Raw genomic sequence first — 277,528 nt, forward strand, 5'->3', positions numbered from 1 at the left:
TGTGGTGCGTGGTGTGTGGTGTGTGTGGTGTGTGTGCAAAAGGTCAAGCGGTGAGGGTCGCTCTGGTCACCAACTTTTTGGAGTTTTATCCCGTCGCACACAGCGCACGTGTCATCCGAACAGATGTGATTCACAGAGTGGGAAAGTGTGAAGGAAAGCTTAATCATCGGGTGAACGCCCTGAGTTGTAACACACGCATCACTTTTGAAAACAAAAACAAAAAAACAAAAAAACATATGAACCCAGAATAAGAAACAAATGAAATACAGACGATGAGATGAAAAATAATATAACCAGACAGAGTTTGGGCGACACAGTGGTGCAGTGGAAGAAGGTTGCAGGTTTAATTCCAGGCCTGGGGCCTTTCTGTGTGGAGTTTGCATGTTCTTCTTGTGTCTGCCTGGGTTCTCTCTGGGTTCTTCAGCTTCCGCCCACAGGCCAAAGACATTCATGTGAGGTGAATTGGGGGAAAAAAATTGAAGTTTTGTGTGAGTGTGAATGGTTGTTAGTCTTTGTTTGTCTCTGTGAGGCCCTGCGGTGAACTGGCGACCTGTCCAGGGTGTCACTCTGCCCTCAGCCTGTATGACAGCTTGGAGAGACTCCAGCAGAGCCCTGCAACCCTGAGTGATGGGAGGAAGAGGGTATAGGTGGATGGATGGATGGATGGATGGTAGAAAGAGTGTGTGTGTGTGTGGAGCAGCCCTTGTTTCCCGCTCCACAGGAGGCTCAGCGGTTTCCAGATGAGGAAGTGAGTCACTGCTGCGCTCCAAGGTCACATTTCCGTGAACACGGACGGCCCTCCTGCTCTCCAGCTCTCAGCAATTTACCAACACCTCCTACCGTCACCTCTGACTGTACCATCCTGCTTCCCTTATCTGGGAATCACGCACACACACACTCACACACCAATGCCTCAACTTGCTGGCGAGATAGCGGCAAAGCAGATCTTTCTCTCACTCGTGCCTCGGCTACTCCTGCTGTGTGTGTGTGTCTGTGTGTGTGTGTGTGTGTGTGTATGTGTGTGTGTGTGTGTGTGTGTGCAAGGAGCAGCAAATAATGGCCAAACAGGTCGGAGCCCCTCCAGCGTGATGGATGGATTCTGCATCACGGTGAAAGATAACGCGGATTAGAAAGCAAACCTCTGCAGATTGTTTTTCCTGCTCCGCGAAAGAAAAGAAGAAACAAAACAAAAAAAAAAACAAGCCTTCTGTCAGGTGGATCTTCTCGTCTAATGGATCGCTTGTGTGAAAAGAGAGGTAGACACTCACCCCTATGGGCCAGCCCGCGGGGCTGAGGATGAATCCCTCGCTGCCACAGACACATCAATCACCACAATTCCAGCGTCTCCTCGAGGAAAAGCAAAACCCATTATTTGACCTACTGATGCTCCTTATTGATGAATCGATCCGTGCTTGAACATGCCCGCTGCCGAGAGGCGGCGTCTGGGGCATCGCTGCTCCCGCAGGGCCGGGGATAGACTCTCGTGCCCCCCCGTACCTCCCCGTCCCCCCCAACCGGAGGGAGAGAAAATAATAAAGGCTCTGGCGATCCGTAAGGGCTGTTTGCCAGCGAGCTGCGCTGCACTTGTAATTACCGCTTCACGAGTCCGAAAAAATGTAAACATAAAACTCCAGATAAAGAGCACAGGTGTGTGTGTGTGTGTGCGCACCAGTGATTATAAAAGGAGGACAATTTGAGGGGGCGTGGGGGGTGGAGGGGTCTTGCTTGACATGATAGGCGTGCGCACCATTCCAGTCGCGGCCTGCTTTCTGCCGACTTCCCCTGAAAAATTGAGGTGATTGCAGGGTTTTTTTTTTGCTGCAGGAAACGACGCACAGGAATTTCACAGGTGCCGTTTTCTTCCCCCTAAGGAGCGAGCAGCCGCCTGCAGTCCACCAACCAAGCGGGCCAAAGCCACCGTCCATCTGCCCTGTTGGCCCCGACACTCTGGCACGCTGCTGGGAGGATCAGCAGCTGCTGAAAATGGGGGCTCCTCCAAAAGAAAAGAGGGAAAAGCAGGGAGGAGAAAAAGGGGAGCTGCGATGTGAAGCAGGTGAGCGAGTGAAAGTCTGAAGGCATGAATCAATCCGCTCCGACAGAGTGAGGCCAAAGGCAGTGGGGGGCTCTGACTCAATACCAATCTAAATTACCTTCAAATGCAGGAGGTCTATTACAACCTGTCATGACAGGCTACATACGCAAGACAACACAATAATAACACAAGTACACACTATATATACAGGTATACTACCCAAAAAATTAGAATATCCTGAAAAGGTTGCTGTATTTCTGCAATTCAACTTAAAAGGTGAATGTGACATATTATATAAAGGAATAATATGCAAATTAATGTATTTCAAGTTTTTATTTCTTTGGATTTTGCTGATCAGGTCTTGTAGCTTAAAAAAAACCCTCAAATTCAAAAATTCAGAAAATTAGAATGTTACATAAAGTCAAATCTAAAATATCAATCAGCAAAGTTACACCAAGGAACTGCTTGAGATGTCAATTTGCGTGAAATGGCTCAATAAAATGTGTTGCTTTCATCTTTTATGTTAAATTGCCAAAATAAAACTTTTACTTGATATTCTAATTTTTTGGGTAGTACCTGTATATGTATATATATATATATATATATATATATATATATATATATATATATATATATATATATATATATATATACATATATATATATATATATATATACATACATGTATATATACTTAGGGTTCGCGCTGCCGCTTCACAGCAAGAAGGTTGTGGGTTCGATTTCGTGTCTGGGGCCTTTCTGTGTGGAGTTTGCATGCCCTCTCTGCCTCTGCTGGGTTCTCTCCAGGGTCTTTAGCTTCCTCCCACAGTCCAAAAACATGCATGTGAGGTGAACTGGAAACTCTAAATTAACCATGTGTGTGCGAATGGTTGTTTGTCTTTGTTTGTCTCTATGTGGCCTTGTGATGAAGAGGCGACTTGTCCAGACTGTCACCCTGCCTTCGGCCTGTGACAGCTGGCAGAAGCTCCAGCAGAGCCCTGCTACCCTGCGTGCAGGAGGAAGCAGGTATCGAAAATGGTTGGATGGATGGATATACATTTAGCTTTTTGAAAAAAATATGAGCCCCCTTTGAAATTTGCTTTGAGGCTTTCAGTCAGGGGTGTCATGGGTTAATTGGGTCCCCCTGGACCTCACTATATTTTACACACTGGCCCAAAGGTGCTCTTCTGTCTGAATACACGGCTCCAGACTCAACCAAGGCTTTTTATTTTGTGCTCAGAGATTCGTATTTTTTTTTTTTTTTTAAGAAAAAACAAACCTGCCGTGCTCGATGAGAAAGTGTGAATGGTTGTTGGTGTTGCTGGATTCATTTGTATGCCAGCGTTGCAGAGGAGGTAGAGGAACGTGCCATTGCAGCAGGAAAAGCGATGTGCGCACACACCTCTGCTCTCCTGTCTCCGCTAAATTGAAAATGATTTCTCTTATCTCCCTCTACACCCGACCCCCCCAAACCCCCTCACCCTCCCAACTCACCCCCACCCTTCCCTCACCCCTCCCCCACCACAGACTCCAGGTGAATTCTAATGTCAGACGCATGACGGCGAGGCAGGCGCCGCAATCTGCTCGCTCTGTCAAGTGGCTGTGTGTAGGTGTGTTTTTTTTTACGCGTTTCCGCTCGTGTGTAGCCGGCGTGCACGGTGTGACTGGTGGGGGGTGGGGTTGGAGGTGGGGGTGGTTGGGGTGGAGGGTGTGTGTGGGGGGGTATTCATCTGTCTGGTGTGATCGTGGCTCTCTGTAACCGGGGCCTAGGCGTGAGTGTGCACTCTGCGATCTCCCAGATAAGAGTCATCCATCTGCCGCGTGTATCTGTCAGGTCCCCGGCAGCTCTGCTTATCGCTGCACTCATCCATTTCCCTCAATCATAGTCACTCTATTCATTTTTCACCCCCTTCCCTCGTCTCTCGTTCCTCGCCGTGGTCCCTTGCGTGCACAATTCCAAAGCTGGCGGTTATCTTGATTAGCCGCCGCACTGTCATGCCTGTGTGTGTGTGTGTGTGCCATGTTGGGAGGGGGAGGTGTAAGGCAGGTCTGCAGGCCAATGCTCCTGTGAAAACCTGCAAAAATGCATGAGGCATGCAGCTGCTTTGAAGGTCCAGTGTCTAATATCTGGCCTGGTTTTGGGTTGGTAAAAGCTTATTGAACTGCCCACAAATACATGAATAACAATGTATACTCGCAGTACAATTAAAGTCATTTGGTTGTCCTAGCCTTACAATGATTCTTATTGATGTATGAGAATATACATAGATCAAGGGTCTTGCTCCTAAGGAAGCCTGGTGCGGACAATCCAGCTGCCTGTCGTCACATTTCATCTTTAGGCAGAACGTGTGCAAAATAAACCAACAAAGAAGAACAATAAACCAACAAAGAAGAAGAAGGTAGAGCAGGTATGCAGGTTTGTGTGCATAGGCCACTGTAGTTCACCGGCACGCTCAAGAGAGGGAGGGTGAGAGGGTGAGCACTGCAATCTAAACTATAACCACTGGATGTCGCTGTTTCTTCTCAAAATCCCCAAATACTACACAGTAAAACTTCAAGCATGCACGCCGTGGAAGGGAGCGAACACCAAAATGCCTCCAAGCACGCATTGATGTGTAGAGAAACATTGGTAGTTTTAATTTAGGGTATAAAACTATCAACAAAGGCACTGGTGAATCCTCTAGTATCAGTCAACCTATTGGTTTTGGTTTTTTAACCAATAAGAACATGATATCTGGCAGAGGCACTGGCTGCTGTTTGGGTGAGTTGCACAAGTTAATGTGCTACTGTAGTCTGAGACGATTCTTGTGAAGTTTCCCAACTAACAGCGTTTTCGGTTGTTCCACATAAGCGCATAAAATTAAAGACTCGATTTCTCGGTTCTTTGGAAGGAGAAAAAAAGTCCACTGAATGACCTTCACCTCTTCCTTGGCATATAAAAAAGGTACATAGAACACAACGGGAACCGCTCAACAACTGCAGATAGTGTGTTGGTATCGACTCACTGCTAAACTGTCAGCCCAGACGTACCAATTAATATTGGCTGAGAGTTTAATTGTTGGTGCATGATTATAGCCAACGTGTGCTTCTCTTAAAACGCCACTCCCTTCACTCAACCACATTATAAAGAGTAGGTGCACATCTTCTTCTTCTTCTTCTTCTTCTTCTTCTTCTTCCTCTTGTTTTCCTTTCCTTTTTAGTCCTGGGCGACACGGGCTGCCAGAGGGCTCCGTCAAACGCGGTTCTGCAAAGAGCATGAAGCAGCACGACGGAATGATTTGTGTACAGTAGCAACAGCGGATCAAGCCAGGGGAGTGTAGTTTACACTGGGGGAATCCTTTTAGGCCTGCACCACCCCGGGCATAACACAGGCTTCACACACACACACACACACACACACACACAACTGTCAGGCCCCACAGAGGAGGCCCCGGGACGGCTTTGTTGTCCCGCCATTCTGTACTTAGTTTGTCGCAATCAATATTGTAGGAACCAAGCCCTCCCTCTCCCCCTTCACCAACCCCATCATTTATTCATAGTCATAAAAACATGTGCTCAAGGGAGGCGGAGCCCAACAAAAGCAGCCAAGGAGGCAAACTGCGTTTCACGCGGCAGCGGAACGCCGGTTCCATCATCAGTATTAATAGTAAACGGGCGTCGTAGGCCGCATGCCCCGGCTGCTGCTGGGCCGCCACCCGACAGGTTCTCTCGCTGCTGGAATATTTATAGCTGTGCATTAAAAGCGGAATCAAGGGTTTAAGTGTACTGTTGTAGCACGGCCGCCGCTCCTTTGTCTGTGCTTGCCCAAAAATGCCTCGGCCCGGGGCTATTTGCGGCACAACAGTGAAAATGTCAGATATCACGCACGCACGCACACACACACACACACACTACAAACTGCCAAATCAGAAGTGAAGTCGTGGCAGCTGTAAAGAGGCGCTGGATTGCAGCAGGTTTTCTTAATAGTTAAAGCAGGTAGGGCAAACATTTTGACGATGTGGTGGGGCCACAATGGGTCCTAAAAATTTGACAGAGGGGCCGGAGCAGTATTTTGGTGAGCCACTTCATAGTAAGAAAAAATATATCATGGGATATGAATAAAACATATTGAAAATGAACAAAAGTGTTACAACAAAATCAGTGGCTTTGACGCCCCACAATGTTTAGCTCTTTATTGAAACACTGAAAAATGAATGAAATACATCTATTTTAATACTTACTATTAACATAATTTCTTCAAGTTCGGCGGGCCGGATTAAAACCTTAACGGGCCGCATATGGCCCCCAGGCCGTAGTTTGCCCACACCTGAGCTAAATGGAAAGGGACGTAAAGTTTTGAGTGTGTAACTTGACTTGAAACTGGCAACCTGCAGGACGTTACTAGTTTTAATTTATGCACGGCATGTGCAGTCAGTGTCAGATATGATAAGCGACTGTGTTCGCCCCTGCAGGCAAATTTAGGATTCGTTGCCAACAAGCAAATAATTTGAATCACACTGCCCCCTCCTGGTTTTCTCTTGCACAAAGTCATGAAGGTGGAACAACTCTTGTGTTAGTCAAAAGGTAACATTTATTCAATCCAAGAAAAAGATAAAGCATAGAAACAAACAGGCCATATCTTCACACTAAAGTGTCCTAGAAAACACAGCACACAAAATATAATTTTCTGATCATATTCATGAAAAACGGGCATAGGGGCGTTTTTTTTTGTTGTTGTTTGTTTTGTTTTTTAATATTCAGATTATTATTTACACGTGACGGCTGGAAAAGGTAGGCAAATACAGACTCACAGTTACAGTGGAAACTAAAATGTTGTGATGTTGACAACATCACTCACTGTGAACAAAATATTCTGTGGGAAGCTATCCTTAGAGTTACTTACAAGTGTGCTGTGACATGGGACATGAAGAGCACAAAGTATAAATAAATACTAGCTTTTAAAATGAGCATAGCACAAATATTAAAACAAATATAAAAAAGAACCCAAACCTGTATATTTTACAAAGAAAAAAACAAAACAAAACTTTAAATTAAAATGTATAAGCGAGAAAATTACAAGACTCAAGCTCATTTTTTTTTATTTTTTTTAGCCAGACGCTCAAACGGATAAGATCAAAAGGAATCAACACAAACATTTTTTTTTTTTAAACTAGAGTTTCAAACTTCAGACATGGTTTACAATTTGAAAACAGAGGTGGCTGGGGAATGAGACAAAACAAACAGATGAAAACAACATATTAAAAACTATTTGTACTACAGTAGAATACACACAATTTCCTTATTCACAGCCAATAAAAACTAAAGTGTACGTCTTAAAATCATTAATGGTCTTTCAATACATTTTCCAACATGATCCCTGAGAGAAAATTTGGTTGAGAATGATGGAGACATGGTTCATGTCTACCGTCGCAACATGAATTTAGCTTTACGTTCATCTTATTCTACAAACGGAAAAAAAAACGAATTCCACTAATGCCGCTGGAGTTTCACTTCATTCACCTCTAGAGGTTTCGTAAAGCGAAAATTTTGAAGTCAAAACCATTATAGCAATAAAACTCTACATCATGCTTGTGCATTTAAGTACAAGAAAGACTCCTTGGATGAAGCGTTGGTGCAATATGCCTAAAGACTATATTTTGAGGAATAGAAACAAAAGAATGTTTTGCAGGTGAATCTGAGAACATCACTATAGGTAGTGCAGAGTGTATAAAAGGGAGGGTTGCTGCCTTGGCTTATTCGTGAGAGTTCACCCTGATTTGAAGATGGTTCTAGTTTTTCTTCTACGTATAAAAACAAAAACTTGTTTTTTTTGTGCATAAACTGTTAACAATTTGCACTGGAGCTTTATTTAGTCTTTCATTTAAGCATCCAGGTGTCTGGTCCCGGGATAACTTAGCTTTTTTTCCATCCTTTATCCTTACTTTTAGGCCTCCTCCTCCTCCTCCTCCTCTTCTTCTTGCTCGCTGTCATCAGAGCCTGAAGGATAAAAGATTTCAATGTCAGCAGCACATCTAGTATTGCCAAAAATGTATATTATGAGAAAAGGTCTTGATGGGAAAAGCCTTGTGTCTGAATGTAGTGTATAACATTGGAATGCAGTGTTTATAACATTCAAACAAATCCTGTTCAATTTTCTCATTGGTATTTTTCTTTTTGTTATTATCTATTTATAGATATGAAGCTCTGGTCCATTCAAAAATATATATACCTCTTTGTGCACTTTATTTATCTTCTAAACACCTCTATGTGTTTGGCAGATGCAAAACATATCTGCGAATCTTACTTTGTCTGTCCATTTAGTACACCCCCCCCCCCCCCAAACTGCTAATTTATCGAGATGACTTTGCTGTTAGCGATGTTCAAATAGCAACCGCTTCTGCACTGTGAATCTGCTCCGAGAGTTCTGTTTTTGAATAAAAAGGTGGAAATTAATGAGGTTCTTTTCGTTTTGTTGTCGAGTTCATCGATTCATCAAAAAGAAGAAGAAAGAATCAACTGATTAATAGATGATCCAAATAATGGAGAGTTGGAGCCCTGAAGTCAAGTCAGATATGCAAGACGAAGGCAACATAACCCCTCCCCCAAAAGAAACACATTACCTGAACCAATCCTCATTCATTCGCTGACTGGTTTTGATGATGATAATGAATTTGCAACACTGCTGTTAAGAGTTGAGTCTTACCATCAATCACTATTTCTGGATCATCATCTTTCTCCTCTGTGCTGTCATCTGAGGAAGACATATTTCCCGGTCTTTTCAGTTTAGACTATTACCCACACGTTTACAGTTACTGTTACAGCCACAGCCAGTGGATGAGACGTGAACACACAACACCAGCTACGGCACCTGGCCAGCTGTGTGACGCTGCCATGATGATTTTATGTTCAGCGTCAACACTGACCTGCACTTGGACCCTTCTCCTCCTCCTCCTCCTCTTCTTCTCCTGCATCCTCCTCCTCCTCCTCTTCATCTTCTGCTCCTTCCTCCTCCTCCTCTTCATCTTCGTCTTCCTCCTGCTCCTGACTTTGACCTCGTTCAGACTCGGCAGCTTCCAAGCCGGGCTCGTCATCAGAGTCTGAGATCACCACACACTCATCCCCGTTGCTGTTGCCAGCTGGTCTGGTCCCACCGCCACCGCCACTGCCGCTGCCGCTGCCACTGCAGACAGACGCACACGCAACCGCACACAATGTGAACACGGTGCACACACTCACTCAGTGTTAGGGTAGGAAACACACCTTGTCTTGAAGAAACAGACGTTTGAAGATTGTCAAGGTTACAGACAAACTGAAGCAGTCCAGCCGTGAGGCTGAGAATATTTCTGCAATTCACAGCTTAATAAGAAATTTGTCTACTGAATCCAAACTGTGCTTTTATGTGCATGAGCTGATTTTTTTTTTTTTTTTACCTGCCATTTTCTCTTGGTTCCCACAGTGGAGTGATGTAGTATCTCAGTGGGTCTCTGTACAGGTCATCCTTAAGTATCTACACGACAACACATACACCATTTAGTTAGTGTTGGATACAATATGGGCCGTTTAGAAAACATTTACCACAACATACACAGTCCAAGAATAAAGCTGAGATAAATAGTTCATGGCTTAAACAACTGTAGAATCTTAAAAATTGTTATAAAAAAATAAATAAATCAGATAACAAAAAACTTTTACATCACAAACTGCCACAATCTTGAACCAACGTAGAGACCGCACAGCACAAATACAATTGTTTGTGATTTAAAAAAAATAAAAACAGGTTCAGGTTTGCTGTTCTGCTAATATCTTCACAGAGGGAACCTACAGTTTACCCAGGATTGGAAAGAGATTCCATGCACAACCTGATCTACTGCAGTGAGTTTAGAACAATGTTGCTTGCTAGACGGTTTTTACTACAGAGATACAGAATTCATTTGTGCATGAACAAACAGCCAGTTTTTAATCAGAATCAGGATGCTGATTCATGAATGCAAATACATTTAAATTTCAGGGTCAACAATATTACCCGCGCTACATCATCTTGCCCTGGGTTGCTGTGGTCACTGAACCAGCTGAAAAAGGTCTGGTACACCCCGCGCGATGACTTCCTGGGTTCGTTGCGGCCCGTCAGGTTCTGGCCACGATGCCACAGGATGGGGTTGGAGAAAGACATGGGGGATCCTAGAACACAAGATGCAAAGATTGTGAGGAACCTAAAAAAATATATATAATTATATATATATTTTTTAAAACCTTGACATGGACTCCATGTATTCACTTAGCTATAATGCAATATTATTTTTTGCATCAGACAAACTGCAGAACCTGTCACAGGTTATTGCAATACTACAAGCAGACTTCTACAATAAAAACAAAACAAAATGTACAGTGTGTTCTGCATAATTGTGATTGTGAAGTCGGCAAACCTGTAGAACTTCAATATCGGCTGTTCTGTACATTCTCTGCAGTTATTGAAAATGCAGAGGAACCTTCTATATTTGTTGCACACGCCTGACCTACATTTCAACATGCTATAATAGTATGAAGGTTATTCGTTTGCGATACATCACACGATGCAATAGTAATGAAAAAAATGTTCAGTTATCTACTCATTGAATTTTACCTCCCATCCCTAAATGCAGCTCTTTCATGATGATGTTGTTCTGGAAATACGGGTTCCGCCTGAAGTGAAAACGAATCCTGTAGCTCAGTTTAGTATTCTTGATAGTTTCGATCTGAGGAATGCCAAGGAGATTTATTTTAGGCAGGACAATGAATGACGTACAGTAGGTACCAGGTCAAGAGTTGAAATTGTGCACACTAAACTCTTCCTACCTCAAGGTCAGTCATGTAACTGAGGGCATCTTCGTCAGTCTCGTCTATGTGAGCTGAGAGATGAGGGTGGTTTAGTAACTGACGCGTCGAGGGTTAAGAAAATCATGTCTTCAATTCAACCTTTTAAACACAACGTAGAACCAGAAAACACGTTTCTCTCTCTGCGTCTCTCTTTCAAAAGGATACAGCTGTCACCCAGAACCCCGGGATGGTTTTAGCGATGGAGCTGCGCTGATCCAGATGTGGCCGGCGCTGGCGACTGATCTTCAGCTCCAGCCGTTGGTGAAGCCGGGCACTCTTCTTCTCCAGGGCCTCCAGTTTCATCTGCACCTGTGCCAGGAGGGCCACCGACTGCCTCATCTCCGGGGCCATCTTCACCGACACGATGGCACACTCGCCATCGTCATTGTCTTCGTTGTCTGACGGAAAGGAGGAGCTCGGCGTGGAAGAAGTGGCAGATATGGATTCATCGCCCTCGTCGCCTTCTTGCATTTCACCCACATCCTCTCTGTCTGCACCCCGCTCAGAGGTGGAGCTGTCCGCGGCTGCTGCCTGCGTTTTAGAGCTTGCTCTGGAGGACTGCTGGCCTCCTTGCTGTTTGAACCTGTACGCCTGTTTCACCTGATGACCTTTTTCTGACGAGCAGGGGGTCTCCTCGCCCTCTTCCACATCTCTTCCAGTGAGGCTGGCGAGCGCCTCTGCAGCTGCGATGGCTGCAGAGTCCGACTGGTGCCGAGGAGTTGGTGGGTTCGCCTTAGTTTTCGCAGCACCTTCCTTCAGTTCAGTGGATTTCGCAGCGCCCGGGGGTTGAGCTTTATCACTTTTGTTTCCGATTCCGTTATCAGGCGAGCTGGTAGCAGACGGTGCAGTAGTTCCATCCGTGCTACCCGAACCCTCTCCCGCTTTCTCAGCCGTCTGACTCTCGCCCTTATTGCTGAGGTTCTCCACGGTGACAGCTCCTTCATTGAAGTTACTCTCAGACCGACTGTCCTGGCAACTTTCCGGAGTAACCAACGAGGCTCCCGACTTGTCACCAACTTTTGAGGACTTTTGGGGAATGCCGTTCGCTTCGTCGCGGCTGGGTGAAGAGCACCGTTTCCGCGATGCGGAGTCACCGGACTGCTGGATGTCCGTCATTTCACTCATGCTGCTCGCTACCGAAGCACACAGCTAGTAGCAAGTAGCAGGCTAGGTAGCTTCAAAGCTCAAGAGAAAACAAACCTAAATGCAATCGATTACACCAGAGTGGCGCTTGCTCACATAATCCATGCGGTTTCCTAAATCGAATCGCAATGTTACCTTACTACATTGTCAATAAAGTTTTAACAAGAGTCGATATGTGTCTTTCTCCGCGGCCTTGTGGTACGTCAAAAAATGAGCAGGCTAGTGCTAACGCTGGTTAGCTTTCGTTACCCAATTTTTGTGTCCTCTTCCGTGATGACGGAACTACCTTCCGGTAAGCTCTGGTCGAACAAGGAGGCTTTGGTCCACAAATATCAAACCCTTTCGTCGTGTGCAGACTTTAACAAAAATCATGCGTTCTTTATATTAGTTTGGTTTGCATGAAGCGTTAGCTTACTTAACCGTGTGCCGACGCGATAGAAAAACAAACACTTGATTGGCTGTATTACGTCGCGCTAAAACGCGTCGACCAATCAGACACAAGGGTGTGCTCGAACGTTAATCCGTTACACTTCCTTATTTTGCGATTGACTGACTTGAATGTGTAAAGTAAAGCGTAAGAAGGCCTTGGGATTGTATTATTAACCTGAATTGAAAAACAGAAATCACGAATGGTTATTTCTGCCCTTGCCATTACAAAAATAAACTATCTCTTTATAGGGCTTTAGCCTCCAAATATCAGCTCCAAAATGTTGCCTTGATATTTCAAAGTTAAGACAGAGTGAGAGAAACGACCCAAATAAGTATCCATTGATTTTAATGGACCCATTTGTTGTTTTTGCAATTTCCCCAACACAGTTCAATCATTTGTAGTTTGCTATCACAGTTGTACTGCTGTATTAAAATATCTCCACATTTATTTTCAGTCTACATGTCAGTAGGTCACCTTTTAAATGATAGGCTACTTCTCAGGCGTGCTTACAGCATGCAGAGAAATCTGAGCAAAATATTTTTATTTTTGACCTTCACACGGGGGTCTGAGTGGGATCATTTGACAAACATTACTTAACTGGCCTGGGTTATTCTCAAAAGTAATTGCGAATGAAACACAATACTTATGAAACCTTTGCAAAATTCGCATACTGAACAGTTAGGGATCGGCATCAACAATTGCATTATGTTCGTCATTTATTGGACATGCATTTCAACATCATATAGGCCTATAGAGACGACAGGGTAAAGAGTTGTGCTCCACCACTAGGGATGCACACAGAGACAAAAGCATTTGGCTGCACACTAATGATTTTTATGTAAGATGCCGTTCATGCTGATATTGTAATTATGGAAAATGCAAAATAGCCACACGATGGCTATGGAATTTTTTTTCATAAACATGACCAGATTTGTGCTCCTTAATGATAAAATTTTCTTCATCAGTAGTGTAAAAAGGTTAAATAGATAATATATTATACAGTGTATGGACCTGTACTATTGCATTTTAAGAACGATTTTGATTTTCATATTTCAGAACTTCTGAGGTGGATAAAGACAACCCCCCCCCCCCCCTTGATTATGCTGAATGGAAAAATAGAAAACAATTCACAGGATGCCTTTGTTGTAGGTAGATACTGTGACAAATACCAACGTTGAGACACAGAAGAAATAAAAAAAAGAAATAGACTGCTTGTGGTATTCAGCACCATAGCCGACAAACGACACCTTCTTTGATATTTACCAGTTCGCACCCTGACGTTCACAATGTGCTGGCGTTTGGCCAGACAGAACCCAACAGTTTGAGGCAAAGATTGCACCAATTAAAAAGACACATTTGGGACGTGGCCGGTAGGTCAGAACTATATTTAGAGGCTGTTGCTCCTTCAGCGACGACAGCCAAATGGCCATACATAAAGCCATGTAAACCGGTGGAGCGGGGGTGGGGGTGGGGGGGGGGTTGCGGACGCTATGATAAGGCTTGGCAGTAAACCCTCGTTTTTCCCATGAGTGACATTTAACGCCGCACGTTGACCGAAGAGGCTCCACGGTGCGCAGCGCACAGCCGAGACACGCAGCACAGCGCAGCGCAAGAGAGCTCCACTGGCCGCCGCTGCTGCGCAAACCATGAGTGTTTGTTAGAGTGCTTGATTTTATTTTTATTTTTTTTCTACATAAACGAGACGTCACGTGCAGCTTGTTGGGCGCACGGGCTCCATGAGCGCGCGACCATGTCGTTTCTAACCATCCCCAGTCAAGAGGGCCTTTTCACCGCCATCAAAACCCGCAAGTCCTCCCCGGAGGCGGAGGGAAGACAGCCGGCGGATGACGACGACGAGGAGGATGAGGACGAGGATGAGGACGACGACAGCACGAACGTCCGCCTTATCCCGAGATGCTCCCCGGTGCCCAGGAAGCGGGGCGCGTCCATCTACGACGAGACGGCCGAGTACATGCGCATCCAGCAGGCGCTGTCGGCCGGGAAGAGGGTGTCGTTCGCGGACACAACAGGTGGCGACCTGATCGACGTGAAGGAATTCGCCGCCTACGACTCGGAGGACGAAGAGGAGAGCGCGAGGTGGGAGGAAGAGGAGGCCAAGTACCGGAAGCCCGAGCGTGAGCCAACCTATACCGTGCGCCCGGAGTTCCAGGCGCCCACCGACGACGCGCTGCTGCGGGCGGTGCGCGCCGGCAAGCTGGAGGTCGAGCTGGTGTCTGCGGTGGAGAGCGAGCCGCTCGCCTTCGCCGGGATCGTGCGAGTCCTGAACGTCTCCTTTCACAAAGCCGTCTACATCAGGTCCACCATGGACAGCTGGGCGACCTACTTCGACCACCCGGCAGAGTACGTGGAGGGCTCCCACGGCGGCGACACCGACCAGTTCTCCTTCAAGCTGTCTTTTGCGCCGCCGTACATCACGCACGGCTCCCGCATCGAATTTGTCGTTCGCTACGAAACGTCCGACGGCGACTTCTGGGCCAATAATTCGTCGATGAATTACGCGGTGACCCTGCTGCTGTCTTACAACGATGATTCGGATCGGACGGCCGTCAACACGAGGCAAATGAAGAGTATCCTGAAAACCCCCAAAGCTTACAGGTAAACCTCTCCAACACACGTTTACTTGCATGACAAGGGACATCATTTGTCCAGAATATGACGTCTTGGCTTCCAGTGTCTCCACCATCCAACTCATACCCCAGAGGCCGGCAAACTTTTTGACTGGTAGGCCACAATGGGTTGTAAAATTTGACAGAGGCCGGAGCAGGAGCAGGAGCAGATGGATGGAGTGTTTTGGTGAGCCATCTCATAGGAGGAGAAAATGTATCATGGGATATGTAGAAAACATTATTTGAAAATGAACAAAAGCAAAGTTACAACAAAATCAGTGTCTATGAAGCCCCACAGTGTGCAGCTCTTTATTGAAATGACCCCGGTAACACTGAAAACACAGCTATTTTATGATCCACTGCCTGATATCATTTCTCAAACATTGGCGGGCCACATTAAAAAGCTTAGAGGGCTGCATAGGGCCCCCGGGCCATAGTTCGCCCATGCCTGTAATAAACCACCACTTAGCATTTAATAGGTCTTTGTCACAAGATGAACATTGGTCATCACATCATAAAGACAACATGTCAAAAGTACAGTCTTGGCTCCTGTGGGACACCTTTGTTTTCAACCATTTGTAAACACTCAGCCCACAGAGAGTGGATGGAGTAAGTGCTTCTTCAGGGGAAGCAGTTACTACATAGTCACAGTTGGTTGCACAATGAAGCCACAGTAGTGATGATAATCGCTGCATTAAAGTGTTGATAACATTTGTTTTTGCACCCCCCCCGAGCCCCCGAGCCCCCAGCCCCACCTACACACCTACACACCTACACACACACACACACACACACACACACACACACACACACTTGATCTGCAACTAGATGTGGGCGGTATTTTGAGTATTTTGCAGTTAGGGAAGTAATTATGAAATTTGAGTGATGCCCAAGGGTTTAAATAGACTTTTTGTACTGGTTTTTAGTGCTGCAACAGTGTAGTTTCCCAATTTGGGATCAATAAAGTACATCTATCTATCTATCTATCTATCTATCTATCTATCTATCTATCTATCCTTCTATCTATCTATCCATCTATCTATCTATCTATCTATCTATCTGTCTATCTATCTATGTATCTATCCTTCTATCTATCTAATGCATTTGATATATTCTTCATGTATCGCCCACCGTATGCATCCAAGACATGCTAACTATTGTGTGCAATGCCCCCCCCCCCCCCCCCCCATCCCAAAGCACTATTCTGAGTCAGACTCCAATGCGCACCACAATCAGAACGCCAGTCCTCCACTGGTGAGGCGGTGGTTAAAATAGGGAAAGGGCAGGTGTCATTTTCAGGCTTGACGCTGCACAGCGCCTTATTTACCCCTGACCTTTTCTATCAGAGTCATGCGGGAACACAGCCATCCTGGCCTCGTTGTGTGCTTGCCGGCCGACGCACGCTCCTCCTCTGCTACCCACTAGACTGAAGTCGGCTAATCCCTGAAAGAAACACTTCAAATGTCTGGTTTATTATTACATGAAACTGATGAGCAACGGGCACTGAGACTGACAACAGGGATGATCCCCGAGCTCATGAGAATCCATACAGGGAGCAAACCGATGTCATGCAGGACTGCTGCAGCTGTACAGAGAAGGAACAGGTCAGCACAGCTGTGAGCTGCCACTGATTGACTGCTTATGACGTGTGCTAACCTCAGTCTTCATTAGCACCCCATTGAAATAAGCTGCAGTTCAGTCCGTCTTGATGGCAGCGGTTGTTGCATTGTAACCTTGAATAAATAGATCCACATGATCCTTGAAGACACACGCATACACACGCAAATAGAATGTTAATGGCCAGAATTCAAGTCTAGATTGCTTCACGCTTATGGCATCATATGTCCAAAATACTGTTGCACCCAAATGTGCAACATCTTTTGAAATCTCAAGTACGTCAAGTAGAGCTTTTATCGTTGTGCGTAAAAAAATGATTCCGCTCATGCAACTTGAGAAATTTTGTTGTGGGACAAATGACACGAGAGCAGAAAGTGACGTCAAACTCCCACTGTGTGCATCCTGACCCTTATATTAAACAGGAGTCTGCCTGTGTGATCCTGGTAATGCAGGCAAATGTCCTCATTTCTCCCTTTCTCCCAGACCCCCTGCTGCGCTCATCGCTGTGTTAACAAATAACAAATTGGGGTGAACAGGCGTCCCTCAGTGCTAACAAGATGAAAAAAAAACCCAAAAAAACGTGGTAGACAGAAATACAGCGGAAATACTGAGAGCTCTTATTCAGCTTACTTGAAATATCTAATTGTTTCTTGCCATTTGACATTATCCACAAAACAGTGGTCACATCCCCTATGTTATATCCATCTTTAACACTGTTGGAGATTCACTGCTTGCTGCACCAGAGGCTACTACAGTAGTACATTGACTCACACACATGCAGTGCAAAACTACCTCATCTAGTATCTAACTGATATTGCAGATAGCCACTTTAAAGTCACGATGCTCAAAACATCATGCCTGCCCCTCAGGAAAGGAGGACACAGGTCGTAGACATAGAGAGTGGAAATCCCTGAGTTTCGCATGTTCAAGAGAGTTTATGATTTATTAATAACTTCACATGACACAAAAGCCGATGTAATCGAGAGATCTGTAGAAATGGACCAGTTTATTTTAAAGTGCAGGGGAACCTAGCAAGTCATCCACACTCCTGTCACATGTTGATCACACTTCTGACCTTTACCTCAGTTGGCATCCTCAAAGTCTTGACAATGTTGCGCAGTACTGCTGAAATGCAGTGACACTTCTGCCTTATCGTTGCCTGGTTCTCTTCTTTTCTGTGAACGCGCCCTGAAACATCCATCAAGTGAAAATATTTGGCACTCCATATGGAACCAGCATGTATTGATCTTGGAATGGCATTGATGGTAATAGATGGAAAGAGTCCAAATCAAGATGCTGATTTGTGGGGTCACGACTGAGTTTAAAATGCTGACTGTGGTGGTCGCTCAGACCAAGTAAATTTTTACTATAGTCAGAGCATCAAAGGTTCAGCAGCATCAATCAATGTTATGGGTCGTTTTCTAGAATAGTTGCCACTATGGTCGTGCCATGACTGTGCATTATGTAAAATCATTGTGTAATAATGTGTCTATGAGAACAACAATAATCTACATTTTGCGGTGTCAATAATCATCAGAAAATATAAATCACTTTGTACACAAGTCATTGCGCACAGTCAGCAGGATAGGCAGTAAATGTTCACACATTTTTGTGTGTTTTTGTTGTACTCTACCAATCTCACCACTTTTGAACCACAGTGAATGTTTGCATATTTTCAACAGATTAACGAAGGGCGTTTTTTTGCCATTTTTGTATATTTACATTTACAGTAGTTCAACATCAATTTGTTGTGTATCTTCTAACAAAAATCCCTCTGTTTTTATTTCAGTATGAACAATGACTTTGATTCAGATGAAGAGCAGGAGAAAGAACAAGGTACAGTACGATTGTTGACATTATTTATAAAAGGATGTGTTCTTCACTGGAGATTCAAAAATATTCTGAAAATTGCTACTATGTTGCAGAAAGCACAGCTAAGTTTACACTCCAACTAATTAATGGCTACAAACTGGCTCACTCTCTCTCGAAAACCTTGTGAATTATGTTTTTTCTTTGCCAATTAGGTCTTCCACTTCTCCACTGTTCGAGCCCTTGAAGGCTGCATACTAGCCTTCAAGGGCTGCAAAGCTTTAATAAATAATCACAAGAACAAAATGATCTTTATTAATTTTAATTACATTTTAGATATTTGTTTTTATCATTTTAAAGTACATAAATCCCAAGAACACCAAAGGATTCTCCAGAAAACTCGTTGGATGTGAAGCATCTCAACATCTGTGTATAGACATGAGACGCATACAGCCAGACAGACTGACAGATGCATACATACAGCTCTAGAACTTTCTAGGGCCACGTGTTCCAGTTAGCCATATGATTGTATTTGTTCTACCATATTTGGCTTTTTCACTGTGTGTTTATGTATTTTTCCATCAGCACAAGAAGCAAAGTCAAGACTTGTCAGACCTATAGCTGTTTGCCCAGCCATCGTGCAGCCAGTGATTGATGTTGAGGTGAGGATCAAATCAGACACTGGCTTCAGAAACAAATGGCTCTTTAGTTCAATGAATTGCAAGCCAACAGGATAGCAACCTGGCAAGCCAAATGGTTCCCATTCAATTCCATTGATTTCACCTTCAATATGTAGGTGTTAAAAAACAAAACAAAACTCAGAAATGTCTAGAAAGGAGAAGTGGAATCACACTCTACTGGACAAATCTATTCTTTGTTGTGTTTCTTTGCTGGCCAGGGTGCTAGAACCTGAGGCTCCTATCAGTGCAAGGGCTGATATTAGCCATGTGTGTCTGCGTTGTGATTCGTTTCTGTGCACTGTGCTGTTTAAATTTAAAAATTAAATTTTGTTTATTGCCAAAGACAACTTGGAATAAAGTGTACAAAACAATAGTGCCTTCTCCTGTCCTGGGACCTGGGGGCAGTGTCCTTAGCCCTGACTACCCTGTCCCCTGTCCCTGGGAGGGCCAACACCACCCACCTCCATCAGCACTGGGGAAACCTCTGCGTTCCCCAACTCGTAAAGACCAAATGTCCAAGCCACCCAAACTCAAACCTCTCAAAGATTGTTAGTGATTGTCACATCCCGAAGGATGTGAAATTTGTCCCCCGCATTTGACCCATTGTCCCCTGAGGGAGCGGTGGGCAGCAGCGGTGCAGCGCAAGGGAATCATTGGGTGATCTAATCCCCTAATTCCAACCCCAAATACTGAGTGCCATGCAGGGAGGCAATGGGCACCATTTTTAAAGTCTTTGGTGTGACGCAGCCAGGGATTGAACGCACAACCTCCCAGTCTCAGGCTGGCTACCATGAGACCACTGAGCTGGTGGAAGAGCAGTCAGAGCTCCTCCAGGATGTCCATGTTTCTCTAAAGCTGAGCTCGACACTCCTGAACTCTTTTGGGCTGCTTGTGTCCGTGTGACCATAGGTGAAGCGTCAGAGCAGTGATCAGCCAGCAGAGCTTTGCTCCGACTGGGCATCAGCATCACTGTGGCTGCCTCCCAAAGGACGAAGTGCTGATAGTTATGGAGTCAGACATGGGGTAGGGACCCGTCCATAGGTGCCTGGTACCTGGGCTATTGCCCTGAGGCCTGGCCAGGCCCAGCCTGAAGCAGACACATGGGTCCCACTCCAGTCCACCACCCACAGGAGGGACTGCAGGGTTCTGGAGTTATGTGGATCGGGCAGTGTTCCAAAAAAACTGTAGTCATTTTGTGTAATCTATCGTTTGTGGAATGTCAACTGGTTTGCAGGGATTTTTTTTTATTTATTACCTTTTTTCTATCTTCCAAAAATGTATTCAAAATGTTCCAACATATTGACTTGCCCATAAGGACAAGCATTTAGAAAGTGACTTACTGGGTAACATTCAAAGTGTTTTCATTTGCATGCTGTTGTTGACACATTTCCATTTAACAAGGCAGGTAGGCAGGCTAAGTGCGTTATCCCTTCAGCCAGTCATGGTTCTAATTAAACATAACAAACACTTTTAAAGCTCATCATCAATAGCTTGGTTGTCTGTCTTGCCCACAGCTCATTGAAGCTTCGGCAGCAACTTAGGTAAAGTGTTGCTTCTCGCCGCTTCAGCATGTCACAGAGCATACGTCGTGCTCTCTATGTAACGTTCCATGTTCTGTTCTACATCGCTGTCTTGCTGTGTCTGAATAAAAAAAAAAACGCATGTTCCAATTTATTTTGACACCTTGTACTTAAGTTTTTACTCAGTTCAAATTAATACATTTGATGAATTTCTAAGACTTATTAACGCACAAAATCTCTGTGCACTAACCCTCCTCAATAACCTCCCCACTTTAGTCTTAGCTAAGATAAGCTAACCATCCAGTTCAATAAACAGCAAAAGCATCATAGTATCTATTTATTTTTATTTTTTTTAATAACTTTCTGCATTGTACATTGGTACAGAATTGACTTGCTGTACCTGCTACCTCGGACAATCTCTGGTTTATGGTAATAATTTGGAAAACACAGGTTCATCTTGGAGGGTTTCATACGAATATAACCTACAGTATAATTCCAAACCCCAAAAAATAAGGTTGTGCAGTATAGTGCTAAATACCATGAGCGATTTACAAAAAATATGACAACATATATATATATTTTTTTACAGTCTATCCCTTTTTTATTGCTTTTTTATTTCTTCTGTGTCAAAGCATTGGTGTTCATCTCCCTGTGTGGCATCCGTCATGATCCGTGAATTGTTTTCTGTTTTTCCCTTCAGTTCAATCAGAGGATTTCTTTATCGACTTCATAAGTTTCAAAAGACTTAAAGTTCTGCAATATGTCCTTACACTTGAAAATCAAAATAGTTCTTAAAATACATATGTGCAGGTACATACACTATGTAATATATTATTTACTGACACTTTTCACACAACTGATGAAGAAAATCTCATCTTTAAAGAGCACAAAACTGGTCATGTTTATGAAAGAATTCCGTTGCCATCGTGTTGCTCTGTTGCATTTTCCATAATTACGATGTCAGCATGAACAGCATGGTACATAAAAAGCATAATGCAGCCAAATGCTTTTATCTCTGTGTGAATCCTTAATGGTGGAGCGCATCTCTTTGCCCTGTCGTCTCTACACTCTCCTTGCTTGTCACTGTGGTCTGACTGTCTTATTCTACCAGCTTGCAGTTCCACCATCTGGTCCCACTGCCCCACCCAACCAGGAGCTTCCATCTGTTGACGGCCCTCTGTTTGCTCAAAGTGTAACCCCAATCCAAGAGTCCCCCTACGTGTCAACCGGAACCGCACCCCAGTCCAATTCATATATTGCACCCTGTGCCGCCGATGAATCTGCCGAGCCGGAGGAGTGGGGGTGTTCGGCCAGACTCCACTGTGAATTAAACAACCAGACATCAGAGCAGCCCACAGACAGCACTCCCTCTGCACCACCGTCTGCTCCAACTCTTTCCCCGCAGCACAAGTCCAGACTCAGATCAGACGGAGAGGAAATCCCTCCCTCAGAGACGGCGCGCACGCACATCCCGACCTTGGAGTCCGATCGGCGGCGAGCGATAGAAGGAGACGGACCGACCGGCAGCCCGGCCAGTCGTCCTCTTTTTGAACCGTCCGCCGCTGAATGCGCCTCTGCTGCGAGTGTGACTCATGGCGTCGAGGTTGCAGCAGAACCCGGCGAATGTGTTGCAGAGTTCTCGGCGGACTCCCCCGGGTCTGCATTGCATCATGAAGGCGCTGCAGCTGCGCTCTCTTCCGATGTGGCAGAAAGTCGAGCGTCGCCGGGTGCAGATGGCCGAGCTCCAGCGTCACCTGAGCCCACTGAGCACCCTGCTCAGAGGCCAGGTGTTGCCGAGGCCAGCCAGCACACAGCACTCCATTCGGGCCCGGCCCGGGAAGCAACGCCGGTTCCTACGCAGGTTCCCCCTGAGATGTTATCAGAAGATTTACCAAACTGGTCGTCGTTGGATCGCGAGCTCCAGCCCGAGCGCCACACCGGTGCAAATCTGATGCTGTGCGCCGTCTTTCTGAGCGGAATCGTCTCACTCTCTGTGGTGTTCCAAGAACCCAGCGCCCTCTTCTTCATTGGAGTGCTTTTGGTCATGCGCCGGCTGTGATTACGCCTTTGTGATGTGTCAAGTGCCTATTAACGATTCCAAAATAAGCCAAAAACAAAAACAGCAGCACCTCCACGCAAACTCTACTGTTTGACCAGACGGCCCCTGTGAGATTTTAAGATTGATATAAATTGATGAGAGATGGAATGGTTGAAACTGTTGTCAGAATTGCTCTGCCAGTCCAATGTAAAGTAGAAATACTTTTAAGATCGGTACTTAAAAGATTAGTGTTCATCTGACATCTACAAATGCACTGTGAGCACAATCCCAGAAGCACAGTCTCGAGAAAAAGTAATTTTCATTTGAAGTCGTGCTGAATTCTGTTGTTATGTGGAGATAATGTGTGGATGTATGTGGTCGGCTGTTCTGAATTATTAGATTGGTATTCAAATGTCCTTGTTTTAGTTGTTGATGATGCAGTAGGATGTGTTGTCGTCCGTCCACATTTCCACTCTTTATATATTTACTAAAGGACAAAGCTTAAGAGTCTTGTACAGTCAGTATTTTGTTTACAAAATGCAAAAGCAAGATGTAGTTGTGAGAACAACTTTGCCTTAACGCTGAAAGAAAAAAAAAATCAGATTATCTTTGATAAGGATGCTAAATTGAGGGACAAGTAAGTGTTTTTTTTGTTGCAATTAGAAAACACGAGCCTTTTTATTTGTCTCCTCACAGTTGCACATAGTTAGTCTTCCTGTTGATCCTCTCCAATCCAATCCCATATTGCTGTTGTTGCACAACACAAGATTTTATAGTGGTGCCCTGACGAGCTCACGGGCGGACTGGAGCACTGAGCCATGTGCTTAGATTGATCAAAGTATTTGCAGTGAAATTCCATTAAAATAAGGTGTTATACCAAAAGCTGCAATGTGTCTGCATTTCTTCCTTCTGTTCCTCACAAAATAAAAGTACTTATTTCCCCCCTGCTTTTCATGCAAAGTGCAGTGCAGCGAACAAGCAGAAAACAAAGCTGAGCCCAAACAATATTCGGGTCTTCCAAATGAAAAACATAATCACACAAACACACACACACACACACACACACACACACACACACACACACACACACACACACACACATCTGCATTTCAGTTGTATTGAATCAATGTGTTAATGTCAACATTTCTAACTGACAAACTGCAACTCAGACATTTATGAAAAGCAAGAGAGAGTGTATTTCAGTTTGGAACAGTGTTATCGTCATTATGTTTCAGTAGTTAGGACTGAGGAGTTCCTCTAACCTGGGGAGGGAATCATGGGATGTGTCAAGGTGTGGGCCTTGTGAAGAAATGGACGGAGAGGGCAGAGAGTTGCGTCTCATCATTTTTCCAATCATTTTGTGTCAATGCTTGTCGTACACGCAGGGTCAAAGGCAGGACAGAGGATCCAGTGCAACACAAAGACACAAACCAACTGTTCTCACACCCAGACTCAGTGGTGTAGTCTGGTGTATTCTTGAGAGTATACTCTGATTTTTTTTCCTCCTCCCAGCCTCATACACATCCGCCCGTCTGCAGCTGCTTCCAAACAACGCTAAACAAGAACCACCACGCTCAATAATGCATTAAGTACAATGTACCCACATGCAAGTGAGCTCATGAAAGACTAATGATGTATTGTCTAAATGGAAATGTATTGTAAGCAACACAAGATATATAACAGTCATTTACGGCTGGACTTTAATTAACTGATGGCCAGCAGTCACAAGACAAATCTGTGAAAGAAAAAATGAATAAATAACAAACTTATATAAAAAATAAAGTTTCAGTAATCAAGCGCAAAAAGTGGTGCAAAAGCGGTACTAAAGCAACAGCTGACTCTCAGCTGGCCGAGGTGACGGTGATGACCACTGACAACCAGGTAACAACCGCACTGCACTGTTGCCTGATCCCCTCGTGTGATCAGAGTTACGACTCTGTGGCCTAAAAGCAACTAACGCTGTACGCCACACTGACAGTCTAGTTGTAGCTGTGGAAAAACATGAACTTTTTAAGGACAGAAATAGCACCTTACAAGTATGCTGGCAAACCAGCGTTAAAGGCTGTGTTCCCAATAGGAGAGTAGCTCAGCGTCTCTCCCTGTCGCAAACACGGACCTTTGCTTCGGGAGGAAACACACAAAGAGCAACTCGAGCCGCAGACGGAAGCCAGAGGTCACGCATTGCACTGAAGTCATGGCGACACGCGACACTTCACTGCACATTGGACGTCGTAAGATGAGACTTACATTCAAATGGCTTTTCCACTGGAAAGCTCCTCGCATGCTTCACCATGAGATGTCACAGTCGGTTAGCTGTGATGGAACATTAATATCTCGGGGAAACCTTTAACACGGCGTTTGACCCCAGCGAGCTTCACTGCAGAACCAGAACCTCACTGGTTGTCCGCCAAAATCTTTTGCACTTTGTTTTAACTTTGACAACTTTCAACGAGAAAATGTCCTTGACGTCACGTATCCTTTGGATTATGTGGATTATGTTTTAGGCCCCTTAAACTAAAAAATTATTAATCAGAGTGTGGCTCTGCCGAATTAAAATGCGTGAGAGAGATTTGACAACCATGTGGCTTGAGTGTGAAATGTTTCAAATCAACTCAGGTGCAAAATAAGTATGGACTACCCCAGAAACTCACCTAAATATTCATGACTTTATTTCTAGCAATACCCCTACACTATGTGTGAAGTAATCCTGTGATTAAAAAAAAGTTTGTATGTGGGCGTTGTGACTTTATTACCAAACGGTTGTGAAGAGTAGTGTGATTTTCACAGTATCTTAGCAAGTGGGGTAACCTTGAATTATGTGTTGAGTAATATTGCATTGTGAGAAACTGTTCAAAAATAATAAATGCCACTTTTTATTCAATGGCGACACGGCGGTGCACCAGCTTGTGATTCCAGAGTGGTGAACATGTTATTCTCTATTGGACTGAATACCACTTTGTCGTAAAGCCACCAGTTCGAAGTGACATGTTTTCTGAAAAAATCTCGTAGCCATTTTCACACCTTGGCTGGGGTTGTTGTCACCAATCCAGGAGAGTGATTAGTGAGTTATCAGAGCCTCTGTGACATCACAAAGGGCTGAATTCAATCCAAACGATGAGTGAGCAAAGGACTCAGGATTGTCTTTTGTTTTGTTTTTGATCTGAGGAGCGACTGACGAGGTGAAGCAGAGGCGGAGCTACGTGGTGGCTCAGATCATATATTTTTGATTCATCTAGAGTATATTTTTGAGAAAACATGTATTAATATACGTATGTAGAATAGAATAGAACGCCTTTATTAATCCCACAATGGGGAAAGTTGCATAATTACCCCTTGGTAATTATGCAATGGAGTAATAGCAACGGTCGAGTACAAAAAAATGGAAAGTTACATTAAATAAAAAGAAATAAGGAGATAAAAAAAAATTAACAGTTAAATTATTTACAGCTATCTACTGACATATACATATGTTTTGTATAAAGTCTGTCTGACTTGATGATTGGCCTGGATTTTTGTTCTTGGTGGAAACAAGACACTCAAAAAAGACACTAGAGAAAACTACAAAACTAAAAAAAAAACAACTACAGCAGCAATAACAATGCAATAGCAATGCAATAGAATAGAATAGATGTATTCAAATTGGGAAACTACACTGTTGCAGAACTAAAAACAATGCAAAAATCGAACTATACAGTAATTACAATAATTACGAGGAAAAAGAGACATAAAAACAGTCATGTGGTGGTTGCAGGTATCAGCTGATGGTGAGTCACCATCTCACCCTGTCCCACCCCAAGGAAACACTTCTGGCTCCGCCTGCTGAGCTACACACACAGAAAACATTAGTCAAGTGAATTTTGCATCAGGGTTTAAGGCATAAGGTTTAAAAGAAATTCTGCAATAAAGTAGATTTTTATTTATTAACACACAACTGGCGGATTATTTTGAATTTGCGTCGTTTATTGTTTTTCCTTCATCTGTTGACCTTGACACTGAGTGAGAGCGTCAAGAAATCAACCAACTCTAAGTGGAGGCCCGTTAGTGGAGCCCCGTCTCACTTCCATTCAGTGTGTGTGTGTGTGTGTGTGTGTGTGTGTGTGTGTGTGTGTGTGTGTGGAGGAGGGGGGGGGGGGTTGTAACACGTCACAATCACAGGCCACTGTTGACAACGATGCTGGCTGGCGACGCTTCCCCGAAGAACCAACATCCCTTGCTGCTGTCGTGCCAGGCTGGGTCCCCATTCCCATGTGTGTGTGTGTGTGTGTGTGTGTGTGTGTGGTTCCGTCCGCTCTGTCGCCAAGGGCAGCAGGACAGCGATGACGGACGGACACGGTGCGTGTTGACACCCGGAGAGATAGAGAGAGAGAGAGCGGGGGCGTCATACGTGATGACACACACACACACACACACACACACACACACACACACACACACACACACACACACACACACACAGGGAGCGAGACAGAAAGACTGCTGGAATAAAACATCACTTTCAAGTAATGGCTCACAACACTGCACAGGTCCTCCTCCCCCTCCTCCAGCTAGTCTCCCCCCTCCACTCCCCTCTCCTCCCCCTCCCCCCATCCCCATCACCTCCTCTCTCCTCTCCCTCCTCCCCACCTCTCCTCCCTCCTCTCTCCGGATAAAACCGACGGTTTCCGCGAATGTGCGAGCTGCCTTCTTGCAAGCAGCCATAATTGGGATTATTCAGGAATAATTCGCCCCAATCCAGCCGCAAACCGTCTTTTTTGTTTTTGTTTTCCCCTCTCCCGGTTTTTGATAAATATATTTTTCGTTTACCCCCCCCCCCCCCCCCCCCCGATTTTTTATTTATTTATTTTCCTTTTTCCTCCATCATGGTTAAATCGTGATCTCGGCAGTGTCGGTGATGTGAAAGCCACCGCCGCCGCCGCCACCCCCACCCACCCACACACACACACACACACACACACACACACACACACACACACACACACACACACACACACACACACACACGCCGTGACATCGTCGGACTAGTCAAAAAAAATGTGTTTGTTCTGTCATGGAGGCTTTTTCCTCCCGCTGCTCCTCCTCCGCGGCGGGCTGATGATGAGATGCGCTGGTCCACCTTCACCGGACGGCAACACAAAGACTGCTGCACACTGAGACTGGAGGGCTACAGGACATCGCCTTTTTCCTCCTCTCCTCCTCCTCCTTCTTCTTTTCCCCCTCTCGCTCGAGTGAAGGATGGAACCGGGAGTCGGTCCGAGGCTGCTGTCTGTGTGGACTAATTGTTCTGGTGCCGCTGGCCGAGACCATTCATTGAAGGGATGCGCGATCTTTTCCCCCCTTCCTTCTTCCCCGTCGTCTGTGGGTGGGTTATTATGATCATTGAAAATCTGACATCATTTGGATATTTAAAAAAAAAAAATCCAAAACAAAGCAAGGTATATCTCTCTCTCTCTCTCTCTCCCAATCTATTTATATTTATTTATATAATTTTTTTTTGTCTCATCGCGGTCTGTTTCCAAGGCTCCTGGAAATCCACCCTCGACGTGATGCAACATGAAATCTGTTTTGTCGGATGATATTCAGAGCCGATGAACACATCCCTCACCGTGCAACTGTAAAAGGGTGGCAGAGGATTTTTTTTTTTTTCTTTCTTTCCTCCTCCTCCTCCACCTCCTCCTCCGTCTTGCCTCCTATATGTGACAGCAGTGTCCTCATCCTGGACCGTCTGATCAGCTGTTGATTATTAGGACGCCTCGATACCCTGTTTTTTTTTGTGGGGGTATTTTTTTTGTATTTTCTTTTTTTTTTTGTTGTTGTTGTTGCTCCATTCGATTTTGTTGGATTTTACGCATAACAGGTGTTGTTCGAGCCCGAAAGCACAGCAAGAGCATGAGGCGTTATTATGTGTGTTCCTCTCGGTTTCGTCCACAGTGAGACGGAGGGACTGGCGTCGCTTTGTTTTATGCTTTTGGCCTTTTGTCGTGAGAAAAATAACAGATCCACGGAAAGACGGGAGGATGAACGGTAGGTTATCGTCTATATATATATATATATTTATATATATCTCTGTCTCTCTCTGTCTCTCGGTCTCGCTCGTCAGCGCATATGTACATATATAAATAAATAAATAAATAAATAAATATATTGCACACGCAGCCACACAAGCGCAAAACAGAGGTTGATTTTGACACCTGTTCATTTGTTTTTTTCTATACCCTAGCCTGCTGCGTTTGAGGCCCAGCCTCCATAGCAGCCATCTAATCATATGGAATGATATTTATCAAGGTGGCAGAGGGCTGCTCAGTGAATCATAAAAAACACAAGGGTTACAGCTAAATCATATTTTACATCGTGGCCTACATAGACAAGGCCCACCCAGACAAGCACAGCTAGGCTCTATTATCACCCCGTGCATATGGTGGTGGTGATGGTGGGGTGTGTGTGTGTGTGTCGGGGGGGGAGCTGAATCTCAATATTGGTCGTTTTTAATGAATTAACATGTTTTCCTTCGCAACGTCTGCACCCGCGTGCATCCTTAGACACATCGCTGGGCAAAGCTCTGAGATGTGGCCGTTAAAATGGTCACACACAAAACGACGAGGGGTGGGGGGGTGGGGGGTGGGTGGATGGACGGCTTCACACAAAGGCCTACAATTGGAAAAACAAACAAACAAACAAAAAAAACCCACAACAATTGGCCGCCTACTTTGCTCTATTATATTCTCAGGTTGGCTGTGTGCGGTGGATGCTGCAGCTTCCACCCTCTCCGCCTCGGCTGTGACACACATACACACGACATTATACTGTAGCAGCGGGGAGAAAGCAATAAATGTTCCCCCGCTCATTTACAACATCTCTGTTTGTTGGACATGCCCAGTGTCAGTTGTACTGTGTCTGCTCCATCCCTCTGTACACCCGCATGCATTCACTCAAACACCCACACATGCACAAAGTATGTGAGCTGTTGTATCTTAGCAACGGGCAAGGTAATTACTGAGAGAGCCAAGGAGCTGGCATGCTGTAGAGCCGCCGATCTGATCCCAGCCGTACAGAAACGGGAAGGCCGACATTTCCACTGTTGTTGCCCGACACAGCACTTTTTTTTCTCTCCTTTTGGTCAATACCCATTAATGCCATTTTTATTTCCGCTAAGCGGACTTAGGTAAAAATGGAAGAAAAAAAAAAAAAAGGCGCGACCGTCGTCTTGCTTTTTCCACTCCCTAAAAATGTGCGTCTCTGTTTGCAGGTGGTGAAGTTATGGCCAAAGGGGAAAGATGAGTGTGTTGTGTAGGAAAGATCCTTGAGGGTTCTCAGTGTAAAAAGACGAGAGGGGCTGACGGGGTGACGACGGCCGTAGGAGGATCTCTAGCGTTTTTTCTTGAGGGCCGAGTGGCAGGGCGGGCGGGCTCCTGTGGAAAAGGAACTAGAATGGCGAACCAGAGCTTTGCCATCGATGGCCCCGGCAGTTTGCTGGCCGTGCTGGCCTCGCAGAGCGGACTGGCAAGAGGCGGCGGCGGCAGCAGCAGCAGCAGCAGCGACAGCAGCGGCGGCGGCAGCAACAGCGGAGGGATCTCGGCCACAGACGTGTCCGCCTACTTTAAGCTGGTCTTCTTGGGCCTGATCATCTGCGTCAGCCTGGTGGGCAACCTCCTGGTCTCCACGCTGGTCCTTCGAGACAGGACGCTTCACAAGGCTCCCTACTTCTTTCTCCTGGACTTGTGTCTGGCGGACGCCGTCCGATCGGCCGCCTGCTTCCCCTTCGTGCTGGTGTCGGTCCACAACAGCTCGGCCTGGACTTACAGCGCCCTGAGCTGCAAGGTCGTGGCGTTCATGGCCGTGCTGTTTTGCTTCCACGCTGCCTTCATGCTCTTCTGCGTGGCCGTCACCCGCTACCTTGCCATCGCCCACCACCGCTTCTACGCCAAGCGCATGACCATCTGGACGTGCGCCGCCATCATCTGCATGGTGTGGACGCTGGCCGTCGCCATGGCCTTCCCGCCCGTCTTCGACGTGGGGACGTACAAGTTCATCCGAGACGAGGACCAGTGCATTTTCGAACACCGCTACCTGAAGACCAACGACACCCTGGGGTTCATGCTCATGCTGGCCGTGGTAGTCCTGGCCACCCACGGCTTCTACGCCAAGCTGCTGCTCTTTGAGTACCGGCACCGCAAGATGAAGCCCGTCCAGCTGGTGCCGGCCATCAGCCAGAACTGGACCTTCCACGGTCCGGGCGCCACCGGTCAAGCCGCGGCTAACTGGATTGCGGGGTTCGGTCGTGGTCCCATGCCACCCACCCTTCTGGGCATCAGGCAAAATTTACACAATCAACACCGGCGGCTGCTGGGAATGGAAGAGGTGAGGTCAGAGAGGAGGCTGGGCAGGATGTTCTACACCATCACCCTGCTCTTCCTCGTCCTCTGGGCACCCTACATTATCGCCTGCTTCTGGAGGGTCTTTGTCAAGTCCTGCACCATCCCTCACAGGTACCTGTCCATCACAGTGTGGATGAGTTTTGCCCAGGCTGGAGTAAACCCCATCTTCTGTCTCCTGCTCAATGAGGACCTGAGGAAAGTGCTAAGAGCTCACCTGCCGACCTACTGGAGGACTAAACAACACCTGCCCCAGGACGAGGCCTACTGCATCATGTAATACGACATGACCTTAACGATGAGAATGTTTCAGTGCTTTGCAGAGAATTCGCTGAGAACCACGTGATGTTACGCACCTTGGTGATAAGTGTCTGTTTTGTTGTTTTGCACAACAAAAATCCAATTCTTTGCCAACCGAAGCAGGCACAGTGCCATTTCGATTGAGAATGTTGATATTTGAGTCAATGTGTCAGGTGAAAAGGTTTGACCAGGGCGTTTGAGGAAGCCCGATATGTTTTGCATTACTGATGATGTACTGTATTATTTATATGTAGGAAAGATCACAACAATCACCACTCCAACTAAGTGTGACAGATGCCATTTTAAAAATAATGTTGCCTTATTTCAGTGGGACATGCCCGAGAGCTTTTGACTGAGAATTGAGTATCTAGTGTCAGATGAGGCACAAAATGATGTGTTGAGGACTGTGAATAAAAAAAAGAAAAGAAAAAGACAGAGGATGCTGATTAGCATTGCTAACTTTAAAAAAAAAAAAACCACACACATCAAGGAACTCTGAACGGACTGACAGGCCACCCCGTACGCCTTCTCATGTAATTCAAAGGAGACTGCAAAACATCAAATGGACTCAGTAACCTTGGATACATTTAAATAGCTGTTGTGAATCCAAGAAACCCCTAACATGCTTGATTTTATGGACTTGATTTAGGGCGTGTCAGGTTCCTTTGTATCATAAAAAAAATGCCTGTTTTCCTTTGTTTGTAAACTATACATGTTAAGCAGATGACACTATTTTGAAATATGACTTGATTTCATATTGTACAGACTGAACAGGAATGGACATTCCTGCTTGTGTGTTTTATATAGCAACTGTGTGTATGTGTGTGAAAAAGAGAGGTAAGAACAAAAAAAAAAAAAAAAAGACGACAGGAAGGATGGAGAAAACAAGGGGGATAAGGATGACAGGAAAGGTTCCAGTATTATTAAGTCAGTATGAAAGCAGCCTCATTTTGGTGTCTCGAAATCATGCAAAATTAAACAATCATCATACGGAAGTCTGTCCCTGTAATAGATTTCCGTGAATTGTAGTCTGGTTTTTTATGGTAATTTACACGCAAATGTGAGCAGCAGATGGATTATGAAGAATGGGATGAAATAATTAGACAACAACACATGCACATTGCAAACAGGCCATAGGACTTAATGACTTGAACTATGATGTAAATTGTGTCCTTTTTAAATGAGAAAAGTCGGTTAGCAAATGGACGGTTATTTGCTTATGATGATCTTGGGAATGTTTTTAAAGTATTGTTATGCTCTAAATAGAATTCAGAATAATGAAGAGTTGAATTTGCACTTAATGGGAAAGAAACTTGAATGTTACAAGGCTCTCTTATATTCCCCTCAGCATAATATCACTATTTAATCGTCCTGAGTTAAACTATGTTCAGGATGGATTCAACCACCGGAGATGCTTGGTGATACGGAAACCAGCTCAGACTCCATTCAGCTGTCTTTCCAATTCAATATTCAAATGTCAAAACTACAGTATGTAAGACATAAATATACTTGTGCAGTCAATTTTTTTTTTTTTCTGAATGTGGACACTTGCACAGCATACTGTATTAGCATGCATTCCACTGCATTTCATGGTTACCAGACTGTGGATTACAACTTGTACAGATGTTGATATGGGAAGACGAAGTGACAAGTGAGTCAAGGTCCATTATTTTTACGTCTGGCATTTCTTCGCAAGATGATATTCTGTAACTGTACAGTTAAACTGAAGTGGTTCTTTTGCCCACTCATCAATAAAGACTCTACTTTTGATGCATTCTGAGTCATGATCTGCCTAGATGTTGACTTGGCCTGATGCCCTGCTGAGAACGCGCCACAATAAATGAATAATTTAAAAAGTAATTTAATTTTAATTTCTTTTTAATCCAAGTAAAAATAACTCACTGCATTTGGTTCAAAACATGTTAATTGAGTGAGCAACATTTTCACAAGGCTTGAATTGAATAACTTTGCAATACTAATAGTTTTTCAACCAAAATGGGGTTTTCTTAAGATAATAAAGTCCTTGTTTCTGGTGACATAGTGATTAAACATTACAAAAATGACAAAAGCTTGTATAAAGTGATGTGACATTTGTCGCAACAGATGATATAGCCATGCCTTTGCAGTTTTTTGAGAGGATGCTCTAATATTAACATCAGTAAACTGCTGGTCATAGACCAAACTGAAGCGTTGTGGCTGGCTGCGTTATGGATTATTAACACCACCACATCTGCTACCGTTCCCTCCCACCAGTGGTACATTGGCTAACACTAAAATCTCACCATGTAGTAAAAACAAAATTACCCCGAAGACGGTTTTGTCATTTGAGGTAATTAAGGCAGGCTGACGTGTGCTTTATTGTTTGGCTCTGCTGAGCAGTGGGGTTTTCATTTGCTGTTCAATGCTGTACAACAGGGTAAAGTGATATGATATACGACTAAGTTATGTGGTGTTGGGGAAGATCGCCTGTCACTGATACGATACACAGGAGAAAGAAGAGATACATCACACATCTGGCTTTCTCATGAAATCCGCATCTGCGGTTTTGGAACAAATTCCTTCATTTAAGGTTTAATCTGAGAATTTGAATTTGGCATAAACACTGAGAACAAGTAGCACATAATCCGAGTGACTCCATCAAATATCCTAAATGACTATACGCATGCAGGATAGTTACATGGGCTGTTGGGTGTGTGTTTTCTTGCATTTTATTTATGAATTCACTCCCCCACATGGTGGAATCGGCTCCTCTGCCTCCAGCCTGCTGACCCCATCACCAGCACCAGGCAGCGAATCACATTGCGTTACATGTAACCACATTCATTATATTGTGTCTTGAACAAGCACCCTTTTTTGAATTTAAAGAAAAAAAAAAATGATTGTTCTTATTTTTGCATTCAGACAGCAGTAATTGGGGCTTATTTTATAGTCTTTCTTTGTCCAATAATCCAATAAAACCAATCTATAAATGAATTAATACATGCATTAATAATTAACATCATCATCTATGATCTATGTAATGCTATTCAGTGCAACGTTTTCTCCCATTCGACATAGGGGTGCGCAGTCCTTGTAATCAACAGGACAAGAAAAAAGCAACACTTCAAATAATAAATCAGCGGGTGTCACATGAAAGGGTCATACTCTGATTTTATGATTCCAATAAGAAATTTATACCTTGAGCCTCATTCCATTCCATTGTTTACAGCTCAATAGCTTTTATATGGTGGCAAAAAGCAAGATGTATACACCCTGCGCAAACAAACCAAATTAAAAAAAAAAAAAAAAATGCCCAGCAATGACAACAGCGGCCAATGTCATGAGAGTATTTGCAAATGACAGGACTGCAACAGCACTGCCAATCAGATGGCTGAAGATGCCGGTCTTAGATTGCTACACTTGGTACATCTGCAATACATGCAAGTGAGCCCGCACTCATCATAGTTCTGTCTATTTGCATGCTTATAATGACCATTAACACAGCACATCATAAAACAAAATAGGTTGATCGTCATAATAAAACCAAACCATTTGAATGCAAGTTATTTTTCACATTTGGCGACGAGGCACGGCGCTGTGTTTTCAGAGCATGAGCAAGATTTCCTCCATGTTAAGTTCCAGATGTGTGGCATTTGGCAAAAACTGATTTATTTATTTATTTATTTTTGTAGATCTCAGAAATCCAACGTAGCTTGTACAACGAGGTCCAACTAACAGTCTTCATAAATATCATTTGTGCCGGTGGCCATCTCCCGTTTTTACCGCGGTAACAATCTTGAGCCTGCATAGAACCCCTTGTAGGGGACCAAGAAGTAAAACTATCAATTTAAACAGCGGCGTCTCTTTCAAAATAAAGTCATTACACGTGTCAATCTACAGTTTAACACGGAAACAATTTTCTTTCAGCACACCCACTTTTCAACTGAAAGCTGGTGAAGAGCTATGCAGAGAAATGTGTCAGTTTGTGCTCCACCTTTACACAAGCACTTAGTTCTGCTTTGAAGGACACTTTACCGATATTCAACTAAGAAAAGGTTGCATTTAGGAAAAGTGTGTTGCCGACAGCTCGAACCAAAGCGGCCCAAACTGACTGGAACCAGAGACAGGAGAGGCCGCAAATCACAAGATTGCAGCTCTTTCATAAATATGAAGGAGACCTCATCTGCAAACATAACACCTTGCCCCAAATGTAACAGCGCATTTACACATCATTTAGTCACTGGTGCAGTGGGAATCCTGTGTAGATATCCAAGTCCCACACAATGACTAACGCACTCCCACACTGCATGTTTGACCCCCCCCCCCCCCCCCCACACTACATAAGAGCTGCTCTGTCATGACCACTTCCGCTCTCTACTCGGGCTTTAAAATAATTGTCATAAAGCAAAGAGGAAACCAGGCTGCCGACAGTCACAGTAGTTTATTCTTTACGCGTGTTAAATAAATTACAGCATGAGCGCACGCACACACACACACACACCCGCATACACAGTACAAACAGATTCTTAAAAAACACTTGTCATTGGTTGAGGGATGTGACGCGACTACAGACATGCGCGTGTTCTCAAATGCAAACAGGTAAAAGCAGAGTCTTCAGCAAATAAGGCGGCTTTACTACACTCGATTAGGCTGCTTGGATAACAGTTACATAAATAGTGAACTAGATCTATGCCAGAGGGACTGTCAAGAGTGATACAGAGTAGTGAGTGTGATTTCTCTGAAAAGAGGACATTGTATCCTCCTTACATGAATTAAGTCGTAACTGTATGAGTAAACCATGACACATGCATGGGAGTAGTGTTCCGTCTTTCTCAGCCTTGGCTGTGGGAGTGCTGGCACACCACTTACAAACACACACAACCCACCCTGACCCACCCTTGCATTTGGAGGCATTCTTCCCACCTGCACAAACTGCTCTTCTTGCCTGATGGCGTTGCGATTATCATAAAACAAAGGCGTAACAGCGCAGCCTCTTACACACCGGAGAAAATCTAGACACCTGCGATGGGACGGCTACTGGAGGGATGGAAGCGTTGCAATGGTCGGTCGGTGGTCGGGTCACTTCTGCTCTCGCCTCCAAACGATGACCATGCCGGTGGAATCGGCAGATGCCAGTAAGCTCTCGTCACAGTTGAAGCTGACGTCCAGCACTGGTCCCCCGTGACCCTGCAGCTTGTTTACAATGGCCTTGGTGTTCCGCTCCACGTCGAAGAAGTAGACGCAGGCGTCCTCGCTGCCAGTCACTGTGAGGAGGGGAGCGATCGGGAGTGCGCGGTGTTAGATTAGAGGTGAAGAGACACGGTGGGGGAGACACTGTCTCTGCACTGCCCGACGGCCCCAACAGTCGAAAAACAGCTTCGCAAAGACGGCCGTACTGAAGAAATCAGGGAGGATAAAGCTCAGAAATGAGCAGCTTGCAGAAATATTAATTTTAAAGGAAACATCGGTTTTTAAATTGCTTCTGTTTTCCTTTGTGAAAATGAAGCCAATCAGCATTGCCAGGCTTTTGTTTCCAACAAAATGACACATCGGTGGTGAGACGCGAGATACTCGTGTTAATCAGAGACACAAATATCCTCCTTTCAACAGTGACGAGGCTGCAACACAAGAAGAGTTGTGCGGGGAATCAACCGAGGTGAGAAAAGTCAAGTGAGGTGAAGCTGCAAGGGAGCGTCAAACAGCTGCAGCTCTGAAAAATGCCACTGATTGACAATTCTACTGCATCCTTTCAGCCCCCCCCCCCACGCCCACCAACAAAGAGCACAAGGCACAATGCGAGATTTTCTGAAAGGAACCTGATGCACAGATGTTGCACAGTTATTATTTTACTGGCAGAGCTCTTACCCACACACGCCCCCTGTCTGAAAGACATGAGGGGGCAGAAGATGCTGTGAACCAGCTGCGAGCCGTGCTGGATGGGGAAGCTTCTCTTCAGCTGCAGTGTCCCCTCGTTGTCCACCACCCTGCAGACGCAACAGAGAGAGGGGGAGGGGGAGAGAGAGAGAGGGGGAGAGAGAGAGAGAGAGAGAAAGAAAGAGGGAGAGAAAGAGAGAGAGAGAGAAAGAAAGAGGGAGAGAAAGAGAGAGAGAGAGAGAGAGAGAGAGAGAAAGAGAGAAATAAAGAAAAAACATCGTTTTTGACGTCACTGTGTATCCTTGCGCAAGGAAATTGGCTTAAAAAAAAGACACTTTGTTGTAATGAAAGGCTGACTGGGCCTTGCGGACCTGTACAGCAGCAGCTTATTGACGCAAGCGTTGACCAGCAGGGAGGGGTCTCTGGCCTCTCTGCTGATCCAGGAGCGTGCTGATATGCTACAGATGGAGCTGCCTTCACTCACCACCAGGCGCTTGGCTTTGGTCAGCTTCCCTGAGGGGGTGGGGGGGGGGCAGGTTAGGGTGAGTGGGTGGGAGGCAGAGTAACAAACCAACAGAGGCAGAAAAAGCAGAAGCCCTCAAAAATACATCATAAAAATAATTATGATAACAATAACGCTAATACGTTTTATTTATCAAGCACATCTCAAAGGTTAAAACATATCAGAATAAAATCCGCTGTTTAAAAATGCTTAAAAATACACAAACAATAAAATCAAAAGCAGATCAGAGTAAAATAAGCAAAAACAGGGAGGACAGTATCAGTTGTAGTTCAAAACTAATCAGCAAGTAAAAAAAAAAGTGAGTAACATTAAAACAGTAACTCAACATTAAAACCATTATGGCATAGAAGTCTTAATTTGAATGACGGCAGGTCAGAGGAAGAAGATGTTATGGATGAAAAGGTGGAGGTTGCACCTGTGGCCATGTCAAAGAGGAAGGAGAAGATGCTTCCTCGGTCGTCACCAGCCCAGAGGATGCGTCCAGGAGCGTCGAAGGAGAGCGAGAGCACGCGGCCAGTCAGCTTGCTGGAGCCGCCCTTCACCTTCTTGCCAGTGGAGATGTTCACCACCTGCAAGTGGTGCTTGGCGTTTCCTACCTGCAGCGCACCGACAAAGACCTTCACCATGTGCCCAGAGCAGCAGCTAAACAACAAGTGACATGGAGGCATTAGCGGACCTAGCGGTTAGCGGTTAGCATTATGTGCAATTATTAAGAGCAAATTACCCACTCTAATTCTTTGGAGTAAACTCTGACTTATGTTTACACAATATATATATATATATATATATACATATACATATATATATATATATATATATATATATATATATATATATATATATATGTATATATGTACACACACACACACACACACACACACACACACACACACACACACACACACTATATTTATATATACATATTATGCAGCATTTCTCTTAGGCATTAATGGATACTTTTTGCCTTTCTACAAAGTCATTTTTATCTTTTTTGTATTATTAAAAGGGCCAGAGAATCAAATCATTGCCTACGCAGAGTAAATGGGCATCAAATAAGTGGTTCATAATTTGTTCTTTTTTTGAATAATACAAAGAGAGAATGACTTGTGTGAGTCATGTGAAGAGTCATGCTTCAATTGTTAAATGTTAACCGAAGGAATAAGGACAGCTTTTTGAGCCGTTCGCAATCTAGTATTTACTTTACAATCAACTACAAAATGCACCGGTAGTTTATTTCAGGTTTAATGAACACTTTGCCTATAAAGGAACCGACATGATGCGCCTCCACGTTGGAAGAAAGAACCAAATGTTTGCAAACAAACCTGATGTCAATATTTGGCATAAACGAACCTCAACATCAAAACGTGAAATTGTAATTTGATAAAAATTACAAAGACAAATTTCCGCCAGCAAACATTGCATCAGCATGATATATGATATGAACAGCTGATTGAGATAATTAACGTTAACGCCAGCTGCAGTGCCGTGTGGAAAAGTGCAAATGAAAAAAAACAAAAAAAACAAAATAATTTTCATTATTTTTTCATTATGAATAACCAAAGACAAATCTTATTATAAGCTTAATGTTGACCAACTGTAACTTTCCAAAGAATTCTGTGGATAGGATGCAAATTTAAGAAAAGACATTTGGAACACACAGAGACAGAGAGAGACAGAGAGAGAGGGGGTTGTGGGGGAGGGGGGGGGGCAGGACTCACCACAGTCAGATTGTTATTCATGGGCTGGAAGGTGCAGCACAGCAGCTCGCTGGACTCTGGATCCCTGACCTCTCGGATGCATCGGCCGTCCTCCGTGTTCCAGATGCGCAGAGTCCCGTCCAGCGACGTTGACACAATGATGTCATTGCTCAGAGACCACGCAAAGTCCGTGACGGGACCTCCGTGACCTTTCAGGGTCACCTTCACAGTGGGAGGCGACGGGGACAGTGTCATGATGGACAGAGTGCCATCCAGCGAGCAGCAGGCCAGCAGGTGCTTGTCATCGTTGGCAAACTGCAGCCGCGGAACTGATGAGGGAAAGCAGGAGAGAATGCAAACTGAGGGGAAAGACCTGCTCACAGTTTGTCAACAGCGGTGATGCAGGTGTGGATGCTACATGAGGGGGATAAGTGGGCTACTTTTGACGACGTAGCCTGTACAGTACGAGGGTTCATACACATAAATGGTCACATGTGACGTTTACCTACCTGCTGAATCTACATGTTGGTCAAATATGTGGTGCATGCCAGCAAAGGCATAATTTTCACTCAGTGTGGTGTCTCCGGCCATGGCGCGGCTGGCCTCTGCCACTGAGGTGGGCACCAGACTGCCCGGAGGCCTGCATCCACAAAGAAAGACAACACAGCGTGAAACTTGAGGCAGTGGTGCACTGGTTGCTGAATGTGATTGGATGATTTCTTTTTGATTTTTTTTCTTCTCCGCACCTCTCTTCATAGACAGCTCTGTTCATCTGAGCCTGAAGTTGGTAGGAGCCTCGACTGACGGACCGACGGTGACCGCGGGCCCCTTGAGCACGGGGGTCCTCCTCAAAGTCCTGCAATGGAGAGAGAGAGAGGGGGGGGAGCAACATAATCTCCAAGGAGTTGAGTAAACTTGTAGTTGCAATGATTGAGAAGAACACATAAAAATAAATAAAAATAAAATAAAATCACATGCTTAAAAGGTAAATGATGCTGCCTCTGCATGGGCAAAGCCAGCCATTTCAACCAAGCTGCTCAGCTTATCTTGCATGGGCAACCACATTACTGTCTGGTCTTGCCGTCGATAAATGTCAGCAAAACTGGAGTCACGTCATTCACCGGACTCTCACATGTTCAACTACACAGGAATCAACCAATATTAACTTCAATCTTTAAGAACTCCATTTCAGAATTTCCACCACCCCCCCGCCCGCCCTGTCTGTCACTCTGGGTCTGACCTCCATGCGGTCCAGTGTGGTGCGGGAGCTGCGCACACTGCTGGCCCTGAAGCTGCTCTGCTCAGACAGGGGCCCGTAGCGCAGGGCCAGCAGCTGACTGCGCAGCCTCAGGTACTGCCTGCGCAGCCCCGGCTCAAAGCCACACTTGGCGTTCTCTCTGAGCAGCTGGCTGCGTCGGCGGATGTACTGAGTTCGGAACTGTGGGAAGGTAGGCGTGCGGTAAGCATTGTACCTGCGGAGACACAACAAGACAAGACGTATATGTTTATCTACGCATGTACGGTGAGAGACAGAGGCAAAAATAAAAATGCTTACAATATATCACAAGATATATGAACGCGTTAGGCCAGAGGTGGGCAAAGTTTCAGACTGATGGGAGAGCCTCCAGCAGAGCCCGAGACCCTGAGCTCAGGAAGAAGTGGGTTTTGGAAGTGGATGGATGGATGTAGTAAACATGTGCTTTAATATCATTTGAAAATGAAGCGTGACAACAAAATGTGTGTCTTTGAAGCCCCTCGGATTCCAGCTCTTTATTGAAACGACTCTTAAAACACTGGGGGGGAAAAATAGATGAAAGCAATTTTATTCCTTACATAATATTAATATAATTTCTTCCAAATTCAGCAGGGCTGGATTAAAGATTTTAAGAGGCCTCATATGGGCCCTCGGACCGTAGTTTGCCCATGCCTGATGTTGACTTTTGACCTTAGTTAGTTGGTTGGTTGGTTAGAACAGTGGTGAATCTCACCTTGCGTCCACTGCCAACACCTGCTGCCAGACTGCTGCCATTCCACAATCACTCCGAGTCAAGGAGGGGGTCCACTGCCAGGGCAGTCCTGCCAAAGATAACACTGAAGCATGTCAACAGTCGTAATCAACTGGTGGAAGCACTGCGTTGAATGGATTGCATTTGCAATGCGGATGTAAATAGCACGTTGGCAACGCCAGTGTGAAACCGTCGACGTCACGTGATAAAGCAGATTTTAATGGTTCCTCGATAAGACACGATTCAATTCAAACTGATAATGAGTTCGAATAACGACACAACATTAATGAACCTATCCCAACACAGTCACATTAAGAATGGTTGCGTTCGCAGCATCAGCAGCATCAGCAGCAGGTGAACCTTCTACACGTCAAAACGTCGCAAAGCGAGTTAGCAACTAGCACGCTAGTCAACATCGAGCGATGCCGTGGCGCACACATGACTTTTCTGCTCGTTTTCCCACAGAGCAGCTACACCTCTACACACTGCGCCTGCTATGCAGAGCGTCGTTCTCGATAGTGTGATAAACCAGCCAGGGAACACCGAAAAATGTTGCTGAAAGCGTCTCACCTTCCTTAGCTTCTTCCCATCGCTGCTCGCTATGACAAGTCACATGACCGGCGGTGGGCGTGGCCAGCCCACTGTCTGTCTGTCTCTCTGGCGCCGGGGACGGATTACTCACTTTTTGTTCTTGGTTATGGCTTTCCCCCCTTTTTGGGTTAATTACTGTTGCATAAATAGTACCAATAAAGCTAACCGCTTCAATCTCTAGCTCTTGGAGTTTAGGGTGTATAAGTGCACGTATGTGCAATTTCTTTTTTTTCAACCACACACGTTTAGTAATAAAAGAATTGTGTTGAGCTATTTAATTTGTGGGCTTTTTTTTTTTTTTTTTTTTTTTTTTTCTTAATTGTAAATTTTTAAATTATAACGTCATCCTCTTGCCAGATGCTGCTAACAAACAATGGGAATGTTAATAAATACAAATTTAGCTCCAATCGTCATTCATTTACAAAGCTAAATGCAAACTGTGATTGCCACTGGTTGGCAAAACTCACCCAGAGTCCACACCCACTGATCTTACCCTCGTTTTGTCTATTTTTGCAATTAAAAATCTGCTTGTTTTATCAGATTTATCCAGTGTCTGATACGGTGGATAAAACATGAAAGGAAATTGTCACAGACCTAATACACCCCCCTCACACCCCAAACAGAAGCAACACATCATCAGTGCGCCATCGGTAACATGATGTAAATGCTGTCTTGTCATGAACAATAGGTGAGCACACACAGTTCCAGTGATTTCACAATAGCAGTATTACAAGGTCAGCTCGGAGGTTTCGCCTGGCTCAGCAAAGACCTGCAGAGCTGTGCGCTGTGCTGCTCAGCTGACGGGGCTCTTTGCTTGTTCATGGGGCTCTTTCTCGAAGGGGCCCCAGTAACGCAGCCATTCACAAGCATGGGCCATAAATGACCGAGTTGAACACCACACTGCATTCTCAGAAATCAGCACAGACACTGGAGCACAGCCAAAATGCCAGGAACGAAAGGTAAGCAACGCAAATCCGAGAAAGAAATGTTTAATTTACCAGGTTGCTAAGTATGCTGAGTGTTTGCCATAGAAACATTGGGGGGAAAGGACTTTTTTTTTTTTTTTAACAACGTTAAACAAGTGTGACTGTTTCAATGATTTTCAGGTAATAAGTCGGACAAGAAGTCAGCTACCAAGGTAGGAAACTGATGTCAAACAGAGTCAGAAAACCATTCTGAGCCGTAGTTTCCAGCTTTATTTTTATTTATTTATTCCTCTTGACTTCACAGCAACCTCAGAGTCCTAAAGAGCAGCCGAAGAAAGGTGATCAGAAAGGAGATGATAACAAGAAGCAAGGAGGTAAACATTTACATAAACCTATCTTTCATCAACACTGTTAGCCAAACGGCAGGACTGAGCATGTTTGTTCTAGCTCGGAAAATGGAACAGACATGGGATTATTATACGGGAGTGTGAAATGAAGATGCAGTGACTGCTGTGTCTCCAGTGAAGTTATCTGTCTGTGTTTCATCCCCTTCGCAGGACAGCCGAAGGGAGAGAAGCAATAACTTCCAGGCCTTTGTGAAGATGGCTCTGGAGACACTGCTGGGGTCCTGTCGTCGCAAACACGGCGGCCCGCGGGGCAAACAGGGCTGAGAGCCTCACACTTTCCCTCTGAGCCTGCAGACTGAACTGTGGCATCACCGGATCCAACGCAGCATCTGCTCACCTCACTGCAGAGAAAGTGGGCCCAATCTCCATCCATCACCATCTGTTGGTCAACCCCTGTTTCTTCTCCTCCCCTCCCCCACCCCCTCTCTCTCCACACTTATTTCCTCCTACCGTCTGCTCTGGTGTATTCCATGCTGAGAAATACACTCCTGGTAAAACATTGCTTTGAGCTAAAAAAAAAAAAAAAAAAAAGTTTGTCTTCCCTCTTTTCCTTCCTGAATCCACCTCTTCCCAGACAGACTGTCTAACAGTCCGCAAATTCTTCTTGTAAATAATCATTCAAATAAACAACCATTTCTTATGGCAGCGTATGGTCGTTCTGAGTTGTATTTATTACTCACATCTTGGTTCCACAGGACAAAATAAAGAATGCAGACAGCGTTTCATGTAAAATATTTATAAAAATATCACAGGAATATCAGTGTGTTCACATTTACAGGGAGAGAAATTGGTTCAGAGTAAAACAATATTGAAAATACTTTAATTCTTGGAGAGGGACGTCTGCAGAGACCGAGCACTTGTTCTCAGGCATACACAAACATTGTAAGGCTCTAATCTAAAACACTACATCTTCAAGTAATGAAGTCATTCCTCTGAAGGTCTAGATTCAATAAAGACATTGACAACTGTGAGCAAAAACAAATCTGATTCAGATGCTTGTTTGTTTCTACTCCCAAGAATCATCAGTCACACGAATGCGTCGTTCAAAGCAGCAGTGTGATGTGTGAGTCTGCAATCGAGGCTAAATATTTCATACAATGTGCTGCGTTATCAAGACTATTTATAAGATATCACAAATCATATTTATTAAAAAAAACAAAGAAAATCAACACTACCACTATTAGTAAATGTTATCACAAAACATGATAAATAGATTTAGTGGTTAGGAGAAACAATTACAATGAATACCTGTGCTCTCTTCATTTGAAAGGTAAACCTTTGGTTACCGTATACATGCGAAAAGGGATAAAATAATGGATCTCTGGTGATACTCAACATTTTAGTTATTGCCAAAATCCACTGTTGCAAAAGTGAATTCTCTGTGAGCAAACCCTGATGCACTTCTAATTAAAGGGGTCGTTTAATTTTTATAATAAAAAATACATAATGTGCTGTGACAGTCTGCAGAGAATTAATAGGTAGGGAGGTCTGACTTGTATCAGATTCACAAAGGATCTTGTGAGCGGTGTCATGTGAGAATTTGCCTTTTTCTCTTCGACCTCGTCATGTGAGAGGAGAGGAAAGTGTGCAACTCCTCACTAATCTGAAAAACGACTGAAGATTATGTAGCTGCGTCTGGTAGCCTTCCTCAACCTTCTACACCTGTGAAATAATACAGGCATGCATGGAACTGGCGGCATGCATGGAACTGGTGGCAACCCACTTTGACGCTAAAAGATTTTTGATGACTGAAGAATAAATAAAAGGGAAAAATATGTATCTAGTGATTTTGAGCTAAGCTGTCCCTTTAATTTCAAGACATTTATCAGGAGTGGTCGCTTCGCCGCAAACAGTGTGTACTGTTGGTAAATAGTTGAAAATCAAAAGAATGAATCACCAGCCTGGTGTGTGAAATCTAGAGAACATGATGAGAAAAGAGTTGAGGCAGGTGGAGACCACACCCGCAGCCTCTTTCCATGCTGAAACCTAGATAACGGGGTCTATCGCGTGTCCACAGAGAGGAGCGGCAGCAATCTCTGCTGATTGCTATTGATTGTGACTCGCGGTGAGACGTCGGCATCTGCTGTCACAACGTGAGGGTGAAAAGAATGTGATAAGGAGTGGAGGGAGGATGGAGATTATCAAAAACTAGTCCCCAGCAGGTTGCAATCATAGATAACTCGGCCAACGTGCGGAGCAACCTGAATGCAGGGCTGTTGGTTGGCTGCTGTGCACGAGGTGATTCGCTTCTCCGCGCTCCGGCGCAGACCAAGGTCACAGTGCAGGAGTGGAACGCCTGTCCTTGAAATCTCATTATTGCTTTGTTTACCTTCCCCGTCCCTTTGTTTTTTAAAGGATGAGGCGGTAGAGTATCCAGCACCCGAATGTGACCCAGTGGCTCGTCCAGCTCAGATCCGACCACTTCTGAATGGTATGATGGGTGATATCATCCTGCAGGGGGCAGTGAATAGCGAATGTGAACATAGACTTTTTGCTTTTCACTAATCAGATCAAGAGAAGTCATTGTGCGTCTTGGAATATGCTCGCACGCAGTCACCCAGTTGACGTGTGCCGTGTACACATTGAACACTTATGAAATCGGCCCTACAATAAACTCATGATGCTCAACGCCTAAACTGTTTGATTTCACTCAGTTAGACTTAGTAGTTTTCAAGATAATTGCTTTCAAAATGATGGCAAGTTTTTTGGACACCCTGGCCTGTATATATATTATGCATACACATACATACATATATATGTGTGTGTGTGTGTGTGCATGTGTATTACAGCTGAGGTTGCATTCCTGTATTGCTTTACACATTCACATATGTCACATACTGCGTGCAGTTTATGAGTACCAGGTGTCGTTTCAAGCTGATCTATTTTGTGCATCTATCACATGACTATCCCCCCCACTCCCTCCATCGCTGCTCTTCCTGTACAGTCTGTACACTCCCCTCGCGCTAATGCATGTCAACACATTATAAAACAGACAACAGAGGCGTAATGCAGTTCCCCCTCTGTGAGCACGTTGACCTCACCTCATCCTCCTCAATGTAGTCCACACTTGAGTTGAAGACGGAGCCCAGGTAGGTCAGGTGGAGAATTGCCAAAGCGCTGAATGTAATATTAATCATGTACACCCAGAGTGCCTGCAGAGGGAGAGTGAGGGGGGACGAGGGGGAGAGAGAGGGAGAGAGAGAGAGAGAGAGAGAGAGAGAGAGAGAGAGAGAGAGAGAGACTTGGCTCAAGGGGTCGATATATCAATATTTCTTTTTGATTGTTGCACACAAGGTTATTCTCCCAAAGGTTCTAGAAACCTGCACTGTTTCCCTGCATGTTTTCACTCCTTGACAAAAAAGAGCACATTAGAAATCCTGCTATCTGCTGCTATTTATGTTTAAAAAAAAAAATTCTGCCATGTGTATTAAGTGCAGAATATCTTTTTCTCTTTCACTTCTGGAAATGCCATAAATGCTCACGATTCACTTGGAGAGCCTCACCCCTCGCAACATTTTCTTGATGTGTGCAACCAACAACAGCATGAAAGGGTATTTTTGGGTGACTTGCCAGTTGAATGCATCAATTTTAATAGTGGACGGCAGGGATTACTGATATTGAAGTGCCGGATATGAGATTTAAAGTGACCTAAAAATGGTTACCTGACATTTTTTTATGCCTTTATTAAAGTACTATTGGTTGTGTTTGAACTTTAACATAATAATAGCATTTACAATAATAAAAAAATAAAGATTGTTTTTTGTATTTGATGTAAACTATAACAATATAAGCGTTAGAAAATGAAATACAGTCATGTTTAATCCTGAATCTCCTGAACCAACGAGAGCTCAGCACCACCTTCCTTTTGCTCTGAGAGAAAGTGAAGCAAGTGCAGCAAGCTGCTGCAGCACTAATTAATTAGATGGAAAGAACTCCATTTCTGCCTGGTTACATTCAAGCATTAAAAGACCAGCAAAATAAGCTGCGTGCGGAAAAATAAAACCAATATACTCTTGATGCTGACCAGACTGTTTGGCGGCATTAGTGGTAAAATATACAATCCCAACAATAAAACCGTGCAGCATTACATCTGCTATTCAACTATTGCTTGAACTTTCGTTTCACCCAATCAAATGACCACGTTGCAGCAGTGAGAGGCTCAACATTACCTTCTTGTTCCTGTGTGTGCAGTTTGGCGGACATTTCCTTGACAGCACGCAGGCGTTAAAAATGGCTGCGAGCCTCTTCCGCAACACTGAAACACAGAAGCGAGACTGAGGCAATAAAATGAAGCTTGTGCAGGAGCTCTTTTTCCAAACACAAGTTAAATCACAGGCACTGCGGTGAGCAGAGCCACTGTGCCATAGCGGCTGCAATTAACCGTTACTGCAATGCTAAGCACCTTCCCTAAATGGAATGCTTCCAAAGTAGAGGGGAGAACATGAGGGTGACTCTCACCGTGCTCAATGTACGTGATGAAGCCAAGAGATATTAGCACTGCACCGAGGTGGAAGCTCAAACCCTGCCAGACAAAAAAGAGTTCAAATCTTAAACCGTGACACAAAGGCAGTTCAGAGTTTGCGGTACTGTATACAGCAGTTTCATATAGACACTCACATGCAGGAGGGAACTGGCTGTGTACGTCGCCATGACGGCCGTGAAAGTGCCAAACCTGAGAGCGCTCTTGAAAACATCTGTGGGATGAGAGCATCCAGGTGTTTGAGGGGAGGCGTCCGACGGAACGAGATGCAATTCTTCAGAACTGAGAGCAAACAAGCACGGAGCAGCTGCGGCCATAAAGCAAAAGCACTTTGTGAAATAACTCACAGGTGTGCAGGAAGCTGGACATGGGCAGATTCCACGACGTCACCACCTCCACCATCGACCGAGGAAACTCAATATTGAGCGGTTTAGACACAGTCATATCCCTGCAGGACAAAAGATGAAAAGGAGGCTTTTAAAAAAAGATCTGAGAGGAAAGAAACACATTTGATGTGCACAGGTGTCTTTTTTCTGACCATTTGAGGTTCTCTTTCTCCTCTGTGAAGCGTGCGCCGGCCAGAGTCGTAGTGGTCTCGCTCAAATAGGCCACAAAATAATTGCTAAAGTGGAAAGACATGGTGCTCTCGTACGCCAACAGCCACCTAATGCAGCAGCGTCGCGAGAGGGGGAAAAAAAATCAGACAACTGTTGACTCAGGCCCACGCGTGGGAAAAAGTACAGAATGAGATTGAAATACGTACTTTGCTGAAGCGCCTCTGAGCAGCAAGAGAGGGGGGGGGAGCATTTGCAGGGGAGAAACATTTAATATTAGTGAGGCATGAAATTCGAGTCGTGCTTAACTGACATGCGGCCTGATGAGGCTGTTTGTCAAGGTTAAGGTTTGCCACGTTTGTCATGAAGTTCTGGGGATGGAGAACGGGCGTGAGGGAGTCGAGGCTGCACATGGATTGGAAATGACGGTGGACACATGCATGAAGGTAAAGGTGCTGCATGGCTGCTAAACAGAAAACAAATGCAAGTATAAATACAACGATAAAAGGGGGCGTGACAACAACGTCAAACACGCTCAGAGAGAAATGAAGCGTGCAGAGCCGTTACCTGATCTTCCTCCTCTTTTTGCTGCAAACAAAACGTAGCAAGGTGATGAGTGTAATGAGAATAGAGTCCAGCTGCTCTGCTAAGCAGAGGGCAAATAAGGATCGACGTGTCCCCCTCACCTCCGCAACAGCTTGTCTCCAAAGACTGGTATGAAGTAAGGGAAGAGGTACGGCGCCACGCAGTTGGAGAGAACAAGGCAGAGCTGGCTCTTCACCCAGCTACTGGACACTTTGAACAGCCAGGAGAAGGACTGAGGGGGGGAAATAAGCTCATCTCAGAAAATTGCTTGCCCACGCTTGTCTTTTTAAGTTTAAAGATATTCCATTGTGCTCACCAGCTTACGCCCCTCCAAAGCTTCTTTGTAGCTGTTAAAGCTAATCCAGGGACCAAAGATGACTGTGCCCACAAAATAAATATAACCCATAAACTCGACGGGTGATGGTACGCCGGCCACAACCCCCCGGTCTAAATCAAAGGCCAGAGAGATGGCTTTCATCGCCACCACCATCTGTGAACCTGGACAGGAGAAGCAGCGCAGTCGTCACAATCAAACACGGGCCCACGGAAGAGTCGCTGCAGAAACGTGTTAAATGATGCCGCAAACACAGACACGGAAGCCCACCTCTCATCTTGTGCCAGTTGGTGGTGTCCATCATGTGCAGCTCTCTGATTAAATTAAAACAAGAGCCGTTTCAGTTCGGACGAAGCTCTAATCACGACGGTCTCTCTAATTGTTTAAAGCAGCCAGAACAGAAGGTGACACTCTTACCCCAGTAGCAGGTAGATGAGCACGGTAATGGAAAGGAAGGTGCCTCTCATGGTGGAGTGGCGGCACAGGAAGAGGAAGAGGTAGCAGAGGAGGCTGAGAAGGACCACCCAGATCATGTGGAGCTCGAAGAACAGGTAGAGGGTGTAAAAACCTCCGGCCACTGTGCCCAGGTGCTTCACAAAAGACGGAAGGCCTGGAAGAGCACAGGACACAGTGAGGCAAACATAACATAGGCTTATTACAAGGGAAAGAAAACAGTGTGTGAACACTCACTCAACATCCAGAGGAGGCGACACAACAGGCAGATGACCAGGAGCTGCCACACCTGCTCCAGGCCCTGTTGAGCTGTGGGCAGCAGGCAGCCATGAGGAAGTTCCTGGAAGAACTTCTGGCGGCTTAACGCTCCCATGACGAGACTTGGAGGAGAAAGGTTTGAGCCAAAGCAGAAGGTTTGAGGAAAAAAGTCTCAAGCTGAGTGCAAGAGATGAAGATCAGTGAGTACTTTGATTTGCATGGGCCGCACAGATTTGTTCCCTTCCAGCTGAGCAAGTTGGTAACAGCGTTGGTAACTGTAGTGATTTGCTTGGAAATCAGTCAGGAAATTAATCATGCATGGCAGCTCGATGGTTCTAATTTTATCTCTGAAACCGAAACCCCGATTAACTCAATGTCAACGAATTCCAGCAGAAGTCGCTTTGAAAATTTCAGTAAATTCCATCACTAATCAGCTTCCTTCGTATAAGAGAGAGATGCGACTACTTCAAGCTGCTCTCAAAAGTCACAGCAGAGGATCAGGAAGAAGTTACTTCGAGATGTGAAGACTGGATGCTGCTAAAGAGGTGTTGAAGCTGCTGGAAGCTGTCATTTAGCCAGAGCTGGACAGCATTAATGCATGTAAATAAAATATACTCTCTAATACAATTCACAACCACCAATACATTACGTCCCTTACATTAAACACAGCCTTTCATCATGGGTGACGATGCAGGGCTACTGTCAAGATGTCACAAATCTGATGCACCCACAAACAGTTGGCGATTAGTTCGTTTTCAAACGATTTCTATGGGCTTTTTCCAATGTGTAGGTGAGAAAAATCCAAACAATACAAGAGTTACTGACCCCTGGCTTCAGCTAACAAAGCTTCCCCCTGAAACAATACTTATTGATCAGACCAAACTTAGACCAGATGAAAACACATGTGCTTTGAGCTGTGGGGGATTGACCCCAATGCTAATTTCCCATTTCAGCTCTCCAGCTGCTTTGCAAGTCTGTGCCAGCTGAGGCTATTATTGATGGTTCTGAGTAAGATGGATGTCCGGGTGATCATTTTAATTACATATGTAAAATGTTTCACATAAAAAAAAAATAATAATACTGCAGATTGCGGTAAAGCGTGTAGATCCTGACACAATAAGGCAGTTTTTAATGGCAGAGCAGCATTCCGGAGCATCCTAGTGCAAACAAACATAGACGTTGACGCTATTTTGCACAAGATCACGCTGTCTCCGCAATGCAGTCGACCAGAGGGGGTTGAGTTGACTCACAGCTGCACGCCTTCAGCGCGCTGCATCAACACTACGTCTTGCTCGGCCGATGTGCAACGACCATCAGTCGTCAGATTTATGCGTGGACGACGCAAAAAGGTCGCTAACCTTGCTTCACCTAGCACCTAGCTTCACCCAGGATTTACAGCTCCAAGAGCATCGTTCTGAAAGCATCGTTCTCCTGCCCAGCCCCCCTCGCTCTGGAGGCAGCTGGCTGGAAGAACCGGAGCCGAACTTACCCTTTCCGAGCGGCAGCTGGTGCCTCCCTCCCTCCCGCCCTTGTCGTGTCTCTGGCCGGCTACGTCCCCCGGGCCCCCTCACGGTTCCCTCCCGGTGCTTACCGCTGTGTTTTGGACACGCTCGGTCCAGATGCCGCTTATCTGGAGCCCATTGTCACAGCATCAGCACCACTCGGCTGTCATTTACCAGCCAGGCGGAAACGTTGGCTATCAGCCAATCAGATGTCGCGATTCACAAAAATCAGCCAATCACCGCCACGCTTTAACTCCAAGTGACAGACAACGTGGCTAATCGTAGTAGCTAAATACCGAAAACCCGTGCCTTCTGACCAATAGCGTGTGTACAGCGTGCAGACGATTTCAGAGAAGTCTTATATTCGTTTCATTAGATGTGGTGTCGGAAAATATCGCGATCGCTTTCGGTGGAAGGTTTTAAAATAATGATTTCAGTCTGAGTTTGGTTAAAGAATGTACAAATCACAGACCTACAAGGTAGTTTATTAAACGAACTGCAAATGTCCTCATCTGATTGTTTTCAGCAATACAAGTTAAATACAGTGGAATCAATTGAATTTACATTCTAATTGTATGAACCCAATGACCCATTTTTACATATTTAAAAGTCTATATTTGTAGCAGAAACTTGATTTATAAAGAAGATAAATCTTTATGGCCTTCATTCATAAATGACCATGCAATAAGAGTTGAGACAATTTAATGGTTGGGTAACTAAAACGATTATAACTCACGTAACCACATAAATCTCACTGTGAAGTAAAACAAGAGTTATACTAGTGAGCACAGGTTGGACGTAATGAAGTACGAATATTTTATTACTGTACTTTGGTATATTTTTCTTGCATCTAAACATGACTTTAGTATTTCTTTTTCTGACAACTTTCTGCTTTGTCTCCCCACATTTGTAATAAGTTATTCACTTATTATTACAGTTGTTGCTTGAAGTGGAGCTATTTGAACCATGCTGTTGTGTAGTTACATATAAAAGCGGATCACATTCTAGACAGAAATCCTCTCAGAGTACCTCGGCTTTGGGGTCACTGTTCAGTACAGAGAAATGTAAAAAAGAAAATTGGTTACTGTGGTGAAAAGTATAAACATCTAATGGTGGTTCCCTGGTCATAACTATCAGCTGTTTGGTTGTTCTACAGTTGAAAAGGAAAGGAGTTCAATCCGTACTTTTACTTTCACCAGAGTTTTTTTTTTTTTTTTTTAATTCTTTATTATTATTATTTTTTTTTTTTACACATGTATCCTTACAAAAAATCGTAAATTTCAAATTGGCCTTGAAGTGTTCAAACCAAATCCTGGATACTAATAACAGAAGCTGTTTTTGTTATTTAAGAGAACTTGTAAACATTCACGGTATAAAACTGCTTTTGGAAATGACATTGTTCAGTGTGGTTTAATATGTGTATATGTACAGTATATGTGTGTAGGCATATGTTAGCCTCAGTCACTTAGATATATCTACCAAAATACACTGAATGCAGGAGACTATATTCACGTGTGTTAGAAAGGCCCCTTGGTGTACAAGATACATAAAAAACATTTTTTTCAGGAAACAAAGGTAGAAAATACATTCCATCAACTCGCCATTGACTGTGTGAGGTACTGTTGATAAAAATAGCAGCAGCATAAGGAGTAGTAGTCACGTTCATTAAAATACACTTTCAAGATTAAAAAAAAAACAATTCAATGAATCTGAAATTGAAACTACCAAAGACGCTAATCTCGTGAGAACTTTAAAGAGAACATAAAGATCTTGCAAAAGACACATTAAGAGAATTCCATCACTCATTTCCAAACTGAGGTATTCAGCAAAATACCTCTTGTGCTGGACAAATGAGCAGTGGACAAAGACCTCACAAGAGTAGCACCTAAATAATACCCATTACTTAGCTGTTTCAAAGTGGTAAAAGTTAGTTCAGAGCACAATCTCCATATCATAAGCAATTCTTTCTCTTTCAATGTGAACGTCGCTCTGTGCAGATTGAGGAACTGCCGGTTGTGGGCATTGAGGAATGACGGTTTCCTCACATGGCTGCTTCTTCTTGATAATAACCAACTCATCCTTGTGATCTTTCGCTTTTTCCAAAATATAATCATAATTTCTCTGAACCTGGAAAAATACTGACGTAAGGCGCTGGGGTGAAAAGACCTGTAAGTAAGTTGGTAGCTTGAGATGTTTGGGTGGAGGGGAATGAACACGTTTTAAAGGCAGGTCATTTTGAGGCTTCAGTGAATGCAGTGAAAGCTTTCTTAGCCCAGGAATAGGAGTTTTTATAAAAAATCTTCCTTGCGAGGGTGGAGGGAGGGGATTAATGATCACTGGCAAATGTACAGGAGCTGTTGATGTGGGTGTGGCAACTTGCATGGGGAAACTTTCTATTTGTGTTTTAGTCAAAACACTTTGAGCTTCATCATTGGTCTCAGGCTCTTCAGACTCCTCGGGCTCTTGGGGCTCTTCAGGCTCTTGGGGTTCTTCAGGCTTTTGGGGTTCTTCAGGCTCTTGGGGTTCTTCAGGCTCTTGGGGCTCTTCAGGCTCTTGGGGCTCTTCAGGCTCAGACTCGTCAACATTACATTCCTGTTCAGACTGAGACTGTGGCAGGAACAACACATGGTTATGACGTATACAGAAGAGAACGCCGCACCAAGGGCACTTCCTGCCATCTCTGACATGCAGTAGTTTATGACGCTTGAGCATATGAGTGGTAGTGAAAGACTGATCACACATATTGCAGGAAAAAGAGGGATCTTGAATCTGCTTGGGTTCTTTTAATTCTGTCTCATTTGTGGGGAGGGCTTCTGAATTTCCTTCATGCAACTGCTTGTGTTTCAAAAGTTGTGATGAGCTGGTGAAACTCTGGCTGCACAGATCACATATATACCCAACTGCTGGTTTAAAGACAGATCTTAGTCGCAGAGTGGGATTCATTTTTTCTATTCCTGGGATGCCTTCAGGTACTTGAAATGACATGAGTGCCTTTTTTGGGCGAGGTGTTGTCTGTGACTCAGTGGGTTCTGATTCAGATTCAATAGTGGCTTCTTCTTCTTTTGTTAAAGCGCCTTTCTGGAAAACAGATGCAGACAAACACAGAACCCTCACATTAATATTTCACTATTTGTACAGTAGAATTAATAATACTGTTTCTGTCTTTTAGAGGACAAGCTTTATATATATATATATAAAAAAAAAAGTGACTCAAACCTGGGATGGGGATGTTGAAAACGTCTGATTGTCTTCCATCAGAAATGACGACTGAACTTCCATGGTGGTACCATCCTCAGGAGTTCCTTCTTCTTTTGGTTTAATGCTAGCATTACGACGCCTTTTCCTTCGACTGTAATAGCGTTTTAAAAGTTAAAAAAAAAAAAAGGCAATCAAGATAATAGAAACTCGCTTAATTATGACATATAGTGTTAAACACAATTACTTTGTAAGCTGGCAATTACGAACAATTATGAAGACGTGCACATTCTCCAAACAGAAACATGTGTGTGACAAGATGTCGTACCACAAGTTCGTACGAGATTGAAACAAGGCACAAATCCATTTAACGTGGATGTTTTTTTTGTTACTCAACTGTTATTTACATTGATATTGGATTGACACACAAATACCGCACCATTAGCTTTTACACCTCAAGATTATTGTCACTGTAACAATTTGTCAAGTGTCACTGCACGTGGGAAAATTGGCGGCATTTTAAAGTAAAGACAGCAATTAGCTTCTGCATTAGCATTACAGATGTAAATCTCTCCCACGCCCCCTAGCGGAGAGTGGATAAGTGGGTCGTTTTCAAAAGCACAAAAACATGCTGCACTCCAGCGAAAGAACGCAACACTTTCCAAGGTGCAAGTCGAAACAATACTTTTAATAATTTAAGATAAGTAAACAAATCAGAATCAAATCTTGAATAAATCAGGGTTTTTAAGTATTGACAGTAGTGCATGCATGTAATGTGGTAACCTGAATGTTGACTCCAAAGTTATCCATGATAAAAGTTACTCAGAACGTTGCCGTTTAACAATTGTTGTTAGCTGGCTAGTTTTCCACGCTGCTGCATGGCTTCAAACCCAGGGGCCTCGGTGATAGTGCAACAGTTACTGGATATCGACAAAACATGGATTAAAAATTATAAATCTGCTCAACTGCATGGATTCCTCACCGTTTCATGTTTGACTTGATATGCTGCTGTTTTCGCTCGGAATCACCGACGGCGCAAAATCAGGATGGTCGGGGTCCTTGAATGCCTCTCCTGTAAGCACGTTAAAGACACGTTCGTTGTTGTTGTTGTTGTTGTTGTTGTTGTTGTTTTGTCCCCCCCCCCCCCCACGCAAATTCAGAACTCGCCTTAAACACGTCCGTGATCTATTTTTCAGCTAATCTTTTTTTCTCCAACACTTACAGACAAAACGTGATTGTATGAAGTCATTTGTATCTTGCCTTGATGTGAAATGAGCTGCTGCTGCTGCTACCGCTGCTGCTCGTCGGATCGCTTCACGCCATTCACCGCCTCTTGTTTGCATTAAACCGGGACCGATTGAAAACCTAAGCTCTTTTGCAGGGTACCGTCGATTTGGGCAGCCCACGGACACAACATGCCCGGCGATTCCATGAAAATATGCGGTTAGTCTGTTGAGGAAGTTAACAAACCACCACTTCCGTTGCCAAGACGCGTGCGCACCCCCGCGAAACTTACGGTAAACCAAGTCCAGCCACAGACGACGCTTCGTCTTTTAGTGGGATTTTATTCTAAATCCTAATGTTTTGTGTACTGGGTCCACCTCCCACCTTAATAATATTGTTTTTATTTATTCATTGCGTGAATAGAGATCAATTACAGTGCCTGGGATCGTCTGTATTCTATTTTTCATAGTCAGGGGGGCGTATCCACATGATTTGATTTATGGGCCACACGTTACCACACTTCATCAAATATGTTTTCTTTTCCTTCAGATTTTTTTTGTTTGTTTGTTTACTCTGTTTTTGCGCTCAATGTTAGCGTTAGATAAGAGAATATTACGTATGAACGCCTAAATGATTGTTCTAAGTCTGTTATAAAATTGTTACAAACTGCAACGAGCAATAAAGTTCTCCCCCCCACAATGTTCTTTTCATCTGTAAAATGTTTGACTTGAAACTATTTGTCAGACTACAACGTGCTGCACAAAGCTGTCTTTGTTACAGCATTTTCAATAGCTGGACATGAGTGTATTTTAAATTGGAGCAACTAAGAATTTAAATCTTAAATCGATTATGTCCATTTTTATTTATTTGTTTTTAGAAGATTTTATTTTTATTTTTACGCTTTTACCACAATGATGAGCATTATCTCTTATACTTTGCAAGGATTTTTCTTGCTGAAAGTAGAGCCAAGTGTGATATGATATCTATAGGTTGTCATATTCATTAATTATATATTTTAATTTTTCGTACAGAAGTGTTCGTTTGTGCGGGTTTTAATCAAACATTTAAGGAAAACAAATATTACTATTATCATATTTTTTGTTTGTTTGTTTTTTAAACCAAATGACTCATAGTAGGGATTTGCGTCTTTCTTATACATTCTTATTTCTTATTTATGTCAAGAAATGAAAGATAGGTATTATTTGAGTTTATGTCGCTATGCCACCAACAGATGTCACTGTTGTGTAATGAGGCACAAACGTTTTCCTTTTTTTTTTTTCTTTCTAAACATTCTAGAATAAAGCAATAAAACAACGTCACGGGTGGAATTAAATGAATAATTGCTTTAATAAATATTTAACAGTTGGCATTTCTTATAATATTTGTTAAGCGTGTGTGACAATGAATAAACATACCGGACTTATTATACCTGAATAAAGCCCCACATTAAATACAATCCGAAAAAATACACCCTTTTGTGGTATACAATCCATATATTGAATTAAGAAATTTTGAGTACATGATTTAAAAAAAACCCCAAAAAAACACATTTACACTCTGTACTGAAAAACCATAACGCCATAATATAGACTATCATATCCACCTGCAGCTACAGAGATAGACAGACTAGAATCAAAGCATCCTCTATTCTTCACCCGTGTGTCTGTGAGTTTGTACCACATGACTGCAAACTGGCTGACTGAAGCTTTCCTTGGCGTTCCCCCACAGCAACACAATATCTGTGAACTTATGACTGTGAAAAGAAATAAACTGCGATGGTGTCCACGTGTCATTCTCAGGTCTCCCTCAAGGTGACTCCTCCATCTGCCCCCTCACTGGTGGAGCCCCCCCCCCCGCAGCAACCACCACACACTCATCTGAATCCCTTCTTCTTTATGTGAACTGTCACTAGAGTATCTCACCTGTATCTATGTATCTATGTCTGTATCGATGCCGACTCAGATCTTAACAGCTGCTGAGATGGATGTGCTTGAGTTATTCAAGATGACCTTGTAAAATAATAATACAACAAAATAATTTCTTATCTATTTTGCAACCTCACACACATGATTATTCTTTTATTTTGCTTTGCACAGGGTTCATCGCGCTCCACAGGCGCACTAGTTCTAATTAGCTTCTTTTCCACCCCTCCTTGACTCTTTCTATCCAGGGAACGAGAAATGGGGGATGGAAATGAAAGATTCATGGGGAACAACAGGCGGACGGACTGTGTGAGCCTTGGAATATTTCTATTTGATTATTTATTTATTTTACATTGATGTGCATTTGTACCAAAATACTATAACATTTACGGTTAATTAGTCTCTAAACAGTCGACCAGCATAAAGCCTCACGTGCCATGCTTGCCACTCTGCAGGACTCTACATGGGCGTGTCCGGACCTCGCTGTGTCCACCACCTACAACTGATGCTGCTGACACCATTCTCTGTTTCCCCCAACAGTGCAGCAGCTCGTGGACTCAGTCACTTTCACTGCTGAGCGTGTTTCCTGTCAACCTCCCTGTCATCACTCCAGTTGTCTGGTGAAGGGTTGAGCCACTACATTGCAATTACACATTCATCTCACCCTCAGAGAGGCTGCAAGCATGGCTCTCCCCTCCCCCCACGCTCTGCACCCTCTCCCTGCCTTTGCCCCACCACTCCGTCTCCCCTCCTTTCATACGTCGGCATTCACTGCCCTCTCTCTCCACTATCTCCATTTCTGTCTGCTGAGGGCAAATACCTGCTTCACGACGCTCCAACGCAGCCTCCCCCCCACAGTTTCACTTTGGAGAAATAAACAAAAGATTGAGACGAGAGCTGGGATGAGACTGTGTGGGCCTCGGGTGCCTGAGATAAAATATAAAAGAGAGAGAAACATGGTGAAATGCGGGAAATGTGAGGGGAGGCTGGAGACGGAGTGGGCTGGGAGGGACGAGAGGCTCCTCTGGTTTGGAGAACGGGGAGTGAACGGATAGACTGGCTAATGATATATTGATTTGACACACCCAGGGGCAAAAACGTGGGAGTGCGTGGGAGGAAGAGAACCACAGCCTGCAGATGTTGTGGAACACCTGGGTGGAATAAGTTTGGTTTATTGTATACGCTTATCCTGCGAAACACCCGTATCTGATCAAAGCTCATGAATATTTTCCCCGGCAAATTTCATTATAAAGTGTTGCATAGCTGCGCTTGCCTCGGAAGAACTATTTAATTAAAAACAATTTTTCCTTCACTTTCTTTTATGTTATAAAACTGGCTGTCAACCAGAGCTGTGAGCTGGAACAGAAGAAAATCAAAGCTTCTGGCAATAAAAGCAGGCATTTAGGCGGCCACTGGGGACCGCATTAGGTGAGATCACTGAGGGGGGAGAGTGAAGGATGGAGTGGAATTAATGGGATTTTCCGCATTCTCTTCTCATAATGCATTAAGGTGTGTCCGCAGACTGCTGTGCCTCTGGGTTGGATGTAGGAAGGATGCTGATATTGATCATTAAATACATTTCTTGGCGAATGATAAAGTCTCTATTGATTTTCAAGAGTCTTTGGGAATGGATTAGGAGGTGATGCACCGCCAGCGGCTCTAAATCTGAAGTGTCCATCGCAAAATTCATGTATCACTCATTGCCCTTTTATTCATCCGATAACCTTTAATGCTAATGAGTTGCCCAGTTCCTGCCGATGGCCTTGTAAAGGAACTCTTTGTGCATTAAAAGGAATGACTGAGTAAATCATAATGAGGGAGGTGGCACGCTGAGATGTAAGAACGAACCAGATGTCATAAGAGGGGACAGGCCATCAGCTATTCCATAACAGGCTCATCAATTCAAATATTATCTTAATTGTTTGAATTTTTAGGTTGGTATTTGGATCAGTCTTGATACACTCAGCATAGTACCAGAGGGCTATGACTGCTCAGTTGTTGACTTTCTAATGACACAGAATTAATCTAATCCAAAAAGAGATCACGTATCGTCAGTAATTCTTGGGCTACATTGGAAGCCCCAATTCAAACCACACTGATGAGGCCTGAATCTTTTCCCGTTTCCTCTTTGTGTTCCTCACCCTCCCACTCCCTCTCTGTCCCCTGACAATTTCCTCTTCTCCCCCTGCTCCACTCCCCGCTGCTGCTGCTGCATTCCTGCCTTGTGTTAAGTCTGCTTGGACACACTAAGTGGGAGATGAGAGCTGGGAATAGAGGGCAAAGGGATGCAGCGGCTGAAGATTTGAGAACAGTGATGGGCTGACATTTGGGAATAAACTGCCGCGCTCAGCCCCTCCTTCCAGGCGACCATGAAAAGCCATTAATTTGAGTAAGAGGACTTACACATCCCACTCCCCAGTCGGCGCTTTTATGATAGACAGATAGTGTGATCGCTCTCTGTTTGTCTCTGACTCACTCCTGTCCCCTTGCATTGCCATTTACAATGTATTCCAGCCTTCTTTCTCTTTGTCTCTGTATTCTCTTAAAGCACAGGGTTCCAGGCTGTGTGTTTTTTTCCCCCCGCACTTGTGCAAGAAAGCGTTAAGGACAGCAGCCCAGACGTGTCGTGCAATGGCATTATCGGAACAACACTGGGGACTTGAATTGAAAAAAGAAAAGAAAAAGGTGTTCTGACCTCTATTGTTTTGTCTGCAATGTCCCACCAGGTCTTTTCCTGCAGGAGGTGTCAGTCAGGGAGTGTTGCTGAGCTGATGCGGCGCCACCTGTGTAGGCCAACACTGCGGCTGCAAGCACCAGGTCCGGGCTTGTTTGTTCTTTCCCGAAGGATACAAGAACACACATGCATTTCTCTCGCAGTCACTCTTCACACTTCCTGCTGCTTTTTGTTATCAGTGGTGTTTGCTCACTTACAGTAAATTGGGACTGTTCAAATGACTCCTCTCACTACATGGCCACAAGTGTTTAGCTGCGTTTTGGCAAGAGAGAGAGAGAGAGAGAGAGAGAGAGAGAGAGAGAGAGAGAGAGGGGGCGTGGAGGAGAGAAAGAGAGAAGTAAGTTAGTAAGTAGGAAATTAGCTGCAGTGTCCTGGTGGCTCAGTATTTTTGGCAAATTGCTGAAATTTGAATGTGGAATTTCATAAATATTCCAAGTTCCTGGAAAGCATGGAAATAAGCAGGAACATTGAGGGATGAAATTGAAAAACATGACATTTCCAGAATCCCGCTGTTGCGTGCAGGAAGTAGTGCACAGTGCAGGCAGAGCTTTGTCTAAATCTGCATTACTACATATCTAGTTGAAATAAGCATCGCTGTGCCGCAAGCTGTTCCCAGCATACTAACAAGCAATTTCGCTAATTCCAGTTTACTCCTGTTAATTCCCATCATTGACCTCATGACTCAGTTAAACTCGGGCAATTTGCTTAAATGACACACAAATGCTCGTCGGGGCCTGGCAGGTGGCAGGAATACTCAAGCAAAAATAACTATTGAAATATGAACTAATGTGTATCAATGATGGCGCATCATGAGAAAAAAAGGGAAGTAGAAATACTTAGGATTTATTTTCACCCATCCTATGTTGTCAACACTCTCATGGCCGGAATGATGGAGACTCATTGTGATTTACTCAGCATTCATGGGAAAATCAGGAGACCCAGTATTGATGCTTGTGGGACACCTTTGTCAATCAATTGCAATCTTCCATGAAAACCACGATGGACAAAAGTTGAACCATTGCCACAAAGAAACCACCATAACCAGTCAGACATTATCAAACAAACATAAAAACAAACAAGGCTTTATTTAAACAAATTAATGACACTCTTGATTAAAAAGATTGTAGTTAAACTTTATACAATGCGATCTGTTAGTACCAAGCTGTGTGCCGCCATGCAGTTATGATTTATCCTCGAATCACTTTTTTTGTCTCAATGAATGAATGAATGTTCTTGAACGAGTCTGAAATTTGCTGACAATTTCCCCCTCACTCCGCCAAAATTGAACCCGACCTCTTCTTTTAGTCTTTACACGACTCTTGGCTTTCTTTCATTTTTTTTCATTTGTATGCCTCTCCACAGTCTATCAGAGTCCCCCATCTCACGCCACAGTGCTGCTGTGAGGCAGCTCATTGTTGCCTCGGCGAAATAGCTTTCACACACGGTGACTTCCCCGGAATGTGAATGAAGCTGCTGCGAGCGGCCGTTTCCCACCACCTGTCAGTCACAGCGCAGACTGTGATACGGCAATCAAGTCATGTGCACACTTGACATACACACACCTGGGCATATAGCGGACACTTTTGCAGTTCATTACAGTGGGAACAGTCAGAAAGGGCAATCGTTTGCTCAAAGCAGTAAATAAGTAATGAGAACACTGTTTAAATTCTACCAGTATTCTATCGCTGTGGTGCTTCCAGACCTCTGCCTCCTTGTTCTGCCACGAGGAGACCTACTGGGAGGAAGGGCGTTCTTTTTCTCTTTTCTTTTCCTCATACATATATATTTTTTATTATTTCTTTAGCTGTATTTCATACACGCTCACCCCTCGCTGCAGCTCCCCGACTGCCCTTTTCTCCTGTTGTAAAACTTCTCCGTTGACTCTTTCACAAATGCTGTTCTTGCTACTGTCTTGTCCCTCTACTCATGTATGCATAATATTTCCCATTAACATGTCTGCGAGACAGAGCGTGCTCTCCTGCACTTCTCGCAAGAACGCAACACTGTGGAATATAACAGGAACGTTGCAAATGCCTTTCATCTCCGGCTCCGCCTTTTGAGTTTTGGATGCGTGGATGCTTGCAGCAGAAGAGGAGTTGAGTGATGAAAGTGTGGAATGTGAGCTCTTTGTTGAGATGGGTGGAAAAGACTTTAGAGCAAGTGGAGGGAAAAGTGTTTCTACCCGTCACTGTAAAGACCAGAAACAAATGTGGCATGAGAGGGGCAGGTCTTATATATATATATATATATATATATACACACTTCTCTCTGGATCGGGCTGTTTGTTGATTTTACGTATTCATGCCTAAACCCTTAGTATTACCACAAAGAGCCGGGGCTGAGTGAGGCTGAAAAGCAGGGAGGTGTCGGTGGAGACGCCGGTCTTGGCGTCTCTGCAAGTGTTTGTGCAGTTAAGCCGAGGTTCAGCATTACGAGACAGGCTACGGACGTGTAAGCCTGTTAAAGCAGGTGTAGCCACCATGAAATCAGCTTTCTTTACGGGCTTACACCAAACAGGTGGCAGAAACCGTGCACGTGTGCACGTGTGCACGTGCACGCGTGCGTGCGTGTGTGTTTTTACAGCATTAATTACAAGAAGCAATCTGCATGGTATAGCGAGGACATTGTTGCTTCTCCTCACAGCCTCGGACCCCCTCGAAGGGCTTTTTGCAGAGAATGTTCTCTTCCCTCGGGAAGAAAAAACCAGTCAGCAGCACAACTGCAGCAAATGTGCCCCAAAAAAAAATATTGAGAAAAGTGAAATAAGTGAGTGATGCTGTGATTGTGTGCAGAGTTTGGGGTCATGGCAGAAGAACTGCACCAGCAGCAGCAGCAGGACTGGGGGGCTGCTGTGGAGTAAGGTGTGTCCACTGCAGGTCATTTTAATCACTGCAGGAAAGAAAAGCAGCAAAACGTACTTCCACCCTTCCTGCACTCCTCCACCACCCTCCCACACACACTCATTTGCATTTTTCTCTGGCTCCCATCCATATCGGTTCATCCTGTCCCACCTGTTATTCACTTGTTCTCCCCCCCCACGTCATCCTGTGTTTCCTCTTCTTCTTCCATCTTTGTGTCAGTGCGCCACCTCATCGAAATGCAAGGCCAGACACCAGCTCGCTACCTGCTCGGGGCATTTCTTTTTTTTTTACTGGCATGAAAAAGTGCAATCATCCTTCCCCTTTAATAATACGGCCTCATAGCAACTCAAGGTGACATAAAACTGCTTACATGCCAGAATGTGCGCCATGCCGTCCCCTGCTCATCTATATGCCTTGATACTGCATTAAGTCCCTGTGATATGTCATTCACTTTTATGCTTTTCCCATTTATCTCATCCCGCTCCTGCTCGACGGTATGCAAAGGCTCTCCAGTTGCTCCCACCCTCGCCTGCAGACAGGCGGAGGAAGAGGCGAAAGGGTGGAGAGTGAGGAGGAGGAAGAGGAGGAGAGAGAGGAGGGAGGAGGAGGACGAGGGAAAGGGAAGCAAATGAGGGGCAGGTGCCTGAACAGGGAGCCCAGCCCTGGTTAGAGAGGGGAGGCTGACTGGTGGCGGGGAGGGGACACGGCAGAGAGGGAGGGAGAGAGAGAGAGAGAGGGAGAGAGAGTGTGAATACAGTGTGAAATCCGGTTGAGATTCTGCTGTAGTAGTAGAGCAGCGTGCGGATCAGCGGGCTTCTTCTTCTCCGCTGGGGCAAAATCGCTTTTGTGTTTCCCCCCTGACTGCAGTGGAGGGGGAGAAGGCGGGGGGAGGAGGGGGAGGGGTCTGTGGGGGGGGGTGCCGTTGCGCCTGAGGGGAGAAGTGCGCTCCAATCAGCCGTTAACGATTCCTCGCCTCTCGCGAGGCTGCTGACGGTGATTTATCACTGACCTGAGAGGAGAAGCTGCTCCTACTACACCTGGAACACCAACATGCTGCTTCTTCTTCTTCTTCTTCTTTTCCCCCCAAATGGCTCTGCTTCAACACCTTTCAGCGGATGACTCCCATTGACCAGAGGACCCCAGGTGGACTGAGAAGGACTGCATTGTATTTTTTCTTCTTCCTCCTTGCTGCAGATTGAAGATGGACAAACTTTGAGAAGTGCACTCTTGCCTCTTTACTCCTGGATTCGTTTCCCAACTCATTTTCTGCTCCCCGCTGATGTTGCCAGGTTTGTTGGCGGACGTGCAGGAGTTGCTGGAGGTGACGAGCACCTGCTGAGGGAGTCTGACACCTGCTGTAGTCTGATTACTTCCTGTGTCCCTGCAGGGTTGTTCGACTATTGGACGGTCGGGTTGTTGTGCGTCTCACGGAGTGGACACAGTCGTGCTGCGCACCTGTTTAATGGGCCTGTGAGTGTGCACAGGAGTGTGCATGGCTTGTGGCTGCTGTGTGACTGTTACACTTCCACTGGACAGAACACAGGTGTAGCGGAGGCTTGTCTGAGGATCTCGGTTGATGGATCTTTTTACGACAAGACCTGAAGGGTTGAGGTTGGAAGCTCCGTAGGTGTTGAAACCGCATCATAGGATAGGAAGTTTGTGTGTCGTCAGGAAAGCCATTATGATTCTTTTTAAATATCTTTTCATTGATTCATGGAGATTGACTGAGAAGAAACTGGGACTGGGTCATTGAGCTGATGGACAAAGATATTCCCTCGCCTGGTAAACGCTGACTAGACAAATAAAATCTCTTATGCCCGCAAACACTGAGGGTTCTCGCGGTGAAAAACTTCCCCATTAAGCCTGCAAGCATGAAATCTCATTGAGCGGTGAGCGGCCCTGATATCGATCTCTCCACACTGTCTCGCCCGCTCTCTGCTCAAGAGGTCACTTGTTTAATAATCATAATCCATCACTCGCTCTCGCCGTAGAGCTGCCGAGCGCCGTTGTTGCCTGGAGAAATTTCCCCCGCTGTCCGTTTGTCACAATACCTGACAGCGGATCAGATAAACATGATGGATTCTCGGTGCGACCTGCTGCGGCGACAGGCACGCGTGTTATTTACACGCCCCGTGTTACCGGGAGCGGCGTGACTGACGGCGCCACTCGGCTGCGTGAGCGGTGCGCTCGGATCTGAGAGACGCACCTGGTCCACAGGTGATTATTGTTGTTCTTTGGCAGCTGCTGCTGCAATTCAAAAAATATTTCAAGATTTAGAAAAAAACAAAAAACAAACTTGAGCTGTGCTTGAGGAGTCCTTACAGGAAAAGTTAGCACAGCAGCCCCTCTGTGATGCGCAGTTGGCTCGGATAGGTGGGGGAGCTCGCTGCAGGTGCTGTGGAAAGCAGGAAGCGAAGACGACGACGACGACGACGACGACGAAGAAAATATTGGGGCAAGTTGTCTGATAGCTGCATGTTGAATGTGTGTTGAAAGGGACTGGAAGCCTCGGTGTTTGAAGTTTCACGCTGCGCGAGCGCGGAGGAGTTGAGCTGTTTCATCGCCGCGGAGCAGACGAGACGGTGTGAACTGTCTGACACCGCCACTGCTGCGTTGTATGTTGTATTTAACAACACGTCAAAAAAACAAAACTAACAAAAAAAGACTGCCATTGAAACCGTTTTCTTCAGGGGGAAAAAAAAAACACCGCAAGCACAACAGAAAACAACAAACAAACAAACAAACAAACAAACAAAAACAAGCAGATGGAGATGGAGAAGGACAAACTTTTTCTGTGTTTCAATTCAAAATGGACTACAGCAACAACAACAGCAACAGCGTGAGCAAACGGAGGAGAACCGTGTCACACCCACATGCAACTGTCGGTCCGTCCCTGGCCGTGCCGTGCTGTGCCGTGCTGTGGCGTTACTAGCGTTCCAACACCCTGGAACTTTGAGTGAGGGCGCGGCTGCGCTGCCACAAACAAAGAAGTCCATCAAGAGTTTCTGTTGCCGACACAGGAGGTCATCTGTCTCCGCCGAGGCGCGTCGCGGGGCATCATGGGGTGCAACATGTGTGTGGTTCAAAAGCCCGAGGAGCAGTACAGGGTCATGTTCCAGGTGAGTGGCGCCGCACCCCTCTCACCCCTCTCACCCCTCTCACTCTTCTGCTCTTTTCTGGTGGTCGAGCACAAGCATGCGCGTGTCCGGCCATGCCAAGTTTTCATTGAGGTACTGCAAGATGACACAGAAAGCAACTATATTATTATTATTATTATGATTATGATTATGATTATTATTGTTATTGTTATTGTTATTATTGTTGTTATTATTATGATTATTATTATTAGTTTCATGCTTCTGTATGAAAAAAGTGACATCACATCACACTGCAAGATTATGTTGAAAGACTAATAATCGGTTTTAGGTCAAGATGGCTTTCATCATCCTGCGTATTATCCTGTCAAAATAAAATATGTGCAGGCTATCTGGCAGAAGTCAGTCATGACAACTAGATCACTTACTTCAGACGGTGAACACACAATTAAGATCAATACTGACATGCTGTGACACTTGCTGCTCTTGATCAAAATTTCCACAACTGAACCTGTTTTAAATCAGACTTTCTTGTATATCATTCAATTAAGATGTTCGGTAATCAAGTCTGAATGACTCACGTTAAGAAAATTGTTATTGTGGAAGAACAAGAGTGGCTCACAGACAGCATGATGAGCGAATTCTTCAAAAGCGGGCTGGAGTGCAGCAGAGGAGGGAGGGTTGCCACGGTTACAGCCTGGGCACCGCACTGCCAGCTGGGATGGCAGGCCGGCGGCCCGGTGCGAGCGAGCTCTTCTGGCTGAGCAGCGTCTGAAGAGAAATCTTACAACCTATCGCTCCATCATACATGCTAAGCTTCGACGAGACTCACTGTTGCCGAGTGTGAGAGGTGTTGGTTGGTCAGCTAGCAGCATTTCCACTCTCTGGCGGCTGAATCCCTGCGCTGGGTCTCCATGGTGGGAGTTTGCAGTTCGGGTCTCAGCCAGTTCACTGGGCTGCACCTCGTGGTGCTGAAGGTAGTGCCAGGAATGAGGAACATGGAGGCATGTTAATGAATCCAGCAGGGAGGAGGCTGTGAGGTAAATCACTGGGAGTTGGGCGGTTGCTCTTCTTTTTGATCTTTTTGTACAGAAGGAAATGGATTTAAATGCCCAGATAATAAAGGGACATAAATCACCTATGGACCACTGGAAGGTGGAGAAGGTGTGTGCAGTGTGGAAGGAGATCAGTAGACCAGAGCGACTTGAAAAGGGGCGTCAGGGGAGTCACTTTAGGTGGCTGAAATGAGGGGAGGTCAGGTTCATCTCCTGACGTGTGTATTTCAGTCAGACAAGATGTTTTGTGGATGTGTGCAGAGGAGCCACCTTGAAGGCAGAGCTGCTGGGAGACCTCTGCTAGCCAGCAGGTGGAGCAGATAGGCTTGGACATGAGTCAGTGTGCACACCAAGCCTAAGTCTCAAGCCATATTGCCAGCAGGGAGCAGGATGAGGAGCCCCACCAGACCCCCAACCTTTGCTTCCGGAGGCTCGAACCGAAGAGAAATCTGCTCGTGGAACCTGCGATCGGAATCAATGAGGTGTTTTGGGTTTTTTTTTTTGGGGGGGGAGGGACATGCAACTAGACACAGAGCACAGGTAGTTGTCATTGATGAAAAGCAACTGTGGTTATCGCTTGCGGTGATTTCCAACATGGTGGTTCATGCTGTGCAGACGGCTGATTAAGTAAAAGGATCCCGCTGAGTGAGATGGGAGATGGAGATATTCTGTGTTCTTATCCGAAGCCAATATATGTATGTATATATATATATATATATATATATATATATATATATATATATATATATATATATATATACATAATGAGATAACATAATTAAATCCTCCACACATTGCATGGCTCCCCCAGTCAGAGGTTTGCTACCTTGGGCCATTTTGTCTTTAATCAACATGTATAATTACATCTTCAAATTAGATGCAGTCCACTGATTTGGGGTTTAGACAATAAACTGCATGAAGGAAATTGTGTTTTTTTTTTGTTGTAAAATTAAAAAAAAAATATATTTTAATAGTGGCTCCTTCAAATTGAATACAACTTCTCCTGCCCAAAGATGAAACCTAATGTATTAAAACACTGGTCCACACCCATTGGCAAGTCTCTGATGGAGTTTTACCTCCTTTTAGCCACAAGAAATCAAAACGTATTGTTATTCAACTGATAAATTATAGACACGACTTGCACGAGCACATGGACAGTTTGGATCCAGATGATGCATTTTGTACGTTTTGCAGAAACCCCCCTTCTCCTCCCACCCATCTACACACACACACACACACACACACACACACACACACACACACACACACACACAGTAACTCTATGCCCTCCGGAGCCCCTCAGCCACTCCCTTCTTTTTCTCCATCCCTGTACGGCTGGAGTCTGTTGCCAAGGCAACTGGTGTCATTAAATACTCACAGTGAGCTTTCATTGACAATAACAGAGAAAAGTCGGCGCTGACAGACGAAGAAATGACAAGATAGTGACCGGCTGATCTCAGCATTTCTGTATGTTGTGAAAGTACGACAGTATTATATTAATAGCTCAAGCGGTGGTGAGGAAATATATTTCCTAAATTATTCATAACAGTCAGTCACTGTTTGTATCACTTTTTCCTCACGCTAGATAATTAGAGCAAGAGGAATTCAGAACAAAACATTGCAATTTAGACCCCCCCACCCCCATCCTGACAAAATTCTGTTCATTGTTGTTTCTTCATAAATGTTGCACAAGAGGAATTCTGGAATGATAAATTTGTCGGGGGGAAAAAAACGACAAAGAATTTCACAAAGAAAAGGTCCAAACAAGATTAAATAGAGGGCACGCAAAAACAACTGAAAGTATCAATACATAGTGATTTCAATTGTTAGCCTCCTTCGTGAGCGCCTATATCACAGAGATCAATGGTTTTAATTACATTATATCACAATGCCCATTCATTATTGACATCATCAGGTGAATCTCACCAGGGTTCAGTTGGTTTTCTCCTGTTTCCTGTCCTGGTTGTGACTGTGTTGTTCTAATAAAAGGTGATTGATTGATTGAAGTGAGTCGTCACAGGTTAAAAATATTTTCAATTCACAACAGTGACACTATGGTCAGTCGTTCATACAATAGTTGCAGAGCTTCCCATCTCTCCTCACTTTGCTTGAACCCTCGCTCGCGCGTTTAACTTTTAAGCGTTCTTCGTGCTGGAGAAGACGCTTAATGTTCTGCCTTTACCTTCGCAGGGAGGGGAAATGGGCTCTTAATGGGTCTACTTTTTGCCCGCTCAGCTTCTTTTTTATGTCAAGTGTATTTCAATTTTAATGAGTCATGGGATCTCCCTCCTGAATGGGAGAGTAAGAGGAGAGAGGTGCACTCATGTGATCTCTGTCACGTTCCTTCACGAGCCAAGATGGAAAAAACAATTCCGTCTTTGTTCCTGGATGGAGCCTCCGCGTGCGTTGGCAGAATCTATACACTCCCTCCGAGGCTCGTTAACTCGGCGGCCGTCATTTCAAAGACTGTTTTAAATCGATATCTTCTCACTCTTATCAGTTTATAATAGACCTGCCGCTCCCCCGCTCGTTCATTGAAATGAGCTGATATCAGACAATAGGTGTGGGAACTGAGCGGGTCAGCTCAGGCTCTGGATTAATTGATTTCTCTTTTTTCCAGCGAAGGTGACATCTCTTGCTTTCCAAGCAGACGAGAGGAGAAAAATCAATTACTGAACAAGTGGAATTCAATATATAGGGGTCTCAGTCATGCAGGGGCGCGGCGGGGATGCATATGAATGCGTGTCGGGGGGTTGGTGGGAGGATAGACGTTGACGGCAGATTCATTATGAGAACGTGTTCCAGGTTAGAGACGCGTTTGTTTTTTAAGCCCGGCCTGTTGTTCACATAAGATAAAAGCTAATTATGCAGCAGCTACTTAGCAATTCCCTATGAGCTTCCTTTGCGGCTCTGTGTTTACACACAAGAAGTGAACCCAGAGCCACGTTCGCTCACTATTTACATTCACCCGGCTGCTGCTTTTTAAAGCTTGTTTTTTTTCCCCGACAGCCCTCCTGCATCATTAGCCCTCTTCCCTCCTCCCTCCTCCCACCACCCCCCACCCTCCTCCTCCTTCTTTTCCTCACTCTTTCTCCTCTTTCGGCCCTTCTGCGTCTCTTTCATCTCATCCCACGGCGTCCCATCCCCACCCTCAGCCACCGCCCAACCCCCTGCTGCCGCTGCCAGTTTCAGGATCGGCTATATATTCGGAATTTCAATTCCATTTTGAGAGCAGCAGTGAGGATGTATGAACACCTCCTCGCAGGCTTCATTATTTGCATGACTACCGTCACTGATGAACAGCAGGCGTGTGTGACCTGCTAACCTGGAGATAATAGAAAAACTGCTAAGGGGGGGAAAAAAAGGTAGAGAGAACGACATATATTTCCCATCAAGGCTCGGCAAACATACAACAAGCATTACCCTGCATTAGGCCACATTCAACACAATCTCAGCACCTCTCATTGATAATGAATGAGAGTGCAGCCCCTCCAATGTTTTCTGTATTCATACCTGTCACTCACGCTGTTTTCCTAGAGCCTCCCTACGTGCGCAGAGCTGAAAGAATATAATGGAAAGGGATGAGGGAAAAAATACACTTTTGAGAAAGGTGTCAAAGTGCATTTTTCTGCGGCTGCTCATTCACGGACGCCGTCGCACACAAACACGACAGTGATGAAAGCTCTCATTTGTTTCTGAGGAGAAAGCCTCATTAAAGAAAAAGTCAGAAAGATTTATGGGGGAGCGCTAGCGTAAGGAAGGACACGTGCACGCGCGCGTGAAGATGGACGGGAGGAAATAGAGGAGCACCATCATCTCCGGGGAGGGGACCGAGCAGGCGCAACTGCTGAGACGGCAAAATGGTGCTCGAGGTTTCGCCGGAGTGGAAACGGAGACGCCAGAATGGACCACGATGCGTGAAAAAAAGACATGCTCGCAAAGGAGGAGAAGGAAGACTGGAGGGGAGGCGGACCGGTGGTGGTGCTGCGTTAAGAAGAACCAGACCAAGAGCAGGGGCGCGAGCGTGGCGGAGGAAAGTTTCCGTGCTTGGCTGCACAGGGGAACATTGATTTGACATGCAATTACTGGCAGGGTACAATAAAAGGCAGCAGACAGCCAAGGTCAGCGGCTGCAACAGGAGTGAGACGCCACACAAAGGCTGTCTGCTGCAGCGGCTGCTCTCACAAACAGGCCGTCGCCGGCTGCTGCTGGAGGTGAATTCTGTGAAAAAGCAGCTATTTAAGAGCGTCTACAGCCACTCTCCCATCTGCATCCTTCTGTCCAATCCAGTTAAGCAGGGTTACTCTAGTATTCAAGGCTACTTCACTTACATCCCTAAACAAATAAAAGCACGGAAAACATTTCATAGTTCAGCAGCAGCTGCATTTTCAGCGACTCAACGGTATTCAAGCAGTCATATTAATGGGAAACAAATTAATTTTGAGCCAAAACCTCGATATCAAGAAACCAGCGTCAGGAAGGTTCGAGGTTCGAGGCACAGCTTCGATTAACCCCAAGGAGATTTGGCATCAGAACAGAGGAAAGAACAAACACAATCCACTCAAGACAAGAATGGAAACTGTACAATTTGCATCTCTGAGCTCAACTTTGCTTTCGGTTGATCAGCGATTGTCCACTAGAGAAGCTCTTGATCCATCTGCAGCCTCTGGGAACGGTGACGCCAACGTGTTGGTTTGTTCCATGAAAAGTCTGTGGAAGCTCCCGCTCAAGCAAAAATAAACAACCAGAGTTCAAACAAACATGACTAGACCTTTGACCTGATGATGGCGCTGGAGGAACAGGGTGAACATCGTGAATGCAAAACTGGCTGCTCCACCATGTGGATGTTGAGACATCTGACTGGAGGGTTTTTGTTTTGGAGCCCATGTCCACATTGCAAAGGCAGAGTGCTCTGAACATGAGAAAAATATATAAATATTATAACTTTCATATTCATATTTTTTGCACTCTATAAACACAGAGAAAGAAATGACATGATAAAACATTAATGTGCTCAAAATGGAAGCGGAAGCTAAAGAGATTGCGACAGAATAGGAAGACTTTACTATTTCTAATGCATGCAAAAGAAAAGTGGTTGTGTTTTGCATGATTGTCTTCTATCAGTAATCTGTCTCCACCACTTGTTCTCCTCTCTCCTCCACAGAAGGGTCACATTAATAGCACTTTGTTCTCTGTTGAAGCCGGCGGTCCATTCAAGGTCTTGGGTTCCAACTTTCTGCCCTGTTTGCTCGGCGTAGTCGTTGTAGTCGTGTGGATTATTGTCCTTAGATGTAAACCTGTGTAGTGTAGATGTGTAGCTGTAGTTCCTCTCCTGTTGCTTCCTGCCTTACTTTGTGTTTGTCAGTGTTCTCCAGATTAAGCTGCTGCTATTGGTCCGCTTACCCTCCTGTCTCACTGTTCATGTTGTGACTGTTTACACTCAAAGCCGTCCTCCTCTGTGTTTGTTTGTGAATGGCACTAGATCCAACACACGGAATCCCCTTCTGTTTATTTCTCAAACCCTTCCAGATTTCTGAAATCTCACTCATCCATCTTGCCAACCTCCAATTTGATCGCAATTTGATTTTTTGAATTGAACAGTTTACAGTTTAAACTGCAGCTTTCCTCCGTGGACGTCGTGTTTACACTTTGCTTTTGGCTGTCTTTCGTCTACTTAAAGGTCCACTTTGTATTTTTATAATGGTACAATAAAATCGGCTTCCAGTTTGTACGCCTCCTGTCCAAAAGTGCATTTTCCCAGATGGATCAGTGAGACCAAAGCTTTGGGTTCCACCTGCCGGGCCTGGTCTTCCTCTTCAGAGTGTCCTCTGTGCTCTCTGCGCTGCTGCAGGTGAAGGGGAAGGAGCTGTCCCGCCTGTCAGGGGAGCCCACCTTCGCAGACGTGCGGGACCCCGTCCTGTCCAGCATACTGCGGCACGGGGCCCGCAGGCGTGCCGGCTTGCTCGGGGCTCCGGGGGCCTCGGCGCCGGTGACCGTGGGCCTGGCCGACTGCGTGGACAGCTGCACTCAAACGGACATCAGCTTCCAGCATATGCTGTCTTTGGGCAAGATAAACCAGCACCCCTGCGGAGCTCCACCCCCACCCGAGCCGCCGCCGTCGCCTCCGCTGCCCCCCCTGCTGGAGCCCTATCTGTTCAATAAACTGTGAGTAGACGTGCCCGCGCGGCTCCAGTCATCTGCCGCGCCTGCTCCACACGTTTCCCACTGACCCAATTACCGAAATATCTCGTCTGTGGCAGGTTTGCGACGGAGCCCGTCTACTACGACCCCACCGACTACTTTGATATCGCTCAGCATGAGGTCGACAGACAGGATGAGCTGGAATATGAGGTGAGAGCCCAGTACTGACTAACTGCCCCCCTGCCCCACGCCCCCTGCTGTCGGACGCCTGTAATTTAAAGAAATGTTCTTCTTGCTCCAGGAGGTGGAGTTGTATAAGTCCCGTCAGCAGGACAAACTGGGACTGACGGTTTGTTACAGAACCGATGACGAGGAGGACTTGGGGATATATGTAGGAGAGGTGACCCACTAACCTTCAAATCTAAATTGGACAAAAGCGTCTCACCAAATTCTTTTGAAATGTCAACACGGTTGTTTCTCTCCAAGGTGAATCCAAACAGTATCGCCGCAGTCGATGGCCGCATCCGCAAAGGAGACAGAATCCTGCAGGTAGAGTGACTTCCTTTATGTAGCCGTTAGGCTGCGAATGAAGACTCGCCCTGCTACGTCTTTTATGAGCTCCATTCCACCGTGGAGCTGAAGCAGAGTTACCTCCACCCCACAACACTGCTGCGTTCCTCTTAGTTTTTTTGTTTTACCAGCCTCAGCGATTGAATATCATCATCCGTGTAATTCAGCTAAAGAGAGGTTTTCTTCCAGGGCTGTGATCTCAGAGAGAAACTATTCCCCGAATCGGCTCATTTAATTGAGTCCAGCCTTGATGCGAAAGGCCTTTTTTTTTGGTTATCTGACAATTTTGTTCTCGCCTCTCTTTTGTCTCCAGATAAATGGAGTGGACATCCAGGACAGAGAGGAGGCGGTAGCTATTCTCACCAGGGAGGACAGCACTAATGTCTCCCTGCTCCTCGCGCGACCCGAAATAGAGGTGAGGAAATTGGATATGGACTCCTTGGCACTTTGGACTCGCAACACCCACTCTGAACACTGACCCGAAAATGTGCCTCCTAGTCTTTTTCACCCCCCTTTAATGTGGGCAAGAAATGAGCGTGCAGGCTTATTCCTGTCTGAACACTGCAAGTCGTGCGTTTGCAGTTTGGGGGAAAAGGGGGATATTTGTTTTGTCATTTTCAGTGGGCAGGGAAGCAGAGAGGGCCCAGAAAATAAAGAGAGTGCAGATAACACAGAGAGGCAGGCAGAGACAAATAGCCCTTGGAGTCCCGCTGATGTCGTATCACATTGTTTCCTTCAAGGTCACTCCTTCAGCAGCTATCGGGCCATTTTAATGCACACTGGAAGCCCTCCATGGCGCCCAGCCACCACATTTACAGCTTGCAGCACAGCAAAAAAGAACTCTCCTGCATGCAATGTGCAGGATAAATAACAATAATACAACAGAAAAGAGATGGTGCAGATGGTGACGGCATATGCGCCAATTCAAAAAATTGGTATGCAGGCTGTACTTGTTCCAAAGTTGCCAAAGGGCAGATTTAAAAAGGCACTCATTAAAATTTTCTTAGTCGAACACACACACACTGTCAAACCATTTCTCCTGTGTGTAAACATTGTCCTTGAAATTAGCAGAGAGCAGCGCGGCCGCTACCTGTGAGAGTCCGGCTAGATTTCTATTGCCGAGGCATCGCGTCACATTAAGATTCAAGCGAGGGCGCCGAGGACGGCGAATCATCCGAGGGGAAACTCACGAGCAGAGATTAAAGCTCGATCTGTTGTCACTGGGGAGATGAGAGAGGCAGGGGGCAGTGGTGGTGGTGGTGGTGGTGGGGGGAAAGGGGGTCGTCCGAGAATAAGAATGAAGACGAAGACAATCAATACGCCGTCCTGTGGCCTGCGCGCCCGTTCACGTTCAAATCAAAACCAATTTGCCGAGATCAACTGTGCACCGAGTGAGGCGAGTGCTGATTGAAGCGCTTGCCTCATAATTTCGTCAGCGGCTGAAGGGGTGCCAATCAAAAGAGGAGCAAAAAGTGGCTTGGTTATAGTCAAGGATGATGAATGATGTCATCTGTCACATCGGCTCAACTGATTAGAAATGTTGATTTTTAAACAGGATGCATCCCAATGAAAAGACACATTTCTGCAATAAATAAATAAATGAATACAAATAAAGTAGTATTGAAATGGGAAAAAAGAAAATCTCATGGAGCTTTATCTCCATCTACTGGCAGGAAGACACCACAAGACGTCTTCTGTTGATGCAATGGGGTTGGGGTGAGGTTGCAATGAGGAAGCAGCGTTTAGAAAAGTAAAAATAAGGGGAGAAAATGCGAAAAGTGGCCACATACGATGATGATGAAAGGGTGTTTTTTTTATTATCATTATTTAAAATGATATCTTCTATACTTTCTAAACTGCAGAGGCACTTATTTGATCCGAGCCAACCGTGAGACCACTAACTAGAGCTACATTTTGAGCCTCAGAGATTTTATGATTTAATATTCTGGCAATTATAAAACAATGAAAATCACAAGTTTAGTACAATGAAATTAAATATAAACATAAACATATATATACATTTTAGTTTGATACTTTAAAATATAAATAAATTTAATTGAATTCAGTCTGGTGAAGAGCTCTAGTTATAACTTGATGGTTTGATACTTAATTAAACTTGAAATTTGACCACAGTGTAAAATTCTCTATAATTTTTCTTTACAAGAACCCCGTTTTACTGTGGTGAAAACTACAATCTTTGAGAAGGATCGAGACATTTGGTAGTAGAACAAAATATGAGAATTTTTAAATGTGAGGTACTGTGTAGCATTAGAGGCTTGTAGCAAAATTATGTTTTATTTGCTAGAAATACATCGACAAGGGCACCGCAGACATGGTGATTTTTTTTCGACGATGTATGCTGATGATATCCAAACCTACAGTGGGTAACATCGAAAAAAAATGGCTTTCAATGAGAGCGAAAATGAAATTCTCTCTTTTTTTTGTCCCTTTCACAAAAAATATTTCTTCATGAAACGTTAATGCCGTGTCATCCATCAACCAACGTGAAACCACTCTGTGCTGCCTTTCAGAATGACAATCAGCTAGACCAAGACGAACTGGATCTGGAGCTTCTGGACAACGCTGCACATTTGCCCAGCGACCAGCAAGTGAGGTACACCACCTCTGTCCTGGGCGCTGGAGCGGCCAGCACGGCCGACAGGAGTGCGGCAGGAAGTCACTGCCGGTCGCTGAACAGGGATTCTCCGGACTTGCTCCAGACTGTGCTCAGCAACAGCCAGGAGCTGGACAGTGGCGTTGGCCGCACAGATGAGAGCACGCGTTACGAGGAGTCCTCGGAACACGACCTCCTGGGAGACGACCACACCAGCGCCTCCACCACCAACGCCACAAACACACCCGGCAGCATGCGCAAGTTTTTCTCTGGCAGAGGCGACACGCCTCCTCTGCTGCACTCCCAGGACCTTCAGTTCAGCACTGACTCTCTTCTGGGACTGGACTGTGTTCACGCAGGCGGCTCCGATCAGACTGAGCGACTGTACGGGGTGGAACATGTCAGGGTGACGATGCCGGGCTTGACCGACGAGGAGTGCGAGCGGTACAAAGAACTCCTGGAGTTCAAGTGCTACTACGAGAAAAACAGCGCCCTGATCGGGTGCGAGGAGCCGGTGCACGAGGGGGGAGGCGTCCCGCTGGATGTGAACAGAAACGAGAGCCTGTCGCAGCACGAGCTCGCTCTGCTGGAGGAGGAATTGCGGCATTTGGAGTTCAAATGTCGCAACATCCTCAGGGCCCAGAAGATGCAGCAGTTGAGGGAGCGTTGCATGAAGGCCTGGCCCCTTGAGGAGAAGAGCGGAGCGGGTTCCGGTGCGGGCCGTTTGGATGCTAGCGGCTCCTTGGTTAGCGAGGAGTCCTGCCATCATGCTCTGTCAGATATCAATGAAGTGCCAGAGAGGGAGCGCTCGGACAAGGACAGCACGAGCGCCTACAACACTGGCGGGGAGAGTTGCAGAAGCACCCCGGTCGTTGGCGAGCGACACCCTTCGCACTCCACGTGTAGCCTGGGCCGAGGAGAGCCTCACGTCCCGGTGGGGAGGCAACTTCCGACCTCCGTGAAGCAAAGGGAGCGAGCAGCGAGAGCCGACAGAGGGCACACGCTGAAAGCCAATCTTAACCAGCAGCATTCTCCCAACGCAACCAGGAGAGCAGCAGAAACCAGGAGCTCCAGCCCAGGACAGAGGGTGCGATCGCTGTCACGGGATGCGGGGACCAGGCGGGGGTCGGATGAAGGGGTGAGGCGCAGCCCCAAGGAGAGGCCTCCAGGTGCATGCAGTGTGGAGAACAGCCCCTACCTGTACCACAGCCAGGGCAAAACAGGACCACCTCAGCGCTACCTGAGCTGCACCCAACTGAGGTCCACCTCCCCCTCAGAGCAGCTGGCCCACCTCCGGGACAGCAGCATGGAGACGGAGGGAGACGCCAGCCCCATGAGCTTGGGCAGCACGTGCAAAGACGCCGGACATCCGCCCCTGTCCCACCCGCTCCTGCCTGAGTCCCCCCGCATGGAGTGGAAGGTGAAGATCCGCAGCGACGGCTCGCGCTATGTGGCCAAGCGGCCGGTGAGGGACCGTCTCCTGAAGGCTCGGGCCATGAAGATCCGGGAGGAGCGCAGCGGCACGACGACAGACGACGACGCCGTGAGCGAAATGAAGATGGGTCGGTACTGGAGCAAGGAGGAGCGCAAGCAGCAGCTGCTGAAGGCCCGGGAGCAGCGTCGGCGGAGGGAGTTCATGATGCAGAGCCGCCTGGGCTGCATGAGGGACAGAGAGAAGAGCGGCGGCGGGCAGCCGCAGGAGAGCGCGAGCCAGCAGGAAGCCCCGTCCATCCTGGAGCTGTGTCACCGCAGGAGCACCAAGAAGCGCAGTCGCAGGATCCTCGACAACTGGATCACCATCCAGGAGCTGCTGGCCCACGGGAGCAGGTCTGCTGACGGAAAGAAAGTCTACAACCCCCTGCTGTCCGTCACCACGGTCTAAGAGGCAGAGAGCAGTGGTGTAGTGCAGGGTATACGCGGGTATATGGAGTATACCCACTTATCTTTCAATCAGCATTGCGTATACCTGCTTCACAATCCCATCTGATGCACATCAGGGCACTCAATGAGTTTCTTTAAGTACGGGCAAGGATTTAGAGTACACCCACTTCTCCAGGGACCACGGCACCACTGACAATGAGTGCAAGTCGCGAGATACAAAGTTGATTAAAAAAAAAACAAGTTGCAATAACAAGCTTCTCCAGTTGGCTCAGTACATCCTGATAATCGTTTAGCTACTCAAAAATCATCCATGCGAATGACACTTGTGTCCTCAAATAAACCAACAAAGGAGGAGGTAGACGAGGTAACCAAGTTTGTGTAGCTCACTGGCAAGCTCAGGAAAGGGAGGCTGAGCAAAGGAGCACTGCAATCTAAAATAAAAGCACTTGATGTTGCTGCCCTCTCAAACTCTTCAAACATTTAAAAATGAGAGCAGCATTTTAAAAAGCTTCATCATCACTGGTTTAAAGGACAGTCTGCAAACTCATAGAATCATCGGTCAAAAAGCTCCTTTCACCGCAAAGGCTGTGCCGATTCTTCCGAGTGACTTCCTTTGTGCCTTGTACGCTGCACAAAAGCCCTCTGTTGCTGATTGGCTGTGGAGGTTAAAAGTCCATGACTTAAAAACATACAATAGAAAGAGAATATAATGACTTTGGTTAGAGGTGTTGCTGCTGGTGTTCGTTAAAAAGCATTTCAGCCAAACTCTTCAAGCCTAACTGGTGTCTTGACTTCTGACACTCATAGAACCGGGTGCCTGCTCCTCAACTGTTAAAAATGTGAATGCAACAGGCGAGTGTTGCACGAATGTGACAGATGGCTCGGCTCGACAAGACCAACTCCCGCAGAGAGGAAGAACTTGGAACAGATTCCAAGAACTATTCTCAACTATTCCACCCAGAAACACACGATTGTACTTCAATTCATTTTTATAACACAAAGAAACGGCTCTTCCTGCTGCTCGAGCATTTGTCCAGCGAGGGGAAAAAGAATCCCAACCTTTTCATTTTTTATAAAACAACAAAACCTAGTTGTGGCCAAGAAAGCAGCACACAGAAGCCGCGTCTGAGCCATTAAACAATTTGGCCACAGCGTTTTGTACCAGATAATGTGGTCTTGAATGCACCTCACCTCCCTTGAACTGAGCAATGCCTTCCCTTCGCACACAGTTGACTGTACAGCACAATTTTCTAGGAGATACAAAAAAAAAAAAAAAAAAAAAAAAGTTCACAAAAAGCACAAAAAGGATTGTGGGCTGCTTCTATGTAAAAGGCACATTCTCTCCAGTAAACATGAGGTTTTCCTTGACTGCAATCTGTCCTTTAAGATGAGTTTTTTTCTGGCTAGTTTCCAATGGAATTTATTTTATACCGGCTGCCTGTTTTCATCGCAAAAAAATATGCTTTGCTAAAGTAATTGTCACTTGTGTCTTCAGCTCTGTTGACTGTGGGTCCTTCTTTTGTTCTGGTAGATTTTCTTTTGATAGTGACTTCCATACTTTTCCACTTTAGGGCCACAACTATTCTCTGGATCATTTATCAGAGAAACAATGACAATACGCAACCAAAAAACTCTTAACAAATGTGACTTTCAATTGTCTCTCACAAGCATGTTTAATATTGAGACAAACTTTTAACATACTGTGATTGTAGATGTGACTTTCTATTGAACATGTTTAAAAAAAAAGAAAAAAGAAAAAAGAAAAAAAAGAGTAGGGTAGAAAAAAAATGTATTTGCTGAATATTGTGATGTTCTGTGTCTATCATTTCACAGTGGAACTTTTCTAAATAAATACTATGATGAAAAACTGTTTTGGTATCAGGTCTTTGAGAAGGTCCGCGAGATGAGACATGAGAAGTCAATATTCCTAAACAATTCTAAACCTTTATTTTCTAACAAGAGTGAAAAGAAACAAAGGCAACAATAAAATGAAAAGTTTATACACAAGCTCACGACACTGAGTGTCTGCAATATCAACAATAATATTAATAATTATAATAACATAAGTTGAAACCAGGAAACAAAACAAGTTGTGACAGACTCAGTTACAGTGAGGTTACGTTAATCTGAAAAGAAGGGAAGGAGGGGGAAAAAAAGAGTCAAAAGGAGGGCATATTTATAAAAAGAAATCCATGGCATATATAGAGGGGTGGGGGGGTGGGGGGGGTGGGAACAAAGCCGAGAGGTACAGATAATATATTCTGGGAAGGTAGCACCAAAAACATTAATGCCTGTTTTCAAATACTTCCCAAAATGTAATCAGTGTAGTCAAAATGTTTTTACCCTCAAAAACACACTGAAAACACAAATTTCATACAACTAAAAAAAAAAAGAAAAAAGAAAAAAGGAAAATACAGGAGTAACTGCAGTCCTTTAGTTAAGACCTGGCTTCCCACCCCCCCACCCCCTGCTGTGTAACTCAGGAATCGTGGCGGAATCGCCAAAAAAGAAACATTTCAAAGCTTATCCTATAACCAACCAACCAATGAGTAAATCCACGGGAACCGAACATCGCTGCCCCCTGGTGGCCACACCCTTCGACTGCACTAGCATTTAATACAGTTGGAATAACATGACATACTGACTGACCTCTGACACAACTCAGACCGCGGGACGAGTCTGGCTGCAGGGTCCCACAACAGTCCGACGACGTCTTAATATTTTCACAGGTAAGGAGGGGGGAGTGGGGGGTGAGGATGGGGTGGGGGGTGAGGGGGGGTGGGGGTGGAGGTTGATAAAGTCTGGGTGAGACGGCGGCGGCCTGAAAGCAACCGGTGACGGAGTGTAGAAGAACTGTCAACACTGCGTTAGTGTCAGAATGCATTGGGGGGGAGGGAGGGGGGATGGGGGGGGGCGCTTCGAGGTGGATGTCCTGCATCTTTCTGTCACGTGACAATTTTCTTCTGGCACCTGGATTCTTCAGAGCGATCCACTTCAGCAGCGTTCCACGTTTGTCTGTTACATCACAAAACCTGACGAGACAAAAATAAAAAGAGGAATTAAAAAGAAAAAAGAAAAACGGAAGTGTCACGGTGTCGGCACATTTCATACGAGTAGAGCACCAAGTATCAAGCCCCGGTATCGGTACCGCCGACACTGGTATCAGGTACCAGTGCATCCCTAAGCACAAGCCTGGCTACCTCTGGGTGTTTGTGTGCGGGCGGGGGAGGGGAGTGGCTGGCGGTGCAGGTCTTCTTGGACTCGGAGGCGTCCAGGGACGGTTCCCCCCCGTCCCCAGGGCCCCCCCGGTGGCTCTTCCTCTTCCTCTTGGAGTCTTTGGCTCGGCCGCCGCGGCCGTTTCGCCTCTGCTCGTCCAGCTCAATCTGGCAAAGGGCGGCACAGGCACAGTTATTTACTGAGAGACGATGGTTTGAATCAATCTCATAAAAACACAACTGATTCACGCCTGCACTCGAGGCGTGTAGTTGATACGCAGTTCTTAGTAGTTTTTACCACTTCATCTCTTTCACACACACATGCGGGGCAAAATAGCAAATACTCGTGATGGAAGAACCTTTTTTTAATGGAACATAGACAGAAATAATTTTTTGTTTCTGTGCGAAAACCAAGGAAAATGTTTTTGCCAGTTGGGGTTTGAATGAATCAAAATAGTCATCAAATATATGAGCAAGACGCATGGGATTTCATAGCAAAGAAATCATTGTTAAATAAGTGTAAATATGTTTTATATGAAGGGCGGCCATTTGAAAGAATCTACCATATAAAACGTGTTTGAGCTACTTTACACTCTGTTTACTACAGAATTCCATCACAGTCGTGAAAATGAAAGAAAACCCATTCAATCAGAAGGTGCGTCCATCGTTTGACTGGTAGTGAGCGTCATTGACAACTATTATAACAGCACATAAAAAATCACTCCTATTTAAATGTAGTAAATGCATTAATACCACTTCCACAGCTACAAAGACAACAACCAAAGCAAAAAGCAAAGAGGTGTTTCCCCTCACCTGGATGAGTGTGTGCAAGGTTTCTCGAGGCGGCAGGGAGGCGGCCTGCAGGACCCTGTGGATGGTGAGCGTCTGATCCAGCGACACCTCCAGCAGATCTCCTTCCAGCTGCAGCTCCTCCAGCAGGGCCCTGGTCTCCGCCGACAGTTCCACCACCTGGCCCGCTAGCGACGGCAGCAGGGGCAGCAGCGAGTCCACACCTGGGCGGCAGGAGCAGAGCAGCAGGGGGTCACGCCTGGAGTCTGCGGGACAAACAGCCTGGAGGCGTGCAGACCAAACCTCCGCCTCACCTGTGACGCTCGGCTTCTTGCTGAGGCCATTTTCACAAGCGGCCTGCGAGCGAGGAAACGCAGTGTTAACAGGTGAAACATCCACACTTGACGTGAAGAACTTACTGACCAGGTGGACCTCGAAACTGCACAGATCAGCAACAAAGCTAGAAATAATTCACTCCACAGTTCAAATCTTCAAAGAGTCTTTTAGGGCAGCGATGGGTGGGACACACACACACACACACACACACACACACACACACACACACACACACACACACACACACACACACACACACACACACACACACACACACACACACACAGAGAAAAGCATGTGTATCTCTGTTGCTGGGGTGAAGTTATGGTATCATACAATTTAAAAATCCATTAAAGCAGATTCTTCATTTTATACAAACAGGACTGTACTGACTGGTGGAACGCTAACAAAGCTCGCAATATTGTATTTATTTTCTCTTCTTTCTTTGGTTTGCTGTATCTATATCAGGACTTGGCAACATGGTTCTGTCATACTTTTTTTTCGGTTGTTTTTTTGTTTTGTTTTTTGTCTTGTTTTTTTGGGGGGGGGATAAATGACAAAGCAATGTTGTTTCTGCAGCTTCTGAAAGGGAAGGCAAGTACAAGCTTCACAGCTTCAGCCGTCTCTTACTCAATCACATATTGTGTGACTCTGTATCTGTTCATGTGCACATTATTGAACAAACAAACTAAGCCAATCCAAAGACAAACTTGGCTGTCCCACCTGAGTGCCGTTGCTCTGCTTGCTCTTCTTCTTGGGCGAGTCGTCCGTCAGGTCGATCACTCCGTCCTCTCCCTCTCCTCCCTCAGAGTCCGACAGAACAATAACGGAGCTCCCTCCTCCTCCCGGCGCCGGCGCCGACGCCGCTGGCCGCTCAACACTGCCCCCCTCCTCCTCTTCCTCCTCCTCCTCCTCCTTCACTTTCTGGGCCGGGAGTGTTTCCTTGAGTTCCTGCAGCCTGCGGAGGGCGCTCTGCAGCTCGGCCGTCTCCAGCGTCTCCTTGGCGCGGCCCTGCCAGTTGATGGCTCTCTCCGTCAGGCACTGCAGCGCCTCGCCCTCGGGCAGGCGCACCGGCAGCCGCTGCAGCGCCACCAGCAGTGCCAGGATGGTCTCCAGGCGCGGCCGCCTCGACCGCTGGCACTGCGGGCACAAGAAGCGAGTGTCCCAGTCCCACCAGCAGAGGGCGTTGGTCGGCGGCGATGACGACGAGGAGGAGGAGGGGAGGGGGGAAGGGAAAGGGACGCAGCCGCCGTGGAACCAGTCCTTGCACAGGTGGCAGCGGAGCTGGGGGGCGCGGGGCGGGCCGGCGCACACACACACCGGCGCCCCCGAGTGGCCGTTGCTGGTGCCGTTCTCCGGCGCCGGGGTGTCCGAGCGAGCGCACGAGTCCGTCTCCATGGCGTCGTCCAACCTGCCGTTCTGCCGGCCCTCCTTGGTTCCAGCGGAGGAGGAGGAGGAGGAGGAGGAGGAGGATCCCGGCTTGCACATGTTCAACCTCTGGAGCCTCAGCAGCGCCACCTTCTCCTGGTGCTCCCCTTGTTTAAATGCCATCACCTGCCAAGACAGCAAACAGTTTGTTTGGTTTTTTTTTGCAGAGGAATTATCGGCACGGAAACAACGAGAAACAAAAAAAACAATCAATCAATAAAAGAGCAGGAAAACTAGATGGGTTCTTCCAAAAGATGCTAATACTGGCCTGTATCATGATGCTGCAGAAAAATACACACGCAAAGACGGCGTTGGAGCAGCAGGAGGTTACTGACTGCACTTACAATAGCAGCAGGGTCCCTCAGGTCTTGAGCGGAGAGGCCCAGCGTGTTGGTGTCCGAGTCGTCCAGAGGCTCGTCCAGCGGCTCCGTCTCGTTCCGCCTCTGACGCCTCTTTGCACACGGACATAATACCTGCGGGCGGGGGGACGTCACGGTTTAGCAGTTGCACGAACGTCCGCCTTCATCCAACCCCGCTGCCAAGTGTGACTGGACCCACCTCCAGGAGACTGTGCGGACTGCTCTTCTTCAGGAAGGTCTTGCTGGCCTTGTCCCTCCACGAGTGAGCGCTGGCCACCTGCAGCTCCAGCTGCCTCAGCTCCTCCATGAAGACCGGCAGGTCTCTGCCAATCGCCACCAGGCCTTCCAGGTCATCCAGGCAGGGGTAGTGTTCTCCATTCTACCAGCAAGACACATGGAGTCATGTACAAAATTATAGCAGGTGATAGGTCCATATATTAGAAAATACATATAAACATATACTACCATTGAAAAGTTTGAGCTCTCTGCATTGAAATGCATTACAAGCAGTTTAATATAATAATCTAGTGGAAACCCAGTCGTGATGTGCTGAACAAATTATGGGATGGCTTCAAAAGTTGTTGACACGAATGTCTCACTGAATGTGATTTTAGAAGCGAAATATCAAGTGTGCAATATGAGGCCATCATTACCAAAGTTTAATGATTGAAAATTGCTTTAAAAAAAGAAAAAAAAAAGAAAGGCAAACAATATATAGAACAGAAATGTGTATTATAATCACACTTAGGTCTGTATGATAAACCATAATAGAGCAAACATAGCGTCACGGTTTATATTTCAGACTTTAAGTGTGCTCACAGGATTTGCAGAAAACAGATGGAAGTGCAGATGGTGTTTTTACCTGGATCTCCTCGAGGTCTGTCACCCAGGCCCGAGCTCGCGTGAGGCAGCCTTGCAGAGACAAGATGTTGGGAAGCTTGACTGGAATGAGCTGAGCCTCGTTGACTATCGCCTCCAAGGTAGAGAGAGGATGCTTTTGTCTAGGACACGACCAGGACGACAAACAAAAAGTTGACAGGTGGACGCCTCTGGAGAGCCGGGCTGCGATGTGAGAGCGGCCGCTCGTCTGACCTTTGCTCCAGGCAGATCTGCGCCTTCTCCTCCCAGCGCTCCGCGATGGTGAGCAGCTCCTGGAGCTCCGCCATGGCCGTCTCCACGGAGACGCTCTGCGGCACGTTGCAGCCGGCCTGCATCAGGTTCCTCAGCACCTCCAGGGAAACCTCCTGCCTCTCGTCTCCTTCTGTGCCCAGGGTGCGCCTCACCTCAGTCAGCCAGTGGCCCTGCTCCTTCAGGCCCTGCAGGACTCCGCACTCTGGCACCAGCACGGGCAGAGCCACGCCCTCGTCCAGCAGGGTCTGCAGCTGCTCCGAGGGCTGAGAGTCCCTCCTCCAGTCCCTGTCACTGACCAGCTGCTGCGCCCGGCTCTGGAACTCCTCCATCCTCTGCAGGACCGCCTGGAAAACAACATGGCACACAGGTTATCGGTCAAGAATGTAATGAAAACTAAATACAATCATGTCAGCAAATTCTAAAGGAACAGTTTTTTCAAATACCATTTTAAAAAGGTCCAGTGTGTACAAATTGTCTTGATTTCTGACTTTAATATTGGTAAAACCTCAACATAAGGCCCATTATATATACACAGGTACCACCCGAAAAATTTGAATATCAAGTAAAAGTTATTTTGGCAATTTAACATAAAAAAAACCAACTAATTGTATTGAGCCATTACACACAAATTGACATCTCAAGCGGTTCCTTGTTGTAACTTTGCTGATTAAGATTTTCAGCGTATTAAAACCACAAACCCACAAACTCAGAAAATTATTATAAAATTTGAGGGTTTTTTTAAGCTGCAAGACCTGATCAGCAAAATCCAAAGAAATGAAAACTTGAAATATATTGACTTGCATATTATTCCTTTATATGATATGGCAAATTCACCTGTTAAGTTGAATTGCAGAAATACAACAACCTTTTCAGGATATTCAAATTTTCTGGGTAGTACCTGTATATTTACATAGGAATCGTGTTAAATCCCGATTCTCGATTAATTGCGATTAATTGAATCGTAGCCCTCTAAATCGGAGTCGAATTGAATCGTCGGGTACCGAGCGATTCAATTCGATGGTGATGAAGCTGTCACACATTTGACCTGAGTCATCTGTGAATTATTGACACCGTGAGGATTCGATGGTGGGCTGTCAAGGCTGTAATTTTGCCACCGTAATTCGTCTTTTGTCCATGACGGAAAAAGAATTGTACGTTTCGTAGCGGCCTTTAGACAAATAAAAGCTTCTTACTTGGACTTCCTCCAGCTGGCTCATCACACAGGGCAGGTTCTGCATCGTCTCAACCAAAGTTTTCAGCTCGGCAAAAGTCATCTTCCCTTCGCTAGAGACACAGTGACAGTAATAGGTATAATGTAAGTGCACGTCAAACAACAAGTTGCACTGATAGAGTCAAACGTGCGTTTCACACTACCTGGTCTTTGTGACAGCGAGGAGCTCAGCACTACTCTGCTGGCAGCGATCAATGTCTTTCAGAACCGTGTCGAGTTTCCGCAAGAGTTCATTGTCTGGGAACTTTTTCTCCACGGCCTCCGTCTTCAGTGCCTCCAACTCGTCAATTGCTGCGGCGAAAAAAACAATTTTTCCTCTCATCATTCCACCTTTAAAAGCCCAGAATAATGTTCAGCGGGTGCCTGATAAAATATTCACACTGATTTCCCACCTATTTTATTTCCCTCTTCCTGTTCAAGCGTCTCTTTCACTCTGTTGGCCCAGTAATCAAAGGACTCTGAGCGAACCTTCAATCTGTGAAGCATCCCTAACAACTCGTCCAGGGTGTATCTGTACCTGTGATGTAATACAAAACACAGGATGTCACAGGATGAAAAATGACTTTTCCTTTGCAAAGCATTGATGCGTAGCCAAAGCAAGACAACTGACGTACCTGAGGTAGAGTTTATCAGTAGAGCAGTTGCACAGATCCTGGGTGTGGTAGAGACACACCAGCCGCTCTGGACAGTTGGAGCAGGCCAGAGCCGAGAGGAAGCACGTGGTCTTGCATTTATCACACTGTCTCTCATCATCGGGCAGCAGCTCAAACGCCTCGCGCTCCGCTTCAGTTATACCCTGCAGGGAAGAGAGATCAACATTTTTCACAATTTATTAGTTTGAGCACAGGTGGCAAAAGCATCGACATCCTGCACTGAAAGTAAAAGTAGCGAGAGTTGTCTCTGGTCAAAGTGAATATACTGCTTCAAGGACCAACGAAGAATTTGCACGTCATTACTTCCCAACACTGTAGTTTAGTAACCTCTATTACTTACCATTTGCTTTTGCTTTTTTTTTTTCAAAGTTGTGGAGAATGCGTGACCTTACCCTCTCCATCAGTGCCTTCCGCAGCTTCCTCTCCTCTTGAACGATGATGAACATTTCCCGATGAGTAGCGGCCGCCAGGTTGAGGTCCAGTTTCTCAGGGCTGGCAGCCATCTTGCAGGTGAGCTCCTCGTGGGAGAACACACAGTATCTCCGCAGGCGCCGGTAGTGCTCGATGCAGGAGCGGCCAGCGGGCAGCTGGGAGGGGACCAGCAGAGTTGGTTACGTCCTGCTACGATGGGCGTCAGGCGATGACACGGGGTGTGGCTGATGCTTACCCAGTCTGCGGTACAGAAGTTGACGGCCTCTGCAAAGTTGTATCCCTGATTGAAGCCACTGTGGTAGGCTCGAGGAAAGGTGATCACAAACTCTCCCGCACACTGATTGGTTCGTACGACCTTCAAAAGAGGAATGGGACGCTCAGTGAAGAGGTGGTAGGCGGGGCTACAGGAAAGTTATCCAGCCGTGTATAATGGTTTGAAGTTTCTCTAGTGAAACCCACCGGCACTCCGTGTGACATGAGGATGTTGGGATTCATGATGGTCACCAGCTGATGCAGGAGGTCGGGCTGGTACTCAAACAGCTCCGGCGTCAGCTTCTTCATCACCCCTTCCAGCCGCTCGGCCGCCACAGACGGAACTCCGTACCACGTCTTGGGCTCGCCCCTGCAGAGGACACGCAGCTGGTCAGTGTGGTGCGAACACTGTGCTGGGTTCAGTTCAGCTAAACAGAAGCAAATACACTGCAGAGCTGCACGATTTGGGCTAGAAATAAAAATATTGATTTCGATTTTTGATTTCGATTTGTTTTTTGCTGCACAAGATAAGGGTTATTTCAAATATGCAATTTATGTATACATGTGAATACACACACTTTATTTTAAGATTAAGATTTCATGTGAAGCGATAAAAGACTGGAAGGGCTGCATACACCTGTAGGACCACAGTCCACTGCAGCAGGTGTGGTGATCGACAGACGGAGCAGCGGAAGCAAATTACAATCATTATTTGCAGGAACGCTTTTCAACATCAATGGGTGCCGTGTCTTTTTGCCTTGTGAAATGCCGTTGCAGCTCAAAGTCCAATGTGATAAGACTTTGGGACAACATTTGAATATATCGTTCGGCGTTCAGCTGCTTCCATGTGCAGCCTGCAATGGAACGCAGGGATTAGAATTAGAAATGGCCCTCTCGTGCAGCCCTGGTGCACGGCATCGACGAGCATCCTGTACCAGTGCAGGTAATTAATGGAGTAGCTCCAGTGGTCCTCGATGTGCCAGCAGAACGCTGAGAACACCATGCCCACGTAGAGCCAGGGGACCTTCATCCCCGAGATGTCTCCGTTGATGTGGCACAGGAGCGACTGCTCCAGCACAGGCATCACGTTCAGGTTCCAGCCGCTGCGAGCATATTCCTGCAAGACAGAAGCAGCGTGAGTCCCGCACAAGCTGTAAACATTAGAATTCTGTAATCTCAGCAGAATGTCAGCGATCCTTTGCTCGCAGCCACTTTTATACAAACTCCAAATCAAAACGCTGCACATACCTCCTCTTCCTTTGTGAGCTTCCGCTTGCCATTGTTCATCGGGAAGCCACTGCCAAACTCCTTTGAGTGGATGTCCGCTCCATACTCCACTGTCACGTCCTCCTCGATGCTGCTGACCAGCCGCCAGAATTCTCGCTCCACCAACTCAGTAGGAACCATCTACATCCAGAGCAAACACAATGAAACAAATATAGCGGCAGAGTTGGCAAATTGTGTGTGCGTGTGTGTGTGTGTCCTTACATGAACAGGCATGTTGAAGTAATCTGCCTTAAAGGCATCAGCCATTTCCCCGAAACTTTGCAGAGTGTATTCCCGTGTCGCCTGCTCGAAGCCAAACGCTTCTGACGGTTTCTTGCATTCCTACGAAAAATTAAAAGAAGTCAGGACCAGAGTTCAGACAGACAGGAGCAAGACTGGAGGAGGAAAGAGGTAAGAACAAAACAAAACAAAACAAAAAAAAAAAGAAGTTTCAGAGTCAGAGGCACCAAACACTTCTGGGAAAGAAAAAATCTTTACCTCTGCAACACACTTTGGGCAACGCCAGTTGCCTTTGGGAGGGTCGGTGAGCGGGGGCAGCAAACAGTAGGTGTGGTAGTTGTCGTCACAGCCGTCGCAGAGCAGCAGCTTCTCGTCGTCGTCTCCACGGCCGCACATTCGACACACAAACGAATCCACCTTCGGTGAGGGTCGGAAAAAGACGACGTTAAGGCTCCACCCAAAACGTAGAAGTCAGTTACTTTGATAGAACAAAAAAAGAAAAGTTCTTTTGGAATAATATCAAGCCCCACTTTGCATCAACTAAGCTGTCTGGCCACGAGTCAGATGACAGTCTGCCCAGTTTCTGGTGGCTACTTCCAGCAGGATGATTTTCCGTGCCACAACTTCTCATTGTCTCAAACTGGACGCTTGAACGTAACAGTGGGTTCGCTGGACTCTCACGGCCTCGGTTACCAGGTCGAAATCCACGGGGATGTGGTGAAAGTGGACATTGTTATCATGCAGGTGCTGCTGATGAATCTGCATCATGCCGTCACATCAATATGAACCAGAGTTGGAAGTGGAATTTGTCGAGCAGGATTTTATTCGGTTTCACAAGGGTAGAATATATTTCTTTTCCCAAACTGATCAAAAGTAAAAATTTTACCATGGAGAACGACAAAGAACTCGACTGCAGATATTTCGTTTTTTTTTAATACCGACTCTCAAACAGGAAAGAAAAAAAAAGTACAACAGAAACTTCAGGTTGTACTTTTGGTCTTTATACAACTACTTACACACTGGGGGTTGTTGATATTGCGTCTCAGCCTCATGGTCATTTTTGTGCACGGCCTATCAGAGTCGTCTTCGTCATCCTTTCCAAACTCTTCCTTTGGCTCCTCCTTCTTCACCTCCGGTGTGACGGTGACACTGGGGGGCGGCCGAGGGGAGCCGGCGTCGACTGGCTTCTCTGGAGTGTCCAGTGGTTCAGCTTTGACCGAAGTGTCACCAGGCACAGGAGACACGCTCTCCTTGATCGTGACCGTCTGAGGCAGCTCATCTAAGAAGGAGCATCACTGTGAGTCGATCATCTTAATCACTCTTTCACTCCATGCACTTTCTATGAACTGATTGCTGATGACTGATTGTGCAGCTGAGAAAGGACAAATAAGGTGTTTATCTATCTAGAATCGCAGATGGTTGCTGAAAGGATGTGTTGTTGTTGTTGTTGTCGTCGGTGCTGCAGTCAATCACAGCTTTGACAACCGCACTGACCTTTTTTCCTGATGCCTTTGTCTCGAGCAACCAGGCCAAGGCCCATCATCTTCGGCCCTGCACCGTAGATCTGCAGCTTCTTCAGCTCGGGGTTCTTCTCGATGTCTTCTTCCGTTGGTTCGGGCTGCAGATCAAGAGTACATCGCTCGTCACTCAAGGCAAACGAAATGACCACAAACGTGGTCAAACGTTAAACTAACGGGGCAAAAACATGGGGTTCAAAAGTGCAAACAAAAACAAAAAAAGTTATAAAGGTGAGAGCACGGCGATGCATCACAAGAAGAGATTTAGCTTAGTTGGAAAATGAGGAGAGGTTGACCACCATCACAGCCTAGTTCAGAGTTCAGAGTTAGGACCCACCACCAGAAAGACAAAAGCACACTCCTCACATAAATTGAGTTTTCTTTTCATGACTATTTATAATATTGCTGTTGCTCACATATCGTGTTTAAAATTAAAGGGTTGAAAAGAGGAAAAGAATTACACATCAACTGTTGGTCAGACATTCACTTTTTTTAGGCCCCACACCTGCCCAAACTTTTGAAAGACTGAAAATGGATCAACAGCTGACTTTAAGTGTTATTACGGGTCACTTTGAATTGCTGAAGAGTAATTTCTGGATTTGTCCTCATGTCCTCCTTTCTCAGAACTACACTTCTGTTTGAATTCCCACTCCTTTGAAAAGCTACTGTCATTGGTTGGAAACAGACCACAGAGGTTCTGCCCACTCAGCATGTGCAGAAACAAGTTAAGACCTTTAAAAAAAATAAAGAAAATCCAATTCACATTTGGCATTAACACAGTGTTAATTTCCGTAACAGCCACTCCTGGTGCTGTCAGTCATAGAGATATGCAGGGGATAAAAAGACAGTGACCTCAACGTGGTTAAAAAGCACTTTGTACAACTCTAATAAAGAACATGTTTTGTTACCAAAATGTCAAAAAAGCATTGTTGTCATATGAAGCGCAACCAATAGCCTTTCCTCCACCCCCTGCCTGCAGGACATGTGCTAGAAAAGGTGTGTGTTCAAATTTGACCGCACACTCTGCATGTAGTCACTCTTCAGTAGCAATGTTAGCATCTCTAGCTGCACTCATTCAGTAGTCAGTGACTTTTTTTTAATTCTGGTTTGCAGTTCACACTCAATTGCATGAACCACTAGCTCCTAATCTCAGACAGTAGTGCCTCCATCTGGAAAAAAGTTTCACATTTCACTCTATCCCAAGCATTGATATTAAAAATTGTCAGAGATTTTTTTCAATGTTTTAAAAATATTTGGCTGCTTCAGAGGTGCACAAAAAGTATTTCCTGTTAATAAGACAAAACAAACAAACAACTAAAGTCTTGTCATTCTTGTACTCTGGATGTGTTACAAGGGGACGTCATCTTGCTGTAACATCCAGTTGTGAGCTGGATGGAACAGCACACGTGCAGCATGTGGGTAAATGTTGGTAACTGAACTAAAATAAACTGCACTTGGAAACTTAAGACTGATTCCTAGCACAGTTCAATACATCACAAATGCAAGAGGTGTCTCATCACACAACGTAGACGGTAAACTGAATGTGACTTGCATTTCTTCAATGTTTCCATACAGCGTCTGAGAGAAACCTAGTGTAGAATTTGCACATTTGATTTGATTTAATTCAATTTTTAATTCCACTTTTTCCACCGTCTTGGCAACGCTTTTTGCACGTTATGACACATTGTCAATTATCACATGATGGTGCTTTTAACACAACAAAGTAAAAGATTCTTCTGTGAGTGCACTCGAACAGATCAAAATGCAGCCACCACTGTGACTTCACAGCTCAGCAGAGCACAGCCGAAGAACACATGTGTGTATAGAGGCAGCCAAGCGACAGATTTCAAGCCAACCACAGACAACAAGCAGGAGTGAAAGAAAAAGAAGGCTTCACACACACCAGGAATGGAAAGGACAGATTTGGAATAGCGCAGAGAGGGAAGCTTTTCGGACAGGTGGAAGCATGACACATGAGCACTGGGAGCTGAAATTAAAAACACTCTTCAACTGAAGAAGCGACAGCAGTTAGACAAGACACAGCAAAGGTGGGACGCCAGTATCCAAGATGAAACAACACACTGGGTCTCTTCCAAACAGCAGTATCCGTGAGTGTTCAACCAACAAGCAGCTTTATTAGTGCAGCCCTGAGGGAACACTGCCCTCAGACCAACACAGCGGTGAGCGATGGCACCCAAGAACTCATCAGTGTGTCTTTTCCCCTCTTGTCACTGACAGCAGAATATCGCAGTGTTACAAAAACAAAAAGCACACTCAATTCCAAATCGGTTTGTAGCCGTTTTCACCCCACTAGCGATACAGTCCTTTAAAAGGTTAAAAAGTTAATAGAAAAATGGCTTCAACCAAGAAACCCTCAAAACTGCCCCAAGTGAGAGACTGGAGCGATCAGAACTGAACACTGGAGGCAAACTGGGAGAGAGGTCAAGCTTCGACAGCCCATGTTGCACATGTGCTGCTTGTTTGTGTGCTGTAGGATTTAATGCGCACACAAGACTACGCATTTTAGTTTGTCTTAAAATACACTCTCATCTGAGTGTCCCTCAGTTAAAAACATCTATGTATGCACTGCCTGTTTTATCACTGCTCAACATGGCATGGATGCAATTCCAAAGTAAGACTTAAGGCTGCGTTCAGACAGCAGGCGAATCTGATTCAAATCAGATTCCTGCTTAAATCCAATTTTTAGGGCTGACTGTCCACGCTGTTTTTAGCAAGTATCCAATAGGGATGTGGCTCTGTTCAGACTGAGCCACATTATTGAGCCATCTGACAGGTTGCTGTAGCAACGTCGTCGGAGCGGAGGCGTCGTGCAGCGTAGCTTGCAGTGTGCAACGTCATATCATTGCCACAGCGGCACTTGTTGCGATACATGGCCTGGAGCTTGGCTTGAATGGCGCTACAGTATCTTCCCACACACTGATGAGCCAATGAGTTTCCTCCTCTGTCCAGGGACAGCTGTTTTCTACTGCTTCTGTCCGCTCCATTATGTTACAGCTCCACACCTGGAATGGCGCCCTCTAGTCTGGCGCGTTGGCTCTTGCGTCGCGTAGAGTGACGTCGCACACAGTCAAAACTGATTGGTGTGTTAGGAGCTGTTCACGCTGAGACGCATCTGTCCGAATACTATTTGAAACAACCTACCAAATGTGGTTTCAATCCGTTTTGCAAAAAATCGGATTTTAAGTGATTTGGGACTGGTTCACACTACAAAAGAGCCATCGGGTTTCAAAACGGCATTGGCTAAAAATCGGATTTTGGTTGGCAGTCTGAACGCGGCTTAAGCAGCTCGCGCACAGTGCAACCGGTATGGGGGGGAGGGGGGGGGGGAGTGTTAATTTATTGTGTTGTGACACGCACGGTCCCATGTGCACCCCCAAAACCTGCGAGCAAAGGATGGCATTGCAAATGAAAAACCCACATTGTGGCGTAAGGAGACACGTGACAGTGGCCACACCCCCACCCCCCAGTGCAATCTACAAAGGGTAATAAGCACCATGTTCTACTGGGTTGGCAACACAGTTCTTGGGAGCAACATGACTGGGACCATCATGTGGCCGACTGTGAGCCGGCAGTGAGAACGGCGAGGTGCATGAATTCAGGTTATTGTAGTGGTTAGTTAAAAATGAGACCGGCTACTTTCATTCTGAAAGAGTGAGCTAGTTTTTAGAGGAGGCAGGGGAGAGCTCATGTGCTCAAGAGGCAGTACCGCAGAGATGAGTTGAGAGCCAGTGGTGAGAGGATGGGGGGCCAGATCCTCTGGACCCTGCAAGGGGAGACAATAACAGCAACAACAATAAACTAAGACAAGAGAAAATTAGATGCGAAAGGAAGGAAGAGAGCCTGGAAAGGACAGAGCAAGTCGTCACGGCAGTCTGATCAGCATCACCAGGGACAGTTTGTTGGAAAAGCGCCACATCTGATGCAGGATGTTTTTCTTTCATTAGATCTGCATTATTCAAACTCTTAATAAACCAGTGTTTAACCAGGCCGGTGTGGATCAAGTTATCGCTAAGCTGTGTCACTTCAACATCGGGCTGACACGATACGAATAAATGATGAAGAGAAAATATCCGGTTTTGCGTACTTTGTTTGCAAAATTAGGTCCGATTAATAAAACATCTCTACTACACGGACGTACTGCCATTAGGTGCAGATGCTGATAAACGGTTATTAGGTAAATTACCTGATGTGTTGGACTATCAGGTGAGATTCATGGAAAACGCTTCATTAACGTTCATGCTTCTGTCACATTAAGCCATGAAATTAGAACATTTAGGTTGAAGCATGCAAAGGCAACTTGTTCCACTCAGACAACTTATTAAAACTAAATCCAACAGCAGCAGTAAAACTGTTGATGTCTCAATTCAAATTCGTCACTTTCTTCTTTTTGTGAGGCGTCGTCTTGGTATCATGACGTTAAAAAGTGATCAGCTAGATGGAGAGAACTGTTTAGATACCAATTCATGGATCATGTTGGTGCTGAACAGCAAATTATAAGGAATAAAACACTGAGCAGCATGGAGGTCAAATGAAGTTCACCTGCGAAGGTTATCGCACATTTGACATACATTCTAAAAATTTCACCTGGAAGCCAAACATCACAAACTTCTTGCGGGTAGTTTTTAATATGGTAAAAACCTTTTTTTATATGTTAAAAAAAAAAGCTTAAAAAATGCGATGTTTACATTGTAAATAATACTTGGGAATTTTGCAAAAAGCATGGTAAGCATAATAAAAGCTGATCCAAAACTATTCTGATAAAATCTCTGCCAAAAATAACCGTATGTGGCTTGTAAAACACACAGGTGTGTGATTACAGGAGCGGTGAAAGGAAGCGGAAAACCAAACAGAGAGAGCAGTGGAGCACAACAAGCGCAGCGGGATGGACGGTGAGTGAGCAGGGATGTGTTCTGAGCGCTTCCTCACATCTCCCAAATACTTTACAGTGACCCGTGCACAGGGCTTCACGGGTAAAGCACAGGAGAACAGTCTGAAACAGCGCACACAACTGGACACACTGCTGGCTTGGCAAGTTGTCAGACTGTAAAGGAGGAAGAAGCTGTGGCGCTGTTCGTTGGGCAGGCAGAGGATGAGAAACCTACGTGGTGATAAAAGCCAGACGGATGGCCAGCCACTGCAGATGTTTTGCCATCACAACATCAACAACAAGTGGGCCAGCACATTTAGGTTGGGGGGGGGGGGAGGAAAAAAACAAAAAAAACAAAAAAAAAACAAATAATAATAACTTTCAATATTTGGGGAAACAAAATACAGTGTAATTTTCAAAGTCCTGAAGATCTTCTCCAATTCACTGGTTGAAATCTACTCTTAATATGGAGAAACAGAATCTGGAAGTGCTTGTGAGTTCACAGTGGCACTGGGGAAACCCCCCAAAACCCTAAAGCAAGATTTCTGCTTATTTATTCTGAATCAAGCTCACATTGTGTTTGTTTGCCTTGGAATAATCACAGTGTGCAACAATGAAACTGATTTTGTTGTTTTTGGTGTTTTACTGAGCTTGGTGCAGGTCAAGTAACGTTAAAAGAACCTGAAGCAAATTGACTGGTTGTTCATTAGCAAGTCTGGTTAATTCAGAAAAAAAACTGTGGTTTATCTGATGACTGGATTCATTTGTAGAATACCTTACATTCAACAGCTGCAACCCGAAGCCAATGTTGGCCGTAATGCAGCTTCCTAACATGAATTCACTCCATAACATTGACGTATAAGCACTGTTAAATAGAAGTGAAAAAAGAATGGCGAGTGTTGGTGGTGGCAGCTCTCAACAACCTGTGGCAGTGACCTCCGTGACCTCCGAGACCTGCGTGACCTTCTTGAAACGGGCGTAAAATATTCACCCTTCACACGACAGTTTCTTTCACTCACGTCTGGCTGGCAGCGGTTCGCTCTGCGTCCGTAGCTGCTCATTTTGGACGGCTGCACAGACTGTCGCAGTGGGATGGAGTGCGGCTTGTACTCTTTATCCACGTCCTCGCCGTCATAATGCTTTGGCTTGCAGTGCTAGACCATGAGAGGGGAACTGGCGTTAAAACATGATCCATCATGCTGTCGTCAATCAAGAACATGTAACAAAGAGCACAAAAAAGAATATACATTTTGTGCCTAACTGTAACAAATCAACCCATACTGCTTGATGGAAGTGCACCTTTAGCGGTGCAAATTCAAACAAAAAAGAGCCGTTGGCGTTGTGTAGTTGTTCGGCACGGTGTTTGGACAGTTTGTTCCCAGAACTGTAGACTAGCTGTAGTACGGTCACAAAAGTAAAACTCATATCCAACTGTCCTGTACCTGTTTTGTCAGTGTCACTGAATGCAGCTCAACTAGTGCTGATATGAAGTTTAGCTGGTTTTAAATGACATGACAAGTCAAACGTGTGTGTGTGTGTGTGTGTGCGTGTGTGGCCGGTTCTATTCCGACTGCCATGTGTTCACACAATCACGCTGAAGAAAAAGACAAAGTGTGAAACGATACCGGCAGACTGGCACCAGACTGGAACATCTCGAAGGGGTAGACGATCCTCTCGTAGTGCGAGCGCAGCAGAGAACCGATGTTCTTGCCTGGAGGGTAGCCCAGCCTCTGGGCCACGCGAGCCCAGCGCCGCTCCTTGCACACCATCTCAAAGCCGCCTTCATCCGTCACCACCTGCAATGCAAACGCATTACTATTACTTTCTAATACAAAGCTGTTGCAAAATGACAACGTGTGTGTGTGTATGTGTCACAATGAGTTCACATGCATCACGCTAAACCAATGCCGTTTTATTTGCCCACCCTTGACAGGCCGAAGAGGTCGAGGATGCGCCGTTCGATGTGTGGGATTTTCAAGGAGGACGCTTGAATCTCCCAAAACCTGGCAATTCTGTCCAAGTAATTGAGCTTCACTCTCGTCTCCGCCTGAAACAGGATGCATGAAGAGGCAAGATTTTTTTTTTTTTGGTTTAGGTCAGTTAGCGGCAACAATTTCATTCACGTCAAACGGCGGCGAGGGAACGAGGACCATTACCTCCAATTCATTTAGCCTCTGGATGCGCGGTGTAAAGCGGAAGGTGTCCAGTTCCACTGAGAATGGTGGTTGCCAGTCCTGTTTGGGAACGGGTACGCTTAATTATTTGAACACCTTGCCTGGCCTTTAGCCGGAAATGGCTTGAAATATTCAGCCTTTTGGTTATTAAACAGAAAAAGCAAGATATTTAGGAGGAAATGACGGACACACTAATTAGAGGAAAAGGAAATTCCAGTCACAAATATAAAAAACTATTGACAGTCTGAGGTGTACCTTGCTCCTCTACCCTGCCTGAAACAGCACGTTTAAAAGCTTTCAGGAAGTAACTCAAAGATAATTAAAAAAAAAAAAAAAAAAAAACAGTGTGCATAACACATCACAATTAAATCTGTTCAAATCACTAGAAAATAACAATTACCGGTGGGGGTCGAATTTTGCAGATTCCAGACTTTTCTGCAATGGGGCGGATCTTGGCAATGTAGCCCAGAGGATCCTGAAATTCCTCCCATGACGGCTCAAACACTGGGCACTCCGGCGGAGGTACAAACTCTTCCCCTTCCATTTCCCTGAAACCAGAAAGATCGAAGTCAATGTAGAACAGCATTGTGGTTTTGAAGTGAAATATAACACTCTACATATTGTTGTAATCGACAGACTTTCGTATAAACTACAAAGTATAAGATAAAACAGTGATCAAGTAATAAGAATTGCCACAAAAGTAAGATGTAACAGGCTTAGATGGTCAAACTGTATGTAAGCTAACACATATACTTTGATTTAGGGAGCAATTTCTGGTATTTAAATAAAAACCTGCACATTATATCATAGAACTATGTGAAATTAAAGACGTTGTGCATTCAAACAAGCATCTTTGGAAATATGTGTAGCAATATTTTGCGAAGGTACTTCGTCATGAGTTGTTACTTCAGATAAGTTCATTGTTTATGGTATTTTTAAACCACGACACAAAGGCAAGAGCCAGTGACAAGAAGCCAAGACAGGCTTAAGCCCTCGCAGAGGACCTTTAAAAAAAAAAAAAAGAAAGAAAGAAAGAAAGCAACCCTCCCCCACCATCAGTCACAACAAAACAAACGTCTGGTCCCTGCGACCCATCCAGGTTCAGGATGAAATACAGGAGAAATCTTTTTGCCGACATCCACCTCCAAACAAAAAAACAAAAATAAAAGCTGCTTCACATGTTTTACAACAACGATTAGGTAACAATTCTGAGTGTACTTTGTCAACAAGAACAGCCTCGTATTAACAGTCAATGTGGGGATACAAAGGGTCGTTTTTAGCTATTCAGACAAGATGTACGACCTCTGAAATGATATTAACTTGAAAACAAACAAATTTATTAACAAGAGCAGACTTGATGTGAAATGAACCCACTTACTACATGATTTCCATGGGCCTAAAGACAAACAATGGCGTGAAGGCCATGAACCCAAAGGTGTTGAAGCCTCGCCAGACGACAGGGCGACGCTTACGTGACACAAACGACGGGAAACGCTCCGCTGTTGACGTGCTGCAGCAGCTTGCGGGCCGATAAAAGAACTTTGGGGGAAATAGACGCACGACACCATAGGTCTCGTTCACGCACTTATCCAAACATCAAAGCTTAGCTCGACAACTGTTAGCCTGGAAGCCAACTGAACTTGGCTGAACTGCTTTCAATATTGAATCAACCTTACCGCCAAACAACGGCCACAAAATAACGCAACTGTACTCACTTAACAAAGTGTCCGTGTTTCGTTCTCGAGAACAACTGACAAGTCTGTTGCGTTCATTGTTCAGCCGCTGAGCACAGCTAAGGCTAGCATGGAGGCCTCCCTGTTCTCAGCCCAGTTCCATCTCCTCCCACGGGCACAAGTAACTAGCATTAGTTAGCTCGCCTTTCCTGAGTGCATTGAGAAGTCAACACTGCGACCACACGCAGGCTAACGAACGTGTATGTCTAAGCGACACTAGTCAACGTCAGACTAGTCAACTCGAGGCCATGTACATGTAAATATAGGTACAAATCAATCCCAACAGAATATTTGTTGATCCCACTCGTAAATTGGACTCGTTGCATTGCAGTGACTGACCGAAGACACCACGATGTCCCGGGGGTTGATAGGGCTCAGGGCCGCTCTCTTCCCTCTGTTGTTGTGGTGACTGGTGGTGGTGGTGGTGAGCGAACGTTGGCCAGCTGTGATCGCTCCAGTGGGCTAGCTGTCCCTGCTAGCAAAGTTGACTGTTTTTCAGGCTCGATACTCCATCTAATTCGTTCTGTCAAACACAGCGACTCCAAACATGAATGGCCTTTGGTTCGTCTGATGTTGAATGACAATCTCAAACTTTATCAATTATGTCGTTATAAGTCATTTCCCGACCATCATCATCACTCTCTTCAGGCCATCCTATCTCTCATGACGAGACGCCATCTTAGTTTTTTCTCAGGACCGAAGCAGCAGCACATCCTCTTCATCTTCACACCACGTCGCTCACGTTTGCTCCCTCAAAGTAGGACGCAGTACGTACGTCCGTACGTCGGCACGTCCGCCAGGAACCGTGGTCACAGGGCCTGAAGTCACGATTTACGCTACGATAATAATAATAATGATAATAATAATAATAATAAAAATAATAATATATTAGTGGGTTAATAATAATAATAATAATAATAATAATAATAATAATAATAATAATAATAATGACTTATTATTATTATTATTATTATTAGTTGTAGTAGTAGTAGTAGTGGTCGAATAATTATGTTAAGCGCACACACACACACACACACACACACACACACACACACACACACACGTATCCCGAGAAGATCAGAAGTCACTTCAATCCCCTTTCTTTCTCCTTGTGATGCTAAGTTTAAACCTCATCATCTTCACCACATGCCTACTACATGCATTGAGTAGCTGCTATGTAATTGGATATATACTTATTTGTAGTCAACAAGTTATAGTTATATTATTAACAAATTATATTTTAACGTATAACCGAAATAAGTCTTTGAGTGGTTATCTAAACTATTTCAATCAGCTAAAACACTACAATGCAAAAACAACTTTTACTTAATGACTTTGATAGTGTTAGTAGAATTAATAGTTTTTTTTATGTATATATATATATATATATATATATATATATATATATATATATGTATGTATACATATATATATTTAGTATTTATTCCTATCAATATAGTAAAGACACCAGGGAATTAGCTAACAAAAAAAAATGTAAATAAATAAATAAACAAAATAACAATTGTATCCTTCATGTATTCTTCAGTTTTGTTAAAGAGAATATCTAATCTGACACCATGTTTTGTTTGTGTTATTAAAAAGGAAAACAAATGTAAAGAATAATTGATGCTGCATGAACTGAAGTTTAAAAAAAAGCAACTTCCAAACCAAATCACTGCAAGGACACTTTAATTCATCAGAAGCAATAAATATTCACATCTCAACTTCTATTCTTTCAGTACACAGAATACATACACAAAAATTGAAATCATTTGTCAAAATGATATCAATAAGTGCACTGACATATAAACATTTTTCTTTTGATGTTAAATTCAAATATGTTTAGCCATTCTCTCACCTTTAGTCTGAAATAATTAGATCAAAAATGGTCAACATTTTCTTTTGGCCAACATCCCAATCCCTGCCTCTCTTCATATTTACATACTTAGTGGCAATCACATGCACAGACCTGAATACAGAATGGGAGTGGCTCATCCCATGGTTATAATAAGAAGCCTATGTATAGTATTATATTTACAGTATGGTTTATACAGTACAATCTATTCATTAAGTGCAGATATATTCATGCAAGAAGACACTGTAAAAAGAAAAGGCTTGCCAAAACACACGTCTCAACACACATCCAGTCTTCAACTGACATTCTCGACTTTCTTAATACCTTATCATGTTTTTCCAGTTGATCCAGGTCCTCTTTTATTTGTCTTATCTTGAATTATCTGGTTTCATAAACTTTTAAACTCATTCATTCTCTAATAAATAAGAATTTATGTAAGTTTCTCTCAAAAATGAATTGCGCTGGAGGTTAGCCACAGCAGTGCCCAAACACAACCTCAACCAAAGCAGTAGCGTCGGGGACAACATTTACACACAGCCCAGAGGGGGAATAAAAGAAAAAAAAGAAAATACAGTGTGTACCTGTAGGCTATATTACATTCTTGACCCTTGTGTTTCTAAACAAGAGGCCCTCAGCAGGATGCCTCCGCATCAAATGTAGCAAGAGATTTCTAAAAGTGGCAGAGGAGGGAGGCTTTATAAGAAGGCAATTTCTGACTGTAAGACATCACGTGTGCAAAATCACAAAACCCTCCATTAAAAGCGTGCTCTTTCAAAACAAAGAAAAACACATATTCATTCAATCGGATGACCATGGCAAAGTAAACATCAATGCATTGTATAATCATAATGGCTTTCTTCCAAAACGAATTTCCTTTTCTTTAAAAATTACCATATTATAATTGAGAACTTTTTGTCAAAAGCCTGCAACGTACTAAAAATAAATCCATATTTGATCCATTCAATACGTTCACGCTTATCCTGTCGGCAAAATGATGCAGCTTTTCATACATCCAACCAAACGGAGCTGGAGAACATTTGTTGACACTCAAATCAAATTGTTTGAAAAACTGAGCCTTGTCAGGACTAATTATTACAGAGACAAAGTCAATGGAAGTCATTTTATGATAGAAAATAAATTACACGTTCACATATCAGAGAATCCTTGTGTGGCAAACTGAGGGAATCAATATGTGCATATACGCTCTATAACCATGTAAAAACATTTGCTGATATAATTAATCACTGATCAAAAAACAATTATCGTACAATATTCATCATACTCATAGCAGGTATAATAATATCAATAAAACAGCAAAAAGCTTCATAAAACATTCAAAATATATTATTGATTGTGTCATTATTTCTATACTCGGTGCCCAACAGAGTACGCGTCTAAAAGGGAAGGTGACTCCTCTTGACATGTTTAAGACCTTAAAGCAAAGGACTGCAGGGGGAATGTGCATTGTTTCTGAGAGGATTTCAGTAAAAGACAAAGCAACCTGTCTGAGGTTTTTTTTAAAAAAAAAAAAGAGCAAGAAAAAGGAAAAAATACACAAAGCAGAACCTGCACGAATGGAAAGAGGTATCATGAAGCCGAATAAATTATTGCAAAGTCACAGGGCATTTTTTTATTTTTTTATTTTTTTTTGCAATTCTTTGCTGATATTAATGCCAAACTCTGCTGGAATGCATTTGCTGCGTAGTCTTTATATTTACATCCTGCGTATCGCATCTCAACACTGTACAATGTAAAGAGTCTAAGCCAGACTTCAAACATTTAGAATCTGCCAAGACATAGCTATACGTTTATTTTCACCTTGTAGATATGGCTATAGATCTTTTCGGATATTTAGTGTCTTTGTGTATCTGCGTGTATGTCGGTGTGTGCTCTCCAGCCGTAGCTGCGCTTCTCTCCGCCTACATATGTGGGAAACGGAGGTGAAAGTAACAGAGGCGAAGCAAGCTGCGCTTCTTCTTTTCACTGGCGCTGCTGCTGTTACCTTCTGTCCTGGCAGATCTGGTCCTAGCCCTGCTTCTGCCAGCCTCCTCCACTCGGTACTCTGACCTCTGACCCCTGGGCCCCCACATCCTGCTCACACCACGGTACTTATCCGGTTGATAGGCTTGGACTTGGAGCTGCCCCCTGTACCTGTTGAGCCAGCCCCCGTCACCTGTGGCCCCTGCTGAGGCTGCCCGGGGTGCTGGGGGGGGAGAGGGGAGAGAGGTGTAAGAGGGGTAAGGGGGGACGAAGGGGGGGGTAAAGGGGAGTGTGGTGGGGGAGGGGGGATAGAAGAAAGAGGTGGGTACTGGGGCAGATACGGGCCGGCGGAGGCTGCGTGATGCGCATTGACGGTAGCGGACGGCAGGTTGTGGGGCAGCGTGCCGAAGATGAAGTGTGTTTGCTGGTTGGCGTGGCTGGCCGGGTGCGGGGTGTGCACGTGGCCGGGGTGGGTTTGGGAGTGTGTGTGGGGGTGCGGGTGCGAATGCGACAGGGTCAGCGGCAGCTTGGTGCCAGGGACGTTGCCCCCTCTGACAGAGTGTGTGGGCTGCACGTGGTAGAGGGCGAACTGGGGGTTCTGCGAAAGTTGGGAGAGAGGAGAAAGGGGCGGGGGGCAGCCCACCACCATATTGGTGTAGCGAGCCTGCAGCCCATGCTGGGAGAGCTGGGAGAGATGGGCCAGCTGCGGGTGCGGCACGTGCGGGGGCCCAAGCGGCGGCCGACAGGGTAGCGGGCCTCTCTGTATAGTATGCGGGGGCAAGCCTGGCAAAGGAGGGGCCACAGTTTGGACGTGGTAGCGATGGTGATGGTAGTAAGGTGGTGGAGGCTGCACGGTGCCCGCATGACAGTATTGGGCGTGCAGCGCCTGGATCTTGGAGGGACCCCCGTCCATCTGACAGAGCAATGAAGGGGAGTGAGGAGGGGGCCCTCCCGTAGTCGGTGGGGGGACAGGCGCGGGGAAGGGTGGCCCCGGTGGAATAAGGGGCCCCGGTGGTTTGGCGCGCTTGCTGCCGAAGAGGGAACCCAGGAAGGAGCCGCTGGTGTTGGTGTTGGTGCTGCTCCCCCCAGGGCTGTTCCCCGCTCCTGGTCTCTCGACACTGCTGGAGACTCCCCCAACTCCTGTCCCAGCAGTGGTGTGTTGCTGCCCCGGCCCACCCCCCACCCCCGTTCCGGGGCTCAGGATGGGGCGGTGAGGCCGGAAGTCTTCTGTTCCATAGCAGCCGGGCAGCACACCCGGCACTGGGTAGCGCTGGTGAGGCTGTGGGCTGCTAATGATGGATCCCTGTGGGGAGGGGGACAAAGCGTTGATATGTTTTAAAGGTCCACTATGTAAAATATGGCCTAATTTATGATTATCGCATGGGTGAAAGCTCAATATACTGCCCATTAATACATCAATGAAAGTGTATACTTGCAATATGATAAAAGTCATTTGGTTTTACCCATAGAAAAGTTTTTATTTATATATAAGAATATACATAGATCAAGGGTCTTGCTCCCAGTTTGCTGCTATCTTGCACTGCCATATTTCTACGGAAGCCTGGTGTGGGCAATCCAGGCCTCCTGACAGTGCGTTTCATACTTAGTGTGAAGAAGAAGAAGATCGACGAGCTGTCCTGGTTTGTGTTCGACTGGCAAGCTTGGAAAAGGTCTGCAATATAAAATGTAACCACTTGATGTCGCTGTTTTTTCTTAAAATCTCCAAATACGACCCACTTCACCTTTAATGACAAATTAAAGAGGACTCTTGGAAAGCTTGCCAACACGCAGCTCTTTTGCTAAATGTCTCAGTCTGTTGTGGTTAGTTGTGCAGAGGACTCACAATCTACTATTCAACCCTGCTGAAAAATCACTGTGATCGTTGACCCACACGCAAAATTTGTACGGTGCCTTTGGAGACACTTTTGACAATTTGCATACACACTGAGGGAAAATGAAGCACCACAAGTGTTAGATCCACACTGGCAGACTTACTTCCATGGTACTGTCCAGAGAACCAACACTGTTCCTGCGACCACGTTTCCCTGCACCCCACCAGGAAGAGTCAGGTAAGCAAAGAATGAAAGATTGTAAGAAAGGCCGAAGGCGGTGGCATCATTGTATCATTCCAAGAGAGTCATTCAATCGTCAAAATGTTAGTGAAATAGCAAAGGGAAATGATTATAGCAGAAGTTGAGCAAGTTGAGCTGCGAGAAACTGGCTTGGAATTGCCAGCCGTCTTACCTGTCTCTGACAGGTCCCTGAGAGATGAGCTGAGCGCTGTGCGTTTGAGACCCTCACCCACAGAGCAGTTGTCGTCAAAACTTGTCCTTCCAATGGTGCCATTCACGACATCGCTCTTCACACCTACACCGCCTCCTACGACACCTCCAGAGAGCAAGCTGGGTCGCATCACACCTTTCTGTTTCTCCAACTCCGCTGTAAACAAACACAAAAGGCACAAAGACACTTCAGATGCAGGAGGGGGGGGAAGAACAGGGCTGCATTTCCTGTGGCATAACGACGGCCAAGGACCCTCAAGTTACAGCTCAGACAAGAAGATTGGCCGCTCACATTCAACTCTATATTTCTCCATCTCTTGCACTTCAGCAATGCTTTCCCTGAGGTCGCTGACAAAGCGGGAGCGGTCTTGTTGACTGGGTGCCATAAAGACAATGAGGACCTTTCTTTCCCCGCCTAGGACAGCTGAGGTTAGGCGAATCCCATGAGCGTAGTCTGTGACAAAGAGCAAAATGCATCTCATCATCAAGTCCATAGAGAAGAATAAATAAAACAGTAAAAAAAAAAAAATTGGTGTCTTACATGAGTTTTGGAACATGTGCACTTGCATCTCAACCAAAGGGAAAGACTGTCTGAAACTGTAAGTCACTGAGGTTTTCTTCTTCTGGAAGATTTTGGTCACCTAATGCACGAGCATAATATTTGTCACATGTTACATGTGAATGGTTTGTAATTGTGAATATTTTAATCATTTGAATGTTTTCCGAACAAAGTCTTACCACAAGGAGGTCATTAAAGAGGAAGACCTCCCGTTGGTGAACTCCTGTCCGTTGAGGTCTGTTTGGGTCAGGGACTTCATAGAGCTGGCAGCAACATACCAGTCTACGATGTGGAAGGGACAGCACCTATTTTTTTTTTTATAACGCAATAAGAGATTGACTGTTTTTTTTTAAGTCATAGAATAGTACAAAGCAAATATTCAGCTTTAATCACTGAAAAACTAACAGGCTTCTTGCCCACAATGACTCTTTCCACAGCTTGCACTTGTGACACATGATCGTCATTGGTCCGCAGCTCCCATTTCTGAATGCGCTGGTAGATGCCAACCAACAGGTCCCTGGGTATATCCTGGCCGTTGTCTACACCTTTTGTGGGGACAAGAAGAAGTGGATGAGCTGGGAACACGTGTTTTCATCATAAATAATCCAATGTTTCTGTAGAAGAAACTAAGATTGATAACTCAATAAAACTGAAATCTCATTTTGTGAAAATGTATTTAGTGCCCCCCCCCCCTTTAAACTGCACTTTAAATTAAATCACTTTCTCTTTCGTGTCTTTTTTCATCCTTTTCAAATGAAAAGAAAAGTGACAGGCATATTTCCGTTATGTTTACCAGCCCTCAACTGATAATCTTCCTGCAAACTGACATTGCTTTATTTGACACATTGCGTTTGCTGTGATGGCAACAGTCCGGAATGTGTCTTATATTGGAGCTCCTTGACATGTTTTCAAGCCACTCCTGTTGTGGGTAAATTGTGCCTTCTGTAAACCTACGTGGGCTGGCCACCGGTGATATACTGTAGTTAAAACGCAACTTAACATGTGTCTGCAGATGTTACCTCTCAAATTCTTGATGAAGTCCTCAAGTTTCATTTTTCTCTCCGCTTTGACGTTTGGACTATACATGTCAGTGTTGAGGAGGATGATGGCAAAGGCCAGGATGAAAATGGTGTCTGGGTTCTGGAACTGTCGCACCAGTGTCGGATTACACACACAGTATCTTTGACTGTACATGAGACAAAAACGAGTGAGAAATTAAATCCTGAAACCCAAATCATGACAAGAAAATTGCATCAATTATTACTGATATTGTCTCCAATTTAATATTATCGACCACACACAAACCTAAATGCCTCGATGAGTCTCTCCACTTTTTGGGCCTCTCCTTGTACTTTAATTTGAGCCTGGAACTTCCTGAGAGCATCGTCCAGGTCCATGCCTGAGAAGTCCATCTCATCCACCACACAGCTGAAAACACACCCAGCGGAGGACACAGATTCTTAGTCACGCCACATGTAATTGAACACCATGTTCGTGTCTGTGGGGTGGGGTGCAGGTTCGCCTCAGGGCTGCGTTCATTCAGGCTCGCCATGGAACAGATGAGTTTAATATGCTGCACGAGTGTGAGAGGACCTGTGGCCTGCCTACATTCACAAACTCTGCACCTTTGATAAGGCAACAAGGCACATTGTCATAATTTGTTCTGCATGGTTTGTCTGTACTCTTGATATACTTTTTAATATACTGATATATACTGATTAACTTTTTTTGTAACCATCATTTAAAAAAAAAAAAGTCACCGTCCTAAAGTAATGCCAGAATAATAGCCAGAGTAATATTTTCAAGATTAAAAAAAGAAAGAAAAAAAAAAACATCATAAGATGAGAGATTTTAAGAGGGGAACCAGTATCAGGAAGCGCTGCCTTAAAATAATAATAATAACTTAAGCCACTGTTTTAAAAAGGTGACTATTTTCCTTTTAGGCTTGAGTGTGTAGCCACTTCACTTACTCTAAAACATCCTTGTTGAATTGTTTCTGCCGATTTCCCAGGAACTCTCCAATCATCTGCCTGCTGAGGCCCTTCCTCTCCAGGATGAAACGAGCAATCCCCACCGGCGTGTCGGACACGAAGCCTCTCTCTATCAGGTACTGGATCCCCTTCTCAGGTTTCCTACAATCAAACGGTTCAATTATACAGTCACTATTCAAACAGGGCTGTCTTCTTGAGAAGCATTGCTTTCCGCGGCGGTCTTACTTGTTAAAAAGATTAAGGCCAATGCGGTACTGGCGCCTCTGTACCACATCACTGTTAAAGGGTGGTGAGTCCCAGCTATGGCGTGTTTCTCTCTGATAGGTCTGCTTCCCCAGAGGCGGCAGAGGCTCCCGGAGGCTGTCCTGAGACGACGAGCCCGAGCTGCAGTTGACCGTCTCGTTTGAGTTGGTGGTGGAGTTGAGCGAGTCGTTGTCGCCGTCCGAGCAGCACGGCTGCTCCAGGCCACCAGGGGGCAGCGCCGTGGAGGAGGAGGAGGACAGAGGGGTGGTGGGGGGCTGCTGAGGCGACGAGGACGAGGAGGGCGTGTCGGGGTACTGGTGGTGGTGGATGGGGTGGTGGTGGTGATGATGGTGGTGGTGATGGTGCGGCGCCACCTGGTGGGGGATGTGCGCTGGTACGGGTCTACCGGGGGCCCGGGTTTGACCCTGAGCTGCGGCCGCGGTGGTGGAGGTGCGGCCGCCCGTGCCGGGGGAGTGTTTGAGGGTTCCCTGAGGAGATCCAGCCCCGACCCCGGACTCCTGCTCGTAGACCAGCTGCCTGCTGAGCGAGCCGCGGTCCGAGCGGTCGCTCATGTCCACCGAGCTGTCGCTGGGCGGCTCGATGGTCAAGAGGGGCAGGTGCGCGCCCCTCAGCCGGTAGTCCCGGCACTCGGTGCACGGGGTGCTGCGCCGGCTGTTGCTGCTGCCGCCCCCCTCCGTGTCCCTGCTGTCTTCGCGGCCGCCGACGCCGCCGCCGGGGCCCCAGTACTCGGTGTCGGTGCTGCTCGGGGCCCGGTCGAGGGAGAGCGGGGACGAGGGCATGCCGTCGTCCATGTAGAGGGTGACGTCGCTGTAGGAGGTGGCCGTGCTGTCGCCGTGCATGCTGTGCCCTCCTCCGGCCCCTCTGGCCCGCTCGCCCAGGCCCCTCTGGGAGGAGGGGTTGCTGCTGCTGCTCCACACACACTCACCAAAGTCCTCGCCGATCCCTCCGCCCTCCCTGCTGCCCTCCTGGGAGTCATTGCGACCCGTTCGGCACGTGAGGGCATCGTCTATGGAGTCCGCTAAGGACTTGACCTAAAAAGGGAACATATGAGTGTCCTTACTCCAGAATGTGAATACTTTTGACATCACTGAGCTGGCATTGAGAGAGATTGTGTTTATTTTCTCTTTCTGCTCCAGAATTCCAAAGCCTTTGCGAAAACAATTGTACAAAAGAAATGAGACGCTCGAAAGACAGCATCGCCCTGTTACCTGTTTGGAGAAGCTGTCTTCCAAATGGGTGTAGTCCCCCGGGCGGTCTGGGTCGGGGGAGTGAGGAGGCCCGATGGCCACACTGTGGGTGAAGTTGGTCTGCGTCTGTGCCTGCTGCTGAGGCTGCCGCTCATCAAAGGAATACTGCAGTCTCATGTTTGACAGAATGATGCGACGTGTCATGCGACTCTCCGACGCAGAGCTTCTGAGGCGCTCAAAGTTCTTGTTCATGCGATACTGCCTGAACGCCGTCTGAATGGTCCGGGCCGCCCTGCGACTTACGAAGGAGCCGCCATACTTTCTCTCCAGCATTTCCACCTGGCAAGGTGCACAAACGAAGGGGCCTGTTTGCGCTAATCAGCCACAACTGGAACAAAAGCCCTGCGATCGTCTACAGCAGTGGTTCTCAACTGGTGGAGTCTCAGGAACCACATATCTATATTTTGCCTTGTAATGAATTTTTTCCACAGGACTCAAATTGACTCCACAAAAATAAAAGCGCTAGCTCACTTCTATCATGTCTAGTAAATCAATTCTTGGAATTTTAGAACTGAATTGTTTGTCCTGCCAAATCAATGCCCAACATTTTCTCTATAAATTTTAACCCACTCCGCTTTTTAGGAAAAAAATGGAAACCTCAATACTGCTCCACAACCCACTTTGGGGCTGCGATCCACCAGTTGAGAAACACTGATCTACACAATTCCTGCTGACACTCAAAAAGCCCACTACATCAGATACCTTCTTGTCCTGCAGGTCCGTAGAGAGCTCATAGCTGTCTGAAAGGGCCTTGCATCTCTTGTTCTCCTCCTCCTCCTGCTTGCGTAGGGCCAAACTTGCAGGTTGGTGCCGTGTTCTCAGGGCCCAGGCCAAGCTGGCTGAGCTGGATGACGTCACGCACGACGTCTCTCTGGGTCGGGAGGGCGCGATGCCGCTGCTGCTGTCAGTGTAGCGCTCCGAGCTCCGCAGGTAGGGTGCCTGGCTGAACGAACTGTCCTTGCGGGCGCCCGTTTCTGGACACGGCGACTCTCCTTCCACACTGGCAGAGAATGACACATTTAGAATGAACCACTCCAGTGAACCAGACCCAGAGGCTGACTTCTATTTCTCAGGAGTCACTCGTAAAACAAGGACGTACATGTAAAGTTTGGAGCGGCGAGATGCCAACCACTTCTTCGTGGAATTCATTGCAGACACAGTTGTGAGATGTTTCACTTCAGAGAATAAACCTTGACTTCTGACAACATTCCTCGTCGATACTGCAGGTTAATAATCAAATGGACGCACTTCTCTGGCCTAGTTACCTTGTGTATTGTGGCACGCCAGTCAGTTAACCTACCACATTATAAAAATATACACACTGACTGTGGGTGATTATCACCTCTTGCTCTTTTTCTCACTGACTTTGCCCGACACACACTGGTGTGAAGAACACAACTCCCGAGTCATCAACACCCTGTAATGGCTACATAACTGTCACACTACACTGACAGGAAGGTCCCGGTCGCAACATGAGTTAGCACACAAAGGGCACTTAAATCGTAGATTTTCCGAGACAAAAAAGCAGATAGCATCGAGGCTACGGTTCTAACTGATTCTAAAAGATAACAAACAGGCAACACTTGTAACCAATCCATCAATAAAGTTTAGCACAGCAACAATCAGAAACTTATCAGGATGGGTCCATAAATCCTCCACTGTGTCCATGTGGATTTGTCCTGCACTCAGAAAATAAACCAGTCATTTAGGCAGCTTGTTCGGAAAGGCACTCTGGGCACTTGCTCCTGCCTTCATTTCCTCTTGGAGTTAGCCGCACCCCTTTCTGTCAGCTGTGCCCTGTCCCATGACGAGCTCCAACACAGAACGCCAGGATCAGAGGGGAATTACACCGCAGTGTGTTGCAGGTACATTAGGTGGCAAAGTGTTTTCATTTGTTCACATTGTTTAGGCTCTGGCTCAATTTGCCACAGAATTGGTGCGTGTTGACTTGAGCGTGCCAGAGTCTCTCCCCTTGGCAGTGGCTCACAGACAAATCTAGTTTGTGTTGAGCCAGTCAGACCAAGCAGAAAGAGGGTTCGAGGGGCTTAACACCTTGTTTCATTTGTCTTTGCTTGATCTTGTGAGTGAAACTCGGCAAACACAACATGCCGTTTCCCATACCAACTACAGCAGTCTCTGGAGTGCACACAGAAAAAAAAAAAAATTACAATGCCGGTTCTCGCATCAGGATATCCTGTGCCTGCGAGCAATGCGTGACCCAGCTAAATCACTGTTGAGTCTATGAGCAACACCCAGGACAAGGCTTCCCTTACGTAACAGAGCCCAGTGTTAGAAAGTCACAACTCTGACATCTGCAGGAGGGCCAACAGCAGCACAGTCAAGCTGTACAAGTCTCGTGCTGTCTTTTCATTTTAGACATTTGCAAGGAATGCTGGGAGATCGAGCGAGTCCAACTCCACTTGGAAATGTGGTATTTTTTTTGTATGTGTGGCATCATTTATCATTCCTCCTCCTCTGCTCCTTAAATAGAGAAACTGCGAAGAGGGAGGGGGTTGCTTGGTGACGGTTGCTGTGGGACCTTTGTGGGCGGTAAGGCAGTTGTTAAGAAGAGAAACGTAGTTGCCATGACAATGTATTGACTGTTATCACCACATAGGTGGGTGTCGGGAGAAGCTTCCCAGGTTGTGAATGACAGTTGCCGTCTTCTGATTACAGATGCAGATGTGCAGAGCGACCAGAGCAAAGATCTCTGGAGTCATTTCAGTTCAAACTGATCTGTACACTTTCCCTTCCAGAAACGATGTAACCTTTACAACCCCAAAAAACGGCCTTTTCCCAGCTTACCTGCTCCTTTTTTAAGTATTAGAGACCAGCAACACGAGTGGTGGCACAGTGGAAACGGGTCGACACAAGCAGTGGGATCGGCTTAGCTGCAACTTCCTGCCATGCACATCAGCAGGAGCAGATGGTATTTTTCATTCAACTGAGTCACAGACCTAAAATACATTTGACTCGGCATTCTGAAGCCATCATAGCAGTTTCAGAAATCTGTCTTTAAACAAGCAGTGTTTTTCATTCCACAGCTTCTCAGGCTTCTGAATTTACTTCCTTGGAAACTGAACGGTTTCCAAAATGTGGGAGAAATGGCAGTAAAATCACCCCAACGTTGCTGGCATTTTTGTTCTAAATTGAAAGTTGTTTTTTTTCTTTTTCCTTCACCGACTCTGCAGTCCACTTTCATGTATGAACGCATAAAAATAAAAACGACGACTACATCTGTGCCTGCAGCGAGAGCCAGGCAGTAAAATTTCAGGGTCGAGCATAATATCAGAGTAAAAGTTTGTTGTATAAAACATGAGTCTGGCCATATCACAGCTGGCATCTGCACCTCATTACTTATGTAAGAATCCCCATGTTGCTGTTCCAGTGCCAGCGAGAGGTTTTCTCTGGAGGCTCCCTCATAAAGACTGGCCCAGAATTTCCGTCAAACCATTTAATTAGCGCTTAAACAGATGGATGAAATCTCATAAACAGAGAAGTGATCGCTGACAGCGTTGAAGGAGTCAAAGACTGTCGCTCAAAATCACCGGACGAGAAATTTTAATCAGGGTTTGTGCGCAAATAAAGTGGGCACCCACCTCCACATTTCCCCATTGCTGCAGTATTGATGCGCTGACACGGTGTGTTTGTGTGCGACAATCTAAGCCATTGTGCTATCAAACCTGCAGGAGGGCGCAGAGGGCTTGAGAGATTAACCTCTCAGCAGTCTGCGGTCAATAAGTGAATTGATATGCTGACCTGTTTCACTTGTGCATCGACTTCCCTTCCACCGTTGCCACCGTTTGCATTTTGTTGGACAGTCGCAGTGAAACAAAATGCAGAAGACGGATGACTGAAAGAGTGTAAAGTGCCCTTTGTCCAATTGTTCCGGGACAATATTTCTCATCCAGGTCAGGACTCTCAAGCTCAGCAACGCACTTTGCTTAAGGAAATAAACAGCGTGTAATTTGCCTGAGACATGTGATCCCATTCTCTCAAACACAAAGGGGAAACAATCAGATCATTCACGGCTCCGGCCCCAGCGAGCATTCCTGTGCCGCCAACACTCTTCTGCCACTTCAAGCTGTGGCTTCTTGAAGTGACCTGGACCCTCACAGGCTGTGCGGCTCTGATGGCAGACCAAGTCCCAAATGTTGGATCCAGGTGGTGAATCAAATAATGACACCTTGTTCGACCAGGCCTTTTTACCCAGTCCCAGAGCCGCGTGGTCAAAACACTGGCAGTGTTTTGCAAGCACTCGCTTATCAGATCTGTTGCTGGCACTGGCCAGGCTAACTGGGCTGTTGTTTGAACTTGAATAAAAAGAAGGTGGAGTTCATGCCGCCTTTACAGTTCGCTGCATTTAAAAAGAAATGTTCAATTACGTTTCAGCGACGCGGAAATCGAGGAATCCAGAAGTGCATGTTTATATTGTTGTAAATATCATACATGTCACATAAGTGAGAAGAAAGTATTTAATTTTGTCGTACTGCGCTGATGCACGTTACCAATTGAGCGCAACTGATCTATTCTAACGCAGCTGGTGCAGACGGCAGACATCAACTGTGGTCATGAAAACAGTTATGAATAGCGTCATGACAAAAAAGCAACAAGACGGCGTTGACATTCCTTGTTGTCCACGCTCTAACAGCAAATTAGATTGTTCTCTCATGAAGCCTTTGTACCGACTGTCCTGACGCGGTTGCGATGGCACGCAGGTTGACAACACAAGAATGCGAGCTGTCACCTGAACAGCGTGTGCTAATAGGCACCTCTGAACAGCCCGGGGAGTTATTTCCTCTTGCAAACATATTATATTTTGGGGGAATATAAAGAAAACACTTGCTATCACTAGATAAAGTAGCCTCCCTTTGGAATAAAGCTGCTCACTTGTTGGTTCCTGGTCACCTGACGAGACCATGAAGAAACACAGTAACACAGACTGGAATCCAGCATGAGAAATCATGACAATGCTACTGTGAGAATCCCCATAACAGCACAAGTGGAGGTGAGTGAGTCTGAGCCAGTTATCAGTTATCTTGTCAAGTGTTGAAGTTAAGCCATTGAAAGGTCCTTACCATGATACTGTCAGTGAAAGATCCGACACCAGCGAGGACGGCACAATAACAAACCGACCCTGTGTCTCTCTGCCTCTCTCGCTCTCTCTCTCTCTCTAAGCACTCACTTTCACATTGACTCTTGCTCGCCCTGAAAATCTGAACAGGCAGCATTCTTGACAGCATTTTGACAGCAAAGAACTCCTCTCACCCTGCCCAGCTTCTCACCCTCTCCACCCTCCCGCCCCATGCCGGATCGCTGACACACGCTCAGTCACTTTTATTACACAACACTCGAGACGATGACCAAATATGGCAGTCAAAAAAAAGGAAAAAAAAGTGCTCGTCAGGAAAAGACAAGGACACATGTTGAGGAAGCTCATTCATTTATTTAAAAAAGAAAAACAGACAATGGGTTGGCAAATAAAAGCATGCAAGCTTCAGACGATAATGAATTTAGAGCGAAATCAGCGGTGGGTTTGCAGGTCCAGGAAGGGCACACGCAGATACGCGAACTTTGTCCCCGTGCATTTTAGGAAAATAAAGTTCCATTTTAAAATTACTGTGAAAAACAGCTGTTCAAGCTCGAATGATTAACCAAATTTTTAATTGTGAATATTGAAAGTGTAGAAATTTTCTGGCTGATAAAAGAATTGTTTTTTGTGTTTGTTTTTTTTAAAGCCGACACTAGTGAGCTGGAAACATGCTAATCTGATTAGCATTAACTGCAGGTGCACAAAGTGTGCGCCACACAAGTTAGAATTTAAAATACAACTCCCAAAAACGAACAACCTTTGTGTCAATGCATGTTGTGTGATCATGTGGTTGGCATGAGTACGGTGGTGGTGGTGGTGGTGGTGCTGTATGTGTGTGTGTGTGTGTGTGTGTGTGTGTGCAAGCATGGGAATCTGAGGGTGTGCATTGTGAGTTTGCAACATCTCAGCGCATCGACACAAACACAGAGCAAAATGACAGCATCACTTATTTCACCTCCAGTTTTTTTTTTTCTTTCGCTGCTGAGAATCAATCAAACGAGCTAAATCTCTAAGTCATGAATAAACACTGTAGGAGGTTAGACAACAACCAAATGCATGGAACAATAACATAACAGGGGATGTGCACGGCTAAGTATGTAGAGGAGGGACACTTTCTTATATATTGCATGAGGGTTGCTTGGCTTGAAAGGACTCTGTGATTTGCGTGGACAACAATTGGTGACTACTGGGCACATCCTCGCAGACATGACTCAGCTAGTGGATTTAAGACGGGCATGAGAGAGGCAGCAATGAAAGGACGATGAAACGTTCTGACAGATTCACATGGCTGCAGGGGAGGAAACAAACAGTGGGGACTGCAGCCAGCAGACAGCAAGAGAGGCTGAAATTCTAAAGTAGCATTTTATGAGACTAGACTTCAATTAATCACTACAAGTTGCATGCAGTCGTGTCTTTTTTCCTCCCCACAAAATCCTTTCCGCAAGACTTTTCTCGCTTGTTTTGTGTTGTTGCTGTTGTTGTTGTTGTTGTTGTTGCACACAGTGAGGTCTCCGTTATGGCAGCATAAACTGTGATCTCTTCACAGGTAAATGGGCGAGTGAGTTGTCACTTGTGCGGTCAGCTCAGCGAGAGGAGGGGCTGCTGCAGCCCGAGGCGGCACAACAAAACTGATGGGCACACTCATCGTCACCCTCCCCTCTTGGAGAGCAAGAAGGCGGGACAGCGGGATGAAAAAGAAAGAGAGACAGACACACAGAAAGGCAGAGAGACAAGAAAAAAGAAGACGTGAGACAAACCAGAAGCACAGTCAGCGGGAAGAGCAGACAGGTGGAAACAAGGCAGCCACATACAGAGCATTTTTTTAATTAATTTTTTTTCAAATTAAACTGGCGTTAACCTCACACAAGTCGGGCGGCTGTCACAGCTGTCGGCTGTCACAGCTGTGTGACGCCATTAGATGGCAGTGTTGTGCTGATGTATCTGTGAGCAACATCAGTCAGAGGATCAACTGGGTCTTTGTGTTTTGTGCTTAAAAGAGAATGTTGAACTTTAAGAATTAGTCACTCTTGGGAGAATTTGGAAAGCGCAGTCTCTCTCTCCCTCTCTCTCTCTCTCTCTGTGTGGGCGGTGAGAAGGGAAGGTGTTTCTGGGGAAGACTTCAAGGCTTTTCAGTGTTAAAGGGAATTTGGTGGCACCACTTGGTGCCTATATCTAGATGGAAAAGCATCTTGGAGCATCGTAATACTTATGAAGCTATACTGTCAAGTGCTTTCAGACCCTACAGCTGAATGAGAGTTATTTAGGAGTCAATTTTATGCCGTTTTCTTTATACTTCTTGCACAGATCACAAATGACGCAACATACTTAAAGCTGCAAGATAAAACTGACTGTTAGAAATAGAAAGTGGCACCGGTTACATAATTTTTAAGCTCAAAACTCCTGGAGTTTGGCCCTGAAGTCCATCTTATTAGCTGACTGAGGCCGCGTCCACACGGAGACGAAAAAAAATCTCCTAAACTTTTGTTTCAAAAGCCACAGACGTGGCATCATATGTGGAATTGCTTTTGTCCACACGTAAGCAGTGAAAAAGCTGAAGTGTAAATGCCAGACCAGCAAATTGGCCTGAAATGCTGCCACCATTGCAGCAAAAAATGAAAAAAAAAAAAACATTGAGCATAAAACCTTGCAAACAGACACAAGACGGGGAACATGAAGGCACCAGCAAGAAAGCATAGCAACGACGAGGTCGGATTTCTAGCAAATGCAACACTGTCTTCTGTTGCTGTTGTTGGCAGGAAGTGAAGGAAGGTATTGAGAGACTGAATTACTCTGGTACCTGGTTCCAAATTTTTTTTGTTTTGTTTTCTGCCCCCAAAATTCTGGTTGGCAGTGGATGAAACATCCATATAATGGAAATTCTAAGATTCTGTGGTCTACTTTTTTTGTGGCAGTTTACTAGGAGCACAGTGCAGGAGCGCAGCGCTAACCTGTCAGGTTCCCGCACCAAAAATGAAGTGTATAAAAGTTGCAGCTTATTACTGCATCATATATTTCTGTGGTTCACAAACACTCAAGGGCGTCTTTAAACATTTTAAAAAGGCTCTTCCAGTTATGTCTAAGCCATATGAGCGTAATTCGCCTGTTAATATTCAGAATAAATGCACCAGTAAAACTGCAATTCCGAGTAACATTGGCTGTGCCGGGTTGCCGTCTTTGCACACACTCAGGTCATGAGGTTGCCCTTACCTGTGCTCCTGCTGTAATCTTTGGTCAGTGGAGGGGCAGCAGTACTGATGGAGACTGACGAAGCTGTGAACGGTCAGACTGGTGGGGAGCAGAGAGGCAAAGGCAGCGCTGCCCGCTGCCGTGGGAGTGGTGGGAGCCGAGGTGGGCTGCCCTGAGAAAGATGACGGCCTGACACTGAGCGGGGACAGCCGGTGACGTACGGACAAGCAGAGATGGGTAAAGAAACAAACAAACAGTCAGTGCCAAAGCAAAAAAGAGACATACGAAAAGCAGACAGAGACGGCAGAGGCAATGATTTAAAGCAGCACACTGAATGAGAGTGGCGATGACACATTTAAAAGGAGCCAAAGCAAGATTGAGGTGTGATAGTTTGCACAGACAGCAAGGTGACAAGCATCTAGCGGAGGCAGCGCTGGCGGCCCATGGTGGGTTTAAAATGGTCTCAAATCTAAAAATGAATTTAAAATCCCTCCATACTAGAGCGGCTAAATTAGAGTTTTACCGGGGGGGGGGAAACTCCACTTGGAGGGATTATGTAAAGCCCTATACTGGTCAGAGTTCTTCAGTGGATCATCCGGTATGAAAATGTGAAACCACTCTCTGTAATGCATGCGGAACTACACACATCTAACACAAAAGCCTCTCTGCGGTCCGTCTACTCTGGCAGGAATTAGAGATGTTCCATCTGCAGATTGTGAGTGAGCAGCGGTTGAGATTAGCATGTAAATGGCTGGTTTTCTCACTGGGGCCAGCTGCTGTCAAGGACACGCAGTCCCTGTCATTTTTAGCCTGGAAACACTCGGAGTAGAAGACAGGAATGGATCCTGCATGCGGCAAAAAGAGTGAGACTGGGAGTGACGCGATTCAACTGTTCAGCGGCACGCTGCAGTTTATCCTGCTGGTTTTTACGGTCAGTTGTGTGAAGGCGAACCAGGAGAGCCGAGATGATCTTGTCAAACTGAGCCTTTTGTCAGTTTGACACATCGCACCACTTCAACTGCGGGTCTTTTACTTTTGGTTCTAACAGGGGATGCACTGACAGCAGTATCAGAAATTGGTACCGATGCAGATACTGAGACTCCACTCGGACTCTTAAAATATGTACAAATACCACAACACTGATGACCAGTTTCATATGTATTCATAATACCCTACAAGTTAATGTCTTTTCTTTCATTCTCACGACTATTGACAATGCAGTTTCTCACTGAAGGCATCAAAACTACGAATGAACACACATGGAATTATGAAGGAAACAATAAAAGTGTCAAATAACTCAAACACTTTTAAATTATTCAAAATAGCCACTTTCATAAAAAGCATATTTAAAGTTATTTAAGGTATTTTTCTCTGCGTCATAATTACATATATCTTCCTCATATATTTGATGTCTTCAGTATCTACCTGCAGTGTAGACAGTTGGAAAGATTTTTTTTTTTTTTTTTAAATGCATGAGAAAAACTTTTGACTGGCAATGTATGTGACCGCCACTGGGTTGCACTCCTTCCACTGTGTGATTTAATTTGCATCAGTATGCCAGACAGGCCAGTAAGCTGCTTCACTATAGTGGAATTTATTTATATTTGAGTCAAGCCCACATACACCCTCCTGCTGCAGTGAATACTCACACGGTGGATGCAGAAGCTGAGAAAGTCCCTCCTCCCAAACGCTTATTTACTTGTTACAACAGCGTTTTGAACAAATACAATCCCAAGCTTTTCCCTTCCGGGTGTTATTTACAGGACCGTTTGTGTTGGTGTGTAAATGATCTGCATAAGAGCTCATTTACATGAAGCCGTGTTTTTTTTCCCCCATCTTTACAATCAGTTACCTCATTGTTGTGATAGGGCAAGCAAAGTGTAGCATAACAACATATGAGGTTTAAACAGCATATGGAGCTGTTGTGTTGCTCTGTATGTTGGAAGGGACCAAACGCAGAGCCAGGAAATGACTGAGAGGGGAATCTTATTTGACGAGGAGACGTGGAAACTGGGATTATAAAAGATAAAGTTGCAACGTTGCTACTCAATGTATATGAAAGTATGTTTAACAGTAAGTATTAAGTAGTTAAGTGAGTTGTTTTTACACATTAGTGTTTACACATTATGTGAACCAAGTCATACGCTACAGACACACAAAAGCTGGTTTTGTCCTTCTAGAGAATGTGGAAACAAAAAGCTGAAACTTAAGACACTGCAAAAATTATGCTTTTAAAAAGAAAACCCCACATAATTTCAAATTGTAGAAGTAATTCACATGTTGCCAGTGACGTTGCAGCTGAGTCAAAGGAGGCACAAGTGCGAGGCATGAGCTAAAGGGCTGCTAATAAGAGAAGTGGCAACAAGGGTGTCTTGGGCTATAATCAGGTAGGTGGAGTTCTTCTTCACTTCATAGAAATGGCAGAACAAGATTCCAGTCGAGAGGGAACAAGCTGTCAGCTATCAGGAGATCATGGAACAGAAGCGTCTTGTTCATTTCTATTAATGAGGATTATACAAAAGGCGACCTGACTGAACACCTCACCTCATAAAGCCTAGGTTTAGCCGCGCAGGTGTCCTGATAGTCTGGAGACTGGACTTGCTTGGATTCAAGCTTCACAGGTCCTTGCAGCACCATAAAACAAAACAAGAAAAAACAAAAAAACCTTCCAAACAAATGAACCCGCTGACCTGCTCAATCTGAACGGAGATGCAGCGGTGCTGTTATATAAGTGTGAGCCATAGTGCACGTTGTGTAGCCAAGATTGGAGTGCTCAGACGGTGTTGCGGTGCTCACCATCCATCGGCAGTGTGGCAACAGCTGACAGGCACGTTTAGGATGCGAGCGGTCGCACCGACAACACAGAGCCTCGCACGGCAGCCGCCACACAGTACTACTAATGCAATTATACTACAATAACTATCAACAAGCACAGGCACATGCGTCTTTTTCATTTTATTCTCATGGGCATGTGCACTGGTGGTGAACGAAGACGCCTAAAAGGAATAAAAGATCAAGGCGGCTCAACAAGGTCACAAGTCATCACAGAGAAGACACGGAAAGACGAGAGGAGAAAGGGAGAGAGGTTGAACGTGCGAGGCGTATTTAAAGCGGCGAGCTGACGGAGGCTGGAGGCAGGAGGAAGAAGAGTGGGAGGAGAGTGAGCTGCATGAGAGTGGGAGAGCTGGAATACGGAGGAGGGCAAGGGTGAAAATAATCAAGAGTGGAGCGGCAGCGGAGGAAACGGCGAGGACGGCGAGGACGTGACTCGCTCGCTGGGAGCCGCGAGTCGCTTCGGTGTTTTCCTGCACACAGTCCAGTGTCCTGGGGAGGAGGGGGGGTAGTGGGTGGGCGGGGGGCGGAGTGGGGTGGCGGGGTGGTGGTGTCAGCGTGTGGGTGACTCTATGTATAGACGATGAACGAGCAGAGTGGGTGCACGACTCGCACGGCAGGGATCACAAGGATCAAGCATCGGCAGCAGGAACTTCAGGATATTATTATGATTATTATGATTATTATGATTATTATTATTTATTATGATTATCATTAATAATAATAATAATAATAATAATAATAATAATAATAATAATAATAATAATAATTATGATAATTATTATTATTATCTAATTGTAAAAAACACAACTTCATAAAAATGCGCCCATGGGTTCCAGCAGCTAATGAGGAGCTCCTTCTATTAACGTCCACGTGCCCCTTTTGTCCGGGGGTCTGATCTGTCCGTCCCAGTTGGACACGGATCGGCGCAACTCAGCACCGCTGCTGCTGCTGCTGCTGCACCTGCAGCCAACAACCTGGCCGACTCCTGATGACGAGCTCAGACTTTTGATCACCGTAGCCTAAAGTTGTTTTTTTTTTTGGTGTGTTTTTTTAGACACCCCCACCCCTCCCACCGCACCATCCATTCCACCCGTCCCCCCCCCACCCTCCGTCCCCCTCGCTCCCCCTCCTTGAGTCTCCTGCTGCTTGGCAACACTGCGGACTGCCTGTGTGGGCGTTTGGCGTCGAGTGCCGGGCACAAAAACGCACCGACGGAGGAGGGGCACGCTTACAGTTACGCTTCGGCTACGCGCGCGAGACTTCCTGACGTGCACGTGCGATGAGGGATTGTGTACAGGTGTGCGCACTTTTACAGACCACAGAATCTGCCTCTCGGCCGATCGAAGGGATACAAAAAAAAAAGCTCATTCCAACGCTACGTGGGCGACACAGAGGGAGTCATTCAAGACGGTGATGCTGCTGCAATTGCAAAAGCACCAAAGTGACGCCGATGCTCCTCCTTAAAGTCCGGAGCAGATCTGGGTCAACATGCGTTGGGCCTCCCAACTTTCAGCCACGGGCAACCTGCGACCGGCCCCAATCAGACGCGCCAATCTGACGGCTGTCATTCAATCCTGCTTCTGCCGCTCACCCTGTTCCTGCTCCCACTCCTCCCCTCTCCATTTCTCTCCGTTCGCCCACAGAGTTCTTCACAGAAGAGCTCGCAGCGTTCCCACGGTAACCAGGCTCCCTGCTCTGCTCCAGAGAGCGCGTTTGACAAACATCCCACCTCAGGAGTGCCACTTAACTGCTTTTGAAAGGCAAAGACAATGAATCAAATCGCAGGAGCTCTCAGGGTTTTATGAAGCAACATTTGAGGTTTGATTCAGAGTGACTGAACTGAAGGAACCTCTCAGTGTTTATTATACTGCGTCACAATTCCTCTGAAGACGTTGAATATCCTCCAACAGAAAAACTAAAAGTTAAAAAGGACAGAAGCGTTGCCAATAACTGTGACTGTCCTGTTCTCACCCGGCCAGACACACTGCGACAGTGCTGGTTGAAAGACTGAAGCGATTTTCTCTTTTTGTGTTTCAGTCTAATCGATGCAATTTGCACCGGGGGGGGGGGGGGTGTTGGATGACCTGACCATGCAGATGTGTGTTTTTCAGGATCCAATTTGCGTATACAAAGTGTGTGAGGGTAGACAACGCAATTCTCCTTTTACTTCACAACAATTTGCAGTCACGTTAAGACCTCTGCCAGCTCCTTTTGTTTTGCCAGGTTTTGATTGTCCTTCTGCTTTTTCCACTGTACAGCCACTTTTGTTTTTTGCCGACTAATTAATTCATTTCAAACCCCATCATAGCTGTATCATGGAGTTGCCTGGATTTTAGACTTTTATCATGGCCTCAGTTTGTAAGACTTGGAAAACTGCCAAAAACAGCCACAAGGCACAATTTAATCTTCAAGATTAGCTTTTCATTTATCTTCAAACATACAAAAGCTGTACGTAGGAAGGAGTTAAGAGCAAGTCATTATTTAGAAAGAAAGATGTGATGGTCCTTCCAGTGGCTATTAACAGTCAGCAGATTGAAATTGATGAATTTTATTAAACTAGCATCTAGCATCGAGACGTTCACGTGGATAAACTAGATTGGAAGGAGAAAACAAATGCTTTTATAAAGTGGACTAAATCCAAACTTTTCTCTCTGAGGAACTCATCAGCACAAAGCACTTTTTCTCAAGGTGTCTCGGCTAGTGTCCTTTTGCTATACTTTGCTGGGGAGGCAGCAAATCTGTTGAGAAGAAAAAACTAGGATCAATAAGAAGATCAAGAGGGCTGGTTGAGTTCTTGGTCTGACCCCCGACTCACGAGAGGTCACAGTAGGAAAAAGAATTCACTCCAAACTAAAAACGGTTCGACTTTTTGAAAGGCATCCACGACACAATGTTTTCATAGAACTCAGAAGCTCTTAGTGAGCAACTCGTGAAGTCTTGTCTGTTGAGCCACTGAGAAGCTGAGAAGCTCCTTCGTGCCTGCAGCTTGGACTGCCATTGCCGGTGTTATTTCTTTTTTTTTTCCTGTTTTTTCTTGCCATACCTCTAACTTACTTATTTGTTACGACATTTGGTTGACTTTTGATTGTGTCTTTTCATTGCATCTGCTTTTAATCCCGTTCCTGTGGACTTTTTAAAATATCAATTTGACCATTGAGTAATCGTTGTGTGATCTGGTGGAAATCCAGTTCCCCAAAGCTTTTATTCATTAATTATTACCGTTATTACTTTTATTTTGACCCATGGATTGCTTCAGCAGCTCCCTCAGTAGCGGATCAATAAATGGCACCATCCAGAGCACAGTGATTTGATTCCAGGGCAGGCAGCCTGGAGAGGAAATGCACCAGTAATAAAAAGATGCTGGCTCCAGTGTAAACACGGTCATCAGTGCACCTCCAGCAATGACAAACCCCCCAAAGACTCTACACGTGGCTCGTCGCTGCGGCCTCCTCCCTAATAACAAAGCAAGACCTCTAATCTAGCAGCAAGCTTAGCGGAGCTGTTGTTCTGACTGTCGTCTGTACACAGCTGTGCCTAAAAAGAAAAAAAGGGCAGAGGGAGTGAGAGAGAGAGAGAGAGCGAGCGAGCAAGGAGAAACTGTGGGATTTTTTTTTTGCCGGCGTTGGTTGGTTCTGTGGATACTGCAGATATTTAAATATTCTCCTTCCACCAACCCACTCCTGGACAGGTGAGAGGAAGAGAGAAATGGAATGGAGCGATGGAAACGCTATATTGACGCAGCCTTGAGGACAGCCTCACTCACAGTTTCCACAGCAACTGGATCTCTCACGGTGCTCTTGATCCAGGGACAATTTACTTTCTGTGAATAACTTTACATACCAGCTCCTGTCTCGTCTCATGTCCTGTATAGAAGAGCCCAACTGGATGACACATAGCTGTCATATGAGAGTTCAGTGTCTGTGTGTGTGTAAATGTGGGCTATAGGACCCTCAGGACAATGTACCCTGTTAAACCCTATTAAGCAGTGTTTCATAAAGCCTGTCTGTCTTGATGTGCTATGTTTCTTGTCTCCTTGGAGATGCTGCTGCTGCTGTCTCCGTTATGACTGTAAAGCCTTTCAACCATTTCCATGTGCTGCTGTAATGCAAACCTGTCCTTTCCCCTGATTGTGTTGAAGATGACTGAGCCACGGTTGCGCTGCCTCTCGGTCGCAGCACAGCTGAGGCCCCACTCTCCTTTGCATGGTGGCTCGTACTTGAATTCCAAGTGACACGTGGCCAAACGTCATTGGAAGACGGCGCAGATTCATCGTTTACACACCATGTATGAAGTCATGAGGACTCGGAGTGCTCAGAAACAGAGCGGAGAAGGCAGAGAAACACCACCCACATACACTTGCCACCCACACACATGCGTGTGCGCACACGCGTACGCACACACACACACACACACACACACACACACACACACACACACACACACACACACACACACACACACACGCGCGCGCACACACACACGCGCACACACACACACAATCACGCACATACATCATTTAAATTTACATCAAGCTGAACCGCAGTGGAATAATCACCAGCACGGCTGCAGTGTTTGAATTCGGGCAGAAAACTAAACATTGTTTAATCCGCTCAGGATCCTGAAATAGACGCGATGAGGAGAGTGAGAGTCTTCCGCTGCGCGAGCGGCAGCAGCACCTCCCAGCATTGTACTTCTTCCAGAAAACTCCGAGTGAGTCCGGAGAGGATTGATGGAGCCCCATCACATCAGGCGCACTGTTTGCAGAGGGTCAGGAAGGCGCAGCTGAACTTACCCACACGTTTGCCTGAGGCCAGTTATGTCTTTCTGTATATATATATATACCGCTTCGGTCTTAGCTGCTATAGCGCAATAGAAATTTGCGCACGGTGCCCAAACAGTCACACGGCGCACGCTCCGCTAGCCCGACGACGGAATGTTGAAGCATGGTTGTTATGCGCAACAACAAATGCTTTGTTTAAAAAAGCAGCGAGTGAGCAAATAAAAAGGAATTGAGGGGAAAAACAAAGAATAGCATAAAAGTAATTTCTGCAGCTTCTCTGAGTCATATCTGCAGCAGTGGGAAAGCGAACCAGCGAGGGGGAGAGAGTGAGTGTGTGTACGTGGGTATGCTAGAAAGAGAGAGAGACAGAAAGGGAGCGAGCGAGCGAGCGCCAGGGTTGTAAGAGGGGACGGGAGATTATGTGTAGCGGGCCTTCACTGAATTTGCAAATTACGCTGCTTCCGAAGCCATTAGCATCCTTCATGTTCCCCAAACAGAATTAACGTCAGCGCCTCGGAGGTGCCCACGCCGCCCTCCGCCATACGACCAGCAGAGAGAGACGAGGACCTTCAACATTGGAACTTCCGAGGGCTCCCGCAGTGAAGAGGGCAGAGCGAGAGCTCAGTTACATAATGACGTGACGGCTCCGAGTGCATGAGAGGGCGCCAGGGCTGCGACTCAGACCTCCGACTGCCCCGGCCGCTCGTACCCTCGCAGCCGGACGAGGAGGAGGAGGAGGAGGAGGACAGGAAATAGCACATCGTGACGAGCGAGCGCTGCCTCAGCCTCACACAGCAGCGTGACGGAGCCGCGGGCCGACCGCAGGGTCGCGTCAGCTGTCTGACGATGGTCGCATCCGCCTCCTCGCACCCCCCCGCTGTTCACACACACACAGTCACACACTGAGTGTACTCACAGCGGTGATTATCACCCCTGGGAGTCGTGGTGATTATACTCTAATCGCACTTTCGAGCACTTTTCCCTTGATCAACTTCTGCGTGACAGAAAGTGTTGTAGTGCTGCAGATTGGTCTTGGTCTCCATTTTTACAGGGTCTCGTCTCGGTCTCCGACCGGACGGACTGGGGATTTTTGATTAGGTCGAGACTCAGCCAACACTGTAATGACAGATAATAACGGAAAAGAATCCCACTGCTGCTGTTTTACGCTCTGTTTGTGACACCCAGAGTGACACCCTGCCCCCTTATTCCTTTAGACCCTTAATATTAACTCTCCTCCCTCAACAACAGTATTGGGTGAACCCAAAGACTTCTATTCTTTTTCTTTTTTAATTCGACCATCACCAGGACATCATTACTTGAGGATGTAGGCGACTCCATTGTTTCTCATTCGGCGCAAAAGAAAGAGCGCCAAACTTTATTCTCTTGGCGATTTTTATACGCATATTCGCCTGGCGCTAGGTGTGCACAGCAAAAATTTACCGGCAAGAAATTAGCATTTTTCGCGTCGTTTATTCGCGTCGCTTCGCCTGTTGCCTGGTGTGTAAGGACCTTTCAAGTGATGGGAAGGGGAAAGCGGACACGACAGCGCCCTCTAGAAGAAGAAGAGAAGGAACTCGGAGGGTCGTCCCACCCGGAAGGCCGCTCGCCCGCCATTCTTCGCACCTCCATTAGCGTGAGGACAGGAACAAAACAGGGACGGCTGTTTACAGTTTGCTGCCGGGCATTGAGAAGAAGAAAAACGAAAAGATCTTTTTTGGATGCTGGAGATGCACACACGGCCTAGAGCTTTTTATTTTCTTTCTTTAAAAAGAAAAGAAAAGAAAAAAAGAGCAAAGGCCTTATTTGACCTCTTTTTTTTTTCCTTAGTCAAAATGGTTACGTGAGGCACAGCGCACAGTTCTGGAGGCGGAGTCCTGCTAGAGGAGCAAAAATTAATTGGCCCACAACAATGTCGTGGCCCGCAGTCCCCTCTCACTCCCCCCACCCACCCACCCACCCACCCCTCGTTGACAGATGGTGGATCAGTGTGTGTGTGCCACCTTTTCTCTTTGAGAGCGGGGCGCGCTAGGTGAGCTCGCTCACTCACTTTCCTTCCTTCCTTCCCTCCTTCTATCCCTCCTTCCTTCCTATTCTTCCCACATGTCCCTCGTCTTTCTTTTCTGTCTCTGGCCTTTACTACCGTTAAGAGCAGGCCTGGGCAAACTTTTTCACTGGTGGGACACCATGGCTTCTAAAATTTGACAGAGGGGTCGGAGCAGGAGCAGATGGATGCAGTGTTCAAAGTCTCAGTGATTGTCACTTCCCGAAGGATGCGAAATTTGTCCTCCGCATTTGACCCATCATCCTCTGAGGGAGCGGTGGGCAGCAGTGGTGCCGCGCCCGGGAATCACTGGGTGATCTAACCCCCAATTCCAACCCTGAATACTGAGGGCCAAGCATGGAGGCAATGGGGAACATATTTATAGTCTTTGGTCCGACCCGGCCGGGGGAATGAACCCACAACAGACAACAAGACGGACCCTCTACCACCAGACCATTGAGCTCGTGTTTTAGTGAGCCACCTCATAGGAGGAAAACAATAGTTTATATAATATAATTCTCTATAATATATTTTAGAGAATGTGTTGCTTTAATGTCATCTTACAACAAAATGAGTGTCTTTGAAGCCCAACCGTATTTAGCTCTTTATTGAAATGATTCTTAAAACGCTGGGAAAATGGATGAAATACAGCTATTTTATGACTTATTGACTATTAGTATAATTTCTTCAAGCTCGGCTGGCCAGATTAAAAAGCCCAACGGGCTGCAAATAGCCCGCGGGCCGTAGTTTGCCCATGCCTGCTTTAGAGCATCAGAGAGAAGTTTGAATGGTGATTTCTTATCAGAGAGGACGATGGCGTGGCTCAGCTGACCCCAGCCAGGAGGCCGGACTGAGTCACGCAGCCAGACGGGCCCAATATGTCTCGTCTGTTCGTGTGACTCGTTATCAAATGCGACGCGGCGGCTGACACGCTCACTTGAGCCTGAATCCAAAGTTGGTCGCGACGAAGCAACAGGCAATTAACCAGCAAAGGGAGGATTAGCAAGAGCTACACCTGCGCTGCGCTGCTGCGTTTCACACCTACGTGGAAAAACTAATATGAGCCTCTGTGCAATGACTAAGACGCCTCTTCCCCTGGGATGGGAAGGAGGGCGCTAGAGAGGCAGGTGAACAGAGTTAAAACACAGCTGCGATCAATACGGGGGATTTGGTTTAATAAGACTGAGATAGGGTCGCTCAGACGCTGTATATGGAGATTTTTTTGTTTCTCCTTTCAACAATACACTTCACAGTGTGCTTTAGAAAAATGCATCGCTGCCTACACACAAGACTTTTAATGCTTCTGGAACAAAAGCCAGCTCGATCTGTGTGCACGCGTGGTTAAGTAAGTTAAAAAAGAGAAAAAGAAAAAAAAGAAAAGTATAAAGCCAAGGACAGACGCGCCTGGTGTTTGCCAAAGCTGTGTTTGCAGCACTCAAACTCCTGGTCAGCCTTGAGTTTGGGGTGGGGGTGGGAGATGGGAGCTGGGAGATGAAGGGGGAACTCTCTCTGCACAAACAGTGGGTGGATTTCTTTTCTTTTTTCCTAATAAATAAGAGTCTCATGGATCTTTCAGCCCTAATGCAGGATGCCTGGTTGAGGCTGTTCAAACGGCTTCACTTCAAGACTGCCTTCATTACACGAGTCAAAGCACGAGGCGACTTGACGAACCCCTTGACCTTGACTCTACTCATGGTCCTCCGATTGCTCTTCATATTTCCTAAATTATGCCCCTTAAGGTTTCATTCTATTACAGCTATGCTGATGACAAGAAGTCTTCAGCCACTGAATATTCCATCTCAGAGGACATTATGCACTTTAAAGTCTCTTATTACACTCATTTTCCCCGACTCCGGCAGAAGAGCTTCACTTAATTAACTACCCAAAGTGCTCCACGGGCCTCTCGGTCTACAGCCCCGTGCAAAACCAAACGTCATGGGACAGAAGGGAAGTGATTGCCAGACGCCCTCAGAGGGCTGCATCTGACTTGGCAAGGACCTCAGTGAGGTGTCAGTGACCTGTGTGATGTTGGAGCTATTTGTCATTTTTGTCATTTATAATGTATTTTTTGTTTGGCTTGATTAATATACTTTCAGTTTGATCATTGCATTCAGCATTGTTTGGGTTTATGTGAATGCTTATTGATTATTTTATATTGAAGGTATTTCATAGCTAGGGCACACTCGCTGACCCACAAATATGGGTCTGCCAAGCATAGGGGGCAGCACCGGGAAGGGTTGTGTTTTTTTTTTTACCATGGCAAGAGCGGCGGCGGCAGCAGCAGCAGCAGCAGCAGCAGCAGCAGCAGCAGCAGCAGCAGCAGCCATTGTTTTGTTGGTTTGCTTGCCAATGGAGGAATAAATCGACAAAAAACTCAATTCTTCGGCTGGACAATGGACTCTGCATAAATTCATTCCCGAGGTGCACTAGTGGTCGTTACATTTGATTTTCAACAATATGATTTTCATTGTTTAGTTTCTATATTAAGGTTTTGATCAATAAAGAGGACAAATGGCCATTACAGTATCAACGGAATCACAAGCACTTTCCAAAAAAGTGGAGCCGGCAGGAGAAGTAATGGACGGACTTTTCAGATTCCACGGGAGGTCGGTGACGTAAAAAAAACACATTTTAATTGTACGAAAACACAGATAAAGCAAAAATTGCTATAACACACCTGCTATCTATCATAACCTGAGAGAAACGCTGCTGTGACTGGAACCTGGGAAGTGGTCTTCATGTATGGAGTGTGGCAGCGGCCGTTTCTCTACAGTGGGTACAAGTTGAAAAAAGGGACTTACTTTCTGCGAATGGTGGCGCTGTTGTTGGTGTCGGTGCTGTCGGTGCGCTCCAGCCGCTCTCGCTCGGTGTTGGACGAGCTGCAGGAGAGGCCTCGGGTCAGCCTGGTGTGGCTCCTCCTCTCCCTGCCGCCTGCTGGCGCCGTGGCCGAGCCCGGCGTGGCCTGGACCGCAGGGACGCCGACGGTACCGCCGCCGCCGCCGCCACCACTGCCGCCGCCGCCGCCGCCCTGGCTGATGGGGAGGGACAGAGGCTGACCGTCGTGGTTCTCATCGGGGGTCTCCGAGCCGGGGGTCCGTGGGCTGCGTTCCTGTCGCAGGTCCTGGTTCTCCTGGCTGACCCGGTCCAACTGGCCCTCCAGCTCCTCGATGCGGCGGCGCTGCGTCTCCAGCAGCTTGGCCTGGCTCTCGATGATGTTGTTCAGCTCCAGGAGGTACTCCACCGCCCGGTTCGGGCTCTCTGGGCTGGTCTCCATGACTGCGGGGCCGAGGGAGGTTCTAGGACCACCACCAGCCTCACACAGCCACCAGTTCTGTTTTAGTTTTTTTGACCCTGTTGGGTCAAGATCCACCCCCCCCACCAGCCCTGATGAGTGGAGGGGAGGGCGGGAGCCACCGAGGCTCTGGCCGAAGATCGACTTGGAGCCTCGAGGTCTTCAGAAGCAGGAATTGACTGGGGTTCAAATGGCGGGAGGCGGAAAACGATTACATGGCCGCGAAGCTGAGGGTGAAAATAAGCATCATCACATCTTAGCTGCTGTTAAGGAATCTGGCACGGCCGAGAAAAAGTTTGTCGCTCGGGAAGAAGCCGAAGACGCTGCTGATGTTCCCTGAAATCACTGTCATTTCGAAGGACCTCGTCAAAGCAGCGGGGGTGGAGGGCCGATTCAGGATTTGGAGACATGGTGGTGGGAATTTATCTGGCTGGCAAACATGAGAAGAAGATGGAGGGAGAGAGGGAAAAGAAAGAGCCCAACACTGAGCCTGATAATATCTGCGACTCAACTTTTGCGGTCGAGCCTAGCAAACAGATGCGCGGATGGGTTGCGCCGAGCACCGCTGCGTGCCCCCACCTGTGACGGATCCTGCTCATTAGCTCCACTCTCATTATATAACCATCCAACTCTTTAGCCTGCATGGAAGGGAGGGAGGGGGCAAGGGGCGGGGAGGGGGCAAAAGGGGGGAAGGGGGGGGAGGCGCTGGTTGCGATCCACCGCTGATTATCAGGCGCTGTCAATCATTGCGTAACACGGTGGGGGAAGAAAAAAAAATATTCTGCTCCCACCCACGTAGAACATCCCCGCAGTGGAACGCGGTGCGTTTCAACCCATGGCTTCATGTGTCTTTAGTGCACAGAAAGTGAACAGCAGCAGCAGCAGCAGCAGGGGGTGGGTGGAGGGGGTCAACGTGTTCATTATCTCTGCCCTCCCCTCCGCTCCTACACCCACACTACTACATCACAGTGCTATACATTCAAAAAAATAAAACAGAGCTTATTTCACGCGGTCACAGAAAAATGGCAAATCCTGGTGATTAAGCGAGTCATCTCCTCAAAACTACGCGGAATTGTGTTGTTTTTTTTCTTTTCTTTTCCCCCCAGTCTTCTTTAGACAACGCGAAAGTCTCAACAGAACGCCTTGCAAATCTTTAAAAACTGCACTTTGGCGTTTGCCGCTGATCTGAGATCGATTGAGACGATCGAGAAGAGCTACTTCCTACTTATCTGAGCGGACTTTGGGCTGCGTCAGTGTCCAGTAATCCACTCGGCAAGAAAAGCGCGGAATCGTCTTCACGGCGGACCAGGGAAACACGCACAAGCAGCCGGTGGCGCGTCTGAGCTCAGCTGCGGCGATGCGTGCGGCGGCTGTGTGCATCTCTGACAAGCTGCGCAGGTGATGACGATGATGTTGATAAACTTCCGGCCTAGAATTTCAAAATAAAACACGGACTCGTTCGCAGGAAGTGGTTTCAGACCCGTATCGCAAACGATAGCGGCCTCATTTGATCGCTGCCTAATAGATTGATCCCAATCCCTACATTGTTTTATAAATAAATAAATAAATAAATAAATAAATAAATATTTCATAGAGCTAACATAAAAATGCAAAACAATATGCACACAATTCAACCAGAAGGATCTCTTTGTATTGTATCATCATCATCATCATCATCATCATCATCATCATCATCATCATCATTTGTCAGTATTGCATTTGTGCTGGCTTGAACAGCAACTCAGGACAACAAGAGAGACTGTCAGGCCTCAGAGCGATGTTATTTTTAGTGGCAGTGCTTAAGTGCTCATATGTGGACTGAGGCATTCACCTGTTTCTTCTTGGGTTTTTCTTTTTTTAATATCACAGAAGTGTTTCGGCCCTTCTGTAAAATACATGGCACTGGCATTACACGGAGTGAAGAACCTGCACGCAAGATGTGAAAGTCCTGTTCGTGGAGAAGAGTTTGGCTTAATAATTGACTTGGATTATATTTGAGGTCCTCAACGTCACCCAGCAGCACAGACAGCAACTCTCTTAATCTATTCTTTGTATGTACAGGCACTTGGTCTGCTCCTAAGCCCTTTACCGCATCTAATTTTAATTCATAGACATCTTCAATCCAAAAGCACTCGTCCAGTTACACTGCATTCTCTCTGACCATTTCCTAAGAACAGTCTACTCCCATGAATTTGCTGCCATCTGCTGTTCACTTCTGTAATGGTATATGAAGAAAAACAATAAATGGAAAGGACCACAAAGAAAGACTTTCAGCACTTTATTTGGAGTTTTATTGTAATGTATTTGCAGAACAGCCATTGAATCTCCCTTAGGAAATGAAAATCTAAAAAAGGAACAATAGCAAACATTAGAAAATTAGGCCTAAGTCACACATATAGTCGGCCAAGCTACTCCTGTTGTTTTGGTCAACTGTCATTTGTGGACTACACAGTAATGCAAAAGAAGAGGGAGGGCACACCGAGTAGTTCATTTCAGGTCCCCACGTCATTAAAGCATCATTTGTTAGATCATCACAGGCTTGTAAGGAAAGAGCTTTAACAGTCCGCGTCTCGATGCTGCTACAAAGAATCAACATAAAAGTGCTTTTAACATTTAAATATAATGAATGCACTGTGTACTTATGAAGTTTGCAGCTTGCAGCTTCTTCTTCCTAATGGCTTAAAAGTATCAAGGAAACCTGAGTTTTTCAAAAAAGAAAAAAGGTATTCTTTAATAGAAAAATAACTCGCAGTATTCATTTAGATTTTTTCTTTGTAACCAGAACAAAATAGCTTTTTAAAAAAGAGTGAAAAATTAAAGGATGCAATTCTTTTCATTTTAGCATGAAAACAATATTTGTGGCTTTCTAGATGGTTTCTTTATTATTAATATGACAATGATTATCTATTTTGGTGGATTTTCATTTGGCGTGACTGAAATCACTTAACAGTCCTCCCACCTTTTTTTTTTTTTTTTTTTTTTTACAACTGAGACCTCAGAGCAAAGGGTTTCCACCACAAATACAAAAGTCAGTCGTTGGGAAATAAGAGAAAAAAGAAACTGGTTTATGTTACCAAGGCAACTGAACGCGGCACAATGGGCACGGAACTCTCCAGAATCCAGATTGTGGTTTTGTTGAGACACCACACACACACACACAGTTTAAATAGTACAGAAAATATGCACATTAGATGCACGAGTTACAAGTTTGGCATCTTTTGCTGACTCCTGCAGTTGGGAGGATATAGCATATATGGTAGCACATTTCCAAACATTCAGTAATGACATGTAGAATATAGTTCTGTTCTTTTCATATATCAATTTCAACATAATCACACTATATAACAATTCATCACTTTGAGATACAGGTAGATAAACTGCATATTTACCTAATATATTCCTCTATGTAATTTCTTTCTATATAGATTTGTTCTAATGTATTACAGGATAGTAAAACTAGGACTTGGCTCATGTGTTGTGTAAGTGTCATTTATGTGGAAAACAAATATTTACAGACTATAGATTTCACGCCTGCAGCCACGGGGAGGTTTGCATCAACACACCCAAATACCAAGATTCACAGAAAGCATCGTATACTGAGGCAAAGTGTTACCACATCAGAGACGAGAAGGATATGATACAAACACATCACGCTGGAGTGACGCGGTGCGGCGGGTGAGGGGGGCGGCTTGGCTGATAATAGTTGCGGTAGTTACATGTTTGCATTATTATTGCTCAGGTTCGTCATGAGGTATAAGTCAACGTCTCTGTGGTTCTTGCACACGAGGAGTGTGTGTGTGTGTGTGTGTGTGGGGGGGGGTGGGGGTGGGGGGGGGGGAGATGCAGAGAGGAAGACGGATGAGTCAAGGTGTCTGAGACACCTCGTTGTCCTGGAAACGTCGACCACGTACTGCAGCAAGCGACTGAGGCGGCTGGAACACTGTGTGGGCAACAACAGCGCCTGTTCAGGGGGCAGCACAATGTTATTTCGCTTCCTGGTGCCGTTTCATTTTACAAGTGTTTATGCTTTGTGTGATGCTTGACGTTGACCGTGGATCAGCTGTAGAAAGGCACAAAGATGTCGGACTCCGACTCTGGAGAAACTCTTGCTAGTCTGGGTAGCTGCAGAAGAAGGGAACCTTAAAGTGGAATCGTTCAGCGCGCACCCTGTTTCCGGGGAAAAGTCAGGAGAAAGTGCTGCTTCCTCCTCCTCCTCCTCCTCCTCCTCCTCCTCCTCCACCTCCTGCATTGGCCTCAGCCAGCCTCTGCTGGCTGGGTCTGAGCCAGGGGCCTGGCAGCAAGTCGGCCCTGCGTCCAACCGCCTGCGGGATGGCCAGAGAGAAGCCTGAAAAGACGCTGGACACATCGGATTGGCTGCCTCCCGACTCTGACTCCTCCTGGTCCTGGAGCAGCTCCAGGGACAGGGCGGACGCGAGGAAGGAGAAGGGCTCCGTCGTGACGTCCACCCCTGGTAAAGGCCTCTTGACTCCCTCTGCATCAGCCGTGGAACCCTCCTCCCACTCCGCTAGCTCCTCTTCATCCCTGCTCTCACCCTGAGACCTCTCCACCTCCACCTCCACCTCCTCCGCTTCCTTCCTCATCTCCCTGTACTCCGCTGCCACGTCCCAGTTGTCCTGACTCTCCGCCTCCCAGTCTCGACTGGGTGCGGGGAGCTTGCGACTAGGACTTGGAACAGGCAGGAAAACATCCTCTCTGCTCTGTTCTCTCTCAGAATCCTTCCTCTCCTCCAGCTCCTCCACCGTCTCCTCAACTGCTGCTACTTCCTGTTGCTCCTCCTCCCCCTCCTTCTCCTCCTCCTTCTTCTCCTCAACTCCTCCACCCTCTGCACTCTCCACCCGCTCCTCACTTTTACTTTCTCTCCCTCTCTTTTTGCTCCTTCCTCTCCCCCTCTCACTTTTCCTTCCCGTCACGGCCCCCTTTTCGGCCTCACTGTCACTGTTACTCCTGAAGGCATTTCTTGGTAAGCTCTGAGTTTCCCGTTTCCGCTGCCTCCTCCTGCTGCGACTCCTCCTCCTGTCTCTGCGAGACTCCTCTCCCAGCTCCGACACCGGGCTTTGAAAACGAGAGCGTCCTCCTCCCTCTGAGCTCCGTCCTCTCCTTCTTCTCCCAGTGTCTTTCTGTCTCTCACGACCATCTACAGACCTGCTCCTCCTCGTCTGCTTGGAGTCACGCCCCTTGTGTCTGGAGTCGCCTACTGCAGCCAGACCCTGCTCCCTGGGGTGGCGCAGGAGGGAGGGGGAGGTGATTCTGTGTTCACGGCCTGAGAAAAAAATATGAGGGAGGAAAAAAAACAATAAGTTGAAGGATTCCTTCTTATATTATGTTTTGGACAAGCAGCATTTTTATTCAGTTAACTCGTCTGTTCCAGTCCTGCGTTCATCCAAAGAGGCAAAGGTGGATAAAAAAATATTTTAAAAAAAAATCTGATTTAAATTAATTTCAATTCACTCTTCAGCTTTAAAACTGAGCCATTTATTTTAATGATGAATAACATAATAATCTGGAGCGTTTGCAAGCAGTGCAATTAAATTTTGGGATTACTGTCAGTTATTAAACAACACCGTTTTCCAGTTGTATTAAGATTCTGCCAAGTGTGAATAATTTTAACACAAGCTTGATTTCTATTTCTGCAAAGCACTTGGACTACTTAAAAACATAACTCTAGCTTTGTTTAAGATTGCATCTCGCTGTTAACGTGCGAGGCATATGGAGGAAAACTACATCTGCTACTTCTAGAACTCACAAAAGACTGATTGGTTTTTTCATTGTGATGCTATGTTACGCTGTAAGAAGTGAAGACTAGAAGCAGAAAGACGGAAAATAGGAGAACTAACAGGAACCATTACCAACCGCGTATTCTCTGTCCGTCCAATGACATAGAAGCAGGGCTCGCCAAGTTTGGAGTTGGTCATACAAAGAGACAAACTGGAGAGCTCCACTGAGAGACAGGGGCGAAACGAGAGGAAACACCGAGAAAGGAAAGAGTGGAGGGAGAAGGCAGAAATGCTTGAAAACAAGACACACTCAGACACACAGAAAAGTGTGATGCCAGTTTCCCAAGGTTGAATACAGACAGAAGTTGGTTAAACAGGCAAATCACCGAAAGAAAGAGTTTCAAATCATGCGCTTTATGATCTTCAACAAAAGGAGAACTTTTCAAAAGTCCCGACTCATTCTAACCCTCACCGTAGTCGGGCACATAGCCGTTCCCTCTCTTTAGCACCAGGTGGATGCGGTGGCCTCCCCTGCGGATCTGCTCCACCGCCTGGCTGTGGGTCATCCCAGCTGTACTGTCTCCATTGATCTCCACCAGTTGATCGCTGACCTGCAGCCACAACAGTGACACCACACCACAACCTTTTGGCACACTGAACATGAACATTTGCACGTGTGACATTGAGAAAATGCAGTAATCTTTGCAGGTCTATCAGCACTAACTCGCTAGTTGCAACCAGATGAAGTTAGTTAGTTAGTTTTGCCCCCTAAAATGTGCACAGATTCCGTTGCTTTCTGTTGTATTTATGAATTTAGGTTGATCAAATGCATGATTGCATGGTGACGTAGTGTAAGATTAGACTGCTGCAACAACATAAAAGAACACTGCACGTGCTTTCATATACAATAAATGCAAAGGATCATCTCCATCCTGAGGTGCAATAGATATTTGTGCAGTGTTCTAAGCACATTTTAACAGACGTGCTTGGCAGCTTGTTTTTTTTTTTTTTAGATTTTCTACAGCTGAGGATGTCTGTCAGCAAGTTAAAAAACAGAGACTGTATGTCAAAAATGGGTTAAAAAATTAAAAAAAATAACTGCAACTGTTAAATAAAGTTAGCATTTGAAGTTGCTTTGTGATGAAAATCAGAGAAAAAAAACTCCTACTGAATTAAGTGTAGTTTTCAGAATGATCCTGACAACTTTTTTCTGTTCTAAATAACACGCTTCGAGTCAGGGGTTTGAGTTGTGAGTTTCTATAGCCAACAACTGTCATCATTTCTAAATTCCTGACAGTCAAAGAAGGCATGTAAAACAAGGATTACACATCATCACATCAGAAAAATATTGAGTAAGTCAGTAAACCTTTCTTGCTTTTGATCACACAACCCTAATTTATCTAAGTGTGTGGGAGGCGGTTAAAGCAGTGACCGAGAGGAAAGACACACCTGTATTTTGTGGCTTTTTGAGGCCGGCCCCCCCTCCATCAGACCCAACACATAGAGACCCATGTTGTATTCACTTCCTCCCCGCAGACTGAACCCGAAGCCTGAGGGACCTCGATCCAAATCCACACTGTAGTACCTGGAGTCCCGCTGTGGGACACAGAGGACTCAAAGTAACCACCGTGCCAAACTAGAGCACCCTTGACACACATTATCAATACATGTCAGTGTTGTTGCTCACCTTTGGACGCGACCTCTGACCCTTTCTGCTCCTGTGACCCGCGTCGAACTCAGTGGGTTCTGAAAGGCTGGACGAGTCTGCAGAGAGAAGGCGGTGACTGAAGCAGAAAGGCTCCACGGTTAACTTGAGTCGACGGCCACCGAACGGAGCCGCAACTCACAGGTGCTGGGACGGGGGACGATGGTGAGGCGCAGGGTGTTTCCGGCTCGCCGGAGGATCTGGGCCAGCTCCCTGTGAGGCAGCGTCACCACAGAGCGCCCCTCCACTGCCTCCAGTCGGTCTCCGGGCCGGATCTGACCGCTCTTGGCTGCTGGGCTTCCCCGTCGGACCGTCACGAAGCGGTGGGGGAGGAGGGAAACAGCTGCAGGAGCACACAAACAACCTGTGACTTAATGCACCGATGGAAACGTTTGTTCAAGGCAGGGAATAAATAAGACGATAAATCTGGATTCTGGAGGTTTCGGGTGAAAAACACAGTTTTTACTTTGCACTTTTCAGTGTTGTAGTACTCGAGATTGGTCTTGGTCTTGAGACCACTTTTAAAGGCTCTCAGAGCCAACACTGTAATGACACCATGATAATTTTGGTCTGGGTAGAAAAGCCTGTCTGTCTTCTTCTGGCTCGGACACATCCAGAGTGGAGTCGGGGTCGAGACCAGAAAGGTGAAGCCGTGGGGGAATTCATTTAATAGCCTAAGATTTTGCCTTCCGTCTGTCGAGAGGGATCACTCGCACTTGAGCTTAGCTCTTGTCAGCGGAGAAAGCTGAGAAAACAGATCGTGGAGCCTAAAAATAAATGTGCTCCCATTAATCTCCTGCACCAACTACAAAGCGCCTTACAGTTTTTAGCTGGACGCTCGCTCTTTGTCTGAAGCCTTTTCATCCCTCCGTGTCTTCATAAAGGCCCCTGTCACTCCACGCCGATGCCTTCACTTGCACAGGGTGCTGTGTTCGTGACAGCTGGCCCCTTTAAAGTTTTTTGCCCGTGGCCTTGCGCAACCCATCAGGCAGCAGAAACATTTTGGCCGTCAGTCTGTAACCTCTGCAGGACGACGTAAAGTGTTTCACTTCTTTATTAGCAAAGCCTTTGAGACGACAGCATCCCAACACTGTGTGTCAGTCACATTGGGATTATCATCCCTGTTAAAAGGTGCAGCTGCATGTAATTCACAGACTAGGCAAACACATCTCCAATCTGGGTCTAATCTGCGTGGCCCAGGCAGAAACGGCAATCAGGTCAAATCAAAGCCAAGGCAGCTTTGCAAATAGTCCTCTTACCATGCATAATACATCAGCCCCACATTAACAGTGTCCAAAAACATATGAAAACAAATGCAAAAGCCATGCTCACCCCCCAACACACAAACACGCACTCGCACAAAGTGACTCACACGCAGAGGGATTGGGACAGATGCACACAGACGCGTACACACACACACACACACACACATACACAGTGACTCACAACTCACACGCAGAGGGATTGGGACAGATGCACACAGGCGCACACACACACACGCACACAGACACATACAGACAAGCACGCACACGCGCACATGCACACACGCACTACACACAGATGCATCCGAATGGACTGCTTTATATTGGAGTCTTTCCTCCGGCTCTCTGTGTTCTCCTGTCCAGAGTAATCCCTTAGCGGTGTGCCTGGCAGCCCTCTCGCCAGCCTGCTCGCCAGCCAGCCAGCCAGCCAGCCAGCCTCTGCTCTGATCAGCGCTCAGGAGGGCTCGCAGCCCCATCCTCACCCTCATAAAATTCCCCTCTGCAGGATGCATTAGCTGGTGAAGGCATCCTGATCGAAGCCCAGCCATTCTGGGGGGAGCACTGTTGATATACAGCAATGGGAATGCACCATGTGTGTGTATGTGTGTGTGTGTGTGCACAGGCTGATTAGACTGATGCAAATGCAAACATCCTGACTGCGTTAATAATATGCGTATGCCGTGCATATGAGAATGGAACGCTGCTTTTTTCTGTCTTCTGTAAGACTGTGAAACAATCATCAGAAATATATCACAACACATTCCGGCACATACATTAGAGTAGCAGCACAACCTAATGCACGGTGCACACGAGACTGCAACTGAATCTGACCGAGACAACTTCAGTGTGGCGCGCAGCATCCTAAACCCCTGCAAGCTCATGCACACGCTCAGATGTGAGACGCTCTCACCAACAACAGCGACCTCGGCAGAAACATGACACGAGAAGTGGAGCGAATAATTACGTTTGGACTCCTTCACAGTTTTCAAAGCCGACTGTAGTCTCTCCAGCATGGCTCTTTGATTAGCATGCGCAGGAAAAGAAAAACAAAACGAAACAAAAAAATAATAAATGAGTGAGAATAATCCAAGTAATTAGAAACCGCCAAAATAATAAATCCGCCTCTGGCAGCGTGAAGATGTGGCGATTCGAACGGAACTGTCAACATGAGCTAGAAAACGCAGGTCGTCCGTCTCCTCTGTTGCTCCTCTGCAAGGGAAATGTTGAGTGTTGCATTTCTCTTAAGCATTCAGAAGGCAACGGAGAGAGCAGGAGGTAGGTGGGAGGGAGAGATAGAGGGATAGGGGTAGGGAGGGAGCTTTAATCTTTTGAAAAAAAAAAAAAAAAAAACCCGAACTGGACGCTATTACTGCAGAGTAAATGAGTGAAAGAGGGAGGAGAGAGGCGAGCGCCAGCAGAGTGGTGCGGGAGAAAAAAGTGACAGGAGGAAGAAACGGGGACGGATCAGTGCAGAGGTGCGCAGCACGCTGGAGAGGAGGGGAATGAAAGGATGAATGAGGACACGGAGGGTCTCTGCTGCAGAGACAGGTGCACCTACAACCTTAATCCCCCCATGAAAACACAGGGGGGCGGTGTGGGGGGGGTGGGGGGGGGGTCAGCTGGGGCTCTAAAGCAAATTGAACTGCATCAAGGGAACGGAGGGCAGCCAATGGAAGACAAAAGGAGAGAGACTGGGCCATACATCACAGGAGCGCTGCAGTTAGACTGACATTCAAGTGCAACAATCAGACGTCCGTGTCCAATTAGAGCCCAGACAGAGCCGGTTGCAGCCCGATACGCTGTACACACGCAGATCTGCTCGTCTGTGCCGCTCCGACTTCACCTTCAGTTAACCTTCTAGTACATATTTCCATAAGCTAATCCTATATGCACCAGTCCATCTGGTGAGTCGACGATATTGATCTCAATAAGAGCGGGAAATCCCCAGGGAGCGTACAGTATAAGTGAAGACTGCACGTGCAGCCTAAGCCGGCCGCTGGAGGGCTGAAAGCACCCACGCTTGAGCCCCAGTTGTAAAAGCATAAGCTTTGCAAGATCCTGTGCAAACACGAACAGATAATCCAGATGGAAAAGCCTTCTATTATTACAAAAGCTCCTGTATGAAACACAATGGTGATACGGTTTTACAACCGCCGTCGCCAATCCAGGTCATGGCTCTTTTGCTTATGGAGGCCACAATCGTAATAACCAACAAACAAGACAATCCATCAGCCGTCCTCCGAGTGGGACGTTACCCTTGAGGTACATCGATACTCTCAGAACTGTATGAGTGTCAAACACAACATCCCAACACAATAACAAAAAAACAAAAAAAACAACCTATTCATAATGTTGGCGTGAAAACAGATTTAGGCAGCTTGAGATAAAGTGCACTCCATGCACAGAAGTCATCGTCCATAACTAAAGCCAAGACTTCCATCAACAACCAACTTTGCCGGAGAAGGACGGATGATGCACAGTGATTCATCTGATGAAATGTTTCCACTCTGACGCTTGTAATTGGTAATTAACTGCTGCCGCGTCCGTCCACAAGGACGTCCAACTGCACCCTGCATTCCCTCTGGGCAGTTGACCAAGTTGCTGTTCCAGGCCAGAAGAGTCCCGCCTCTTACCGTCTACTTTAATATCAAGTGGAACAAATTTTCTATATGAGATTTATTGAGTCTGAACTGGAAAATTATTTTAAAAAAGTGCTCTATTTAAAAGTGTTGTGCTTGGTGGACTAGTGGTTTTCAAAGTGGAGGCCACCAGGGGGCAGTAGAGGGGCCGCAGAAAAGTGAAGATTTGATCTTTTAATTTTCATTGTCAAATATAATCTAATTATTGTTCAGTCATTTCTATTAAATGTAATCTATCTTAATACATCATAGGACTGTCTGTCAGTCAAAAACATAATTCATGGCGCCGTGTGTGTGATGATATCAAGGTGATTTGCTCCTCAAACTGGGCTTGTTAGTGCAAAATGAAGAGGTTGGTGACAAAGAGACTGAAGGGACAGACAGACAGTCCAGCTGTGGACGACACTGCTGCAAAAAAAAAGTCTGAATTGCCCAACAAAAGTGAGAAAATATGAGGCAGCACACGATAAGTTTGTCTTTACAGCCATACAGAAACATGGCCATGATGATCAACACGTTAGTTGGTAGTATTCTTATTCTAAACAAATGTTTAAACAATCATTGAAAAGCAAATAAAAGTAAGAATAAAAGTCACAGAATTAAAGAAAGAGTAGAAAGAAAAAACATTCGAAAACTTTGATGTTTCTTGAGATATTTTGTAGCATTGTCTGTTGGTTTGCAAAGGGGGTCCCAGACATGAGGCTGATGCTGTTTAGGGGGCCGTGGTGTGGAAAAGTTGACGAGCCCACTGTGCAGGACGACAGGGTTTCTCACCTTTGCTATTCTCCACGTCCTGAGAGGCGATGACGAATCCGAAACCCTCTCCTGGCTTTCTTCTCAGCTCCACGTCGAACCCTCGGAACCGCCGGGAGCTGACGCCGCCGTGTCTCTCCAGACCCATAGTGGGAGCTGTCACAGCGCCGGCGTCGTCCTCCAGCCCCGTGTTGAGCCACTCTTTGGGTTCCATGGTCAGGGTCACGGGAATAGACTCCAAGAAGCTGGTGCTCTGGATCAGGGAGGAGCGTGTGGCAGCGGGGGACGGCGGCGTGCTGAGGGAGGTGCGGGGCACGGGTAGAACCTCCGGGAGCAAAGAGCTGTCGGAACCAGCGGGTGGAGGAGGTGGGCGCAGCAGAGGTGGTGGGAGCCTCCGGACAGAGGCGGGGGACACGGCTGAATGGTAAATGGCTAAAGGTGGGCGTCAGGAAAAGACACAATTTGAAGAAAAGCACAGACAGAGTCGGCGAGAATACTGTACACACACATCAAGACAAGAAAAACTTGCAGAAATATTGAATTTATATCAGTACTCCTGTAGCCCAGCAACCCTGACTGCAGGAGGAAGCAGGTATCGAAAATGTAGAGGCCAAACGTCATTTGTAAATTTGTAAAGTTTTTCCTTTGACTAATAAATCATTTTGACCGGCTGGATACATGATCAGTTATTAGAATGACTTTCTCCCAAATGAACACTTACCTCCTCGGTAAACTAGCAAGATGACTTCTCCCTGTTTGGTGTGTTCCTGGAGTATAGTTTGTACCTGTCAATCAAAATCGAGATCTAAAGGCTTTCATCAAAAAAAAGATATAAGCACCATACATTTCAAAAATGTTTTGCATTTATATAATATGTTGTGTTGTTATGTTATGTTGTTGTGTTATGTTGTTGTGTTATGTTGTTACGTGGCAGGTTTCTCTGCGTGACACCATGCCAGTACCTGTGCAAAGCTCAGACTTTGGACGTCGGCGCCGTTGATTTTGACAATAGCGTCCCCTGGCTGCAGGGAGTAGCACTGCCTTCTGTCCCAGACTCTCTCCACCACGGTCACACTTCCCTCCACACCACCGGCCGTCACGCTGAAGCCCAGTCCGTGGTTGCCTTCGCTCTTGGACAAGGCCACCGGCACCAACTCCCCTCCGCCGTAACCTCCCAGACCACCGCCCAGACCACCGCCCAGACCATCACCCAGACCCATCACAGTGCGGGAGGGGCCGCTGCTGAGCCCCGTGTGGTGGGGGCTGTCGGGGGTGGGGGGCCTGAAGTGCGAGGTGTGCGGCCGGACGAGGCGGGAGTAGGCGCTGCGGGCTCCTCCGGGCGAGGTCATGGGCCTCCTGGGAGACTGGGGCAGCGGCAGCCGGGACCCTGACAGGGTGCAGGTGGACAGGTCGCTCTCAGACGACTTGGACGTGCCGTAGCGAAGGGGATGAGGCGGCGTTGAGAGGGAGTTGTTGTTGTGGTTACGGATCAACGATGCCCTGATGGGAAAGAAGAGGGGGAGTGAAAAACCCTCAGCGCTCATCAGTCTTTTATGTGGCAGATTTTAATACCAACTGGTGTAGTAAATTAGTTGTTGGGATAATTTGTCTTAAATTATAAAAAAATAAATCAAAAAAATAAAAAGGCACTTTTAAATATTTAAGAAAAAAATAATGATTTCAAAAAGAAAAAAAGAAAATAAACCATTTTACTTTTCCAGTTTAAAAAAATAAAAAATAAATCTAAATTCAGTTATCATACATATTGTAAAAGGTCCCCTTTACTTTTGCAAAAATGTGTTCTTATTAAGAAGGAAAATAAACCTTCAATATTGTGCACTTATCCTCTCACGTAGAAGTAGAATATCTGGATTATAAAGAAAAAATTCATTCATTCCAAACTACCCGATAATGTGTGTTTTAAACAGCTTCTACAACTTATTAAAATAGGACATTAATTATCTAACAGGTATTAATGAATGACATGCACATTTTTAAGGTAAATCTTTGACTACCTGTGGGAGCCGATGGCAGACACCACTTCACTGTCGCTCTGGCTGGCCAGCGTGGGGTCAAATGACTGCAGCCGGGCCAGACTTCTGATGGAGCGAGGAGGCCGTGCAGGAGAGGAGGAGGTGGCGTAGCTCAAACTCAGCCGTCGGTACGAGGCAGGTTGCCTGGTAGCGTAGGGCAACGCGTTTCCGTTGGGGTCGAGGTCCAACGCCGGCTCTATAAAGTCCCTGTCACTGTGGATCCCGTTGAAGGTGAAATGCTGGCTGAGGGGGGTGGGCGTGGGGAGGCGTGGCTGAGGCTGGGTGGTGGTGGGCGCCACAAGCGGGTCCCCACTGTCCACCAGCCTGGGGTGGAGCTGTTTGAGGCACCCGTCGTGGTTGTAGAGCATGGGGTATCCTCGCCGGACCTCCACCTCCACGCTGTGGCCCATTGGAACCGACTTGAGCATCTCCACCACCTCCTTGTGCGACACTCCCAACACGCACACGTCGTTGATGTAGACCAGGATGTCCGCTGACGGGGAGCAGAGGAGGCCGTGTCAACGGAGAAAACAATGCAAGAAAACACCTCTTTATAAAGGCTTGTTTTTTTAAACACTGCATTAGATTTGTAAATAATTTGTATATCTTATTCATTGCTTTATAATTCTTCTCTTTGCACTGCACATGCTGCTATAATTATACAAATTTCCCCAAAGTGGGATAGATAAAGGCATTCTTATCCTTATTCTTCTTCCGATTCTTAACATTAAAACACAGCAGATGTTTTTAGGTCCTGTTGTTGTATTTATCATTTTCCAATTATCTTTCTATTGGTTACAGGGGAGTTTTTCTTTTAATTTGACTTTGTTACATGAACTTTAAACCATATTTCAAAAGTTTTTGTTTTTTTCAAAGGCCCCATTTGCAAATGGAATGCTATCAGCATATTGTGAGTTTATCCCACCATCTAATCTCTCTCAATCAGCCTATTAACAGATGAACCACATCTGCCTGTGCAGTCACAGTGTGCACAAACAGCTCGATCTATTTCATTTGCGGAAGTGGCCGCATAACAGCGCATATGCATGTGTCATGATAGCTTCAGGGATTAAGGGCTGATAGTGAGATATATATTCCTGATAAATAACAATAATTGGAAAAGCAGAATTGTATAAACTCAGTGCACACACACAAAAAAATTGAAATTGCTTCCGATTAAATGTTGGAGCAAAGATGGTGAAAGTTTCCACCAAATGATGACACTTGTAAATATATCCTGGTCTCATTTTCAAATTTGGGATTTCAACTTTGCAAATTAAAAATATAATTGATCTATATTGGCAATGTATTCCAGAACTTGAGGAAACTTGATCTCCCATCTTCATTTGCCAGTAAATTGTGCCAATAAATTGCTTTTTTCTTTTAAATTCCTTTTTTTTTTTGCTATTTCCTGAGCAGCACATCCTAGCTAGCCTCAGGGAGCCACAATCGCCACTTTATTCATTTTACCAGTCTTCAGGTCTGCTGGTCCACTTGCAGTCACACTGTAGATCTGGAGCAACTCCCTGGGTTTGCTGCCGCCGACAATATTAAAACCAAACCCCCTGGAGCCCTTGATCAGTTGCGTAAGCACAGGGAAACCTCGAAGATCCTCGGGCTCGTCTGTGAACCCTGGAGGAAATGAAAGACACGTGGATGAATGAAAATATAGAGAACTAAAAATAAGGGAGGATGGAGTGGCACCATAATAATTGCAGCCCCTTTAAATCACCACAGTAATCCACTGGACCTGGGTTTTCATGATAATCTGGATTGTTTTACGCACTTTTTTTAAACTCAAATTTGAGTTTTATATCGCTGTTGTTTTTAAATTCAAATGTTCCTTTATCGCCCTGTAACAATATCAGTTTGTGAAACCGACAGCCGTTCGTATGCAGTCAACCCTAGTCCATAATGGGGACTGCATCACCTTCTGCTGGTGAGAGTTGTGTACTGCAGCTTATTCTGGGGCAGGCAGAAATCATAACGCTACAACAGATGGCGTTTCCACAGTTTGCAATCAGCCATTTCAGACTCGCATCCAAAACTAGATTGTGTCCTTGTTCTTTTTTGCAGCAAACCATGTGACCAGTTGGTGAAATGAAGCTACCAGCCACGTGCTCGGCACGTTCTGACCGCGCCAGTGACTTTGGCCGTGTGCCCGCGGCTCCGAGCTTTAGACCTTAATCACTTACATGGCTCTGTTCAGCTAAAAGCTCATTCTGTCTCATTTCACCCCAGCAAGCTGCCTGTGTGTCTGCTACTTCCGCTCTGTACACATGTGTGGCTTAATTAAAGCTGTTTCACTCGTCAATGTGTCATCAGTGTTTCGCTGCAACAGAGGAGAGACAGGGAGGGAGGGAGGGAGAGAGGGAGATGGAGAGACTGTGTGTGTGTGTGTGTGTGTGTGTGTGTGTGTGTGTGTGTGTGTGTGTGTGAGAGAGAGAGAGAGAGAGAGAGAGAGAGAGAGAGAGAGTGAGAGCTCACATTCATTTCTGTAGACTGTTTCCCTGCTGGGGGCTCGAGGACTCTGCCAGCTGGTCCTCTTTGGGTTGTGACTTGAGGAGAGACAAAAACGGGGACAAAAAAGAAGAAGAAGAAAATCCTTGCTTGTTAGAAACACAATTGCACTGGAAAAAAAAAAAAAACTGAAATTGAAAACACTCGGAGCAAAGCCTGCCAAGACTGAGGCAAGCCAACAAAGAAGGAAAATGTTGATGATTTTCATTTGATTCCAAAGGTCCGGTGTCTCAGATTTAAAGGGATCGACATTGAGGTTTATGCACGTGGGAAAAAAATGTGGATTAAAAATTGTAACTATTCTCAAGAGAAGACTAAACTAGAGGGTCCAAATAGAAAACATCAAACATTTTATTATTTTATTACTATGTGCAATTATTTTCTTGGATTCTAAAGTGAAAACTATTAAACGTGCAAGGTAACTGATGATGGATTGTTTTTTGTTTTTTTTAATAAACATTGCTATGTGCAAGAAACTGAAAATCAATGAGTATGGAAATGTTATGGAGGCCGTTTTGAATGGACTAAATGAGCACCTGAGAAATTATGCAAACACAGCATTTTGAAACACTCTGTTTGACGAGATGAGCGCTGGCACATGCAGAATAACATTGCAGTAATGCATAATTCAATATTTAATATAATATAATTCATATCTAAACATAGTGGGGTTTTGTTTTTTTTTTAATCCAGAACCTATTTTACTCAGCATGGAACTTTTAAATGAAGTGATTGGCATGATGTTTAACCATAAGTTACTCAAATGTCATTATTGTCAATCATCACCCACACATCGTACCCACCGGGCCTATAAAGAGAAAAAAAAACCTGAGCAGCAGGCCTCTAAAGCAGAGAGACCTAAAGGCTTCATCTTTGGAAATAAAACTAGAAATGAAAACCTTGACGTGCTTTACACTGCAGTGGGAAGATCTTCAAACAATCCCCTGCTTTTAAACATGAACAAACACCAGGTTAGCGGATAACGAGGCTTCACATGAACCCCGCTCTCGTCCTCCAGTACTGTGCAGACGACTGTCCAACACCGGGTTTAAATATCCAAGCAAAACCTGAGAGACTGACGCTGAACTGTCACTCACTCAATGTAGTGAGACTCTCCTGAGTCGCTGAAAGCTCGCTCCCAGCGGTCGGGCACCGCGCCCCTGGACCCGCCTCCTCTCCTGCTGCCCACCAGGCCGTCTTCTGAGGCATATCCGTCCCCGCTGCTGGACGCCCGGGCTCGGCGGGGGGAGCGGTGCAGAGGAGGGACCCTGCTGCTGACACCTGCAGAGCCCCCTGTGACTGCAGCCACAGGGAAAGAGGGTTATTATTCGGACACGTGCTGCTGTATTTCCACTCAAATAGTGTTGTAGTCCAGACGGCACCAACCGAGACCAAGACATGATCAACTAGAGAGAATTGAGATGGAGACAAGACCAAGACTTTATATGTCAAAGGAAAATAACAAGAAAAAAATTACGAGAATCTTTTTTAAATTCAAATTTGCTTCTACATGGAACAGCAACATCTCTTTTCAGCAAAGTATCTATTAACTATTTTGAACCATCAAAAATCTCCAGTCCGTCCAGTCCGAGACCGAGACCAGACCCAGTAAAAATGCCTCAGAGTCCGAGACTGAGACCAGACCCAGTAAAAAACGAAAAGGAAAGCGAGACTAATCTCCAGCACTGCAACACTGCACTCAAGCACGGCATAAGGAGTCTCTTCTCTCAGGCTTTGTGTTGCTGGCAGTTCCAGGGGGGGAAGCTGTCAGGCAGAAAGACCTGAGGTCAGCAGGCTCTCCAGGGTTGCTCTCTTCCCTCTGAGGGGGGCGAGGGCGTGAGCGTGCATGCCACACCAGCAGCCAGGAGGCACAAACAGGCATATTTTATGAGGCGGCCGTCCTTGCAGCCGTCCTTCTCCTGCTCACGAGCTGCAGCGCGGATCAGAGAGAGCGGCCGGACGTCCTGGGGTCGCGCTACTCGCCACACCTTCTGCCAGACGACGAGTCTGCCCACGCGGCTCCACTTTGAACGATGACTCAGCAGAGATCAGGGTGTTGGATTTCCGGGCCGCTGCCTGCTACCTGCTACCTGCTGCCCGACCTGCCGGTTTGAAGCATGTCTGTGACTTTCCGCTGCCTGGATCGCTGCCTGCTCGTTATTCTTACCTCCGAATCCGCCCACTTCTCTCTTATCTGCTGCACCATTCTGGCTCCCTGCCTCCCAGCTTGATCATCATCACTAAGCCTCTCCACCTGCCTCCTGCCATATCATCTTATGTTCCCAGCATGGCCCTTACCCTAAAAATTGTCCTATTTCATACTCGCCTCCTGTAAACTTTTGACATTGAGCTTCTTGAGGCCGTCGCTTCTTTAGCTTTTAATAACTGATGATTTTTAATCATGACTAGCTGAAGTGAATCGCTGGTATGGAGGTTCTGGAAGAGCGTTTTCAGAATTTAACCTGGCGCATCAGAGAGAACTAATCTCGTTATTTTATCCGGTAAAGCGCTCATTAGTGGCACTATAGTGATGAACTAAACTTGTCAAAAGTAAAGTGAAAATAGTCGGTCCACATATAAAAGCATTCCGTGTCATTGTCTATTGTAATGTTAATGTTCAGATACTGACAAAACTGCTAGACTGCAGCATCAACACTGACATCTTCAGGAGCCGTCAGGCTCGCAGTTGCAGCTTGTGTGTTTCCTGCTGTTTTATTCTGGGCTTTGCATGCGGAGATTGTGACTGCTGCCTCCAGCTTTCATCACACCTCTGAGGAAAGCGATTGGCTGTGGAATCTAAGAGGCCAAATGAAAACACTTTTTCTTGGAAAGTGGAAATGAGCCGGATTTCAGAACTGAAATCTCTTTCGAGCAGCTGCCTTGTTAGGGTTACTTACATATATTAACTTCAAAATGTACAAGATGAGGAAGGTCATAGGCTAAATCATCAGAATCCTGGGACATCTTTCAAAAAGAAAAGCAACAACCAATGTGTATTCTGCTGATAACGGTTCTGGACGCTAAGAGGATGTAGTGCTGTATAGGTTTGATTGTGTCACTGACACGAAAGACTGGAATAAATCAATCACAATGATGTGATGATTTATGACAGTGTCTAGTATTGTGGTAGCCGGTGTTAATCTGTAGACAATATGAAGCCCGTTGAGGCAAACCAAAACTTGATTAATATCCACCAGTTTATCAAAGGGCCACACAGGAAGACAAACCACCACTTCCACTTCCTGCCAGAGTTCTCACCTCACGTGCATGTCGTTGGACTGTGGGAGAACATGCCAACTCCACACAGAGAAGACCCCAGACCTGGGGATTGAACCCACGACCTCCTGGCTCAGCCACTGCACCGCCGTGCCGCCCTTGAGGACTCCAATATCATCTAAATTCTACACGTTCTGCATCCTCGTCACAGCGAGCAGGTTTTTCATGGCACCTCCCTGGAGTGAGCACACGTCCCTATTTCCTTTCATCCTTCCCCTGCGTGACCTAACAGAGCCTGACCTTCCTCTGGAGGTGATCCAGCGATCGATGGTGCCACAGCCCCACTGAGACTTTCCAGCATGCTAATTGCGCTAATGATTGATTAATTGGGGTATCAGGGACTAAAGCCGTGCACAGGGGTTGAATGCGGCTCTTTGCGGCAGCGCAGGGTGTAGAAGGCTCCTTTTCTGGTGGCAATAGGTCTGAAATGCGCTGCCTGGTTTTTTTCCCTTCAAAGCTGCTTTCTTCTGATTTGTATTCAACACATGCTGCCATAAAGAGCGTGTTTAGCCAGTACTCGCCTGACAGGCCCGAGTCGTCCTCGCTGTTGTCTCCGTCCTCTGCTGCCTTCTCCAGGTTGCTGAGAGATTTGCTGCGCGTGCGGAAGTTTCTGAGCAGGTTGCGGTGCTCCTGGTAGGTGATGGGGGGGCTGTCTGCGCTGATGTGGACCGGTCGAGGGGTGCCGTAGTAATTCCCTGCGTCATTCAAAGACATTGACGCGAGAGGAAGTATAAGTCAACAGTAGCAAACGGTGGGCTGTGTGTTTCAGTGCTCCATCACGGCAGCAGCAGCAGCTTTAAGGTGCAAACAAATGATTTTATATTCAGATATTCAGCCGCCGAAACGACTCCGCGTCATTTTTGCACGTGCACGTCGCCACGCGTGCACAATACACTTCCCTGGAGGTGATATGCCATATTTTTCTTTATGCTCAGCTCTATCCATCTGCCCAAGCTGCTCCAGGAGAAATTGAATTACCTTCCACCTCTACATTTGGTTGACAGAGATGCGGAGCATTAGATGAGTGAACTCGATGACAAGGTCGCCATCTCAGAGTGTTTCTGCAGGCTACACGAGCAACATGCATGATGCAGCTCACACCCCTGATTGCTCAGCCTTAATGATGCGTCTGTCAATGTCACATGTTGGGCTCGCGAGGATGACATTTACTGGTCCCATTAAACTCTGATGAATTATGGATGCTAATGTATGTGGGTGCCGGCTTTTCATCAGAAGTAGCACACTGACCCCAGCTGTGGTGGGGGGCTAGAGCCACAGATTGCCGGTGAGCACCACCTAATGGCATTAATATAGATGAAGCGATGGCTTTTCAAATAGATTGTGAACTGCGAAACTTGATGGCATGAGGGACGAGCTGAATCTCCCGCCTGTTACTGAGGAAAACCCCTCCTTGTTTACCAGGCTTTGCCACGCCTTCCTTCTTTAGATCATTATGGTCCATGTTGTGGAAAAGAAAAATGGAGTACGTGCCCAGGCTCCTCCATTCCATGCAGCTCGTGTTCATGTTATCCATCAACAGAGCCGTTACGTTGTCCTCTGTCCTCCCAGGGTTTCGTGTTCCCACTGTCCTTTGTTACCATGGTAATGGTATTTTCTTTTTTCGAAAGGACACATTTTTCAGATCTTTATTTTCACCTCTTACTCCAGTGGAGTTAGTTGCCTTGCAAAAAAAAAAAAATCCCCCCAAAAATAGACGTCTGGATTTCCAGAAAGGAGTTAATTTAGTCCCCAGTTTACAGGCCTTTGGGTTCAGCTTGCAGCTCCGGCCCATGTGGGTGCTGTCACTAACATGGGTAAAAATATCAGTGCCCTTTGTGACACCACTGTGTGTGTGTGTGTGTGTGTGTGTGTGTGTTAGTTCCCTTCCTGTAATAAGGAGAAAACATTGGAAAGGAAGCTTCTCGTTTCTTCGGAAGCTTCATTAAGGATAGAGACATATTGGTGAAGTGGACTCTGTGTAATATGGGACCTTTGCCCAAGAAGATATTCCCAAAATCTATGATCACTGAAAAAAGTTTCAGCTTCTGAAGACTTTGTTAGTGTAAAAAATATATTAATAACTGAGCTAAGAAGATGCAGCAAATGCTGGATTCAAACCTGCTGTTTACCACCACCTTGTTCCAAGCACAGCTGACTATCCAACTATTGCATAATTGCAACGCTGGGATCAAATTTTGAATAATTTGTGCTCTAGGAAAGACAGCCCATTATTGAATACATCCCAGTTCAGCAATAAAAATACTGTCCCAGTACAGGTTTACAAATCACAACTACACGTCTGTGATTTGTACAACTGAGTCAATATTTACCTTTGAACTTGCCGCTCTCGAGGAGAGCTCCGGACTCCTCCAAGGAGAAAAACTCTTCAATGGAGACAAAGTTGTAGTCCACCCCTGAGATTTCTCCATCCCTCGGCTGTCTGGTCGTACCTGGGTAAATAAGACACAGGTGTTATTACTCCATACATCAGAGCGGCGTTGCAAGAAATACTGCCGGCTCTCAGGCAAAATGATATGTCAATTAATCAAGACCTTTTGCTCTCATTGGGCTCCATACATCATGCTTTCAGTCCTTAATCAAAACAATAGCAGCGAGCTAAAAATAGCCGCGGAATTACGCCTCTTTGACAAATTGCGGTAATGCTGACCAGCAAAATGAAACCAGGATTTTTTTTTTTTCTCTGTAAATTGGAGAAATGTCTTTAAAACGGTGGGTAGGTAATCATTTATGGAGTTGCCAGGTCCACTGTTCAGCCACAAACCAAATTTTGCCGTATCGTTTGACAAACAGAGCGTTGCTGCTGTGCATTAACCAGAGCCTCTTTGTTATAAACAGATCAATATGAAAATGATCAAACATTAATGCGCTACTGAAGTGTCTCAGAGTCTTCCTATCACGACTGCATGGATTGTGCACTCAATGATCAATGGTGTGTCAACATCATTTTTTTCCCGTTGACCTTGGCTGCCTTGTTAACCTGCGTGAGTGCAGCGCCAACCGCAGAATAGCCCAATATTAAACAAACACTCAGTAAAAGAGTCTATTTTTTAAAAAAATATATATTTATTGATATTTTTAACGTCACTCACCGTATCAAGTCTAGGTTTTCATTGTCAGCTTCAACTTAAACCACATGTTCTGACCTTGAGACAATTCATTTCTTTTGCGGTACTTTGTTCCTGCCAGCATTGAATTAAGGACAAATCCGTGTTTTTTCGCTAAAGAACCACATGAGATGCGTGGGGTCACAAGCAGCCACCCTATAAAAGCCATGATTAATGCATCGCTGTCCTGGGAGCTGCTCTCCCAGCCACAATGACACATGCAGGACCGCACACACACACACACACACACACACACACACACACACACTGCAGACATAAAGGAGACGAAGGAGGCGTCTTAGAGACTGACTTGTTTATGCCCGTCTGTCTCTCTCCGCACACACACACACACACACACACACACACACACACACACCAAAACATTGCAAGCATTTCATGTGATTTATGTGTTATTTTCCATCCCGTTGATCACCAGATTTCCAAAAAATCCCCAAAACCCAATTCAGAAGCTTTCATCAATGCTTTCTGTGGGACGACATTTGTTTTTTCGTTCTTTTTGAAGTTCCTGTTACAATTTTCTCATCTTGTGTCTTGTATTACCGCACTGGGGGACAGATTCCATTTTCCATTAGAAACCTGTCGGGTGCATTTAAAGGAGAAACGATGTGCTGATTGGACATCAGAGAAGCCGACTCCTGCTCTGCTCGGCGTACTCAGCCAGTCGAAGCCCTTTCATGATCATTTTTAGCATTTTATTATGCTGCACCGAGACAGTGTTTGCCCTTGTGCTCACCACACATGACAAAAAAATAAAGCGGCAACTTGCACCCGGAGTTTAAGCTCGCTCCGAATGGAACATTTTTCGACAGTTTCTTGGCCTAATTAAAGATTGAATGTCTCGATGACATCTGCCATTTGTGTGAGTCCTCTCCTTCCCTCAGGACAAACACTCTCTCCAGCTGATACGGTGCGAGTCAGGGGAATCATTATCTATGCACCCTCCCAAGATATATATATATATATACATATATATATATATGTATGACATGTCAGCAGGGGACAGTGTGGATTATTGACATCTACTTCTTTGCTGCCTGTCCCTGTAGGCGCTGCACACTGATCCCCTGGGAGAGGGCTGAGATAGGGATTGAAGAGGTAATTACATGGAAGCCTGTATCAACACCCAGAGAGACGCTGTCTGTCAGAATCCATGGCACACAAATAGCCAAGGATGACTCCGACCAGGCCGCAGACGGTCCATCTGACTGCGCTGCGTATTAGAAGAACTAAATGATGATGTTTCTTATCTCTGACTCACTCGCTGCAGACAATTAGGAAAGTCTTTTATGCGGGCGGCAGACACACAGCCGCTCTTGAAACCGTGACTTTGGCTCCGAATCATCCAAGGACGAATGTGCAAAAGAGACGGAAAGTGAGATTGTGGAAACAGTGACGGTCGGTAAAGTGGAGTTACTGGGACCAGTCGTGTCTGGTGGGACCACAAAACCAGCATGCCAAACAATTCAAATGGATTTAGACTGTGCATACAATACATTGTTCCCTATTCTACAGACAGGCACTGTTATACTAGAAGCGTTTTAAACAATTCTAGTATCTACTCTGCTGCTCACCAGAGGCAGTAAACCACCAGTCTGCTCCAGTACAAACAAAACCATTAGACTGCAGTCAGCCGCACTGCCCTGTTGGCACCGATAGACAGTTGCTTTTAATTGAATTCCACTCTCTGGATTATTGATACCATGGGCTCCATCTACTTAATTCTGTCATTTATTTCCATCTTTATGCGCCATCCTCCTGGCTGAGCCTTTGTAATGATATTTCTTGCGTCGGTGCCAGCGCTGACATCAGAGAATATTGTCTCATCAAAAGGAATCAGGGCTTGGCCACGTGCTCTAAATAGCACATGGCTGTTTGAATTTCCACTTTCAAAGAGGAAATAGAATGTGAGTCAAAACTGTAGCTGCGTTATTCAACTATACTCTGAAACAGTACAACATGCATTCTTAAACAACGCTACAATTAAAAAAAAAAAATAATAATAATAATAATAATCTTTTTTGCCAGAATTCTAATTCACAAATTGCTCAGAAAATATGAAGAAAATATTCCCTTGCAACAGGAACATAGATCAGGCCCTGAGGGGACGGCACAATGAGCCGCTGATGAAAACTCCTCAGCTTTATGTTTGTGATGCTTCCCATCACAGCTGCTTCCTCCGTGCAGACAAAAGGAAGAAAATCCAGCAGCTACTTCTCTACAAGTGGTCTGGAATAAGACGCCATCAGGACATAGCATGTGTGTGGCGCTGCTAACGGCACGAGAACAACAGCATCTTACTGTGTCATCTGCGGCAGCTCAGAGGATTACACACCGGGGGGATGAGCCTGCGGTGTTGTGACTGCGTGAAAGAAAAGCACTCAGATATTGACAAGTTGTTTTGAAATTTGCTGAGGTATTTTTGTCCCAAAAAGGCTGCAAACACTAAAAAGAAAAATGCCGTGAAAAAAAAATTAGTTGCCTGCAGCCACTTCTGGTTAAGAATCAAAATAGCATGAAATCAATTTGTTTCAAGATGTTAAAGGCAATTTTCTTTCTACGCAAGAGAAATAAAGCTAGTGTGGGCACATTCAAAAAAAATAAAATAAAACAGGTCTAGCTCCACACACTTTTTGTCCCCTGATGCATCTTTTTTAGATTTCAAGGCCAGTCTGTCTGATTTGTTTCCATCTATAAGGTGGTCCTCTCCCTCATCTGTCCTGGGCCCGAGGCAGAGCAGCAGGATCGAAATGCTTCCTGTGCAATTGTAGTATTTCCACTGGAATTTTAACAATGTGTGGACTATATCCTATTTTTAAGGCTTGAAAATAAGCCAAAGAAGAAAAAGTGAAAAATTACAAAAATGTTAAAAAAAAAAAAAAAAAATCAAATAAAACAGAGTTCCATGATGTCCTCTCAAATAGGGTTTTATCTTTCTCGCATCATCCTGGGAGTTGAGTGACCTGAGCCTTGCTCTGTCCACCAGCGGCAGACTGTCCGACATGACCTACTTCCAGGACTAGGGGAGAGATTAGCAGCGACTCTGCGCTGCCAGTGCAAGGTTAAGACCATCGACACACTAGGTGGTCTCCCTCCTGCACACACACCACCTGGAGAGAGAAAAAGTAGCCTCGTAGTAGCGACCAGTAAACCAAGTGGCTTTAAAAAAACCCAACAACAACCAAAGCTCTAGTGCAGAGATCCCTTGCACGGCCGCCGCATCTCGAGCCATTTCCACTGACGTCATGTTACAGAGGATTAAGACGGGAACAGATGTACAACAACTAGCTGCCTTTGGCTGCCATTGTGCTTGATTTTTAGTCAAGAATCGAAAGGAAACTCATTGTTTCTGTGTCAGGGATCAAGTAAAAACTGTCAAAGTGAAAAGAAAACGAAAAGAAAAACCCTCTTACCGTCCCACCAGCCAAGAGGAGGTTGAGGGTAAACCCACCGCTTGCAGTATTGCCACATGAGTAAATGTTTGTCTTTAGATTTTAGCCCTGATAATGCGGCGTTAAATCTTTAACATCGCTCCGGCGCGGCTCTGGTGTACATTGGCAGGCGGCGAGGAGGAGAACAGCTGTGAAGACTTTAACACCAATTAACAATGAGACCGTTGAGTGACGGAGACAATGAACATAAGTGTTCTCTAGGAATTAACGAGGTTGCTAACTTTAAAAGGTACGTCTGGACTGATGAGCTTAGTAATGAGCTTGACAGAAAAAAGCAAATTGGTGTCTTCATTGTTGCGGCCACCAGGACGGAGGAGATCCGTGGAGTCGCAAGGCTACGTGTGAGTGCGTGTGTGTGAGGCGGGACTCACAGGGCACAGCGCGGAGGTAGAGGTTTTCTCGGATGACCTGCTGGAGCTGGCTGTCCACGGAGCCCGGCGTGAAGCACTTGCTCAGGTACAACCTGAGGTCCCTGCACAACGTGGAGCCTGAAGGATGGATAGAATACAACACCTTTATTCATCCCACACTGGGGAAATGTGCATAATTACATCAACAATACAGAGCAAAGAGAAGGACAGACAGACAGACAGACAGACAGACAGACACTTTATTGATCTTCAGGAGCACTTGGACTAGGGATCTAGTGTAATGAAAGACATGCAAAGAGCTAAACTATAGTTTAAAGACAGATAAAAGTACGGTATGAAATAAAAGTAGAAATTAAAATAAAATAAAATGAAATTTTATACAAATTGCAGCTGTGCTGTAAGACAGTGTGTGACATCCAGATGTGCGACGGGCAATCTTTTTTACACACGTATCTACACCTCATGAACAGTTGGATGATTCCCAGTTATCTAAATAATGACATATAAAAAAATGTTTTATTGCACCTGTATGAAATGTAAAGTGGTTAAGAAGAGGATTTTATCAAGTGCAGCTGTACAGCACGACGGCAGCCGGGAGAAATGACCTGCGCTAGCGCTCCGTCTTGCACTGAGGGTGCGAGAAGAGAGAGGGATCAGCGGGAGGAGGAGGAGGAAGAGGAGGCAGCGCGGGAGAAAGAAAGACGTGAAGGAATCAGCTTACCCAGGACGCATTGCAAAAGATTTGTTTGCGGCCATTAATCTTTGGTGCTTAACAATCTCATTTTCACGTACTAATCTCTCACGTACATCCCCGAGTATGAAATGCGTCTCCCTGAGGCCTGCATACATAAATAACCAGCCGAGGGCAACTGCTAACGCACTCCACAGTGGAGGTGGTGAGCGGCTGCTGATCACCGAGGCGCCGCTTCCTCTCTCTGATCTCTTCATATCGTCTCCAGTGCTTTACGACCTCTGATGGCAGCGCGCTCGCAGTTATGGATCGGCTGAGTGGCGTCACCAGCTTGTCGCCCTGACGGACGACCACTCGGCCGGTGCTCCTCCTGCAGGCACCCCCACCCCCACCCCCACCCCACTCAACCCCTCCGTCTGTTTCCAGTCGTCCCACCCTGTGGAAGGCTGAGGGTGCTTCTGTGCTATCAGGGAGGTGAGGGCGGGAGGAGGGAGGGGACCACATAGTAACTTTATTAGGAGAGGCAGTCAAACTGCGCGTTGGCATGACTGGCCGCATATGGCCGCTGTGTGTAAAGCGAAATTAATCTGGGCAGCTGCCTCCTTCGGAGGAATAATGGGCTTTTTGTTTCATCGTGTTACGAAACAGCTGCTGCTCTTTTTAAGTTCTGGGGGTGAACAAAAATAGAGCTTACGTATTGTTGTCAACAGTAATGGCAACATTGGAGGAAGCCTCTACCCCCATCAGCTGCCAAGAACCGCCTTTAAAAAAAATTAAAGGTCCAGAGTGTCAAATTTTTAAGGAAGCCCAGCTGAAAGTGCATTTCATATTTAAGACACCGTCAGCTGGGCGCAAGGTGGCATCTAACTAGGAGAAGGACCCTTATTGCTCCATGTATGTCCTTATGAATATATATATATAAAGGTAGGAACACCAAATGACTTTTATTGTACTGTGAGTATATGCTTTTATTACTGTATCTATGGCGGGAAGCTAAGCTTTTAGCAATATAGAAATCGTAAATCAAGCAATCCTATGGTTACGTGTGACTACCTTCCTTTGTGCCATTTGTAGTGGCAAAAGTTTGAAAGTGCCACCTGCCTTTGTGCACCAGAGCCTGGTGTCCCTGCATCCTTGTGGTAGTTGTTGGAGTTGCCAGTCGCAGGAAAGAGGTGTGATACAGCAACCCGCGGCAACAGCTCATCCATCACTGTCCAGGCCGCACGCAGCCAAGCTGCCCAGGATGGGCCAGGCTGACTTCAGAAATGGTAATGGGCGCACCAGCGGCAGTGGGACCGGGATCAAAGGTCCCCGTTTACACCCTGGAGACCAATCAGCTATCAATCTGGCCGGCAAGGCCGCCGTCAGGTGATACTCTGGTGACATATCGTTGTTCAGAGCCAGCAAAGACATTTGTTACCCTCTTGCCCCCACATCCCGGTCCTGAACGTCAAGGCCCCTCGGCCACTGATGGACAACTATATCGCCACCACACTCCCACTGTGTGTCATCGCCTATTTTGACACCCTCGCCACCCTCATATTGACCAATTGTCTCGACATACCCCGAGCAAGTGACAACAAATCAGTATCGGAATGCTGCACACTGCAGATTCGGCGTGTAAGCAAGATTAGTATGGATCGCAGTGGCTTACATGGAACTAATTGTTTGGATGCAGGCAGTTTAGGCGAGGCGAGGCGAGGATCGGCCATGCCAGACAACAGAAAGAAGCAGGGGTGAGCAAACTGTTTGGCTGGTGGGACACAATGGGCTCGAAAATTTGCCAGAGGGGGCCGAAGCAAGAGCAGATGGATGGAGTGATTTGGTGAGCCACCTCATAGGAGGAAAAAATGTTCATTTGAAAATGAACAAAAGCGTGACTCCAAAATGAGTCTTTGAAGCCCCACAGCAAGTAGTTCTTCAGTGACAGTACTCCTAAAAAACGGAAGAAATTCATGAAATGCAACCATTTTTTGACTTGTTTACTCTCAATATCATTTCTTCAAAGTTGGCAGCCTGGATTAAAAAGCTTAATGGGCCGTATATGGGCCCCGAGCTGTAGTTTGCCCATGCCTGGGCAAAAGCCTGGTGGCAAGACAAGGCTGAGATAAAACACGTCGCGGACCGCAAGGTTCTACAGAGGCCTTGCGGTCATTGCGCGGTCGTGTCCAGATATCGATGCGGGAGGTGATTGTGCACATTTACATTGTTGTTGGGTGAAAAATCGATAAACGTTACCTGGTGACACAGTTTTGATGCGGATGGGATGGGGGCAGGAGTTGAGGACGCCGCGCACATCTCCCAATGTCATTCCCAACACCGGAGTTCCCCCAACCTCCAGGATGATGTCGCCCACGGTGAGTACGCCGCCCGGCGCCGACGTGACGAAAGGGAACTCTCCGTAATCGGCTCCTCCGCCGACGGCGACGGCCAGCTCCCCCGATGAGCCCAGCAAGGGGACGAAGCTGTCCTGCACGTGGGAGCGCCAGTGCAGCTTCTTCACCGCCGCCTTCGACATGGCGAACGTGCTGGAAATGGAGAAGAAGGAGAGAAGAGCTGGCTGAGCAAACAGTGACACCCTGTGATTTCAGGTAGAAGGGTTTTTTTTTTTTTTTTTTTAACCTCCGGTAGCTGTTAATGTATTGGGAGTTTTGCTGTGGTTCACACCGGCAAGTGTTAAAGTCATGAATAATGAAATAAAAAGCCCTGGCTAAGGGTTTTCTGTGTTTTGCATGCTAACACGGCAAATTGTGACCTTGTTTAATGCAAACATTGGATGGCGAGTCGGACCGACAGGCAGGGAGACGCTCCCCCATCGCTCCGACTTCTGCGGGCCGTCGTTTTCATGTAAACACACCGCAGCCGCGCACATCCTTGTGTGTCTTCAGTCACATGGGAAAATGTAGTTTGCATGCATGAGGCTGCACAGCCCGACTGCACACACACACACACACACACACACACACACACACACACACACACACACACACACACAGACACACACACACACATTTTGACAGGCAAGACAAGAACCTGTGGCTGCAAGGCCCTTTTCGGTATCTACAGTGATGCATGGCGCATTCACACGCTAATATAGATTTGTATAGATCTCTCAAGATTATGAATAATTTGTGCTTTTGTATCCAGAGCAGATGCTCCTTTTGTCCCCTCGGTGGTAAATTGATTTGTATTGTGCACTAATGGCAGTGATAGTTGCAGGCGAAGGGGAAAAAACAAAATAAATACAGCAAACGTCTGAAACATTTGGTTAAGCCGCACGCTCGGTGCTCAGAGAAGTTGTGCGTGCGTGGGATGAGGACGCCGCTGACACGGTGAAAGGTTTGTTTGAGACGACAGTGACTTGACAGCCGTGATGTCCTGAGAGTGGGGACAATGCCCCCGTCTGACATTTTTGGAGCAGCACTGTCACCTTGACGCAGGAAAACAGAGGCACAGGGTGGGGTAATGTGATCCGGAAAGACAGTAATGACATGGAAATTACACAAAAGTGTTTTAGTTTTAGTTTTAGGAAATGTTGTAGCTTCTATACCACCTTTAACTCTGGACTATACAATAAAACAAAGGAACTTTATGTCTGTTTGAGATAATATCTGGGTATTGGTTTGACAGTCTCAATGATGGTAAAGGAAGTACTTCAAGGCAGAAGAGACCATATCAATTCAAAAAACATAAATAAAGTTGTGCATTCACATTGTGAACCATCTGCTATTGCCATAAGACGACACACCACAGCAAACTAAAAGGTTACAAACCAATATAGGGGGTTGATCTGGGCTGTGCCAACTAATCAAGGGCAATGGGCCACTGCTGTAAGAACAAAATTACTATAAGGAGCACATACGTCTAAGTTGTCAATGATTTCTCACCTATTACTGTCTCTCTTTGTCTATCTGCTTTAAAAAGCTATCGTAAGCTATTCCTTATTTTTCATGAATTATGATGTGAATGTTTGAATTTCTGCAAGAAAATCCAATTTTACTGACTTTTTTTGTTCAATTATGTTTGCACACTTAATCATGTTCCAAATTGGTCTCTGTATAATATGCAAAATAGCCTAATGTCTTGTCTCTAACACTCCATGACTGCGAATGTAAGAGTCGCAAGGGGCAGGTTTACCATAAGCACTGGCTTCTCATCCATCCTTCTCGTTTGCATGTCTGTCATTCATAAGAAATAAAACAACCAATCCTTCGCGTCAGATATTTAAGTTACAGAACGAAATTCTACAATGTACTGTAAAAACGTGTGACGTGATAGCTGAGGGTTTGCCAACACATTCATGTTGGTTTCTCCAATTTTAAACCCTGGTTGCCAGGTCAGTAAATATCACTGCCTCATGTAACCAGTTTGGTCTGCCAACCTGAGGCATGATATTTGGCAACACGTCAACATGTTACAAATCGCGTCCTCAAAGCTCGAGAGACGGACGGCAGCCAATTAATCCTTTCCACTCGGTTGCTCCTTCAAGCCGTTGAGACGCAGATCCGCTCCCTCCGTCCTCTCTCCCGCTGACTCGGCAAACGCCATCCCAAGTGGTCTTTGTGTAGCGAGAAACTGACAAATGAGGCTGAAAGCATTACGGTTAGAATAGCAAGTGTAACTATGAAAAACGCCAGCGGATTCTATTCCGTGCGAATGTGTTGGGCTGAGGTCGGCTGTTAAAGTCTGAGAGACGCCACGTGGCCCCAGTGCTCGCTGCTTTGACCTTTGTGGATTTCGACTTGGGCGATGTGAGTCACGGCTCAGGAAACTGTTTACCGAGTTGCCACAACACCAGGAACTCTGCTCTCTCACGCATTGGCGTCCATGAGAGGGATTATTTTTTATTCCAGAAAACACACGAAAGCACGCATTCGTGTTGTTTGTTATTCAGTCTTCCTTTGCTTCACTGTGAGACCTCCTGCAGATGTACGTCCTCAACCTGCTCCACTCCCAGCCAGCCGCCGTGCCGGCCGCAAATGTGTCGTGAGAAAGAAAAAAAGAAGAAAGAGCTTTGACCTTTTTTTGCTCATCTAATCTTTTTAATAATTCGTACAATGTAATTATTTTCCCGAGCCTTTGGTCTTTAATCTAAAAGCTTCTCAGATTCTTCACAGCCATCCTGATTAAAATGCTAAAAATAAGGCGCGTGATGGGTCTGCGGTACGATGGTGTCCTTTAGCGTCGGCACCCTGACTTGGATTTATGCGCACGGAGGAGAGGGGTGACGCCCGAGTTGTGGCTGTTGTCTTGACCTCTCCTGTTTGACGGCAGGCGGGGCTGGGGGGTGGGTGGGGTGTTTAATGAGCCGCAGCCTGTCATGTCCATGGAAGCCTGGACACATCCCACTGCAGACAGACACACCCTGACCACCACCGCCTCCCTCTCACTGCTGCTGCTTGATGCTCTGCTCATCTGAGCAGGTTCATTAGAAACACAGGGCCACTGAGGAAGGTGACAACGTGGTTGTGTCATGAAAGCCTTCAATCTATTCAATTTATTTCTTCAAATTATGACACGTTGACTGTACTAGCACCTTACCAAGTCATTTTGAGTTGATTGATTTTCAGCCATCAACCATAATGGCTGAACTAGATTGAGACACAGTTTGGCTTAATAAATATGAGCTCTACGAAGTAAAACACTACTTAACAATCCAACAACATAACCACCAAATGTAAAGGAGACAGCGCGAGACGTCCTGAGGATATAAAAAGAAAGCTCGGTGGAAATTTCTGACCTTTAGGTCAGGAAAGAGCTGACCAGTGCGGATCCTGTTTCACCGACTTCCTGTCCACCAGAGACCTCCTCAGAATCTATGCAGCTTGCGGTGCTGGCCTCCCAGTGTAATCTCAAACCCGAGTAATAAGTCAATTGCAAAACACACACCAATCTTCGGGACTTTTGAATAAAGCCGTTCTATTTCTCACTACTTTTGATGAAGATCTGATGCTATGAAATTGCTGCAGGCTGTTTGCAGCGCAGTGTTGACGGTCAACAGCTGTGCCACCTTATTTGCCTTCCAGCTCCTGTTTGTTTCATCCAGAGAACATTCATTGTTCGTATGTCACTCGCCACCTACTCCTTCCTAACAAAATGAAGTGAAGTATTTAAAGCTGGCTGTGCTGCTTCGCCAGTGAAATATCTTCATTACAGAACAAAAGGAGCAAAGCAGTTAATTCAGGTTGGTTCTCGGGGGCGTTCATTTATTAAAGTTACACAGATGAGCTTTGCCATGGAGCTCAATAATTCAAAGTCAACGCGAAGCGGCAAATTAAGGACGTGAGGGAGCGGTGCTGACATTGGGGTGAAGAACGTCTGGAAAGACCTTAAGGAAAGAAAAAAAATGCCGTGCGCAAAACGCATCAATTAAGAGGAGTGAATAATTGAACTGGCAAAGCCGAGGAAGCGGCCGGCTGAAGTCCAGGGTGCACCATGATTGATTGAGCGGCTCTGCACCTATTCTGGTGCGTCAGTCCTATCACTGGCATTAGTGGTGAAAGCAGTGTCTGTCAGCTCTGGTGATGCTCCCGCAGCTTCTCATGTCTATCTGGGTGCCGCTTCTCATCCGCGTCAAAGCCTCCTCCTCCTCCCTGCTGCTCCGTCGCCCGTCGACCAAACCGGCTTTGACAACATCGAGAGTTCGATAAACTTCTAAGCAGCTCAGTGGTCTAGTGGTAGACTGTCCGCCCCAGGACTGGTAGGTTGTGGGTTTAATCCCCAGATGGGTCAGACCAAAGACTGTAAAAATGGTTCCCTTGGCACTCAGTATTTGGGGTTGGAATTGGCCGGGCACGGCACCGCTGCTGCCCACCGCTCCCTCAGGGGATGATGGATCAAATGTGGAGGACAATTTCCACATCTTTAAGGATGTGACAATCACTGGGACTTTTTAAACGCCTCAAACATGAGAAACTTCAGCATGCAGTGCGCTGTAAGACGTGGCTTTGTTCTCGCAGCTCCACGTCTCCATGTCAACGTGCAGCAGGTTCACTCTCACTGAGGCCTCCACTCTCTGTTTGCTGGACCTGATGGAGCGACGCTGACTCCGCTGGCCTGCGTTCTGTTTCCGCTCTAAATGAACCCCCACAATAATGAAATTAGCCTGTTCAATTACCTCAGCCGGAATGATCTATGCATGAATCCATTTAGTATTTTATGCATGCCCGCTGCAACTTCTTCCTTCTCCTGTTGCCATGAATTTGTGCGAATATTGATGGACTGCAGAGTTGTTCTGTCAGCTCCAATGCGAGCAGAATGCCTCACGGCTCCATTTGTGCAGTGGATGAACAACAGGAAAGACTGCAGGTTGTTCATGTGAGTCCCGGCCACAGTCAACATGACTGATGGTTACATAAGAAAGTTTTCCTCGCGCGAGTGCACTAAACTTTAGGTGAGCAATCATCAAACACATGGAAATATCACTGCAGCTGGAAGTATTTATTACACTTAATGACTACTGGCTCCAAGAAAAATTGCCGTGCACAATCATTCATACGTTTTTGAGCCTTTGCAGCGTGGCCTATTTACAATTATGTAAATTTGGGAATTAATGGAATGAGTTGACAGTATCTTGATATAATTGTAACTCATTGTTGGGAATAATTATTTCCTTTGGTGCATTGTAGTTTTCGACACCGGGTTCATTATCAAACAAAGCCAGGAATAAAAAAAAAATGGCCATGCATTTTTTTTTTTTTCTCAGAACCTCACAAGCTAAAGAATTGAAAAATGTTTTTTGTTTAGACTGTAGCTAAAATTGTGTTACTAAATACAAACAAACAAAACTGTGTTTATTTTGCATCACACATATTGGTGATGGACATGTGGTGAATATTGTGTTTAAAAAGAGATCATTTGGGATCGTCAATCAAGGGATCATTAGGCCAAAAAATGTTTCTGAAGAGTGAACTTGAGAGTGATCGCTAATGTCGAAACTCATTTTGAAATGTTTTCAGTTTAGAATACTGACATCTTGCAGTCTGTCGATCAGAGAAATTGAAATTATTGAATGTTAAAAGGTGTTGGAGGACAGAGGGTTTGGAGGGGGGTTCAATTAACCCAGTGTTTGACACTGCAAGACAATATTGCAATATTGGACATTCATATAGAACCGTTACTCAAAGTCAAATTAAAACATGATTCTCAAAAAAAAGTTAAATTGGGTTTTAAAACGACCTGAAGTGGTCAACACAAAATAATTTTTGCAAAATGCAAGACAGAAGTGTGTGTGTGTGTGTGTGTGTGTGTGTGTGTGTGTGTGTGTGTGTGTGTGTGTGTGTGTGTGTGTGTGTGTGTGGTAGATATTCCTGTGCGACCTGCCATGCAGCACACAACTCCTAATCTCACAGCAGCACCAGATCCAAACATGTGAGGCATCGTGAATAACCGCTGACCTGAACTTGTCTAAACTGACCAACACAGTGGCTTTCATCATCATCATCATCATCATCATCATCATCATCATCATCATCATCATCATCATCATCGGTTCAGCTCCTCCACCTCGTTTGACATCTGTGCCCTGCCCTCTCCGGCCAAACATTTACACCACAGGGCTCGCTGATGCTCATTCACTTTCAAATCTAGGGCACGAGAGTGCTCAACATAAAAAAAAAATAATAAACAGGCAGCAGTGGCAGATTTAAAAATAAAAGATTAAATGCTTGTGGGCTGAAAAAGACAAAATAGATCTCTTTCCCTCTCTGTCTCTCTCTCTCTCACACACACACATACACACACACACACACACACAGAATAATTTCTCCCTTCAAACACAAAGTCAGTACATGGAATAGCTGATGAGAAGAGGAGGACTTTACAGGGCCTCCTCTTGTCTTTGCATGCCATCAACGAATCCACAATCCAGTCCGCTGTTGTGATTTTATTAAACTTGCTCTTGACTTGGCTGCATACAATTGGATTTTAGTGCAAGATTAAACGCAACATTTGCGGAGGATTGCCAGTGACCCACACAAACGCCACAACCACACACTCACACACACAGCCACTATAGTGCCACCCGGTGATGCACCCTTTGGGGAGGCCAGCGTATCTTCAACATCACGGGATCAAGGTCAAGGCAGGGAGGGGGCGCATTAGCGCCGCACGTTGTGTACAATCTGCTCCGAGGGGAGGAGGCGGAGGAACGCCGACGTCGTAACAACAGGTCTTTTTGCCTCAATCTGCCAGGGTGCATTACACCCCTGGCTGCCATCGGCGATGAGACTCTCATCAGGGGGACGGAGGGGAGAAGCAGTTTAATTAAGCGGAGGAGATCAGCAAAGATGACGGATAAGAGACGGCGAACGGGAAGAAATTAGGGATGTTTATAAGAGGATGAGAAAGAAATTAGAGCCTGCGTCAGTCTGGGGGGAGAAAATGGATTCGACTATAGCGGAATCAACAGGGAGGCCGAGTGTGTGGAAACTTATGAAAGAACGGGCGGGATCATAACGGCAAGATGTATTATTCATGTGGAAACGGAGCGCAGGTTCTGCCCTCTGTCACCAGCATTTTTGTGAGGTCACAGTTGGGAAACCTGAGCATACCTTAAGGTGTGTGTGCGTGTGTGCGTGTGTGTGTGTGTGTGTGTGTGTGTGTGTGTGTGTGTGTGTGTGTGTGTGTGTGCGTATGTGTGCGCGTGTGTGCATGTGTGTGTGCCCAAGCCCGAGATACTGCTGATTCAGTAGGGAGGGATGAAGGTGACCCTGGCCTGCTCCAGCTGCCGGTCTCTCCACCTGATATTGATCCCAGCGTGTCCGACTCGGAGCCGACTCAAGGATACACGGATTCATCGCCTTCTTGACATTTCAAATATGCCAGGGTGTAAATTGTAACTCTGACGCACCCCCCTCCCCTGCCATTGATTACTTATCGATCCCTCAACTCGGGCCAAGAGGCGGCGAGGCGGCTCCAAAACGACGGCGGCGGCAGCGGCGGCTCCTCACACCAGAGCCGGAGCGGATCTCGGCAAAACCTTTGCTTTGCTTCGGCTTGGGGGGAGGGAGGGAGTTGTTGTTGAAATTTCATAAGAAGCGTCTGGTGAACTGTCGTGGACTAAGAATAGGCCAGAGTACAACTGCAGAATCCAAATGCTGCCGTTGCTGCAGGGAGCAAAAGGTTTCGGACTCACAGAATCACAGATGGGAGAATGTGCCTGCGTGGCACTGCCGTGTCAAGGGTAAACTGCCGTGCACACGCACAAAACTCACACACACTCACACACTGGGTTGTTTTCACCACACCTTGAAACAGCAGCATGAATATGCATGATGACGGAAGGACACAGGAGGTCCATAATTAGACAATCAACTACTCCCAAATGACAAGCAGCAGCAGCAGCACCAGCACAGGGGGTGTGGGTGGGGGGCGGAGCGGGAAGGCGGGGGGGCACACCTCAGCTCGCTCTACCTGGCCCCTCGTTAGCAGAGAGAAAGAGAGAGAGAGAAGTCGCACCGACTGGGAGTCAAAACTTGGGTGCAAAACTGTGATAGAAGGAAGGACAAGTTCTGCCGCTGTGGTGCAGCAAAGGCTTCTTGGGTGGGAAGAAGAGTAGAATAATCAGACTAGTCACACACACACACACACACACACACACACACACACACACACACACACACACACACAATTGTGATTCATCAGAACGGCGCAACCTTGACTGCTCTCCAGTCCCAGAGCAGTGCACGTGATTAACTCAGGGTCACACTTCCATCACTTCAAGATGAATCCCCCTCTTTTTCGTAGGAGGAGGAGGAGGAGGAGGAGGGAGACACACCCTAAACAAACACCAACAGCCGACGGGCAGCCGTTGTGCGCTCACGTGGACACACACACACACACACACACACACACACACACACACACACACACACCTGGTCGAGAACTGAGCATCTCAGATTTACTGGATGTAAAAGTGAAGAAGAAAAATTAAGCAAAATCTTCTCATTTCAGCAGTTATTGCATTCAACAAACTTTAAATGTCTCTCTCGCTCGCTCTCTCTCTCTCTCTCTAACACACACACACACACACACACACACACACACACACACACACACACACACACACCTCCAGCAACATCACCACCGCCAAGCTCACCTTTCTGACTCCACACACACAGACACACACACCGCCCCACGCGCGGTTAGATCACACGCACGCACAGACCCCGTATTCTCGCATTTCTACTCATGAGTTAAAAAACAACACACTGACCTGCCGTGCCGCTGACACACACACATTCTTTTCAAGCAGTTGAGCCTTTCGAAGAGGATCCGCTTGAACGCGTCTATATACATCGGTCCTACCGGGGGCGCTATAATAAAGTCTGCACTTGAAATAACTACAACCAAAAAGACGAGTTGGATCGCGTTTTTTTAATTAAAGGCGGCGGCGGGACCCCGACGGTGCACGCATGTGTGTGTGTGTGAGTGTGCGCTCGCGCTAACGTGCGTGCATGCGTGTGTTTGTGTGTGCAATGGAGGAGGAGGGGGTGAGTGAGTGGAATAATAGAAGCGGTGTGAGCGCGCGGCGGTGATGGGTATCCCAGGGAAAGTGAGAGGCGATGCGCGCGGCTGACGGGATATTTGGACAGTGATGCTGCGAGAGGAAGAGAGTGAGCGAGCGAGCGAGAGAGAGAGAGAGAGAGAGAGAGAGAGAGAGAGAGAGAGAGAGAGAGAGACGGGAGTGAGACAGGGGAAGAGAGAGGGAGAGACGACAGAGGGAGTGAGTTAGCGAGAGACAGAGAGAGAGAGAGCGAGAGAGAGGGGAACACATAAATGTGACGGCGGCGGTTATAAAAGCAGCATCTGCTGCTGCGGCGCCGCGAGCGAAGGCACGCGGGAGATTGTTAAATAAACGCATGTCAGTGTCGGACTGCTTGTTTTAAGTGTGTGTGTGTGTGTGTGTGTGTGTGTGTGTGTGTGTGTGTGTGTGTGTGTGTGTGTGTGTGTGTGTGTGTGTGTGTGTCTAAAAAGTATTCCTCCTCCTTCCTTCCTGCTCGCCGTAGCAATCCAATCAGCACATCGCATCACCTCCTTTCAACGCACCCGACAGGTTTCTAATGGAAAATGGAAACTGTCCCTCTGCGCGTTAACATAACACACACAAGGTGGGGAAATTACAACTGGAAGTTTAAAAAAAACTAAATTGTGTGGGTTTGTTTTTTTTTTTAATCTAGTGATGGAAAATAACACATATATAACACATAAATCACATAAATTGGTTGCAATGTTTTGCGTTTTGCGTTTTGCGTTTTGCTTTGTGTGTGTGTGTGTGTGTGTGTGTGTGTGTGTGTGTGTGTGTGTGTGTGTGTTTGTGTGTGTGTGTGTGTGTGTGTGTGTGTGTGTGTGTTAAATACCAGTACAAAAAGTCTCCTACCTTCCTGCTCGCCGTAACTTCGTCAGATCAATTCGCACCTTCAAGTCTTTGTTCGCGCTCTCTTCTCTTCCCTCGCCGACTGTTTAATCCCATCGTCCTACTGTGAGAGTCGCTCCCAGTTTCCATACATCCACCCGTCCAGCCAGCCAGCCAGCCAGCCGGAGGGAGCGGAGGTGTCTCTCAGGTTGCAGACTTGTGGTCACACATGCCGCCTGTGTCTGTCGGTCTGTCGGTTGGCCTGTCTCTTCACCCGCCCGGCTGCCTCCTCTTCCAGACCTGAATTGCGCGTGCACGCGTGCTCCCGCCGATGCAGGTGCACGCCCCGCAGGTGCACGGTTCGAGGCTGGAAACCACCTGAGCTGGCGCTCTCAAGACTTCCCTCTTCCGTTTTCTTGCTATATGTATATATATACATATATATATATATATATATCCTGGTTGCCCATTCTTTGATCGTTCAACTTGGTTGATAAGTAAAATTGATTGTGGAGGAAGTGCTGAACGTGCCTCACTTTACCATTAGCGCTGTTTGCTCAGTTAATTTCATTCATGCTTTTGTTTTGAAGGCACATTGGAGCGTGGGAATACGGGTGAATTTTGAGACGTGGCCTCTCAGGTGTGGTGCATGGGGGCTAAACCAGGAGAGGTACATGGTTGTTGTTGGGTTTTTTTCACAAGGGCGAGAAAAACAGCTGAGGTCTTCGCTTATCTTGACAACAAACACACCAGGAACGTGCCTGTGGCCAATGAACTTGTTTTACTTATAAAAAGATTCTAAACATTTTGAACCCATAAAAAGAGTTTCAGTAACCCCACACCTCCACACACTACTACATCTTCACTATCATTACTATTTTTATGCCAAGTTCTGGGAAACATATATAACTGGCAAATACTACTACTACTACTACTACTACTACTACTACTAATAATAATAATAATAATAATAATAATAATAATAATAATAATAATAATAAATAAAATACATTTAAAAAGTGTGGGGAGGGAATCAGAAATGAAACTTAAAGCTGTTGTTTTACGTTTTTTTGAAGCCCTATAAATTTAAATCATCGGCTAGCGTCGCCTTTATCGACACAGGGATTGACAGCAATGAACCGCAGAGGTAGGTTCACATGCTAATTATTAGTTAGTTTAGCGCCGAAAGCGATTCGTCTTTGAATGATGTTGTAGTAGCAACGTTTGGTGTCCGTTACTCGTGTGGTGGGCGATATCATTTCATATATTCTATCGTGTTGTGCAGCCTAAAACACTCCCCCGAGAACTCCGAAGAGCTGGCCATCCCGCTGAGTCAGAAAAACCGCTGGGTCAAAAGGAAGAAAAGCGCAGAAACATCCGGAGACAGCGACTCCTTGGAAAGGCAGGCTGTCGAGGAACTCGTTGAAGGTGAGAACACGGGGGACATAGTGCAGTTGTTCAACTCTAATGACTGTTAGTATCGAAAATTCCTGTTCAATACAATTATCACGAAATTGAGCGAAATCAAAAGCCTTCAAAAATCTTGCTTGCAGAATCTCGAAGGCAGAGTCTGAGAAATTATCCAAAGTCAAGAAACCTCAGCATCCCACAGAACAAGGTCCCGGATGGCGATCAAATAAGGGGCGATCTTCGACCTGAATCGGTAAGTCAGAAGACAGTTTCTTGTCTTCAGATAGAATTGTGAGCTATAAATGTGTTTTCTCACAACCGCTGGTGTGTTGTACTTCTTAAAATGGTCACAACATCTCAATATGACAGTCAAATGTGTGATGCTTTACCCTGGTTTGCATCAAAAGTTGTGTGCACGTGTGACTTGTGTGTAAGTGCAGGTCTCTCCCTAGACTTTGAGCAAAGTGAAGTGTGTATGACAGACAGGCGTCAGTGTTCTCCCCCCAGAGATATGCATCCACCCTTCACCTTTTTTTCCATGCCAGCCTCCTGCCACATCCCTGTTGTGCTGCATGTGCTTTCAAAAACACTGTGGATGTGACTGTCAGAACACGAGTCAACAAAAAACAAAGCTGGCTTTGCCCCTGAGCTCATTTTAATGTAGCACAGACAGACAAACAACCATTCACTTTCTCATTCAGAGTCATTAGAGTTTATGTTCATGTGCATATATTTGGTCTGTAAGAGAAGGCCAGAGTACAAAGAAAGAACCCAGAGTGGTCAGTAAGAACTAGAAATAGTTGAAGAACGTCAACTGTGCTGCAATATCGGTCATGGAAAATAATGTGACTGTACTAAAGTAATATGATTGGTATCTGATGAAAAATGCACGTCCTCACTTCCACCTTCAGTTATTTTTTTTCCGCCTAGCTACTGAATATCCGTACAAAAAGTTGCCAACATGTTGCATGCAAATGACATCCTACACATTTGTCGACAGAAAAAGAAGAGTACAATATTTCTGGTGCAGGGTCGTTTGCTCACATACATTTCAATAACTCACAAACCAACCATTGTGGGGTCCTCGAAATATCAGTTGTTGACTACGGAAGCGCATTGCATTCACGTCGTGCGTGAAATACTGTAGTTAAACACAACAAATGGAATCAAACTACAGCTCCCAGAATGCCCTGCGGTCTGTGCCCTAAACAACAATGGCGTCGCCCGGGCAAGAAGCGAGTACTGCTAGCTCCAATGGCGATGGGGAAGGAGGAGAGCGAAAAAACCCAGCGGTGTCTTTCGGTTTCACCAAAACTGTGAGTAAATTTAAATCGTCTGCCAGCGGCGCCATTGTCAACACAGATGAAAAGGATTACTTGACCGGAATTGACAGCAATGAACCGCTGAGGTAGGTCCGCATGCTAATTGCTAGTTAGCCTAGCGCCGAAAGCGATTCGTCTTTGAATGATGTCGTAGTAGCAACGTTTGGTACTGCGGCATTGGTGTTTGTGACTCTCGATATAATTCCACACTCTAACGTGTTGTGCAGCTTAAAACGCTCCGCTGAGAAGTCCAAAGAGCTGATCATCCCTCTGATCCAGAAAAACCGCTGGGCCAAACCGGACAGCGAGACAAATGAGACAGAAACAACCGGAGACAGCGAGTCCGTGGATGCGCAGGCCGTCAAGGAACTCATTGAAGGTGAGAACACGGGGGAGATAGTGAAGTTGTTTAACTCTAATGACATTTAGTATCGAAAATTCCTGTTCCTGTATTCAGCGAAATGAAAAGCCCTAAAAAAAAAAAAAAATCTTGCTTACAGAATCTCGAAAACAACTCGAGCAGTGGAGAAATGATGCAGAGTCAGAAAGAAACCTCAACCTCAGCATCCCACTGTTAATGCAGAACAAGGTCCCGGATGGCTTTGAGGATGGCGACCAAATAAGGGTCGATCTTCGACCTGAATCGGTAAGTGACTTGTGTGTTAGACTTTGAATAAAGTGAAGCGTGTGTGTGGCGGACTGGCGTCAGTATTCTCCCCCCAGAGACATGCATCCACCCTTCACCTTTTTTTCAATGCCAGCCTCCTGCCACATCCCTGTTGTGCTTGCGTGTGCTTTCAAAAACACTGTGGATGTGACTTGTCAGAACACGAGTCAACAAAAAACAAAGCTGGCTTTGCCCCTGAGCTCATTTTAATGTAGCCTCCTCTGAGAGAGGCAAGCTCCCAGCTTCCCTCAGAGGAAAGCCTTCGGTGCAGTTGGAGATGAGCCGGCCTTCTGCCCTGACGAGGGCTGCCGCCTGGTGACTGCCGTCAGCTGAGTCTGACAGCCTGGAGCCCAAAGACTGACCAAGACCATCATCACAAACTGCCTCTCTCTGACAGTTAGCACTAACAGTGTTTTTATGTGGATTCCAGAAGTCAAAGATTACGTAACCTCCCTCGCTTAACGTTGCCTTTTTCGGAGCAGATGTCTCTGTCTATTCCTGCGGATGTTTTGGTATTAACGGTGTTTCACTTAGACGAGCGTAGCTCACTGTGTGTTTGTGTTTGTTTGTGTCAGTCTACAGAGGCAGACTTTGAGCGGGTTCCTGTCGAGGCCTATGGGCTCGCAATGCTCCGAGGGATGGGCTGGAAGAAAGCGGAGGGAATCGGACACACATTTAAAGAGTAAGCATTCATTCTACTTCTGAATGTGTAGTTTTTGGCTTTTTTTTTTATTGTCCTTACATAATTTAAAGCAACTATAGATAAGTGGAAATCTAGTCAAATAAATTGTAATTATGATCGTGTGTTGGCTTCTTAGGAAGTTGTTCTGTTCAAGTTGTTTCCACTGCAAGCCTCCTTAACACCCTGAATGGCCATTTTACCGCTCATTGGTTTATTGCCGTTGTTCCACAGAGACGTGAAACCAATTGAACACCAGCTCCGACCCAAAGGCCTGGGCCTTGAAGCTGATCGCTCGGCATTGAAGGACCTGGAGCCCAACAAACGCCAGCGTCCCCCCAAGCCAGGCGAGGAGCGAGCCAAAGAGGAGGAACTGGTGATGGGCCCTGGTGGCTACGTGCTGGTGCAGTCCGGTGCACATAAAGACCTCTACGGCAAGGTGGAGTTTAAAAGAGTAATTTTACATTGAAAAACTGTTGTTGTTTCTTTGCCTGAATACATTGTCACGACTTAATTTCGCGTGTTTCAGATTGAAGGTGTTGATCCAGACAACGCTCGGGTGATGGTGAAACTAGCTATTGGCGGCAAGACTGTAACAATCAGTCAGTATGCCATCAAACTGGTGTTTCGCAAAGACTACGAGAAATACAGCAAAGACCTCAGTAAGTAAACCCAGCAAAGTGTGTGTGTGTGTGTGTGTGTGTGTGTGTGTGTGTGTGTGTGGGTGTGTGTGGGTGTGTGTGTGTGTGTGTGTGTGTGTGTGTGTGTGTGTGTGTGTGTGTGTGTGTGTGTGTGTGTGTGTGTGGCAGACAGTGAACATGTTCGTTAGTCAGTCAAGTGACATGTGGCCTAAATGTTGACAGTAGGTAGAAACGGATGAACTCAGATTGTGTCACTGACAGACACGGCCGTGCTTTGGTCTGATCACCAGATTTATTTTTTTTGCACCGACCAGGTCGCCTCAGCAAAGCTCACAAGGAGAAGGAGAAGGAGAAAGAGCGGGAGGAGCAAAAGAAACGGGAGGAGAGGGAACGAGGAGAACACAAGTCTTCAGAGAGGGAGCAAGGAAACGACGAGAGGAAGAGGAAACACAGAGAATCAAGTCAAGACAGGTGTGTGTCGGGTTAGAAGGCGACTGCAATAGGCTGGCGGTCTTCCGTGATTATCATCAGTTTCTATTACGTGCCTAAAGCAGGAGCTTGTAATTGTTGCCTATTGATTACTGTAGCAGCGTTTTAAAGTGTATTCTCCTCCTCCTGCTGCTGCTGCTGCTCCTCTGCAGAGAAAAACCTGCAGTGAAGGAGGCAAAGCGGCCACCAGCTCCCCCCGCCTGGCTTCAGAGGGACCTCAAAGTTCGATTCATAGACAAAGCTTTCAAAGGGGGGCAGTACTACAACTCAAAGGTACTTGCATTTTATGTACTTTATCAAACATGCTTTGCCGTTTTTAAATAAACAATGCAGCAATATACCAAATTATTAGTTGATGATCCTGCACTTGCAACAGACATATACATATATGTATGTACGTATATACATGCGCTGTCTCGTTAGTAATGTCTATTGAATAAGTCACTGTGGATCAGATGCAAGATCCACTGCACAAGCTTGTGGCACATCTGCTTTGTTACAGAAATATCCAGTAAATGCTGATTATTAGCAAATAAAAACAGATTATCTCTTGTGACTTTGTATCATCAAAAACATAAAATATGTGATTTTCTTTGCCGGGAGATCCTAATAAATGTTTCCTGCTGGGCTTTTAGTCCTGGATTGTGTATTTAGATTCAAGGCTGCATTTGCATTCTGACAAATGGGAACCAATAGTTTTCATCCCACCACCTTTTCTCTTGTAGGTGCGCGTTGAGGACGTCCTCACTCCAACGTGCTGTGTGTGTCAAACTGAGGAGGGGCGACTGATTGACAGTGAGTAATGAGACACTTAGCTCAGTTTTCTTGCCTTCTCTTCCCGCTCATCTTTATTCCTCGTGCGAGAGACGTAAATTAAATGACCTGCCATGTGCTGCAGTCTTCACAAAAAGACTTTCATTGGAACTAAAATGCCTCTCAGTAGCCAAAACGTTTTCTCTACTAGCAGCAGACATATCAGAGGAAGGTTCCCCCAAATAATTCAGTGTCCTCCTTTTGTGTGGCAGATGTTAAACAGGAAATGCTGGAAACCATTGTTCCAAAAAACGAATCTGATTTCATCATGGTTGTACTGGGCCAGCACAGAGGACAAGTAAGTTCACATTCATCTGTCTGCATGATATGTTGGTCCTGACTGAACAGCAGTAACTGTATATCTTTATTTATTTTCAGGTTGGCCGTATTCTTCAGCGGGACAAGAACAAGTGCAGAGCGATCGTGCAGCTTGATCGATTTGGAGACAAAGTGTTTACATATGACTATGACTGTATTTGCCATTACGTAGGAGGAACAGAGCACTGATATTCACATTCTCGTGGTTTATTGAAGTGTTTTAGGGGTGATCCTAAGTGTTTACACAAAACTCCAATTCATGCTTACAACAACTGAACCTCTTATGTTGCTGGTCTGGACTGGACTGGACTGCATCACAGCTGCAGGAGCAGCAAAGGCTCTCGGCCTGCTGACTGCAGTGTTTTGAATATGCATAAGTCAGTGATGTTGTCTCTGTTATGCGTCCAATCGTGCACAGCACGCACACATTTCAAGTCTGGGAGCGGAAACCAGGTGTGAACTGAGCCTCAACAACAGCTTAGATGATAAATGTTCTTGGGTTTCTTATGCACGTCTGTATTTTTTGTGTTAATTGGATCATGGAGGGATTAACAGCTGCAGTGGTTTTGTGCACTGTGCAGTCTGTGGAATGGGGGGGTGGAACGCACCTGCCTCCGACACAGTGTAAATTTAGCACCAGTGTCCATTTTGTCTAAATCTTGAGTATTTAAAGTTATTGGCGTTTAATTGGTGATGTCTCTCACATTTAAAGTTACTTTTCCACTTCTGTCCTCTGTGAGGATGTTAACGTTACAGACTCGGGAGTACCGTTCTTTGGAATTATTTTAAAAGCCTGTGAAATTACAAAATCATTAAAAAAAAAAATTTGACTCAATTTCAGATTTTATTAAAAAAAAGAAGAAGAAAAAAAAAAGCAGTTATTTTACTTAAGAAGATGGCAGGATTTTTAACAGACCATGGCAGTTGTATTCTGAGTGGGGATATTATGTCACACTGTGGACTATTCAGGGTCACCCCTAAAGTAATATCACTTCTTTTTTTTTTTCCATCATGTCAAATGTTTTGTATTATTTTGAAAAGGAAATGTATTTGTTAGAATTTGTTGAAAATAAAAACAATAATGATATTTGTACCAAGGTCTGCCACGTCACATTTCCATCTATTGGCATGGTGTCCACTAACAACAACAATAAGCCCTATCTGATGGTTGTATAAAACATATTTACAACTGTTTATGAGCATAGTGGTGAAATCTGAGCTCAATTTCTGTTTCTTACACAAAGACTGAAAAACAAGTAGGAGCCTACAATGTCTGATAAGAGATGAGCCGGGAGGGGAAATTGTTCAGTCTTTCAAGAGTTCAGCTCATTCTTTGGGTATTTGGTTTGCTGCGTTGGCCCGTAGAACAGCTCCTGGACTTGGATACGGCCGCTGCTGGAAGAGAGGCCCTGATGCAGTTGTGTCTGCGCCAGTCTTTGCCTCGTTGTGTTTTGGCAAACCGCTTGACCAGGTCCCCCTGCAGGGACGGAACAGTTTTGTTAAAGACCGAAAGATGTTAGCAGAAGCAAGAACCTGTAAATCTGCAGTATTTAAACGGTGGACACCGTTTTCGAGATCACTCCCGTCAAATAAAGCTTCTTAGGACCTCAACGATCAGAGCAGTGGGAAGTTTACCTTGGGGCATCAGAATAAGCACTTGGATCCATGGGGTCCATCTCATCGTCATTCTTTCTCCCTGAGAGAAAAAAACAAATGTCAGACATTCCGTCGCATGAAAGCCTCAAACATTTGACGGGAAGTGGGTGGAAAAACATGTTACCTCTTTTGTTCTTGTTGTACGGCGCGATGTCGTCTCTCCTTATCTTCCTTCGGTCTCTGTCCCGTACGTCATTCCTCTCTCTTTCCCTCTCTCTTTCGCGCTCCCTGTCGCGCTCTCTGTCTCTTTCTCTGTCCCGCTCTCTGTCTGGCTTCTCGTAGTGCGTCTCATGTCTCTCATCTCCCCCCTCGGCTAGAAGACAAAAGTCAAAAGGCAAACTGAGGACCAGATCCAGAACAATGTGTACATTTAGCACAGTACTGTTGAGGATGGCATTTTCTACCACAACAATAAGAGGCAGACCATACCTCTGGCTTTCTTGGCCGACTTGGTGATAACAGCAGTTGGGTCATTTGGAGAGAGCCAAGCAACCATATCCGTTTCCACATTCCAGTAATATGGGAGTCCGCTGCAGTCACAGAAAAGCAAAAGAATAATTGAATTGGTGGAGTTACAGGAGAACGGCTGCATTTAATTAAATAGCAGAAACACAATCAAACTCTACAACAAGAAGAAAAGCTAAAACATATTTTGGCCTGATCACACTGCAAGATATTTTTGGCATGATGGTTCGCATGTCAGATTAACATGGTGGAATAAAGATTTGCTGTGTTCAACCTGCTAACAGGTTGGAAAAATAATAATCAAAAAATTGTTGTCAATCGAGACAGTGTTTGAGTTTAGTTGTGTTTTACTCGGACATGATATGCAGAAAAAAATACAACAAATATATTTATATAATGTATAAAGGTCAGAGCATTGGAGCAAAATTTGAGGGCCATGACTAAAAATGATGTGCTCATTGCCCTGAAATGTTTGATCACAGCAAATTGACAACGCAGCAACACAATGAGCTGCAACCTTCTCTTTACAAGAGACAATTTCATTAATATATCAATCAAGAGAGATTCCTTCCATTTAAATAAATATGAACCTAGCTTTAGGGTATTTCTAATTGTAACTAAAAATACATTTTTAAATGAGAAAATCTGAAATATTTTCAAAGGTCATGATGCATGAAAATAAATATTCATTTGGACAAAAACAGTTATACCTACCAAGTTGGGTCAAATACTTTGTACCAGTTGGGTGGTAAATTTTCATGTCGCGTGGCCTCATAATCTACGTTATTGTCATCATAATCCTCAGCAATAATTTCTTCTTCTACCTCTGCATGATTGAGAACAAAACGTGTTAGATATAGTCACACAAACGACGGATTGCTCAGAAAATCAGAACTCTATCTGAATGCTGCTAATAATGTACTATCTTGTGAAATGTTCCTCACTACCTTGCTCTGATGGTTTAACGATCCCTCTCTTGGCCAAACGGGCCAGTAGCGCAGCGGGTAAAGGCATCCTGCAACAGAGAGAAAGGGAGGTGAAAATTTGATGCAACAGGGTCAGACAGAAGCTGCAAGTACCTGGGACATGAAAACCAACACTGATCTTCACGCAGCCATTGAAGTTGATGAAAACAAAACATGTGGGTAAAGAGTGAACACGAAATGGTGCATTTTGTGATGGTTACAACCATGATAATTGCGTATCTTGCGAGTGACAGTGGCTGATAAAACAAAACAAAAAACAGACAAACAAAAAACAAACTACCGCAAAATTAGAAAAATAAAACTGATTCCACTGTGGCTCGTTAAGTAGTAGCTTCAGTCTTGACAATGCAATATGATGTTTTCACCATTAGCTTGTAGGATTAGCTGTGTGGGTCTAAACAGCTCCTCACTGGTTAGCTCACTGGCGGCAGCTTGTGAGCCAACACGTCGATACGGTCAAAGTAAGGCACTTTGTGCGTCATAAATTAAACTAGTGTACACTAACAATTACAAGACACGCATCCGGCATGAAATGCTAAAGTTACAGTACATACGCACAACCTGTTCAGAAAGAGAAATACCTCTTCAGCTTTTTCCAGAAACCTGCAGTACAGCACACTGCGTCGCACAATGATGACGTAGTAGCAGCTTTGTGACGACAACAAACATGGAGGAATATGCCCGTGAGCCCTGGTAAGATTAGTTTCTAAACATATTTCTGTCGGTGCTGCTTTTTACACGGTTGACCTCAACCCCAGCTTTGCCTTCCGGTGTTGAAATTTTTACATTTTGGTTGGTTGCAAAGTGGCTTTGATGGCTGGCTTGTCCAAGGTTCTCAGTGATTTACATATAAAGCTCTCGTAACGTCATCAAGAACATTCCGCTAACCCTATCGTAGATACATCAGCAGGTTTATTTAGCCTGACTAACTTAAAGAAGTGATGATTTGAAGATAAACCCAAATAATAATAGTCTATACTTATATTTTTTTAATGAGATATGAATTGTATATTGATAATATTAAGTGACTGATAATTATCATTAACAGTAGACAGTAGTAGATTTATGTTATTCCGTTAATGTGGTTTTATCAGCAAATTTTATACTTGTGATGTTATTTATTATCATTATCATCATCATCATCAACATCATCATCATCATTATTATTATTATTATTATTATTATTATTATTATTATTATTATTGCTTTAATGTTTTGTAGTTTATGTATAATAATGTAACTAACGATAATGAAACATTTCTGAATTCTATTAATCCACTTGGTGTTTTGTTGAGCGCAGTCCCTGGAGGATAGTGGATGACTGTGGAGGTGCTTTCACCATGGGTGCCATTGGGGGAGGACTCTTCCAGTTGGTCAAAGGCTTTCGTAATGCACCAGCAGTAAGTTCAAAACAAGATGATACTCTAATACAAGATCTTAGCATTATAGTACACAAAGGCACAGTTTATTAATACCTGATTTTTCAGGGTCTTGGACACAGACTGAGAGGTAGTGCAAATGCTGCAAGAATAAGAGCTCCACAGATTGGCGGTAAGGCAGCCTTGAATATAATTTATTGGTTGATTTGTTTTACAATAAAACATACCAAAGATGACATGTCAGCTTTTCATAGTACAGATTTGAAGCCAAATTGTCAACTTTGATTTGTGTTTGGTGGTTTGCAGGTAGCTTTGCTGTATGGGGAGGGCTCTTCTCCACAATAGACTGTGGTTTAGTTCGCCTGAGAGGGAAAGAAGACCCTTGGAACTCAATAACAAGTGGCGCACTGACAGGAGCCATCTTGGCTGCACGCAGTAAGAGAAAGCTGAAGACTTTGCTTCTTTCTGTTCGTAACTGAATCAAATTAAACATTATTTTCCCTCCTTTTTTGAAATAACAATGATCTTTATTTTTTTCACTAGGTGGGCCGTTAACAATGATGGGCTCTGCCATGATGGGTGGAATTTTGTTGGCTCTTATTGAGGGTTTTGGCATCCTGCTAACCAGATATACAGCCCCACAGTTTCAGAATTGTAAGTAAAGCTTATTAAATTATGTTTTAAATGTGGGGAAATGTTGGCGATTGTACTTAAATCAAATAAACTAAAGACTGATTCACAGCACAGTATCGCACATCACAAATTCATGAGGTGTCCACAAACTTTTTTTTCCACAGCTGTAATATTGGACTTCATCACCACATTTTTAGAAAAGTAATTCTAATTCTGAATGTATTGAAACCAACCATGTAACATTGTGTGTGTGTGTGTGTGTGTGTGTGTGTGTGTGTGTGTGTGTGTGTGTGTGTGTGTGTGTGTGTGTGTGTGTATGTGTGTGTGTGTGTGTGTGTGTGTGTGTGTGTTTTTTCAGCCATTCCTTTCGGAGAGGATCCCAATCAATTTCCTCCAACAGATGGGAGTCAGCAAGACGGAGCGGAGGGGCAGTTTCAGTACGGCACTGAGGCCAGCAGTGCACGCAATGAGTCAGGATGACCAAAAGGTGGCCTCTCTGGTCCCCCATAGTCCTGTGAAATAATTGCACTATGTTCTCATATCTCAGGGGCAAATGAGTCTAGGTTGCGGTAATGTGTGAACATATTTTACGTAGTTTTAAAAACTCCCGACAGTCTCATGTTTTGCACAATCGTAGCATCTAAAACAATGGTGTTACTCTGTATCACGGGGCAGCCAATCCCATTGTCTTCTACCAAGATCAGTTAATCAAACTTATTTGGCCTGTAACCTGCTTTTTTGAGGGGATTTATAGGCCAGTGGCATTCCCCTTGATGCCCTACTAGAGCACCTTAGTATAAATGTAGAGAAGCATAATTATCAGGGAGTGGGATGTGTGCATCACATCACACTATGTGTGTGAAGTTTTAGCAGGAGGTGTTAGTTTGATTAAAAAAAAAAAATAAAAAAAAGTGTGTGTCATGTGTCAGGAGTGAAAATGAATGCAAGAACTCCTTTTTGTAAAGCGAGATATGAGGGTTAGATGTTGCCCTATTTTGGGTAACTGTTTTATTCGGCATTCTCCAGTTCACCTTAGTTCCCCCGCACATTTATCTTGTGAGCTACAATTACATTTTCTCTGCAACTTTGAAGAACATGGATTTGCTACTAGAAAGGATGTCTCGTATTTTGCTCTTATTTAAATCTCATTTAGCAAGGTGTTTTAAACCTTTGACTACTTTTAAGCAACAATGCACTTTTTGAACTCAGTCTGTCTTGCTGGAAAACACTTATTAGTCTGTCTTGATGGAGATTGTCTATTTTATTTATTATCTTATTTATCATGTAAATGTTGGTTTAAAATAAATTATAAAAGCATCAAACATTATTCATAATCAATTGTTGTTGTTGTTGTTGTTTTTTTTTTAAATAATTTCATTAAGCAAGTGGTTAAAGCAGTGATGCAGGTTGCTCGTGGAAATGTTGCTTTCTTTTTCCATCTTTGTGAAAGTGAGCCCCCTGCTGTCATCCTGTTGCTACTACATCCACATTGATCACAATAAAATGAACATAGCATGTCGAGTTTATAGTTTTTTTTCGCGAGCCATTTTGACTGACTTTATTTAAATAAACGCCTGAATCAGATGAAGAAACACTTTATGAGGCCTTTTTCCAGAAACATGGCGGATGGGATTTGTTTTTGTTTGTCATTGGGACAACAAAGTAAAAGAAAAAAAAAAAGAAGCCTACTTTGCTGTGCAAATTTGCTTATTTTACAGCAGATGCCTAAAAAGCAAAATAAGGTAAGAATCATACACGTCTATATGATTACAATGTAATATATGAAAATGTGGCCTTTCTTTGGAAGCTGTCTCTCCATATTATGCGACAATTCATCAGATCCTCCTCTCTGCTGAGCCTCCAATTAGAACCCCCCTTTAAGAGACTCAGATGCCAGTAATTACAGAGAAAAAAGAAATGAAAGTGGGAGATTTATTTACATTTTTGAAACTCAGAGAAATGCAACAGAATGCGGGAAATTGCATCTACATTTTTGAAACTTTTCAGGGGGAGGACGCTGCCCCTGGTCAACCCTCATCCAGAGATGCGCTCCCCTCAATGAGACTCAACGAGACCCAGTCTGGTACTGTCGTACTCAGCTACGGAGTGTCAACCTCCACCTCCACACTCCCCGAGGAAGATTTCCACAGTCATCCACTTTAAACGGCTCAGCCTCTTTAATCCCGACGGCTGACCACCGCGGATCCGGGGTGTAGCGCCTCGTTTTCATATTCGACACTAAAATATAGGCGCACGTTTGGATAGCGGCGAGTGAAAAGGTTCAGTTCCCAAGAGGCTGACACTTCTTTTTTTTTTTCTTCCAATTTGAGGCAGGTAAACAGTTGGATGATCTGGATGTTCTCGGCTCCACGGTGCGCTGCGATCGCTCCGCTGCACCTGCACCTGCGCCTGGACCTGGACCTGGACCTGGACCTGTACCTGCACGGGCGAAGACGCGGGTGGATGTGGGATGTTCTCGCTGTAAAAGGTCATTGATTTGAGGCCCTGGACGGTGGGGACAGTGGGGACAGTGGGGAGCCCCGCTGCTGCAGCCATCGCAGAGGACCCGACGAGTTCATGCCAGGTTTTTCTGAAGTGACTTCGTGGTGCTAAACTGCGAACATGGATGGGGCGAAAAAAGGTGAGCGTTCCTCGCCGCTACTCCTCGGTTGTTGCGTCTGTCTGTAACTCAGATCAATCAGAACGACGAACCTTTATCCAACATTGGGGGCCATAAATGTGCGGGAATCAACTTGGAGACGTTGGCCCACTTCTAGCAAAGCGCGACGTGAACTGAACGAGAGTGTGATTAATAAACGGCATTTCATTCTGTTAACTCTGTTTGTTAGCACAGTCTGTGTGTTATATACACTGCTAGTTTGTCAAATAAGCAAGGCGATAAATTCACCTGCAGGCTTAGGCAGAGTGCAGACAGGACAGGGCCAACAGGTGTTCAGGCCTCACACTGCTCAGTGCAGAAGTAGGTCACATCTGCTCTTATTGTATGATACCTTCAGGACAAAATACCTGACCATGACAGCACACAATCCTTTACCGTGCTAGATAAGAAGATATTAGTAATGACATCACCTGTCGCAGATCCGCTGATTGCACCCCATGAACCCTCCGCCTCCCACACACACACACACACCCAACCCTCCACTTCATGTATTTACCCGCCCCAAGCAACGCAAACTGTGAATATCTGTCCAGATTTATTTGGAATCTTCCTTTTGTCTTTCTTTTCTTAAAAAGATGCCCCTCCAGGGGGCGAGGGGGGGAAATCAGACACCCTGGGGTCAACTGGCTCGACCAGAAAAAGGGGCGGGGGGGCCAAGAAGGCAATGCAGGCCAACAAGTCTGCCCTGCGGGCCCCCCGAGCCCTGTGCTGCCTCACCCTCAGCAACCCCATCCGCATGGCAGCGCTGGCCCTGGTGGAGTGGAAGTATCCTTTTGTGTGGTCGCTGCACCGTGCGTGTTGCTGGGTCAGTGTGCGACTGGAGGAACCCTGGAAACGACACACTGCTGTGTCCTCGGAAGTGCACCGGGCTGTATTATGCTTTTTTTCAGTTCATGAATTCACACACAGGCCCGTTCTCGCCTTAACTGCTGTCCTCAGGCCCTTTGATATTTTCATTCTGCTTGCCATTTTTGCCAACTGTGTAGCCATGGGCGTCACTAAGCCGTACCCTGACGACGATTCCAACGCCACCAATCACAAGCTGGTGAGTTTCCAGTGGACGCTGCTGCAGACACTTAACCTCATATGACCTTTTGGTCGCTATTGAAAGATGAAGGTGCACGATGTGGCCGCACTTCAGCCATTGAATGACTCAGATTCATTTAGCTGAGTGTTGTGAAATTTATATTATTGACCTGTTTTACCATCATATAATTGCACTGACTGAGTGACCCTGAGCTCAGGAAGAAGCGGGTATGGAAAATGAATGAATGAATGAATTGCACTGAGGCGACCCAGTGCTGTAGCTCTCAGAAAGAAGGTCATGGGTTCAGTGTGGATCATTGTTTTGTGACTTGTCCACTGAACACGCAACCCTGCCTCGGATAGACTCAATCATCTCCAGTGGCCCTGAGTGCAGGAGAAATGGTGGTAGAAAAGGGTTAGATTGACAGATTATTGCATTTCACTTTGAGAAATAAGTTAGCAGCCTCCCGAAAGGAAGTCTTTCTAAGTGTTCTCCAAGTCCTTTATAAAGCGCACATAGAATCACAATGAATGAATGAACTCAGGACAAAAGTTGATTCTCATAACATAGAATCTGAAGAAATACTAAAGGAAGTTATTCAATTAATTCCTTCATCTTTATGTCGGAATCATGAATGTACAAAATAACTGTGTGGGAGAATTCCTTCTCTTACTCCAGCATAAATGAAGAGAAGTGAAATACAATATGAATGAGAAATAAACGCAGTGCACATTATATATATATATATATATATATATATCTCTCTCTCTCTCTCTCTCTCTCTCTCTATATATATATATATATATATATATATATATATATATATATATATATATACATATATATATACATATATATATATATATATATATATATATGTATATATATATATATGTATATATATATGAACTGTACATAGCTAATCAATTGTGTTAGGTATTGTACTGAAGTGGCCTGCAGCGTGTGTATGGTGTTACAGCAAGAAAAGCAGTTTGTGGTTGATACGGTCAGGACTGTAAGTCTTGGTTATACTGCAGACAGCAGCAACAATTAGTGGGACAGTGATGAGGCTCTGCTGCATGGTAATGGTATTAGAGGGGGAAAAGTTGACCTCATTTAGCTGTCACCTTGTCAGGGATCATGACTTACTTTAAGACCAACCATCTGTTTCTTCATCCTCCTCCTCTTCCTCTCTCCTCTCTCATTTAATCTGAAAATGACAAACTTGTTGACGTGCAGAATCTAAAATAGCTCTCCTCTCTGTTACATTGGAAAGACAACAATAAATCAAGATAGATATATACTTTTTATGTTATATATTGAGGGCCGTGTGTTCCGCGATTGGAAGTGTTTTTGCCGTTCTCATCAGGAGAGAAATAAAGAACAGGAAGTGGAATTAGATTTGATGTGGGACGAGCCAAAATGCAAACAGTGACACACTCCCTCGCTTGCAGTAGGATCCATGTTAGATCCTTTTATTGGATTTTGCAAAGAGGGTAAGCTGACTGAGCATACACTTCCTTACTTTGGAGTGCAACAAGTGCTCACCTCAGTGAACATTTTGCTGATTATTTTATTCTGTCAATTGAAAAAAACATGTCGTTAACCTTCTTTGTTGTGACGTCGCAGTTTCAGTGGTCTTTGTTTCAGCGCAGAAGAATTGAAAGGAAAGACGCAGAAGAGGGACGTGAGGACAGGCTTATACATGAGCTGGGCAGTGGGTTAAGAGGTTAGACAGCTACTGCAGTCAGCCTGTGACCATGACACGTGTGTCGAAGGGGGATATCAACAGGGAAAGTCAGCTAATGTCACTAATGGCAGAATTCAACCTGCCTCTAAATGGCTTTCTTGTGCACACATACTGAAACACAGTAAAGGTCATCTGTACTTCTTCATAAACCCCCATCCTGCATGTTCTTTTGTCCACAGGAACAAGTTGAGTACGTCTTCCTCGTCATCTTCACCATCGAGACCTTCACCAAGATTCTGGCCTACGGCCTCGTCATGCACCCCAGCGCCTACATACGCAGCGGGTGGAACTTGCTGGATTTCGTCATCGTCATCGTCGGGTATTTTTCGTGCTTTCGTGCTGTCAGTCTCTCCACACCACGTCGCTGGCTAGAAAAAAGTGCACCTGTGACTAAGCATACATGTGTGCGGGTGTTTTTTTTCCAGGTTGTTTAGCGTGATAGCCGAAGCCATGACTGACCATAAACCAGGAGAGGCCCACCACGCTGCAGGGAAGCCCGGAGGCCTGGATGTCAAAGCCCTCAGAGCGTTCAGAGTGCTGCGGCCGCTCCGCCTGGTGTCTGGGGTGCCAAGTGCGTCTGTCGTTGCTTGCAGTGCTTCTCAACTGCTGGAGTCTCGGGACACACAACTGTCCTCATTGTGAATTTAATCCACTGCCCTCAAATTTATGACACCAACATGAAAATGCTAGCCTGCTTGCTGTCATGTCTAGTAAGGAAATTGTTGAAATTATTCAACAATAACAAAAGCACTAAATTAAAAGCATAAAGGAAAGGAAAAGTCTTGAACCTGGATTTAAAAACATTCACACTGGCAGCTGATTCCATGTGTGTGCAGCATAACAGCTAAATGCTGCCTCACCATGTTTAGTTTGAACTCTGGGCTCCACTATCTGACCTGAGTCTGCAGACCTCTGGGTCCTGCTGGGTTTATATTCCATTTGCATCTTATTTATGTAATCTGGACCTAAACCTTCAGTGACTTATAGATGATAAAAAAAAAAAAAGAGGGGGGGAAGCTTCCAATGAAACCATCACCCAATCGAAACAACTCCGCGACCCTCTTTTGGGTCACAATCCACCAGTTGAGAAACGCTAATTATTATTTTTTTTCGTGTTGTTTCAAATGCAGTGAGTGTGTTTGGTCCCTGTGCAGGTCTCCAGATTGTGTTGAACTCCATCATGAAAGCCATGGTTCCTCTCCTGCACATCGGCATGCTGGTCATGTTTGTCATCATCATCTACGCCATCATCGGCCTGGAGCTTTTCATCGGCAGGATGCACAAGACGTGCTACTCCAGCAGCACAGGTAGCTCACCCACCCACACACACACACACACACACACACACACACACTCCCTCCATCCAAACACTCTGGGTGTGTAATGTGATGGACTGCGTGAACTCGACACCTGCTGTCTCTCTCCAGGTCTCATGGTGGAGGACGACCCGTCGCCCTGTGCTTTTGCCGGTAGCGGCCGCTTCTGCGTGGGCAATGGAACTGATTGCAGGGGCAAGTGGGAGGGGCCCAACGGCGGCATCACCAACTTTGACAACATCTTCTTCGCCATGCTGACTGTGTTCCAGTGTATCACCATGGAGGGCTGGACTGATGTTCTCTACTGGGTACCAGAACACACACCTGGATAATCCTGACTGACTAGAAACTGGACTAGAAACTGAATTATGATCGATTACCAATAATGAAAATGAGCTTTTAGTGTGTCAACAAATATTTGATTTGATGTTGCTTTAATTTGATGCTGATCCATATGCTTAGAAATGGTGCACATGCTTTGCAGAGACATGCAGATACGTTTATCACTGCAGTCATGTGTGCAAATCTTTAATTGAACACTTACTACTCTCAGTGTGGCCACAGTTTTGTATGATTGCATTGCATTGATTTCAAAAGTGGGATTTGTATCTGCACTTTTTGTGCTGCTATGGGGCCATTTTTGCCAGTATGACGCAGTGTTGCCAGTGCTTTCTCGCACAATATCAGCTGCAACAAGATAACCGCCATCATTTCTTTTAGTTAGTATTGCAGTTCGTTCATTCATTCATTCATTCATTCATTCATTCATTCATTTATTCATTTTTTTTCCTGCTGATCCTACAAAGTGTCTTTTTATGTTAGGGCGTGTTGCAAAATGTTGTATTAAAACGACATTCCATCTGTGTTTTGTCTCGGCATAGATGAATGACGCCATTGGCTGCGAGATTCCATGGGTTTACTTTGTGTCTCTGGTCATCTTTGGATCTTTTTTCATCATCAACCTTGTATTGGGTGTGTTGAGCGGGTTCGTATCTGCGACGCTGCCTCTCACAATTCTGTAATGGACACAGCAGCTGAAAGTCGGGTCCCTGGTCTTCTCTGTGGTCATTCTTTGTGTTCCTTCACAGAGAGTTCTCCAAGGAAAGAGAGAAGGCGGTGGCCCGAGGTGAGCTCCAGAAGGCGCAGGAGAGCAAACAGATGGAGGAGGACATGATCGGCTACATGGACTGGCTGATCGAGGCCGAGGACGTCGATGAAGAGGGCAACAAACGTCAGTCGCACACAAACCACGCAAACCCAAAGTGCTTAGGAGCTTGATATTCATTCATCCCACTGTTGTTCATGCTAAAAGGCGCTGCGATTGCAAAGAAGAAGATGATGAAAAAGTTTGGCTGGTACAAGCACAGCGAGGATGGCGGAGGTACGTTGTAAAGTCTCTGGCTGCCGTCACATTGATTCTCGCCCGATTTGTTTTTGACGGCAACCTCTTCGCCCTCTGCAGAGTCCGACTCGGACGATGACATCGCGTACCTGGATGATGACAACGGCTTCTGTGCTTCTCTCATGTGAGGCCACCGGCAACGCAAGCGATGGGAAAATGATTCCTCACTGAAATTCATGCTTGATTTTTGCCTGTGTTTTGTCAATTTCCCCCCAGGGCGAAGATGATGGCCAACAGCTTTTGGTAAGATCCATTAATATGGCAAGTTCAACTGGTTTGTGAGTCAATGAAATCTATTTTCAGATCTTTATCTCCCAATCCTTATGAAGGTGGGAGACCCTGGTGCAATTAAAAAAAAAACTCTAAAATCTGGGGGGGGGGGGCAAAGATTGAACTTCCCTAATTTCTGGGAAGAGCTCATTGACAGTCTAGACCAGTGTGTCTCAACTGGTGGGTCGCAACCCGACAGTGGGTCGTGGAGCTGTTTCGATTGGGTCGTGGCCTCTAATTAAATTGACTAGACATGATGGCAAGCGAGCTAGCATTTTCATTTTTGCGAGTGCTGTGGAATAATTTGGGGTCCCGACTTCATATTAAGGAAAAATCGTGGGTCCTGAGACTCTAAAGACACATCTGGAAGAAAACATTGGTGAAGTGAATTTTGTGTTCTGGAACTACTGCACAAGACAGATGCTTTTGAACATTTTTCTTTCCAAATGTCCAAATGTTTAGTTGCTTAGAACCTTAAGCTGCTCTTTCCCCCTAAAGCGACCAGCTGTGCCAGCTGAATCACACAATGAGGAAGAACTGCAGAGTGGCTGTCAAAACCACTAACTTCTACTGGTTGGTGCTCCTTCTGGTGTTCCTCAACACGGTGGCCAGCGCCTCAGAACACTACGGCCAACCAAAGTGGCTGACAGAAATGCAGGGTAAGCTCACCGCAGCTGGCTGCACGCCGTCGTCAAATCGGGAGGAAGTGGCGGGAGGACGACGAACCTTTGTTCTTTTTCCGTGTGCGTCCTCAGAGCGGGCCAACAAGATCCTGCTGATGCTGTTCACTCTGGAGATGCTGATGAAGATGTACGCCTTCGGCCTCCAGATCTACTTCATGGCATTGTTTAACCGCTTTGACTGCTTTGTGGTGTGCGGTGGCATTCTGGAGATGCTGCTCGTGGAGATGGAGTTCATCCCGCCCATCGGCATCTCTGTGCTGCGCTGCATTCGCCTGCTCAGGATCTTCAAGATGACCAGGTAATCACTTTCCTGCTATCAGGCAGTTCTTTTTAAACCAGTTTACTCTGACACAATGTCAGGTGTGCATGAGAATAATTGTCCCAAAAGTGACTGTGCTTTAAAAGGCATGTGAGCCTGTTTGCCTCCCGCAACTCCTCCCAGGATATCAGCTTTGTGTGCTTTTAAACAGGCCCAGGTTTCACACAAATGAAGAGACTATAATGTCACTGTGAGGGTCAACAGTAAAGATTTTATAATATTTTGGTTGGTGGTGTGCTATGGGATTTTTTTCAATGTCAAAAATGTGCCGTGACTTAAAAAAGGCTAAAAAACAAAACAAAACAACAACACTGGGTATAACCTGGCTGTCATCTTTTCTTCTCTCTGGCGCTGCTATTTGAAGACACTGGGCTGCTTTGTCTGACCTGGTCAACTCACTGCTCAACTCCATGAAAGCCATCTGCTCCCTTCTGCTCCTGCTCTTCCTCTTTCTCATCATCTTTGCCCTGCTGGGCATGCAGCTGTTTGGGGGCAAATTCAACTTCGATGAGACTCAGATGAAGAGAAGCACCTTTGACTCTTTCCCCCAGGCTCTGCTCACTTGCTTCCAGGTGATTTCATTTGAACATCACCATGACGCTCCTGGTTTTTTTTCGACGTGACTCCTCAAGGTCGAGATTCCCGGGATGCTCTTCAATTCCTCTTTTTGTGAACACAGATTCTGACCGGAGAAGACTGGAATGCTGTCATGTACGATGGCATTATGGCTTATGGAGGGCCCATCTTCCCCAACATGGTGGTGTGCATTTACTTTGTCATTCTCTTTGTCTGCGGCAACTGTATCCTTTCTGTTTGCTGTTTGTTTTTGCTCTCACAAGCTCACAGTCTGATTCAAACCCCGCCCCCCCAAAAACCAACAAAAGCAGAATCCTTGATTTGTGTGATCAGACATCCTGCTCAACGTCTTCTTGGCTATCGCCGTGGACAACTTGGCAGGAGGCGGCGGCAAGACGAAAGTCGAGTATGTTTGGGGGAAGAGGGAAAGACGTGAGCAGCGGTTTGACTTCTGACCGTCAACATTCGTTTTTCCGCTGTTTCACTTTGACAGAGAGAAAAAAGAGGAGGAGGAAGAGTGGGATGATGATGAAGAGAAAGAGGACGAGGATGCGGGGGTACGGAATTGTGCACCTTGCTCTTAAATAGGAAAGTCATAGGAAAATAATAGGGGATGTTTTCTTGTGTGTAGAACGAGGAGGATGACTGGCAGGAGAACGAGGAGCTGAGGGCCATCGAGGGCCTGGAGGGTGAACACAAAACCTTTCATTAATACCAGAAGACACTGCGTCTCTCTCTTCTTTTTGCTTGGGATTTTTATTTATTTGTGGGTTTTGTTTTTTGTTTTTTTTACAGGAGTTGCTCCATTAAAACCAGAATTTTCCGGACCAAAAGAAAAGATTGTCCCAATTCCCGATGGAAGCTCCTTTTTCATTCTTGGAAAGAAAAACTGGTGATGAGAGATCATACACGCAGCAAGAATCATCTCCGCTCTCTTCTCATCAGGATATTCTGAAATTAATCCACCTTCCCGTTCTGTCCTGTTCCCAGTTTGCGAGTTGCATGCCACAACCTCATCCATCATCCCTACTTCACCAACTTCATCCTCATCTTCATCATCCTCAGCAGCATCTCACTGGCTGCTGAGGATCCAATCAAATCCCACTCTTTCAGAAACATAGTAAGACTCACAATGGCCCGGGCAGAGACGCAGTCTGCTCAACACACCCACACGGAGGACAAAATTCCAGAGTCACCACTCACACTTGTCTCCTTCACCTGCAGGTACTCGGTTACGCCGATTATGTCTTCACTTCCGTCTTCACCGTGGAGATCGTGCTCAAGGTAAAGACGCTTGTGAAGCTGAAATCCTGCCGCTTCCATTATCTCATCGCTCAGTCAGTCAGCGTGTCTCTGTCTCTTTCAACCACTTGTGTGTAGATGACAGTATATGGAGCTTTCCTGCACTCGGGCTCCTTCTGTCGAAACGCCTTCAACCTGCTGGATCTGCTGGTGGTCGGCGTGTCGCTCACCTCTTTCTTTTTGCAGTGAGTAGACTCCTGAGCTGACATGACAGCCGGCCGCTTCACGCAACTCCTCTCGCCGGGAAAATTCAAAATCAGGAGTTTAATGTTTTATAGACTAAACACATTCCACATTTCATCCTCGTTTTTTTTTTTTTTTTCTGTTGCTGCCCACAGTTCTAGTGCAATTTCAGTGGTGAAGATCCTTCGGGTGCTGCGAGTGCTCAGGCCTCTTCGAGCCATCAACAGGGCCAAGGGACTGAAGGTGAGAATGCTCCTGGATGGTAGTTTTATGCATGTTCATATGTAAAATATTTATTAATGATATGTGTAATCATATCTTTACTCTTGACTGAACTTAAAGGGTAAATAGGCTATTTTTCACAACTATAGAACAAGTGTACCCAAAATAAGCAGCTTTGAAGCCCCACTGCTGCTACCGCTATTAATGCTGAAACGCGTTTGATGTTTGTTTGCTCACAGAATGTGGTGCAGTGTGTGTTTGTGGCCATCCGCACTATCGGCAACATCCTGATCGTCACCACACTCCTGCAGTTCATGTTTGCCTGTATCGGCGTCCAACTCTTCAAGGTACATCACCGTCTTCACCGTCCTCTGTTCAAACGGCCTCCGATTGTGCTACTGCGCTGCGTTAAATTGTGAAGGGTTCACTGAGTTTATCATCGTCTGACCAATTTTACAGGGCAGATTTTACAGCTGCACAGACGAAGCGAAGCACACGCCCGAAGAGTGCAAGTCAGTGTCCCTCCCTTTTCTTCAGTTTATCTGCGTCCATAAAAAATATACGAGCTCCCGAGGGACACTCTCCTTGCAAACATATGCCCCTGTTTTATTTTTAGGGGAACATTTGTGGTCTATAAAGATGGAGACATGAACCACCCCATGGTGAAGGAGAGGATCTGGGAGAACAGCGATTTCAACTTTGACAACGTGCTGATGGGCATGCTGGCTCTGTTCACCGTGTCGACGTTTGAAGGCTGGCCGCAGTGAGTCGCAGCTTGATGTGTGGCTGTGCTGTCAGTGCGTTTCCTTTAGATTTATATTTTGTGTGTCATTTGAGTGAGTCATTTTGTCCCGAAGGAACACACGTGTGTTTTCACAGCTGAGTCACCATTGAATCCAATAATCTGCTCTCACTTTGACTCTTTTTTTCTTTGTCCTCCTCAGACTTCTTTACCGGGCTGTGGATGCCAATGCCATAAACCGAGGGCCCATTTACAACTACAGAGTGGAAATTTCCATCTTCTTCATCATTTACATCATCATCATTGCCTTCTTCATGATGAACATTTTTGTGGGTTTTGTCATCATTACGTTTCGGGAGCAAGGAGAGGCTGAGTTCAAAAACTGTGAACTCAACAAGAATCAAGTGGGTCATTTCTCCCAATATCTGAGCTATTTATGGCACACTGATTTAAAAAAAAAAAAAAGTAATTAATATGTCTGTTTTTTTGCTTGTTTACAGCGTCAGTGTGTGTATTACGCTCTGAAAGCTCAACCTATAAAGATTTACATCCCTAAAAACCCATCCCAACTGAAGTTCTGGAGAATCATCAACTCCAGCCAGTTTGAATACGTCATGTTTGTGCTGATTTTGGGGAACACGCTCACTCTGGCTATTCAGGTATCACTCCACACAGCTTCACCTGTACACAGTCAAGTGGGAGCCAGTCAGTCGGAGGTTGTCATGTGTTTCTTGCTTCTCTTCAAGCATTACGAGCAGTCCAAGATGTTTACCTCCGTCATGGACATCCTCAACATGATCTTCACGGTGGTGTTCACCATTGAGATGATCATCAAGCTACTGGCTCTTCGTGCTCATGTGAGTTTTTACTCACCTCCTGTTCATTCCGTGTGCATTGTGCGGTGATTCTAATGTTGCTTTTCTCCACCTGCTCCCGTGCAGCATTATTTCATCGATCCCTGGAATTCCTTTGATGCATTGATTGTGGTCGGGAGTGTGTTGGACATCGCAGTCTCCGAGTTTAGTGTAAGCTAAAACTCCAGTAGATACATTATTGGGTGGTCACATTTCAAAAATATCAAGTCGCGTCAGCCTTAAATGTATTAGGCTGCGTCGGTCTAAAACCCCTCAGTAGCTGAGTGCTTGATTGGAGGCCACAGTGTAAAATACCCAAAGCATGACATTTAAAAATGCTGAAAAACAAATATTACTTCAGCAGGAACAGATTTACATTTTTTGTGTCATCATTGGGTCACTCACATCTCCCATGGTTTCTCTCTCTCCTGTGTCCATCTTGATTTCTAGGGAGGAGGCGGTCATGGTGAGGTAAGGGGGGGAAACTTTGCTACTAAATATTGCAGGTTTTGGATTGGTACTAAGAGATACGTGTATACACAGCTAGGCTCACGTGTGTCACTCAGTCGTGTGTTTTTCTTTCCGTGTGTTTTTGCTTTAGGGCAAAGGTGAAAGTGGAAAAGTGTCCATCACCTTCTTCCGCTTGTTTCGAGTGCTGCGGTTGGTCAAGCTGCTCAGTAAAGGCGAAGGCATTCGAACGCTGCTCTGGACTTTTGTCAAGTCCCTTCAGGTCAGTGTGACACACACCATGTATTTCCCGTCTGTTGGTGTATCACCCTCCGCAGCGTTTTTCTGAGAAATCTCTCCGACTGTCCACAGGCTCTGCCGTACGTAGGTCTCCTCATCGCCATGATCTTCTTCATTTATGCTGTGATTGGAATGCAGGCGAGTCCCTTCACATCCACTTCTTTCAGTCAGTAGGACTGTGGCAGCTAACTGATCTCCACCTTAGGCACAAGGATTCATGGGTTCTCTGAGTTGCGTGCAAAAGGGAATTTGCTGTAATCTGAGTCATGCTATTAATGCGTTGTTCAATTGAGGGATTATAGTCACAATCAGAATAAGAATGAGAAAGAACTTTCTGCTGTAACAGAAAATGGTCTCTGATGTGGCCCACAGAGAACCAGAGATACATCGATGTCTCTGGAAAAACACAGGTGTAAGATTTAAACCCAGCGACTCTAAAAAAAAAAAAAACATAAATCAAGAAAGCTTAATCAAAACTCAATTGTCACCACATTATATATGATAAACATTTTCATGTTATTTTGCAGATTATTTTCTTGCAGTATTTGTGTTGTTTATATAAACGTACACTTCTTTTATGTATGAGTGCACTTTAAAAAAAAAAACAACTTTGCTTTTTTTTCTCTTCAAGACCTTTGGTAAAGTGGCCGTCGACGAAAACACCCACATCAACAGGAACTGTAACTTTCAGACATTTTTCATGGCGGTGCTGGTGCTGTTCAGGTAGGCCGCAGGGTGGGACGGCATCCGCCATCCTGCAGGGGAGTCATCTATTGCCCAAGTCAATAGACGAAAGTCAAATGAAAGTGCCGCTCTCCTTGCGCGTACTTGTAGGTGTGCCACCGGGGAGCAGTGGCAGGAGATTATGTTGGCAGCGCTGCCTGGCAGACGCTGTGACCCAGAATCGGACACTGAGCCCGGAGAAGAGTTCAGCTGCGGGAGCAACTTGTCCTACATCTACTTCATCAGCTTCTTCATGCTCTGCGCATACCTGGTGAGTGCTGTGCAGGACACAGTGTAACACCGTTGTACCTGTAGGTTATATGATATGCCACAAATATTATATTTTAGACTCGAGCCTCTTTTGGCCAGCGCAGTTCTGTCCAGGTCCAGAGTAGTAACCACGACAACAATCTTTCTGCTTTATGTCCAAATTCAAACTAAGAGCAACAGTTTGCACGTTGCCATTTCGTTTGCATTACATCACACATTTGTCATTTAAGGCGATGACGTCTGAATCACCATCCTCCAGCAACGTACAGGAAATGTCTCATCTCCATTTATTTTAAGGATCCATCCTGAGCGACCCCACCAGTTTACGCTCTTATGTAGACCTGCGGTGCCTTTTATCCTGATGACATTTCAAAAATAAATCACAAATACCCGAGTCATGGAATTTAGTTCATTCAAGAATTGTTCCGTTCAGAGGTTGGAAGTCCAAACCTTTGCTGATGACAAGTTCATTTATAGTCGCGTTTTCTTTCCGGCTTTCCTCTCTATCGCAGATCATCAACTTGTTCATTGCCGTCATCATGGACAACTTTGAGTACCTGACGCGAGATTGGACCGTGCTTGGCACCCACCACCTGGACGAGTTCAAGAGAGTTTGGTCCGACTACGACCCGGAGGCCACGTGAGACTTGCTCCTCTCCTGAAAGCGTCCATGTGTTCTCCTTCTTGCTCTCCGCCAGATTCACGTCAGAGCAACGACGTCTCGTGTTTCCACAGCGGTCGTATTAAACACATCGACGTCGTCACGATGCTGCGGAGGATTCAACCGCCGCTCGGCTTTGGGAAGTTGTGTCCCCACCGCGTGGCTTGCAAAGTGAGTCGACCGTCGAAGGTCATTCTGATGTTGTGACGACGGGGACGCGAGCCGACGGTCGTCTTCGCCTCTTCTTCCCACAGAGACTCGTCGCCATGAACGTGCCGCTGCACGCAGACGGGACGGTTACCTTCAGCGCAACCCTCTTTGCACTGGTGAGAACGTCACTGAAGATCAAGACTGAAGGTGAAATCTCTCTCACACACACACACACACAGACACATACAGTACTGGCACTCTCCTCTCTTTCTCTCAACGGATGTTTGATTTGCTCTCAGGGCCCATCGACCAGCAGAACGAAGAGCTGAAGCTGATCATTAAGAAGCTGTGGAAACGCACCAAACCCAAACTGATTGATGAAGTGATTCCTCCCCCTCGAGGTGAGCTTTCAGTTTTTAGGTTTTTTTATGTTTGTCAACTTCCTGCACGTACCGGCCACACAAAGGATTTGAAATTCCGTTTCTCAGTTTCCTACGGTGAAGATAAAAACAAGACATTTCTGACAAGAGTGGAAAAACAGTAAAGTGCACAAGCACGGCAAAAAAAAAGACAGACACGTCCTAACACCATGTTGTCAATAAATAAAATGCACAGTAAATAAATGAGACGTTCACTGATACTTAAATGAAGTAAGTTGTTTGACATTGTTGAAGTGCAAAACAGTAATAGCAGCAGAAATATTTCTGCTTAACAGAGATGTGCTTGTACAATAATAATAGTGCAAAATCATTTGAAGGGAAGACAGAAGCTTGCAAGGCATCATGGCGAAATACACGGCAGGTTTCACTCCTGCTAACCACTCCGCCTGGTTCTTCAAGCCAGGCCTTCATATCTGCAAGATCAATTCAAGACATAGTCCCACCATTCATCCTTCCCAATTCTGTAATAATTCCTCTAATTTTCTCTTTTTTTATTCTCAGGGGATGAGGTGACCTGCGGAAAAGTTTATGCCAGCTTCTTGATTCAGGACTATTTCAAAAAGTTCCGCAAGAGAAAGGAGAGAGAGAGAAAATCCAAAAGGAAGGACAGAGCAGCATCTTTGCAGGTGAAGCTTTTATTTGTTCATGGTGTTTTAGCTTTTAGTAACAATAATAATAATAATCATAATGATAATGATAACGCACCTCTTTTTCTTCCTCTTTGCTTTGACATGATCATCCCTGTGTTCAGCAAGGGCTGCGGACGCTGCAGGACCTGGCCCCAGAGATGCGCCTGGCGATGGCCTGTGACCTGGAGGACGACGAGGCCACCGAGGGGGCGATCACCGACGATGAGATTTTCGACAGTGAGCGCGGGACGTCGGTCAACACCACGCCGGCCAGCACGCCACTGCCGCCGGAGCAGACCACCGTGTTCCTGGAGCCCGAGCCCCCGGTGGCCAACGGGGGGGTGATCACGGAGCAGGTGACGGGCCTGCAGGAGCACCAGAGGCCCGGCTCGGAGCTGGCGGGCATCAGCGTGGTGATGGAGCAGCCCGTTCGCTCCCAAGCCCTGCCTGCCGTCGTCAGGTGGGTCTCTCTTGTTTCGGAGGAAACGCCCTCTCTCTCTACATATGTTTTAAAATTCCTTTAATTAAAAAAAGGGAAATTGCCCACAAAGCCTCGACCCAATCAAAACAGCTCCGCGACCCACTTTTGGGTCTCGACCTACCAGCTGAGAGACGCTGCTTTAGTGGGAGATGCACAGATGAAGCTGAGGTGATCGGTCTCTCTTGCGCAGGATGGATTCCATCAGTGAGCCCCCTCCTCCCCCTCCTCCAGCCCCGGCTCCGGAGGTCCCGGTGGCCCCGGTGGTGGCTCCAGTAGCCCCGGAGGTGGCCCCAGTGGCCCTGGAGGTGGCCCCAGTAGCCCTGGAGGTGGCCCCAGTGGCCCTGGAGGTGGCCCCTCCGCCAGAAGCTGCAGCCAGTGGGGCGACCGTGTTTGCAGATCCAGGCGTGGCCTCCACCGTCGCGCCGGCTGAACGGCCTTACAGCTGCGAAGGGGACTTGGCGAGTCTGGCGTCGGCCATCAGGTGAGGAGGATCAAGCTGTCCCAACTCTCCTTTGCTTTCTTTGGTTTTATTGCCCCCTACTGGCGTCTCTGTGGCATCACATCACTTGCTAGTCCACTCGTGACGAGAGCAGGGATGGGCAAACTGTTTAACTATCGGGCCACAATGGGTCCTAAAATGTGACAGAGGGGCCGTAGCAGCAGCAGGTGGATGGAGTGTTTTGGTGTCCTGCCTCATAGGAGAAAATAATATATCATGGGATATGTAGAAAACATGTGCTTTATTGTCTTTTGAAAATGAACAAAAGCAAAGTTACAACTAAATCAGTGTATTTGAAGCCCCACAGTGTTTAGCCCTTTATTGAAATGACTCTGAAAACACTGATAAAAAAGGATGAAATACGTCTATTTTATGAATTACTTACTATTAATATAATATAATTAAAGTTTGGCGGGCCGGTTTAAAAAGTTTAACTGGCCGCATGTGACCCCGGAGCCGTAGTTTGCCCACGCCTGGGGTCTATGCTGTTTGTATTTAGGCAGTCTCTATTATGCAAATCAATTTTCAGTTACTGCAATTTGAGGGTCTATTTTTGGTCTTCTGCTTATTATTCATTTTTCTTCTTCTGAAAAAATCTTCTTAACTACTTGATGTGGATCTTACAGATATGGGTACCCAGATGCCATCACTCCTGAGCCCACCGAGATGGGCTACAACCCCCAGAGCTTGGAGAGGGCGAGCAGCATCGGCGAGACGCCGTACGCTGCTAACGGCGACTTCAGCTACGTTAACAGCAACGGCTACAACGGCGCCAGCGTGAACGGAGGCAGCGCCGCCACCAGCCCCACCCCTTACTCTACAAACGGCTACAACGGCAACGGATACTCGGGCTACAGTGAAGGCAGCATCGTCGGCGCAAACGGCAATGGGAACATTTGCAATGAAAACGACAGCGCGGTCAACAGCTACAATGGCAACGAAAACGGCGGCGCACAGTTTGTCAGGAGGCGTTTACTTCCCGCCATACCCAAAGGTGAGAACACACTTGGCTTGGAATTTGAATCTGCACACTGATCACATTTTGTACAACAACAACTGTGGCTTTGATTGTGGCACTCAGCACATACAAACAAAGTCATTATTTAAAAAATTCATTTTCTATCACATCACATTTTATAGTAAACTGATCTGGACAAATTATGACTTTTGGGAACGTTTGTTCATAAGCCATGGGTTTGGCTTTTTTTTTCTGAATCCAAACCTTTTCTTTTATTTCGTTTTTAATTTTCAGAATTTTGTAATAGAGGATTGCAATTCTTTTTTCTTTTTTTTTTTTTAGATTTTTCCTGCAGTAAGGACTAGTTTTTCTAGAGGAACACAAACTAACTGACAATAGCTGTCTTTTTTTTTTCTTTTTTTTGACAACCACTAAGCTTCAGTCTATTCTTTCAGGGCACAGACCTGCGTTCAATTTCCAGTGTCTAAAACCACAGAGGAGTTTGGACGACCATCTGGCCGTCCCAGGGAACTACCGTGGAAACATCTCACCTTCCAGATCCCGTCTGCAGGTAAGAACCACCGCACGGACGTTTCACTCTCTCAAACAAAAGAAAAACACACTAATAGTAACATGAGAATCACTCTCCTGTGTCAGAACCAGCACAGCCTGGACTCGCGACCCAGCAGCGTTTCCTCCATGTCGTCCGTCTCCTGGGCCAACACGGCAGCCGCCGGGTCCACCCCCGCCCCGGGGATCATACACAATTCGGGGCGCCGCGGCAAGCTCATCTACACCCCCATGATCCTGGTGGACGAAGCCAGCGGCAGCAGCCAGCCGCTGTGGAGCGACGCCACCGCCAGCCTCCCTGCAGGCACCCGTCCAGGTCCAGGCTGGTACCCCGGCAGCCAGAGCAGGACCTTCACCAGCGTCAGGATGCCGCCCGCCAACCAGGGCTTTGTCAACAAGGGCAGCGCCGACAGCCTGGTGGAGTCTGTGAGTACTTTGTTGCACTGCTTGTAATATTTTTACCTCTGTGGGGTTAAAACAAAAAAGTAAAACAAAAAAACACGTTGAAACACTTGGAAAGCAAAAATCCCCCCTTAAAAAGTTTGTTGAAAATTATCTTTTTGCTTTGACAAAATATATTCAAATTAAATTAAATCTATTTTTTTATAGGTTTTGTGATGTTTTGCTTTTTTTCCCCCACAATCTGTCACGTGGCAACTGTGGATGTAATTGTGGGGGAAAAAAGGTCATTTCGATGACTCAGAAACTATGGCAAGCACTGTAATTTCTCCTTCTGCTTTTCTCCTGTGTCTCCGTATTATTAGATCTTAATCTCAGAGGGTCTCGGTCTCTACGCCCGCGACCCCAAGTTTGTGAACTTCGCCAAGCGTGAGATTGCTGAAGCCTGTCACATGAGCATGGATGACATGGAGAGCGCCGCCGCTGACCTCATCGCTCGTGGAGCCAGCCAGTCCATTTCTCGCTTTGAGGACGAACTGGCCGATGAAATGAACTGCGTGATTTCTTACTAGCATCAGTTAAAAAGAAGAGAGAGAGAGAGAGAGAGAGAGAGAGAGAGAGAGAGAGAGAGAGAGAGAAGTGTGAGAGAATCTGAGTTTTGGAGTGCTCATTGTTTTTACCATCAGAGAAATGAAAGAATAAGACACCCATGAAATGTTAGTGTTGTCTTTTTTTGTTTTCCCAAGGTTATCACTTGGTGCTGGATATTCACATTCAGATTAGAGTGCCGGCGGTTGCGCATTGGAAAGCTTCCGACTTCCTGGGGAAGGACTGGGATCTGCATTTATGCCAAAACATATAAATACTGATTTATTTAAACAGCATTTGTGGTGACTGATCAGGAGAGGAGCGATGTGGCGCGTTGCTGTTAAATTAACGTTTTTCTCAGATGTTTGTTTGCATGTATTCTACTTTTTTTTACAGCACGTGAGATGTCACGACTTTGTACTCGTTCGTTTGCAAAAAATGGCAAATTGCAAAGCAAACGTGTGGCTTGACTTTGTTCGCTTTACTATTAGGGCAAGACAACAATTCATGTACATAACTAATGCATTTATTAGCTGAAGAAATGTTTGAATAAACTAAATGTTGACACTCTCTCTCTGTCAGTGTTTTCCAAAGTGGAGTCCCTGAGCGTCAGTAACACATGGAATTAATTAGAAGGAGTTATATTTCATCTGTTACCCTGCAGGTGTGACCTGCTTATTGACTGGGATATTCTTGGGCCTCGTTGGAAATATATTTTTTTTTTAAAGTTTAGACGACAGCGCAAACACCGTGTCGCCCCAATCAGAAAGTTTGTGTTGTAAAAAAACAAACAAACACATAAATACTTTCAAATGGGTGCTATATAATCAGCCATTAGTGGTGCATCGTGGTTTCATGCCAAAGCCACCAGCACTGGAATAATGTGAGTGCACCGCCACGATGCTCGGAGAAGATTGTATGAACGAAAAATAATGAAATAAAACATGTAAAAATACAATGTGTGTCTTGCTTGTTAACGACCATCAACGACCTTTTCATCTCCACTCAGGCAAGCAAAGCGTGAACGCCACAGTCTCCTGCGCCTGCGCAGTGATCGCTCTCCTCCACCAGCATCATCACGAGCCTCCGGCTGCAGCTCCTCCTCCCCCACCCCCACCCCCCCTGAATTAAAGCTGCGCAGCCATTGGACAGACGCGTCGGTTCCGCCCTCGCGTCTATTGGCTCCTGTTACGTCACAACTCCTCACCCCCCCCTCCCTTTTCCTCCCCTCCGCCGTAGCCCGTCGTGACGCAGTCGGCTCTTCCCCCCAGCCTGCCTCCCTCCCTCCCTCCCTCCTCCCCCCGCCCACCCCGGGCCGTTGCGGGTGAGTCGCCTCCCTCCCTCCGCCCCTCCGATCCTCTTATCATCAGGAGCGAGTGAGCGGCCAAGATGGATGTTGTGAACCAGGTAAGCCTCCGGGGGCCGGAAAAATCACATATTTGCATGAACATTTCTTCTCTAGACGAGCCTCGTTTTGTGTGTGTTTGAGCGATTTCTCGCAATATGAGTGTGGGTAACGATGGGCGCGCTATTTCCAACGCAAGGTGCCTTAGAAATAGATCCGACCTCAGCGACTGCAACGCTTCGCTCTCGATGCCGTGTGGGGTCGAAAATTAAAGCAACGAGAAACCCGATGCGGTGGCGGTGGTGGTGGTGGTGTGAAGGTGGCGATGCAGACAGTTGCTCATGAATCTCCTCGGTGAGGCTGCCTGCCTGCCTGCCTGCCCGCCTGCCCGTCTGTCTGTCTGGGTGCTGCAGATGTAACGGTGCAGCCCAGCAGACTGTCCGAACATGTAGCAGGATGTCCAGTGAGATCTGCAGCAATGACACGGAGCAGCGTGCGGGGGTTGGGGGGGGGGGGAGCGGGAGGATGTCGGCCGTCATCCCCGGGGATTGGCCCTAATTGATTCAGACCGCTCGGCGCTCAATTAACCTGCCGGTGTTGCGATAACAAACCGCAATCTTTTTCATTCCCACAGACCGTCGCTCGGTTTTGTTTTTTTTTTGTTTTTTTGTATTTTTATTTCATTTCATTTCATTATTTATTATTCTACTCCAGCCGCAGTGTAAGGGGCCCAACACCGGGGAGGCTCAGCAGCTGAGCTGAGCTGAGCTGAGCTGAGCTCTTCCAGGTTCGGTTGGGTTCGATCACAAAAGACGGTGCGCACGCGCTCGGGGAGGGGGGACGGGGGGAAATACAATATTTCATCCGGACGATGCGGCATTATTATGATGATTCCCAACAAGGGGGTGGCTGGAGCGACCGAGATGGGAGCTATCGGTGCTGTGCTGCGGCCATTTATTGACGCTGTGTCGCAGCCATCCACCTGCCCACCAAGGGAAGGAAGCCCCGCCTCTTTTAAAAATCAAACCGGGCCGTGCCGTGCCGTGCCGTGCCGGGCGACAGGCGAGATCTTGTCACCGCCGCATGACCACAGACTCCTCCGCGGAGGAAACGGCCCGTTAATCAGCTTTGCCTGATTACAACGGTCGCCTTTGGACGCCACGTAGTGGTGGTTAAGGTGGTGGTGGTGGTGGTGGTGATGGTGGTAGTGGTGGTGGCATCTCCCAAAGGCCCCACAGCCTCACCAGCTGTGAGAATTCACCCTTTACCCCACAGCGTATAAATTAGCCTTTGGTTTATTCCTCCATCTTTTCCCAGCATGTCTCACAGGGATTGTGACCGCAAACAACTACAAATAAATGTATTATAAATGTCTGACTGCTTGTTTTTTTTCTTCTTCTTCTTCCCACAGCTGGTGGCCCAAGGGCAGTTCACTATAATCAAACAACCTCTGGGATTTATAAAAGTTCTACAATGGGTAGGTCCTCTTTTTCCACGTACAAAAACGTTGCACCTTTGATCCAAAATGAACGCAGAGCATGGATTTGTGCTCATCTAGTGGAAAAAAAGCAACATTACAGCTTTTGATACGCACAGAATTTGCGATAAACAAGGTTACAGCGTCTCCACGTGACCTTCTGTCCCACAGAGGTCATAAAAGACGGATGAGGCTTGAGTGGTGGAGCAGCACAATTGGATCCCTCAGCATTGAATGTTTTTGAACTCCCAGGAATGTCTCAGTGACTCCATCTATGATCCATTTGTAATGTTGCACACTGGGTTTATTGTTGAGGTGTTTTTGCATGAAGAGGGGTTTGGGGTGGGTGGGGGGGGTTACCATGCTGCTCCAGCCGGCCTCTAGCAGGAAGTGTTACATCATCAGTGTAGTAGCAGCAGCAGCAGCAGCGTGACAGTCTGCTGAGGAATAATATGACTGGCTGTCGAATCCCTCTCAGAGGACTCGACCTCTGCGTAGTTGCACTGTTTATTACCTCTGTTAGGTGTCCTTTCAGATGATGAAGCCAGAAGTCATAGCTGAGAGCAGGGCAGCATGATGCGTTTCACATTTTCATCTAGACTTCAAGATATATTTTCTTTCCTTATTTGTCAAAGTACAGCAGCCATGAATTTACCATGGATTTTGATTTTGCTCTGCTTTGAAGTTGTTGCACTTCTAGTGTGGTCCAGGTTAGAGACTCAAATTAATCAATGAAATATTGGAAGTATATATATATATATTTTTTTAAATGTGCTCATTTAGCATGCTCTGCAATGACTTTCATAGTTGCATTTTAATTATTTTGCGTTATGGTGTTGAAAACTGCGGCCAATTTTATTATGGAGAGCTGGGAAATCATTCAAGAGAAAGACATTGGACACAGCAGAGGAAATATGGAGACATAATTTTCAGCAGGAAGAGAAAATGATTATCTTTGACAGAACACTTGATGTGCTGACAGATTCGCGTTTGTATTACCTGTTCAAATAGTTCAAAGTTGCTGTCCAAACAACACTTCTGGTGGTGTAATCGTTTACATCACATTGTCATGGCAAGGATATTAAATTAGAGAAAGAAATAATTCACAAATTCAGGTGGAGATGTTTAGACATTCAAGTTTGTTTTGAATCCTAAACCCTGAGAGCTAAATGAGGCGATGCAGTACAACTTGCATTTCAAATATACTGTATCAATGACCTTGCCCAGCAGCTCTAACAGTCACATTTCTATTCTGGATTCTATCTCATCCAATTTACCAGTAATTATTATTATTATTTTTTTTCTTCAGTTTTGAAATTCCAATGAATTACATTCACACTCAGCTTTGTCACCTTTACAAAGTGAGAAGTTGCTTTCAAAGAAAAAGATTCTGAGGGTTGTGAAAGGCTGCTCCTCTTTGGCTTTTTCAAGACGTTGGTTAAACAGTGACTGAGGCAAACCATGAGGAAATGACATAAACCAGCATCCACAAATCTGATTGGTGGACTTGAATATATGATAGACAGATGTGAGAAAGTGCCTGATCACTTTCAAAGACTTGCCTTCCCATTAGTCGAGTCTTCTTCAATGTTTGGCACAGAAAAACAACCATTAGAAAGATTTTAGCTTTATTGACACGCAGACACACACACTCACACGCTCGCACACACACTCCAGCATACACATTACATAGAAGATGACTTGTGGATGAACCCTGGTCATGAATGCTCATCTAAGACTCTGTCCACATGCACGTGAGTTTTGCTAGAGTTTGTTTTTCTCTGGCTTTTTTTGGTGCCTAAATGCAGCCATTTTTTATAAACTGGGTCCTACAGTGATCAAATCTTAAAATACCACCTTTGCCTTTTTTTTTTGTGTACAACCCAAACGCACATTGGTCCACTCAAATGCCCACCGTCTCGCTCACTGCCCTTTTCTTACCTCTCTCCTTGAATCAATGTTTTGTTCACTCTTCATGTCGTTCTCTCCGTTTTCAGTGTATTTCCGTGATATCGCTACAGCGCCACCCACAGGCCCGGCATGTATATGACAGTGTATTCAGTAATTTTGTGCTAACGAACACATTTCTTGACGCAATGCTATATTTACAGAAAATGTTTCAGACACGAAATAGAAATACACCGTTTCTGTCTCCATGTGGACAAAGCCTAAAAATAGCCATCAGTTAATTGGTAGGAGGAATTGGAGGAGGTCGGAGAAATGAGGCATTACCGATCTGTCCAACAGTCACAGACGGACGTCTTATCATCCTCACTGTCTGTCCTCTATCTGCCACAGCAGCATCCTCACACTTAAGATGCTTCAGGGTGGACAGCTGGGGCGCCATTGTGGCCCCTGAAGCCAACAGCAGCCAGTTTGAGTTAACAAAGGTCTGCAAGAATAAAAAAAAAAGTGATTTCATCAACTCTCAAATCCTGAAAACCTTTTCTTGTCTGTCAGTCACCTTGTGCCATCACATACAGACAAATAATAATAATAATAATAATAATAATAATAATAATAATAATAATAATAATAATAATAATAATACATTTTATTTGTATAGCGCTTTTCAGAAAACTCAAAGAAACTTTACAAGGGCATTAAAATAATAAAATCAGTACATACAATCATAATAACAAATAAATCAAATGTAAAGGTACATAAAATGACAGGACTCAAACAAATTTAAAAGAAATTGAAGACAGTGAAGTGTCTGATATAACAGGGTGAGCAACACAGGATAATTAATCAGAATGGTAAATGATAATGAATGATAAATGAAATAAATAATTGTATATACATATTTTCAGAAGGACAGTAAGGACAGAGCACCCCCCCCCAACCAAACCCCCCCATAATGCACAGCTCCATGTCTGTGTTTCTCTAGCTGCTATGCACTCTGCAGCACATCTAGGGAGTAAGGGAGTGAGTGAGTAAGTGTGCTGCATGCATCTGTAGTCCTTCCCTGGAGCTGTGTGAGTGTGCCAGCACCTCATTCGTGCCTCATTGGGTCACAGCGAGTGCGAGCACCAATCAGGAGCTACGCTCAGGAAGCCGAGGCCCCGTGAATCATCTGTCGGAAGGCCGAGCACGAGCACGTCGCCTCCGCCCCAGACCAGACTGGGAGCTGCTGTCTTCTTCATGGATTAATATGGGCACGCGCGGCCAATTTGCGCAACGGAGGAAGCCGCATAAGTAGTAGCGAGATGCGACAGGGGGGGGGGGGCGTTTCTTCTTCTTCTTCTTCTTCTTCTTCTTCTTCTTCTTCTTCTTCTTCTTCTTCTTCTTCTCGTGCGTTGATGCTTTGTTGGCATTTGCATGTGTTTTGAGATGTGTTTGAGATTTGAAACAGTGCCCTGTGCGTGCGTGTGTGAGTCATGTAGCATTAGCCTACCTCCCCCTCTCTCTCTTCCATCCCTCACTCCCTCCCTCTCTCTCTCCCTCTCTCTCTCTCTCTCTCTCTCACTCTCTCTCTCTCTCTCTCTTACCCCCTCCCTCTCTTTCTGTCTCTGGGGAAAATTGCTGACAAAGCCCAGATTTGATGGATGCTGTGAGACACTGAGTTCCCAAATAAAGCTGATGTAGAGCGCAAACCTTGCAAAGAGGCAAAGAGCCACCCCACCTCCGCCCTCCTTCCTCCACTGCTGGATGGCACTTGCATGTGGAATTTCATTTGCATGCAAATGATTGCACTTTCCGACTCACTCCCACTGGACATGAACAAACAGTTTGTGAGAACATGAATTAAGAGCCTTATTCCATTTGCTCTGCCCCCAATGTGTTATAATTTGTTTTTAGTGTGTGTGTGTGTTGCCGTTTAGACTCCAATCAATGCACAGTCATCGTTCCAAGGCCTCTGCTGTGTGTGTGCGTGTGTGTGTCCTTACACGGCTACTTCTCATTGCTCGCACCGAATATCTTCTCAGGATCACAAAACAGAGAGTGGTAGCTCTTTCTTTTCTCATATCTTTTCGCCACGTTAATGAATTACACCGGTACCTTCTTGAGTTATGTGCCGTGTGTCTCGATCATTTTCCGTCCCAGTGAGAAAAACACTTTCATGGACTGAGTGAGTGGACGTGAGCATGTGTCTTCACGGCACAAGGACAGACACGAGGAGGGATGGAAAGCAGCCTCTGCCTCCTCACTGTGTGTTGCTGCCAACTGTGTTACCATGGCACCTCACACTCAGTGTGCCACCATTTCTCCACCATCGCTCCTCTTTTCACTCATCTATGACCATGAAGAAGAGAAAGTGTGAAATGGCGCTTTGATGTTTTCTTTTTCCTTCTATTAATTTGTTCCGTACTGGAATTTCTCAGGTATAATTGGTGTTTTTTTTCATTGTATCTAGTTTTTGCGAGCAAGTTTTTTTTTGTGACCAAGTTCACCAATGCAACCAATGCAAAAGAAAAAAAAGTGGTAATAGAATTTAAAAACGAGAAAAACAGCTAAGCCAAAAATGTAGAAGGAGAAGATGTCTATGGAAATTTCTGTGGGACATTTTTTTTTTTTTTGTGCAATGTCTGTCACAGGAGAAAAGCGCCCAGCAAGGGTGTGGCATGTGGTTGGCCTCCTCGTTCATCTCATTTAATCTCAACTGCCTCAGTGGGACGATAAATGAGTTACATGAAAGCCTTTGCGCGGCCCTGAACAGTTTGTTCAGTCTTGTCGGGAAATTGAAAGCACTAAGTCAATCTCAGCCGCATTTATCAGGTCTTTCATAGCAATTACGACCGACTCTATATCAGCGTGAACAGTGTCTGAAGGCTGACACCAGTTCACGCCATGCAGCCAGACAAATGTTAACTTCATTAGTATAAATGTACCAGTTGAAAACGACAATGAGGGTCAGGGATGTTGTTGTCAGTGTCCAAGATCTACATGTGATTCAGTAGAAAGTGTCTTTTCTTGAATTGTTACAAAGTGTTTGTTCATAATGATCATTATCCGATGATGTGTATCACAGTAAGAAGCAGCAGGTGTGAGAAAATCCGACCCAAAAGTGCCCCCAACTCACATTAGCTGACAGATTACCGTAAAGGGTTTAGCGTGTTGTCGTCTACGACTCGAGTAGCTTTAATAAGGAAGCGCTTGTGTCTACGTGCGTGTGCGTGAGTGCACGTGCACGTGTTGTGACTGTCTTCCCTTTGCTTGTACAGTAGTTCAGTATTTGGTGGCAGATGGTGGGGCACCTCAGTCAGATTAATAGTTGGATTTCCTATCCAATCGGATCGGGCCTCCGGCGCAGGGAGGGTGTGGTAAAAATAGTCTGATTTGTCTAATCTTCTGTGTGTGTGTGTGTGTGTGTGTGTGTGTGTGTGTGTGTGTGTGTGTGCGTGTGCGTGTGTGTCGGAGAGAGAGACAGAGAGAGAGAGGGAGAGAGAGAGACAGTGTGTGAGATTATCCCCATGCTTGTCAGCAGGACAACACAAACAGGAACAATTGCATATCACTTAGTGCACACAACGTAATGCCAAGCACACAGGTACTCATGCAGAAGCCACATCAGATCACTGTGATGGTGCTTTAATAATGACGAGGCTGCCATCACTGGACAACTGTCATTAAAAAAAAAAATCAGATTTATAGTTTGTATAGTTTTTGTTAACTGTGTGTTGAGCGCCAGCAGGTCAGTTGCATGCCAGTTTCACTTGTTAACAGCGTCTCTCTTTTTCCCCCTTTGTCCCCTGCAGATCTTCGCAATCTTTGCCTTCTCAACATGTGGCAGCTACTCCGGCATGTTCAAAATGAGCGTGGAGTGTAAAAACCGATCGGAAAGTGATCTAGGCATCGAAGTAGAATTTGAATATCCCTTCAGGTATGTGCTCTGTTGTTCAACATGTATTTTTTTTTTTTTTTTTTGAATCACTGCATGCTCTCCTTTTGCAAACTGTAAATACACAGATACACATTTAATGTTGTCAACTACAGTTTGATTGTGTATTTCTCATTCCTGTCAGTGAAGCACATTAACTTAATTTAAAACATAACTGCAGTCTGTCTTGATATTGTGACTTATTATTCCAAAGGTAGAAAGAAAGTAAAGGTGTTAGAAAAAAGCTCTACTTTCTAAAACTAAATAAAGACTGTGTTTCTGACACTGAAGTTTTAATCTTACTGGTACAATTCATACACAAAGAACATTACGTATATATATATTTTTTTTATTTATGTGTGTGTGTGTGTGTGTGTGTGTGTGTGTGTGTGTGTGTGTGTGTGATTGCGATTTTAAATGTAAGAAAAACCATCTTTGCTTAGCTTTGAAAAGAAAAAAATATCTGCTTTAAAAATATAAATAAATTTGCAGCTATACCAAAATGTTGTTACGGTTCTAATTACAACTTCAATTAGTCTTCAACGTTTATACGTTCCGGTCACCTCTCACCTTCAGGAGTGCTCTCACGGCCATGATTGACCGGCTGTAATTGTCGTATTGCATCATTTCCATTTCCGCTAGAATTGTGAAAACTTTAAGAGAGCACAGGATTCACTCTGTTCCTTCAATGTGCGAGCTGCCCGATCAGCTGGCCGATCAGCTGGCCGATCAGCTGGCCGATCAGCTGCCTCTTCTCTCTCTGATGCCTCCTCGTGCTGCTGTTCTCAGGCTCCATCAGGTTTACTTTGACGCTCCCACCTGTAAGGGAGGAAACCCCGAGCGTTTGTTCCTGGTGGGGGACTACTCCTCCTCAGCCGAGTTCTTCGTCACCATCGCCGTCTTTTCCTTCCTCTACTCCATGGCAGCCCTCTCCATCTACTGCTTCATTCTGGAGAAGTACCGTGAAAACAGCAAGGGCCCCCAGATCGTGAGTCTGCTTGTTCCTCGCAGCGCCACGGCTCCGCGGCGCTTGGGTCCGTCGGTGGGTTGCAGGCCATGACGCGTCTTTGTCTGTGATTGGCAGGACTTTGTGGTGACGGCGGTGTTTTCCTTCATGTGGCTCGTCTCGTCGTGTGCTTGGGCCAAAGGCCTGTCGGACGTGAAAACAGCCACCGATCCAGAGAGGGTCATCACCCTCATCTCAGCGTGTGACGAGCAGGAGAACCGCTGCCGTGAGACCTACGACCCCAAGGTCTCCGGACTCAACACGTCTGTGGTCAGTCCCGCATCTCTGTGTGTTGTCTGTCATTTTGCAACTGTCATTTGGTGTCAGTGCCGGTGCAAATACATTGACATTCACTGATACCTACAAAAGAAACCCCCCAAAATCAGAATAACGTAGGGAATCGCTCACTGCTAAATCTGTATTTTAATTATTAATAGTATTAATTTTTCTAACAAAGCATGAAACAGAAAGGACTTTATGATATTTAGATGAAATAATGTCTCTGTAAAACTGTAATAAAAGGGAAGGACGGAACTTGACAGTTTCCTTTGCTGGACACATGTGGTTCCAAGAGACCTGAGTCCTGAGCTGTCTGATCAGATCAGATCAGACAGCGGCCCGTATGATCCCACCTGCTCTCAGTCCTTCCCCTTCTTCTTTATTGAGCATAATGTTGTGGATTTGGTGTTGATGGTGACTTGCCAGCTGCCAAGGTCTTGCTGTACATCCCAAGTAGAAACAGAGTTATTATTTTGGCAAACTTCTTAGAAAATTTGTTGCATATCCTATCTGCTCCCGGGATTTTGCCTTGTTTTTGTAAAGAAACTGATTGTTTGCCTTATATCTTCCTGTGCAATTTCCATTGCTAAAGAACTCTTTGTTGAGTAGCAACATTAACTTCTGTCAAGATTGAATTTTCTTCTTCTTTAGAACAGTGTGGATTGGCACACAGATAACTTTGACTTGGTGATTAGTTGCCTGTTTTTTAGTTTGATTTTCTTAAAGTGGTTTCACTGTTTTGCTTTTGACTTTTGACTTGATAATTTTTCTAACCTCTTTTTTCTAGGTATAATAATCAAATTTGATTAATCTGCCCGGAGGAGTTGCGAACTGGAAGACGTGCTTCTAAAACCCCTCTCTGCTCTGCAGGCCTTCGGCTTCATCAACGTGATATTGTGGATAGGCAACCTGTGGTTCGTGTTCAAGGAGACTGGCTGGATGGGTGCGTTCGCCGGGACATACGTGCCATCGCAGGAAAAGCAACCCGCCCCCGATTCCTTCGACCAGGGAGGCTACGGTCAGCAGGACCCCTACGCCGGCTCCCAGGGAGGCTACCAGCCCGAATACGGCCAGCAGGGCGGCTACAATGAGGAGGGAGGCTACAGCCAGGGCTATGAGCAGCAGCCCACCTCCTACTCTAACCAAATGTGAGCCAGTCCAGTCAAACAACTGCTGAAAGATGGTGAGTCCCAACTATGTTCTTCACTGCTGAGTCATAGGTGGCAAACTTCAAGGTCTGGTGTGGAATATTTGGCTTGATTCATGATTTTTATGTTGGCAAAAGCTTAATTTACTGCCCATTAATACATTAATAAAAGTGTGTAATTACAGTACGATTTTGCATGTGTCCAATATTAAATCATTTATTGTATAGTATTGAGATTTGCTTGTTCCATATTCAGGTTGAAGCAAAACTTGGTTGGGTCCGCATAAAAAGTTTCAGTCATATTTGGAGGAAGATTTTTTTTTTTCAATAAATCAGTGTTGGCCCACGACTTTGTCCAACTCTTAAATTTTGGCCCCACTGTGTATTTGAGTTTGATACTCCTGTTCCAAGGCACTGCAATCTAAAATGTTACCACTTGATGTCGCTGTTTCCTCTTTGAAAATGTCCAAATATTGCACTCTTCACCTTTAAAATGTTGCTGAGGAAAAATACTTGAAGCAAAAACGTGTCGTTACGATCACATTTGAGCTCTGATTGAAATTGCACTATAGTATTTCTTCTCTTTTCTTTTTTTCCCCCATGACGCAGGCCAGCATCGGGATTTCAGACGGTGGCTCTCGACCACCACCTGCATTTCCACACTCCTCTGTTTGTCTGTTTGTGTATGTGTGAGTCGACAGGCGGAGGGAGGGACGGAGACCCGGTGGGCCAGAGAGCACCACCCGGTTGGCGGGATGTGGGGAGGGGGACGGGGATTCTGGGGAGGTCTTTACTGTAACATGATGTTTATTCTCGTGATGTATTTAACTGTAGAAGACAACAGAGGATTGTCTGTTTGGTAATACGAGAAAAACTTGAATTCAAATACCAAAACATTCGTTGATGAACACTTAAGAGGAATCTTGTAATGAAAAAAGTAAAAAAAAAAAGTAGTAATATTTAACATGGGAGAATGTATTTGTCTGTGCTGTGTAAATATTAACATGCTGATATATAAGATTATATGTACACAGTTGAATAATTGTGCACTCCATATAAGTTGTTATACAACAAATGTTGAGCACAAACTTATTCAATTGCATTTACTTTGGTTCTGTTAAGGAGCTCACACAGTTCAGCCGATGCCCTTCAATTCCTGAGAATTAATTCCAGCATTTTTTTCATTCTCAGCATGGTTTCGCCATTTCATCAGCATAAATTCTGAGATTTCAAAATGAACATGGTAAAGACAGAGATGTTTAAATGAAAAGAATTCTGGACGTATGAGAGGAGAGCAGAGCAAGAGTAACGATAGGTTCAAAAAGATGATAGCGGTGGATTTCGTGTGAGTCGAGTCAGCTTCATTTTGTTTTATATTTATTTTCCATCAAGTATCGCAGTACGGCAAGAGTGACTTTTTGTGATACACAGAATATTTTAAGTTTTTGACATAGAAAATCAAAATCAAACATTGATTTATTATATTATTGAGCATGGTCTCATTTTTGCCATGTTGTTTCAAGAAATTCTATTAGCATCAGTATGAAAATTGTGTACCAGGCCGTGAAACAACAGTTAGCAACATGTGCTTGTGTATTTGTTCAGATTTACGTATCGACATCAAAATGTTGTCCATGATCCTCGTCTTGTTTTTCGATCGCTTTTTTCTGTGATCCAGAAAGTTGTAAGACAGAGTCGTATAGTTTTTTAACAGGCGTTTCTTATTACACATATATCAGTGACGTGCAAACTCACACTAACATGAACTATATTACACTTCAAAAACCTTGGTTATGCAAAACAGAACACTAATATGAGGCCGTCTAAACAGTATGTTAGCGTATGATGTTCTCCTGCATCCTCATTTCTTCTCGACCTTCTCCTCTTCTCTAAAGGTGAGCAGATTTACTGCATGCATTCCTATAACCACGAGCATCCCTGAACTTAGCGCAGAGACAGAGGCTCAATGCTGCAGGAAAGTTAGAGAACACAGGAAAGTCAGCAGAGAGGTTGAAACATTGCAGGCGTCACAGTTACAACTTTGCTATGTCCTCCTTAAAGCACAAACAAAATGCTGCAATAATGACTTCTTTTTACATCTTGAATATGCCTGGCGTGCTGCCACTCCTCTGTTTGGATATGCAACATCCTGTTTGCCAAATGGTCAGAGATGTGTCTCGATTGGTAGTGTTTCATTTACAGTCATCACCGCGATCAGTATTGGATTCAGAGCACATACTTGGATTGAGTCATTTTAACAAAAAAAAAAATGACCTGAAAGAGAAGCAAAAAAAAAAAAATGACCTGGCTTTCTCTCTTTGTCTCACACCTCCCACCTCCTCTGTTTCTTTCTTTCACTGTAGCTCTTATAAATATGCTGAAATGAAATATACTCTGTTGTTAGTGGTGAATGATGTCTTGTGGTACTCTCTACACCTTTGGATAGTGCTGTGTTTATTGTGTATGATGTATTATTATGACATTAGTATTTATGATAAGTCAAAGAAAAAAAAAAGATATCCAAGACTCCAGAATTATACTGTATTCTTATTATATGGGATTCATGTGAAATAATATGAAATAAACATGGAATTATTCTGTTGAAGGTTAAAAGGTTTTGTATTTTTTATTTATTGAGGAACTTGAGTGTCAAAACGGTGACAAGATCAGGTCAGTGTTTTTAACTACTACATATTTGAGAGTATTTTGGGATATTACGACAACTATGGAAGAATAAAGTGCCAAATCATAGCTTGATTAATTGTCAGTGAATAGAGAGAACACCAAACTGTTCCGCGGTTGTCCACTGGAGGGCCACCTAAGAGGGTTTGTAAAGTCGAGGGCGGCCCAAGAGAGAACCCTGGTCCACTAATGCCAGGTAAAGGCTCCAAGAGTCTAGATTGAGATTCTAAAGTCTACATTCCAGACATCTTCTACAATCTACAAGGTCCCTTTTAGTTGATTTTATATTGTCCACCGGATGGATCGCACAGAAAGCACTTTGCCAGCTCACATATTGATCACTGGAAAAGCACACCTGTGGATATTATTAGCAGTTTTAAAGGCGTTTATTTTTGTACTGCGGTCTATGGGGAAAATGCTTTCTGGGCCCATGGGATTTTTTTCTTCTTCTACAGTACCGCGAATGGCCACTGGGGGGAGAAAAGAAAAGAAAAGAAAATCGGCGCGCCGCGCCGCCATATTTCCAGTCCGGTATCCTGTTCTTATAATATATCCATGGTGTATTATCAAGTCCCAGAGCCAACGCCTCTCTCTCTCTCTCTCTCGCTCTCTCTCTCTCTCTCTCTCTCTCTCTCTCTCACAAACCCCACCCCACCCTCCGACCCCGCCCCCTTCTTTTTCAGGTGGAAGCGGAACTCCCTTCCTCGCTGGGTTACACGCGTTTCACGCTCTCTTCTCCTCCCAACGCGAGAAGGTCAATTCATTCGTCTGAAGTGGAAGTTGGTGAAGAAACTTTAACTTGCTTCTGCAGTCGAAGGCGTAAAAAAAAAAAGAAGAAAAAACCTCCTCGTCTTTGTTGTTGGTGTTGGTGTTGGTGTTGGAGGTGCAGTTTGGCGTCGGGGCTGGAACTCAACTACAACTACAGCAGCTGCAGCTAGGAGGTTGGGTTTGATCAACGCGTTATCTGGAATATGGCTGATACAGGCGCCAACTCGGCCGGATTGGGCTTCCTGGAGAGGTTCAAGAGTTACTGCAGGACGCCGAAGGGATTCATCCTGGTTGCGGAAATCGTGAGTAGCGGTCGAACAGTCGAAGTGCAACTGTTGAAATAAACGGCGCTGGAACGTGTTTTTGGCGCCTTGTAACGGCACCAATGTTTCGTCTTTGCGGGTCAGCGCAGTTTCACGGTCGTTATTCATTTGTCATGTTGAGCTGTTTGGATTTTAACCCCCAACACGGCTTCTGGAAACCATCCGACTGATCTTAAAACGGTTCTTCATGGTTTACGGCTTCGTGGGCAGTTGCCCCCACCTTTAAAAAGAAAAAAAGAAAAAAAAGGGTTTAAATAAAAAAAATCAATCTCAGATAGATAGACAATGTGAAAATGTTGGCCATTTATTTTGCAGGACCCCTCAGTTATTATTATTATTGATAATAATGAATTTCATTTATACTGCGCTTTACATCAAACAAATGATCTCGAAGTGCTTACAGTGCATAAAAATATGAGAGCAGTGCAACATTTCAAAAAAGTGCTGAAACTAAGATGAATCATCTTCAGCCTTTCAATCATTTCAATTCACTTCCAGTGACTTCCTCGGCATGTTAGAATGTGGGCCAGCGTTGTTATTTTTGTGGAATAAATTTGAGTTCATGACAAGGAACATGAGAAAAAAAAAAATGTGGGTCCCCCTGAGACTCCAGTAGCTGAGAAGCACCGCTCGCATGAAAGCTGCTCTGTTTCCCTCATGAGCTGAGTGGAGCAGTGGGCCACCGAGGGGAATGAAAGGCATTTGGTATGAGGAGGAGGAGCAGGAGGAGGAGTAGACAGCGAGTCCCGGGTCGTGGCTTTCCACCTGTCACTCGCGCTCCACTATTTTCTCATTTGGCTAAATGCTGAGTGTCAATGGTGGTGCACAGACCAAAGGCCCCTCCAGGTTAACGCAGCTAGTTACTGCTGTCTGCCAGCTCATTTTCACCTCGGGACCAACCGCACACTGCATTCTATTTGTAGACAGAGAGACCACTGGCACCGAGGAAAGCTAAAAAAAGGAATTGCAATACATGGCTTGGTAGTGTAAAAACACGCACGCTTGACACATTTGGCCCTAGTTATCATATAGACCAGGCGTGGGCAAACTACGACCTGTGGGCCACATGCGGCCCGTTGAGCTTTTTAATCCGGAAATTATATTAAAATAGTAAGTAGGTCATAAAATAGCAGCATTTCATCCATTTTTTCGGTGTTTTAAGAGTCATTGCAACAAAGAGCTAAATACTGTGGGCTTTCAAACTTTACAACCAGTCAAAAAGTTAAGACACATTTTTTTTAAAGTCAAAGTTCTACTTTCTGTCTTGCAGTTGATAAAGGAGTGATATACAATCTGGGAGGGGGGGAGGGGGATTCCTGTGCTTCCTGACAAGCGTACAACCGCATCCTGCACACTGTCTTTGAGTTGTATCACACTTGACCACTCTTCTCACATGAATGGTGTTTGTTTGCATGTCACAGTGGCTCGTTATGGTAACACTTCACTTCAGGCATTTGAATGAGTTTCCTCTCATCTACATCACAGCCCTTTTTCCTGACAGTGGCACGGAAGCGTAACCGCACAGGGGATTGTGCAGTTGAGGTGCAGTTAGGGTTTTTGCACCTAGGTGTTTGTTGTGACAACCATAGTTGCTGCTCGGCGAAGGGAACCCCCATTATCTCTATTTAGTCCCGTCGACGTATGTTCCCAGTTTCTTTTCTTTTTTCTTTTTTAAAGTATGGACTGAGGGAAAAGGTTCCGCTCTCATGACTCAGTCCTTCCCTTTATAAAGCGGGACAACTGACATGTTGGTCAGTGCTCCACCCCACTCTTCCTTTTTTTTTTTTTTTTTTTTTTTTTTAGAGGTAATGGAAATTCCAGCCTATGTGTGAAATTTGTTCCCTGGAAAAAAAAAAAAGAATGCTACTGAGCGCACGTCCCTAGTGGGCCGTTTAAAGAAGCCTTCAAAGTCTGGCGGAGACACTCGGTGCTTTGTCCCCCCCCCAATCCACGCTCAAGAATTCTCCAGAAAAGAAGTTGCATGTCGGAATTTTGTGCGCGTTTCCAGCACAGGAAAGGAGCGGCAGCAATGAAACAGGAAGGTCGATGTCATCGCCGCTCTTATCTGTTAATTATTTCTTCAGCCGCCCGAAAACCAGGGCCTCTGCTCCTTAAAACGTTACCCAACTCTCTGCCTAACGTCGACTGTGGGAGGCTTCTGTTTTCAACCCAGCGCCATTCGCCGTGGGAGGCATGATCGTACTTGAGCGTACCAGAACAATATGCAGCTTCTGGTGCCACACCCGTTCACCCCAGGACTTCTGTCCGCCGTCCAACGCCATTTGACAGTTGCAGCCAGTCGCGATACGTCGGAATGAGTCATGCAACTGCGCCCGGTGGTAACTGAGCTCCTTTTACCCTGGAGATTAGAGAGCAAGCGGCTGTTTCTCATGCCAGGGTCTCAGTTTTTTATGACGGCAGAGACAAAGAAACAAGAAGAAGAAGCAAAAAGAGTATTTAATGGAAACTTATAAAAAAAAAAAAAAAAACTCAATGAGACAGAAAAAGCAGGAAGTGAAACTATACTTTCCATCTTCCTTTTAACACAAAGATAATGACAGAAAGTGCGAAGAGACTCAACCGAACGCATGAGACTTCCTTAGCAACCGTTCCTGTTTGTTGTGTCTACACATCGCACATTGTGTATTGGCTTTAATGCTGCTGCTGCTGCTGCTGCTGCTGCTCTGCCAGTGTGTCGACTACTATCAACGTGTGACATTTTTCGCCAGCGTTCTAGTCTTGAGGGACACTTGACTTGTATTGTGGGTGTGTTTGCTTGTGTGTCGGCCTCACCGTCACCGCTGGCTGCTGCCTTCAGTCAGAGCAGCCCAATAGAGAGCCTTTGTGCAGGGCCCCGCTGGGCCGTCCCTGCTGCGGAGCCACAGAGACCAGCCTGTGCCAGCCTCACAAACACACCAGCCACTGATGTGTCTGCTGGACGGCGCCTTTTTTTTTGTTTTTTGTTTTTTTTTCGCAACAGTTGTGGGTCGAGGCAGATGTGGAATCCACGCTGGGTCCCTTCCACCATGTGACTGCGTAGGCTGCTGCTATTTGAGAGTGTGGCAAAAGTTTTCTGTGAAGATTTTCTTCATTTGATTAAAAGAAATCCCCTCTGAAGATAGAGTTCAGCTTACTAATCAAGTGGTCCACAGTGTGAACGCTGATTTAATGGGGAATAATTGAACGGTTCTGAAAACGCAAGTGGTGATTGGTTGTTGGTTGAAGTATCGAAAAGAAAAGGTTTGCTCAATGTGGTTTTTTTCCTCCAACGCTGAGTAAAAGATGGAAAATGAAACTTTTTTTGTGGTTGAGTGATATTTATAGTGCCAACCGAGAACCCAAAGTGTGCGTTGGCAACAGCTAGGCAGGGCCCTGAACTTTCTAGACTATAAATATTTAATGTGCAAATAAATACGTTCAAAGATCCTTCCCAGTAAAACAGTTTTTGTCACCTGGTTGTTTAACGGCGCAGCCATTTCTAGCCTGATGTTCTCGAAACGTCCCGTCCTCCACAGCTGTCGGGTGCTGTGAGAATTTATGCACCCATACTTGTGTTGACCGTAGCAACAGCAGCAGTATTGAACCGGTAACGCTACTGGCTTAGGCCGGTGGGCTGCGTATGTTCGTGATTTTGTCCTCGTTGGCAGCTTTTCTTTGGAGCCGACCGTGAAGAATGCTCGCTGGTCTTTTATTCCCTCATATGGAAACATCCGATGCTGATGGAGCGAGCGTGCGCAGTGAAGCCCAAAAGGAAAAGCAAGCACGTAAAAAAAAAAATTGAGTCATTCATTGCGTTTGGTTCCCTGCGATACTTATGAGTTGATATTTTTCTGAGAAGAAAAGCTTTTTGTTCAGATGGCAAACTGTGAGCTGTAGTAGAGTGAAGGAGACAATGATGTCTCTGTCGGATTGATGTTCGGTTTGTCTTGTCTTTAGCACACACACACACACACACACACACACACACACACACACACACACACACACACACACACACACACACACACACACACACACACACCTTCAACTGTTTTCAGCCCTGAAATAAGAAGGCGTCTGCCAGCTGATACCCTACACCACCACCGCCATGCGCTATTCCACAAAGTAAATGCAAAACTTTTAAATGTCACTCAAAGAAAGAGTCACGGTTATTTATGGTGATGCTAAATATGTCGATTGCCTTCTCTCTCTCTTTTTCCCCTTCACTCGTACAGGTCCTCAGTTTGATCATCCTCATCTGCTACGCTGCGTCCAGGTATGGAGGCTATACTGCCGTGGCCATCTGCGAAATGGTCTTTGCCATCATCTTCCTCATCGTCTTCACCATGGAGTTGGACAAGCAGTTCGGCATCATCAACTGGGTCTGGAGTGTGAGTCCTCTGCATGTTTTCACCTGTGGTATGATGTCACGCATGCGTTGCAACACTGTCACAAGCTGCGTTCTCATAATTGCTCGATAAAATAATAAGGAATAAACTAAATAATAAAAAAACTGGTGATGGAAACAGCTCGACTTGGGAAAACCTCTCGAATGTGGCTAAAGGGTTTTGATGCTGTCATGAGGTGGTTTTTCAGACGTATCCATATAGTGGTGTATCACATAAGTGTCACGGAAACACTTTTTTGGCATTTACAAGTCAGCAGACGTGACGTACAGTGTCACGTGACCAGTTCACTGACCAGTGGAAATGAAAAAGATTGGACGGAGGAGGAGACGGAATATCAATCAAAGAGGAAAAATGTATCAAACTTGCAAATGTATCAAACAGGCAAACGACATTGAAATGCGGATTTATGGCAAAATGTTTTGTACCTCCTTCCTCCTCACTGTGGGGTCCCGCGGGACGAAATTTGACGAGAATCGTGGCTTATGTGCTTCACACCAGTCAATGGAAACGCCTGCAAATTGCAACTGTGCTTTGTCGAAATTTTAGAAATGTCGCTTTCATTTTGGAAGTCATGGAAGCGCAGCTGCAGTACTTCATCCTCATCCGCTCCCCCTTCTCCTCTGCAGGATCTCATCCGCGCTGCCATTGGTGCCTGTGTTTACCTCATCACGTCTCTGATCTGTGTGATCCGAGGAGCCGGGGATGGCGCGCTCATTGCTGGCGGGGTCAGTCATTGAGTCACTGAGTCTGTCCAGTTTTTTTTTTCTTTCTTTTTCACTCATGCTTCCTCTTTGTTTCTGCTGAGCTCTGTACTTTTGCAGTATTTGCATTGCTCAAAAGAAAAGTGCACGACGGCGCTTCACATTCAAACTGACTGAGGGACTGTGATGCCAATTGGTCTGAGACTGATATGTGTTTGTTCCCTAGGTGTTTGGTTTGATCGCTGGTCTTGTGTTTGCCTACGACACCTACACAATCTTCCTACAAATTAAGAGCTCCAGGCAACACATGGCAGCCCCCAATGGTGCGACCAGCAGCTGATTATCTTTCAAGCTTCACGTGTTCCTTGCATCACTACAACCCTCTTTCCTTCTTTTTGCAGATGACAGGGTTTAAAAACTCAACCGGACGCTGCAGCTCAGTCAAGACGACAGCGGAAGAACCTCGGAATGTTGTCGAAGGATTGGATCGGAGAAAAAGTGTGGCCCGGGAAGGAACGCATTCTGTTTAATTAATGCACACAGTTGTGAGTTGACGATAGATTAATTTTAGGGCCATGTGTGAGATGTGGGTGTCGTTGCCTCGTGTCCGTTTTCAGTAGAATTGTGTCCTTTGTGACAGGAATTCTCTTCACAAACAACCTCAATGTACCACTGAGCGAGAGAAAAAAAAGGGAAACATGTAAATATACGGCAGTTGTTGGCATCATGAAACCGTGTGATTAATACACTTTTATGCTAAATGTAGTGCTGATGTATGTTGGAACAGTGATGTGTAACCAATGAGTGCTTTCATGTTGTTGTTGTTTCTTTGCCTTCAGTGTGTTTCTGTGCAAACACGTTGTCCAAGTGCCTTAGAGCAGCTACAAGGAGTTTTTACTCCGCTATGCAGCAGACATTTCAGCTTGTCACATGTGAAAATGTATCTTTCTTTTTTTTTATTTACAAAATTCGATAGTTGCCATCTAAAAAAAATGATCTCTATTAAGTCTCTGTTGAATCAGGGAAAATAATGCAAGTCAAAAGTAATAGTGAGCGATTCTCGTTTGTTCTCGACATAAAGCAAAAGCTGTTTTTTAAAACAATATTTCAGACATTGTTTATTAAGGACTATTAATTAATTGCCACAGTGAACATTACTGAGATTACAACTGGCTTTCAACACTTTATGTTGACTTGCTACTGAGATTTGTCCCGCTGCTTACTTATAGTAACTTATAAACGTCACTGGGGAATTCTGATAAATACTGTCCCCTCAATTAACTAGGTGTATGGAAATATACTACGTGCATCCTGATCTCGCTTACCTTGAAATAAGATTTCAGGATGGTGCTCATGCAGAAACGAAAAAGAGAAAATCTATTTTGTTCGATGTGGGGCCAAAACAAAAACACTCCTTGTAGTTGCTCTTCCACCTGAAGCCAATTTCTTCATATTATTGTAATCTTTGACCATAAGCAATATGCTGAGTCATATTTTCAACTGTAATGTGATGTAAACTGTGGTCATTTGTGGAAATGGGAGGCACCAACAACCACCATTAGCCCGTTTTCCGTTATCTGAAATACCACCTGGTTTCACCGCCACACTTTGGGTTCTTGCTCAGGTCATTTTATATTTCCATTTTCTACAATTCTTAACACATATTGCAGTGTAGTTTATTTGACGTTCTTTAAATTAAACTGAGCAGTAGTAAAGATTATATTATTGTCTTGAAATGTGTCTAATTTCTTTTGAAGATGGGATAATGTTTACTGGGACGCCGGCGGAACAAATTCCAAAGAAATAATCCTGAAACAAAAGTTAGAAAAGCTTTGGATGCTTAGTAAATTATGAATGCTAATATATGTCAGTTTTAATGTGCCTGCTGTGGATTTATCAAGTTTCACAATTGCCTTATTTTGTTTTGCTAACATGTAACGAAATTCAAATTTAAAGCAGACTTGCGTTGGGAAATAAAAGCCATTATTACTCTCCTCTCCAAAAACATGTTTTGCTTACTGGTTTGACTCAAACAGCGAGAATCGAGTGAAACCTTAAGGTTTTCTTTACGGCTGCCTTCTACTAAATTGCCACTAGATGGAAGCAGACCATCGCCGAGAGTTTTCTGCACCAGCAACTTGTTGTGGAGGATTGTTGATATTTCTAAAAACAAATTTGGGAAAAAAAACAATATTACTCAAGTTGTTGGTGTATGACAGTCCAGCTTCCATCGAACGCCTCAATATTATGTCTGGAGTGTCAGCTGAAGAAAGCTGTAGTTTTACAGGCTACACAAACAATTATTCTTAAAAAAAATAAAAAATACCTTCCTTGTTACTGCCATCGCCCATCCTGCAGCTGCAATAAACAGTACAAGAAAGCACAAATTTCACCTTTAACATCCGCCTTGGAATGATAATCCGTTTTCAAGGGTCATGTTGCTTGCTCAAACTAATGCCCATATTTAGCAGTCCAACTGTGAGCGCTGTCCCTTTTTAATGATGCCATGTTTTAGCCATTTTCATCTTTCATTTCAATGCCAGACTTTGGTGGCTGGCAGACTCACAATTCATTATCAGAAATGTGTGTTTAGCCTTCTGTTTAATTGGTGACCTTGGTGACATCACAAAGTGTTGGAATATGTTTTAACATGCTTACACACACACACACACACACACACACACACACACACACACACACACACACACACACACACACACACAATCAATGGAAAGTGGAACAAATAAAATAAGTCATGAACTGGCTTCGTTTTTTTTGTTTGTTTTAGTTAGCACACTAAGGCGATAATAAGGGACATTTAACACTGACCTGATATGTACAGTGATCTGTAAAGGGAAAAAAGTGGGGGGAAACATACAACACATTTTGAAAAGAAAAAAGAAAGGGACGAAAATAAACATGACACTAGTAAGGGAAGGAGGGAAAAGTTTATTTAAGTCACGATATCAAGCTACAAATTAGATTTTAAAATCAAATTGTGTAGCTGATTTTGGCGACTATCAGCAGGAAAAGTAAAGCTAACTAAAGTTAGCTATTCTCGAGCGCGAAGTCAAGTGAAGCATTTTTCCCCTTTGGACAAATAGTGAAATTCTAGCGTTAAGTAAAAGTGCGAGACAAGAGTTTCATCTATTAAAAATCGAACCTTTTTTTAAATAAATGTGTCTAATGATTTGTTTTACACTTTCTTACAGTACAAATGAGATGTCGGTCTTGTCGTCACTGTTTTAGTCTGAAAGCCGATCCGGAAGTGAAATTTTCATTCTCGTCCAAGCAGCGGGGCTTGTCGACCCAGCACAGAGCGGAAGGAGGAGTCAATGGCACACTGGGGGTAAATCATGTAGTTGAGCGCAGATAGTGTGTGACTTGTGGTATCTTGGCGGCCGCGGCTTTTCCTCTCGCCCGTTTACTGAACTCTCAGATGATTTTTTTGACGGTGGGAAAAATACAGACGTCATGTTCCTGCGCGGATCTAAGAAGCGACGTTCGAACCGCTCGGTAAGTATTTTATTTTTCTACGATTATTAGTATTCTTTTTTTTTTCCTGTTTTTTTCTGTTTTTGTCAATGACTTTCTCCACTCCGGGTGTTCTTAAAATAAACTTTCCAAGCCCCACACATATTACATACAATTCAAGACAATTGTTTCAAAGCACCGGTGTGTCTTCCACCAGAACCGGGGCCTCAAAGCGAACCTGTGGGCTGTTCGTGAAAACAGCTCATGCGGAACTTTTTTCCCTCCTCCCACCCTCACCTGTTTTTTGGGGGACGGGAATCAACGTCTTCGTAAACTCTCCCACTCTTTGGCCCACACACCAGTAACTTTGTTCCAAGCTTTGTATTCAGCTGTTTACCTACTAGACGTTCAAACTGCATTCTTTGTTTCTTGAGTCATTTCAGGCGCCTCAGGTAGTCAGGAGTGGTCTTGCTACGTCACAGATGTGTGTGTGTGTGTGTGTGTGTGTGTGTGTGTGTGTGTGTGTGTGTGTGTGTGTGTGTGTGTGTGTGTGTGTGTGTTTTTTTTCTTCTTCTTTTCTCTACCTGAGCCGGATGGGACGTGGGAGCTGTAACCCAAACACGTCTGAGTTCTTCTTAGCCTTTGAGAAGTTTTAGAACTGCACTTGGTCTGCTTTTAAACTGTGTTCTAGAGCATTTACAGGAGACACTGAGTCCAAAAGCATGATGTGTGTCGTATGACAACTAAGAAAATGACATAACATCATCATAATTGATGTATGGACACACGTTTAGCAGTTATCCACCACTAATCAAGCATCACACACAAGCAATAAACAACTTAAATTTGTGTCAAACATTTTGCTTTACAGCTGCTAAAAGTGTTGCCCGACAATTGATTATCAGAAGGGCGATTACCTATACAACTTTGCAATCTACGCACAAACATAGGAGATGAATATATTCAGTGTACAAAGGCAGCAAAGCCTGCTGACCTCTGACCTCCGGTGTTAATGTCTAACGCTGCTGTGCCTCATCGCTGAGGAGTGGAGCCCGGCAGAAATAACAATCCCTCGCTCCACTTCTCTTTATTTCTCCTGCCTCCTGAGAGACAAAACATTCACTTTCCTGCCCACCACTGCCAGTACGGAAGGAGTCTTTCCGCGCAACAATTCCATAGTCTCTCAGATTTTTCCAAGTTGGTTGTTTTTTTTTTAGCCGTCCGATATAAGGAAACGTTCAGGCCTTCTACCGTTTGTCCACGACTTGGTGACACTTGGTTACGGGACGCAAACGGAGACAACGCCATGCTAGCAAAACCCTTGGCACAGCTTTGTAAAAACAAAGGGAGCCGATGTGAATATTCCTGACGCCGGTGTGAACACGCGTGAGCCGATGGGAACTCACAAGCGTGTTATTTACTTTAACCACGCTTCGTTTGGAGGAGACTTCCCCTGCGCCGCTCCCATCACATCCTTCAGTCCGGAAGAAAAAAAAAAATCCTGTGCTGCAAAATTAATGCATTATCTTTTTAGGGGGGCGGGGGGGGGGGGGGGGGGTGAAAAAAAGGAAACACGCATGGACTGTCCAGGTTTGTGTGCAGCCTTGACATGTGGAACACTGATACCTTGATAAGGAAGCATTCAAGGGAACCTAAAACCTGAGTGGCAGTGGTGGCTAATGTTCAAGGCTCCCTCTCTGCTCTCACCTTAAGGTGGACTCTCTTCATTTGCTCAAGTGTTTTTCGCATTGCATGCTGCAGAAGCAGGTACATATGGAAACTCAGGAACTTGTATTCAACGCTGGGAAAACCCCTGTGGAAAATGTGTTGGCGCTTTTTATCGCCCGGTGGAAATGAAGCTGAGAGTAAAACGGTGAAAATCATTGTGGATGGTGTCACTTATCTATTACACTATGTGATGGCATTTACGCTGTATTTCTTGAGCATTTAAAAGGTAAAATGATATGTAAAGAGTTGTAATAATCAAATGTGATTTCTGTGTAATGTAACAAGTGGGATTTCAGTCTATTCACTTCAATGCCCCTCTGGTTCTCGGACACCCGAAATTAATATTTTTAAGTATTCGGCTTTGTTCAACCGACAAAACCCAAATAATAATTTCGCAACACAAATGGTTGAAAGCAAAGCAACACATTCTTATTATCCAGCGTGGAAGTCGCTAATGTCTGACATTACGTGACTGAGAAATGGAAGCAGCATCGGATTTGGCAGCTCGCAGCGAAATAGATCGCGGCGCAAAAACACTCTCTGCAGCACGTAAATTATAGTTTACCGAGGTACAGTAATCTGGAATAACTTGTTCATGCTCCCGAGAGCTTGATGCAGTTATGCAGGTAGCAGCATTACACTTATACCCAGTTTGTGTATTTGTGGTTTGTGGTGTCTGTGACATGAAAGTTGCACAAGGAGCCACTGATTTTTTTAGCAAGATAAGCCGACCAAAATTGTTAATCATAACCAAATCTTTGCACGTTATCATTATGAAGTCACGGGGAAATTTGATCTGACGAGAATGTGTGTGGTTGGAGCCTCTGTCCAATCTTGTAAAGGTGCGAGCACTTTGGAAAAACTGGATCAAAAACACAGCAGAGCACAAGCGCTCATGTACCGCCTGCCTCCGTTGCATTGCCAGTGAATTTACTTCTTTCAGAAGTATTTTCTTTTCATATTGGCACAAATTGTTCATCGTGCTTGCTTTATTTTTTTTTTTTAAACGAGTTGTTAAAAGCAAAACAACAGATTGAACTCTCTTTTTTTTTTTTTACGATTTGTAGAATTTAAAACCAACAACGACATTAAAACCTCACTCTGTGCTTCTTGTTGTGTCTCATATTAAGTTCACAGTCTTTATTCCCATTGCACTCTTATAATTGCAATATTATATTTGCCTGCAATGGAAACGCAGCTACTGTCAGCTGAGAATTTTTTAATTTATTTTTTTCAATTTGTCTCAATTACAGAAGGAGACTCTTTACTTGGGCTCTTTATACATTGAACTAATCTTCTTTGGCTGGGCAAAGAGATTAATCAGCTAAACATTACGGCTGTAAACATTTGGGACTTGAACAGTTTAATCAACTGTTTGTTGCCCCCGGGAGACCCTGAGTAGCTGCTCTGGAAGGAGCTTACGTGTTTTAAATGTCCAGTGTAAACAGTGGTTCTTATCACAGACAGTGGAGGTGCCGTGTGGAGTTGTGTGGTGTCAGAGAAAAGGAAAGTGGAGACAAAGGGGCTGCGTGGTGAGGGGAAGGGTGCAGCTCTCATCCTGAGCCTGCTTCCTTCCTCCCGTCCCTAAAATGAGCCCCTGATGTCTGTAATACACACACACACACACACACACACACACACACACACACACACACACACACACACACACACACACACACACAGAGTGGCAGCAATTGAATTAGAGGTAAAGTGAGAGTTGGCAGGTTCAGCCACTTCATTCTCCAGTCAGACTTTAGAAGTTGATCCGCACACTGTAGTCGACAAGACCGCCGATGCACTGCACGACTACACTGCACCACTGCGTGTACACGATGCATCAGGGTATTTTACCTTGTTAGCGGTTCTACACCAAAAGGACATTTTGTATGGGCTCATTTTCGCGGTTGTGTTTTTTAAAGAGTCCTGTTACATAAATTGCAGTGCGAGATTGCGAGATTAGGTCGATGCGGCAGTGAAAACCAAAAACTCATTTCTAATGTACAGTATGGCTCAAACGATCAGTGGTAAGCCTCCAGGTGCCGTTTGTTTTAGCGCAGTCACCAACATTTTCCCACAATGCTGCACTGCACTCCCATCCAGATCAGATGTTTCAGCAAGACGGCGTCCCATGCAACACATCCAGAGTACAAGAACTGATTTGTTGTTGTTAACAAAAGACATCAAGATTTTTCCCACTTGTTTGTGTGTCTGTGATGCAACCAAAGCTTTTGGAAATTCTCTGGCAAATATTCAATGGAATTTTTTTTTTGATTTAGTAAAATTTTAAAGGTGTCTAAGAAGAAGTTGGTCTTACATACATGCTTGTGCACAGCTAAATCCAGTCCAATTAAAGATTTGTTGCAATTAAAAAGTGCAGAGGAAAACAACAACAACAACAACAACAACGCAACCAGAAACAACTGTGTAAAAATCCCTGTGCATCCAATATGCAAAATCTGAGCTGTTTTCTGATGTTCTGACAGCTTCATGTGACGTCAGAGTGAAATCACAGATGCCCTATTGAAATAAGCAAAAGAACAAATGCTTATTATTAACATATTAAAACAGTTATTATTATTAATTTCAGAATTGCTGCTGTGCACCTTTTTTTTTTAATTTCCTTTGTTTAAAAATGGACGCCTTTGTTTTGCTCGCGTTTTAAAAAGACATTGAGCCACAGTCAGTCAGTGTGGGGCTCTGCTATAATATCAGTCCAGTCAGTCAGTCAGTCAGTGTGCGACTGTCTTGACTGACTGCTGCACTGCTGCCACTCAAAAGCTCTGCCAATTACAGATCAGCCACGTGTGCCTCTGATGGTTACAATGCAGCCTGGCTAATGGTTTATGTCAGATGGGATTTTCCTGAATCCTTTTGTAATCATGGTTGAATCTATAGATGCTCGTTGCCGCCCCCCACCCACCACAGGCTTTAAGAGGCTGAACCAAAGAGACGGTGAGTGATTCCCCACTGTGGCTCCAGCAGCAGCAGCAGTAGCAGCAGCACCTGCTTGTCACCATGATGACCATGATGTTTCTGTGGCCGTGTCTTTTGAAACTAGTGGGTGCTCAGTGCGGTCGCTTTTTATTTTCTTTTTCTTTGGTCCCACTCTTGTCTTTGTGCTGGCTGCGCTGTGAGAAACTGAAGCGACTGTGTGTTGTGTGTCCCAGCAGCAGCAGGAGGAAGAGGACCCGGACGTGGGGCAGCCGTGCATGCACTGTGGGGACCAGTGCCCCGGCTTCCGTCTCCACGGCTGGAGGTAGGAGCCGCGCGCCTCGCTGTTACCACCTCGGCAGGAAGTGTTTGTCTCAGCTTCCCTGTTTACCTTCGGAAGAGCCGTGCTTTCTCCCACAGCCTCTTGGACCGGCCCGGGCTTCCGTTTCACGTCGGCTACTCACGAGAAATCTTTTGCAATAATTGGCAGTTGGTACTCTTTTATTACTCTCTCCTTTCACTTTTCCCGTCCTTCTAGTGCTTTGCAGGTCGTTTGGGCTGTTAGGTGACTTGCTTGAAAGAGAAGGTTTTGCTGATGGCTGTGCTGCTACTGTCTTGATCTATCTATCTATCTATCTATCTATCTATCTATCTATCTATCTATCTATCTATCTATCTATCTATCTATCTATCTATCTATCTATCTATCTATCTATCTATCTATCTATCTATCTATCTATCTATCTATCTATCTATCTATCTATCCCCACCTGTGTGGAAACTACGGAACTGTTATTGCCGCCATCAGCTCTCGGAAAAACCAGCACCTGCAAACGCAGTTGGCGATTGTCGTCGCTCGCGGATGCAACTCAAGGCGACAAGATCTGCATCCGTCAAGTTGTTGTGTCTGCGTGCAGCTTGTGCGTAATTGTGTTTGAGCGCGTGTCCCAGTAAGAACAGCCACAGCACAACAGAGATCAGCTTAGCTGTGGTGTGTGCACTGCAGCCAGGGCTGATATACATTAGAGGTGGGTAAACATAACCCCGTCGGGGGTGGTGGGATGGTGGTGGAGTGGGGATGGGGGGGTCGATATCCCCAGAGTGGATAAGCCGCCCGATGACCCGATGGCGGTGAAGAATTAGAAACATAGGCTCGCTGCCATTAAGCCCTGACATCTGCATGGACGGGCATCTGCCTTTAGTTTGACTCCACTCTGGTTTGGGCGCTACAACAGGAGGCGGGATTAGTGAGACTCGCCCCACAGCCGACTGACCGACCGACCGACCGACCGACTGCACGGCCTCGCTCTGCCACTGCCGCATCCCTCGTCTATTGTGCTTAAACAAATGTGAAGCCATATGCTGGTGGCATTTAATGGTAGGAGGCCTCGTGGCGGCAGAGCGTTGCTACGCCCACCAATCACTCACAGGGCTCGAGACAAACCGTGTTCTTGTCTATTGAGTTAAGGGTCAATCTTAAAGGTCCAGTGTGGCAAATCTTCTGGGAAGCCCACCGGCTCACTAGGAGCAAGAGACCCCTGATTGCTCTCTGTATATTGTGATTGGCTCTACCAGTCTAAAGTTTGGACACATACTTATAAATAAATAATAATTAATAAATAAATAAATAAATAAATAGTTTTTCTTTACATTGTAGATTGTCACTCAAAGGCATCAAAACTATGAATGAACACATGGAATATGCATTCAACAAAAAAAGTGTGAAATAAGTCAAACCAGTTTTGTTCATTTCAGTTTCAGGTTTTTTTTTTGTGCTTTGCTGGTTTTGCTCCTTTTTGAGCCTCTTTTTCCCCCAGCTGGTTGGGCCTCTTAAGCTCGTCAATGAGATTAGGCCTCGCTGGTGTGATTGGAGTCCTCTTAACCACTTCATACCTCCGTGATTGTCTCCAGACGCTGAGGAGTCAGTATTTTCTTGGCCAGCTGTACAATCCAGACGACTTTTCCTTCTACCTCGTGTGCCGCATTTAGGAGTTGGTCGTCCGGTTCGCCAGATTCCCAGCCTACGGCCGACCACTTGTATTTCTCCATCCGCAGTTCCAGTTCTCGTCGGCTGCGGTGGCTCAGCGGCTATTGTAGAATCAAACAAAAGGTGCTCGCACACAAGCCAGAAGACTGTAACTGTATATTGAGCTCCCATGCTCCTCTGCTTCTCCATATAACTCAAGACAAAAGCCTTGGATTTAGGACGTAACCTTAAACATTTCCTCCGGCCGCACCGCAGTGAAAGTCACACCAGCGTGTGCGCTCGCGCTCGGCAGATTAACCTGCCGCTGGTGCGCCTGCCTTCAGCTGAGAGATCGATCAGAGCCTCCAGCGGAAGCTCACACATTAAAAGTCTCTCAGCAGGAAATGATTGAGTGAGGGAGATTGATGGGGGCCCACGCTTTCTTTACCCCGGAGACTTTGACTAATCGCATCTCTTTTATTTAACAATTAAGAGTCACATTGACTGAGAGTTGCGCAGGCCGAGCTGCGGCTGAGAGGGAAGTCATTCATCTCTGTCCTTCTCAGACCGGGTCCTGCTGAGGGGCCGGGTAGGTGGGTGGGGTGCGGGCTTGGTGGGGCAGATGGTCCTTCCGCCGCTCTCGCAGCAGCAGCAGCAGCAGCAGCAGGAGGAAATTGAGTTACTTGTGACCCGCAGGTCCACTAGCGACTTGAAACGTGTGCGGAGGCCCCGGCTCAGTTAGGCTGGGTGGCCGCGCAGCCATTACTCAGTGGATAATTGGTGGCGCTGGATGGGATGGCAGGTCTGGGCCCATCTGCTTCTATAACATCACATCTGATTGCTGGCTCGACTGCACGCGCAGCAGCATGTGGTTCATATAGAATATCCAAGCAGCAGCAGCAGCAGCAGCAGCAGCAGCAGCACATGGTGACAGCTGATACACCTTGACCTAAAGTCTCTGGAAGAAAAAACATTGACAGTGTTCAGGTAAATTCCACCTGAGCACTGCAGATAAGTTTTGTTGTGTAACAATCCAACATTTATTCAGTCAGTCTTTTATTTTTATTGCCTTATTTCTTTTAATTGATGTAATGTTCCATCCTTTTGCACTAAACAGTTGCTGCTGTAATTAAATTTCCCCACTGTGGGATTAGTAAAGGCTTTCTATTCTATTATATTCTATTCTATTATATTCTATTCTGCTCTATGTCTGTTCCACAAAACAAAATGCACGTAGTTTATCTCCTGCCTGATAAAAACAACCTGGTCCAATAATCAAGTGTGAACTTGTGACGTCGAGGTGCCGAGGGTCCGATCAGTGAGCACCTTGTTAGCTGGGGGTGGGGGGTGGGGGTGTGGGGAAGGGGAGAGGACTTTGCTTCCTGATGTGATTCCCAGCTGGGCTCAGTTTATCTTCAGAGGTGACGTGAACGAAGCGTTGACTCAGGAATCACATCATCCAATAGCTGTGATTTCTCTCTCTCTCTCTCGCTCTCTCTCTCTCTCTCTCTCTCTCTCTCCCTCTCTCTCTCTCTCTCTCTCTCTCTCTCTCTCCAAAGCCTTTTGTTTGAGTTTGTCATCATCACACGGGGGACGGGGGGAGGGGTGGGAAGTGGGGGACATGAAAAAGCGGTGAGCGAGCAGACAGCAGACAGCAGAGACGTAATCACATGGAGAGGTGGTGGCAGGCATGCAGGCGGCAGTCGCCTCGGATGGATGACCGGACTGGACGGGCCAGCGTCAGGAGGATCACCTGCAGTCGCTTGTCATGACTGGGCCAGGTACTGAAGACCCGGGATGAGAGGATGAGAGATGAGAGGATGCACGCAAACAGTCATTACGTTGGCATGTGGGACCAGACTGAAGGGCTTTTATGTGCGTCTGTGTGCAGCCGGTGATTTGTGTGTGTGTGTGTGTGTGTGTGTGTGTGTGTGTGTGTGTGTGTGTGTGTGTGTGTGTGTGTGTGTGTGTGTGTGTTCTGACACTGGACTTTTTGGAATTTCGGGTTTCAGAAATTTTTGTAAATTGAGATGACGTAATTTACTGGAAGCTTTTTGAAAAAGCTGGAGTGAGTTATTGAAATGAAAGGATTTTTTTTTTTTTTTTTTTTTTTAAAAGCCCTCAGCTGTTGGGAAGCTTACACATATTTATTGCAGCTTCATTTGCTGTTGTTTATTTGGGATTATTATGGTTTAAAAATATTTAGGCTGTAAATCTCTGTATTTGAAACTGCATTAGCAACAATAGCAGCACTGGCAGCCTAAATAAAAACCCACTTTGGTCCTGCAGTGCAGAGCAAATTAGTGGACAGATTGTTGATCTCAGTGCAAAGCAACATCTGCTGTGTGCTCTGCTTTCCCCACTGCTGCGTCCCTCTGTGTCAACCAGGCTATTTAAACACACACACATGCTTCATGAAGTTCATACAGCGTTCTTTGAATAATTTCCTCTGATTTTTTTCCCCCACTCTCTTCACTCAATTACTCAGTTTCCTCATCAATTAATAATTTGTTCTCACGTATATTACCTTAATTGTCCAGCTGGAGTTGTTTTTTTGTTTTTTGTTTTAATACAGTGTCAATAGTTTGGAAAAGTGTTTTCCTGGGATCCGATGTTTCACTGAAAGACATTTTCATACAATAGTTTAGTGATTCACTCTCCAAAGTTTGGCCGCTGTTTGTCAGAGCGCCAACACGGTGTCAAGAGCCGGACAACACTTTGCTTCATGAGATCCTGAAAGTCCAGCATCCAACCATCACTGCTTCCCTCTTTCTTTGTTTTGTTTCTGCTCACAAGTGTGAACCTGACCGGAGTTTCTCACAATGGACTTGTTGTGTTACATCAGAGTCTTCGTGACCAGGACGGCATGGGTTCTGCTCTCAGGCTCTGAAGTCAACTGATTTCACTGTCAAGAAGGAAAAGGGTTCAGAGGTGCTGCAATGCAGTGTGGCTGAGCCTGCAGTGTCTTTAGTTGTGTTGTGAAGTCCTGTACGAGATCTGATTTGCTGTGTGTTTTTTCTTGACTGCACTGTCAAGAATTGTGTGAATAATCAATCATGATTCCAGTTGATCTCCAGAAAATAGTTTTTTTTTTTTTTTGTATCCTCAACAGTAGAAGCCTTGCTTTGCCTCCGACACGTTTGGAAGAGGACATAAACTAAGCAGCCAATAGGTGTTCTGCAGAAGCCGCCATCTACCCGTGCCCTTTATGACGTCACAAAAGGGGTGGATTGACGGAACACCATATTTCTGCAGAAATTGTCAGAAAACTGGGGTGAGAAAAAAAAAGAGGGAACGAGATTGAGTTCATCGGCAGACTGGAAAATATTGTTAAAAAAATGATCGGTAAATTTTGCACAATACAGGACCTCATCGCTTTGATTTAAATTTACATCAAAAACCCAAATCATAATCTCTGAAAGCTCTCTTTCTAAGCTTACATGGCAGAGGGGTGTGGGGGGGGCGGGGGGGGGGGGTTGGTTTATTTTTAGAATTTTCAACTCGCGTTAAAACCCCAGATGCCCTCTGATTGGCCCCTCCTCATCTCAACACTTTGTTTATGATGAGATTTACGTGCCAAACACTTTGATTATTATTGGGCGCTAAGTGGGCGCCGGTGGGGGTGAGACTGGGTGAGAGTGGGTGAGATGTGATGTGTCCGCCATCTGCCTCATCAGGCCAGCACTCACTGCGCCCTGCTGCCCTATTACTGCACACAGGCATGTAACACACACACACACACACACACACACACACACACACACACACACACACACACACACACACACACACACACAGCTGGGGTTAGAGGCCTGCCAACATGGCTTAGTCCAAGCTGTTTACTACTCATTTGTTTCAGTCCTGCTTTGTGGCAGCTGACAAGGGGAGCATGTAGCCGCCTTTCTCCGACATGACTCATTATCATCAAAGTTATTCGTGTAGGAGCTGTCACGCTCGATCCAGTACAGCGTTTGTCAACTGGTGGGTCGCGACCCAAAAGAGCTGTTTTGGTTGGGTCGCGGCCTGGTGGGCAGATTCCCTTTGTTTAGAAAAGGCATTTTAATTTTAAATGATACACACTAGCGGTCAAAGGTTTGGACACCTTCTCATGTCATTTGTCTTTTTAATCTTTATAACTTTCTACAGTGCAGACACTGACTACATCAGTATATGAGCAAGATAAATGTCATTATGCAGCAAGGAAAAACTTGTTAAATGACTCTTGAATTTTGAAGAGTTTAAATATAAAACATGTTTGAGTTGTTTTGACACATAATTCCATGTGCATTCATACGTAGTTTTGATGCCTTCAGTGTGAACCTGCAATGTCGGCAGTCATGAGAATGACAGAAAAGACATTCAATTCATAGGGTGAGTCCAAACCTTTGACTGCTAGCGTATATTCATATATATGTCAATGTTGCATATTTACATCTTGTTGCTGTGGTGATCATGACTGGATGAAGGCTTTCCGAATCGTTGCACTGTTTTTCAATTTTTTTGTGGAATTCATTTGAGTGCTGTGTAATACATTTGGGTCGCTACTACAAAAGCAAAGAAATGTGGGTGCTGAGAGATTGTTGAGTGTGTGTGTGTGTGTGTGTGTGTGTGTGTGTGTGTGTGTGTGTGTGTGTGTGTGTGTGTGTGTGTGTGTGTGTGTGTGTGTGTGTGTGTGTGTGTGTGTGCGAGCGTGGTGCGGCAGCGGTGGAGTAAAGCAGCTTTGTGCCGTGTGAACTTGAGCCACAAGTGCCAGCTGGCAGCCCATTATGCAATGGTAACAGAGATGCACACACTCAGTCAGTGCGTGCCGAAAACGCAGCCACATTGTCGCATTGCTTGACACCCCACACCTCACTCTCACCCCCGCCCCTCCCCCGGGGTGCTTTAGTGTAGTTCCACACACTCACACAGGGGTACCACACACACACACACACACACACACACACACACACACACACCGGCGGGCTGAGGGTGGGGAGGGGTGAGAAGATGAGGAGTAGGGGGAGGAGGTGGAGGAGGAGGAGGAGGAGGAGGAGATGATTGCTCCCATCTTCAGCTCCCTCTCCTGGCTGCCGGGGGGACTGACAGCTGACAGCCAGGCTTCTGTCACTGACCTCGCGCGCCGTGTCTGGGACGTCCTGCCGTTGATTTAGCAAGATGTCAGGGCTTCATTTGGCTGGCTGGGTTTTAATTATCTAGCCCGCCACACACACACACACACACACACACACACACACACACACACACACACACACACACGCACACACAGCCACTGCGTATTGTGTTTATTTTTAACTTTGTGTTGCGAGGGGTCGAGTGGAGTCGAGCCTCAGTCGTGTGTCGGCTGGTTGGTTGGTTGGTTGGTCTGTGACTTCAGTCTCTGATTAGAAATGTCTTTAGAACCAATCACTCATAAACACTAGCACTAGTATGGACGCATACTTCTGATTGAATACAGAAGAAACAGGTGTGTGACTTGACTTGATCTCCATCCATCTGCTGCTGCTCCGGCCCCTCTGTCGCATTTCAGAACCCACTGCGGCCCAAACAGTTTGCCCTGGTCTAGAGTTTGTCTGTGGAGTTAAGCTAAGCTACACTAACCTCGGTTAGTTTCCTGAAATGAAATAATACTCAGCTTTAAAACAAACAGACAGACCGAAGGTGTGTAACTGAGCTCACCTGCTGCGCAGACAGACAGACAGACAGACAGACGGATCAGATCAAGGCTTAATATCTCTTTGAAAGATTCATTTTTTTTCAAGTTTTGATTTGCCGAGATCTGCTTCACTCTTGCTGCTAGATCGTCTCTCTCTCAACTCTATTTTCTACAACTCTGCAATAGAAGCGATAGAAGCCCTGCGCGCTTTGCATCCTAACATAGAAGGCAACAAGCAGAACCCCCTCTGGCGGTGCCCCCCCCCAGTATTTAATAAAATAATAAAAGATAAATAAATTAAAAAACATTATTATTTAACCCTTGACCCTCTGCCTTGTGAATGCGTTCAGTCGGCACAGATGCCGTAGCCCAACGTTGTCTTTGTCTCCGCAGGAAGATCTGCGTGCACTGCAAGTGTGTGCGAGAGGAGCACGCCGTGCGCTCCGTGCCGGGACAGTTGGAAAAGATGATGACCAAGCTGGTTTCAGACTTCCAGAGGCACTCCATCTCCGACGACGACTCGGGCTGCGCCTCGGAGGAGTACTCATGGGTGCCACCGGGGCTCAAGCCTGAGCAGGTACCAGCCGGGGACGCAGCAGCAGCAGCCGCACAAAACCACACCGTACTCATGCGTCATCACCACAGGTGGCAAAAATGTATCCAGATTCTGGACTGGGTGAAAGTACAGATTCAACTCCTTTACTTCAGTAAAAGTGAGAAGGTAGAGGTTTTGAGATGCACTTCAGTAAAAAGTAAATGAATGAAGCAAGCGATACGTTTGTTGATCGTTTTGCATAAATTCAAAAGATGTGACAGTGTAATCTGTGCTGAGCTGATTTGAGGTGAAGACAGGTCAGATCTCGCAGGAGCATCTGCATCATTTTCAACAGCTTTGGCCCTCACAGTGCCCTTTTTTTTTTTTTTTTTTAACAACAGCACAAGCAAACTGTAATCAGTCATATTTTTCTCTGCACCGAACCTTTGGGTGAACCCAAAGCCGAGGTACTCTAAAATAATCTCCCTCTAAAATATGAACGACACAACAGCAGAGTTCCAAGTGCAAATATTTGTGTACAAGGGAGGAAGCAAATTATTATTAAAAAAAAAAAAAAAGATGTCAGAGAAAGAAAACTACAGAAAATCTATTTAAATACAGTAACAGAGTATTTGTACTCCGTTTCTTCCCACATTTGCCACAAAAACCAAAGTGACAGTGACAGCGACTGTATTAACGTCATGCCTGTGTCCACACAGGTGTACCAGTACTTCAGCTGCCTGCCAGAGGACCGAGTGCCTTATGTGAACAGCCTTGGGGAGAGATACAGGATCAAGCAGCTGCTGCACCAGCTTCCCGCCCACGACAGCGAGGTACTGAGTCAGTCTCTCCAGAATAGGCCATGAATGCCTCTGACCACGTGTCAGGATGGACAACAGAAGCAACCAAAGACCGAGGCTGCATTTGACCTGCTGATAAAACTGCTTTGCAGGATCCGTGCTGGGCTTTGTCGCTGCATCGTTGTGCTTTTCTTCCTCTGAACGCTTTATTTGCCTTGTTTCTTTCAAAAGGTCCTCGGTGGTCTGTCTATATTCTGAAACATGTCCACATTGGAGCTTTTCTAAATCTGCCATTGCAAGACAAAGAACTTACCAAGATCCTGCGAACGATCTTTATAGCGAGAAAATGTGATATATATTTTTTCAGACACTTGTAAAACCCACAACAGCCCACGTCATCATTATATTACACACGTTTGTGTCTTGCAGCCGCAGTACTGCAACTCTCTGGATGAGCAGGAGAAGAAGGAGCTGCGGCTGTTCAGCCAACAGAGGAAAAGGGAGAACCTGGGCCGAGGCGTCGTCAGACTCTTTCCTGTCACTATGACAGGAGCCATCTGCCAGCAGGTAAAGGTGCTCTCTTCATTGAAAGCTGAAGATCATCGCGTGCATTCCCACTACCTGGCAAGATAGACTAATATAAAATAAAAAAAGAAGCACTTTTTAAAAGCCTGGAGCAGCTTCAGGTGCAAGTGATCACAGGTGTAGTGTGACCTGATTGTAGGGCTATGAGAGGAAACTGCACTGCAACCTGTGGCAGATTTAATTTGTTAAAAGAGATGCTATTTAACCCCCCCCCCCCCGCCCTCAGTGCGGCAGACAGATCTGCGGTGGAGACATCGCTGTGTTTGCCAGCCGGGCGGGTCACGGCAGCTGCTGGCACCCTCAGTGTTTCCAGTGCGTTTCCTGCCGAGAGCTGCTGGTCGACCTGATCTACTTCTACCAGGACGGGCAGATCTACTGCGGCAGACATCACGCTGAGCGGCTGAAGCCCCGCTGCCAGGCCTGCGACGAGGTGACGCCACTCACAATCTCACCTCATCTCCTCTTCATCCAAGTCATCATCAGCAGTCAGCTGATTAAACGTCCAGTGTGCAGTATTTGGAGGTGTTGAAGAAGAAACAGCGACATCAGGTGGTTACGTTTTATATTGCGGCGCTCACTCTCCCCCCCTCCCCCTCCTGAGCTTGCCAGTGAACTACGGTGGCCTGCACACACAAACCTGGATACCTCGTCCACCATGTATTTATGTGCAGCATATTAAGCTTTTAACAATGTAAAAATCGTAAAAAATCGTAAATCAGGTGAAATATTGCACACTGGACCTTTAAGCCGTGCACATCGACACACTGACTGAGACATAATGAACTTTGTTTCGAGCTCCCCGGTGCAAAGAGGAAGGAATTGAAGTGTATATTTGAAAAGATTAGTAGCAGTGCTCTACTGGATCTGGCACAACTGACCTATCACAGGTCCTGAGAGCCAGAGGAGGGGAAAGGCTAAAGCGTTAGCAGCACACTGATAGCATCTGCTTCTTATTTGACCGAATCTCATTGACCCAAATCCCTGGTACTCTGCGCACTGCAGCCACCACTTTGTCTTAACTTTTTGCACCCACAAGGACGTGGCTGACCCGCTCTTCTCCTCCTGATGTTTCCTCAATCCCAGATTATTCTGGCGGACGAATGCACGGAGGCAGAGGGACGATACTGGCACATGAAGCACTTCTGTTGTTTCGAGTGTGAGGCTGCGCTGGGTGGCCAGCGCTACATCATGAGGGAGAGCCGACCGTACTGCTGCGCCTGCTACGAGTCGCTGTACGCCGAGTACTGCGACACCTGTGGAGAACATATAGGTAGCATCTTTTTCAAATTCAATTCAATTCAATCCAGTTATGCTTTATTGATCTCTTGGAACACGACACCACAGAAAAGGTATGAAGTATAAAACAGAAGATTAAAAATTAAAAAAAAAAAAAATATATATATATATATATATATATATATATATATATATATATATATATATATATATATATTTATTTTTATTTTTTAATTACAATAATGGGCAAAATACAATAAAAGGTACACACACCAGGCAGACAGCTGTATGGTTGAGCACACAAAGAGCCTCTTTCTGGTGATGTCATGTACGTTCTTCCAATCCTGCATGACTTTGGCTCAGGTATTGACCAGGGCCAGATGACCTATGAGGGACAGCACTGGCACGCGGTGGAGGCGTGTTTCTGTTGCGACCGCTGCCGGCTCCCCCTGCTGGGCCGGCCCTTCCTCCCTCGCGGGGGTCTCATCTTCTGCTCGCGGGCCTGCTCGCTCGGGGACGATCCCAACAACTCGGACTCCTGTGACTCAGCACTGCAGAGCCAACCGCCCCAGCACCGACGCCACTGCGCCACCGAGAAACGCCAGCAGTCACAGTGTGGTTCTCCCCTGCAGCCACTAGAGGGTGTAGTAGCTCCTGCAACTGCGAAGGACTCCCCAGTGAAAAATAGAGGTATGGATGATGTGCAGTGTTAATCATTATTCGCGTATATGATACTTTAGAAAAATATATATTTTTGGATGAATATATAAAATGAAAATAAAAAGATTCCATTGTCAGGTGTTCACTGTACTGCTCCAGTTCAAAACGGATTTCCTGCAGCCACTGGTCACCCTCACCCCAGAGGGTCCTACTCACCTCTACCTCACATTCACCTGGGAAATGGCTTGGGCCCGTCGTGGCCGAGCGACCTCCCGCACTACAGTTTGCTCCCAGAGGACTTCAGTGTCAAGGCTCCCGCTGGTGGTGTCAGTTCCAGAGGAACCTCTACTGCCGGGGACTGGATGGATCCAGCGGATGAAGTTCCAGGTAGGCGTAAACTGGGAAAAAAAGAACAGGCTTCTGTGCTCGGAACATTGTTCTTTCTGCTCCTGATCTGGATAATTCTCCCCTTTGTCCGTCTAGTTTGCTGTAAGCATTGCTCTTGTGAATGGAAGCATCGTAGCAGAGAATTAAAATATTTAGCAGGCTGGATAATTCTGGTTGTTTAATTTGAAAGCCTTTAACCGTTTTGTCTTTTAAGATATCCCTGCAGTGCAACATTTTGTACCTGCTGATTGTCTGGTTTCATGTCTCCTCCAACTCTGCTCCTCCAGTCAGGCTGCTTTAAACCCTCAGCGAGTGCTGAGATGAAGGCCTGTTATTAATAGATTCAGAGCTTCCTGCTGAGGGAGTGAGAACAGGAACTTTGCCAGTTTTTTGGGGGGGGTTTTGTCGCTTTTCCTTTTTCACCATAAAAGAAAAATTAATGCTTGGACAGCTTGAATGTTAAAAATACACAAAGAAATGACAAAACTTAATAATTGATGTCCACTTTTCCTTTGTCCCTCTCCACAGTGTTCCCCCCCGAGCAGAGCTCACCCACCGACCACCTTCCTTCGCCCGACACGCTGCTCGGTAATCCGTCCAGCCTCCCGCCTCCCCTGCCCGTGAAATCTCGGGAGTTGGCGCAGCAGGAGTTGCCCCCGCTGGACCTCCCCCACCCAGAGGAGCCCTCCCCCGAAGCTCCGCCCCCTCTGGCTCGCAGCTGCACGGCACGGGTCAGCTTCAGAGAGCCAATCAGCAGCAGCTACTCTGTTGACGAGGACGAGGATGAAGACGAGGACGAGAGCGCGGCGCCGTTTCAGGAGGGTGAGGAAAAGCAGCCGGATGACGACGACCAGGCGGAGGAGGAAGAAGAGGAGGAAGAGGAGGAGGAGGGAGGGTTTGGAAGGAGGCTCCGCCTTCAGAAGGGCGTCCCGCCACAGATGGATCTGCTGGGTGAGAAGAAGCCTTAAGGCGCTGAATAGTTAAAGTTCAAGTGTGTAGTATTTGGAGATTCTGAGAAGAGACAGCGACATCAAGTGGTTGCATTTTAGATTGCAGCGCTCACCCTCCCCCTCCTGAGTTTGCCGGTGAACTACGGTGGCCTGCACACACAAACCCGGGATGCCTCATCCACCACCTTCTTGTTGGTTTATTTGGAGCCTCAACCTAAATACAACAACACACACAGACTGGATTGTCCACACCAGGCTTCCTTAGAAATATGGTGGTGTAAGATGGCAGCTAACTGGGAGCGAGACCCTTGTTCTATGTGTTTTCTTATATATACTGTAAATAAGAACTGTGCTATTGGTAGGAAAACCAAATGACTTTTATTGTGCTGTGAGTGCTTTAATTAGTATATTAATGGGCAGCATATTAAGCTTTTACCAATGTAAAATCCTAAATCGAGCCAAATATTACACAGTTGACCTTTAGTGAAAGTGATGACATTAATTCCAGGGATTCGTGCTGTCGTCGTCTTGTCCACTCCAAACTCTTGCTTTCACTGCAGCAGAAAGTGAAAGCGGGACACGAGCAGGTCGTGCACAGTGGGAGTGCCTGGTTTTTTGCCTGTTTATTTTGTTGACCTGTTCTCTCCTCCCCAACCAGACGGATCCTCCTACCAGCAGCGCGGCCCGCGGCGAGGCTGGAGCCGATCGCGCCCCCCGCCCGACTCCGCTCACCATCCCAACACCAAGCGACACTCCCGGAGCTCCAGGCGGGACCGGCCTCGGCTGGACACCCTGGAGTGGAGGGCCGAGCGGGGCCGGGAGCCGCAGCCAGCGCCTGGGGGCGACCCGGTCCTGGCCCTCATGACCGGCCGCCACAAACACCAAGACTCCTGCTCCACCTGCTCCTCGTCCTCCGACTCGGAGGAGGAGGGCTTCTTTCTGGGGCAGCCCATACCGCTGCCGCCGCAGCTCCGCAGGGCGGGGGAGGGGGAGGAGGCGGAGCAGCAGCAGCAGCAGCAGCAGCAGCAGCAGCACAGGGAGGTGCAGAGAGACTGGGGCCTGAGAGGCAGCATGAGGAAGAGAGCGCAGAGCCTGGGTGCAAAGGACAAAGATAAAAACTGTGCTATATCTTAGCACGGAGAGCGCGGAGGGGGGGGGCAGCACGTGGTTTCTGTTGATCGAGGTGCATTTGAAGAACAAACGCCTTCTGTTGACTTTAACACACACCTTAGCCATACATACACTTCCAGTCAAAGGTCTGGACACACACGTCTGCTTTAATGCTTTTTCTTTCATTTTCATGACTGTTGACATTGTAGACTTTCACTCAAGGCATCAAAACTATGAATGAACACGCATGGAATATGCATTAAATAAAAAAAGTGTGAAATTACTCAAACAGGTTTTATATTTTAGATGATCTAGAATAGCCACCCTTCATATTAAATATATATATAACTTAACATATTTAGGTTTTTAACATGTTTTTCTTTTGCCACATGAATCCACATATCTTGCTCATAGTTTTGATGTCTTCAGTTTGCATCTACAGTGTAGAAAGTAGTCAAGATAAAGAAGGAACAGCTGTGTCCAAATCTGTGACTGGTGGTGTGTATAATATACATATTGAGACAGAAATTCCTAGCGGTGCATTGATGGTCAATAAAACAATAAATATCTCGTTTTAAAACTGTGCTTTCTGTGTTGATATGTAAGTTATGTGACCATCACAGTCCAAAACACTAATTGCCAAATATTGGGGTATTTAGAGTGACAGCTCAGATCAATCTGGGAGTTTTGTGTTTTTTGAAAAGAAAAAGGTTTTTTTTTTGGTTTGTTTTTGTTTTTTGAGGTTAAAAGGGGCAGTTAACCCCCGGTCCATATTTATCCATAATTGATGATGTCATGGTTTTTTTCACTCAGAAGATTGGCTTGTCATATTTGCAGTCAGCAGAGAAAGCCATCAGTGTTCCACTTCAAAGAGTCCGAACCTTAAATCCACATTTATTAGGAGAAATGTCAGAGAATTGCTGAGGTTCTGGGACTGTAGGCTTGGTTTTTCTGGTTGAATTTTTTTTTTCAACTTTCTTGTAATTTTATATTCCAGCATGACACATGACGTATATATTTTCTCTACAACAATCTCAATGAATACGGCTGAACTGCCCCCCTTTTGCCATTCCACTTTTGTTCGTGCTTGTAAACAATTGTGTCTCATCAAGAAAAGATTTCAACCTCAAGCTCTTTTATTTTTCTATGTGTGGTGTAGCTCACGGCTTCTCCTGGTTTCTGTTTCGAGTGACAGGATTTCTACAGGTGTCTTTGTGAGACATTTTCATGCCAATATTAAATATGGAGGAAGAAAAAAATATTTCTGTGTATGTTTGTCTGACTTTATGGCAGGTGGTTGACCTTTGGACGGCGGGAAGTGTGTCGGGAATCATTTATGGTCTTTACTGACAAAGCAGAGGGTGGGAGTGGGGGGCTTGGGGGGGGGGGTGTTAGGTCACGTGACTGCAGAAATCAGCTGAAGTCCTTGTCGAAGAATGGCTGGAACCAATCAGAGTGTGCGAGGGTGGGGGAGGGGCGGGTTGTCAAACAGGTTCATCTTGAAGCCGCCTGAAGCTCAAGTTAATCTGCCCCACAGAACAGCGCCGTGCGCCCTGGAACCAGGAGCCTTGGAGCAGCTGTCCAGACCAGAGGGGACTAAGAAAGGTGAGTTAATGACAGAAATGTACAAAGTTTCCCGTGAGGAACCTGTTCACACCTTGGCACAGCCACTGAGCTTGTCGCAGCACGAGCGGAACGCTGCTTGAAGTGCTTTGTGTTTCTGTTTCCTTGTTTACCTGCCGCGGCTCCACTTTACCTCTCTTGCCTTGCGTCGCTCTTGTTTGTCACTTCCAACAGAACGTGTTGGCACTGGACTCAGAGGCGACACAATTAGTACCTCTATTTCTGTTTGTCAGACCCTCCTCTTGACATTCCTTTTTGCTTGGTAATAACAGCGGCCTTGCGCAGTAATGACACGCTTGATTGTGGCGGCGGCCCTGTGTAGTAGTCGCAGCAGCAGCGAGGAGGGAGCTCTTTGTTGTTGTAAACCGGGAAGATGTGTTGACTGTGAGGCAGGTATGGGCAGCAAGCAGTCTGGCCTGGCTCAGAGTGGAATGGCAAATATGTGGAGAATGTGACTGGCAGGTGGAGATCGACCCAGGCGGCATATTTCAAACACGCACTATCTGAAGAACACACAGAAAGAAGCTTCACGCAGCACTTTGAGGGTTTTTTTGTTGTTGTTTTTTTAAATTCTGGTAAAGGTGGTTGTTGGTGCTCGGTGAGGATTGGCTGCCTGCTGGTAAAGTGAAAGAGATACTTCTGTGTTCTGTATTTCCTCAAACCTTCCTCGGGCTCAGGCTCAGTGTGGGGGAGCAGCAACCTGCTGGCTTGGAGCTGCAGGAGCCACAGAGACATTGTTCCTGTTGCTGTTGTTGATGTGTGCTCTGTTCTGAATGGCCCCAAGACAACTGCATGTTGACGGACGGACGGACACACACACACACACACACACACACACACACACACACACACACACGCACCCCCACACACACACTACAGCCAGGCTTTTTTTGTGAGCCTAAGATATGTGAAAAGGAAATGTCAGTTTGATTGTGTATCATTCCTCACACCAGAGGACTGTGGGTGGTTGTTTGAACCCAGTGATGCATGCAGACATTGAAGATAGCAAAAAGAAAATCTTCAAGAGAGCTGATTGGCCGCAGAATAAAAGATAGGGGGGTGGGGGAGTAGGGGGGGTCGGGGGGGGGGGGGGTTAGTGGGTGTTCAGGTGAGGGTTGTTTGAAGAGTCGACTGTCCATTGCATGGATGTATTATAAGAACTGGAGACCAGACTACCAATATGGCGGCGCACCCATTCTTCCCAGTGGCTGCTCGAGGTACTGCAGCAAAAAAAAAAAAAAAAAAAATCCCCTTGGACCAAAAAGTATTTTCCTTATAGATCACAATACAAAAATGCACGCCTTTAAAACGGCTGACAGGGCGACTGCGACCTAGAACGCGGTTCATATAATTTTTTTTTCTATTGTAGATTCAGTTATGATCTTTTAGTCCTTTAAAAATTGATAAAGGCGTGACGTCACCACGTCGTACGTGCTGCTGTGTCTCAGCTCGTTCTGATTGGCTGCATCCTGACGTGTCTGTAAGTGACCTTCTCCAGGATCGTTCTGATTGGCCAAGTAGATCATGTGAGTTACATGCATGCTCTGCGCTGGGTGAGCAACTTCACTGCAGTGAATGGAGCCATCTTGGAGCCTGGGGGTGTGGTTCAGAACAAGTGCTTACTTCTCCTCTTCATTTGTGTTTCAGGCTCAGCTGAGATGTCGAGGTTCCACCTTCTGCAAAACAACATGGGGTTCATGTTCTGCAGGGACACCAACACCGGATGACTGCTTTCGTTTTCTCTTGGCACATATTTTTTGCGAGGGTTGAGGGAGTGAACTTTAAAACAGACACCACAGAAGGAGGACCAGTACGACCAGTTTGATAGAATGCCTTCGGAGGCTCTCCAGCGGCCTGCCAGGCAGCCGGTCCGAGTGGCCATCAGCACCACGCCGCCCCGCTTGAGACCCAAAGGGCCACTGGGTCCGGACTTCCCCCGGCAGCTGCAGGCGGCAGCGGGGAGGCCCAAGCAGAGTGCGGTGGAGCGGCTGGAGGCGGACAAGGCCAAATATGTCAAGAGTCAGGTGGCGCTCTCCAAACAGCTGCCCGCCAGGGTCCCCGACGCCCGCAAGCCGCCGCCACCGCAGTTCAACCCTAACGCGGCGCTGCGGCCCACCAGGAAGTCGCCGGCCCCGCTGAAAGCCAGGAGGGTGGAGCTCAACCTGCTCAACAACCTGGCCAATCTGATCAGCGACGTCAACGACGACCCCCAGCAGCCGAGTGCAGCCGCAGAGTCCCAGGAAGAGGCTGCAAAAGCCGGCGGCGCTCCAGCAGGGGAGCAGCAGCAGCAGCAGCAGCAGCAGCAGCAGCAGCAGGAGAAGAAGGAGAAGCCGCGTCCACCACCGCCGCCTCCACGTCCCAACTGGTCCAGTCTGGCTAAGGTAAACCTCCACCCAGTCCCTCAGAACCTCAGGCAGCCTCCTCCTCCAAGACTCTCCACCAGGGGGAGCAGCTTTCAGCTCAGCCGCACCACGCCTGTGCAATAGTCTCACCGCCCAGCAGAGGGCTCAACACAATCTGGACCAGGGGTCACCACCAGGTTGCCCCCAAGGACCACATGAGTCGCCCCCTGCAGGCCTGTTTGGAGAAATAGCATTTTCGATGTGTCTAAAATTCAATTTGATCCAGCCTTGTTAAGTCATGCTCCAAAATGACTGAGAACTCATTAACCTGATCAGTGTATTCACATAGATCAGTATCCTTAATAATAAAATATATTACATATACTGTAACTCAGAAAGTGTGTTATTTAGGAGGGTGTCGCAAACTGGTTGCCCCTCATATGACTCCAGACCCATGAAGTAGCGACTGAAAGGTTCTAAAATGTTGCTGACCCCTGAGCTGGACTCTTTTATAACAGACCTGAAAACCTTCTTGTTTAGAAAATGCTTTGGAGTATTAGAGAGCGATGAGAGGAGAGAACGCTGCCGTTGCTTTGTTTGCCAAGTTCTGAGCAAGTTTTAATTGTGTTTCTTCACACTGTTTTTTCCTTTATTTTGTTCTTATCTGTAGCACTTTGAGATTTCCAAAGGAAATAAAATGAATTTCTATTATCATTATGAAGGTGAGGTTGAAAGCGTCGGGACCGGCCCGGGAGGATTCGCCCCCCGCCTCTCCGGTGTCTCCGACCGCCAGGACGGTGCGCAGAGTGGACGTGATGCCGGCGGCCGGGACCCCCCGCAGGGGGCCGGTGACCATCCGGCAGCCCCTGCACCCCGTCTGGCTGCAGCAGCCGCACTTCCCGCTGCGCCAGGCCGCCTCGCGCTTCCACCAGCAGCACCCCAGCAAGACAGCGGGGGCGCCACCCCTGAAACCCGTTGCAGCCCCACGGAAACCTGCAGTTTCTGTTGGGGCGGAGACCCCCACTGCCCCCGCCGCCCCTCCCCCTCCTGCTCCTGCTGCTCCGCTGCCTCTCTTCCCCCCTCCGTCCCCGGCCAGGACCCGCCTGTCCTCCTCCAGCACCAGGAAACGGCCCTCGTTGACCAGGTCCAAGTCGGACATGAGCGACCGGTGCTCCCGGGTCGGGACGGAGCTGGAGCGCTTCTTCAACCTGTGCGGCCTGGACCCCACTGACCTGCAGGAGTGGGCCGGCTCGTGTTCCGACATCGTGTCCATGGCTCGCTTCCGCAGTGTGAGCGCCCCGGGTTCGGAGTGCGCTGGCTCTGACAGAGAGGGGGAGGAAGAGGAGGAGGAGGAGGAGGCGGTGGGCAACCCGACTGGTCGAGTCCCCTACGGCCTCTCGGTGATCGAGAGAAATGCAAGAGTGATCAAATGGCTGTACGGACTCCGCAATGCCAAGGACAGTGCAAATAAAAGCACAGACTTATAGGACGGTGGTAAAAGGCTTCAAAACAACAACAACAACAACAACAAAGACTTTAAATATGACAACACCGCAATTGCACAGAATGGAAGTGTATTTTTATGTGATGAGCACAACTGAATTTTTAAACAGTGAACTTTCATTTGCAGATCTTGTTTTTCATCAGAAGCCATTGCTTCTTTGTCATATTGTTGGCTCAGTGGTGTTGCCTGAAAATGGATGGGATTAAAGAGGTCATTCAGGTGTCCTGAACCTGAACATAAATGATTTGATTGAATGGTTTTTCCTTCTTAACTTAAACTAAACTAAAACTATCCAAGGATTTGTATTGTCAAACAAAGTTTTGTCTAAAAATATTTTTTAATGGCTATTTACATACTTTTTTTTTTCAATATTTCAAATGTGTCATTTTTTTGTTAATATTTACAATTGTTTAAGTGCATTCTTCAATATTTGATAAAAAACAATTTTCTAAAATAAACATGCTTTTCCAAACTACATTAAATCTCAAAATGACATTTTCTTCCCATGTCCACAAGTCCAACAAGCTTCTTTCTCAGCTGTTCCAGAAGGGGTCAGAGCAGTCTGGCCCATACATCGTCTCTGTGCTGCAAAATTCTGCAACATAATCAGAACAATTCTTTTTTTTTTTTTCACCTTTCTGTCTTATGGACAGAAATGCTCCAATACTGCGGAAAACAAATTTGCTTGATCTTTTCCGTTTGTCATGGGAACAATATAATAAGCACACTATAAAAGTGTATAAGGCCTTCTGCTTGTACACTAGGGCTCATTTAGGATTCATTTGATCGCCAAACCTGTGCAGAAATGATATTATTTATTCTATTTTATCGCAGTGTCACTTGTCACCACTTAATTGTATGTGGTTATTTTTAGATTATTTAAACTGAAAATCGAGAGGATTTGCAACAGGTGAAGAAGAATGGAAAATGCCATAATGTAAAGATGGATGGATAGATAGATAGATAGATGACTTGTTGCTGACTACATTTGGTGGTAATGTGAGCAGGTGGGCTGGATTGCAATGACGCAGTGACAACCCGTCCAACCAGATTCCACTATTGACTGGATTAGAGTCACTCGAGCAAAGTCTTGGTCAAATGCAACTGAGCGTCCATGTCAGGTTCGGTTCTTCTCAAACCCCAGGATGAGTTGCCTGAAGAATCTCTCCGATCAAGTGCTGACGGTCAAGACAAAGTTCTTGAAAAGGACGGTGGGCAAAAACTCATGCGGCGGCAGTCAACAGAGGGTAGGTTTCTCTCAGCAAACCTGCATTTCTACTTTTACTAGTACACTTCTCCAGATCGTTTTCCAGATAGTATTTAAACATATACTCTCTCTGGTCTCCTCAGGGGTCCGGTGGTATTCCTCTTGCTAGGAAGCTGTGTTACGCTGTGGGAGGGGTACCCTATCAGATGACCACAGTAGCTATCGGTGTTTCCTTGCAAATCTTTCTCCTTGATGTTGTGCAGGTAAAAACAACGACTACATTTTGTTAGATATTCTTTAAGAATGTGAACCCCATGAAGTTATGGCACCTCAATATTCCGCAGATGAAGGCCTCCTATGTCTCCATGATTTTATTTGTGAGTCGGGCCTGGGATGCTGTGTCCGACCCATTGGTGGGGTATCTGGTGGGCCTCAGTAACTGGACTCCCATCGGCAAGCTCACTCCATGGTGGGTCGGTGGGCAACGAGCTGACACAGTCAATTTGAAGAACTTGAGTTCTTTGTTCCCTCTGTGGGATCAGCGGTGATGCTTTGTCTCGCAGGCTGATTCTGTCCACTCCACTGGCTGTCCTCTCCTATCTGCTGCTGTGGTTTGTGCCGCGGGGCTGGGCGTCTCCAACCGCCAGCGTGCTCTGGTTCCTCATGGTCACCTGCCTCTTTGAAAGCCTCATGAGTGTGAGTCCGCTTGTAACGTGAAAGCAATGTACACCTGAGACTCCTCAGCTTATGAATTTCAACATGTGACGCTGCCATTTCGCATCATACTGCATCACTATAGCTACTGCTCATGTTCTTGGTCACACTGGTCATTTCTCCTGGTCTCTGTCCTTGGCTGACAGTGCTACAACGTTCCTTATCTCTCCCTCAACATGTTCCTTGGGGGAGATCACCGGGACAGAGACTCTGCCACAGCCTACAGTAAGAGCGTCGCCATGCCAGATCCACGTTGTCAAGGCGGAGAGGGCAGAGTGAGTCACTGTCGCTCTGTCAGCCCACTGAGTCAGTCTTCGTCCGTCTTTGTCCGTCTTTGGCAGGGATGACTGTGGAGATGGTGGCGATGCTCGTGGCGTCTGCCATTCAGGGTCGAGTTGTGGCCGTGTACAACACAGAAAAGCAAGAAGTCTGCCATCAGCATCAGGAGCAAGAAGCCCCTGAAGGCGCTCCCTCACTGCAGGCAGACTCCCTCCACCAGACGGTAAATACACTTGAGCTTTGGGACAAAAAGGCTCCGTTCAGCTCAGGTTTCCTGAGTGGCCAAACAGCATTGCAAACACTCTGTAGTCACACAGGCATATCTGCTTACTCTGTCATTTACTGTTCTTTGCTCACATGCACGCTCACATGCACATTTGTGTGTACGTGTGTGTGTGTGTGTCCACACCCCTGCACATGTGCTTATTTTTAGCGTTATTTTGCATTTAAATGTTCACTGTGTGTCTTCTTGCTCCCAGCACAGGGCCTTCCTGATCTCAGCTCTGGTCATGGGGGCCTTGTTCTTCCTCTGCAGCCTGATTCTGTTCCTGGGAGTGACGGAGCAGCGAGGTGAATCCCTGACTAGTGGCCAGTTTCACTTTCCTGTTTAGACACTTACTGTATATAACGACCCATATGAGAGTGAGCGTGCACCGTCTTTGCATGTTTTCATTGTTTTTGCGTCTTTTTTTCAGTTCTCCTCCTACATCTTGTTGACTGTGGTTGTATTTCAGCTCCTCACTCTTCTGAAAGTCAAACCCGACCATCATATCTGACCTCTCTGAAGATGCTGCTGGGCCACATTCCCTACCAACGGCTGCTGCTCGGATTTGTGTTTAGCGCACTCGCATTTCAAGTACAGTTTGAACGTGATGCATTCATCTGCACCTAATATTAACCATACGGTTATTATATATGTTGATGATCGGATCTTTTTTTATCTACCTTATTTCAGATGTCTTTGGGTAACTTTGCACTTTTCTGCAGCCATGCAGCTGGACTGGGGGCCCAGTTTCAGCACTTGCTACTGGTTCTGCTGGTAAGCTGCTGCCATACAGCTGACTCTGGTAAAACGTGAACACTAATGCCACTGCTGTGATTTGCTCAGGTGGCAGCTTCAATAGCAGTCCCTCTGTGGCAAAACATCCTACTGAGGATTGGCAAAAAGGCAACAGTTTTCATTGGAATGTCGGTGAGAGCGCGACCGTGAGTCATTTCTGCATTTTCAGTCTTTTACCCGATTCTGACTGATTTGTCCTTCTCTCAGCTCTTCATCCCAGCAGTGGCAACAGTTGCATGTTTCCCCAGTAACCTGCCGGTCTTCATGCTCATGTGCATTCTGATGGGATTCAGTGTGGCGACCATGTTCCTGCTACCCTGGTGAGTCATTTTCCAGCCGAGACACAGAGTTCGCAGTCCAATCTGAGGCTCCTGTCACTTGCAATCAGGATCAAGGCTGAGTGTGGTGCACAATGAATCATTTACATGGCCTCTGCCTAACCTGGCCAGAGATGAATTTTAAACGCAATGAGGTATTTTGTTGACATTTTTAGCTTTGATGTATGCCAGCCTGTTGTGTGCCGCCTGCAGGTCGATGCTCCCAGACGTAGTGGACGACTTTTCGGCGAACAATCCCACATGCAAAGGACTGGAGCCTCTGTTTTTCTCCACTTACGCATTCTGCAACAAGCTGGCGGGAGGCCTGTCAGTTGGAATATCAACCATGACGTTACAGTGAGCAGGCGTTCTGTCATATCTCCATACATCTAGGGCGTCCATCTAATTCTGCGTCCGTCTGCAGGTTTGCGGGATACAAAGCGGGTGCATGCACTCTTGGCGAGGAAGTGGCCATTGCCCTGATTGTGCTGTTTTCACCTGTTCCCGTTGCACTGCTGCTGATAGGGATGGTCTTTTTCCGCTTGTACCCAATTGATGAGAGGAAATCATTACGACTCCAAGAATCACCGACCACACCTCAGTAAGCTGCTTCAAGAGACGTGAATGCACCGGCATCAGATTTAAGTGTGATAAACGGATAATATGTTGTTGTTTTTTATAATCTCGATTTAGCCCAGATTGTACTTCACCCTCATCAGACCAGAGGGGAAATCCGGAGCCTCCAAGAAGTCCACAGCAACCTACTGCCAGTGTGATGCCAGCCTCAGGCTGTGACGCCACATCCAGCATTCTCAACAAATCTAAACACTCAACAGGTGCTTCAAACCATGTTAGCAAATGTTCTGTCAAGTCTAGCAAACCAGGCAACCCCTTCAGGGGGCACAGCCACCCTACCTCAGTCCGATCAGGTGTAGAAGTTGCTCGCGGCGAGCAGATACTCGGATTTCACCAACGCTCGGAAGTCAAACTGGACAGAAAGCAGCTTGAGAAGGAGACTGAACCTTTCTCCACCAGAAGACACCTGAAACCAAAGGTGACGTGGGTGTAAGCAGACATGTTTGCTGCTTTTATTTCATTTGCATTAATATATGCATTTTGGTTATGTCCAAATCTATAAGGTAGTACCCATACTAAGTTTATGCCATGGTTGACATGTTGGTCATTGTAGTTATGGACTAAACAACAAACATTTTTTTTACTCCTTTGCATTCAAGAACCCAATGTCTTTCTAAATCGCTCCCTTTTCTTTCTTTTTTTTTTTTTTTTTTTTTTATTAAATTGTAAATTCTTATGAAGGAAGCCCAAATAAAAGATTTTTTACTCAAATGTGAAATTATCATTTTTGTTGACAGAAGATGACACATGACTCACCAAAATACTAAGTACATACTACTGATACTAATTATACTCAAGATTATTGTGCCTTTTCTCTCACAGCTCCTTCAACAAGCATTAACACTATGAATTTCAGGAATCAATGAAGAATTCATGTGGGCTTAACATCTCACCATACCACTATGTCATCAGAGAAGTGCCTGTGGACTGTCTGCCATAGACACATTAATCTATAAGCTCATTATAAGTGTTATAGGTGCACTACACTGACTGCAAGATGCACAGAAACTGTTCTCTCCTAGATGCTTTAACGGCTACTCTTAACGTTCTTTACATACAGTGTAATATTTGTGTCTTTTATTCATCCATTTTCAAGACGCCTGCTTTGTAAGACCGCATGAAAGGCTGTGGCTTAATGTGTCCAAAATGACCCACTTGTTCCCCAATATAGGAAGTTCTATGTAGCCAACTATATTGTGCCCTCATTTGCCAATTATAAAAAACCCCAAAGGAACGAACCCCCCAACCCCCCCCCAAAAAAAAAATCCCTGACAACTTTAGAACACTAATCTTGGTGCCTTGACAACGTTATTGCAATTGCATTATTAAAATGCCACTCAAGCACGTGGTGGTGGGGTGGGGGTTGATTTTGGACTCTGGCAATATTTAGAATTTCTAATTTGGACTAATCAAAGACTTTTATGACAGGGAATTCTGAGATGAATGGAAATACGCTCATATATAGAGACACAACAAAAACGACTTGTGGTCTAGGTGGCCCAGGACTTCTCCCTATCTATTGTTCAACGTCTACCATGATGCCTTGTCGCATCCGGTATCAGTAATAGGCTTCGTTGTAATTCTCCCAGCCTCTCTTTTAAAGAGGTGAAACCAGCGTGTTGGGGCTTCCTCGGTGGAAGAACTCCTCGGCGGGGTCAGCGGGTGTCCCTCTGCCCTCAGCTGAGCCCACCCGCTCGGCGTCACTCAGGCCGCCCCTGCCCCTCTCTGCCTCCTGCTTCCGCTCGCCTTTGTGGGGTGGTCGAGCGCAAGCTTCCCGACCCAGTCAACAAACGGAAATGGGAGTCCAAGTAGAGACCATAACTGCTGGCGACGGTGAGAACGATCCCTTTAGTGTCGCGCCGTGTCTCGTCCACGCTCTTGCGGTTTATTCACACGCTTTCTCTCATGTCTCCTCTCCAGGGCAGACGTTTCCGAAGAAGGGGCAGCGCGTCGTGGTGCACTATGTCGGTGAGTGACTGACTGAGTGGGGGAGGCTGCTGGAGCTCCGTGAATGGAGCTTAGCACCCGAGTTGACACTTCCACACTGGATCCGCGCAGTTCGCAGCCCCCCAGTAAACACTCGTGTGTGTGTTTCGTGTATAAAGAGCGTCGCGTTTAAATGTATTTGTCTTTAAATGAAGATAGTTAAGCTGCTAAACGTTCAATGGACGCCAATAGCATTGTCTGCGGTCTGCTCGGCTAGCATTAGCATTAGCATGTTCCCCGATAAACATGGTCCCTCGCTCGCCGCTGGTCCGTAATCGCTGGCCGGTAAAGGAGGACTAAACTGTCGTGATTCGAGTTAGTTTAGTTATTCGAAGCAGTTATGGCTGGGGGTCACAGCTCGGGACCAGGCAGGCAGCCCTCCCCGGACCGCACCGTGATGCTGGCTGTTGTTAGCCGCCGGAGCAACAGGGGCTGCCAGCCAGATTCCGTTAGGAGGTTCCTCGGTGTGGAGGATCGTGGGAGTTCACCAAAACTTTTTTTTTTTTTTGGGACCATTTTAGTTTCAGTTTTCTTATATATAATAATGTACGAATGTACTAAAAAAGAGTCAACATAACAAGAGTATAGAGACAAAACTTATCAAAGTACCCCCCCCCCCCTTCTCCCCGCACACAAAAAAGATAAAGGTCAGTGTATAAAATCATGACAAATAACTTAGATACTTGGTGTAAGAGACAAGCAAGTATGGTGTAGATATGGCTGCCATATTTTCAAAAAGGTGTTCTTCGCTTTCGCTTTCTGAGGGGGGGCGGGGTGGTGCAACTATTCATTTCAACCACCTGTCAATCATAAGAAGAGGGGAGTCAGGTTCCCATGGCACCGCGATTGCATATCTTGGCTGCACACAGCAATTTCAATTAATCTGGCTTGCATTTTGTTTAGCGAGCAACGGATACTTGCTAATGTTCCCCAGTAGGCACAATTCAGGGTCCACTGGAACTGTAAGTGATCTTGGTTAAAGTGGAGCAGATTTCGTGCCAGAAGGGTTTCACTTGAGCTGAGCGCGGTGACTCACAGCCTGTGAAGCCTCTACTTCTTTCTTTCTGGGCTTCCTTCCACAGGCACCCTGGCAGACGGAAAGGTTTTCGACTCGTCGAGGTCTCGGGGAAAGCCGTTTAGATTTAAGATCGGACACCAGGAGGTCATCCGCGGCTGGGAAGAAGGAGTAGCTCAGGTGAGGAACTTGAGGGTTAGGGTGCCACATTAAAACTGTTTGTCCAATTTCTCCCCCCCCCCCCTAATTTCTTATTCTTCAGTGGTACAACGGCATCTTTTTCATGTCAAATACCTTCATAGAAATCTAAGGAAAGAAAAAGGAAACCTACATCCCCAGACGCCATATTTATCACTGTTAACAGCCGTCTACAAAATCACAATTAGAGTGTGCTTTTTTTTGTTGTTGTAGAAAACAGTAATACAGTTCAATGGGGCACCTTTAAAGTTGTTGTGCCGATGTGCACATCCTATGTCAGTCCTAACCTGGAAATATCACCATCTCCACAGATGAGTGTTGGCCAGCGAGCCAAGCTGATCTGCTCACCAGACTACGCCTACGGCAGTAAAGGGCATCCAGGTATCATTCCACCCAACGCCACCCTCACCTTTGACGTGGAGCTCATCAGTCTGGAAGCCTGAAGCCACTGCACTCTGCCTATATCCACTCAATGATCAGGGTGAGGTGCCCACATGACACTTCACCATGAATGTGGACTTCATGAATATGTTTTGTACAGCTTACAGAATGCATCCATAGATATTGTGATTTTTTTTTTTTTTTTTTTAAGTTTCCCCTGAACCTCATCACGCCTCCATTCTTTTGTCACATCTCTAGATTTTCTGTCTGTAGGTCGACTCCTGTTTCTGGAACACGGAAGAAATGCGCCGTCAAATGATTCCTGCTCTTGATCACTGCATATGTCTCATGTCTCTAGTTCACGAGTTCACCCTCCAAATTTTATAAATCCAAATGTTCTTGTTGCTTGCTTTAAAACCTGCATTCTCTGTTCTATACGCCACACTGTCCTAAGTCATCAAGTTCTCATAGGCACTGTTTTGATTATTATGGGTTATATTTGTCATTGTTATTTGATTTGAAATGTCCAAAATGTGACTTGATTAGTCTTCAAATATTGTCATAATTTGGTGTTTCCCCCCCGTGACTCAGTGGCCTTTCCTTTGAAAAATGCTTTCTACGCAGGCAATGCATTTAAGAAATGTGGATTGACTGTTTGACATAAGACATTTCTCTTAATTCTTTGTGATGATTGTTTTGTGTCTAACATTTGGAAAAAAGCACACGATTGGCCTGTAAATTTGTTCCTTTCTGTTTATATTGCAGCATAAAGTTTTGATATTCTAAATTTATAAGTAAAATAATAAATGCTGAAATGTTTAAACAGGAAATCTGTGTCAATGTACTGGACCACAGTGGGCTGAGCTGGAAGGAGCTCTCCTGGGAAATATATTTTTGTGTCTCCAACAGTTTGAGAATCAGCATTTTATTTTTGGGGGGGAGGGGGGGGGGGTTCAGGGTGTGTGAATGTTGTTGAGGGTCTGATCCTCAATCCAAACACATTAAGAGGGAACATTTTAATGACCTAGTAACTTACTTCTAGGTCAATTGGTGATAAGGGACAATATACATGTGCATCCATACGGTACTTCCCACAAGTGTGTATGTAAATGCATACATACACACTTGTGGGAGTTCTTTGAGACAACAAGGAAACAAAAGTAATCGCTGCATAGTTTAAAAGATTGTTTTAATGGCAAAAAAAAGAGTGTTCTTGTATTATAGGTTTTAGTGCAGTCGCTAAAACATTCCTTTTTGTTGTGTGTAGCAATTTTACTGCTGAGAAGAGAATATGCAATCTTGGCATACACCTCAAATCATTGCACATTGCGATACTATTACAGCAGCTATTACGCTGGTGCAAGAAGTCATTATACTAAATAGTTGCTGCCTCCTTTGTCAAAAGGAAAGTTTAAAATATCAGCTTGTGAGCAGACGTGTTTGGTTCCCAATCTCCATGAAATGCTTTTGTTTTATTGTCCCATCTTGAGGCAGTGATGGGAGTCAGGTGCATTTCAGGACTTGTTCACACACCTACCTGTGTTCTTTATTTTTAGACATTGCTGTCAATATCTCTTAGGTAAATCAATCATTTAAGTGCATATGCTTTGCATGGTGTAGGGGGAAAAAAAAACTGCTTTTAAACAAACATGAACGTGTTTCAGAGAACTGTCTCAACAGGAGTTCAAAAAAATGGTCTGTACATCTGCGAACGGCAATATTTTGTTTATTGTCAAAAGAGAAATGATGAAGGCCTGTTCTGCTCCTAAGAACTGGTCACTGCGCATGCTCTAGTTTTTGCAGGCAAACAATCTTGTCAGCTCATAAAACCCATTCGCTGAATGGATATTCTTTTCTGCAAAAGTATTGAAAACACAAAATAGTACATGGAAAAAATAATCACGTTTCCAGATTCTACAATTCTATTTTCTAAAATATATAAAAAAGAATTTCCATTTACTTTCATGTGTAGAACCTTGTGAATGGCTCCTCCCACTTTCTGTTCAGTGTCCAGTCGCTTACTAGAACTAAAATGTATACTTTTCTACGCTTGTGAGAGAAATGTTTAGAATTCTTTCTTTTTTAATTATTTTAATTTTAGATGATTGAAAAATATTTGTCTATAAGACAGCCCAGCCAAACCCAGGTGAGATTTATTTTTCCAAGTAAAGCAACAAAGCTTATACAAATCCTAAAAGAGACATGCGAATGAAGACAAAATGAGTCTAAAGGCATTCAGAACTGGTGAATATATTTACGTAGCCAACTTAGTCAATAGTGCACAACTAATACTGCGAGTTCTCAGACGAGTCGGGATGACTAAATTACAAGGGACATGTTGCAAAATCGAAACCAGAAGGGCTGAATCCAGTCAGTGTCAGTGTCAGTGGAGGGTGAGGGGCCAGAAGAAGACAAAATAAAACTCAACTCGGTGCGGCCCCATTCACGCTAGCGGACCGGCGCCCCCTGCTGGCACTTCGACGTCGTAGCGAGTGGAGGGCCACGGCGCAGCAGCCCCTCAGCAGCGAGCCGATGTGGTAGACGGGCACGACTTCCTGTGGAGCCCCCCGACACAGCCAGGCCATGGTGGGCACCACGGGGATGGCCAGCGCCAGCAGGTCCACCAGGAAGTAGCGGCTCCAGTGCGAGGGAGGGGGCGGAGCCGGCGCGCCCTCGCCCTCCGACTCTGCCGCCGTGGCTTCCTGTCTGGCAGGAAGTGGGGTGGAAGGGAGGGGCTGCGAGGTCAGCGGCGTGTCAGAGGTGTCGGGGTGGAAACAATGCAAACGCGTCAGAGGTGTCGGCTGGAGAGGTAAAGGTGCTGGGGTGGGGGCCGGTCCTGGTGGGGGGGCGGCGAGGTCCACCGTCGCGATGGAAACCACGCTCAGCTCTGGGACGGAGGGGTCGTCGTCCTCGCACAGCCAGGTCATGGTGGGGCTGCAGGCCTGGGAGCGGACCTCCGGCCTGCGGTCCACCGCTGGGGCAGGGGAGGGGGCGGGGCAAGGAGAGGGAGTGGGGCAGTGGGAGGGGGAGGGGGAGGAGTAAGGGGCGGGGCCTGGTTCGGCAGCCAGCGTAGCTGGGGCCTCCTCCTGAGGTAAGTGCAGGAACAGGTGGTGGTGGGGGAGGTAGGCGTGTCCGCTGCACGTGCACGTGCTGCTGCTGCTGAGCGCGTGGCAGGAGTGCGAGACGGGCAGCACGGCGCCGCCGCTGCACAGCCGCTCGCAGGCCGAGGGGGAGCGGGACACGGCCGGGTGGCCTCGTCCGGGGCCCGGCTGAGCGAGCGGTGGAGGCTCTGACAGCAGGGCGGCTTCCAGCAGCAGGTGGGTCTGTCCCGGACGAGACCCCCTGCCGGCCTCCAGCTGCAAGGCCTCGTTGCTCCGTCGCGCCCAGGTGGTGGCGCCGCGGCTCAACGTGCTCGCCGGGGAGCAGCCGCAGGAGCGGGACCGGCCCCCCGGCTTGGCTCCCTGCAAGCCCGGGAAGGGTTTGTGAACATGGGGGTCTTGCTCGCGGACGCTCAGGCTGGACCTCACCGACTCAACGACCTCCTGCAGGTGCTGGATTTCCTTGCGGGCTTCTTTCAGGGCGAGCTGGGCCTCCACACGGTGACACTCCTCCTCGATCCAGTCCTCTTGCATCCGATACAGCTGATTCCGCAACTCATCGATTTCATAGTCTCTGATCAGGTGTAGACAGACATGTTGTGTTTTTCATTGGCAATGAGAAAAACTATTTGGAGTTTTCTTGTTAAAGAGGAAACAGTGACATCAAGCGTTACCCTCCCTCTCCTGAGCTCGCCAGTGAACTACGGTGGAATTCGCACACAAAGCTGGATACATGGATGTATGATAAGAACTGGATACCGGGTTTACAATATAGCGGTGCTCAGAAAGCATTCACCAGAAAAGAGTGATATCACAACGCTGTACGTGCTGCTGTGTCTCAGCCTTTTCTGATTGGCTGCATCCTGACGCGTCTGTAAGTGACGTTCTCCAGGATCGTTCTGATTGGCCAAATAGATCATGTGAGTTACAGAGGCATGATGGGAAGTGACAGAACTGTGCATGCTCTATGGGCCCCTTAAGTCAAAAACTTTTCTGGTGTCTGCGCTGGGTGAGAAACGAGCGGGCTGGATTGTCCACACTGGGCTTCCATAGAAATATAGAGGCGCAAGATGGCAGCTGACTGGGAGCATCCTTTACATAAATAACAGTTCTAAGGGTAGGAAAACCACATTGCTTTTATTGTACTGTGGTTATACAGTTTTAATTATGTATTTATGTTAAGCTTTTACCGAATTACAAATCATTAATCAAGGCATATTTTACACACTGGACCTTTAAAGGCAGATGGACTGATTGTGAGGTCTGCCTTATCCATCTTTTCAGCCTCCAAAAGACTATTTTGGGATTCCAGTACCAAACAATATGCTTCTAGCTCTGACAAAAGCAGGAAGCGACGGTGTTGGAAGCGGGCCGAAGGCTGCTGCTGCCTGGTTTAACTAGCCGTAAAAATGAGATTGGTCCGCTCTGAATGAAAGACAGCCGGCACATCCAATTACCTTGGAAGTCCTTTTTTCCCCTTTCTATTGAACAGGCCTCTATATTACAAAAGCTTTCTAGTAACTCTCCATGTTTCTTAAATGAAATTAATTTTACAAATCCACCTCTCGTGCTTGGTTATGTTACAGTTGGTTCATGGTCGGGAAATAAAATGCTTGTCGTTGACAGTAGATGGAAAGTTTGGGCATTATTTACAATTTGTGGTGACAGAAGGAGACTCACCGGTGATGGAGTCTCTCCACATTGTCCCTCAGTCTGGCTCGCAGATGTCGTATACACACCTCCTTCTGCTGCAGAGGAGTGAGGTATTGCTCCGGCTTTGGAGTCCTGATCCCATGGTTGTCGCTGCAGCCTGTGTACTTCACTTGACGCCTGGATCGACAAGCAGAGAGATGATTTGCAGAAAGTGTTGTTGCTTGGAAAGAATCCAAAATTTGTTGTTTGGCTTTAACAGCACAAATCAACGATGGTCCTGAACTGACTGGGGTTGGGAATGACTGGAAATGGAAAGTTGGGGGGCAGAGTCAGTGTCTGGGAAGTCACCAAAAACTGGCAGAAGTATAAAAAATGCTGGACCTCCTCAGAGAATCCAAGTACAAGATAGTAATACAGGAAGTGAGGATTGACAAACACAGACTACACAGTGAAAGCAGTTGCATAGATGCCGAGCGGAGCAGACAATATCCAGCCTCGTGCGCCCTGACAATAGAATTGTTGCAGACAAATGTTCCACTTTGGTGATAATATTTTGTTTCACTGATTGATATCAAGCAGAGCCAGTTTTCTTCTGACCACAGTACCTTGGTGTGCTGGGGTTTGTCCGGGCTGTGGGGCTGCCCTCTGGCACCCTGACCCGGCTGGGATGGCTGTGTACGCTGGACGTATCACTTTGTCGCCCACTGGTGCCCACTGAGCGCCTTGAAGGTCAAGATGAACATCACAGTGATTTGGGCGCGGGGCAAGGCTTCATGGCAAGAAATGTACAGAATGTCCCTTTGAAGGATAAGTGTGTAACATCTGTGAGATTTTGAAGAAACAGTGACGTCAAGTGGTTACATTTTAGATTTCAGTGTCTTTCACTCCCGTTCCCACTCCTGAGCTGCCAGTGCGCTACGGTGGCCTGCGTGATACCTCGTCCACCTTCTTCTTTGTTGGTTTGTATTTAGGTTCACCCTAAATACGAAACACGCTGTCAGGCAGCTGGATTGTCCACACCAGGCTTCCTTAGAAATATATATGTATATATATATGTATATATATATATATATATATATATATATATATATATATATATATATATATATATATATATATATACATATATATATATATATATATATTTTTATTATTGTATTAATGGGCGGTATTTTCAGCTTTTACCATTGCAAAAATCATAAATCAGGTCAAATATTACACACTGGACCTTTAAGGCTTAGCTATAAGACGACCATAAACAGTACCTGTGCTGACCTGAGGAGGCTTTCCGACTTGGAGTGAGAGACATTGAAGTGCAAAGGTCCTCTCTCACCTGCCCACTGCTGCCTCTAGAGGAGGCTCCCAGGAGTCACCGCTACAAGAGAACACCAGATAAAACACCTCAGGGGAAAAACTGACTAGTTTCATTTAATATTGTAACAAACAAACAAACAAACAACCAAAAATCACTGACTGTGAAAACAGAAGATTTTTATACAGTTACTGGTCGTTTTTCTCTCTCCGCGATGACCTTCTCGCCCAGCCCTTCAACTACAAAATAGACGAGGGAAACGCTAATAAAGCCTCTTTTTCTGTGCTGACACAAAGGGGACAGTAAGTTCACAGTCAGCACAGCTGTGCCTCGCTGAGCAGTGTCCTCAGTGTATGCAGCAATGAAAAAAACAAAACAATAAACCCTCACATGACCTGCTGTCACAGGCTGGGGGGGGTGGGGAGAGAGAGAACTGAGAATTGATGACTGACAGGCAAGATAGTTGATGTCTTCCTTTGCTGATTCTATTAGAATTTGTTTTGTTTTTTTAATTGCCTGACGGCCTCCCCCTGACTCAGGGTCTGCTGCTTCATTCACTGGAGGAACTTGTTGGTTTTATATGACTATGCAAAACGATAGGGAGATTCCTGGATGTAACTTGCAGCTTTGAAGATTGAAGTTGATTTGATTGATTGAGGTAATGAAGTGACTCTGAGATACTGTCCGATAGACACGCTCGCCTTGAATATATTGTCCCTCATTGCGATGTACAGGGATTAAAATGGATCAAAGTGAAATAACAAGTCAAATAATAACTGCTTTAACAAAAAACATTGTCTTCGTCCTGTTTTTTTTTCTCTTGAGAGTGAGAGTGAGAGAGAGAGAGAGAGCGAGCATAAGAAGACAGAAAGTGTTGTTTTGTTTTCTGATCGGAACTGAACGTCACGAGCTGGCGAGTGAATCAGCCGGTGACGAACGCAAGTCTCAAAACAAGCGACGCAATGTGAGCCTATATATAAATTCTGGGACAAACGACACAGGACCAGAGCATCGTCCTCCATCCCTCCGCCTGCGTGCGCAACAAGTGGCGCCGAGCGTTTTTGGGTTTGGGGTGGGAGTGGGGGGTGGGTGGGAGAGAAATACGCAATCGTCTTACGTAAGTGCGAGTAGCGCTGTTTTCACCGTGGAGGCGAGCAGGTCGCCGCTACTGGATGAAACTGTGCGAAGAGGAGGAAAGCCAGAGATGTTGCGCTTGCCGTCCTTGAAGGACGCATCTTCAGCCAGCCGCCACAAAACGGCGTTAGATAAGCAGACGTTGTTTATGACGGCAAGGAAAGAAAGCCCCCCCCCAAGTGTCATCAACAGTGAGCTCAGCAAAGTGAATGCAGAGACGTCCCACGCAGGACATGTCACACCTCGGAGCTACTTTCCATCCATCCATCCATCCATCCCGCCCTCCCTCTCACAGACAACACAAAACAGCCCGTCTGTGTCCTACATACAGGGATGACATTACCGGCTGTCTGCATTGACAAAGGAGCAGGGATAACTAATGTCCTCTCTGAGGTGGGATGTAAGAATACTACCTTCTGCGCCGGCTCCAGCCAGACTTGATGTCAGGGTCTCCGGTGGCAACAGGAAGGAGAGAGGCTGCTGCTGCTGCTGCTGCTGTTGCTGATGATGAGAGTCCATCCTGCAGCCATGGAGCGCGGAAATGAAATGAGGCAACTGCGACTGCAGCATCAGTGCTTCTTAAAGGGACAGGAGGGGATAATGATGCCTCATAACGAGAGAGGCGTCATGGGGTGATAATGTGGGTGACGAGCTCGCGTCGTGTCCAACTCCAGTCAGTGGACCCGCCTCTCTGTCCCCTTCAAAATACAGTGAAGGTCTGACAAAAGCAGCAAAATAAATCAACAGGAAGCTGAATCAGAGAACTCTTACACAAGGCTGCAAATAGAGAGTGAAAATGTGTCGTGATGATTTCTGGGATTAAAAAAAAAAAAGATGTGAACATGGCAACACAAGAGCCTCAAGACAGTTGTCTTTACTTGTCTTTACAAAGACAGAACGTTAAATATAACATAGGTACAAGAACACACGGTACATATTACTGAATGAAAAGCAAAATTATGAAAAATATCACTTTAAAAAAAAACAACTTTTTTTTTTTATAACAATTTAAGTTGCACATACAACAACTTTTAGGACTTATAAAAATATTTAAATATCTACTGACTTTTTGCAAACATTAACAACAAAATTTAATGATTTAAGAAACATGCTTTATAAATTAATCATATGCTTTGAAGGAACAATTAGTTGTGACTGAAATTAAAGCATGAACTGCAATAAATATAAAGACACAAACAAACATGCAGTTGGTCGCAATCCCCCCCACCACACACACACACACACACACACACACTCAGCCAAGAACCTCCAAAGAACCGTGTACTTTCATTTTAAAATGAGACATATAAATCACGCGGTAAAGTGGTCACAGAACGTTGGTCCCGGTGTGGCAACGATGTCCTGATAGGGCGCCCTCTGCTGCGGGTGAAGGGCGTTTCGCTTAACCAGAACCAGAACGCAGTAGAAAGTGGACGCGGCCTGCGATCGAGTGGCTCCTTTGCAGAGCTCCCCCAGGCTGAATGTGCTGGTAGTTTGGCTCTGAACACACACACACACACACACACACACACACACACACACACACACACACACACACACACACACACACACACACACACACACACAGATAATTTACTTTACAGAAGCGTCCCTAATCCTGCGCCTTGCACTCTCTTTTCTAAATCCCGCTCTGCTCCATCGCTAGATTAATATCTGATGTCAAAAAACAAAAAACATGAGGCATAAAAGCTGCCACGCACTGATATTAAAAATGCAGCTTATGCAATGAACTGCACATGTATGACAAGAAGGTTACTGGGGCTATGGTGCCTGAATATATCTGAATCTTGTTTAATTTTCTTTACCTGTAGAGAGTTCAGAAGCTTTTGTGCACGTCTGATCATCTTCCTGTCCTCAAAGACGTCGCTGTCCAGCATCGACTGCAAAGGATAAATGGAATTCAGTGAGTGATGCTGGGAACTTTTCCAAAGTAATGCTGCAAATGTTCCCCAAACCATCTGCTCAGTGCTAATAGAGTGAAGTTAGTCAACTATGGCTGCCATTTACTTTAATTGAAGATAAGTCCAGCACCGTGTAATGTCTCTGTGCTGTGTGCGTGTGTTTGTGTGCACAGTGTGCATTTGCTAAAAGGCAAAGGGGGAGTTGCCTGAGGGTCCTCTGCTCTGGTGGACTGGTGGACCAGCATGGAATCCTCTGATGGAAGTTCTGAATGAGTTCCCTCTGAACAGCTATCATCCTATTGGACAGCACAGAAAACGCGGCCAAAACTGAAGGAGCGTAGTGTGACTGACTGGCAGTGAGATTGTCTTCACAACACAGCTGCCACATAAAGCTTCCAGCCTCCTGCTAATTCTTACCGCCACCGGTTTAGAAACATCCTCAAGCACGCCGTCGATGGTCTGATCGATGGGCAGCGCCACAGAGTTGAGTGCTGCGTTGCCTTCCAGGAGGGAATTCACCACACTGGCGCCATCTGTGGCCAAGGTCCTCACATCTCCTTGACCTGTCAAGACAGAATTATGATCTCACGTGGAAGTCAAAAGTCCTGTCACACATTTAAGACGCTGGTGCCCTGACCCTCTTTCACACTGTGGCGCCTCGTGGCCTCCTTCTCTTCTTCCTCCTCCTCCTCTTCACACATGGAGGAAATGTTCACCTGGAAAATGGTCTCTGAAAAGAGCTGCCAAAGAGAGAAAAAAATTATATATTTTTTTTATAGGAGCACCAATGGGTGACACAGAGGCGCAGTGATTGGCGCTGACGCCTCACAGCAAGGAGGTTGTGGGTTTGGTTCTGGGCCTGGGACATTTCTGTGTGGAGTCTGCATGTTCTCTGTGTCTGCTGGGTTCTCTCCAGGTTCTCCGGCTTCCTCCCACACTCCAAAAACATGCATGTGAGGTGAATTGGAAACTCTAAATTGTCCTCAGGTGTGTGAGTGAGTGCAAACGGTTCTTTGTCTCTATAGCTGCGTTTTCATGAGCTTTTCGCAAAATAAAAGCGATATTTCTAAAATTTCAACAAAGTACAGAATGGTGAGAAGCTCGTTGGAACACTACTGAACTGCATTCCTCTGGTGTGCTTACAGCATTTATTTGTGGAGCTAGCACAGTGGAACATGGCTGTGTGAAGAGACTGTGGGCCCCTCCGCTCTCCTTCCACAGCATGAGCTGCTCCGTGGGCGGGGCCAGGTCCATGGGCACAATCAGGTCGGAAAAGTGAGTCAGCTGCTCCTTGATGGTGTCGTTGCTCAGCTCCTTCTTTTGATCCACAAACAATTTGCGTTTTCGTCTCCCCCTCTTCCTACGTGAGTTTGCTGAAAAAGAAAAAAGTTATGTGAATCTGCTAACTCTCACCAGAGAGGAAGCACAGTCTGGGTCCCAGACTCTTTCTGTCCATCCTGACCACTGTCACTTCATGCTCGCTCAGGAGCATTTTCTCCTTACAGGACTTTCTCTTTTATTGTGCAGAGCACTTTGAGACGCCGTTGGCTGTGATTTGGCACTTTATAAATCAAAGTGGGTTTATTGATTGATCTCCAACAGACTAAAACAAAGGCTGAAACTCCGAAGTTGAGGGTTAAATATTGGCGTAACTTAGAATTTTCTGTCAAACTATCCTTCTTATGAAAGACTATATACGTAAGAACTGTGCTTACAAGTAGTAAGAACAGGTTCAAGGGCAAAGGCCTTGTTATTAGTGAGCAGGATCGGGGTCTCATCCAGCGCAAGGGCCTCCACCTCCATTCTGTCAGAGTCTGGAAAACAACGAGTCAAATGCATTCTCGTCACCATGACGCAACAATACATGCAAGTTAAAACAATTGATTTCCACAGTGGGACTGATGTTTAAATTGCCACGTTAAAATAGTAATAGTAATAGTAAAATAGTTAATTAACCATTCCGTGGGACTCTGAGAGCCGAGCTCCCAGAATTTTCAGTCTGAGGTGGATTTAAAATGAGGAGGGTTGACTCTTCAGGATCACTGGAGAGTGCCAGGAAGTCTGCAAAAATGAAAATGATGACTTGTATGTCATAAAATCCAACCCCAACAGACCACAAGTGTGAACCCGGTTTACAGTTTGACTTGTTATGACTGAAGATAGTGGTGATTTACCCCCTGGTTTAGACAACTCCATTTTCCAAATGGTCTAAATCTACATTGCGAGATCCACTTGGTTGCAAACAGCACGTGTCTAATGTTCCCTTGGAAAGAATGCAGAAATTACCTAAGAGGTCATATCCTTTATCCTCATCTCCAAAACCATCGTAGAACCTCAGGCTCTGCAAGCTCATGTCAAGCAGTGCAGTCTGGCCAATGTGGGACTCATCACCTAAAAGGACACATAGGAAAATGTTGTAAACATTGACCTTTAAATCAGATCAGGATCACTGGGGTTCCAGTATCCCAGGTGTGTTGAGGCGAAGGCAGGGTTACAGCCTGGACGAGTCACGAGGTCATCATAGGAACACACAGAGAGACAAACAATCACTCACTCTCACGTTTTAGAGTTGCCAATGAGCCTTGGAAAAAGCCAGAGAAACCACGCAAACACATGCAAATGTTTTGCTATGAACAGAACTAAAAACCTAACAAGTGAACAGCTGAACTTACCAAAGTCCACCAAGTCCATAAATTGATTTCCTAAATCCTCCTTTAGTGTGATTTCTTCGGGCCGACACTGGTTCAGTGAAAAGTGATCCACGGCATCGATCGCACTTGGAGGCGAAAGGGTTGCCCGCATAGATTTGTTAGACTTACAAAGTATAGATGAGAACAAATAAAAAAATACACACATTAATCTTTACCTTAGGTCTGGCAGCGGGGTGTCAAAAGCAGTGAAGTCTTCAATCAAGGTGATTGCTTTTACTGTGGCCTCCAGCCCGTCCACTGCAAGATCTGTCTGATCTGGATAGATAAATGAATAATAAATACTGTTATGAAAGACAAAGAAGAGAAAAAATATGAATGGCTTAACTTTGAAACCTAAATTAACTTTCCATTTACGCTGTGCATTTCATAGGATTAGTGTCGCATGGATGAGTGCTCAGTGAGTAGCTCTGTGTCGCCCTCTGGTGCTTTATTTGGCTCATAACATAAACATTAACGGCAACGATCGCCTGCCAAATTAACAGAAGAACCACCACTGAAATGTGATGGAAGTTAATACATTGCAAAGCAAATCATTTCTTTGTCAAAGCCTACATTTCTCAGTTTTTGTTTGAACAGTTTTAAGGAGGTTTCAAATCAACGTTGTTAATAATTACTGTCAGTTTGGGATGGATGGATGTTATGATTATACAATGCAACAGCTTAAAAAAACAACAACAAAAAAACATTGCAAAAATCTATTTTAGCACACAGTCTAGCTTAAGTGAATAAATGCAAAAACAACCAAATATGTTACCTGGTCTGAATGCTACTCTAATTTTGACCAGAGCTTCGCTGCAATCTGCCAGGAGATACTTGGTTTTCCGAGAGTAGATCCGCACCACACCAACGAGCAGATGACTGGATGTCCGCAAACCCATTTTCATCTATCAGGAGTGCACATAAAAAAAAAAAACCCATGCATTTCCATCGGCTTTCATCCTCCCGTCGTAAAACCACAGTGCTGAGTGGCATTTCAAGTGTGTTTCATTACCTGTGGGGAAATTATGTCTATGACGGTTGACTCAAGATTGCATTCGAACACATGGGCTTTGGTGAGCTTCCTGTCCCAGTGAGCTGCCAACCAGATTTTGGCGAGAGGTCCCTTCTTGGCCGTGAAGAGTTGAGCGAAGAACATGGTGCCAAACACCAGCTGCCCTTTTCACCTGCGACCGATGCAAGTCTTAAATGAGCCGACCTGTAAATGCATTTGGAAACATTCCGTTGTTGTTCAGTGTTCATATTAGTGTTGCCAACTTTCATTCGGAAAAATAAAGGAGGCCTCCAGCAGTGCTCGGGGGCCATGACCTTCCCAGGCCAGTGGCTCCCAAGTAGAAGTGAATGATAAATTAAAATAGGGTTTCAAAAAGTATGTGGTTCACATCGTTTGAACTGCTTTGTTACCAATAGACATTGGAAATGTTTAAATTGTATTGAAATATTTTCATTACACACACACATATATATATATATATATATATTTTTTTTTACACAACTTTCAATAAAGTGCAAGATATTGCATTAATAAGGAAAATACAAATAAATAAAAAAAGAATAAGTACAACCCAGGATAATGAAGCTCCTTGTGCTGCCACACGTGACTTTATGTCATTTTATTTATTTATTTTTTTTTAAAAAAGGTCCTTTATGTGTCCTGTGTCTACATAAAGGAGAAACCCTAAAATTCTGGGTGTGCAAATAATTCAAATTTAACTGTAAAACACATTCTCATTGCCTCATCCATCTCCCATCGACATCTCCTCTGTGAACAGTGAACAGGAGACCTCGGTTAACAGCGCGCTTTTTTTCCACCGCTAATTCCTTTCCTGGTGTATTTCTTCTCACTTCTTAAAAACACAGAAAACACTCGCCGACAAAGTTTGCAGTTTGCTTTGTAAGCATTTTCTCACCGCCAAGCCAGAAAAAGAACAAGCGAGCCCGATCCCTTGCCTACGCTACACAAGCTACGCAGCCGTTGCGCAATTGCATTGCCTGCAGCTAGGTGGGTTACGTTCGAGACAACCCAGAACTACGGGACGAACCCGGTCCAGTACCGATTCAAAACGGAACACCACTTTTTCATTGTCAAATATGGGAGCATTCTGTTTTCAAGGGACGGTTGGCAACTCTAATTTGGAAACATTCCATTGCGGTTCACTGTTCATGTGCAAACTTCAAAGATTTACGGGGGAAGCCGCGAGCTCGCTAGCTTCTAGCCTGTCATGTGTCTGTATGGTCGCATTTCACATGGAACGAGCTAAATATAGTGTATGCATGTTTATATATTGTCTGTATATGAGTTGTACTGCAACTATACCGATAGACCACAAGTTATTAACGCTCACCTTCAGTGTAACCGAAGCGCAGCCAACCAATTACCGCCTTTTTTTCAACTTGTGTCACGTCAAGGCGCGAGCGATCGACTTCCGCTTTGCCAGTCGTAAAAAGAAGAAGAGGAAATAAATAAACAGTTAAATAAGAATTTAGTAGCTTTAATATGTAAGATGACTTTGTAGTTGACGGCGTGGATTTAAAGAATTTGAAAAAAGAAACCCACTGTCAACAAAGACAACAAGCTTAAAAAGAAAAGTTACTTTTGGCAGTACATATATCGAACACTAGAGGGAGTCAATGAATAACAGAATAATTGAGTGAGGCAACGTTCCTCTTCAACGATAGATTATCCCACTTAGTCTGTTATTAATAACCTTAAGAAGACCAGCTGCCGAATTTGGCTACATACAATCATTATCAGCATCGATACCAACAGTAATACTACTTGATTCTGACTTCCTTCCTTCCTCTCTCCTTGTTTGAAAATTTGATGCTTGGTTTTTGCACCCATGACTTTTAAGACACCAACTGCTGCATCATATAGTTCACCAGGCAATGAAAAGGTTCAAGTGACCTATTAAATACCTCTTTATTTCGACTTTTACCAAAACAATCTTGTATTTATTGAAGGGAGATACAAAATATGTTGTACTTGGCCTATGGAATCGTTTATGCTGTACTTCTTTATGTATTTGAGAGGAAAGTTTTATATGCTGGAACTGGAACAACTAATACCATTGTCTGAGAAGGCAAGAAGTTTGTTTTGGCATGTTAAAGTGTTTTAAAGCAATCCAGGAACAATTTTGGATCATCTTCCTGCATCCTGAGAAAAATCAGACCACACTGTGTACTCATTCCTTTTATTATTTCTATAAACCTAAGCAAGATTTGATCATTATTGTGGCACTAACACAGGATGCCTTTAATGCATTGATGAACACAGCACAACACTGCACCACGTTGAAAAAGGGAAGGAAGGAGACTTAATTCCTTGCAAACTTCTGTTAATTGATGAACTTTAAACTCGGTAGTGATATAATATTTTGTCAGTGTGTATCTTTTCTTTGCACAGTGACATGAGACAAGAGACAGTGTATTAACACACGAGGCCTTACGAGGCCTCTGCTTCCTCTGCCAAGCACCGTCTTGTAAATTGGGCAAAGTGATGCCTTTTGTCAAGACGTGATGATGTCGTCAACCAGGGGCAGCATCCGCACCCGGTGTCACCAGTGAACGCTGCACCCTCCTCGCTGCCCTACAAATCTGCGACCGCTGGGGAACTTTCCTCATTTTTACGCACAAAACAACACAACTAACGACTCGGTCAAACTTTAAACATGTTTCCCCATGAGTGAAGTTTTCCGTGAAGTAGGTGTCCTGCAAATCATCATCCCCCCTCGTCATAAAATTTTACAATCAACACAACCAAGTTTATAATTATAATAATCAGGTATAAAGACCCCCCCTTTCAAATAACATTTACACTGTGTCCGGGGGAACATAGATAACACAGGTCTGTTGAATTATTGTAACACCTAATTTTCTCCTGTGGAGCAACAAATAACAAATTCACATCTCAGGGATTTGCATCCACAAGGCTCTCAGAGATTGTAGAGCATGTAAAACATAGATTAAAAAAAATCAATAAAAAAATTAATTATCGAAAGGTATACAGAGTGTAAACTTGGGAAAAAATTGATAAAATCAGTGATATCCAATGGCCAGATTTTATATTGCAGCGGTGAACCTCTTGAGCTTGCCAGTGAACTACGGTGGCCTTCGCCCATCAAAAAAGGATTTCGTCCACAACAAGTGTTCAACAAGAGTTGTCCATTTACTCATGAGGGTCCCACATCACTACAATAAGACAAGTGCTTCTGAGTTTAATGAAACACTGATGACTAAATATTGTGACAATGAATTTTTTGCATTCAACAAAGAAATAGCTAGTTTCCTGTTCAACAAAGTCTCTCTCTTGCCAAAGCCCAGCAAAGATGCATTGGTGCGTGCCACTCAAAGGCGTTTCGCAGTCCAATCTGTCTCGTTCTCGCCGATATTTCTGAGCGATTTCTCCAGAAATTGGCAACAGTAACCATGAAGGACAAGAATTAGCGGAAGGTGAGTAGTAAAGCTAGGTTATACAGCACAGTACAGTACAGTATCTACTGTATACACAAAATGCACAAGAGATTCTGCTGTATTTTATTGACAGTGAATATCCATTTGTTCTGAGCATGAAAACCAATGGTATTGTCTTTGCCGGGTGCCTTTCAAACAAAGCGTTGTAAGATGACAACTATGCGTGAGCAAGACTCTTGATATATGTTTATATAAAAGAACTGTTTAATGGGTAGGAAAAGAAAACAACTTTTATTTTACATCTACAGTACACGTGTACAGATCGTTTGTCGTATGTCAAGCAATTGTCCAAAAATCGACAAACTTTAAAAACTCCACCTTTACTTAATAAGTTCTTTTTGCATTATTACAAATAGATAAAATAACTCAAGATTATGGAAACATAAAAGTACCTTAAACACAGGCCTTAAAAGAATGACCTTCGCATTAAGACTTCAACTGTGTAAAACATTTACCTCTTTCAAAAAATGGGATTAAAAATCTCCAAAACAATGATGGTGAGTTGACACCAAACCGCAACACTCAGCAAATATTACTTCAAAGTGCCTCCCGTGGCATGGAAGGAATTTGGTTTAAAAAGATCAGAAACAAAACAGAGCAAAAGAGAACTTGAGTAGAAGCACCAACAACAAACTCCTATGAGGAGAAATAAATTACTTCTGATTTTCAAGTCAAAAACATTGTTGTCAAACACACTGAAAATACTGACATCATCCAGACTCACTGACCTGGTAGTTTTCCCATTATCATTAATTTGCTGATTCAGCAGTAGATATAACGACAACAGCAAGTCAGTAGCAAATGTTCACATTAAAGGGCTTGTTTGGATGGGTGTGAGTATATTATCCTTGCGAGGCCACAGTGCTGTCCTGTCACACATCCCAATGAAAGGTGCATGTGATGTGTCGACGTTGCATTGTTTGTTGCTGTAGTGTGCCCAGCATGCATCTTTTGTGTTGTTGGCCTCCTGTCCCATCCTGTTTGCCTCATCAACCAAGGTAGATGCACCACTAGACCAAGTCAGCCTGAGCTTGTGCTGGGAGCTGGCTGACTGTCACCTCTCTGTAGCCGGAACCAGTCAGGACACAGGCAGTCCTTTGAGGGCTGGTCACGTGACACAGCTCAGTGTTCTCAATGCACTGCAGACAAGCCCCATAGCTGTCCTGCTGTCCATTTGAAAGGCGTGTGGAAACACTCATGTCCTTGCTGCGCTGCGAGGCGACTCCCAAGCGTTCCTTCGGTTCCAAATGCGGACTTCCCCGATACAGCCGCTGCCTTAACATGGACGTGTCTCTGTAAAGACACTCGCGGAAGTTGGGCTTGCACAGCAGGTAGACCACTGGGTTGTAGATGGTGGAGGACTTGGCGAAGACGGCGGCAAGGGCGAATGCATCGGGTGGGACCTGCGTTGCATCTCCAAAAGCAGCCCACATGGCCACAGCAGCGTATGGGCTCCAAGCAGCCAGGAAGCCCATGCACACTGCGACTGACAGCTGTGGAGAAGAAGCAGTCGCACATGTACAGCGCACCACAGGACCAGGTGTGAAGCTTTTGCCTGTGTGCTGGCAATATGATATACTGTATATGTGCACTCCTGACCTCATACCTTCATGATGCTTTGGATCTCAAAGTGATTCTGTGACAATCAATCTGTGACAACTTGCAAGAAAAGCAATAATCAAGCCGAAACATACCTACCAAGAAAGTACCAATGTAACTAATGACTGGACAAAACTAGCTGTGCCTTTATTTTGTCACTCCTCTACAATGCATACTTTGCGGGAGTACGTATTAAATAGATGACCGCAACAGAACAGACAGGTTTTCAATTCTGTGTGATTCAGCTACGAGCAGCAGCACTGGACGTAGCTGAATCCAACACTAACCCTGCTGTGTGTCACTTCTCATCTTGCCTCTCTAACATATGTATACATCAGGACACATCAGCCAATCAGATTGAGCCGAGACACAGCAGCACGTACAACGCTGTGACTTCATGTTGGGAATAAACTCTTTTCTTGCGATTTTCTGGCGTTTATAATTTTTTTGAAAGATTAAAAGACCATGACTTAAAAATCTACAATAAAAAGATTCACGATGAACTGCGTTTCATGTCGCAGTCGTCCTGTCAGACGTTTAACAGGCTTTTTGCGTTTCTTTTTGTATTGCGGCCAATGGGAAAAACGCTTTATGGGCCGTGTGGCTTTTTTTGGCTGCAGTACCTCGAGTGACCACTGGGAAAAGAAAATCACAGCGCCGTCATATTGCCGG

At 45.6% G+C, this 277,528-nt stretch overlaps 22 protein-coding genes and 2 long non-coding RNA genes across 47 annotated transcripts in view; 13 read left to right on the forward strand and 11 right to left on the reverse strand.

The window, feature by feature from the left end:
• Positions 1–6,748: 6,748 nt before the first annotated feature.
• On the reverse strand, positions 6,749–12,466 carry tspy (testis specific protein Y-linked). Of its 3 annotated transcripts, XM_076042463.1 has the most exons (9): positions 11,030–12,466; positions 10,844–10,921; positions 10,632–10,743; positions 10,035–10,189; positions 9,442–9,518; positions 8,935–9,191; positions 8,715–8,762; positions 7,954–8,008; positions 6,749–7,230 (listed from the first exon to the last, which is right to left on the reverse strand). In XM_076042463.1, the coding sequence occupies exons 1-8, from the start codon at positions 11,987–11,989 to the stop codon at positions 7,956–7,958; spliced, it is 1,740 nt and encodes a 579-aa protein (XP_075898578.1). In that variant the 5' UTR covers positions 11,990–12,466; the 3' UTR covers positions 6,749–7,230; positions 7,954–7,955. The 3 variants fall into 3 exon arrangements, with proteins under 3 accessions (XP_075898578.1, XP_075898577.1, XP_075898579.1); XM_076042462.1 differs by having other exon boundaries at positions 6,749–8,008; XM_076042464.1 differs by lacking the exon at positions 8,715–8,762 and having other exon boundaries at positions 6,749–8,008.
• Positions 12,467–13,905: 1,439 nt separating this feature from the next.
• Positions 13,906–23,610, forward strand: LOC142899044 (protein phosphatase 1 regulatory subunit 3A). Of its 4 annotated transcripts, XM_076042460.1 has the most exons (5): positions 13,910–15,053; positions 18,471–18,517; positions 19,076–19,152; positions 20,685–20,711; positions 21,802–21,940. In XM_076042460.1, the coding sequence occupies exons 1-4, from the start codon at positions 14,188–14,190 to the stop codon at positions 20,709–20,711; spliced, it is 1,017 nt and encodes a 338-aa protein (XP_075898575.1). In that variant the 5' UTR covers positions 13,910–14,187; the 3' UTR covers positions 21,802–21,940. The 4 variants fall into 4 exon arrangements, with proteins under 4 accessions (XP_075898574.1, XP_075898576.1, XP_075898575.1 ...); XM_076042459.1 differs by lacking the exons at positions 20,685–20,711; positions 21,802–21,940 and adding an exon at positions 20,080–20,678 and having other exon boundaries at positions 13,906–15,053; XM_076042458.1 differs by lacking the exon at positions 20,685–20,711 and having other exon boundaries at positions 13,915–15,053; positions 21,802–23,610.
• A 4,040-nt stretch (positions 23,611–27,650) lies between these two features.
• gpr173 (G protein-coupled receptor 173) lies at positions 27,651–33,171 on the forward strand. Its single transcript, XM_076042487.1, has 2 exons — positions 27,651–28,749; positions 29,972–33,171. The coding sequence occupies exon 2, from the start codon at positions 30,154–30,156 to the stop codon at positions 31,375–31,377; it is 1,224 nt and encodes a 407-aa protein (XP_075898602.1). The 5' UTR covers positions 27,651–28,749; positions 29,972–30,153; the 3' UTR covers positions 31,378–33,171.
• Positions 33,172–35,798: 2,627 nt separating this feature from the next.
• Positions 35,799–42,172, reverse strand: wdr13 (WD repeat domain 13). Its single transcript, XM_076042477.1, has 10 exons — positions 42,047–42,172; positions 41,459–41,546; positions 40,711–40,942; positions 40,217–40,326; positions 39,980–40,110; positions 39,492–39,799; positions 38,189–38,369; positions 37,622–37,763; positions 37,242–37,360; positions 35,799–36,640 (listed from the first exon to the last, which is right to left on the reverse strand). Exons 2-10 carry the CDS (start codon positions 41,497–41,499, stop codon positions 36,456–36,458), a joined length of 1,449 nt encoding a protein of 482 aa, XP_075898592.1. The 5' UTR covers positions 41,500–41,546; positions 42,047–42,172; the 3' UTR covers positions 35,799–36,455.
• Positions 42,173–42,702: 530 nt separating this feature from the next.
• LOC142899067 (uncharacterized) lies at positions 42,703–44,045 on the forward strand. Its single transcript, XR_012928683.1, has 4 exons — positions 42,703–43,026; positions 43,174–43,205; positions 43,298–43,367; positions 43,551–44,045. It is a non-coding gene; the product is annotated as an uncharacterized LOC142899067 (long non-coding RNA).
• Positions 44,046–44,120: 75 nt separating this feature from the next.
• Positions 44,121–51,755, reverse strand: LOC142899055 (protein-serine O-palmitoleoyltransferase porcupine-like). Of its 3 annotated transcripts, none has more exons than XM_076042484.1 (15): positions 51,656–51,755; positions 50,044–50,186; positions 49,771–49,963; positions 49,624–49,667; positions 49,336–49,517; positions 49,121–49,251; positions 49,002–49,022; positions 48,644–48,658; positions 48,419–48,544; positions 48,228–48,328; positions 48,018–48,094; positions 47,859–47,922; positions 47,570–47,655; positions 46,442–46,552; positions 44,121–45,851 (listed from the first exon to the last, which is right to left on the reverse strand). In XM_076042484.1, the coding sequence occupies exons 2-15, from the start codon at positions 50,177–50,179 to the stop codon at positions 45,750–45,752; spliced, it is 1,389 nt and encodes a 462-aa protein (XP_075898599.1). In that variant the 5' UTR covers positions 50,180–50,186; positions 51,656–51,755; the 3' UTR covers positions 44,121–45,749. The 3 variants fall into 3 exon arrangements, with proteins under 3 accessions (XP_075898599.1, XP_075898600.1, XP_075898601.1); XM_076042485.1 differs by having other exon boundaries at positions 51,554–51,666; XM_076042486.1 differs by lacking the exon at positions 48,644–48,658.
• Positions 51,756–52,791: 1,036 nt separating this feature from the next.
• LOC142899066 (uncharacterized) lies at positions 52,792–56,404 on the reverse strand. 2 transcript variants are annotated; one of them, XR_012928682.1, is made up of 4 exons: positions 56,022–56,404; positions 55,744–55,833; positions 54,777–54,915; positions 52,792–54,644 (listed from the first exon to the last, which is right to left on the reverse strand). It is a non-coding gene; the product is annotated as an uncharacterized LOC142899066 (long non-coding RNA). The 2 variants fall into 2 exon arrangements; XR_012928681.1 differs by having other exon boundaries at positions 54,783–54,915; positions 56,022–56,394.
• Positions 56,405–65,817: 9,413 nt separating this feature from the next.
• LOC142899040 (PDZ domain-containing protein 4-like) lies at positions 65,818–80,235 on the forward strand. The gene is made up of 7 exons (XM_076042455.1): positions 65,818–66,621; positions 73,504–73,817; positions 73,913–74,003; positions 74,095–74,193; positions 74,280–74,342; positions 74,677–74,778; positions 76,895–80,235. The coding sequence occupies exons 1-7, from the start codon at positions 66,562–66,564 to the stop codon at positions 78,857–78,859; spliced, it is 2,694 nt and encodes an 897-aa protein (XP_075898570.1). The 5' UTR covers positions 65,818–66,561; the 3' UTR covers positions 78,860–80,235.
• Positions 80,236–80,842: 607 nt separating this feature from the next.
• Positions 80,843–101,232, reverse strand: kdm5c (lysine demethylase 5C). 7 transcript variants are annotated; one of them, XM_076042447.1, is made up of 29 exons: positions 101,130–101,232; positions 99,170–99,317; positions 98,752–98,829; positions 98,520–98,642; positions 98,221–98,391; positions 97,615–97,749; positions 95,435–95,491; positions 91,685–91,808; positions 91,207–91,469; positions 90,449–90,607; positions 90,173–90,292; positions 89,933–90,091; positions 89,620–89,801; positions 88,892–89,054; positions 88,668–88,787; positions 88,393–88,587; positions 87,962–88,143; positions 87,740–87,864; positions 87,491–87,638; positions 87,310–87,400; positions 86,078–86,460; positions 85,848–85,986; positions 85,185–85,364; positions 84,971–85,099; positions 83,922–84,752; positions 83,177–83,219; positions 82,887–83,086; positions 81,981–82,241; positions 80,843–81,890 (listed from the first exon to the last, which is right to left on the reverse strand). In XM_076042447.1, exons 2-28 carry the CDS (start codon positions 99,311–99,313, stop codon positions 81,987–81,989), a joined length of 4,899 nt encoding a protein of 1,632 aa, XP_075898562.1. In that variant the 5' UTR covers positions 99,314–99,317; positions 101,130–101,232; the 3' UTR covers positions 80,843–81,890; positions 81,981–81,986. The 7 variants fall into 7 exon arrangements, with proteins under 7 accessions (XP_075898562.1, XP_075898564.1, XP_075898557.1 ...); XM_076042449.1 differs by having other exon boundaries at positions 82,059–82,241; positions 100,842–101,225; XM_076042442.1 differs by having other exon boundaries at positions 100,842–101,225.
• A 942-nt stretch (positions 101,233–102,174) lies between these two features.
• Positions 102,175–132,562, reverse strand: iqsec2b (IQ motif and Sec7 domain ArfGEF 2b). 4 transcript variants are annotated; one of them, XM_076041843.1, is made up of 14 exons: positions 131,416–132,562; positions 111,383–111,680; positions 110,642–110,959; positions 109,395–110,464; positions 109,149–109,310; positions 108,484–108,606; positions 108,198–108,364; positions 107,599–107,723; positions 107,358–107,483; positions 107,161–107,260; positions 106,912–107,073; positions 106,582–106,776; positions 106,333–106,382; positions 102,175–105,640 (listed from the first exon to the last, which is right to left on the reverse strand). In XM_076041843.1, exons 1-14 carry the CDS (start codon positions 131,886–131,888, stop codon positions 104,453–104,455), a joined length of 4,557 nt encoding a protein of 1,518 aa, XP_075897958.1. In that variant the 5' UTR covers positions 131,889–132,562; the 3' UTR covers positions 102,175–104,452. The 4 variants fall into 4 exon arrangements, with proteins under 4 accessions (XP_075897958.1, XP_075897956.1, XP_075897959.1 ...); XM_076041841.1 differs by having other exon boundaries at positions 107,584–107,723; positions 131,416–132,561; XM_076041844.1 differs by lacking the exon at positions 131,416–132,562 and adding an exon at positions 111,780–112,415 and having other exon boundaries at positions 107,584–107,723.
• Positions 132,563–134,180: 1,618 nt separating this feature from the next.
• On the reverse strand, positions 134,181–172,228 carry LOC142899038 (membrane-associated guanylate kinase, WW and PDZ domain-containing protein 3-like). Of its 3 annotated transcripts, XM_076042451.1 has the most exons (18): positions 172,116–172,228; positions 171,866–172,057; positions 161,725–162,014; positions 158,796–158,912; positions 154,160–154,279; positions 152,351–152,524; positions 149,651–149,852; positions 148,521–148,591; positions 147,504–147,665; positions 146,016–146,526; positions 144,963–145,500; positions 144,722–144,785; positions 144,022–144,432; positions 139,489–139,689; positions 139,329–139,405; positions 139,091–139,237; positions 138,114–138,252; positions 134,181–137,187 (listed from the first exon to the last, which is right to left on the reverse strand). In XM_076042451.1, the coding sequence occupies exons 3-18, from the start codon at positions 162,002–162,004 to the stop codon at positions 136,091–136,093; spliced, it is 4,311 nt and encodes a 1,436-aa protein (XP_075898566.1). In that variant the 5' UTR covers positions 162,005–162,014; positions 171,866–172,057; positions 172,116–172,228; the 3' UTR covers positions 134,181–136,090. The 3 variants fall into 3 exon arrangements, with proteins under 3 accessions (XP_075898566.1, XP_075898567.1, XP_075898565.1); XM_076042452.1 differs by lacking the exon at positions 172,116–172,228 and having other exon boundaries at positions 171,866–172,061; XM_076042450.1 differs by lacking the exons at positions 171,866–172,057; positions 172,116–172,228 and adding an exon at positions 170,702–171,066.
• A 2,214-nt stretch (positions 172,229–174,442) lies between these two features.
• Positions 174,443–178,863, forward strand: gpkow (G patch domain and KOW motifs). The gene is made up of 11 exons (XM_076042476.1): positions 174,443–174,659; positions 174,801–174,952; positions 175,074–175,219; positions 175,816–175,922; positions 176,154–176,358; positions 176,449–176,581; positions 176,875–177,031; positions 177,202–177,322; positions 177,775–177,844; positions 178,075–178,160; positions 178,241–178,863. The coding sequence occupies exons 1-11, from the start codon at positions 174,466–174,468 to the stop codon at positions 178,367–178,369; spliced, it is 1,500 nt and encodes a 499-aa protein (XP_075898591.1). The 5' UTR covers positions 174,443–174,465; the 3' UTR covers positions 178,370–178,863.
• On the reverse strand, positions 178,367–181,887 carry pqbp1 (polyglutamine binding protein 1). Its single transcript, XM_076042501.1, has 7 exons — positions 181,869–181,887; positions 181,249–181,324; positions 181,016–181,127; positions 180,266–180,366; positions 179,961–180,149; positions 179,816–179,876; positions 178,367–179,657 (listed from the first exon to the last, which is right to left on the reverse strand). Exons 2-7 carry the CDS (start codon positions 181,313–181,315, stop codon positions 179,507–179,509), a joined length of 681 nt encoding a protein of 226 aa, XP_075898616.1. The 5' UTR covers positions 181,316–181,324; positions 181,869–181,887; the 3' UTR covers positions 178,367–179,506.
• Positions 181,888–181,897: 10 nt separating this feature from the next.
• Positions 181,898–184,633, forward strand: timm17b (translocase of inner mitochondrial membrane 17 homolog B (yeast)). The gene is made up of 6 exons (XM_076042497.1): positions 181,898–181,980; positions 182,588–182,687; positions 182,775–182,838; positions 182,973–183,101; positions 183,210–183,320; positions 183,658–184,633. The coding sequence occupies exons 1-6, from the start codon at positions 181,955–181,957 to the stop codon at positions 183,777–183,779; spliced, it is 552 nt and encodes a 183-aa protein (XP_075898612.1). The 5' UTR covers positions 181,898–181,954; the 3' UTR covers positions 183,780–184,633.
• Positions 184,634–186,562: 1,929 nt separating this feature from the next.
• cacna1fa (calcium channel, voltage-dependent, L type, alpha 1F subunit a) lies at positions 186,563–203,762 on the forward strand. The gene is made up of 46 exons (XM_076042096.1): positions 186,563–186,744; positions 186,919–187,024; positions 188,936–189,075; positions 189,182–189,327; positions 189,911–190,063; positions 190,184–190,380; positions 190,954–191,057; positions 191,161–191,303; positions 191,385–191,453; positions 191,535–191,598; positions 191,691–191,717; positions 192,243–192,403; positions 192,500–192,725; positions 193,111–193,318; positions 193,426–193,546; positions 193,656–193,728; positions 193,816–193,879; positions 193,954–194,011; positions 194,118–194,214; positions 194,313–194,442; positions 194,547–194,606; positions 194,703–194,809; positions 194,963–195,050; positions 195,269–195,376; positions 195,489–195,541; positions 195,646–195,792; positions 195,974–196,175; positions 196,272–196,430; positions 196,518–196,628; positions 196,713–196,796; positions 197,076–197,096; positions 197,227–197,355; positions 197,445–197,510; positions 198,004–198,095; positions 198,207–198,366; positions 198,878–199,005; positions 199,101–199,197; positions 199,281–199,383; positions 199,476–199,577; positions 200,118–200,242; positions 200,368–200,705; positions 200,917–201,207; positions 201,852–202,219; positions 202,639–202,754; positions 202,841–203,179; positions 203,518–203,762. The coding sequence occupies exons 1-46, from the start codon at positions 186,644–186,646 to the stop codon at positions 203,722–203,724; spliced, it is 6,189 nt and encodes a 2,062-aa protein (XP_075898211.1). The 5' UTR covers positions 186,563–186,643; the 3' UTR covers positions 203,725–203,762.
• Positions 203,763–205,052: 1,290 nt separating this feature from the next.
• On the forward strand, positions 205,053–216,261 carry sypb (synaptophysin b). The gene is made up of 7 exons (XM_076042152.1): positions 205,053–205,147; positions 206,497–206,562; positions 212,262–212,386; positions 213,173–213,371; positions 213,468–213,659; positions 214,539–214,851; positions 215,425–216,261. The coding sequence occupies exons 1-6, from the start codon at positions 205,130–205,132 to the stop codon at positions 214,818–214,820; spliced, it is 882 nt and encodes a 293-aa protein (XP_075898267.1). The 5' UTR covers positions 205,053–205,129; the 3' UTR covers positions 214,821–214,851; positions 215,425–216,261.
• Positions 216,262–218,208: 1,947 nt separating this feature from the next.
• Positions 218,209–225,682, forward strand: plp2b (proteolipid protein 2b). Its single transcript, XM_076041971.1, has 5 exons — positions 218,209–218,567; positions 222,803–222,958; positions 223,603–223,701; positions 223,904–224,000; positions 224,079–225,682. The coding sequence occupies exons 1-5, from the start codon at positions 218,469–218,471 to the stop codon at positions 224,090–224,092; spliced, it is 465 nt and encodes a 154-aa protein (XP_075898086.1). The 5' UTR covers positions 218,209–218,468; the 3' UTR covers positions 224,093–225,682.
• A 1,315-nt stretch (positions 225,683–226,997) lies between these two features.
• On the forward strand, positions 226,998–246,481 carry prickle3 (prickle homolog 3). 2 transcript variants are annotated; one of them, XM_076042061.1, is made up of 11 exons: positions 226,998–227,193; positions 232,050–232,135; positions 239,826–240,009; positions 240,687–240,800; positions 241,197–241,334; positions 241,579–241,782; positions 242,436–242,622; positions 242,952–243,278; positions 243,387–243,635; positions 244,164–244,586; positions 245,244–246,481. In XM_076042061.1, the coding sequence occupies exons 1-11, from the start codon at positions 227,152–227,154 to the stop codon at positions 245,717–245,719; spliced, it is 2,430 nt and encodes an 809-aa protein (XP_075898176.1). In that variant the 5' UTR covers positions 226,998–227,151; the 3' UTR covers positions 245,720–246,481. The 2 variants fall into 2 exon arrangements, with proteins under 2 accessions (XP_075898176.1, XP_075898175.1); XM_076042060.1 differs by having other exon boundaries at positions 226,999–227,193; positions 232,047–232,135.
• Positions 246,482–247,172: 691 nt separating this feature from the next.
• On the forward strand, positions 247,173–251,542 carry fam110a (family with sequence similarity 110 member A). The gene is made up of 3 exons (XM_076042163.1): positions 247,173–247,300; positions 248,966–249,699; positions 250,383–251,542. Exons 2-3 carry the CDS (start codon positions 249,148–249,150, stop codon positions 251,145–251,147), a joined length of 1,317 nt encoding a protein of 438 aa, XP_075898278.1. The 5' UTR covers positions 247,173–247,300; positions 248,966–249,147; the 3' UTR covers positions 251,148–251,542.
• Positions 251,543–252,111: 569 nt separating this feature from the next.
• On the forward strand, positions 252,112–255,995 carry mfsd2al2 (major facilitator superfamily domain containing 2a-like 2). The gene is given in 14 exon segments (XM_076042028.1): positions 252,112–252,411; positions 252,515–252,634; positions 252,716–252,904; positions 252,906–253,067; positions 253,232–253,310; positions 253,427–253,587; positions 253,844–253,934; positions 254,099–254,220; positions 254,320–254,403; positions 254,473–254,556; positions 254,632–254,744; positions 254,955–255,098; positions 255,166–255,342; positions 255,435–255,995. Coding segments are annotated over 14 exon segments (2,004 nt in total). The 5' UTR covers positions 252,112–252,309; the 3' UTR covers positions 255,811–255,995.
• A 928-nt stretch (positions 255,996–256,923) lies between these two features.
• On the forward strand, positions 256,924–259,860 carry LOC142898804 (peptidyl-prolyl cis-trans isomerase FKBP1A-like). Of its 2 annotated transcripts, none has more exons than XM_076042026.1 (5): positions 256,924–257,210; positions 257,298–257,345; positions 258,446–258,558; positions 258,888–259,057; positions 259,216–259,860. In XM_076042026.1, exons 1-4 carry the CDS (start codon positions 257,174–257,176, stop codon positions 259,017–259,019), a joined length of 330 nt encoding a protein of 109 aa, XP_075898141.1. In that variant the 5' UTR covers positions 256,924–257,173; the 3' UTR covers positions 259,020–259,057; positions 259,216–259,860. The 2 variants fall into 2 exon arrangements, with proteins under 2 accessions (XP_075898141.1, XP_075898142.1); XM_076042027.1 differs by having other exon boundaries at positions 259,231–259,860.
• Positions 259,861–260,666: 806 nt separating this feature from the next.
• snpha (syntaphilin a) lies at positions 260,667–266,844 on the reverse strand. 3 transcript variants are annotated; one of them, XM_076042472.1, is made up of 5 exons: positions 266,568–266,844; positions 264,974–265,083; positions 264,314–264,430; positions 263,736–263,885; positions 260,667–262,629 (listed from the first exon to the last, which is right to left on the reverse strand). In XM_076042472.1, the coding sequence occupies exons 2-5, from the start codon at positions 265,015–265,017 to the stop codon at positions 261,381–261,383; spliced, it is 1,560 nt and encodes a 519-aa protein (XP_075898587.1). In that variant the 5' UTR covers positions 265,018–265,083; positions 266,568–266,844; the 3' UTR covers positions 260,667–261,380. The 3 variants fall into 3 exon arrangements, with proteins under 3 accessions (XP_075898587.1, XP_075898590.1, XP_075898588.1); XM_076042475.1 differs by lacking the exon at positions 266,568–266,844 and adding an exon at positions 264,570–264,686 and having other exon boundaries at positions 264,984–265,085; XM_076042473.1 differs by lacking the exon at positions 266,568–266,844 and adding an exon at positions 264,570–264,686 and having other exon boundaries at positions 264,974–265,081.
• Positions 265,038–273,266, reverse strand: rad21l1 (RAD21 cohesin complex component like 1). Its single transcript, XM_076042271.1, has 15 exons — positions 273,130–273,266; positions 271,779–271,982; positions 271,542–271,671; positions 270,943–271,042; positions 270,749–270,852; positions 270,363–270,467; positions 270,033–270,137; positions 269,792–269,890; positions 269,220–269,449; positions 268,714–268,816; positions 268,494–268,639; positions 268,248–268,372; positions 266,568–266,674; positions 266,138–266,255; positions 265,038–265,083 (listed from the first exon to the last, which is right to left on the reverse strand). The coding sequence occupies exons 2-15, from the start codon at positions 271,920–271,922 to the stop codon at positions 265,038–265,040; spliced, it is 1,662 nt and encodes a 553-aa protein (XP_075898386.1). The 5' UTR covers positions 271,923–271,982; positions 273,130–273,266.
• A 2,695-nt stretch (positions 273,267–275,961) lies between these two features.
• Positions 275,962–277,528, reverse strand: part of opn7d (opsin 7, group member d) — a 9,086-nt gene continuing 7,519 nt past the window's right edge. Inside the window, exon 6 of the mRNA XM_076042062.1 lies at positions 275,962–276,750. Within this exon, the coding sequence (XP_075898177.1) occupies positions 276,268–276,750 (483 nt within the window). The 3' untranslated portion in view covers positions 275,962–276,267. The remainder of the gene's footprint in view (positions 276,751–277,528) is intronic.

Source organism: Nelusetta ayraudi, unplaced genomic scaffold (assembly GCF_046127955.1).
Source record: "Nelusetta ayraudi isolate G7.1 ecotype Tasmania unplaced genomic scaffold, CSIRO-AGI_Nayr_v1 ptg000070l, whole genome shotgun sequence".
Classification (NCBI taxonomy): Eukaryota; Metazoa; Chordata; class Actinopteri; order Tetraodontiformes; family Monacanthidae; genus Nelusetta; species Nelusetta ayraudi.

Coding starts and splice junctions, on each gene's coding strand:
- timm17b (XM_076042497.1), top strand. CDS start 181,955: ATGGAGGAATATGCCCGTGAGCCCTG. Junction 181,981..182,587: donor GAATATGCCCGTGAGCCCTG/GTAAGATTAGTT, acceptor TGTTGAGCGCAG/TCCCTGGAGGATAGTGGATG. Junction 182,688..182,774: donor GCTTTCGTAATGCACCAGCA/GTAAGTTCAAAA, acceptor CTGATTTTTCAG/GGTCTTGGACACAGACTGAG.
- tspy (XM_076042463.1), bottom strand. CDS start 11,989: ATGAGTGAAATGACGGACATCCAGCAGTCCGGTGACTCCGCATCGCGG. Junction 10,190..10,631: donor GCTGCATTTAGGGATGGGAG/GTAAAATTCAAT, acceptor CTTGTGTTCTAG/GATCCCCCATGTCTTTCTCC. Junction 8,763..8,934: donor GGAGAAGGGTCCAAGTGCAG/GTCAGTGTTGAC, acceptor TGTCTTCCTCAG/ATGACAGCACAGAGGAGAAA.
- prickle3 (XM_076042060.1), top strand. CDS start 227,152: ATGTTCCTGCGCGGATCTAAGAAGCGACGTTCGAACCGCTCG. Junction 227,194..232,046: donor AGCGACGTTCGAACCGCTCG/GTAAGTATTTTA, acceptor TGTGTGTCCCAG/CAGCAGCAGGAGGAAGAGGA. Junction 240,801..241,196: donor TTCCCGCCCACGACAGCGAG/GTACTGAGTCAG, acceptor TGTGTCTTGCAG/CCGCAGTACTGCAACTCTCT.
- wdr13 (XM_076042477.1), bottom strand. CDS start 41,499: ATGGCAGCAGTCTGGCAGCAGGTGTTGGCAGTGGACGCAAG. Junction 40,943..41,458: donor GTGTTGGCAGTGGACGCAAG/GTGAGATTCACC, acceptor GTGTCTCCGCAG/GTACAATGCTTACCGCACGC. Junction 37,764..38,188: donor CCTCTTTGACATGGCCACAG/GTGCAACCTCCA, acceptor CCACCCCCTCAG/GGAAGCTGACCAAAGCCAAG.
- pqbp1 (XM_076042501.1), bottom strand. CDS start 181,315: ATGCCTTTACCCGCTGCGCTACTGGCCCGTTTGGCCAAGAGAGGGATC. Junction 181,128..181,248: donor CGTTAAACCATCAGAGCAAG/GTAGTGAGGAAC, acceptor TCAATCATGCAG/AGGTAGAAGAAGAAATTATT. Junction 180,367..181,015: donor AAAGTATTTGACCCAACTTG/GTAGGTATAACT, acceptor CTGTGACTGCAG/CGGACTCCCATATTACTGGA.
- gpkow (XM_076042476.1), top strand. CDS start 174,466: ATGGCGTCGCCCGGGCAAGAAGCGAGTACTGCTAGCTCCAATGGCGAT. Junction 174,953..175,073: donor CGTCAAGGAACTCATTGAAG/GTGAGAACACGG, acceptor TCTTGCTTACAG/AATCTCGAAAACAACTCGAG. Junction 177,032..177,201: donor AGAGAATCAAGTCAAGACAG/GTGTGTGTCGGG, acceptor GCTCCTCTGCAG/AGAAAAACCTGCAGTGAAGG.
- LOC142899040 (XM_076042455.1), top strand. CDS start 66,562: ATGGGGTGCAACATGTGTGTGGTTCAAAAGCCCGAGGAGCAGTACAGG. Junction 74,004..74,094: donor AGGATGAGCTGGAATATGAG/GTGAGAGCCCAG, acceptor TTCTTGCTCCAG/GAGGTGGAGTTGTATAAGTC. Junction 74,779..76,894: donor TCGCGCGACCCGAAATAGAG/GTGAGGAAATTG, acceptor GCTGCCTTTCAG/AATGACAATCAGCTAGACCA.
- cacna1fa (XM_076042096.1), top strand. CDS start 186,644: ATGCAGGCCAACAAGTCTGCCCTGCGGGCCCCCCGAGCCCTGTGCTGC. Junction 197,511..198,003: donor ATGCTGTGATTGGAATGCAG/GCGAGTCCCTTC, acceptor TTTCTCTTCAAG/ACCTTTGGTAAAGTGGCCGT. Junction 200,706..200,916: donor GCCCTGCCTGCCGTCGTCAG/GTGGGTCTCTCT, acceptor TCTCTTGCGCAG/GATGGATTCCATCAGTGAGC.
- kdm5c (XM_076042447.1), bottom strand. CDS start 99,313: ATGGAAGGGGAAGAGTTTGTACCTCCGCCGGAGTGCCCAGTGTTTGAG. Junction 98,643..98,751: donor AGAGGCTAAATGAATTGGAG/GTAATGGTCCTC, acceptor ATCCTGTTTCAG/GCGGAGACGAGAGTGAAGCT. Junction 88,588..88,667: donor ACTTCTGTACCGCAGACTGG/GTAAGCATCAGC, acceptor GTCCCCTCCCAG/CTGCCCGCTGGCCGCTCCTG.
- LOC142898804 (XM_076042026.1), top strand. CDS start 257,174: ATGGGAGTCCAAGTAGAGACCATAACTGCTGGCGACG. Junction 257,211..257,297: donor GACCATAACTGCTGGCGACG/GTGAGAACGATC, acceptor TCTCCTCTCCAG/GGCAGACGTTTCCGAAGAAG. Junction 257,346..258,445: donor CGTCGTGGTGCACTATGTCG/GTGAGTGACTGA, acceptor TTCCTTCCACAG/GCACCCTGGCAGACGGAAAG.
- iqsec2b (XM_076041841.1), bottom strand. CDS start 131,888: ATGGAGACCAGCCCAGAGAGCCCGAACCGGGCGGTGGAGTACCTCCTG. Junction 107,261..107,357: donor TCTTTAATGACCTCCTTGTG/GTAAGACTTTGT, acceptor CTCGTGCATTAG/GTGACCAAAATCTTCCAGAA. Junction 106,777..106,911: donor GGAGAAATATAGAGTTGAAT/GTGAGCGGCCAA, acceptor GTTTGTTTACAG/CGGAGTTGGAGAAACAGAAA.
- plp2b (XM_076041971.1), top strand. CDS start 218,469: ATGGCTGATACAGGCGCCAACTCGGCCGGATTGGGCTTCCTGGAGAGG. Junction 218,568..222,802: donor TCATCCTGGTTGCGGAAATC/GTGAGTAGCGGT, acceptor TCACTCGTACAG/GTCCTCAGTTTGATCATCCT. Junction 222,959..223,602: donor TCATCAACTGGGTCTGGAGT/GTGAGTCCTCTG, acceptor TCTCCTCTGCAG/GATCTCATCCGCGCTGCCAT.
- rad21l1 (XM_076042271.1), bottom strand. CDS start 271,922: ATGTTCTTCGCTCAACTCTTCACGGCCAAGAAGGGACCTCTCGCCAAA. Junction 271,043..271,541: donor TAGAGTAGCATTCAGACCAG/GTAACATATTTG, acceptor TTATCTATCCAG/ATCAGACAGATCTTGCAGTG. Junction 266,675..268,247: donor CCTTTTAGCAAATGCACACT/GTGCACACAAAC, acceptor CCATGGCTGCAG/GATGGACTCTCATCATCAGC.
- LOC142899038 (XM_076042450.1), bottom strand. CDS start 170,784: ATGTATATAGACGCGTTCAAGCGGATCCTCTTCGAAAGGCTCAACTGC. Junction 147,666..148,520: donor AACAGTCTACAGAAATGAAT/GTGAGCTCTCAC, acceptor CATTTCCTCCAG/GGTTCACAGACGAGCCCGAG. Junction 146,527..147,503: donor ACCAGCAGACCTGAAGACTG/GTAAAATGAATA, acceptor GCTCCCCGTCAG/CGGACATCCTGGTCTACATC.
- LOC142899055 (XM_076042484.1), bottom strand. CDS start 50,179: ATGGGAGCGTTAAGCCGCCAGAAGTTCTTCCAGGAACTTCCTCATGGC. Junction 49,518..49,623: donor CAACTGGCACAAGATGAGAG/GTGGGCTTCCGT, acceptor TCTCCTGTCCAG/GTTCACAGATGGTGGTGGCG. Junction 49,023..49,120: donor GGAGACAAGCTGTTGCGGAG/GTGAGGGGGACA, acceptor TTTTGTTTGCAG/CAAAAAGAGGAGGAAGATCA.
- LOC142899044 (XM_076042458.1), top strand. CDS start 14,188: ATGTCGTTTCTAACCATCCCCAGTCAAGAGGGCCTTTTCACCGCCATC. Junction 18,518..19,075: donor AGAGCAGGAGAAAGAACAAG/GTACAGTACGAT, acceptor TTTTTCCATCAG/CACAAGAAGCAAAGTCAAGA. Junction 19,153..21,801: donor AGCCAGTGATTGATGTTGAG/GTGAGGATCAAA, acceptor TTATTCTACCAG/CTTGCAGTTCCACCATCTGG.
- snpha (XM_076042472.1), bottom strand. CDS start 265,017: ATGTCTCTCACTCCAAGTCGGAAAGCCTCCTCAGGTCAGCACAG. Junction 264,431..264,973: donor GCCTCCTCAGGTCAGCACAG/GTACTGTTTATG, acceptor TTGACCTTCAAG/GCGCTCAGTGGGCACCAGTG. Junction 263,886..264,313: donor ACAAACCCCAGCACACCAAG/GTACTGTGGTCA, acceptor TTGTCGATCCAG/GCGTCAAGTGAAGTACACAG.
- gpr173 (XM_076042487.1), top strand. CDS start 30,154: ATGGCGAACCAGAGCTTTGCCATCGATGGCCCCGGCAGTTTGCTGGCC.
- fam110a (XM_076042163.1), top strand. CDS start 249,148: ATGCCTTCGGAGGCTCTCCAGCGGCCTGCCAGGCAGCCGGTCCGAGTG. Junction 249,700..250,382: donor ACTGGTCCAGTCTGGCTAAG/GTAAACCTCCAC, acceptor ATCATTATGAAG/GTGAGGTTGAAAGCGTCGGG.
- sypb (XM_076042152.1), top strand. Junction 206,563..212,261: donor TTATAAAAGTTCTACAATGG/GTAGGTCCTCTT, acceptor TGTCCCCTGCAG/ATCTTCGCAATCTTTGCCTT. Junction 213,660..214,538: donor CCGGACTCAACACGTCTGTG/GTCAGTCCCGCA, acceptor TCTGCTCTGCAG/GCCTTCGGCTTCATCAACGT.